Below are 278,135 nucleotides of genomic sequence, written 5' to 3'. Positions count from 1 at the left end.
CGGTAATACTTCGTTCAGTTACACGTATTGCTGTAGTAGAAATGGAAATTGAGAAGAAAGGACAGAAGAGTAGGAGAAGAGAGGACAGAGAGAGAGATAGTGGAATAGTAAAGGAGAGAAGATGATAGGAAGAGAAGGACAGAAGAGACAAGGTCAAGAAAGGATAAGGCTCTAAAGCGAAGACAAAATCGAAGAAAAAAGAAAAGTTCTCAAAACTTTACAGAGGTTATCAGAAAGGCCGAGAAGAGGACAGAGGAGTAGAGAGAGAAGAGAGAGGACAGAGAAATAGAAGAGAGAACAGAAGAAGAAGGAGAAAGGACTAGAGAGAAGGAAGGACAGAAAGATAGAGAAGAAGAAAGTCAGAGACAAGACAAGACAAGAGAGAGATAGAGACAGAGATAGACTGGCTTTGGACAGAACAGTAGGAGAAGAAGAAGATGGAGAGAGAGAGAAGAAACAAGAGAAGGACAGGTTATAAGAGAGAAGGACAGAGGAAGTAGAAGAGAAACAAGAAGGACAAGAGATAAGAAAGAGGACAAGAAAGCTGAAGAGAGAAGAGAAGGACAGAGAAAAGAGAGAGAAGTCTGGAGAGAGAGAGAGAGAGAGAGAAGGACAGAGGGGACAGAGAGAGAGAGAGAAGGAGAGAGAGAGAAGGAGAGAGAGAGAGAAGAAGAGAAGGACAGAGAAGAAGAAGAGAAGAAGAAAGAAAATAAATTGAGAAGAAGAAAAAGGACAGAAGGAGTAAGAGAGAAGAAAAGGACAGATAGATGAAGAGAAGGACAGAGAAAGCGAAAAACGAAGGACAAACAATCGAGAGAAGAGAATCGGAGAAGAGATCGTGGAGAAGAGAAGAAATCGTCGGAGAAAGAAATCGTCGGAGAGAGAAATAAATCGGAGAAATAAATCGAGAAGATAATCGGAAAGAAAGAAGATAAATCGGAGAAGAAGAGATAAATGGAGAGAGAGAGATAAGATAGGAGAGAGAGAGATGGATGGGAGAGAGAGGGACAGAGAAGAAAGGACAGAGGATGGGGAGAGAGAGAGAGAGAGAGAGAGAGAGAGGACAGAGAGTAAGAAAGAAGGACTAGAGAAAGACGAGAAGAGAAGAAAGAAGAAGGACAAGAAGACAGAAGGACAAGAGGGAGAGAGGACAGAGAGGACAAGGACAAGAGAGGACAAGAAGAAAGACAAAGAGAAGGACTGAGAGAGAAGAGAAGGAAAGTTATAGAACAGAAGATAAAGAAGATGAAGAACAAAGAAGAAAGAGAGAAGGAAGATAAAGAAGAAGGATAGAGGAAAGAAGAAAGAGAAAGAAGAAAGAAGATGGAAAAAGGAAGGAAGGTAAAGTGGGATCAAGGAGAACGATTGGAAGAAGAATCGGAAGATGAATGGGGAGATTAGAAGAAGGAAGAAAAGAAAGAAAAAAAGAAAGAAAGAAAGGATAGAAATGGAAAGAAGAGGATAGAGAAGAGAGGAAGAGAAGAGGAGAGAAAGATAAGAAGAGGACAAAGTTTAGAGAAGAAGAGAAGGAAAGAGATAAGGAGAGGAGTAAAGAGAAGAAAGCGAGAAGGAAGAAGATAAAGAAAGAAGAAGGATAGAAGAAGAAGGGAGAGAGAGAAGAAGAGAGGGACAGAGGTTTGAGAGAAAGAAGAGAGGACAGAGGGTAAGAAAGAAGAGAAGGAAGAGGAGTAAGGAAGACGGAGAGAAGGAAGAGAAGGACAGGAAGAAGAGAAGGATAGAAGAAGAAGGACAGACTCAGAAAGACCTCATCGGAAGATCATCATCAGGCGTCGCGGACTCAAATCCGGAAAGAACAAAGAAGAAGATAAGTCGGAAAGAAAGATCGTCGGAAAGATCGTCGGAAAGGACAAGACAAAGCGGATCAAGAGGACAAGACAGAAAGGATAGAAGAAATCGGAAAGAAGAAGAAAGAAAGAAGGACAGAAGGAAGCGAAAGAAGAAAGAGAAGAGAAGGACAAGAGAGGTTCCTCAGAGACAGAGAGAGGACAGAGGAGTAAGAGAGAGAGAGAGAAGGACAAATAAAGAGAAAGAACAAAGAAAAAGAAGGAAGAGAAAGGACAAAGGAGAGGACAGAGAGAGAGACAGAGAGAGAGAAAGAGACAGAGACAGGACAGAGACAGAGAGAGAGACAGAGACAGAAGAGAGAAACAGAGACGCAACGAGAAGAAGGATCGAAACGTCGGAAGAAAGATGTCGGGAAAGAAACAAAGAAGGATAAGAAGGATCTCAGAAAGAGAAGGATGGAGAGTGAAACAGAGGACAGAGATAAAGAAGAGAAGGATAGAAAGCGAAGAAGAAAAAAGAGAGGATAGAGAAAAAAAGAAAGTAGAGCAGGATAGAAGAAGGACAGCGACAAGAGAGAGAGAGAAATGGAGGTGAAAGGACAGAGAGTAGGAGAGAAGAAGAAAAAGGACAGATGAAGTAAGGAGAAGGACAGAAGAAGAGAAAACAGCAACGGAACAGAAACAATCCGGAAAGAAGAATGTCGGAAGAAAATGGTCGGAGAAAGAAATAAATCGGAGAAGAGAAAATCGATGGAGAAGAAATAAATCGGAGAGAGATCGTCGGAGAGAGAGAGAGAGAGAGACGAGATAAAGGACAAATCGGAAGATCAAGAAGAAAAGACTCAGGAAACAAATGTCGGAAGAAGAAAGATAAAATCAGAAGAAAGAGAGAAAAGAGACAGAAAGACAAAGAAAGAACAAAGGTGAAAAGAACAGAAAATCGAGAAGAAAAGAAAGAGATAAAGAAAGATCGTCGGAGAGAGAGAATCGTCGAGAGATCAGTCGGAGAGAGTCAGTGGAGAAGATCGTCGGAGAGAGAGAAGAGAATCGGCGAGCAGGACAGAGAGGAGCAAAGCAGGAAGTCGAGAGAGAAGAAGAAGAGAGATGGAGACAAGAGAGGATGGAGAGAGTGGACGAATTGAGAGAGAGAGAGAGAGAGCAGGAGACAGCAGGAAGAGGAGAAGTGTGGATGTGAGCAGAGAGAGACAGAGAGAAGAAAGAAGCGAGGACATGAGAAGAAGCAGGAGAGAAGAAGAGGAGAGAGCAGAGGGATAGAGGAGCTCGAGAGAGAGAGGAGGATAGAAGAGATGAGAAGAAGAGAGAGGACAAGAAGATGCGAGAGAGAGAAGCGAGAAGAGTGAGAGAAGATAGAAGAGGGCAGAGAGAGCCGGAGAAGAAAGAGGCAGGAGCAGAGAGAGAGGAGCGATAGTGGACGAGAGCAGGGGAGCGAGAGAGAGGAGGGATAGGAGTTAGAAGAGAGAAGAGAGAAGAAGAGCGAGAGATAGAGAGGACAGAGAGAGATGAAAGAGAGCAAGCAAGCAAGAAAGAGTGGGGAAAGTGAAGGGACAGAGAGGAGAGAGAGAAGAGAGAGAGAGAGAAGGCGAGAAGTAGAGCAGAGAAGATGATGAAATAGGTGAAGCAGAGAGACAGAGACGGAGAAGAGAAGCCAGTCAGTGAGAGAGTCAGTCGGAAGAGTCGTGCGAGAAAGAGAAGAGCATCGGAGAGAGGATAGAAGAGAGAGAGAGAGAAGGATAGAGCAGGACAGAACGAGGACGAGAGTCAGAGCGAGAAAGAAAGGACGAAGAACGTCAGGACAGAGGTTAGTCAGAGAGAGAGAGAGTGACAAGAAGATGTGAGGAGAGAGAAGAGCAGAGGAGTGGAGAGAGTCGAGAGCAGTGGAGAGACGAGTGGGAGAATGAGGGAGGACAGAAGGGCAGAGAGAGAGGGAGAGAGAGAGGGAGGAGCAGTGAGTGGGTGAGGACAGAGAGAGCTGAGAGACAGAGAACATGAGACAGTGACAGAGAGAGAGAGCAGAACAGTGAGAGATCAGTGAGGAGAGAGAGCGAGAGAGAGGGCAGAAGAGAGTGAAGAGATGAGAGACAGAAAGATGGAAGTGAGCGGACAGTGCAGTGGGAGTGAAGAGGGAGGAGGAGAGAGAGAAGAAGCGAGAGGAAAGAGAGACTGAGAGAGAAGGAGAGAGGGGTGAGCAGAGAAGAGAGAGGAGCAGGAGGAGAGAAGAAAGAGAGAAGAAGCGAGAGAGAGAAGAGAGAGAAAGAGAGAGAAAAGAGCGAGGGAGAAGAGAAGAGAGAGAGAGAGGCGAAAGCAGAGCGAGAGACAGAGAGAAAGAGAAGCGAGAGAGAGCAGCGGAGGGAAAGAGAGAGAGAGAGAGAGAAGAGAGAGAGAAAGAAAGAAAGAGAGAAAGAAGAGAAGATGAGAAGAAAGAAGAGAAAGAAGATAGAAGGAGAAGAAGAAGAGGATGAATGAGAGGAAAGACAGAAAGGAGAGAAGAAGAAGAGAGAGAGCAAGCGAGAGAGGATGAAGACAGATGGGAAGAAGATCAGAGAGAGAGATAGTGGAGAGAAATGCGAAGGAGAGAGAAGAGAAGGTAGGAGAGAAGATAAGGAGACAGAGAGGAAGAGTCGGAAGAAGAAGCACGTGAGAAGAGACAAGAAAGATCGTGGAGAGAGCAGCAGAAGCAGAAGCGAGAAAGAGCGAGAGAGTCGAGAGAGAAAGAAAGAGAGGATAGAAGAGAGATAGAAGATAGAGAGAGAGACAGAGAGCGAGGGAAAGAGACAGCAGACAAGAGCAGGGAAAGAGGACGAAGGAGACAAGAGAGGACAAGAGGATGAGAGAAGGAAAATGAGAAAGAGAGACAGAGAGAGAGAAAGAGAGAAGAGAAGAAGAGAAGAAGATAAGAGAGAGTGAGAGAGAAGTGAGAAAAGAGAGAGAAAGAGAAAGAAGAAAGAAGAAAGAAGAGACAGAGAGAGAGACAAGAGAGAATAAAAGAAAGAGAAGAGAGAGAGAAAGATAGAGAAGGAGAGAAAGATAAGAGAAGAGAAGAAGAGAGACAAGTAGGAGAGAAAGAGAGTAGAGAGAGAAAGGACAAGAGGAGAAAGGAAGAGAGAAGAGATAGAAGGGAGAAGAAGAGGATTAAGAGAGAGACAGAGTGAGAAGAGAGGATAGAGAAGAAAGGAGAAGAAGGACAGAGAGAACAGAGAAAGAGAGAGAAAGACAGAGAAGAAGGAAGAAAGAGAAAGAAGAAAACGGAAAGAGGAGAGAAAGAGAGAAGCGAGAAAGAGAGAAGAATCAGAAGAAAGAAGAAGAGAAGAAGAGAGAAGATAAAGGGAGAGAGAAGAAGACAGAGAGAGAGAGAAGAGAGAAGAGAGAGATAAAGAGAGAAAGAGAAGAAGAGAAGGATAAAGAATGAAGAGAGATGAGAGAGAAGGATTGAGAGAAAGAGAGAGAGAGAGAAGGAGAAGAGGATAAGGAAGAGCAGAGAGAAGAGAGAAGTGAGAAGGAGGAGAAGAAGAGGAAGGATAGAGAGAGCATGAAAAGAGAGGACAGAGACAGACCATAGAGAGAAGAAGAGTAGAAGAAGAGAAGAAGATCAAATAGAAGAGAGTCAGTCGGAAGAAAGAGAGGGGAAAGAAAGAAAGAAAGAGAAGGTCAAGAGAGAAGAAAGAGAGGATAGAGGAGAAGAAGAAAGAGGATAGACGAGTAGAAAGAAGAGGAGAGAAGAGAAATGGAGAGAAGAAGAAACAGAGAAGAGAGAAAAAGAAAGTCTAGAAAGAAGAGAGAGAGAGAAGGATCAGAAGAAAGGAAGAGAAGAAGAGAAGGATAAGAAAGAAGAGAGAAGAGAGAAGAGAAAGAAAGAAAGAAGAAGAATAGAAAGATGGAGTGAGAGAAGAAAGAAGATAGAAAGTCAAGAAGAAGGATGAAATGAAGTGGGAAGAGAGGTACAAGAGAGAGAGAGAAATGAAAGAAGACGAAGAGGAGAACAGATGAAGAAGAGATAAAAGAAGAAGATAAAGGGAAGAGACAGAGAGTAGAAAGAAGTAAATGGAAGAAAGATAGGAGAGAGATAAAGTGAAGGAGAAGAGAGAAGACGAATGAAGGAGAATAGAGAAAGAGAGAAATAGAGAGAGAACAAGAGATAAAGAACAGAAGAAAGAAGAAAGAAAGATCATGGAAGAGAGAGACAAGAGAGAAAGAGATGAAAGAGACAGAGAAAGAGAGAAAAGTGAGAGAGAGAGAGGGAGAGAGAAGAGAAGAGAGAGGCAGAGAGGAAAATAAGAAGAAGAGAAAGATAGATGAGAAAGAAAGAAAGATAAATGAGAAAGAAAGAGAAAGAAGAAGAATCGAGGAAAGAGAAGAAGAAGAGGGACAGAAAGGAGAAGAGCAAATGAAGAAGAGAGAATAAAGAAGAGAGAAGAGGAAGAAAGGAAGAGAAGGAGAGATAAATCGACAGAGAGGAATAGAAAGCAGAAGAGAAATAGAGAATAGAGAATGAAGAAGAGGAGATAAGAGAGAGAAGGGAAAGAAGAGACAGGGAAGGTGGAGAAAGAAGTAAGGATAGAAAGAAAGAAGAGAGACAAATGAGAGAGTAAACTGAGAAAGCGAAAGAAGAGAAGAAGATAAGATGAAGAAAGAAAGAGAAGAAGAAGAAAGAAGGATAAGAGAAAATAGAATGACAGAAGAGACAGAGAGAGAAGTAAGAAAGAGAGGACAGAGAGAGAGAGAGAAGAGAAGGACAGAGGTTCTCAGAGAGATCAGAGAGGGACAAGAGTAGAGAAGAGAAGGATGGAAGGAGTAGAAGACAGAGAATAGAGAAAGGAGGGAATCAGAGAGAGGACAGAGAGAAGGACAGAGACAAGAGAGACGAATGGAAGAGAGATGTGAGGGGAATTGAGAAAGATGAATCTAGAAGATGGGAGGGACAAATCGAAGAAGCATAGATGGAGAAGAGAAAGCGGGAGTAAAGATAGATGGAAGAGAGGACAGAGAGACAGAGAGAGATTAAGAGGGACAGAGGTAGAAGAGAAGGAAGGACAGAGGGTTAAAGTGGAGAGAGAGAGAGAGAGAAGGGCAGAGGGATCGACAGAGTTCCGTCAGAGACAGAGAAGGATCAGAGAGACAGAGAGAAATTAAAGAGAAGGGTTACAGAGAACAGAAGAAAGAAAGAAAGAGAAGAGAGAGAGCAGAGAGATAGGAGAAGGACAAGAGAGAGAGAATTGGAGAGAAGGGACAGAGAGAGAGACAAGGAGACGAGAAGAAGAGAGAGAGTACAAAGACAGGGACAGAGACAGAGAGAGAAAGACAAGACAGAGAGAGGTTCTAAAGAGCGAGAATGCAAAGAAAGAGGATCAGACTCTGAAGAGCGAGAAGAGAAGAAGAAGCTCGGGGGGAATACAAGGGGAGAGACTATCGAGAAGAGTGGGAGGGTAGAAGAATCAGAGAAACAAAGGAGAAGAGAGAAGGAGGAATCAGAGACCCTAGAGAGAGAAGAAGTCGAAGAGAGAGAACAAAGTGGATCGAGAGTGGGAGAGGGAGTAAGAGAGGGAGAAGAGGGAGAGGAAGGATCGGGGGGGGAGTAGAGAGAGAGAGAGACAGAATGAGAGTGGAGGGAGTAAGAGAGAGAAGGGACAGAGAGAGAGAGAGGGAGGATGAACCCTGAGAGAGGAGAGTAGACAAAGCGGGAGTACGAAGTAGATCGAGAAATCAAGCAGACAGATCGTCAAGGAAGACAGAAGGACAAAGAAAGAAAGCAAAGAAGAAAACGAAAGGTCAAAGAGAGCAGCGAAGGGAATTAAGAAGGGACAAGATGAGAAGGATAAATCAGAGGAAATGGAAGTGGAGAGAGAGAAATGGATGGGAGAGAGAAGATGCGTCGGAGAAATGGGTAGGAGAGAGATCGTCGAGAGTAGATAGTAGGAGAGACGGAGTAGGGAGAGAGAGATCGTCGGAGAAAGATCGAATGGAGAAGAGAGAAGGGAGTACAGAGAGAAGAGAGGAGATAAGAGAGACAGAGAGTAGGGGAGAAAGATGGAAGATAAAGAGAGGACAGAAGAAAGATAGCGAAAGGAAAGAAAGGGATAAAGGAGATAGAGAGCGGACAGAGGGAGGGGACAGAAGAGAGGGACCAGAGAGAGGACAGAGAAGAGGACAAGAGGAGGAAGATCGAAGGAAACAGAGAAGGAGAGAGAGAGAAGAGAGAGGGGGGGAGTCTAAAGAGAGAAGAGAAGGACGAATTCGAGAGAGAGAGAAGAGAGAAAGAGAGAGAGAGAGACTAAGAGAAGGACAGAGGAGAGAGGCAAGAAGAGAGATAAATCGTCGAACAAGGACGTATTGAAGAAGAGAGTCGAAGATAGAAAAGAAGAGTAAATCGAAGTGAAGAGATCGTCGAAAGAACAGCGAAGATAAGAGACAAGGACAGAAGAAGAGATAAAGAAGGTCCAAAGAAAGCGAAAATGAAGACAGAGAGAAAGGATCGAGACATCTAAAGAAGCGGAGACAGAGGCATCTCGAGAAGGAAGTCGGAGATAAAGAGAGACAGAAGATAGAGAGATGAGGAAGAATGAAGGACACATCGAGAGAGAGTGAGAAAGAAGAGAGGGGAATTAACAGAGACGAATGCAGTGGAGGAGATCAGAGGTTAGAGAGACAGAGGGGACAAATCTGATCGAGAAGGACAGAGGATATGAAAAGGGTCGGGAGAATCGAAGAGAGAAGAAGGAGAAAGGACAGAGAGGGACGGAGTAAGGACCCTGAGAGAGAGGGTCAGAGAGACGAGTAGAGAGGTGAGAAGTCGTGGGAAATGGAGTCGAAGAAGAGACAGTAAGGAGGAGGAGAGAAGGATAGAGTGATGAATGGAGAAGAGAAGCGATCAATGGTAAGAAAGAGTCGTCGGAAGAAGAGTAAAGGAGAAGAGACAGAAAGAAGGGATCAAGAAGGACAAGAGAAGAAGAAAGGACTGAAGGAAGTAAAGAGAAAGAAGGACAGAAGATGGGGGTTCTCGAGAGAGACAGAGAAGAGAGCATTAGAGATAGAGACAGAGTCGAGAGTAAAGAGAGGGTCAGAAGAGACTCAGAAGAAGAAGCAGCAGAATCAAGAGAAGAAGGAGAAGGACAGAGAGTCAGAAGGAGACAAGGCCAGAGAGAGAGAAGAGGAATTAAGAGCAGGCTCTAGAACAAGACATAGAGAGAGAGAACAAGGGTCAAAGAGACGAGCGAGAGAGAGGAGAAACGATGTCGAGAGAGAGACGGGAGAAGCAAGATCGAGAGAGAAGAGAGAGAAGAGGTTCGCGGAGAGAAGGACAGGGGAGTAAGACAAACGAGAAGTCAGGAGAGATTAAGAGAGAGAGAGAATTAAGAACAAGAGGACAGAGATAGAAGGTCCGAGAATCAAGAAGAAGGATAGAAGAAAGAAAGCGAAATCGAAGAGAGAAAGAGAGAATCGAAGAGGACAGAGAGGGAAGGACAATGAAGAGTCGAGGAGAAGAGAAACTCGTGTAGAGACAAGAGAGGAGAAGCAACGAGCTCGGATCGAATCGAGGTCTGGGGCAGAAGCAGCGAGAAAGACGATGGGATCAACAATCGAAGAAAGAAGAGTCGGAGAAAGAAGAGAAATCTGAATCGAGAAGAAAATAAATGGAGACAAGTGAAATCGGAGAGATAAGAAATGACCGTCGAGAAGAGCGGCGGGATGAAGAACCGTCGAGAGAGAGAAATTAGATCGGCGGATAAGTGGATAAGTAGGAGAGAGATCAAGATGGAGAGAGAGAGAGATAGAGAGCGTCAATAGGTAAAGAGAGGACAGAGAAGAGGACAGAGGGGTGGGGAGATGCGGATAGAGGAGCTAAGAGAACAGAGAAGGGATAAGGACAGAGAGAAGACGGGATAAGAGAAGGACAAGAGAAGAAGACATAGAGGACAGAGGAAGGGAAGTCTAGAGGGACAGAAGAGTCGAGAGAAGAAGGAGAAGAAGAGTGACAAATAGTCAGGAGAGAGAATCAAGGAAGAGAAAGGAGAGGGTTCTCAGTAAGAAGAAAGAAGGACAGAGATAAGTCAGAAGAACAAAGAGAGAAGAGAGGAGAGACAAGAGAAGAGAGAGTACAGAAGGGAGAGAGATCGGAGAGAGAGAAGAAAATGGAGTGAGATCAAAGGGACAGAGTGATCGAGAGAGAAGGAGAGAGTGGTTAGAGAGAGATAGTCGAGAGTCTAAGAGAGAGGAGTAGGAGAGAGGGGAGTCTAGAGAGACAGAGAGACAAAGAGCAGAGAGAGAGCGACGGAGAATCAAGAGAGAAGAGACAATGAGGAGAGTGGGAGAAGATAAAGAAGCGAGAGACAGAAGGATCGAGAGGCGAGGAGAAAGACCCTGAAGAGAGAGAGAGTCGAAGAAGGAGGGGAGTAATCAGTAGATATGACGGACAAGAATCAGAAGAAGAAAGAAGGATAGAAGAAAAGAGAGCCAAGAAGAAAGAGGACAGTAAAAGAGAGAGAGAGAGAGAGAAGAGAGAGAGAGAGAGAGAAGGGACATAGAAGGAGGGAGAAGAGGGACATGGAAGGATAGAGGTTATCAGACAGAGAGAGGACAATTGAAGAGGTCTGGAGGAACAAGAGATGAAAGGACAAACAATCGGAGAAGAAGAGATAGGAGAAAGATAAATCGGAGAACCGAGAGAAGAGGAAGTCGACAAGTAAGAGAGATAAGAAGACAGATAGAGTGAGATCGGGTGGAGATTAAGAGATAGAGGAGAGAGAGAGAAGAGAAGGAGATAGAGGACAGGACAGAGAGAGAGAGAGAGCAGAGAGAAGGACAGAAGAATGGAGAAGAGACAGAGAAAGGATAGAAGGATGATGAGTGAATAGTCTAGAGAGAAAGAGGACAGAGAGATAGCAGGAGTGAGAGTGAGAGAAAGGAGAAGAAGAAGTAAGGAGGACAGAGGGTTAAGAGAGAACAGAGAGAGAGAAAGGGAGTGAAAGAATCAGAGAAGAAGAAGAGAGTCCGAGAGAACAGAAGGATGAATCGGAAGAAGAAAGAGATCGTCAGAGAGAGAGAAGAAGAGAAGGAGAGAAGACGATGAAGAGAAGAGAGAGGGAGGGGGAAAGAAAATTGGATCTGAGAGATAATGAGTGGGAGAGAATCAGAGAAGAGATATCGGGAGAAGAGAGATCGTCGGAGGAAGAGTAAATCAGAGAGTCGGCGAAGGGACAGAAGAGAGAGAGGACAGAGACAAGAGAGGATCAAGAGAGAGAGAGGACAGAGATAGGAGAAGAAGAAAGAATCTCGGAAGAAGAAAGAAGAAAGAAATGTCGAAGAAAAGAAAAGAGACAGGACAAATGGAAAGAAAGATAAAGACAAGATAGAAACAATGGAAAGGAAGAAAGGAGAAATCGTGGAGAAGGAAGAAGAAGGACAGAAGAGACAAAGAAGAAAAAGGACAAGAGACAGAGAAGAAAAAGGACTAAGAAGATAAGGGAAGAAGAAGAAGGAGATCAAGAAGAAGAAGATAAATCAAAGATCGTCGAGAAGATCGTCGGAAGATCGTCGGAAAGATCGTCGGAAAGATAATCGGAAAGGACAAAGGACGAAGATAAGGAAGTCGGGAGATAGAAGAGAGGACAGAGGATAAGGAGAGAGAGAGAAGAGAGAAGAGGAGAAGAAAGAAAGAGGACAGAAGATAGAAGAAAGAATAGAAGAAAGGAGGACAGAGAAGAGAAGGGAGAAAAAGAGAAGAAAGAAAAGAGAACAAGGACAGAGGATCTGGGAGAAGAAGAGAGGACAAGAGAAAAGAAAGGACAGAGAATGAGAAAGAATAAGGAAGGACAGATAGAAGAAGAAGAAAAATGAAGATAGAGAAGAAGAAAGGACAAAGAAGAAAGAAGACAGGACAGAGAGACAAGAAGAGAGAGAAGAGATAGAGAAGGACAGAGAGAGAAGAGAGAGAGAGGGAGATCGAGAGAGAGAGAGATGGATAGAGGTTAGTCGAAAGACAGAGAGAGGACAGAGAATGAAGAGAGCGAGAGGACAGAAGATCAAGGGGAGAAAGAAGAGAAGAAAGAAAGAAGAGAAGGAGAAGAGATAGAAGAGAGGACAGAGAGAGGACCACCTGCAGAGAGAGACAAGAGAGATAAGTAAGCTGAGAGATCCGAAAGAAATGGGGAAATGGAATGAAGGAAGAGAAACCGGAGCAAGATAGGAGTGGATAAGAGGACAGAGATGATCGGAAGAAGATCGTCGGAAGAAGATCGTCAGAGAAGATAGGACAGAGAGAGAAGAAGAAAGGATAGAGAGGACTCAAGAGTCGAAAGATCAAGGACAGAAGAGAGATCAGTCAGAAGAGAAGATAAGGACAGAGAAAGGATCAAGTGTCAAAGATAAGAAAGGATAGAAGAACGAAGAGAAGGACAGGTAGAGAAGAAGACAGAAGACGAGAGAGGGAGAGGAGAGAGGGGACAGAGAAGAGAGGCAGAGAAGGATAGAAAGAACAGAAGGAGAGACAAAAGAGAAGAAAGATAGAAGAAAGGACAAAGAGATAGAGAAGAGACGAATAAAGAAAGGATAAGAAGGACAAAGAATGAGGAGAGAGAGAGATCAGAGAGAGAGAGACAGAAACGAGAGGACAAGAGGAGAAGAGAGAAAGAGAGGAGAGAAAGAAGAGTAGAGAAGAGAGGACAGAGAGGAGATAGAAGAGACAAGACAGAGGACGAGAGGAGAGAGAGAGACAAGAAAAGAGAGAAGAGAGAGAGATAGAGAGAGAGAGAGGAGAAGAGAAGAGAGGATAAGAGAGACGAAGGATAAGAGAGAGCAAGAAGATAGAGAGACAGAGGAAGGACAGAGATAGAAGAAGTGGAGTGATAGAAGAATAAGGACAGAGGATAAGGAGAGGAGAAAAGGACAGATGTAGGAGAAGAGAGGATATAGAAGAGAAGAGAAAAAGAGAAGGAGGACTAAGAGTGGGAAAGAGAAGATGGAAGATGTGGAGAATAGATGGAAGAAGAAATAGTGGATAAAATAAATGTGAGAGAGATGTGGAGGAATAGTGGAGAAGAGATAGTCGGAAGAAAGAGGATAGTAGAAGATAGTAGAGAGAAGAAGATAATCAGAGAAGGAGAGAGAGAGAGAGAGAGAGAGTAGAGGGAGAGAGAGAGAGATGCAGGGATAAGCAGAAGCAGAGAGGACTAGAAGAAAGCGAAGAGAAGAAAGAAGAGAAGGACAAGAAAGACAGCAGAAGAGCGACGAAGGAAGAGAGGAGAGAGGAGAGAGGACGAGAGGACAAGAGAGAGAGAGACGAGGGGAGAGAGAGAGAGAAGAGAGACATGAGGTTCCTCAGAGAGAGAGATGAAGGAAAGAAGAGATGAAGAGCAGAGAGAAGAGAGATAGAAGAAGAAAGGACAGAGGAAGAACGGAAGAGAAGAAGGCAGGTGAGAGAAAGAAAAGAATCAAGAAGAAAGAAAGAAGAGAAAGATGGAAGACGAAAGAGAGAGGAAAGAGAGAGAGAGAGAAGAAGAGACAGAAGAGATAAAGAGAAGAGGGATAGTAAGAAGAGAAGAGAAGAAGAAGATGAGACAGAATAAGAGAAACGAAAGAAAGAGAAGAAACGATGAAGAGCAGAGATAAGAAGAAGAAAGGAGAGAGAAGAAGACAGGAGAGAAAGAAGGGGAAGAACGTCGAAGAAGAAAGAGTGAGAGAAGAAGAGATCGAAGAGAAAGAAAGAAACGAGGAAGAAGAGAGAAAGAAAGAAAGAGGATAAGGAAAGACAAGGAGAATGAAGAAAGGCAAAACAATCGGAAGGATAGAAAAGAAAGAAGGGAAGAAGGACAAAGATGAAAGAGAGAAATAGAAAGAAAAGGAGAGAAGGAGAAGAGACAGAGAAGAAGAAAGAAGAAGAAAGAGAAGAGAAGAAAGAGAAGAAAGGAGAAGGAAATGAAGAAAGAGAAGAAGAGAGAAGAAGAAGAAAGAAAGAGAAGAAGAAAAGAAGAAGAAAGAAGAGAAGAAGAAGAAAGAAGAAAGAAGAGAAAGAAGAGAAGAAAGAAAGAAGAAAGAAAGAAAGAAAGAAGAAGAGAAGAGAGAAGAAAGAAAGAAAGAAAGAAAATCGAAGAAAGCAAGAGAAGAAAGAGAAGAGAGAAAAGAGAAAGAGAAGAAAGGAAGAAGAGAGAGAGAGAAAGAAGAGAGAGAGCGAGAGGAAAGGAAGAGAAGAGAAAGTCAGAGGAAAGAAGAAGAGAAGAAAGCAAGAAGATCAGAACGGAAAGAAAGGAAGGAAGAGGAAGAGATCGAAGGACAAAGAAAGGAAAGAAGAAGAAAAGAGAAGGACCAGTCGTCAAAGGAGAAGAAAGAACGTCGGAAGCAGAAGAGGTCGTCGGAGAAGAAAGACAGTCAGAGGAGAAAGAAGAGTCGAGAAGAGAGAGAAGAAGTCGAAGCAGAGAAGAAAAGAATCGGATCAGATCGTCGGAAGAGAAAGATAGTCGGAGCTAAGAAAGAACGTCGAGAAAGAATCGAGGAAGAAAGAAGATCGTCGGAGAAGGAAAGAAGGAAGAAGATCAAGTGGATAGAGAATCGAGAAGAGACAAGAAGGACAGAAGATAGAGATAGTAAGGATGAGAACTAGAAACGGACAGAAAGAGATAAGAAGAAAGACAGAGAGTAAGCAGGATAGAGAAAAGAAGAGAAGGAAGAAGACAAAGAGAGACAAATGGACAGACAAGAAGATCGAGAGAGAGAAGAGAAGAACAGAGATAGAAGAAGAAGAGAGAAGAGAAGAAGAAAGAATAGAAACGAGAAGAAAGAAGAGATAGTCGAGATAGAAGAAAGAAGGGACAGGAAAGAAATGAGAAGAAGAATAGAGAGAGAGGAAGAGATAAAGAAGAGAAAGGACAAGAAGAAGAGAAGAGAGACAGAAGGCAAGAAGAGAGAAGAAGGAAAGAAAAGAGATCGAGGATCAGAAGTCGAAGAAAGAGAAAGAGACAAATGAAGAGATAAAGAAGCGAGAGAGAAGGACAAAGAAGTCAGAAAGATGGAAGAAGATAGAGTAGAGAAAGAGAGAAATAGAGGATCGGAAGAGGAAGAAAGAGAGAAGAAGAGAAATCAGAGGAAAGATAGAGATAGAGAGGAGAAGATAGAGAATAGCAGATAGAGAGTAAAGAGATAGAGATAGAGATAAAGAAGAATGAGAAAGAAAGAGAGAAGTAGAAGAAGAAGACAAAGGATCAGAAAAGAGAGAGAAGAGAGAGAGAAGAAATCGAGAAGAAGAGAGAGAGAAGGAAAGAAAGTGAGAAGAAAGAAAGAGAAGAAAGAAATAGAAGAAGAGAAGGGACAGACAATGAGAGAGAAGAAAGTCGAGAACAGAAAGAAGAAAGAGATAAGAAAGAATAGAGAAATGAAGCGAGAAAGAGAAGAGAAAGAAGAAAGAGAGAAGGACAGAAATCGAGAGAAGAGAAGAAGAGAAGAAGAAATCGAGAAAGAGAAGGAAGAAGAAATAAGAAAAGAGAAGAAGAGAAGAGAATCGATGAAGAAAGAATGAGAAAGATCTAAGAGAAAGAGATAGAAGGAAAGAAAGAAGAAGACAGAAAGGAAAGAAAGAGAGAAGGAAGAAGAGAAAGAGAAGAGGAGAAAAAGGAAAGAGAGAAAGTAGACAGAGGACAGAGGAAAATGGAAGAATAAGAAGGAGAAGGAAAGAATAGGTGAAGATGAAGGACAGACAATCGGGAAGAAGAAGTAAGATGAGAGAAGAAAGATAATCGAGAAGAAGAGACAAGAAAGAGAAAGAGAGAAAGACAAGTAGATCAGAAAGAAAAGAAGAATGGAAGAGAGAAAGATAGATCGGAAAGAGAATAGAAGAAAGACGAGGACAGAAGACAATGGAAGAAGAAGATAGAAAGAGATAGGAAGAGAAGAAAGATAATCGGATCGAAAGATCGATAGGAAGAAGACAATGGAAGAAGATAAGGAAGAGATAGGATCAGAGAAGTAAGAGAGAGAAGAAGAAGAAGAGATAGGGGACAGAGAGAAGAAGAGAGAGAGAAGGAGAGAAGGATAGAGAAAAGAAGAGATGAAAGAAGTAGAAGGATAGAAGGAAAGAAGAGATAAGAGAGGATAGAGAAAGAGACAGAGAGAGATAAGAGAAGAGAGACGAGGATGGAAGAAGAAGGAGAAAGAGACAAGAGAGAGCAAGAAGAAGACAGAGAAAGAAGAGACAAGAAAGATAGACGGATGAGAACAGAGAGAAGGACAAGAAGGAATAAACAAGACAGAGAATCGAAAGAGAGAAAGTAGAGAATGAAGAGAAGGACAAGACGAAGAAGAAAGAAAGGAGAGAAGAATAGTAGAGAAGAAAGGACAGAAGATCAGAGAAGAAGAAAGAAAGAGAAAGAGATAGAAAGCAAAGAAGAGATCGAGAGAGATCGAAGAGAAGAGAAGAATGATAAGGAAGAGATGGAGAAGAAGAGATAAGAAGGAGAAGAGAGAAGGAGAAGATAGAGAGGAGGACAAGAGGAAGGACAGAAAGCAAGATAGAAGAAGAAAGGACAGAGAAGGAGAAGAAAGAGAAGAGACAAGAAGGAATAGAAGAAGAAAAGAGAGAGAAGGACAAGAGAAAAAGAGAAGAAGAGAGATAAGGAAAGAAGAAGAAGGATAGAAGGGAAGAAAGAGGACAAGAAAGGACAAGAAAGAATAGAAGAGAAGAAGGATAGAAGAGATAGAGGAGACAGAAGAAGACAGAAAGTAAGAGAAAGAAGAAGAGAAGGATAGAACAGTCAGAGAACAAATAGAGAAAGAAGATACGGAGAGAAAGAAGAAAGAAAGAAGAGATAGAAAGGAAGATAGAGAAGAGGATAGAGGAAAGATAAGAGAGATAGAGATAGAAGAAGGATAAGAGATAGGGAGAGCAGAAGAGAAGGACAGAGGACAGAAGGGAAGAGGACAGAGAGAAGAGAAGGAAAGACGGAAGGAAAGAAGAGAAGAAGAGAAGAAGAGATAGAAAGAAGAATAAGAAAGAGAAAGAGAGATAGGAACAGAAAAAGGAAGAAAGAGAGAAGATAGAGTAGGAAGAAAGAGAAGAAGACAAGAAGAGATAAGAAGAAGAAAGAAGAGAGAGAGAGAGAAGAAAGAAGAGAGATGAGAAGAAAGAAAGGATCGAGAGAAGAAAGAGATAGAGAGAAGAAAGAAGCGAGAGATAGAGAAGAGAATCGAAGAAGAGAGAGAGAAGAAAGATCGGAAGAAAGAGAAAGAAAGAGAGAGAAGAAAGGATCGAGAGAGAAGAGAAAGAAAGAAAGAAAGCAGAAAGAAAGAGAAAGAAAGAAAGAAGAGAAGAGAAGAAGGAAATAGAGAAGAAAAAGAAAGAGAAGAAGATAAGAGAGAAGAAGAAAGAATCAGAGAGAAGAAGAGAAAGAGAGAAAGAGAAAGAGAGAGAGAGAAGGACAGAGAGAGAAGAAAGAGAAGGAAGAGAGAGAAAGAAGAAAGAAGATAGAGGAAAGAAGAAAAGAAAGAAGAGAAGAAAGGACAGAGAAAAGAGAAGAAGACAGAGGAAGAAAGATAAGGAAGAGGAGAAGAGAAAGAAGAAGAAAGATAGAGAAGAGGATCAGAAGAAAGAGAAAGAAGAGAAGGAAAGAAGAGAGATGAAGAAAGAAAGAAAGAGGAGAAGAGAGGTCGAGAAGAGAGAAGGAAGAGATGAGAAGAAGGAGAGGAGAAGATGAAGAGAGAGAAAGGAGAGAGAAAGAAGAGGACAGAGAGAGAGAGAAGAGAAGAGGAAGAGAGAGGAAGAAGAGAAGAAGATAGAGAGAGATCGAGAAGAGAAGGAAGAGGAAGAAGAAGAGAAGAAAGATGGAAAGAGAAAGAAAGAGAAAGAAGTCATCAGAAGAGAAGAAGAAAAGAAGAAGAGAGAGAAATAGAGAAGAAGTCGAAGAAAAGATCAGAAAGAAGGAAAGAGAAAGAAGAAGAGACAGAGAGAAGGAGAGAGAGAAGAGAGAGAGAAGGAAGAGTAGGAGAAAATGAGATCGAGAGAAAGAAAGAGAAGTAGAAGAGAGAGAGAAGAGAAGGAAGAGAGAGAGAAAGAGAAGAAGAAAGAGATCGGACAGAGAGAAAGTAGAAGAGAAGAGAGAGAGAGAGAAGAGAGAGAATCGAGAGAAGAAGAGAGAGAAGAAGAGGAGAAGAGAAGAAGAGAGAAGAGAGTAGGAAGAAGAGAGAAGAGAGAAGAAGAAGATGGAAGAGAGAAAGAAATGAGAAGAGAGAGATCAAGGAGGAGAAGAGAGAAGAGAAAGAGAGAAGAGGATGGAGAGAGAGAAGAGAGAGAGAGAAGAAGGAGAAGAAGAAAAGAGAGAAGAGAGAGAGAAGGAAGAAAGAGAGAGAAGAGGACGAAGAAGAGGAAGAAGAGATAGAGGAAGAAAGAAGGAGAGAGAAGGATAGAAAGAAAGAGAGAGAGAAGAAGAAGAGAAGAGAAGGAGAGAAGGATAGAGAAAGAAGGAGAAGAAGAAGGAAAGAAAGAAAGAAAGAGACAGAGAGAGAATCAGAGGAAGAGAGAAAGAGAGAAGAAGTGAGAGAAGAGAGAGAGAGAAAGAAGAGAGAAAGAGAAAGAGACAAGAGAAGGAAGAAGAAGAAAGAGAAGAGAGGAAGAGAGAGAGAGAAGAAAGAAGAGTAGGAAGAGAAAGAAGAGAGAGAGAAGAGAAGAAACGGAGAAGAGAAGGAAGAGAGAGAGAAGAGAGAAGAAATCAGGAAGAAAGATGAAAGAGAGAGAGAAAGAGAGAAGAGATCGTAGAAGAAAGGAGAGAAGAAAGGATAGAAGAAGAAAGAGAGAGAAAGAAGAGAAGAAAGAGAGAAAGAGAAGGACAGAGATGGAGAAAAAGAAGAAGAGAAGAGAAGAGAAGAGAGAGTCGAGAAGAGAGAGAAAAGAAGAAGAGAGGAAGAGAGAGAAAGAGAGATGAGAAGAAGAAGAAAGAGAAGAAGAATCGAGAGAAGAGAAGTAGGAGAAGAGAAGAGAGAGAGAAAGAGAAAGAGAGAATAGAAGAAGAGAAGAGAGAAGAAAGAGAAGAAGGAAGAGTAGAGAGAAAGGAGAGAAAGAGAGAGAGGAAAGAAGAGAGAAGATCGGGAAGAAGAGAGAGAGAGGAGAAGGAGAGAGAAAGAGAGAAGAAGAGTGAGAGAGAAGAAGAGAAGAAGAGAGATCGAGAAGAGAAGAGAGAAGAAGAAGAAGATGGAAGAGAAGAAGAAGAGAAGATCGAGAAGGAAGGTTTCTCGGGAAGGAAGGAGATCGAGAATCGGGATCAGAGAAGGAGAAATCGGGGAGGGAAGGAGATCGGGGAGGAGGATCGAGGAGGATCGGTCGGGAAGGAAGGAGATCGGGGATCGGAAGAATCGGGGAGGAGAATCGGGAAGGGAAGGAGAGATCGAAGAGGAGATCGAGGAGGAAGGAAGGAGATCGAGAAGGAAGGAGATCGGAGAAAGAAGGATATCCGGAGGAAGAAGGGAGGAACAACAAACAGGAAGAGAGAAGGAGGGAGAGAAAGGAAGGAAGAGAGGAAACAGGAGGATCGAGGAAGGAGATCGGGAGGAAGGAGATCGAGGAGGAAAGAGAGAAGAAGGAAGAGATCGAGGAAGAGAATCAGAAGAGAATCAGGAAGAGGATAGGAGAAGGGGAGAGGAAGAGAAGGATCGGAGAAGGGAGAAGAGAGGAAGAAGGGAAGAAGAAGGAGAGAGAAGGAGAGAGAAGATCGCAGAGGAAGAGAGAGAAGGATCGGAGAGAAGAGTCGGGAGAAGAGAGAGAGATAGAGAGGAAGAGAGAGAGAGGAAGAAAGGAGAGGAGAGGAGATCGGGAGGAGAGAAGGAGAAAGAGAAAGAAGGAAGATCGGGAAGGAGAATCGGGAAGGAAAGGATCGGCGAATCGGAAGGAAGAGATCGGAAGGAAAAGGATCAGAGAATCGGGAGGAAGGAGATCGAGGAGGAGGATCGAAGGAGGAGAGATCGGGGAGGAAGAGATCGGGAGGAAAAGGATCGGAAGAGATCGAAGGAAGAGAATCGAAGAAAGAAGGTTCTCGAGGAGGAAGGATCGGGAAGAGAAAATCGGGAAGGAAGGAGATCGGGAGGAAGGGATCGGAAGGAAGGAAGGAGATCGGGGAGGAAGGAAAGGAAGAGGAAGGATCGAAGGAAGGAATCGGGAAGGAGGAAAAAGGAAGAAGATCGGGAAGAGGATCGAGGAAGGAGGATCGAAGGGAGGAAGAGAGGAAGGAGGAGGATCAAGGAGGAGAAAAGGAGAAAGAAAGAGGGGAAAGGAAAGGAAAGAGAAGGAAGGAAGAAAATCGGGAGGGAGGATCAAGGGGAGGGAAGAAAGGAAGGGATCAAAGGAAGGAGATCGGAGGAGGAGATCGGGAGGAGGGATCAAAGGAGGAGAAGGAAGGAGGAGATCGAGAGGAGGAGATCGGGGAGGAGGATCAGGAAGAATCCGGGAGGAAGGATCGAAGGAAGAATCGAAGAAGGAGAGATCGGGAAGGAAGGATCGAAGGAAGGAGATCGGGAAGGAAGGAGATCAGAGATAAAGGATCGAAGGAAGAAAGTCGGGAAGGAAGGAAGATCAGGGAAGGAAGGAATCAGAGAATCAGGAGAAAGGGGAAGGAGATCGGCGGGAAGGAAGGATCGAAGAAAGAAAAGAAAGATAGAAGAGAAAGATCAGAAGAAAGAAGAATCAGAGAAGAGAAAGAAAAGGACAGAAGAAAGAAGAAGAAAGAAGAAGTAGAAGAAGAAAGAAGAAGAGAGAGAAGGAAGAAGATGGAGAGAAGAAAGAAATCGGAAGAAAGAGAGATCGAGAAGAGAAAGTCGGAAAGAAAGAAAGCATCGAGAGAAGAGAAGGAAGAAAAGAAAGATCGAGAAGAAGAAAATCAGAGAAAGGATAGAAAATGTCGAAGAAGAGAGAAGAGAAAGAAGAAGATGAGAAAGAGATAGAAAGAAGTAGAAAGAAGAGAGAGAAAGAAAGGAGAAAGAAAGAAAGAAAGAGATAGAAGAAAGAAGAAGAGAAGAATCAGAAGAAGGAGAGAACGAGGAAGAAGGAAGAAAGCAGAAGAGAAGACAAGAGAAGAAGAAAGAGAAGAGAGGAAGAGAGAGAAGAGAGAAGAGGAAAGAGGAGAAGGAAAGAAGAAGAAATCTCTCGTAATCGAGAAAGAAAAGATGGAAGCTTCTCTCTCGGTCTCTCTGTCCTATCTCTCAAGAGATCGAAAGAAAGAATCGGAAGCTCTCTCACTCGCCTCTCACCTCTTTCTCTCTCTGGGAGTGTGATGGAGGGTGAACCTGCTGATCTCTCTCTCATCTTTCATGTCACTGGGAGACGGCCTGCTTTGTCATTTTCCTCAGACTGCTCTCTCTCACCCTCACCTCTCCTCTGCCTCTCTCTCTCTCTCTCTCTCTCACCATCTCTCTCTATTCTCTCATAGTGCCTCTTTTTCTATCTGCTCTATCTCTATGGGGATAACAAGGGAATGAGTGTGCCGCTCCAGGACACAGCTGGGTTTATAGAAAGTCTCAGTTCATTATTTCAGTTTAAGAGTCTCCTCATACCATTTTTAATTGCTCTCTGCTCTGATTCTGTAGATAATCTATGGAAATGTCCCCTCTCCTAGTAAATGAATTGAAAGAAATATGTTTTTTTATGTCGTTAAAATTAAAAAGAGAAGTCAAAATTAGCACAAAAGTGGGTTGTTTAGAAAATCTGAATCCCCGAAGAAAAAAAGAAACTGGTCAGTCGAAAAAAATCGGAAAAAACCCAGAAATCTAGGAGCACTGCATCGAAAGTGCTAGCTATGCCACCAGAGACTCTGAAAAGCCCAGGCTCAGCCGCAAAATCGGAAAAAAGGGATCGGTGGGGGCGATGCACAAGAAGGAGGGTTTGGGATATCCTTGTCTCATCGTGCAATCGACTCCTGAAAAAAATCGGTGTTTCCTCCGAAGAAGGCTGGAAGTTGGGTATGCTGTGAAAAGTGCGGAAATTGGGTTAAAATCGAAAAAAAAGAAAATCCGAAAAAATCGAAAAAAAAGGTGTAAGTAAAAAAAATCGGAAAAAAAAAACTATAATTGGATACTAACAAGAGGAAAAAAGAAAATCGGAAAATAAAATCGGAAATAGGATGTCATTTTGGACAGATTTGTAACGAAAAAAGGAAAAAAAAGGAAAAAAGAAAATCGAAAAAAAATCGAAAAAATTGTACTGTCGAAAAATCTCTTAAAAAAAAAATGGTCTCAAAACTGAATCGAAAGTGAAAATCAAACACCAAGATGAAATCGGAAAAAAAAGGAAACGGTTCGGTTTTTAAAATCGAAAAAAATCGGAAAAAATCTAAAGGGAAAAAATCGAAAAGTCGAAAAGAAAGATCGAAAATCCAGAAAATCGAAAATCAGATCGAAAGAAGATCGAAGAAGAAAATCGGTCGAAGAAGAAGATCGAAAGAGATCGATCCCGAGTCGAAAAAAATCGAAAAGGAAAAGAAAATCGGAAAAAAAATCGTTGAAAAAAGAAAATCGGAAAAAATCGAGAAAATTAAAATTCAGGAAATCGAGAAGAGGTCGAGAAAAATCGAGAAGTTGAAGTCGTGCATCTTTGGAAAAGCCATCGAGAAATCGAAAGGAAAGAGAGAAATCGGAAAAAATCGGAAAAAATCGGAAAAAAAGTCGAAAGAAAAAGAAAATCTGGGAAAAAATCGGAAAAAAGAACAGTTTGACCCAGATAAAAATCTGGAGAAATCATAGTGGCAGGATGGGACCGATTAAAATCGAGGAAAAAGACCAGCTGATATCGAAAAGATCTCTAGGCTCTCAAAAGAGGTGAATCGTTGAAAGAAAGAGAAGAAAAAAAAAGAGAAAATCGAAAAAAAAAATCGGCAAAGTGGCCCTCAAAAAAGGAAGAAAAATCGAAAACAATCCGAAAAAAAATCTCTCTGTCTCTCTCAGAAAAAAAAAAATCTGAAAAACGTCGAAAAAAAAGGAAGGGAAGGTCTCTCTTTTGTCTATCTCTCTCTCTCTCTCTCTGACAGGTCGGAGTGGCTCTCTCTCTGAAATCAAATCGGTCAAAAGAGTGGCTCTGTCTCCAGAAAATCGGAAAAAAAAAAGAAAATCAAGAAATGAAAAAGGTCGAAATGTGGTCGGAAAGAAAAAAAAAATCAAAAAAATCATGAAAAAAAATCGCCAAAAAAATCATGAAAAAAATAAAAAATCTAAAGGATAAAAACTAATTAGGAAAAAAAATGCCTTTTACAAATCGAAAGAAAAGCACAGGTGGAAAAAAAGTCAATCTCCTGGGGAAAATTTGAGCAAAATCTTTTGCTAAAAAAAATCGGATGAAAAAAATCGAAAGAATCGAACTGTTCCCGGAAAGAAATCGAAAAGAAAAAGAAAAAAAAGGCCGGAAATCATTAAAAATGGAAAAAGGGCCGAAAAAAAAGAAAATCGGAATGAAAAAAATCGGAAAAAATGAAAATCGGAAAAATCGAAAAAAAATCCGGAAAGAAATCTGAAAAATCAGAAAGAAAGAAAAGAAAATCGGGAAAAAAAGGAAATCGCGTGAAGTGGAAGAGAAAAGATCGTATCGGACGTAGCAACATGGAACGGGCTAAAGGGTGGGAAGAAGAGAGGCGGACAAAGAGGGACAGAAAGAGAGCGGGGACAGAGAGAATGAGGATGGAGAAAAGTGAAGAAAGAAAAGAGAAAAAAAAAATCAGGAAAAAAAGAAATCAGAAGAAATCAGATCGGGAAAAAATCGAAAATGAAAAATCGGAAAAGAAAAAAAATCGGAAAAGAAAATCGAAAAAAAATCGAAGAAAATCGAAAAAAAATCGGAAAAAAAGAAAAAAAAAAAAAGAAAAATCAGGAAAAGAAAATCGAAAAAAAAAGAAAAGTCGGGAAAGAAGAAAAAGAAAGAATCTAGAGAAGGAAAGAAAATCGGAAAGAAAAAAGAAAATCGAAAAAATCGGAAAAAAAGAAAAAAAATCGGAAAAAAAAAAAATCGGAAAGAAAATCGAAAAGAAATCGAAAAAAAAATCGGATCGAAAAAAAAAAAATCGAAAAAGAAAAGAATCGAAAAAATCGAAGAAAGAAAAGAAAATCGAAAAAAAAGGAAAATCAGAAAAAAAAAAAAGAAAATCGGAAAAAAAAAAAAAAGAAAATCCAAAAAAAAAAAAAGAAAATCGAAAGAAAAAAAATCGGAAAAAAGAAAATCAGAAAAAAATCAGGAAAAGAAAATCCCGGAAAGAAAATCGGAAAAAAGATCTCAAAATCGGAAAAAAGAAATCCCAAAAGAAAATCGAAAAAAGAAAAATCGGAAAAAAAAGAAAAAAAAGAAAATCGGAAAAAAACAGAAAAATCAGAAAAAAAAAAAATCGCGGAAAAAAAAAAAATCGAAAAAAAAAATCGGAAAAAAATCGAAAAAAAGAAAAAGATCGAAAAAAAAAAAATCGGAAAAGAAAAAAAAAAATCAAAAAATCAGAAAAAAAAAATCGGAAAAAAAAATCCGGAAATCAGAAAAAAAAAAAAAAAATCCCAGAAAAAAAAGAAAAAAAAAAAAAAAAAAATCGAAGAAAAATCGAAAAAAAAAAAAAAAAGAAAATCGGAAAAAGAAAGGAAAAAAAATCGGAAAAAAGAAAGAATCGAAAAAAAAAATCGGAAAAAAAAAAAAATCAGAGAAATCAGAAAAAAAATCGGAAAAAAAAAAAAAAGAAGATCAGAAAAAAATCGGAAAAGAAAATCGAAAAAAAGAAATCGGAAAAAAAAAAAAAAAAATCGAAAAAAGGAAAATCGAAAAAAAGGACTCAAAAAAAAAATCGAAAAAAAAAATCGAAAAAAAAATCGGAAAAAAAATCCGAAGAAAAAAATCGGAAATCGGAAAAAATCGGAAAAAAGGATCGAAAAAAAAATCGAAAAAAAAAAAAAAAAAATCGGAAAAAAAAGAATCGGAAAAAAAAAATCAGAAAAAGAAAGAAATCAGAAAAAAAGAAAAAATCGAAAAGAAAATCGGAAAAGAAAAGAGGAAAAAAAAAAAATCCGGAAAATCGGAAAAAAAGAAAATCAAAGAAGATAAATCTAAAGAAAATCCCGGAAAAAAAAAATCGAAGAAAATCGAAAGAAAAGAAAAATCAAATCGGAAAAAGAAAATCTCGGAAAGAAAATCGAAAAAAACAAAATCGGAAATCGGAAAGAAAAAAGAAAAGAAAATCCGGAAAAAAGAAAATCCGGAAAAGAAAATCGGAAAAAGTCAAAATCGGACGAAAAGAAAAGAAAATTGGGACTAGGAAAATCGGAAAAAGGAAATCGGAAAAGGAGGGAAAGGGACAAAAAAATCGGAAAAAATAGAAAAAAATCGGTTTGGGATCGAAAAAAAGAAAATCAAGATCGGGAAATCGGAGTTTAGGACTGAAAATCCGGAAAGGAAATCCCTGAAGAAAGATCGGAAAAAAAAAATCGGAAAAAGAAAAAATCGGAAAAGAAAAAAGTCGGAAAAAGGAAAAAATAAGAAATCAAAATCGGAAAAATCGGAAAGAAAAGTCGGAAAAAATCGAACCAAATCGAAAATTCGAGACAAAAAAATCGGAAAAAAATCAAAGGAAAAAAATCGGAAAAAAAAAATCGGAAGAAAAAAAAAAAATCGGAAAAAAAATCGGAAAGAAAAAAATCAGGAAAAAATCGAGAAGGAAGAAAAACGAAAAAAAAAAAAAAATCGAAAAAAAAAAAATCGGAAAAAAAAAAATCGAAAAAAAATCGAAAAAAAAAATCAAACTTTCTCATCGGAAATCGGAAGAAAATCCCGGAAAGAAAATCGAAAAAGAAAATCGTCAGAAAAAAATCGGAAAAGAAAATCGAAAAGAAAGTCGGGATCAGGGATCGGAAGAAAATCGAAGAAAAAGAAATCGGAAGAAAATCCCGGAAAAAAGAAAAAAGAAATGTCGGAAAAAAGGATGAAAGAAAATCGGAAAAAAGAATCGGAAAGAAAAACAAAGGAATCCCGGAAAGAAATCTTGTCGGAAAAAAAAAGAAAATCTAAAGAAGAAAAATAAAGGAAAAAAAATCGGAAAAAGAAATCAGAAGAAAAGAAATAAAAGAAAATCAAGAAAATCGAAAAAAAATCAGAAAAAAAAAAAAAAAATCGGAGAAAAAAAAAAGAATCGGAAAGAAAAAAAAAATCGGAAAAAAAATCGGAAAAAAAAAAATCGAAGAAAAAGGAAGAAGTCGGAATCGAAAAAAGAAGGAAGAAGAAAGAAAGAAGAAGAAAGAAAGAAATCGAAAAAAGAAACAAGGAAAGAAAAGGAAAAAAAGGCAGGAAAAAAGGAAGGAAAGAAAAAAAATCGGAAAAAAAAGAAAAACAGAAAAAAAAAATCCCAGAAAAAAAAGGAAGGAAAGAAAAAAAAAATCAGAAGAGAAACAAGAAGAAAAGGAAAAAAGAAAAGGAAAAAAAAGAGAAACAAGGAAAGCAAAATCCGGAAAAAGAAAATCGGAAAAGAAAGAAGAATCGGAAAAGAAAAATCGGAAGAAGAAGGAATCGGAAAAAAAAAAAGAAAGAAAATCGGAAAAAACAAGGAAGAGAAAAAAAAAGAAAGAACAAGAAGAAATCGGAAAAAAAAAAAAGAGAAAAAAAAAAAAAAAAAAATCGAAAACAAGGAAAGAAAAATCGAAGAAAAAAAACAAGGAAAAAAGAAAATCGGAAAGCGAAAAATGAAGAAGAAGAAAGAATCGAAAGAAAGAAGAAAGATCAGAAAGAAAGAAAAAAGAAAGAAGATAGAGAAAGAAAGAAAGAAAGAAAGAAAAGAAAGAGAAGAAAGAAGAAGAAGAATCGAAGAAAGAAATCGAGAAGAAGAAGATCAGAAGAAGAAGAAGTAGGAGAAGAAAGAAAGAAAGAAGAAATCAGAGAGAAAGAAGAAGAAAGTCAGAAGAAGAAGAAGATCGGAAAGAAAGAGAAGAATGAAAGAAAGAGAAGAAAGTAGAAGAAAGAAAGAAGAGAAAGAAAATCGAGAAGAAGAGATCGAGAAGAAGAGAAGGAAGAAAGAGAATAAGAGAAGAAAGAAGATCGGAAGAAAGAGAGAAGAAAGAACGAAGAAGAAAGAAGAAGAAGAAAGAGAAGTCAGAAGAAAGAAGAAAGAGACAGAGAAGAAAGAAGTAAAGAAGAAGAATCGAGAAGAGAAGAGAAAGAAAGATGGAAGAGAAAGAGAATCGAGAAAAAAAAAAAAATCGGAAAAAAAAGAAAATCGAAGAAAAGAAAAAAGAGAAAAAGAAAAAGATCGAAAAATCGGAAAAAAAAATCATCGAAAGAAAATCGGAAAAAAATCGGGAAAGAAAAGAAAATCGGAAAAAAAGAAAAATGAAAAGAAAGAAATCAGAAAAAATCAGAAGACTCGTCGGAAAAAAAAAATCAGAAAAAAAATCGGAAAAAAAGAAAATCGGAAAAAAAAAAAAGAATCGGAGGAAAAATCGCGGAAAAAAAGAAAATCGGAAAGAAAGGGGAAGAAAGAAAATCGAAGAATCGGAAGAAAGAAATCGAAAAGAAAGTCAGAGAAAAAGAGAAAAGAAAGAGGAAAATCGAAAAAGCTCGGAAAAAAAAAAAGGAAAAAAAAATCGGAAAAGAAAAGAAATCAAAAAAAGAAAATCGGTAAAAAGAAAAGAAAATCTCGAGAAAAGAAAAATCGGAAAAAAAAATCGGAATCGAAAATCGGAAAAAAAAAAAAAGAAAGAAAGAAAGAAAATCGGAAAAAAAAAGTCGAGAAAAAAATCAATCGAAAAGAAAAGAAGGAATCGGGAAAAGTCGTCGGAAAAAAAATCGGGGTCGGAAGAAAAAATCTCAAAGGAAGAAAAATCCCGGAAAATCGGAAGGTCCATCAGAAAAAAAATCGAAAAAAAAATCGGAAAATCGTCGGAAAAAAAAATCGTCAGTTATGAAAAAAAAAGCCTATGAAAAAAAAATCGGAAAGTGGGAGAAAAGAAATCGTCGAAAAAATCGTCGTCCGAAAAAAAAGTCGGAAAAAAATCGGAAAAAAAAAAAATCGAAATCGAAAAAAAAAAAGCTCGAAAATCGGAAAAAAAAAAATCGAAAATCGGAAAAAAAGAAAAAAAATCGGAAAAGAAAATCGAAAAAAAAAAGAAGGAAGGAAATCGGAAAAAAATCTGTTCTCTCAAAGAAAAAAAAAATCCGGGGGGTTAGAAAATCGAAAAAAGAAAGAAAATCGTCGAAAAAAAAAAAAAAAAAAAGCAATCGAAAAAAAAAAAAATCGAAAAAAAAAAAAAATCGAAAAAAAAGAAAATCGAAAAAAAATCGGAAAAGAAAATCGGAAATCGTCGAAAAAAAATCGGAAAAAAAAAATCAAAAAAAATCAGAAAAAAAAAATCAGAAAAAAAAGAAAATCGAAAAAATCGGAAAGAAAAGAAGAAAAATCCGGAAAAGAAAAATCGGAAATCGTCGAAAAGAAAAATCGGAAAAAAAAGAAAAAAAGAAAATCGAAAAAAGGATCGGAAAAAAAAGAAAATCGGAAAGTAGAATCGAAAAAATCGAAAAAAATCGAAAAGAAAATCGAAAAAAAGGAAGAAAGGCAAAAAAAAGAATAAATGAAAAGAAATCAGTCGAAAAAAAATCGAAAAAAAAAATCGGAAAAAAAAGGGAAGAAAAAAAGAAAAAAAATCGAAAAAAAAATCCGGAAGTCGTCGAAAAAAAATCGAGGGAAGAAAATCGGAAAAAAAAAAAGAAAAGAAAAAATCGGAAGAAAGGAGAAAATCTAAATCGAAATCGAGAAGAAAATCAAAATCGGAAAAAAAATCGGAAAGAAAATCGATGAAGAAAAAATCGGAAAAAAAAAAAAATCGAGGGGAAAAAAAAAGAAAATCGAGAAAAAAATCGTAGGAAAAATCGATCGTCGAGAAAAAAAATCGGAAAATTAAAAGAAAAGATCGAAAAGGAAATCGAAAAAAAAATCGGAAAGAAAAATCCGGAAAAAAAATGATCGGAGAAAAAAGAAATAAGAAAATCGAAAAAAAAAATCGGAATCGAAAATCGGAAAAAAACTTCGGAATCGAAAAGAAAAGATCGGAAAAAATCGGAAAAGAAAAAGATCGAAAAATCGAGGGGAAAATCGGAAAAAAAGATCAGTCGGAAGAAAGAAAAGATCGGAAAAGAAAATCGGAGGAAAGAAAGAAAATCGGAAAGAAAATCGAAGGAAGGAGGAAGAGTTAAAATCGGAAGAAAAGGTCATCGGAAAGAATAATCAGAAGAAAATCACCCAGAAAGAGAAGTCGGAAAAAGGAAAATCGAAGAAGAAGAAGAAGAAAAAAAAAAGAAAAATCGTCGTCGAGAAAAAAAAAAATCAGGAAAGGAAAATCGAAAAAAAATCGGAAAAAATCGAAAAAGAAGACAGAATCGAAAAAAAAATCGAAAAAAGGAAATCGTCAGAAAAAAAAGAGAAGAAAATCGAAAAAAAAAAGTTTTCAGAAAAGAAAAAGAAAATCAGGAAGCCTGGAAAAGAAAATCAGGAAGAAAGAAGTCGATCGGGAAGAGAAAGAAGGTACCAGATCGGAAGGCAGAAAGAGGAAGAAAGAAGTCGAAAAAAATCCAAAGAAAATCGTTTCTGAGAAAAAAATTGAAGAATTCAGAAAAAGAGCATCAAAAAAATCGGAAAAGAAGAAATCGGGAAAAATCGGCAGAAATCGAAAAAAGAGTCGAAGGAAAAAAAAGAAAGAAAGAAATCGAGGGAAAAAGAAAATCGAAGAAAAGAATCGAAAAGAAAATGAAAAAATCGGAAAGAAATCGAAAAAATCGAGAAATCGAAAAAAAAATCGAAAATCGAAAAAAAAAATCGGAAAATCAAAAAAAGAAAATCGGAAAAGAAAATCGAGAAAATCGGAAAGAAAAGAAAAAAATCGAAAAAAAATCGAAAAAAAAATCGAAAAATCGGAAAAAAAATCGGAAAAAAAATCGAAAAAAATCGAAAATCGAAAAAAAAAGAAAAAATCGGAAAAAAATCGGAAAAAAAATCGAAAATCGAAAAAAAAAATCGGAAAAAATCGAAGAAAAGAAAAAAAAAAATCAGGAAAAAGAAAATCAGAAAATCGGGAAAAATCGAAAAAAGAAAAGAAAATCGAAGAAAAAGAAAATCGAAAAAAAAAAAATCAAAAAAAAAGAAAATCGAAAAAAGAAAAAAAAAAAAATCAAAAAATCGAAAAAAATCGGTCAGTGCGTGAAAAAATCGAAAAAAAAAGAAAAAGAAAATCGGATCGAAAAAAATCAAAAAATCTCGACTTTCGTGTTTGTCTGCAGAAAAATCGGAAAAGTGTCGAAAAGAAGAAAATCCCGGAAGAAAAATCAAAAAAAATCGTGTTTGTCGAAAATCGTAAAAAGGAAAATCGGAAAGAAAATCGGAAAAAATCGTGTGTGTTTCGAAAATCGTGAAAAAAGAAAATCGGAAGAAAGAAAGAAAAAGGTCAAAAAAGATCAGAGAGGGAGGAGTCTTACTGGTGGAAAAAAGAAAGAGAAAGTCAGAAAGAAAAGAAAGAGAAAAAATCGAGGGAGGAGAACTGGTGGAGGAAAAAAGAAGAAAATCCGAAGAAAGTCAGGAAAAGAAAATCGGAAAAAAAAGATGGAGGTGAAAGACTGAAAAAAAAGAAAATCGAAAAAAAAATAGTAGAAAAAAGAAACTCGTCAGAAAAAGAGGAAAAGAAAATCGTGAAACTGGAGGAAAGTCGGAAAGAAAGAAAAAAGTAGAAGAAAAGAAAAGAAAGAAAAAAGAAAAGGAAAAGAAAAGAAAAAAAAAAATTTAAAATCGGAGAAGAAAATCGGAAAGAAAAAGAAGAAAATCGAAAAAAAAGAAGAAAAAGTTCTAGAAAAAAGAATTCGAAAGAAAAAAAGAAAAAAAGAGAAAAAAAGAAAAAGAAGAAAAGAAAAGGAAATCGGTGTTAAAAATCAGTGATTCTAAATCGAAAAAGAAGAAAAAAATCGGAAAAAATCAAAAAAAAAAAAAAATCTAAGGAAAATCGGAGGTGTTAAAAATCCCAAAGTCGAAATCGAAAAAGAAAAAGAAAAAAACAGAAAAAAGGAAAAAAAGAAAGGAGGGAAAAAAAAAATCGAAAAAAAGAAAAATCAGTAAAAAAAATAAGAAAAAAAAAAAGAGAAAAAAAAGAAAGAAGGGAAAAAAAATGGTGGAAAAAAGAAAATAGAAAAAAAGACAGAAAATCGAAGAAATCGAAAAATCGAGGAAAAATCGAAAAAAAGGGTGATCTAGAAAAAAGAAAAGAGAAAATCAAAAAAAATCGAAAATCGAAAAAAAAATCGGAAAAAAAAAAATCGGAAAAAAAATCCCGGAAAAATCAGAAAAAAAATCGAAAAAAATCGAAAAAAAAAGAAAATCGAAAAAATCGAAAAAATCGGAAAAAAAAGAAAATCGAAAAATCGGAAAGAAAAAGAAAATCGAAAAAATCGGAAAAAAAGAAAAATCGAAAAAATCGAAAAAAATCGAAAAAGAAAATCAGGAAAAGAAAATCGGAATCGAAAAATCGAAAAAAAAAATCGAAAATCGAAAAAGAAAAGAAAATCGAAAAGATCGAAAATCGGAAAAAAGAAAATCGAAAAGAAAATCGAAAAAAAGAAAATCGAAAAAAAAAAATAATCGGAAGAAAAGAAAATCGAAAAAAAAAAATCGAAGAAAATCGGAAGAAAAAAAATCGGAAAAGGAAGAAAATCCCGAAAAAATCAAAAAAAGAAAAGAAAATCGGAAAGAAAAAATCAGGAAAAGAAAAAGAAAATCGAAAGAAAATCGAAAAAGAAAAAAAGAAAATCGAAAAAGAAAATCGATCGAAAAAAAATCGAAAAAAAAAAATCGAAAGAAAAGAAAATCGAAAAAAATCCGAAAAAAATCGAAAAATCAATCGAAAAAAGAGAAAAAAAAAAAAATCGAAAATCGAAAAAAAATCGAAAAAAAAAAAAAAAAATCGAAAAGAAAAGAAAATCGAAAAAAGAAAATCGAAAAAATCGAAAGAAAAAGAAAAGAAAAAAAAAAGAAAAGAAAATCGAGAAAAAATCGAAGAAGAAAAAAATCGAAAAAGAAAATCGAAAAAGAAAATCGAAAATCGAAAAAAAAATCGAAAATCGAAAAAAAAAATCGAGAAAAATCGAAGAAAAAAAAAAAAAATCGAAAAAAAAAATCGAAAATCGAGAAAAAAATCCCGAAAAAAAAAATCGAAAAAGAAAGAAATCGAAAAAAATCGAAAAGAAAAGAAAATCGAAAAAAAAAAAAATCGGAAAAAAAAAAGAAAATCGAAAAATCGAAGAAAAGAAAAAGAAATCGGAAAAAAAAGAAAATCGAAAAAATCGAAAGAAAAAAAAAGAAAATCGGAAAGAAAAAAAAATCCGAAAAAAAATAAAAAAAAAAAATCGAAAAAAAAAAATCCGAAAAAAAAAAAATCAAAAAAAAAAAAAAAAAAAAATCAAGAAAAAAAATCAGAAAAAAAATCGAAAAAAGAAAAAATCAAAAAAAAAAAAAAGAAAATCGGAAAAAATCAAAAGAAAATCGGAAAAAAAATCGAAAAAAAAAAGAAAATCGGAAAAAAAAAAAAAAAGAAAATCGAAAAAAATCGGAAAAAAAATCGAAAAGAAAAAATCGAAAAAGAAAAAAAAAAAATCAAAAAAAAAATCGAAAAATCGGAAAAAAAAAATCGAAAAGAAAATCGGAAAAAAAAAATCGAAAAAAAAATCAAAAAAAAAAAAAAAAAAAAAAGAAAATCGAAAAAAAAAATCGAAGAAAAGAAAAAGAAAATCGAAAAAAATCGAAAAAAGAAAATCGGAGAAAATCGAAAAAGAGCAAAAAAAAAAGAAAAAATCGAGAAAATCGAAAATCGGAAAAGAAAAAAAAGAAAATCGAAAGAAAATCCCGAAAAAGAAAAAAAATCGAAAAAAAATCGAAGAAAATCGGAAAGAAAAAAAAAATCGGAAAAAAAGAAAATCAAAGAAAATCGAAAAGAAAATAAAAAAAAAAAAAAAGAAAATCGAAAAGAAAAAAGAAAAGAGAAATCGAAAAAAAAAATCGAAAAAAAAAAAAAAAAAAATCGGAAAAGAAAATCGAAAAAAAAAAGGAAAAAATCGAAAAAATCGAAAAGAAAATCGAAAAAAAGAAAGATCGGAAAGAAAGAAAAAAAAATCGAAAAAAAAATCGGAAAAGAAAAAAATCGAGGAAAATCGGAAAAAAGAAAATCGAAAATCGGAAAAAAATGAAAATCGAAAAAAGAAAATCGAGGGGAAAAAAAAAAAAATCGGAAAATCAAAAAAAAAATCGAAAAAAAAAATCGAAGATCAAAAAAAAAATCGGAAAAGAAAATCGAAAAAAGAAAGAAAATCAAAAAAAAAATCGAAAATCGGAAAAAATCGAAAAAAAATAAAAAAAAATGAAAAATCGAAAATATCGAAAAAAAATCGAAAAAAAAAAATCGAAAAAAAAAATCAAAAAAAATCGAAAAAAAATCGAAAAAATCGGAAAAAGAAAATCAAAAAAAAATCAAAAAATCAAAAAATCGAAAAAAGAAAATCGGAAAAAAATAAAAAGAAAAAAAGAAAATCGAAAATCGAAAAAAAATCGATCAAATCGAAAAATCCGGAAAAAAGAAAAAAAAAAATCAAAAAGGGAAAAAAAAAATCGAAAATCCAAAAAAAATCGGAAAAAAAAAATCGGAAAAAAGAAATCGGAAAAAAGAAAATCGAAAAAAGAAAAAAATCGAAAAGAAGAAAATCGAAAAAAAAAATCGGAAAAGAAAAAAAGAAAAAGAAAAAATCGAAAAAAAAAAATCGAAGAAAATCGAAAAGAAAATCGGAAAAATCAAATCGGAAAAGAAAATCGAAAAAATCGAAAAAAAAATCGGAAAAAAATCGAAAGAAAATCGAAAAAAAAAAAAGAAAAAAAAAATCGAAAAAAAAAAAAAAAAAAATCAAAAAAAAAATCGAAAAAAAAAATCGGAAAAGAAAATCGGAAAAAAAAAAATCAGAAAAAAAATCGAAATCGAAAAGAAAATCGAAAAGAAAAGAAAATCGGAAAGTCGAAAAAGGAAATCGGAAAATCTAAAAAAAAAAAAAGAAAATCGGAAAAAGGAAATCGAGAAAGAAAAAATCAGAAAAAAAATCAAAAAAAAAAAAATCGGAAAAAAGAAAATCGAAAAAAAAAAGAAAAAAATCGGAAAAAAGAAAATCGAAAAAAAATCGAAAAGAAATCGAAAAATCCCGAAGATCATCCGGAAAATCGGAAAAAAAATCGAAAAAAAATCGAAAAAAAAAGAAAAAAATCGAGGGGAAAAATCAAAAAATCGGAAAAAAAAAAAAATCGAAAAAAAAAAAAAAAATCGAAAAAGAAAAATCATGAAAAAAAAGATCGGGGAAAAAAAAAAAATCGAAAAAAAAATGAAAATCGAAGGAAAGAAAATAAAAAAATCGAGAAAAAAATCGGAAAGAAAAAATCTAAAAAAAAAGCCAAAAGAAATCAGGAAAAATCAATGAAGATCGAGGGGAAAAATCGGAAAAAGATCGAGGAAATCAGAAAAAAAAGATCGAGAAAAAATCGAAAAAAAAATCCGGAAGAAAAAAAGGAAAGAAATCATCCGGAAAAGAAAAAAGAAAATATGAAAGAGGGAAAAAAAAATAAAGACGGAAATCGGAAAGAAAGAAAGCCATAATCGAAGGAAAGAAAATCGAAAAAAAAAATCGAAAAAAATCGGAAAAAAGAAAGAAATCGTCGGAAATCGAGAAGATCGGGGAAGAAAAATCGTCCGGAAATCGAGGAGAAAACAGAAGATCGAGGGAGAAAATCGAAACAAAGGGAGAAAATCAAAAAAGAAAGGAAGATCGAGGAAGAAACGAGATCGGGGAGAAAAGGAAGAAGAAAGAAAAAGAAATCGAAGATCGAGGAGAAAGGATCGATCGAGAAAGAAAGAAAGAAAAGAGATCGAGGGGAAGAAGATCGAGGAGAAGAAAGAAAGAGGAAATCGAAAGAAGAAAGAAGAGAAAGTCGGAGAAAGAAAGAATGGAAGAAGAAGATCGGAAGAGGAGAGAGAGAGAGAAGTAGGAGAGAGAGAGAGAGAGAGAGAGAGGAGGAGTAGGAGAGAGAGAGAGAGAGAGGGGATATAGGAGAGAGAGAGAGAGAGAGGAGTAGGAGAGAGAGATGTATGTGTTAGGTATATAGCCAGTGTTCTGAGTGGTACAGTAACAGTATGAGTTAGGTATATAGCGAGTGTTCTGAGTGGTACATTAACAGTATGTGTTAGGTATATAGCGAGTGTTCTGAGTGGTACAGTAACAGTATGTGTTAGGTATATAGCAAGTGTTCTGAGTGGTACAGTAACAGTATGTGTTAGGTATATAGCGAGTGTTCTGAGTGGTACAGTAACAGTATGTGTTAGGTATATAGAGTGTTCTGAGTGAGGGTTACAGTAACAGTATGTGTTAGGTATATAGAGTGTTCTGAGTGAGGGTTACAGTAACAGTATGTGTTAGGTATATAGAGAGTGTTCTGAGTGAGGGGTACAGTAACAGTATGTGTTAGGTATATAGAGAGTGTTCTGAGTGGTACAGTAACAGTATGTGTTAGGTATATAGCGAGTGTTCTGAGTGGTACAGTAACAGTATGTGTTAGGTATATAGCGAGTGTTCTGAGTGGTACAGTAACAGTATGTGTTAGGTATATAGCGAGTGTTCTGAGTGGTACAGTAACAGTATGTGTTAGGTATATAGCGAGTGTTCTGAGTGGTACAGTAGCAGTATGTGTTAGGTATATAGAGAGTGTTCTGAGTGAGGGTTACAGTAACAGTATGTGTTAGGTATATAGAGAGTGTTCTGAGTGAGGGGTACAGTAACAGTATGTGTTAGGTATATAGCGAGTGTTCTGAGTGAGGGTTACAGTAACAGTATGTGTTAGGTATATAGCGAGTGTTCTGAGTGGTACAGTAACAGTATGTGTTAGGTATATAGTGAGTGTTCTGAGTGAGGGTTACAGTAACAGTATGTGATAGGTATATAGAGAGTGTTCTGAGTGAGGGGTACAGTAACAGTATGTGTTAGGTATATAGAGAGTGTTCTGAGTGAGGGTTACAGTAACAGTATGTGTTCGGTATATAGAGAGTGTTCTGAGTGAGGGGTACAGTAACAGTGTGTGTTAGGTATATAGAGAGTGTTCTGGGGGTACAGTAACAGTGTGTTAGGTATATAGCAAGTGTTCTGAGTGAGGGTTACAGTAACAGTATGTGTTAGGTATATAGAGAGTGTTCTGAGTGAGGGATAAAGTAACAGTGTGTGTTAGGTATATAGAGAGTGTTCTGAGGGGTACAGTAACAGTATGTGTTAGGTATATAGAGAGTGTTCTGAGTGGTACAGTAACAGTATGTGTTCGGTATATAGAGAGTGTTCTGAGTGAGGGGTACAGTAACAGTATGTGTTAGGTATATAGAGAGTGTTCTGAGTGAGGGGTACAGTAACAGTGTGTGTTAGGTATATAGCAAGTGTTCTGAGTGGTACAGTAACAGTATGTGTTAGGTATATAGAGAGTGTTCTGGGGGGTACAGTAACAGTATGTGTTAGGTATATAGCGAGTGTTCTGAGGGGTACAGTAACATTATGTGTTAGGTATATAGCAAGTGTTCTGAGTGGTACAGTAACAGTATGTGTTAGGTATATAGCGAGTGTTCTGAGTGGTACAGTAACAGTATGTGTTAGGTATATAGCGAGTGTTCTGAGTGGTACAGTAACAGTATGTGTTAGGTATATAGCGAGTGTTCTGAGTGGTACAGTAACAGTATGTGTTAGGTATATAGCGAGTGTTCTGAGTGGTACAGTAACAGTATGTGTTAGGTATATAGCGAGTGTTCTGAGTGGTACAGTAACAGTATGTGTTAGGTATATAGAGTGTTCTGAGTGAGGGTACAGTAACAGTATGTGTTAGGTATATAGAGTGTTCTGAGTTACAGTAACAGTATGTGTTAGGTATATAGAGAGTGTTCTGAGTACAGTGGTACAGTAACAGTATGTGTTAGGTATATAGAGTGTTCTGAGTGAGGGTACAGTAACAGTATGTGTTAGGTATATAGCGAGTGTTCTGAGTGAGGGTTACAGTAACAGTATGTGTTAGGTATATAGAGAGTGTTCTGAGTGAGGGTTACAGTAACAGTATGTGTTAGGTATATAGAGAGTGTTCTGAGTGAGGGTTACAGTAACAGTATGTGTTAGGTATATAGCGAGTGTTCTGAGTGAGGGGTACAGTAACATGTTTGTGTTAGGTATATAGAGAGTGTTCTGAGTGAGGGTTACAGTAACAGTATGTGTTAGGTATATAGCAAGTGTTCTGAGTGAGGGTTACAGTAACAGTATGTGTTAGGTATATAGAGAGTGTTCTGAGGGGTACAGTAACAGTATGTGTTAGGTATATAGAGAGTGTTCTGAGGGGTACAGTAACAGTATGTGTTAGGTATATAGCGAGTGTTCTGAGGGGTACAGTAACAGTATGTGTTAGGTATATAGAGAGTGTTCTGAGGGGTACAGTAACAGTATGTGTTAGGTATATAGAGAGTGTTTTGAGTGAGGGGTACAGTGCCGGTGTGTGCGTTTGAGTGACGAGTATAGAATGAGAGCGGGGTGTGTGTTTGAGTGACGAGTATAGAATGAGAGCGGGGTGCAGTGTGTGTGTTTGAGTGAGGAGTATAGCATGAGAGCGGGGTACAGTGTGTGTGTGTTTGAGTGAGGAGTATAGAATGAGCAGTGTGTGTGTTTGAGTGAGGAGTATAAAATGAGAGCGGGGTGCAGTGTGTGTGTTCGAGTGAGGAGTATAGAATGAGAGCGGGGTGCAGTGTGTGTGTTCGAGTGAGGAGTATAGAATGAGAGCGGGGTGCAGTGTGTGTGTGCCACTCACTAGTTGATGAAGTCCACAGCCTGTGTTTTGAGTTGGTCTGCACTGTGCAGGTCTGCCAGGATGAGGATCTCTGCAGTGTTCTCCACAGACAGACTGGTGCACAGAGCATCCTCACACATCACCTTCAGCCTCTCCAGAGCATACTGACAGAGAGACGGGGTGGGGGAGAAAACTAATACATTTGTACTTGCTATCTATCACCATTTACAATAGGAAATGCTGGACTGTGTAATGATTTCATAACATCAAATTGCTCCTGTCACGTCAATTAAGCTAGTTTGACTTTGAGAGAGAGGGAGAGGGTTTGAAAAGGAGTGTTGACAGTGAGTGGTGGAGGTGGAGCGCGGGAACCAGGGAGAGAGAGCAGAGATCATGGTAGTGTGTAAACACTGAAAGGTGATTTATCTGACGTCCTGTTAAACCTTGGGTGTCCAACTCAACACACCACGGTACAGTATACCCACAGTGTAGACAAACACACACAACTCTGAGGCAGAAAGTCACTCACAAAAGGCCACTTTCCACACACTGACAGATAGGGGAATGTGTCCTTGTGTGAAAATGGGCACATCACATGTACACTACATGACCAAAAGTATGGACACCTGCACGTCAAACATCTCATTCCAAAACCATGGGCATTAATATGGAGATGGTCCCCCCTTTGCTGCAATAACAGCCTCCTGGGAAGGCTTTCCACTAGATGTTGAAACATTGCTGCAGGGACTTGCTTCCATTCAGCCACAAGAGCATTTGTGAGATCAGGCACTGATGTTGGGCGATTAGGCCTGGCTCGCAGTCGGCGTTCCAATTCATCCCAAAGGTGTTCGATGGGGTTGAGGTCAGGGCTCTGTGCAGGCCAGTCAAGTTCTTCCACATCGATCTCGACAAACCATTTCTGTATGAACCTCGCTTTGTGCACGGGGGCATTGTCCTGCTGAAACAGGAAAGGGCCTTCCCCAAACTGTTGGCACAAATTTGGAAGCACAGAATCATTTAGAATGTCATTGTATCAATTAGAGTCAAGATTTCCCTTTACTGGAACTAAGGGGCCTGGCCCGAACCATGAAAAACAGCCCTGGACCATTATTCCACCAAACGTTACAGTTGGCACAATGCATTGGGGCAAATAGCGTTCTCCTGGCATCCGCCAAAACCAGATTCGTCTGTCGGACTGCAAGATGGTGAAGCGCAAGTCATCACTCCAGAGAACGCTTTCCACTGCTCCAGCGAGCATTACACCACTCCAGACGACACTAGGCTGCTCGGCTATGGAAGCTCCTGACAAACAGTTCTTAGGCTGACATTGCTTCCAAAGGCAATTTGGAACTCGGAAGTTAGTGTTGCAACCGAGAGCAGACCATTTTTAAGCGCTACGAGCTTCAGCACTCCGTCCCATTCTATGAGCTTGTGTGGCCAGCCACTTCACGGCTGAGCCGTTGTTGCTCCTAGACGTTTCCACTTCATAATAACAGCACTTAAAGTTGACCAGGGGAGCTCGAGCAGGCCAGACATTTGACAAACTGACTTGTTGGAAAGGTGGCATCCTATGACAGTGCCACGTTGACAGTCACTGAGCTCTTCAGTAAGGCCATTCCACTGCCAATGTTTGTATATGGAGATGGCATGGCTGTGTGCTTGATTTTATACACCTGTCAGAAATGGGGGTGGCTGAAATAGCCCAATTCACATGTCCACATACCTTTGTATATATAGGAGAGGTTGACGATTAATCGGAATGGCCGATTAATTTGGGCCGATTTCAAGTTTTCATAACAAATCGTAACTCTTTTTTTTACACCTTTATTTAACTCGGCAAGTCAGTTAAGAACACATTCTTATTTTCAATAATGGCCAAGGAAAGGTGGGTTAACTGCCTTGTTCATTGGCAGAACGACAAATGTTCACCGTGTCAGCTCGGGGGATCCAATCTTGCAACCTTACAGTTAACTAGTCCAACGCAATAACCACCTGATTACATTGCACTCCACGAGGAGCCTGCCTGTTACGCGAATGCAGTAAGCCAAGGTAAGTTGCTAGCTAGCATTAAACTTATCTTACAAAAAAAAACTATCAATCAATCATAACTACACATGGTTGATGATATTACTAGTTTATCTAGCGTGTCCTGCGTTGCATATAATCGATGCGGTGTGTATTTGTGAAAAAGGACTGTCTTTGCTCCAAACTGTACCTAACCAAAAACATCAATGCCTTTCTTAAAATCAATACACAGAAGTATATATTTCACTGAAAGAATAAACGTCTTGTTTTCGAGATGATATTTTCCGGATTCGACCATATTAATGACCTAAGGCTCGTATTTCTGTGTGTTATTATGTTATAACTAAGTCTATGATTTGATAGCAGCTCTTCGTTGTACTTCAAGCATTGAGCTGTTTATGACTTCAAGCCCATCAACTCCCGAGATTAGGCTGGTGTAACCGATGTGAAATGGCTAGCTAGTTTGCGGGGTGCGCACTAATACTGTTTCAAACGTCACTCGCTCTGAGACTTGGAGTATTTGTTCCCCTTGCTCTGAATGGGTAACGCTGCTTTGAGGGTGGCTGTTGTCGATGTGTTCCTGGTTCGAGCCCAGGTAGGGGCTAGGAGAGGGACGGAAGCTATGCTGTTACACTGGCAATACTAAAGTGCCTATAAGAATAATATATATAATATATAATAATATAATAATAATATAATATAATATAAGAACATCCAATAGTCAAAGGTTAATGAAATACAAATGGTATAGAGAGAAATAGTCCTATAATTCCTATAATAACTACAACCTAAAACCTCTTACCTTGGTATATTGAAGACTCATGTTAAAAGGAACCACCAGCTTTCATATGTTCTCATGTTCTGAGCAAGGAACTTAAACGTTAGCTTTCTTACATGGCACATATTGCACTTTTACTTTCTTCTCCAACACTTTGTTTTTGCATTATTTAAACCAAATTGTTTCATTATTTATTTGAGGCTAAATTGATTTTATTGATGCATTATATTAAGTTAAAATAAGTGTTCATTCAGTATTGTTGTAATTGTCATTACTAGAAATTTTAAAAAATTAATTAATTAATTAAATCGGCATCGGCTTTTTTGGGGGGGGGTCCTCCAATAATCGGTATCGGCGTTGAAAAATCATAATCGGTCGACCTCTAATATATAGTGTACGTACCCACACACAAAGCCCCACAACAAGCTAATCTTCAGACTGCAGCCAGGAGAACTGATTCAGAGGTGTGTGTGTGTGTTACATAAGAGCTGTACTATTGTGTAGCCAGAGAGGCTGCTGGGATAGCATCAGAGGGGTAAGGAGGATCTTAGTGAGACCTGGCCTTGCCCTCCAGTTATTCCAGCAGCTCCCTACAGAGTTAACCACATGCACTGTTATTAAATAAATCACACACACTGCATGAGAAAAGAGAGGGAAGGAAATGAATGGGAGCAGAGAGGATGAATGCAGAGTTAAGATGAGGGAGTGTCACAAAAGGAATCCTTGAGGATTGAAGGACAGCACTTAACACAAACAATGTAGGGTGTGTGTGTGTGTGTGTGTGCGCGCATCAACAGATCTGGGGTCCTAGAAAATACTCAAATATGTTGACAGAAAACCAAGGAAGTTATGGAGGTTGAATTCTGCCACATTCAGTTAATTTATTTAGAGTCACATAGACCTAGCATCATTCTGCACACAGGACCACTACATATGGTACATAGCATCACATACACATCACACACATGAACATAACATACTGTACGCCAGGGAACATTATAACATATGATATACTCACTCATCCATACAATATGATATCAGATACGATATACACACCTCCTCATTCCTCCTCCACCCACACTAACCTTGTCAGCCGCAGCCAGCAGGTCGTCAGCCATCTTGTCCAGGTTGGGGGCTTTGCCCGTGTAGATGAAGCACATCATCTCCTTGAACACCTCTGGCTCCACATCGTTAATCTCCACACGGTTCTGGAGGAGGAGAGAAGAGGCCGAGGGCAGTGCTCAGAGCCTATATTACCACAACTTCCCAACATCAGATCCATTATGAACACTCCATTATGAACACTCCATTGACTGTGATCCTGTTCCAGCAGTCTTCCCATGATGCAGTCTGCTTAACTCATTTCTGATAGGTGAAGTTAACTATCTACACTGAACAAAAATATAAACGCCGCAACATGTAAAGTGCTGGTCCCATGTTTCATGGGCTGAAATATAAGATCCCAGAAATGTTCCATACACACAAAAAGGTAATTTGTGCACAAAATCAGTTTACATTCCTGTTAGTGAGCATTTTTCCTTGGCCAAGATAATCCAGCCACCTGACAGGTGCGGCATCTCAAGAAAGTAATTGAATAGCATGCATATTACACAGGTGCACCTTGTGCTGGGGTCAAAAAAGGCCACTAAAATGTAACGTTTTGTCACACAAACAATGCTACAGATGTCTCAAGTTGAGGGAGCGTGAAATTAGCATGCTGACTGCAAGAATGTGCACCAGAGCTGTTGCCAGAGATTTTAATGTTCATTTCTCTACCATAAGCCGCTTTAAACGCCGTTTTAGAGAATTTGGCTATACATCCAAAAGGCATCACAACCGAAGACCACGTGTAACCACGCCGGCCCAGGACCTCCAAATCTGGATTCTTCACCTGCGGGACAGTCAGGGGGGAAGAGGAAGGGGGTGCTGAGGAGTGTTTGTCTCCCTGTAACTCTGTAATAAAGCCCTTTTGTTGGGAAAAACTTAATCTCATTTGCTGGACCTGGCTCCGCAGTGGGTGGGCCTATGCCCAATCATTTGAAATCCATAGATTTGGGTCTAATGAATTTATTTCAATTGACAGATTTTCTTATGAACTGTAACTGTAAAATCGCTGCGTTTATATTTTTGCTCAGTAAATCTAATTTTACTATCTACTTTATCATTCATGTTTATACATATAAAACACACACACACCAAATAGTTGTGAGCAGACCAGAGCACCAGAACACCTCTGAAACAGCCTGAACACGTTCAACCCCAAAATTGAAAACGGCATTTTAGATGTATTTTTTCCCCCACAGTCGATTCCTGGAATTAATCCGGAGCATTCGTTCCCAACGAATGGTGCCTGCAGCCAATGGCAAGTGCTCTTTATCACTCGTCGGCACGGTAACGGTAACCCTGAACCCTTTTCTCCGCTCCGAGAGGCAGAACAAGGCAGTAAACCAATTATGTTGCTGGTTTATCGTCGTCACGGCGACCTGAGGTATTTCAGCGGGGTCAGGCCGGCTATACAGACAGCTCATAGTACATTAATGTTCCACTCTGGACACCAACAAAACAGCACACTACAAATCAACCCATTACACATTAGCACAGACATACACGTGTTTGTTTATCACCAACAGACAAAAACATTTGTGCTGTACAGAGAGTACACGTGATCTTTCATGATCTACCAACACACACACACACACACACACACACACAGTCTACCAATACACACAAACAGGCACAAGACTTGGCTATTATTGTGTTTATTTACAAACGCAATTATTCTCCCTCTATAGACTGGTGAATCTTATCTCTATCAAATGGGGACACATCCCTCCCCCTCTCCCTGATGAAGACGCCCACTTATATACCAATTAAGATGCATTTCCTCGCTTTGTGCTTTATAATTTCCCCATTTAAGCAGGGCCCGCATCAATATTCTGCCAACACAACCTCTAAATCACTGATGTTCAATCTCACCACCTCCCTATCAGATGAGCAGGACCCACCATGGCACGGGGCTCACACACACACACACACACACACACCAAGGATCTATTTTGGTCAAACTCCCACAAATCCTACAGTTATAGATCTTACAGTGAGCCTGCCAACTCCATGCAGACGAGGCAACATTCTGGAAGGGTACAGTAACCGTGTAGACACATCCCTGTCTGAACTGCTGATGATGCAACAGAGAGAAAGATGTGAAGATCCTCCCCACTGAGACACAGGACTGTTCAGGTCACAACACTGTCTACAACACTCACCTTTTTACTCTCCTCCATCTCATGCTCAAACATGGCACTGAACACTGGCGATCGGGCTGGAGGGGTAGAGAGAACACATCAAAATGTATGGTCACATGCGCTGAATACAATGCTTACTTATAAGCCCTTAACCAACAATGCAGTTCAAGAAATGTTTATTTACAAAATAAACTCAAATAAAAAGTAACATAACGAGGCTATATACAGGGGGTACCGGTACCGAGTCAATGTGCGGGGGTACAGGTCAGTTTAGGTAATTTGTACATGGATAGATTGATAGAGCAAGTGAGCGAGAGAAGGAGAGAGAGAAGGGGAGAGAGAAGGGGAGAGAGAAGGAGAGAGGAGAAAGAATAGTTTAGTGTCTCCCATCTGTCTGTCTGACACAAGGGCAGTGGAAAGAACGAACAGCCTCCGGTACACACCATCCTGCTACTGCTTCTCCCAAGGCCTAATGAAGCCATCTTCAATGAGTTTGACCAGCAGCACTAGCTCTCACTGAAGACTAGCAGGGCCATGAACCAGGAGATAAAGGATGTGCCCCAAATGGCACCCTATTTCCTATATAGTGCACTTTGGGGTGTACTAAACCACATAGCGTTGTTTAATTCAGAGATTTGTCAGGGAGAGGGAGAGATAGAGAAACCAAACCCCACAGCAGCATACAATTAAAATGTTTCAAAATGACTCAATAATTGACAGCCATTCCCATTCTCCACAGGGAGACAGTAGCCCACTCTAAATCATCATTGTTTCATAGTCTACATGTGTTTTTCTAATAAATAAATGGGATCCCTCTCTATGATAGTAGAGCACTAGTGTGCTTGGGAGTAGGACACCTGGAGTGTTGTTCCATAGCTGAGTGTCATTATGTTGTGAGTGTTGTACCATAGCTGAGAGTTGTTTTGTTGTTCCATAGCTGAGAATTGTTTTGTTGTGAGTGTTGTACCATTGCTGAGAGTTGTTTTGTTGTGAGTGTTGTACCATAGCTGATAGTCGTTTTGTTGTTCCATAGCTGAGAGTTGTTTTGTTGTGAGTGTTTGTACCATAGCTGAGTCATTTTGTTGCTCCATAGCTGAGAGTCTTTTGTGTGAGTGTTGTACCATAGCTGAGAGTTGCTTTGTGTGAGTGTTGTTCCATAGCTGAGAGTTGCTTTGTGTGAGTGTTGTTCCATAGCCGAGAGTTGTTTTGTAGTGAGTGTTGTTCCATAGCTGTGAGTTGTTTTGTTGTGAGTGCTGTACCATAGCTGAGAGTTGTTTTGTTGTGTGTTGTTCCATAGCCGAGAGTCGTTTTGTTGTGTGTTGTTCCATAGCTAGATTACTGCACCTGTACATAGCCCACCTATAATTGAGCCCAAACAACTACCTCTTTCCCTACTGTATTTATTTATTTTGCTCCTTTGCACCCCATTATTTTTATTTCTACTTTGAACATTGCTATATTGTATTTACTTTGCCAACATGGCCTTATCTTGCCTTTACCTCCCTTATCTCACCTCATTTGCTCACATCGTATATAGACTTGTTTATACTGTATTATTGACTGTATGTTTGTTTTACTCCATGTGTAACTCTGTGTAGTTGTATGTGTCGAACTGCTTTGCTTTATCTTGGCCAGGTCGTAATTGTAAAAGAGAACTTGTTCTCACCTTGCCTACCTGATTAAATAAAGGTGAAATAAAAAAATATATATATATAAATAGCTGAGAGTCGTTTTGTTGTGTGTTGTTCCATATCTGAGAGTCGTTGTGTGTTGTTCCATAGCCGAGAGTTGTTGTGAGTGTTGTTCCATAGCCGAGAGTTGTTGTGCGAGTGTTGTTCCATAGCCGAGAGTTGTTGTGAGTGTTGTTCCATAGCCGAGAGTTGTTGTGAGTGTTGTTCCATAGCCGAGAGTTGTTTTGTTGTGAGTGTTGTTCCATAGCCGAGAGTTGTTGTGAGTGTTGTTCCATAGCCGAGAGTTGTTGTGTGAGTGTTGTTCCATAGCCGAGAGTTGTTTTGTGTGAGTGTTGTTCCATAGCCGAGAGTCGTTTTGTTGTGAGTGTTGTTCCATAGCCGAGAGTCGTTTTGTTGTGTGTTGTTCCATTGCCGAGAGTTGTTTTGTGTGAGTGTTGTTCCATAGCTGAGAGTCGTTTTGTTGTGTGTTGTTCCATAGCCGAGTCATTTTGTTGTGTGTTGTTGCATAGCTGAGAGTTGTTTTGTGTGAGTGTTGTCCCATAGCCGAGAGTTGTTTCGTTGTGTTGTTCCATAGCTGAGAGTTGTTTCGTTGTGTTGTTCCATAGCTGAGAGTTGTTTTGTTGTGTTGTACCATAGCCAAGAGTTGTTTTGTTGTGAGTGTTGTTCCATAGCCGAGAGCTGTTTTGTGTGAGTGTTGTTCCATAGCCGAGAGTCGTTTTGTGTGAGTGTTGTTCCATAGCCGAGAGTTGTTTTGTTGTGTGTTGTTCCATAGCCGAGAGTCGTTTTGTTGTGTGTTGTTCCATAGCCGAGAGTCGTTTTGTTGTGTGTTGTTCCATAGCCGAGAGTTGTTTTGTGAGAGTGTTGTTCCATTGCCGAGAGTTGTTTTGTGTGAGTGTTGTTCCATAGCTGAGAGTCATTTTGTTGTGTGTTGTTCCATAGCTGAGAGTTGTTTTGTTGTGAGTGTTGTTCCATAGCCGAGAGTTATTTTCTGTGAGTGTTGTTCCATAGCTGAGAGTTGTTTTGTTTTGTGTTGCTCCATAGCTGAGAGTTGTTTTGTTGTGTGTTGTCCCATAGCCGAGAGTTGTTTTGCGTGAGTGTTGTACCATAGCCGAGAGTTGTTGTGTTGTACCATAGCCGAGAGTAGTTTTTTTGGGAGTGTTGTTACATAGCTGAGAGTTGTTTCGTGTGAGTGTTGTTCCATAGCCGAGAGTTGTTGTGTTGTACCATAGCCGACAGTTGTTTTGTTGTGAGTGTTGTTCCATAGCTGAGAGTCGTTTTGTTGTGAGTGTTGTTCCATAGCTGAGAGTTGTTTTGTTGTGTTGTACCATAGCTGAGAGTCATTTTGTTGTGTGTTGATGCATAGCTGAGAGTTGTTTCGTGTGAGTGTTGTTCCATAGCTGAGAGTTGTTTTGTGTGAGTGTTGTTCCAGAGCCGACAGTCGTTTTGTTGTGAGTGATGTTCCATAACTGAGAACCGTTTTGTTGTATGTTGTTCCATAGCTGGGTGTCGTTTTGTTGTGTGTTGTTCCATAGCTGGGAGTCATTTTGTTGTGAGTGTTGTTCCATAGCTGAGAGTCGTTTTGCTGTGAGTGTTGTTCCATAGCTGAGAGTTGTTTTGTGTGAGCGTTGTTCCATAGCCAACAGTCGTTTTGTTGTGAGTGTTGTTGCATAGCTGAGAGTTGTTTCGTGTGAGTGTTGTCCCATAGCGGAGAGTTGTTTTGTGTGAGTGTTGTACCATAGCTGAGAGTTGTTTTGTTGGGAGTGTTGTTCCATAGCCAAGAGTTGTTTTGTTGTGAGTGTTGTTCCATAGCTGAGAGTTGTTTTGTTGTGAGTTTTGTTCCATAGCTGAGTTGTTTTGTTGTGTGTTGTTCCATAGCCGAGAGTCGTTTTGTTGTGAGTGTTGTTCCATAGACGAGAGTTGTTTTGTTGTGAGTGTTGTTCCATAGCCGAGAGTTGTTGTGTTGTACCATAGCTGAGAGTTGTTTTGTTGTACCATAGCTGAGAGTTGTTTTGTTGTACCATAGCTGAGAGTTGTTTTGTTGTACCATAGCTGAGAGTTGTTTTGTTGTGAGTGTTGTTCCATAGCCGAGAGTTGTTTTGTGTGAGTGTTGTTCCATAGCTGAGAGTCGTTTCGTTGTGTGTTGTTCCATAGCTGAGAGTTGTTTTGTTGTACCATAGCTGAGAGTTGTTTTGTTGTACCATAGCTGAGAGTCGTTTTGTTGTATGTTGTTCCATAGCTGGGAGTCATTTTGTTGTGAGTGTTGTTCCATAGCTGGGAGTCGTTTTGCTGTGAGTGTTGTTCCATAGCTGAGAGTTGTTTTGTGTGAGTGTTGTTCCATAGCAGAGTCGTTTTGTTGTGTGTTGTTCCATAGCTGAGAGTCGTTTTGTTGTGTGTTGTTCCATAGCTGAGAGTCGTTTTGTTGTGTGTTGTTCCATGGCTGAGAGTTGTTTTGTTGGGAGTGTTGTTCCATAGCCAAGAGTTGTTTCGTGTGAGTGTTGTTCCATAGCCGAGAGTTGTTTCGTTGTGTTGTACCATAGCCGAGAGTTGTTTTGTTGTGAGTGTTGTTCCATAGCCAAGAGTTATTTTGGTGTGAGTGTTGTTCCATAGCCGGGAGTTGTTTTGTGTGAGTGTTGTTCCATAGCCGAGAGTTGTTTTGTTGTGTTGTACCATAGCCAAGAGTTGTTTTGTTGTGAGTGTTGTTCCATAGCCGAGAGTTGTTTTGTGCGAGTGTTGTTCCATAGCCGAGAGTCGTTTTGTGTGAGTGTTGTTCCATAGCCGAGAGTCGTTTTGTTGTGTGTTGTTCCATAGCCGAGAGTCGTTTTGTTGTGTGTTGTTCCATAGCCGAGAGTTGTTTTGTGAGAGTGTTGTTCCATTGCCGAGAGTTGTTTTGTGTGAGTGTTGTTCCATAGCTGAGAGTCATTTTGTTGTGTGTTGTTCCATAGCTGAGAGTTGTTTTGTTGTGAGTGTTGTTCCATAGCCGAGAGTTATTTTCTGTGAGTGTTGTTCCATAGCTGAGAGTTGTTTTGTTTTGTGTTGCTCCATAGCTGAGAGTTGTTTTGTTGTGTGTTGTCCCATAGCCGAGAGTTGTTTTGTGTGAGTGTTGTACCATAGCCGAGAGTTGTTGTGTTGTACCATAGCCGAGAGTAGTTTTTTTGGGAGTGTTGTTACATAGCTGAGAGTTGTTTCGTGTGAGTGTTGTTCCATAGCCGAGAGTTGTTGTGTTGTACCATAGCCGACAGTTGTTTTGTTGTGAGTGTTGTTCCATAGCTGAGAGTCGTTTTGTTGTGAGTGTTGTTCCATAGCTGAGAGTTGTTTTGTTGTGTTGTACCATAGCTGAGAGTCATTTTGTTGTGTGTTGATGCATAGCTGAGAGTTGTTTCGTGTGAGTGTTGTTCCATAGCTGAGAGTTGTTTTGTGTGAGTGTTGTTCCAGAGCCGACAGTCGTTTTGTTGTGAGTGATGTTCCATAACTGAGAACCGTTTTGTTGTATGTTGTTCCATAGCTGGGTGTCGTTTTGTTGTGTGTTGTTCCATAGCTGGGAGTCATTTTGTTGTGAGTGTTGTTCCATAGCTGAGAGTCGTTTTGCTGTGAGTGTTGTTCCATAGCTGAGAGTTGTTTTGTGTGAGCGTTGTTCCATAGCCAACAGTCGTTTTGTTGTGAGTGTTGTTGCATAGCTGAGAGTTGTTTCGTGTGAGTGTTGTCCCATAGCGGAGAGTTGTTTTGTGTGAGTGTTGTACCATAGCTGAGAGTTGTTTTGTTGGGAGTGTTGTTCCATAGCCAAGAGTTGTTTTGTTGTGAGTGTTGTTCCATAGCTGAGAGTTGTTTTGTTGTGAGTTTTGTTCCATAGCTGAGTTGTTTTGTTGTGTGTTGTTCCATAGCCGAGAGTCGTTTTGTTGTGAGTGTTGTTCCATAGACGAGAGTTGTTTTGTTGTGAGTGTTGTTCCATAGCCGAGAGTTGTTTTGTTGTACCATAGCTGAGAGTTGTTTTGTTGTACCATAGCTGAGAGTTGTTTTGTTGTACCATAGCTGAGAGTTGTTTTGTTGTACCATAGCTGAGAGTTGTTTTGTTGTGAGTGTTGTTCCATAGCCGAGAGTTGTTTTGTGTGAGTGTTGTTCCATAGCCGACAGTTGTTTTGTTGTGAGTGTTGTTCCATAGCTGAGAGTCGTTTCGTTGTGTGTTGTTCCATAGCTGAGAGTTGTTTTGTTGTACCATAGCTGAGAGTCGTTTTGTTGTATGTTGTTCCATAGCTGGGAGTCATTTTGTTGTGAGTGTTGTTCCATAGCTGGGAGTCGTTTTGCTGTGAGTGTTGTTCCATAGCTGAGAGTTGTTTTGTGTGAGTGTTGTTCCATAGCAGAGTCGTTTTGTTGTGTGTTGTTCCATAGCTGAGAGTCGTTTTGTTGTGTGTTGTTCCATAGCTGAGAGTCGTTTTGTTGTGTGTTGTTCCATGGCTGAGAGTTGTTTTGTTGGGAGTGTTGTTCCATAGCCGAGAGTTGTTTCGTGTGAGTGTTGTTCCATAGCCGAGAGTTGTTTCGTTGTGTTGTACCATAGCCGAGAGTTGTTTTGTTGTGAGTGTTGTTCCATAGCCAAGAGTTGTTTTGTTGTGAGTGTTGTTCCATAACCGAGAGTTATTTTGGTGTGAGTGTTGTTCCATAGCCGGGAGTTGTTTTGTGTGAGTGTTGTTCCATAGCCGAGAGTTGTTTTGTGTGTGTTGTTCCATAGCCGAGAGTTGTTTTGTGTGAGTGTTGTTCCATAGCCGACAGTTGTTTTGTTGTGAGTGTTGTTCCATAGCCGAGAGTTGTTTTGTGTGAGTGTTGTTCCATAGCAGACAGTCGTTTTGTTGTGAGTGTTGTTCCATAGCTGAGAGTCGTTTTGGTGTGAGTGTTGTTCCATAGCTGAGAGTCGTTTTGTTGTGTGTTGTTCCATAGCTGAGTCGTTTTGTTGTGTGTTGTTCCATAGCTGAGAGTTGTTTTGTTGCGTGTTGTTCCATAGCTGAGAGTTGTTTTGTTGTGAGTGTTGTTCCATTGCTGAAAGGTGTTTTGCGTGAGTTTTGTTCCAAAGCTGAGTTGTTTTGTTGTGTGTTGTTCCATAGCCGAGAGTTGTTGTGTTGTACCATAGCTGAAAGTTGTTTTGTTGTGTTGTACCATAGCTGAGAGTTGTTTTGTTGTACCATAGCTGAGAGTTGTTTTGTTGTGAGTGTTGTTCCATAGCCGAGAGTTGTTTTGTTGTACCATAGCTGAGAGTTGTTTTGTTGTACCATAGCTGAGAGTTGTTTTGTTGTACCATAGCTGAGAGTTGTTTTGTTGTGAGTGTTGTTCCATAGCCGAGAGTTGTTTTGTGTGAGTGTTGTTCCATAGCCAACAGTTGTTTTGTTGTGAGTGTTGTTCCATGGCTGAGAGTCGTTTCGTTGTGTGTTGTTCCATAGCTGAGAGTCGTTTTGTTGTATGTTGTTCCATAGCTGAGAGTTGTTTTGTGTGAGTGTTGTTCCATAGCTGAGAGTTGTTTTGTGTGAGTGTCGTTCCATAGCTGAGAGTTGTTTTGTTGTGTTGTACCATAGCCGAGAGTTGTTTTGTTGTGAGTGTTGTTCCATAGCCGAGAGTTGTTTTGTTGTGAGTGTTGTTCCATAGCCGAGAGTTGTTTTGTGTGAGTGTCGTTCCATAGCTGAGAGTTGTTTTGTTGTGTTGTACCATAGCCGAGAGTTGTTTTGTTGTGAGTGTTGTTCCATAGCTGGGAGTCGTTTTGCTGTGAGTGTTGTTCCATAGCTGAGAGTTGTTTTGTGTGAGTGTCGTTCCATAGCTGAGAGTTGTTTTGTTGTGTTGTACCATAGCCGAGAGTTGTTTTGTTGTGAGTGTTGTTCCATAGCCGAGAGTTGTTTTGTTGTGAGTGTTGTTCCATAGCCGAGAGTTGTTTTGTGTGAGTGTCGTTCCATAGCTGAGAGTTGTTTTGTTGTGTTGTACCATAGCCGAGAGTTGTTTTGTTGTGAGTGTTGTTCCATAGCCGAGAGTTGTTTTGTTGTGAGTGTTGTTCCATAGCCGAGAGTTGTTTTGTTGTGAGTGTTGTTCCATAGCCAAGAGTTATTTTGTTGTGAGTGTTGTTCCATAGCCGAGAGTTGTTTTTTGTGAGTGTTGTTCCATAGCCCAGAGTCGTTTTTTTGTGTGTTGTTCCATAGCTGAGAGTTGTTTTGTGTGAGTGTTGTTCCAGAGCCGACAGTTGTTTTGTGTGAGTGTTGTTCGATAGCCGACAGTTGTTTTGTTGTGAGTGTTGTTCCATAGCTGAGAGTCGTTTCGTTGTGTGTTGTTCCATAGCTGAGAGTCGTTTTGTTGTGTGTTGTACCATAGCTGAGAGTCGTTTTGTTGTATGTTGTTCCATAGCTGGGAGTCATTTTGCTGTGAGTGTTGTTCCATAGCTGAGAGTTGTTTTGTGTGAGTGTTATTCCATAGCTGAGAGTTGTTTTGTGTGAGTGTTGTTCCAGAGCCGACAGTCGTTTTGTTGTGAGTGTTGTTCCATAGCTGAGAGTCGTTTTGCTGTGAGTGTTGTCCAATAGCCGAGAGTTGTTTTGTTGTGAGTGTTGTTCCATAGCCGAGAGTTGTTTTGTTGTGAGTGTTGTTCCATAGCCGAGAGTTGTTTTGTTGTGAGTGTTGTTCCATAGCCGAGTTGTTTTGTTGTGAGTGTTGTTCCATAGCCGAGAGTTGTTTTGTTGTGAGTGTTGTTCCATAGCCGAGAGTTGTTTTGTTGTGAGTGTTGTTCCATAGCCGAGAGTTGTTTTGTTGTGAGTGTTGTTCCATAGCCAATAGTTATTTTGTTGTGAGTCTTGTTCCATAGCCGAGAGTTGTTTTGTGTGAGTGTTGTTCCATAGCCCAGAGTCGTTTTTTTGTGTGTTGTTCCATAGCTGAGAGTTGTTTTGTGTGAGTGTTGTTCCAGAGCCGACAGTCGTTTTGTTGTGAGTGTTGTTCCATAGCTGAGAGTCGTTTTGTTGTGAGTGTTGTTCAATAGCCGAGAGTTGTTTTGTTGTACCATAGCTGAGAGTCGTTTTGTTGTATGTTGTTCCATAGCTGGGAGTCATTTTGTTGTGAGTGTTGTTCCATAGCTGAGAGTCGTTTTGTTGTGAGTGTTGTTCCATAGCCGAGAGTCGTTTTGTTGTGTGTTGTTCCATAGCCGATTTGTGTGAGTGTTGTTCCATTGCCGAGAGTTGTTTTGCGTGAGTGTTGTTCCATAGCTGAGAGTCGTTTTGTTGTGTGTTGTTCCATAGCCGATTTGTGTGAGTGTTGTTCCATAGCTGAGAGTCGTTTTGTTGTGAGTGTTGTTCCATAGCCGAGAGTCGTTTTGTTGTGTGTTGTTCCATAGCCGAGTCATTTTGTTGTGTGTTGTTGCATAGCTGAGAGTTGTTTTGTGTGAGTGTTGTCCCATAGCCGAGAGTTGTTTCGTTGTGTTGTTCCATAGCTGAGAGTTGTGTTGTTCCATAGCTGAGAGTTGTTTTGTTGTGTTGTTCCATAGCTGAGAGTTGTTTTGTTGTGTTGTACCATAGCCAAGAGTTGTTTTGTTGTGAGTGTTGTTCCATAGCCGAGAGCTGTTTTGTGTGAGTGTTGTTCCATAGCCGAGAGTCGTTTTGTGTGAGTGTTGTTCCATAGCCGAGAGCTGTTTTGTGTGAGTGTTGTACCATAGCTGAGAGTTGTTTTGTTGTGTTGTACCATAGCCAAGAGTTGTTTTGTTGTGAGTGTTGTTCCATAGCCGAGAGCTGTTTTGTGTGAGTGTTGTACCATAGCTGAGAGTCGTTTTGTTGTATGTTGTTCCATAGCTGGGAGTCATTTTGTTGTGAGTGTTGTTCCATAGCCGAGAGTCGTTTTGTGTGAGTGTTGTTCCATAGCCGAGAGTCGTTTTGTTGTGTGTTGTTCCATAGCCGAGAGTCGTTTTGTTGTGCGTTGTACCATAGCTGAGAGTTGTTTTGTGTGAGTGTTGTTCCATTGCCGAGAGTTGTTTTGTGTGAGTGTTGTTCCATAGCTGAGAGTCATTTTGTTGTGTGTTGTTCCATAGCTGAGAGTTGTTTTGTTGTGAGTGTTGTTCCATAGCTGAGAGTTGTTTTGTTGAGTGTTGTTCCATAGCCGAGAGTTGTTTTGTGTGAGTGTTGTTTCATAGCTGAGAGTTGTTTTGTTGTGTTGTACCATAGCCAAGAGTAGTTTTTTTGGGAGTGTTGTTACATAGCTGAGAGTTGTTTCGTGTGAGTGTTGTACCATAGCCGACAGTTGTTGTGTTGTACCATAGCCGACAGTTGTTTTGTTGTGAGTGTTGTTCCATAGCTGAGAGTTGTTTTGTTGTGTTGTACCATAGCTGAGAGTCATTTTGTTGTGTGTTGATGCATAGCTGAGAGTTGTTTTGTTGTGTTGTACCATAGCCAAGAGTTATTTTGTTGCGAGTGTTGTTCCATAGCTGAGAGTTGTTTTGTTGTACCATAGCTGAGAGTTGTTTTGTTGTGAGTGTTGTTCCATAGCCAAGAGTTGTTTTGTGTGAGTGTTGTTCCATAGCTGAGAGTTATTTTGTGTGAGTGTTGTTCCATAGCCAAGAGTTGTTTTGTGTGAGTGTTGTTCCAGAGCCGACAGTCGTTTTGTTGTGAGAGATGTTCCATAGCTGAGAATCGTTTTGTTGTATGTTGTTCCATAGCTGGGTGTCGTTTTGTTGTGTGTTGTTCCATAGCTGGGAGTCATTTTGTTGTGAGTGTTGTTCCATAGCTGAGAGTCGTTTTGCTGTGAGTGTTGTTCCATAGCTGAGAGTTGTTTTGTGTGAGTGTTGTTCCATAGCTGAGAGTCGTTTTGCTGTGAGTGTTGTTCCATAGCTGAGAGTTGTTTTGTGTGAGCGTTGTTCCATAGCCAACAGTCGTTTTGCTGTGAGTGTTGTTCCATAGCTGAGAGTCATTTTGTGTGAGTGATGTTCCATAGCTGAGAGTCGTTTTGTTGTGAGTGTTGTTCCATAGCCGAGAGTAATTTTGTTGTACCATAGCTGAGAGTTGCTTTGTTGTGAGTGTTGTTCCATAGCCGAGAGTTGTTTTGTTGTGAGTGTTGTTCCATAGCTGAGAGTCGTTTTGTGGGAGTGATGTTCCATAGCTGAGAGTCGTTTTGTGTGAGTGATGTTCCATAGCTGAGAGTTGTTTTGTTGTGAGTGTTGTTCAATAGCTGAGAGTCGTTTTGTTGCGAGTGTTGTTGCATAGCTGAGAGTTGTTTTGTGTGAGTGTTGTCCAATAGCCGAGAGTTGTTTTGTGTGAGTGTTGTTCCATAGCTGAGAGTTGTTTCGTTGTGTTGTTCCATAGCCAAGTTATTTTGTTGGGAGTGTTGTTCCATAGCCGAGAATTGTTTCGTTGTGTTGTTCCATAGCTGAGAGTTGTTTTGTTGGGAGTGTTGTTCCATAGCCGAGAGTTGTTTCGTTGTGTTGTTCCATTGCCGAGAATTGTTTCGTTGTGTTGTTCCATAGCTGAGAGTAGTTTTGTTGTGTTGTACCATAGCCAAGAGTTATTTTGTTGCGAGTGTTGTTCCATAGCTGAGAGTTGTTTTGTTGTACCATAGCTGAGAGTTGTTTTGTTGTGAGTGTTGTTCCATAGCTGAGAGTTGTTGTGTCGTTCTATAGCTGAGTTGTTTTGTGCGAGTGTTGTTCCATAGCTGATAGTCGTTTTGTTGTGTGTTGTTCCATAGCTGAGAGTCGTTTTGTTGTGAGTGTTGTTCCATAGCTGAGAGTTGTTGTGTTGTGAGTGTTGTTCCATAGTTGAGAGTTGTTGTGTTGTGAGTGTTGTTCCATAGTTGAGAGTTGTTGTGTTGTTCCATAGCTGATAGTCGTTTTGTTGTGTGTTGTTCCATAGCTGAGAGTTGTTTTGTTGTGTTGTACCATAGCTGAGAGTTGTTTCATTGTGAGTGTTGTTCCATAGCCAAGAGTTATTTTGTTGTGAGTGATGTTCCATAGCTGAGAGTCGTTTTGTTGTGTGTTGTTCCATAGCCGAGAGTTGTTTTGTTGTTCCATAGCTGGGAGTCGTTTTGTTGTGTGTGTTGTTCAATAGCTGAGAGTCGTTTGCTGTGAGTGTTGTTCAATAGCTGAGAGTTGTTTTGTTGTGAGTGTTGTTCCATAGCTGAGAGTTGTTTTGTGTGAGTGTTGTTCCATAGCTGAGAGTTGTTTTGTGTGAGTGTTGTTCCATAGCCGAGAGTTGTTTTGTGTGAGTGTTGTTCCATAGCCGAGAGTTGTTTTGTGTGAGTGTTGTTCCATAGCCGAGAGTTGTTTTGTGTGAGTGTTGTTCCATAGCTGAGAGTCGTTTTGTGGGAGTGATGTTCCATAGCCGAGAGTCGTTTTGTGTGAGTGTTGTTCCATAGCCGAGAGTTGTTTTGTGTGAGTGTTGTTCCATAGCCGAGAGTTGTTTTGTGTGAGTGTTGTTCCATAGCCGAGAGTTGTTTTGTGTGAGTGTTGTTCCATAGCCGAGAGTTGTTTTGTGTGAGTGTTGTTCCATAGCCGAGAGTTGTTTTGTGTGAGTGTTGTTCCATAGCCGAGAGTTGTTTTGTGTGAGTGTTGTTCCATAGCCGAGAGTTGTTTTGTGTGAGTGTTGTTCCATAGCTGAGAGTCGATTTGTTGTGTGTTGTTCCATAGCTGAGAGTCGTTTTGTTGTGTGTTGTTCCATAGCTGAGAGTTGTTTTGTTGTGAGTGTTGTTCCATAGCTGAGAGTCATTTTGTGTGAGTGTTGTTCCATAGCCGAGAGTAATTTTGTTGTACCATAGCTGAGAGTTGCTTTGTTGTGAGTGTTGTTCCATAGCCGAGAGTTGTTTTGTTGTGAGTGTTGTTCCATAGCTGAGAGTCGTTTTGTGGGAGTGATGTTCCATAGCTGAGAGTCGTTTTGTGTGAGTGATGTTCCATAGCTGAGAGTTGTTTTGTTGTGAGTGTTGTTTCATAGCTGAGAGTTATTTTGTGTGAGTGATGTTCCATAGCTGATAGTCATTTTGTTGTGTTGTACCATAGCTGAGAGTTGTTTTGTTGTGAGTGTTGTTTCATAGCTGAGAGTTATTTTGTGTGAGTGATGTTCCATAGCTGATAGTCATTTTGTTGTGTTGTACCATAGCTGAGAGTTGTTTTGTTGTGAGTGTTGTTGCATAGCTGAGAGTTGTTTTGTGTGAGTGTTGTCCAATAGCCGAGAGTTGTTTTGTGTGAGTGTTGTCCAATAGCCGAGAGTTGTTTTGTGTGAGTGTTGTCCAATAGCCGAGAGTTGTTTTGTGTGAGTGTTGTCCAATAGCCGAGAGTTGTTTTGTGTGAGTGTTGTTCCATAGCTGAGAGTTGTTTCGTTGTGTTGTTCCATAGCCAAGTTATTTTGTTGGGAGTGTTGTTCCATAGCCGAGAATTGTTTCGTTGTGTTGTTCCATAGCCGAGAGTTGTTTTGTTGGGAGTGTTGTTCCATAGCCGAGAGTTGTTTCGTTGTGTTGTTCCATAGCCGAGAGTTGTTTCGTTGTGAGTGTTGTTCCATAGCTGAGAGTTGTTGTGTCGTTCTATAGCTGAGTTGTTTTGTGCGAGTGTTGTTCCATAGCTGAGAGTCGTTTTGTTGTGAGTGTTGTTCCATAGCTGAGAGTTGTTGTGTTGTGAGTGTTGTTCCATAGTTGAGAGTTGTTGTGTTGTTCCATAGCTGATAGTCGTTTTGTTGTGTGTTGTTCCATAGCTGAGAGTTGTTTTGTTGTGTTGTACCATAGCTGAGAGTTGTTTCATTGTGAGTGTTGTTCCATAGCTGAGAGTCATTTTGTGTGAGTGATGTTCCATAGCTGAGAGTCGTTTTGTTGTGTGTTGTTCCATAGCCGAGAGTTGTTTTGTTGTGAGTGATGTTCCATAGCTGAGAGTCATTTTGTGTGAGTGATGTTCCATAGCTGAGAGTCGTTTTGTTGTGTGTTGTTCCATAGCCGAGAGTTGTTTTGTTGTTCCATAGCTGGGAGTCGTTTTGTTGTGTGTGTTGTTCAATAGCTGAGAGTCGTTTGCTGTGAGTGTTGTTCAATAGCTGAGAGTTGTTTTGTTGTGAGTGTTGTTCCATAGCTGAGAGTTGTTTTGTGTGAGTGTTGTTCCATAGCCGAGAGTTGTTTTGTGTGAGTGTTGTTCCATAGCCGAGAGTTGTTTTGTGTGAGTGTTGTTCCATAGCTGAGAGTTGTTTTGTGTGAGTGTTGTTCCATAGCCGAGAGTTGTTTTGTGTGAGTGTTGTTCCATAGCCGAGAGTTGTTTTGTGTGAGTGTTGTTCCATAGCTGAGAGTCGTTTTGTGGGAGTGATGTTCCATAGCTGAGAGTCGTTTTGTTGTGTGTTGTACCATAGCTGAGAGTCGATTTGTTGTGTGTTGTTCCATAGCTGAGAGTCGTTTTGTTGTGTGTTGTACCATAACTGAGAGTCGTTTTGTTGTGTGTTGTTCCATAGCCGAGAGTTGTTTTGTGTGAGTGTTGTTCCATAGCCGAGAGTTGTTTTGTTGTGAGTGTTATTCCATAGCTGAGAGTCGTTTTGTTGTGTGTTGTTCCATAGCTGAGAGTCGTTTTGTTGTGTTGTTCCATAGCTGAGAGTTGTTTTGTTGTGTGTTGTACCATAGCCGAGAGTTGTTTTGTGTGAGTGTTGTTCCATAGCCGAGAGTTGTTTTGTTGTGAGTGTTATTCCATAGCTGAGAGTCGTTTTGTTGTGTTGTTCCATAGCTGAGAGTTGTTTTGTGTGAGTGTTGTTCCATAGCCGAGAGTTGTTTTGTGTGAGTGTTGTTCCATAGCAGAGAGTTGTTTTGTGTGAGTGTTGTTCCATAGCTGAGAGTCGTTTTGTGGGAGTGATGTTCCATAGCTGAGAGTCGTTTTGTTGTGTGTTGTTCCATAGCCGAGAGTTGTTTTGTGTGAGTGTTGTTCCATAGCTGAGAGTCGTTTTGTGGGGGTGATGTTCCATAGCTGAGAGTCGTTTTGTTGTGTGTTGTACCATAGCTGAGAGTCGATTTGTTGTGTGTTGTTCCATAGCTGAGAGTCGTTTTGTTGTGTGTTGTACCATAACTGAGAGTCGTTTTGTTGTGTGTTGTTCCATAGCTGAGAGTCGTTTTGTTGAGTGTTGTACCATAGCTGAGAGTCGATTTGTTGAGTATTGTTCCATAGCTGAGAGTTGATTTGTTGTGTGTTGTACCATAGCTGAGAGTCGATTTGTTGAGTATTGTTCCATAGCTGAGAGTCGATTTGTTGTGTGTTGTACCATAGCTGAGAGTCGATTTGTTGAGTATTGTACCATAGCTGAGAGTCGATTTGTTGTGTTGTTCCATAGCTGAGAGTTGTTTTGTTGTGAGTGTTGTTCCATAGCCGAGAGTTGTTTTGTTGTGAGTGTTGTTCCATAGCCGAGAGTTGTTTTCTGTGAGTGTTTTTCCATAGCCGAGAGTTGTTTTGTTGTGAGTGTTGTACCATAGCTGAGAGTTGTTTTGTGTGAGTGTTGTACCATAGCTGAGAGCTGTTTTTTGTGAGTGTTGTACCATAGCTGTGTGAGGGTATTATAGAGATGCAGTGCCAAGCTCATTCGGCAGTAGACAGAGAGAGAAGCACCACAAACTGTTTTAGATCACATGACCAATAAGAAGCCAATTTAAAGCATTCCGCTCAGCCAGCACACACACTTCCACAGCCCTTTTGATCCTGCTCTGTCCATCTCCACAGCGATTAACGACCCGGAGAGTTGTCACAGGAATGGTGGTGGAGAAGGAGAACAATGAGGGGAGTGGGTGTCACCTAACCCAGGTGGCGGAAGAAGCGAGGGAGGAGAAAAGGAGAGAGGGAGGTGCAGACAGCCAGATGAGGGGGTGGAGAGAGAGAGAGAGTGAAGACCCCAATGCCACAGTAGCACACAATTAAAATGTCTCAAAATGACTGGATAATTGACAGCCATTCCCATTCTCCACAGGGAGTGTTCCTCAAAGTTTCAGTCAGATACTCAGTCATGGGGCTCTATTTGCAGCTGCCATTAAAAGCCTGCTCTTTGGCAATTTCAACTTCTAAAAGCCAGCACTACACTATTTTCCAACCCTGGCGCAAGGGTTGGTAATTTACCTGTCTTTATATCAGCTCAAGTGCGCTGCGGTGGGAAGAGTGGAAATATTTGTGGTGGCCTTAAATACGTGTGCCATTGTACCAATTTCAAGCAGAGCTTCTGGTGATATTTAAGACTCACCAAAAGCTGGATTTTGTGGAAATGCAATTGGTTATAGCATTGATTTGCTCAGTGGAGGCTCACAGTAGCATAATCAGTTGCCTACAAGCAATGTTTTATAAAAAAAAATAGCATGAGCATCAAAACAGTAAGACATTCACATGATTTTTATCCGTGCAGCTAATGTGAAAAGTTGACTCATTAGGCCTATGTGTGATGGCCATGGAATGAAAGGTGTCAGTGACTGTAGGAAGTCAGTTTAGGAAAATTAAGTTATTGCAATAGACTCTTTGCATTTTTCCTTTATCATTTTGACAAAAACAACTCCATCTTCCAATGTTATCTGAACCTAAATGTCAAATTATGGATATTCTGATCGCTGTCCTTGGTGCTGAATCCACACGTAGCCTGTTAATTTGTTTACATTATACGTGGCAAAGTCACTAACCGGCCATATCAACAGCGATGGTTGACTTATCTTATTATAACGTTTGGGCAATGTCCATGGCTGTTAGCGCAATGTGTGTAGACGAATATTTCCATGTTGACGCCAATATAAAAAAAAACATTGGCTATGTTTGTTCTAACTACGCCTATTGTATGGTTAGTGTGTAAACTATGTTCAATGGATAAGACAAACATCCATGCCTCCGGCCCAAGAGCCCTACGTCTACGTGTGCACACATTGCCTTACGCTCATGGAACGAGAGATGTGATTTATGATATGATGATATCATGCTTCTGACCCGATCCTGTTTAGAAATATTGTTGTTAGTTTAATTATTATTATTATTTTTTAAAGTGCTTTGTTTTTGTTGTTGTTTTGGAATTTGACCCCCTTTTTCTCCCCAATTTCGTGGTATCCAATTGTTAGTAGTTACTATCTTGTCTCATCGCTACAACTCCCATACGGGCTCGAGAGAGACAAAGGTCGAAAGCCATGCGTCCTCCTAAACACAACCCAACCAAGCTGCACTGCTACTTAACACAGCGCGCATCCAACCCGGAAGCCAGCTGCACCAATGTGTCGGAGGAAACACCATACACCTGGCGACCTGGTAAGCGTGCACTGCGCCCGGCCCGCCACAGGAGTCGCTAGTGCGCGATGAGACAAGGATATCCCTACCGGCCAAACCCTCCCTAACCCGGATGACACAAGGCCAATTGTGTGTCGCCCCATGGACCTCCCGGTCGCGGCCACCTGCGACAGAGCCTGGGCTCAAACCCAGAGTCTCTGGTGGCACAGCGATGCAGTACCTTAGACCACTGCGCCACCCGGGAGGCCTTTGCTTTGTTTTTTGCATAAAAAACAACTTATTTGAAAGATTCACCATCTATGGGTTTATGGCAAGGATAGGAAACTTTGATGGGACTGGAGGGCCCCCAAAAATCCAAACTTATCATGACGGGCCACGATTGCTTGAGAGTCTGTGAGTAGAACATTTTGGTTGCCCCCCGCCCCCCACGTTGACAGTAGAAAGCCATGTTTTTAAGTTTTACAGTTAATTTTCTACACATTTTGGGGTGTAGAGGAAATGTTGCAGTTTTAAAAAGGTGCAATATGCAGAAATCCCTCCCCCATATCCTGGCAGCAAAAATTAGAATAGTCGCCTGATTTCAGTTTGTCACAAAACAAGCAGTGTAGAGAATCATTGGAACATCGAAAGCAATGTGAAATATATTTCCAATAACAAAAGATCATGTATTTTCAGCTGTTTAAAGCTGTTGTACAAAACCAAGAGTAAGAGACACAAAAACAAACTTATGAACAGGTAGCATAGAAAGTGTTCATTGAACAGATCTACAGCTTCTTACACTTGCTTTCAATGAGAATGACAGATCTATAACTCACATTGGGCGGCAGAGTAGCCTAGTGTTTAGAGCGTTGGACTTGTAACCGGAAGGTTGCAAGTTAAAACCCCCGAGCAGACAAGATACAAATCTGTCATTCTGCCCCTGAACAGGCAGTTAACCCACTGTTCCTAAGCCGTCATTGAAAATAAGAATTTGTTCTTAACTGACTTGCCTAGTTAAATAAAGGTAAAAAATAAAATAAAAATTATAGACCTGCTGATAAACACATTTAGAAATTGCACCTTGTGTATTCTACCTCGCAACAGTAAGTTGAGACCCCAACTACTATTTCTGTAGAAGTGCAAATATGATCTGTCAAGTTTATAAAACCTTACATTTAGTAGTATAACAGTGAGTGGACATTCACCCTCTATTTATTTTGGATCTTTATCCAGCTCCTTTAAAGAGTATGGATGTTTGTAAAACTCTACATAGTCCACGTTTTCTCTGTATGATATTCCCACGTGGAGCAATTATGGTGCCTTCAACTCAAAATGTAAACATAGCTTATTTAAAACAAGTTGCTGTTAAGTATTTTTTTTTTTATTGTAATTTCGCCCCCTTTTTCTCCCCAATTTCGTGATATCCAATTGCAATCCAATTATGATCTTGTCTCATTGCTGCAACTCCCCAAAGGGCTCACGAGAGGCAAAGTTTGAGTCATGCGTCCTCCGAAACATGACCCGCCAAGCCTCGCTTCTTAACACCTGCTCTCTTAACCCGGAAGCCAGCTGCACCAATGTATCGGAGGAAACACCATTCAACTGACGAACGAATTCAGCCTGGAGGAGCCCGGCCCGCCGGAGTGGCAAGAGCGCAATGATCCAAGTAAAGCCGCCCCGGCCAAACCCTCCCCTAACCCGGACGACGCTGGGCCAATTGTGCGCCGAACTATGGGATCAAACCCCAGGCTGTAATGACGCCGCAACACTGCGATGCAGTGCCTAAGACCACTGTGCCACTCAGGAGGCCCTGCTATTTAGTTATTAGAATTATACACTTTCTTTTTAGGCCTTTCGATAGCCAAGTGAATTTAGTCTTGCTTATTGACTATGTTTGGCATGACCACACTGCAATTTAGAGTAGGCCTAGCCCATATATCAGTGTAAATGGTATAGCCTATGTTAGACAATGTATTTCCATATTATAGCAAAGCAATTAAAACAATGTGGAATGCAAACATGTTGAAGATATTTAGCAAATATCTGGAACGATATTTAATGAACTTGGCTATACGGACTAATATTTTAATTGGAGTTGATGACAACGCTATACATAAAAGACAGTAAATAAACAACTTTAAGCAACTACACATTTAGCCATGGAGCACGTTCCGATTGGTCAGTGTGGGGCCAAGCCTCGACACACCCACAATGTGTTTTATAAGTCCAGACCTTTCGCTCCATCGCCAGCTACTGTGGCCATAATTCTGGTTGTGAAAATAGCAAACATATTTCTAATACTACCGCCAGCGCTAAGATTTAACATTGCATTTGGTTTGTTACAATAGAGCCCATAGTCTGTGTTTCTGTCATTGATGTGTCTATATCTGTAAGAAGTGGGTCCGGTGTTCTGTGTGGTCAGTATGCATGTGAGTGGCGTGCTAGACAAAAGTAGTCTTACCTGCCAGGATGGCTTTGTGTGCCTGGAACTCCTGTCCCGCCACACACAGGGAGCAGTCAGTGAAGCGGGAGTGTTCCCAAAGCCCTCCCAGCTCGTCAGCCAGCCTGCAGTCTGGCACCTTCACCATGTTCATAGTGTTCTGACCTGAGATGTTCACAGAGTCCTGCACCACACTCACCTACAGGGAGGGAGAGTTAGACGGAGAGACAGGAGACGAGAGAGAAAAAGAAAGAGACAAATAAATAAAATAAAAAAGATCAAGAAAAAGAGAGAGGGAAGATCAGTTAGTCAGTCTACTCACATTGTATACATTACAGTAACCAGACAGACATCAGCGGTTTTAGACCATCTATCACCTTACACATTCTAATGGACAAATCAGACAACACACACATCAAATCATATACAGGAAGACCAGCCATTAACAGATGATCTCTGGCACACCAATCAATACATCAACAGTTAAATAAAGCTGTCATGCAAACACACACCTCCAACAATTAACGAGTGCTCTGCTCATATACCACATCCACTCACAAACAAGACACTAGACAGGGACTTGACTCAGTCTATTAATCATTAGGGTGTGTGTGTGTATATATATTCTCCATGCTGGCTTAGCCACCTGTTCAAGACAACATCGAACATACTAATACTCCCACACGTGTGGGACACCAAATGTAGTACCATTCAAGATCCTATTTTCCCTCCTAACCTTAACACTAATTCTAACCTTAACCATAAACCCCATTAAAATAGCATTTGACCTTGTGGGGACTAACAAAATGTACCCAGTTTTTGTTCGTTTACGGTCCTTGTGGGGACTTAAACACGTCCGCGCACACACTCCTATTAGGTTATCAGCAACCTTTAAAACCACAGAATTAATGAACCAAACATCGCCCGACAATTTCCAAGAAGAATCCAAACATTTTAAAGCAGCACTCCTAAGACACTGAAACAGTTCCCAAAAATATATTTCATTGCCACTAAAACTGTTCCCAGAAAAAGCTGTGTCATGGCCACAAACTCCCAAATGCATCCCAGTAAGTTGACCTTGCTACTGGGCTGTTCAGACAGAGAGGGAGGCTGCCCCCCATGAAAAACACCCTCCCTGTCCCCCTCTGTCTGTTCCTCTCTCCGTTCCACAGTCCGCCCATCCCTCTGTCTGCCCATCTGACTCAGGCAGAGACGAAAGGGGAGAAAAACACAATGAAAAAGTGTGTGGCAAGCAGGAAATTGAATGTCAAGGACCCTTGTTTGCTCCTGATGGAGGTGTAAGTGTTAGCATGGAGGGGAGAGAAAGACGGGGCGGGAGGGTTAGACATGGAGAATAAAAGACTGGGAGAAAAAGGCAGGACAGGGTGACAGACAGAGAGAAATAATAGGAGGGTATAGGATCCCAAGAAGGAAATAAACTCTCATAAACACAAGCTCATTTCCTGTGATGGCATTACAGGGGCACAGTACAAAGAAAATGGTGATGTTGAGAGGAGAGCATTGTGACCATGAGTATTGTGTATCACTGTGTGTGTGGCACAGTCTGGTACCCACAGCTGGCTCCATAAATCACACTCCAGGGGGACTTTAGTATGAATGATGTACATCCATCTCCACACACACACACACACTCAAGAGTACACTCACAAGGCACTCATAAGACACTGATTAGCAACTCATACAAGGACTGGGAGAGACAGACGTGTGGAGGAGAGATGAAGATGGAGATGAGAAGGAGAAAGAAGACAGTATAGGAGGCATATTAAAAGAGGTAAACTGGAGACTGAGTAAGAGGGAGGGAACAGGTAAGTCAACACAGACAGCACTGGGTCTGTTGAAATGCACTCTGTATGGCCCCGTATCAAATAGCACCCTATTCCCTATATAGTGCTCAACTTTTGACTGTCGGGAATAGGGTGCCAATTGGGCCGTACTCATTATATATAGTGGTAAATTCAGATGGGAGTTTTTGTTTCATGTGTGTCTGTTGGTATAAATAAGCATGGCGGTGCACTCAGCCGCTGTATAGCACGGCAAGCCACGCTAGGCTAGCCACACTGGCTAACCTTGCCCATTATTCCATCAACTAACCAGGTGGAAACAACACTTTGCTGTAGCTCTGCATCTAGCTCCTATTTACACACACTGACTAAACTACTCTCTGTCTTCACCCCTCAGTCATGTTCTCCTGTCATCATCATCTTCATCACCAGCATGTTCAACAATCATCACCATCATCCTCGTCAGCAAGGCCGTATATTACCATCATTATGGTGGCGATGTTCATTAATGGCCTTAACCCCTGACCCGCTGGTTTCTCTATCGACTCACAGCAGCCCTCTTGATCTCTGCGGACCAGACAGTTGCCATGGAATCTCAGAGCCCAGAAGATTCATTCATTTCTGCGTCAGTCTCTTTTACTCCTCTACGTCACGTGTCTGTTTATAGATTTACAGTACGCCATGAGTGAAATAGTCCTGAAAAAATGTGCAAATCAAGTTCATTAAGTTATGGAAAACTTTATTTTCCCTCCAGTGTGTCTTATGTTCAATATGAGACTTTTCTCTGATCAATCCAGAGCAGACTGGGTCACACGCACACACACCTTTCCTCAGCTCTGCCTTAATAGGCGTGTAATCTTTTAAACTTCTCATCTGAACCCCCGAGCGCAGAACTCATCAGCAGCTTTTTATAATGCATGACTGGCCCTTCATCCGCTCTCTCTCCAGCTGCTCTCCAGTCAACCAGAGTAAACAGCACTGCTCAAGACACACAAACTATATTGAATGCAAACACACTGTCTTTATAAACATACTTTCCTCAGAGGTATCAGCAAACCCCAAAATAAGGCCACACACATCTAAAAGCCCACACTCACACATGCAGACATTAAACCAAATGACTTAAATCTAGGTGCTTAACTGGGGCAAAACATACCAGTCAACCCTGCTGGCAACCCATTAAAGCTTCATAGCGGATGAGACAAATTATTCCCCTACTTTAGATGGTGAGTGAGAGTTAACACTACTGATGAGCATTCCATTGAGTCCGTGGAGACACCATTCACACCAGGGTACTGTACTAGATCTACAGTTGGTATTTCAGCAGACCAGCCTGCACCCGTCCGCCACAGACGTTTTTGAGTGGATCTACACACAGACGGGGGCAGAGGCATATTTCATGCATGATTTGAAGTCAAGCTGGTGAACGACGCGCACGAGAGAGAGAGAGCGGACCGGAGCCACAGCAGCCAGTTTCAGAGTCATGTGTTACTGTTGTCTCGCCAGCCTTGTTCTTCCACAGAGACAAACAACTGCCTGGGTGGCAGAGAGAAGGGCAGACAGACCGACGCAGACACACGGATGCAGGAACACAGGCAGGCCAGCCATTCAGGTCCCTTGAAACTATCTAGGAAGATCACAGAGACACTAAACTGATATCTTTGAGAAGGAGGCCCGATTTGGAGGAGGAGCACGGGACAAAGACTGTTACTTGGTGCTTCATTTTTTATAAGAACTAAAGGGCCTCTATGATTGGGTTTAAAGATCTGTTGATGTTGTTGCGTCAAGGTGTAACTTGTTCTCAACCTGAATGAGGTGGCCTAGAAACTAGGGTTTCTAAAAACCCTCGTACGATACCGTTTTTAGCCAATTTGAATATTTGTACATTTTATATAAATCAAGTTACACTTGTATGATATTCACGACTAATGTTTGACAGCTATATATCTTATAACGATTAAGTTAATTATCTAAGATGGGACAAATTCTCTCCAGCTAGGTTCTCCCTCCAGCTAAGCTAAACGGCTAACGTTAGCTTGAAAGATCAAGCTTCTTGTAACAGAAGAGATCATCCCTTCCTGGATTAAGATCCCTGCTGACTAATATTTGTTTTGTGTGTTTTGAGATACTTGCAAACTTGTATGAGCTGAGCTGTTGGTCTTAGCGCTCGTTAGCATTTACTTAACCGCTATGGGGATTCCTTTGTATACCAGAATGCTAACAAAATACTAACAAAATGCACCCCTTGTGTGCACCACCGGTAAAACCGCCTATCCCAGGAAGGCACAAGCACGGTATGAAGGTATGCAAATCTGGATACCGCCAAACCCAAATAGGAACAGATACATGTGAGATCAATGTTGATGCGCTGGGGACACAGCGAAATGGTGAAAGCCCAGTAGATTTTATTTTTACCTTTATTTAAATAGGCAAGTCAGTTAAGAACAAAATCTTACTTTCAATGACGGCCTAGGAACAGTGGGTTAACTGCCTTGTTGAGGGGCAGAAGGACAGATTTTAACCTCGTCAGCTCGGGGATTCGATCTTGCAACCTTTCGGTTACTGGTCCAACGCTCTAACCACTAGGCTGCCTGCCGCCCCATGGGGATCAGATGAGGATCAACATGAAACAAAGGCACTTTTCTCCTGTCTCGCCTTCTCTCCATCTATCACTATTCATCTGTCTGTCTCAGTTACTGGGTCTCTAACCCTCTTTCTTTCTCTCAAGTGTCACCTTGCTTTATTTCCCTCACTTATTCTCTGTCGCCAACTCAATTCTACGCCATTTTACCCTTGCTCTGTCCCTACTCCAAACTCGGCTTGGGCAATATATTGTATGTCGTATAGCGGTGTATTTGGAAAAAGCCACGGGATGGTTCTCCCAATATTCAAAAATATTTATTCAAACTTTTTCAATACCTGTTCATATTTGTATCTACTTTTTAAGTTGTTACCTGCAGTCCACTTGTGCAATACTTTAGGAGATAAAGCTTTCTTCATTTCACCTGTCCCATTTTAAACAAGGAAGCTTATCGTAGTTCCCCAGAACAGTTGAGCGTCACGTGTTTGTTTATAAACAGCACACCGGGAGAAAGCCATGTGGTGAATCCATAGCATTCTATATCTATCAGTGAGTCTGTTGTGCAGCGCAATGAGGTGATGTACTTACATTTGTGTGCAATTCACTACTCAATGTTTTCCATCAGATATCTTAGTATGGCTTTCTGCCAGAAGTCAAAGATCTCTGGATGAGTTATTTTTCCCCTGTGCTTCCTACTAGTGTCCCCCCCTCCATTCTTCTCCCATCTGGTCCATGTACACATGCTTCTCTTCCTTTGGAAAAGCAAGCGTCACAACTTTGTTCATTTGCACAATTTATCTTGTTCACTTTCGCTTGTAAATGTCCATACAGATCGAAAATGATACCCGGTAGCTAGTAGCTATGCTTGTAATAACTTTATGAGCTGGGTTTGCCAGTCTTTACAATTAGTTTGTCCGTTTTTGCCCATTAGCATTTAGCTATGCGATTTCACTATTATAGTAGTTTGTGCCAATTTTGTTAGAATTCTGGTAATACAAGCCCAATGGACTTTCCTTGAGTTTTTAGCACCCCCCTTGTGTGCTATGCCAGTTATAATGTAAATCCTGGTATATGAGAAGGGCGATATGACAATATGAAAATCTGGATACCGCCCAAGCCTACTCCAAACCCTGTTACATCTTCTCTCAAACTATTTCCACCCATCTTCCATCCTTCCCATTCTTTCTCTGTCTATCCTCCCTAACCAAGTCTCTCACTTTGTGTCTCAGTCTCACTGAGCCTCTACACATCTCCCCGTCTCAGTTTTGGGGAGGTGTGCGAGGCGAGAAAGGGAGGTGTGTAGGGAGGTAGATAGGGGTGAAGAGAGCAGCTGGAGCATCTGCAGCAGTCTCCTCTGACAGCAGCGTGGCATATGGCAGGGCCCTGTGAAGGATGGGCGCTGTCACCCGGCAAAGTGCTTACCCACAGACAGCCAGGAGAAAGAAATGGGGAGGGGGGGAACGAGCGAGAGAGAAAGAGCAGGAGTAAGAGGAGGAAACAGCTGAACATCAGCACCCACCTCATTTATTCACACACTCCCTGGGAGGAGACGATGGAGATAGAGGAGAGAGGATACGGAGGAGAGAGAGAAAGATAGAAAGAAAGCTCTGTGGATACAAAGAGGCTGTAGGGTGGTTAGGATGAGACTAGAAGCACTTTTGTATCATCACTGTTATGAAGTAGGAGTTATGCTGGGGTAGAATGAGAAAACCCTTCAGTGGTTCATTCACTCCCTGAGGTGACAGAGTGGGTGAAAAAGATGGAGGCTACCTGAAACAAGCCAATCATGCCCACCAGCCGATGCTCTCTGACACTACCTCTGTCTGCCTAAAGGTGGACCACTGACTTACCAATTTAGGATGACTGAGTATCCGAAAGACACTTCTGTTCAACTTTCTGAATAGAGCTAGCCAAACTTAACAGAAAGCAAAACCCCTTAGGCAGAGATACAGTACGTTTTATGAGGAAGTTCTCCAACTAACGTATGTGAAGGGGTGAAAAACTACAGTCCTTGAGAACTACTGGTGTGCAGGTTTTGCTTCATCCCAGCTGGTTTTGGAACTAAATCCTATATACAGTTAGTTCTCCAGGACCGGCGCTAGAGATCCATACATTACACTGCTTTAAAACTAAATCCATACAGTGTATTTAAACTGTGACCTTGGTGAGTGAGGTTAGTCCTGTCAGAGAAGAGAGGAGAGAGACCAGCCATTTACCAGGGTGTCTCATTAGAGAAGTGAGGAAAGTAGACACTTCTCCTCCACATACCAACCCATTAATCTGTCTGCCTGCACATTTCTCCTAAACTTCTATCCATCCAATTCTGCCCATCATCTCCTCTTTTTCCTGTCATCCACATACATGTCCCTTTCTCTCACTCTCCTCCTCCACCCCCTTCTGTGCTCTCTTCTCCTCTGATGGGACCTCATCTTGCCTTCACTCCTCCTCTCAGAACACCTTGTGACAGCCAGCACAGAACCTTTAATGGGAACTAGCTTCTCATTAAATACCTGCAGGTGTCTGGAGCTTTGGCAGAGATGAACAGAGGGAAGAAGATTATAGAGAGAGCGAGATCTCGGGCGCGAGAGCACGAGCGCGATAACAAGAGAGCGAGATCACAAGTGTAAGATAACGAGAGCGAGATAACGAGAGCGAGATAACGAGAGCGAGATAACGAGAGCGAGAGATAACATGAGGGAAGAGAAAAAAAGATGGCTAGAAAGGATGGCTGGGTTTGTTCTGGCACTCCCCTACATGACACCCAGCCAGTTCGCTGGTGTGGGGTTAAAATAACTGCCTAAGGAGCAGACAGAAAGAGGGCTTTCAGCTGGCACCAATTCACACGGATACATGTCTCCTCTCCACCACACACCCTGTTCTACATCTCTGCCTGAGGGGAGAAGATGAGGGTCCAGGGGAGGGAGAGAGGATAGGAGAGGGAAGGGGGCCACAGGAGAGGATAAGAGATGGGGAACAAATACCAGGAGAGAGGGAAAAGATGTGTGCTGGGCTCTGGGGCTATTCCACCCTCTCAGAGGCAGGACGGGACCATATGGCTATTAACGAGAGAGCGCAAGAGAGATAACGAGAGAGAGAAGGTATAACAAGAGAGATGTATAACAAGAGAGATGTATAACGAGAGAGATGTATAACGGGAGAGATGTATAACGGGAGAGATGTATAACAAGAGAGAGAGAGAGAGAGAGAGAGAGAGAGAGAGAGAGAGCAGATCAAAGAAAAGAGTCCAGCTGGTCCTAAGAGAGATGTATAATGAGAGAGAGAGCTGAGCAAAGAAAAGAGTCCAGCTGGTCCTGGGGCTGAGTTCACAAACCTGTTCTACTAACGCACTGAAGCCTCAGGACCAGAATATCCAATAAATCATGATAAACCAAATTACAACACAGTCAAAACAATACTATATTACTTATTGGGAAACACAAACACAAGCACAAAGCAAAATGCAGTGCTATCTGGCCCTAAATCGACAGTACACAGTGGCTAAATATTTGATCATGGTTACTGATCAAAACCTTAGAAAAACCTTGACAAAGTACAGGCTCAGTGAGCACAGCCTTGCCATTGAGAAGGGTAGACACAGAAAACCTGGCTCCCTGTAGAGGAAAGGCTGTGCAACCACTGCACAACAGCAGAACCTGAGACTGAGTTGGATTTCCTGACAAAATGTCAAAAATATAAAACAGAGGGATCACGTGACCCTTGAACGAGATGGCCGCATGAACTAAGAGCTCCGCACAAGTAGTTTCCAATTCCTAATCTTACCTCCACTCAAAGTTCAAACTCATTTTGCTTTAGTAAGAAAAAGTCATGGCGGCTACAAAAGGCGACACTACAGGTGACATTTTTACCCGGACTCGAGTATTAGCGACGGAAAAGGCCTCCAAAAAGAAGCTTGCTTCAGAAAAAACTAGTGCCGTTAGCCAGGAGCAAGAGAACCCACTCCCCCACGAAGCACAACAAATGCCAACCTCGCACTCTGTCGAAGACATCCTTTCTGAGTTGAGATCCCAACGTACGGAACTAAACACTAAATTAGATGCCATTAACTCTCAGCTCAGTGCGATAGGGGGCAAGGTGACAATCCTGGAAAATGCTTTGCCTGACATCAACAACAAGATCACCATAAACGTGAGGCGCCTGGACGAGACAGAGTGGCGAATCCTATCCATGGAAAACTTATTGACAGATGCCATGGAAACAATAGCATATGCTAAAAAGAAAATCGAGCATCTGGAAGAGAAAACAGAGGACCTGGAAAATAGGGGGCGAAGGAATAATTGTGTTCTATTCAATCTGGGCGAAAAAGCAGAGGGAAACATGCCACTGATCCGCTACCTACAAGACAAACTTCCCGAGTGGCTCCACATGTCCACCGACAGGCTCATAGAACTCGAGAGAGCTCACCGAGCACTGAGGCCCCCACCAGCAGCCAGACAACCACCGCGCCCAATCACCATACGTTTCCTGAGATTCACCGACAAGGAACGAGTCCTACAGGCGGCGAAAATCAACACCATCACAGTGGGAAACGCCAAACTCGCTTTACACCAGGACCTGTCAGCTGGAATACGCCGAAAGCACCGAGAATTTGACGAAGTGAAGAAATACTCAATTGACCGAGGCATCTTCAGGGGATTCAAATACCCAAACGAGCTCAGGATTCTTCACAAAGGAGCCTTGCGACACTTCAAAACTCCCGAAGAGGCAAAACGTTTTTTGAAAGACAATCCTGGCCAATGAGAAACAGACCAATGACTAAATGCGATTAATGCCATTACTAAAGGAGGTAAGACGACATATAGCCGATATCCAGAGACCCACCCCCTAAATGTCATTATAGCCGTCCAATTTATATTTATTTTCCTTTAACTGAGAGGGATGGGCTGTACAGCCTAACCTAGGCCTACTAATGTTTCAGCCTACTTTTATTTCCCTGTTTTTTTGTTGTTGCTATTATTACTTGGGGTTCCCCATGTCCCTTGGGGGAGGTATATGTAGGCTGGGCTATTGATTTCATTTTTCTCCCCTCTTTTACTGTGGTCTGGACGAGGGCAACTGTGTTATTTACTCAATGCGGGGTGGAGAGGATGAGGCATTTCTTTGGTGGGGAGAGGGAGACGTTGTGCGTTGCTAACTGTTCCTGGTTTTTGTTTTATTCGGAACACAGAATTGAGACTGAGCGGGGGGGTAATAGATCCAACGGGATGTGTCGAGTTGTTTGGGAACTCGGCTGGGGTGTTCAGAGATTATTATTTTATGTACACCATTTATTTTCCTTTTATGTGAACGCAGCTGTAACTACTATCCACTTTTACCCAGCGATGACTTGCACTAAAGTTTGATTACTGCTCGATGACGATGACTAGTACCTTAAATCTATTGACATGGAACTGCCATGGTCTAGGGCATGCAATAAAACGAAACAAAGATACTATGTGCTCTAAAAAAGGAAAAAGCAGACATTGCGCTATTACAAGAGACTCTGTGATGCTGAACATCCCAAACTCTGCAGAGCTTGGGTGGGACAGGTGTTTTTCTCATCTTTCAAATCAAACAGTAGAGGCACAGCCATACTTATCCATAAAAATGTTCCATTCATAATTGACAAAAACATATCTAATCCGGAGGGGAGATTTATTTTGATAACTGGGTAACTATATGGTCAACCAATTACTATATTAACCATTTACGCCCCTAACACAGATACTCCTGCCTTCATGTCAAAAATTATAACCCTGTTCAATGAGCATTGTGTCTCCTTTGGCGTGGTGGCCGGAGATTTTAATTGTACCCTTAACCCAACCCTAGACAAATCATCTCAAGTCCCCACCACAAATCCTAGATCTGCAAAGATGTTGAACTCTCTTACTAAAGAGATGGGACTGATAGATATCTGGAGAGAGACTAATAGCTCATCTATGGACTATACATACTACTCTAATGTCCATAACACCTACTCCCGTATAGATTACATTTTTATCCCAAAGAGTTTCATAAATTCAGCCACTTGTACAATCGGACCCGTAGCACTTTCAGATCACACCTTTGTCCACCTGCGCTTTGACCTCTGCAAAAACATCCCGAGGTCAAAGAGCTGGAAATTCAACACCTCCATGCTATCAAATGACGTGTTCCATACATTGGTAACTACATGGATAGACAACTACACACAAGACAACAAAGATTCTCCTGTTTCTCCGGCCACAATGTGGGACGCTCCTAAAGCCACACTAAGAGGTCATCTAATTGCATATGCTTCCTCTAAGAAAAAAGCAATAGAAGCACACAGGCTAGATCTTGAGAGGGAGCTGGAATGCTGTGAAAAAATACATAAACAATCCCTAGACAGCACCTCCTGGAGTCATCTTAAAGCAGCCAAAGCCAAACTGAATTTGAACTACACTCTGGAGATAACCTTTTTTTTTTCTTTACTAAACAGAAATACCATGAGTATAGCAATAGGCCCAGTAGATTGCTTGCTTACCCATTAAAAAAGGAGCAGTCAGAGCGTACAATCATGGCTATCCGAACAGCAGAGGACGAGGTCACATATGACCCAAAAAAAGATCAATTGAACTTTTCATGATTTTTACTGCAAACTATATACCTCTGAGAGAAAACACACGGAGGCAGAACTCCACTCTTTCCTAGAGGGAATCTCGCTACCTAAACTATCAGAGACCGACCAAGATGATCTCAACTCCCCCTTCACTCCTGAGGAGATCCTGGAGGCAATTACCTCCATGCCACCTAATAAGTCCCCAGGCCCAGATGGATTCCCCAGAGAGTTCTACAAAGCTTTTTGGCCCCAGCTCTGCCCTATCTTCATGCCAATGCTGGAGGATTTTTGCAAAAACGGAGTTCTCCCAGACTCAATGCACACAGCTCGCATTAGTGTTGCTAAAAAAGGACGAGGACCCCCTATCCTGCTCGTCCTTCCGGCCCATAAGGTACTCTTCTGATAACATTCGCCGTCTTTTTGATATTATTGATCAAGTAAATGCACAGAAGACCCCTGTCCTGCTGGCTTCACTGGATGCTGAGAAGGGATTTTACAGGATGGAGTGGAGCTTTCTGTTTTCAGTCTTAGAAAAGTTCAATATGGGCCCAAATTTTATTAAATGGATCAAATCACTATACTCTCATCCAAATGCCATGGTGACTACTAATGGACTGAACTCTGACAGATTCCCTCTGGAACGGGGCACAAGACAAGGGTGCTCGCTGTCCCCGCTGCTCTACTTGTTGGGGGCGGAGCCTCTGGCAGAGCTGATAAGGAGCAATCCAAGTATTATGGGTGTTTCTGCAGGCGGCCTGCAGCACAAGATTTCACTTTACGCGGATGTCTTGCTCTACATATCCAACCCTAGGTAATCCCTCCCTCTCATTTTAGACACAATTGCTCAGTATGGCAAGTTCAGGTTATAAGATCAATTTGAACAAATCCACTGTCTGCCCTCTCAATATTATACTCACCAGCTCTGTGAAGACACTTTGTCCTTTCCAATGGAAAACACAGGGGTTTCAATACCTCAGGATCTTCATAACACCAGATCTGAATAGCCTTTTTAAGGAAAATTATCTTCCACTCCTGGATCGAATGAAGAATGATCTCCAAACCTGGATCTCCCTCCCAATTAGCTTAGTAGGAAGAATTAATGTAATCCGTATGAACGTCCTCCCTAGACTGAACTACAGTGCCTTGCGAAAGTATTCGGCCCCCTTGAACTTTGCTACCTTTTGCCACATTTCAGGCTTCAAACATAAAGATATAAAACTGTATTTCTTCGTGAAGAATCAACAACAAGTGGGACACAATCATGAAGTGGAACGACATTTATTGGATATTTCAAACTTTTTTAACAAATCAAAAACTGAAAAAATTGGGCGTGCAAAATTATTCAGCCCCTTTACTTTCAGTGCAGCAAACTCTCCAGAAGTTCAGTGAGGATCTCTGAATGATCCAATGTTGACCTAAATGACTAATGATGATACATACAATCCACCTGTGTGTAATCAAGTCTCCGTATAAATGCACCTGCACTGTGATAGTCTCAGAGGTCCGTTAAAAGCGCAGAGAGCATCATGAAGAACAAGGAACACACCAGGCAGGTCAGAGATACTGTTGTGAAGAAGTTTAAAGCCGGATTTGGATACAAAAAGATTTCCCAAGCTTTAAACATCCCAAGGAGCACTGTGCAAGCGATAATATTGAAATGGAAGGAGTATCAGACCACTGCAAATCTACCAAGACCTGGCCGTCCCTCTAAACTTTCAGCTCATACAAGGAGAAGACTGATCAGAGATGCAGCCAAGAGGCCCATGATCACTCTGGATGAACTGCAGAGATCTACAGCTGGGGTGGGAGACTTTGTCCATAGGACAACAATTAGTCGTATATTGCACAAATCTGGCCTTTATGGAAGAGTGGCAAGAAGAAAGCCATTTCTTAAAGATATCCATAAAAAGTGTCGTTTAACGTTTGCCACAAGCCACCTGGGAGACACAACAAACATGTGGAAGAAGGTGCTCTGGTCAGATGAAACCAAAATTGAACTTTTTGGCAACAATGCAAAACGTTATGTTTGGCGTAAAAGCAACACAGCTCATCACCCTGAACACACCATCCCCACTGTCAAACATGGTGGTGGCAGCATCATGGTTTGGGCCTGCTTTTCTTCAGCAGGGACAGGAAAGATGGTTAAAATTGATGGGAAGATGGATGGAGCCAAATACAGGACCATTCTGGAAGAAAACCTGATGGAGTCTGAGACTGGGACGGAGATTTGTCTTCCAACAAGACAATGATCCAAAACATAAAGCAAAATCTACAATGGCATGGTTCAAAAATAAACATATCCAGGTGTTAGAATGGCCAAGTCAAAGTCCAGACCTGAATCCAATCGAGAATCTGTGGAAAGAACTGAAAACTGCTGTTCAAATGCTCTCCATCCAACCTCACTGAGCTCGAGCTGTTTTGCAAGGAGGAATGGGAAAAAATGTCAGTCTCTCGATGTGCAAAACTGATAGACATACCCCAAGCGACTTACAGCTGTAATCGCAGCAAAAGGTGGCGCTACAAAGTATTAACTTAAGGGGGCTGAATAATTTTGCACGCCCAATTTTTCAGTTTTTGATTTGTTAAAAAAGTTTGAAATATCCAATAAATGTCGTTCCACTTCATGATTGTGTCTCACTTGTTGATTCTTCACAAAAAAATAGTTTTATATCTTGGTTTGAAGCCTGAAATGTGGCAAAAGGTCGCAAAGTTCAAGGGGGCCGAATACTTTCGCAAGGCACTGTAACACAGTTGGACTCCAATCAAGTTGTAGAAACATCAAGGATGATCAATTGAAAAGAGGATGCACCTGAGCTCAATTTCAAGTCTCATAGCAAAGGGTCTGAACACGTAAGTAAATAAGGTATGTTTTTTTATAATAATAATAATAATTTATTAATAATTTTTATACGTTTGCAAAACATTAAGAACCAGTTTCGCTTTGTCATTATGGGGTATTGTGTGTAGATTGAGGAGGCAAAAAAACAATGTAATCCATTTTAGAATAAGGCTGTAACGTAACAAAATATGGAAAAAGTCAAGGGGCCTGAATACTTCCCGAATGCACTGCATGTACAGTTGAAGTCGGAAGTTTAAATACACTTAGGTTGGCGTCATTTAAACTTGTTTTTCAACCACTCCACAAATGTCTTGTTAACAAACTATAGTTTTGGCAAGTCGGTTCGGACAGCCACTTTGTGCATGACAAGTTATTTTTCCAACCATTGTTTACAGACAGATTATTTCACTTATAATTCACTGTATTACAATTCCAGTGGGACAGAAGTTTACATACACTATGTTGACTGTGCCTTTAAACAGCTTGAAAAATTCCAGAAAATTATGTTATGGCTTTAGAAGCTTCTAATAAGCTAATTGACATCATTTGAGTCTATTGGAGGTGTACCTGTGGATGCATTTCAAGGCCTACCTTCAAACTCAGTGCCTCTTTGCTTGACATCATGGGATCATCAAAAGAAATCAGCCAAGACCTCAGACTTTTTTTTGTGGGCCTCCACAAGTCTGGTTCATCCTTGGGAACAATTTCCAAATGCCTGAAGGTACCATGTTCATTTGTACAAACAACAGCACGCAAGTATAAACACCATGGGACCACGCAGCCGTCATACTGCTCAGGAAGGAGACGCGTTCTGTCATCTAGAGATGAACGTACTTTGGTGCGAAAAGTGCAAATCAATTCAAGAACAGCAAAGGACCTTGTGAAGATGCTGGATGAAACATGTACAAAAGTATCTATACCTACAGTAAAACGAGTCCTATATCGACATAACCTGAAAGGCTGCTCAGCAAGGAAGTAGCCCCTGCTCCAAAACCGCCATATAAAAGCCAGACAACAGTTTGCAACTGCACATGGGGACAAAGATTGTACTTTTTGGAGAAATGTCCTCTGGTCTGATGAAACAAAAATAGAACTGGTTTGGCCATAATGGCAATCGTTATATTTGGAAGAAAAAGGGGGAGGCTTGTAAGCCAAAGGGCACCATCCCAACCATGAAACACAGGGGAGGCAGCATCATGTTGTGGGGGTGCTTTGCTGCAGGAGGCACTGGTGCACTTCACAAAATAGATGGCATCATTAGGTATGAAAATTATGTGGATATATTAAAGACATCAGTCAGGAAGTTAAAGCTTGGTCGCAAATGGGTCTTCCAAATGGACAATGACCACAAGCATACTTCCAAAGTTGTGGCAAAATGGCTTAAGGACAACAAAGTCAAGGTATTGGAGTGGCCATCACAAAGCCCTGACCTCAAACCGATAGAAAATTTGTGGGCAGAACTGAAAAGGTGTGTGAGCAAGAAGGACTACAAATCTGACTCAGTTACACCTGCTCTGTCAGGAGGAATGGGCCAGAATTCACCCAACTTATTGTGGGAAGCTTGTGGAAGGCTACCCAAATCGTTTGACCAAAGTTAAACAATTTAAAGGCAATGCTACCAAATACGAATTGAGTGCATGTAAACTTCTGACCCACCACTCTCTCTACTATTATTCTGACATTTCACATTCTTAAAATAAAGTGGTGATCCTAACTGACCTAAGACAGGGAATTTTTTACTAGGATTAAATGTAAGGAATTGTGAAAAACCGAGTTTAAATGTAGTTGGCTCAGGTGTATGTAAACTTCCGACTTCAATTGTATAGGGGTAAGGTGACTAGGCATCAGGATATACACAGAGTATACCCAACATTAGAAACCTCTTCCTAATTATTGAGTAGCACCCCCGCCCCTTTCGCCCTCAGAACAGCCTGAATTCATCTAGGCATGGACTCTACAAGGTGTTGAAAGCGTTCCACAGGGATTCTGGCCAATGTAGACCCAAATGCTTGCAACAGTTGTGTCAGGTTGGCTGGATGTCCTTTGGGTGGTGGACCATTCTTGATACACACAGGAAACTGTTGAGCGTGAAAAAACCAGCCACATTGCAGTTCTTGACACAAACAGGTGCGCCTGGCACCTACTACCATAACCTGTTCAAAGGCATTTAAAAATGTTGTCTTGCCCATTCAACCTCTGCATGGCACACACACAATCCATGTCTTAATTGTCTCAAGGCTTAAAAATCCTTCTTTAAACTGTCTCCTCCTCTTCATCTACAATGATTGAAGTGGATTTAACAAGTGACATCAATAAGGGATCATAGCTTTCACCTGGATTCACCTCATCAGTCTGTCATGGAAAGAACAGGCGTCCTTAATGTTTTGTATACTCAGTGTATGATAATTTACACTGCTGCTACTCTGTTTATGATTGTATGTGAGTGTGTGTGCATGTATGTAGATTCAGTATAAATGTGTGCGTGTGTGTTGGAGTGTCAGTGTGCGTGAGTGTGTAGAGTCCTGTGAGCGTGCCATAGAGAGAACAGTCTATGGCTTGGGGGGCTGGAGTCAAATGATTTTCCGGGTCTTCCTTTCACACCGCCTGATAGGGGTCCTGGATGGCAGTGAACTCGGCTCCAGTGATGTACTGGCCTGTCCGCACCATTTTCTATCACCATGCGATTGAGGGCGGTGTTGTTGCCGTACCAAGCAGTGATGCAGCCAGTGAAGATGCTCCCAATAGCGCAGCTGTAGACCTTTGAGGATTTGAGAGCCCATTGCCAAACTTTTTCAACGTCCTGAGGGGGAAGAGGCGCCATCATCATGACTGTGCACGTGGACCATTTTAAATCCTTAGAGATTTGGACACCCCAGTGGGAGCCCCATGTTGAGAGTCAGTTTGGTGGAGGTGATGTTGCCTACCCTTCACCACCTGGGGGCGGCCCGTCAGGAAGTCCAGGATCCAGCTTCAGAGTGAGATGTTCAGTACCAGGGTCCTAAGCTTGGTGAAGGGGTTAGAGGGGACGATGGTGTTGAATGCTGAGCAGTAGTCAATGAACAGCATTCTTACAAAAGGAGAGAGAAAGAGTGGAGCGAGAGAGAGAGGGGAGAGAAAGAGATACAAAAATGAAAAGAAAAAAAAAGGAAAGAGAATGGAGAGAACGAGAAGACAGTTCTCCAATGGTAGTAAAGACTGCATCCCAGGGGGAACAAGGACCAGAAATATTGAAGTACTTTACACTCTTACTTGACCACGGAAAGACCTTGTGGTAGCACCCTTTTCATTTATTCCAGGGTCACTAACTCACTACAGTAACCCACACTAGGGCTAGGTGATATGGCCAAAATACATGGGCATTAATATGGACTTGGTCCCCCCTTTGCTGCTATAACTGCCTCCACTCTTCTGGGAAGGCTTTCCACTAGATGTTGGAACATTGCTACGGGGATTTGCTTCCGTTCAGAGCATTAGTGAGATCGGGCAATGATGTTGGGCGATTAGGCCTGGCTTGCAGTCGGCGTTCCAATTCATCCCAAAGGTGTTCGTTGAGGTTGAGGTCTGGTTGTAAGGAACTCAAACTCAGTGTATTTATAGAACGCTTGTGGATTTATATTAAGAAGCTAAGTGGAAACATTGTTGTCATCAACATTGTTGCATGTGCTGCATTGATCATGCAGACAGAACACAAGTGTCTTGTGGTTAAGCAACAACAAATGGGCTCCTTGAGTGAGACGGGGCAGGGCTAGGTCTGCGAGGAAATGGACATTACACATGGCATATTACAAACCAAACATTCAAATGCCGTTATAGAAGTTAAGGTAAAAACCTAAACTGGTCCGTGCATCAATGCTGGTATATAGTAAAATACAGTGTACCACCTAGCCAAATCCACATGGGTTTCCTCATTAACGGAGCTGGTGTAATTACCAGAGATTAAGACAAGAGAGGGGGAGTCACCCAGGACTATAATCAACCAGCAGCCAACACCACTGGGGAGAGCTGTGTTGGAAGTACTCTCTATGCCAAGCCTCTCTCACATACACCGGCACATGTGCATACAGACACAGTACACGCAGTCACACACACAGTACACGCAGTCACACACACAGTACACGCAGTCACACGTCACCACCCCCACAGCTCTGAAGTAGCTGCTATGCCCCTCTTACTCATCTGTCAATAGGCCCAGTTTGGAAGCACTTTAAACAGACTTGCACATCGCTCCGCTTTCTCTCGTAACAAACAAGTTCAAGACATGGATTCCAGCACCATACCCACAGGGTTAATTAAGTTAGCTTTTTAAACATTCATGGGTGAATGCATGACAACGAGAACATTAACATATCCAGAAAGTTAACCTCTACTCTGTTCCCCGATCCAACAGGGGGGGCTGGGCGACACAGAGAGAGAGATGGTTGACCTCTGCTGCCCACTCTGTTACAGCCTAGTAATAACAGGGGATATTTATTTTTTTATTTTTTATTTCACCTTTATTTAACCAGGTAGGCTAGTTGAGAACAAGTTCTCATTTGCAACTGCGACCTGGCCAAGATAAAGCATAGCAGTGTGAACAGACAACAGAGTTACACATGGAGTAAACAATTAACAAGTCAATAACACAGTAGAAAAAAAAGGGGGGAGTCTATATACAATGTGTGCAAAAGGCATGAGGAGGTAGGCGAATAATAGCTGATGTTTGAAGTTGGTGAGGGAGATAAGTCTCCAACTTCAGCGATTTTTGCAATTCGTTCCAGTCACAGGCAGCAGAGTACTGGAACGAAAGGCGGCCAAATGAGGTGTTGGCTTTAGGGATGATCAATGAGATACACCTGCTGGAGCGCGTATAATCTAGCCCAACACTACACAGCATCTGACCTGAGCCCTACTGACAAACTGACGGAATAAGAATCCGCACAGACCTTTTTGGTCTTGATTTAAAAAGTTAGGCATAAGGTTAGCAGTGTGGTTGGGGTTGGCGAAGAGTAACTGCAGAAATAGACAGGGTTTATGACTTTGTGGCAACTAGTGATGACCCATGAGGTTTTCCTGGTCAGGTCACATGGTTAGGACAGACTCCTGGCCCAAGTCCCAGTGTAGCTGTGTGTGTCCTATAAACGGGTTAGCTGTGTGTGTCCTATAAACGGGTTAGTTGTGTGTGTCCTATAAACGGGTTAGCGGTGTGTGTCCTATAAACAGGTTAGCTGTGTGTGTCCTATAAAACGGGTTAGCGGTGTGTGTCCTATAAAACAGGTTAGCTGTGTGTGTCCTATAAACAGGTTAGCGGTGTGTGTCCTATAAACGGGTTAGCGGTGTGTGTCCTATAAACAGGTTAGCTGTGTGTGTCCTATAAACGGGTTAGCTGTGTATGTCCTATAAACGGGTTAGCGGTGTGTGTCCTATAAAAGGGTTAGCTGTGTGTGTCCTATAAACAGGTTAGTGGTGTGTGTCCTATAAACGGGTTAGCTGTGTGTGTCCTATAAACGGGTTAGCGGTGTGTGTCCTATAAACGGGTTAGCGGTGTGTGTCCTATAAACAGGTTAGCTGTGTGTGTCCTATAAACGGGTTAGCTGTGTGTGTCCTATAAACGGGTTAGCGGTGTGTGTCCTATAAACGGGTTAGCGGTGTGTGTCCTATAAACGGGTTAGCGGTGTGTGTCCTATAAACGGGTTAGCGGTGTGTGTCCTATAAACGGGTTAGCGGTGTGTGTCCTATAAACGGGTTAGCGGTGTGTGTCCTATAAAAGGGTTAGCTGTGTGTGTCCTATAAAAGGGTTAGTTGTGTGTGTCCTATAAACGGGTTAGCTGTGTGTGTCCTATAAAAGGGTTAGTTGTGTGTGTCCTATAAACGGGTTAGCTGTGTGTGTCCTATTAAACGGGTTAGCTGTGTGTGTCCTATAAAAGGGTTAGCTGTGTGTGTCCTATAAAAGGGTTAGCTGTGTGTGTCCTATAAAAGGGTTAGCTGTGTGTGTCCTATTAAATGGGTTAGTTGTGTGTGTCCTATAAAAGGGGTTAGCGGTGTGTGTCCTATTAAATGGGTTAGTTGTGTGTGTCCTATAAACGGGTTAGCTGTGTGTGTCCTATAAACGGGTTAGTTGTGTGTGTCCTATAAACGGGTTAGCGGTGTGTGTCCTATAAACAGGTTAGCTGTGTGTGTCCTATAAAACGGGTTAGCGGTGTGTGTCCTATAAAAGGGTTAGCTGTGTGTGTCCTATAAAACGGGTTAGCGGTGTGTGTCCTATAAAAGGGTTAGCTGTGTGTGTCCTATAAACAGGTTAGCGGTGTGTGTCCTATAAACAGGTTAGCTGTGTGTGTCCTATAAACGGGTTAGCTGTGTATGTCCTATAAACGGGTTAGCGGTGTGTGTCCTATAAACGGGTTAGCTGTGTATGTCCTATAAACGGGTTAGCGGTGTGTGTCCTATAAACGGGTTAGTGGTGTGTGTCCTATAAACGGGTTAGCTGTGTGTGTCCTATAAAAGGGTTAGTTGTGTGTGTCCTATAAACAGGGTTAGCTGTGTGTGTCCTATAAAAGGGTTAGTTGTGTGTGTCCTATTAAACGGGTTAGCTGTGTGTGTCCTATAAACGGGTTAGCTGTGTGTGTCCTATAAACGGGTTAGCTGTGTGTGTCCTATAAAAGGGTTAGCTGTGTGTGTCCTATAAAAGGGTTAGCTGTGTGTGTCCTATAAAAGGGTTAGCTGTGTGTGTCCTATAAAAGGGTTAGCTGTGTGTGTCCTATAAAAGGGTTAGTTGTGTGTGTCCTATAAAAGGGTTAGCTGTGTGTGTCCTATTAAAAGGGTTAGCTGTGTGTGTCCTATAAAAGGGTTAGCTGTGTGTGTCCTATAAAAGGGGTAGCTGTGTGTGTCCTATAAAAGGGGTTAGCGGTGTGTGTCCTATTAAACGGGTTAGCTGTGTGTGTCCTATTAAACGGGTTAGCGGTGTGTGTCCTATAAACGGGTTAGCTGTGTGTGTCCTATAAAAGGGTTAGTTGTGTGTGTCCTATAAACGGGTTAGTTGTTGTGTGTCCTATAAACGGGTTAGCTGTGTGTGTCCTATAAACAGGGTTAGCGGTATGTGTCCTATAAACAGGTTAGCTGTGTGTGTCCTATAAAACGGGTTAGCTGTGTGTGTCCTATAAAACGGGTTAGCTGTGTGTGTCCTATTAAACGGGTTAACTGTGTGTCCTATTAAACGGGTTAACTGTGTGTCTCCTATAAAACGGGTTAGCTGTGTGTGTCCTATTAAACGGGTTAACTGTGTGTCTCCTATAAAACGGGTTAGCTGTGTGTGTCCTATAAAACGGGTTAGCTGTGTGTGTCCTATAAAACGGGTTAGCTGTGTGTCTCCTATAAAACGGGTTAACTGTGTGTCTCCTATAAAACGGGTTAACTGTGTGTCTCCTATAAAACGGGTTAACTGTGTGTCTCCTATAAAACGGGTTAGCTGTGTGTGTCCTATAAAACGGGTTAGCTGTGTGTCTCCTATTAAACGGGTTAGCTGTGTGTGTCCTATAAAAGGGGTAGCTGTGTGTGTCCTATAAAAGGGGTTAGCGGTGTGTGTCCTATTAAACGGGTTAGCTGTGTGTGTCCTATTAAACGGGTTAGCGGTGTGTGTCCTATTAAACGGGTTAGCTGTGTGTGTCCTATTAAACGGGTTAGCTGTGTGTGTCCTATAAAACGGGTTAGCTGTGTGTGTCCTATAAAACGGGTTAGCTGTGTGTGTCCTATTAAACGGGTTAACTGTGTGTCTCCTATAAAACGGGTTAGCTGTGTGTGTCCTATAAAACGGGTTAGCTGTGTGTGTCCTATAAAACGGGTTAGCTGTGTGTGTCCTATAAAACGGGTTAACTGTGTGTCTCCTATAAAACGGGTTAACTGTGTGTGTCCTATAAAACGGGTTAGCTGTGTGTGTCCTATAAAACGGGTTAGCTGTGTGTGTCCTATAAAACGGTTTAGCTGTGTGTGTCCTATAAAACGGGTTAGCTGTGTGTGTCCTATAAAAGGGTTAGCTGTGTGTGTCCTATAAAACGGGTTAGCTGTGTGTGTCCTATAAAACGGGTTAGCTGTGTGTCTCCTATAAAACGGGTTAGCTGTGTGTGTCCTATAAAACGGGTTAGCTGTGTGTGTCCTATAAAATGGTTTAGCTGTGTGTGTCCTATAAAACGGGTTAGCTGTGTGTGTCCTATAAAACGGGTTAGCTGTGTGTGTCCTATAAAACGGTTTAGCTGTGTGTGTCCTATAAAACGGGTTAGCTGTGTGTGTCCTATAAAACGGGTTAGCTGTGTGTCTCCTATAAAACGGGTTAGCTGTGTGTCTCCTATAAAACGGGTTAGCTGTGTGTGTACTATAAAACGGGTTAGCTGTGTGTGTCCTATTAAATGGGTTAATTGTGTGTCTCCTATAAAACGGGTTAGCTGTGTGTGTCCTATAAAACGGTTTAGCTGTGTGTGTCCTATAAAACGGTTTAGCCGTGTGTGTCCTATAAACGGGTTAGCTGTGTGTCGCCTATAAAACGGGTTAGCTGTGTGTGTCCTATTAAACGGGTTAGCTGTGTGTCTCCTATAAAACGGGTTAGCTGTGTGTGTCCTATAAAACGGGTTAGCTGTGTGTGTCCTATTAAATGGGTTAATTGTGTGTCTCCTATAAAACGGGTTAGCTGTGTGTGTCCTATAAAACGGGTTAGCTGTGTGTGTCCTATTAAATGGGTTAATTGTGTGTCTCCTATAAAACGGGTTAGCTGTGTGTGTCCTATAAAACGGGTTAGCTGTGTGTGTCCTATTAAATGGGTTAATTGTGTGTCTCCTATAAAACGGGTTAGCTGTGTGTGTCCTATTAAACGGGTTAGCTGTGTGTCTCCTATAAAACGGGTTAGCTGTGTGTCTCCTATAAAACGGGTTAGCTGTGTGTGTCCTATTAAATGGGTTAATTGTGTGCACACTTCAAAAGCGGCATAAGGCCGTGTGTTATGGTTTTGGATGGCCAGATTGCTAGCAACAACGACAAGAAACTACGATGTGGTGAATTGTCAGTGTCTCGTTTCAGCTCATTTGATCTTGTTTTTGATACCATGCCTTGTTTTGAAGTATTTTGACTGATTTCACATCTATGCTAACATGGATAAACATGTGCTATCTAGCTAGTTAACTTATTGGTGACAGGGGGCAGTATTTTCACATCCGGATGAATTGCATGTCCAAATTCAACTGCCTGCTACTCATCCCCAGAAGATAAGATGTGCATATTATCAGTAGATTTTGATAGAAAACACTCTGAAGTTCCTTAAAACTGTTTGAATCATGTCCGTGAGTAAAACAGAACTTATTTAGCAGGCGAAACCCCGAGGACAAACCATTCAGATTTATTTTTTGGAGGGGGTCACACTCTTTTCCATGGGATTTCATTGGGAATCCAGATTTCTAAGGGACCTTTTTGCAGTTGCTATCGCTTCCACTGGATGTCAACAGTCTTTAGAAATTGGTTGAGGTTATTCCTTTGTGTAATGAAGAAGTACGGCCATCTTGAACGAGGGTCACTTGAAGTGTACTGTTAGATAGAGGCGCGTGACCAGAAAGCATGCTTCAGTTAGTCTTCCTTTATTGAACACAGATCATCCCGTCTTCAATTGTATCGATTATTTACGTTAAAAAATACCTAAAGTTGTATTAAAATGTAGTTTGAAATGTTTTAGCAACAGGTAACTTTTGAGATAATTTGTAGTCAAGTTGGAACCAGTGTTTTTCTGGATCAAAAGCGCCAAATAAATGGACATTTTGGATATATCGACGGAATTAAATCAAACAAAAGGACCATTTGTGATGTTTATGGGACATATTGGAGTGCCAACAAAAGAAGCTCGTCAAAGGTAAGGCATGAATTATATTTTTATTTCTGCGTTGTGTCGCACCTGCAGGGTTGAAATATTTTTGTTTACGGAGGTGCTATCCTCAGATAATAGCATCGTTTGCTTTAGCCGAAAAGCCTTTTTGAAATCTGACATTTTGGCTAGATTCACAACAAGTGTAGCTTTAATTTGCTCTCTCGTGGGTGATTTAATGAAAGTTTGATTTTTATAGTAATTTATTTGAATTTGGCACTCTGCATTTTCCCTGGCTTTTGGCCAGGTGGGACGCGTCCCACATATCCCAGAGAGGTTAACCAACAACCGCAACAAAGTATTTGAGAGACAAGTTCTCATTGTGCAACTTTATTTCGGTTTTCAATAAACATTGGGGACAAAATATTGTTTACATGTTATCAACAACATAACCCAACCCCGTCTGTTTTGCCCCACAGTAGAGCACAAGTCAATGTAGTTGCTAAACAACCAACCTGTCTATAGAGATACATCTAACTGCCAACATTATAGGGCGTTGGGGCCCCACAAACCAGAACAGCTTCAACATGCCTTAGCATACATTCTACAAGTTACTGGAACTCTATTAGAGGGATCCGACACCATTCTTCCACGAGAAATTCCATCATTTGGTGTTCTGTTGACGGTGGTGGAAGACACCGTCTCAGGCGCCACTCCAGAATCTAATATAAAGTGTTCAATTGGGTTGAGATCTGGTGACTGACACACACCGTATGCTCCTTTGAGACCCTCTTTCAAAGTCATTGACATCTATTATTCTAGCCAGGGTAGACAAATTAAATCGACAACAGGGCTTTTTTATACATGACCCTAAGCATGATGGGATGTTAATTTCTTAATTAACACCTGCACCTGCTTTCAATATACTTGAAATGCCTAATTTACTTTATTTCCTTTATTTTGGCAGTTACCTATATTGTGTGAACTTGGTTGTGTGAACTTGTGTCCTACCTCACAGAAGAGAGTGAGCTTGTCGTCAGGCAGCAGCCCATTGGCCTCGTCCAGCAGGAAGTCTCTCCTGATGAATTTCTTAAAGCCCCAGTCCTTCCCCTGGACAAACCGGTATGCCCTCTGGCTCTCTGTAAAAGGGAACAACACAGACAGTTAGTGCACGTGTGTCTGTCATGACCATGAGAAAGGAGAACGTGAGAGTGAGCACAGCCAGACAGGAGGTTGAATGAAGGAAGTGTCACCTGCAGGGGACTTTTAACACCTCATAAGAAAACGATGCCACACTCCACAGACATTTTTCATACACTCCCTCATCTCTGGCACACGGGCACGATAAGCAGGTGGGATAAGCAGGGATCAAAGCATCCCATTATAAAGTGCTTATGGACTGCCAAGTATTTCTGCCTGAGAAGAGGCAGGGAGGGTTCTGTGCACTACAAACACACAAGAGAAATGCATTCATGCGGTCCTTCACCAGGAATATGTACATACACTGGCTGCGTCCAGAATGGCACCCTTTTCCCTATATAGTGTACTACAAAAGTAGTGCACTACATAGGGAATAGGGGGTTATTTGGGACACAACCACTGAGGACATACTCAACATACATAACACAATAACTAGAGTCAGAGACACTGCTGTACCATAGTGATTCTGATGACATTTTACTAAAAGACCCTCTCAAAGATCTCCAATGAAACGTCACATAAAGATCCCTGGTCATGTATAGAATGACATGATCCCATCTAAGAAGCTCCTGTAGGGCAGGCCCCTCCTGTAGGGCAGGCCCCTCCTGTAGGGCAGGCCCCTCCTGTAGGGCAGGCCCCTCCTGTAGGGCAGGCCCCTCCTGTACGGCAGGCCCCTCCTGTACGGCAGGCCCCTCCTGTACGGCAGGCCCCTCCTGTACGGCAGGCCCCTCCTGTACGGCAGGCCCCTCCTGCCATATAGGATGAGGATCCCTGGGGTCTAAAGAACCACACACACATCTGCCGTTCGTCTGCCTCTCTTTCGGCGTGGTGTGTTTTAGGAACCACCCACTGATGGACGTCTGGCTGCAGACGTTTTCATCTGATTCTACATGAAGAGTCGGTTAGCAAATTACAGCCAGAACTCTGTGCAGGGGTGCTGAGTACCATCGGCCAGCAAACACTACTGGTGTCCAAGCCTTAAGAGATCTCCTGCCATATCCAAGTGGGAGTCATTCAGACGGGGTAACAGCTCTGCTGAAAGCTCTATGTGAAATTCACCAGCAGCGGTATGATGCAGTGGTGGGTACAGTAGTCAACCAGGCAGGCAGGGGGCTGCACTCCAAATGGCACCCTATTCCCTTTATAGTGCACTACATTGACCAGAGCCCTATGGGCTATATGGAATAGGGAATATGCTGTCATTTGGGATGTCTACAGACAGTGGTGAAGTTGAGCACATATCCAGTTCTCCACCCCAGTGCTCAATCAGGGGGTCCTCTCCCTCTAATCCCTCCTCTGGAGATGGGCTACAAACAGGCCCTGACAGCAACCCTCTCAGACTGACAGAAATCCAAACACTCCAAAGGCTCTTTTCTCTACTCTTTTTTTCCTACTTTATTCATCGTCACTCTCCTCTTTTCCTCTCTGCATAATAGGAACTGATGTCAGAAGACTTTCATTTACAGGCTTTGCGTCAGTCTCTCCCACTCTCTCATCTTAAACCTGTGATGTTGAAAGCCACGTCAAACTTTTATGGACTTGACATGCCAAGTAGTGTATGGTTGGATACACAAACACACAGAGCAAAAGCACTGCATCTTAGTCTTTTCCTTGTCTGAAATCTTTCAGTCTGCCTTTTCTCTATTTCCTTTCCTATATGTGAGAGTCTCAGGCATGGTCCCCTGGCCAGCAGCTCCTCTCCCTGTGTGGTGGAGGGATTGTCCTGTGTTATCAGGGTATATGGAAGAAGACCAGCAGCCTGTGACAACTTCCTACGGGGCTGGGTCTCAGCCTAATGGAGGTGTGAGGACGGTGGGAGGAGAGAGAGAGGGCTAGCTGGGAGGAGGGAGGGACGGAACGGGAGCACAGAGAACGGAGGAGAGAGAGAGAGATATATATAATATGACATTTGTAATGTCTTTACTGTTTTGAAACTGTTGTATGTGTAATGTTTACTGTTAATTTTTTGTTGTTTTTCACTTTATATATTCACTTTGTATGTTGTCTACCTCACTTGCTTTGGCAATGTTAACACATGTTTCCCATGCCAATAAAGCCCTTGAATTGAATATATATGAGAGAGAGAGAGAGAGAGAGAGGAGAGAGAGGAGAGAGAGAGAGAGAGGAGAGAGAGGAGAGAGAGGAGAGAGAGGAGAGAGAGAGAGAGAGAGGAGAGAGGAGGAGAGAGAGAGGAGAGAGAGGAGAGAGAGAGGAGAGAGAGGAGAGAGAGAGGAGAGAGGAGAGAGAGAGGAGAGAGAGGAGAGAGAGGAGAGAGAGGAGAGGAGAGAGAGAGAGGAGAGAGAGAGAGAGAGGAGAGGAGAGGAGAGAGAGAGGAGAGAGAGAGGAGAGAGAGAGGAGAGAGAGAGGAGAGAGAGAGGAGAGAGAGAGGAGAGAGAGAGGAGAGAGAGAGGAGAGAGAGAGAGAGAGAGAGGAGAGAGAGAGAGAGATATATATAATATGACATTTGTAATGTCTTTACTGTTTTGAAACTGTTGTATGTGTAATGTTTACTGTTAATTTTTGTTGTTTTTCACTTTATATATTCACTTTGTATGTTGTCTACCTCACTTGCTTTGGCAATGTTAACACATGTTTCCCATGCCAATAAAGCCCTTGAATTGAATATATATGAGAGAGAGAGAGAGAGGAGAGAGAGAGAGAGAGAGAGAGAGAGAGAGAGAGAGAGAGAGAGAGAGAGAGAGAGAGAGAGAGAGAGAGAGAGAGAGAGAGAGAGAGAGAGAGAGAGAGAGAGAGAGAGGGCTAGCTGGGAGGAGTGAGGGACGGAACGGGAGCACAGAGAATGGAGGAGAAAGGGTGAGAGGAATCCAACGGCAGGAAGAGGGAGAGAGGTGAGATTTCTCCTCTACTGCTCAGTCCCTGCTCACTCTCCACACTAAGGTGTATGTCTGTGTGCACATGTGCGTGCGCCTGTGCGTTTGTATGCGTGTGTGTATTAAGCTGAGCTCAGCTGACCCTGCTGCCTCGACTGGGTCTCCTGAGCAGGACCAGAACCTCACGCTGGCATGGGATCAAGCTCAGGTCAGACCGCATGTGGTCACGGTCGGGTCACAGCAGGCTGGGTCACCAAGTCAGACCACATGTGGTCACGGTCGGGTCACAGCAGGCTGGGTCACCAAGTCAGGAGGGGAGGAACACACCGGGAATAACAAATAGGAGAGGAGGAAGAGGAGTGAGAAGACCAGCGATGGAAGCATGTCACTCAAACAGTGGATAGAAGCCCGTCACTAAAAGTGCAGGCAGAGAGGTGGCATGTGAGGTGAGATATGTAGATAGATGGAGTGAGACAAGAGATAAGGGAAAAAAAATAGGAAGGCGAGAGAGACAGGGACAGAGTTTTAGAGAGGAGAAGGGAAACATCGAGCATGCGAGAGAGCGTAGAGCCAGGCTGTTTTAGAGAGCATAGCATACATATTCAGGCTGTGGCTCAGGGGCCTGGTTGAAACACACAGTGAGAAGGTCACCCAGAAGACTGGCTGGCAAACATCACACTCCGGGCCAACAGAGGAGCACTACTCAATAGTGTGGGTCACACAAAAATGTTGTGTGTGCGGGCATGACAGAGAAAGTGTAATGTACAGTATGTACATCAGTTCAAAACACAACTCTAATCCCTCAATCCCTCTGTCCCTCCAGCCCTCCGTGATCATCTGTTCTCTGGAAGGAGGTTTAGAGAATCCCAAAAGGAGCCTGGAGCTTTCCCCATTACACAAACACAATCAAGCATTCACACACCTAGACTTTCATACACAGACACACTCCAACCCCATCCTCCCAACCACTACTGCCTACATCCCCATCCCACTTCTTTCCTCCACTTCAATTGCTGCCCTTTAGTCTACATCCCATTCATTAAATACAGTACACAAGACATACAGTCCAATGTCTAACAGCATGATAGACAACGCTTCAGTATGTGTAATGGAGCAACCTGCATTTGCATCAACCGACACGCACCTACAAAGGCTGACATATAATCCGGAAGGCAGGCACACAAGCTCGCTCGCTCACACACACCACAAATACACAAACGAGCACACACACGCACGCCATTTCCGAAGAAAATCTCATCTCTATTGAATAATGAGCTCTATAAGCAAGTGTCAGCACAAACATGTGTAACGACGTTCCTTCTAGCCGTGTCGATATGTGATTATGTAAAGACTGTCCAATGACTCTTCCCACAACACAACAACACTGAATGCCTGACCGCCCCCATCAGTAACCGCGGGCAACCAGCTCTGACAACCACAGGCAAGCATTCAGACAGAGGTTTCAATCAGCCAGGAGACCATGTGGAACTAAAGACACTAACCACAACGCCACAAACACTGTACTGGCAAATGAGATCGTTCTTTTAAAATATACAGTGTATGAAGACCTGTGTACACAAAGCAAATTAACCTGAACTTGAACCTGTGACCAAACACACTGGAAAAATAACCTCTACTTAGCACTTTGCACCTAAAAAGCACTACAAACCCAGTCTGAGAAGAACACTCAGCCCTGCGCCATTTAAATAAACCCTAGCCTCCACCGCCATATAGCAGGAGACTTCCTCTCTCTCTCTGTGTTCTCAGAGCTGTCAGTGCAGCAGTGTGTCTGCCAGCAGGCTGCTTTATCTGGCACGGGAGAAGAGGGGGGGCCAAGAGACACGTTACAAACCGTTCATCCACAATCCCACAGGAGAGCCAGCTAGCTAGCGACTAAGCCAGGGAGAGAAATGATGTGGCGGAGAAGAGAGGAGAGGATGTTCGGGGGAGAGGGAGAGGTGGGGGGCTGCCAGTGGAGCCCAAATCTATCTCCATTAGCAGGCAGTAACACCATCAGAGACCAACAGAGGAGACCAACATACATTACTGATTGAGGCTCTCTATTCTGGTGGGGGTGGCTGAACAGTATGAGGTTGAAGGTCAGATCCATTTGAAACAGTTCATGTTTAAGGCAGCAAATGATACATGCAGCATCTTTAGATTACACAATCATCTTTAACCACCTATATATCTGTTTATTTAGCTATGTATCACACCAATCTGTAAGTTGACTTACTATCCATTTCAGTGGAGTGTGTGGCCCTGTGAGACTGTGTGGAGAGCCCCAGCAGTGACATGCCACATAAACAGTCCTCACACTCTGAGCCACAGCCTTCTTAATTAAGGCACTTTGTTTTTATTTGGCCTGGGTTCTCTTCAGGAGGCATAGATTTAATTGGATTCTAAATGATCCAGAACAGATAGAGCTATCTTTACTGCCATATTCTCAGACAGAGTGCTCGCTGAAGTCCCTTGTCACGAATACGGTGGCTGCGAGTAATTTTCTCCAGCGACAAGGCGAGCAGAGAGCTGAGGGGAAGATGGGGTGCACCACCAAAGAACACAATTTACAGCAAACCCCCCAGAGACACGAAGAGGAGAACAGAAGATAAGACATTTTCTCCACTTCTATCAACATTCTCCATCTTTAATCTCTTTCAGTGGTCATGTGGAGAAGCAGGTTCAGGTGAGCTGACCGAGTGAAGGAATGAAACGGCTCTAGGTGGTGTTTACCACCCACTCTGCAGGCTACTGCTGTCCCTCTTAGAGTGGTGCAGCGAAATGGGCACAGCCAACTATGCATTAACTGTACCTTAAGAGCCTCTCAAGTGAGCTTGATGCACAATTACAGTATGCGGCCCAAGGCCTGTTTCATAACAGTAGTGTTTGTGAATGTGTTGTTGTTGAGTGAAAAAGCACTGCCACAATGAAGATGTAAGTGTAGAACGGAGAGAGGGAAAGTGTGTGAGGGAGGGAGGGAGGGGTTGAGTTCACACGGTAGACGTTTCTCAGCAGGAAAACCATTTCCCTTTCTACACGACCTGCACTGCGAGTGGTTGTAAACAGTCTTGCTGCATACACCTCTGATACAAACATTCCTCCTCTGCCCCTCTCCTCACCTCCTCCCATACTTCCTGTGCTCGACAAGGTGCCGGAGGAGAGACAACCAACCAGGTAGAGAGCCTGATAACCAGGAAGCGGTCACATCTGGCCCACTCTAATTCAATTCCACACAAGTTTGCTTTTCCTCCCCATAACATAACCTAATTAAAAAGAGCAGGCATTGGAAGAAACACATTTCCTTTCCAATTCATCAGCCAGAGAACAGGCAGAAGACAAAAATTGCTCCATGCTACTTTGAATTAAATATGGGGGGGAACGAATCCCACCTGCAGTGATTATACACACCCATATGGCTATCAACACCTCGGCCCGCACACTGAATTAGACACTTTGGCACCCTCACCCCCCCCTATGCACACACTCACTTAGTAAACCTCAGAGACACAGGTAATACATCTCTCAAACTTCCTAATCTTGTTCCTATTAGTCAACATGTCTTCCATGTTCTACTGCCAAGCTACAGGTTTGATCTGAGAGGTTCAAGAGTGGATTGTTATAAGTAGTTCTGTTATCACATTACCTCTCACACACCTACATAATATCAAGCCAGGTACACTATGGGATTACAATGGCAGAGCACCACTGACCCTATAGAGATGGTGGGTTGTTGGGGATAGATATTTCCCAAGCAAAAAAATGATTCACATTCAAGAAAACATTAAAAAGTACATCTACTAAGATTGGCCATATGACTGGACATATACTGACACCTGAATTGACTGTGACCTTTCAGGTATTTTAAATGTATGTAGTGTCTACTTGTTAATGTTATTTAAATGCATGTACATTTTAAAGTATTTTTGTCTGTAATGCCATTTTCGTAATGTGTCGGACCCCAGGAAGACTAGCTGTCGTCATGGCATTAGCTAATGGGGATCCAAATCAACTCAAATCAAGTGTGACTTACCCATAGCCTTAGTCTCCTCTCCCTTGGCATTGAGGATGGAGAACTTGAACTTGGCACGCACCTCGCTCTTGGGACAGCTGACCAGGAGCAGGTAGAGGGACAGGTAGTCTTTACTCTCCTCGTCCAGGCCTTTAGGGTTTACACGCAAACACCTGGACACACAGAGGGAGGTATCAGCATCAGTGATCATCAGACTCATTCATACAGAGACGAGGTCAGTCAACTATGCTCAGTAACTGTCCAAAATAATAGAGACCAAACTCTGTCCAACAGACTTAGGAGTCTAAATCAGATCAATCATGGTTATTGGTCCTGTCGTCCCTTATGGCTTATCCATAGCACCCACTTCTTGGCCCCGCCTCCACTCACCATTTAAGCTTGTCATTGGCTCCCGAAGAGAAGGTGGAGCTCTTGATGACCTCACCCATCTCCTCACGACAGAAGCTGAAGTTGTTGATGGTCCACATGTAAGAGAACTTCACCACTTTGATCTAACAGAGGTAGGGACACACACACACACACACACACACACACAGCAGGAATCAGACATGATGACTTTCATTTATTTATCTATTCCATACAGGTAGCTAAGTGGCTGGTTGGTCAGCCTGGACTTCAAAACCACACATCAAACCTGCCTTTCATCTCAATAAACACTGACAACAAACAGGGGGAGAAGAAAGGATATTAAAATGCTGCAACAAAAAATGATTTTGCAAGGACAGCGAGATGAAAAACACATCAATAGAAAAACATCTCTCTTCTTTAAACAGGCTGTTATCAAAAACACCAGCACTGGCAGTCCTGACTGACTGGTGTAAGTACTGTACATAGAAAAACAGATAAATGTACACACACACACCAATCCCCACGCTTACCTGAGTGTAACACCAGCTCTCAGCCACAGGGCCGCTGGACATGTCCGCGGGGGGAGGGGGACTCGGGACTCTTGACATCGCCAGCGTTGAGGCAGGGGGGGCCTGAGTGGAGCCTGAGCACCAGCCAGGAGGAAGGCAGAGTGGAGGGGTGGCTGAGCCCAACAAAACACCACTGAATGGACTAAGTATTCAACCAGACCACCACACACAGCACCAGGGTCCAGCCAAGCTGGGGAATGTCCAGGTAACCCACAGCAACACCCTACAACCAGAGAGAGTCGCATTATCATAGGTGTTATAGTCGGTGCGTGTGTGCTAAAAGGCTAATTGTAATTGAGCGGTATTGCTCAGTAAGTAGGACAAAACAGCTCTGAATTCATTTGTTTTCAAAGGGCCTCTGCATTCAAAGCAGAGAGGCTGTGAACGCTGCTCACTCGGCTTCAGTGAGAAAAGCCCTCGTTTATCTGCCATGGTTCTGCCTTTCTTTTGCTTTGAGCGGAGCGGAGCGCCAGCCGATCTGTGACTGAGAGTGAAGAGCAAGGCTTAAGACCATCATCCCACGCCTGCCTGCCAATCTCCACTCACTCAAGTAGCCTACACAAGGTCACATACAACTTTCAAAGAGCACATTGACTTGGAAATGTCATAGCCTATTCCAAAATGTGCAAACTTCTATCAATCTGTGTGCACAATCAAAACTGTTCGCTGCTCTGGCCCCCCAATGGTGGAACAAACTCCCTCACGACGCCAGGACAGCGGAGTCAATCACCACCTTCCGGAGACACCTGAAACCCCACCTCTTCAAGGAATACCTAGGATAGGGTAAGTAAGGGTAAGTAATCCTTCTCACCCCCCTTCCCCCCAACAAGATTTAGATGCAAGTGGCTGTTCCACTGGTTGTCATAGGTGTTTGCACCAATTTGTAAGTCGCTCTGGATAAGAGCGTCTGCTAAATGACTTAAATGTAAATGTAATGTAATGCACAAGTTATTAACTCTATTTTTCAAGGTACATGTGTGAATACAGCCACAATAGAAAAACAGCATTGACTTCAGTTGAACCATAGATCTACAATCTATGAGAGAGAACTGTGACTTTAACCAATGACTTCTCTTCAATATCACCTTTACAGAACCACAGATGACCCCTGGGAATAGAACAAGAATTTGTTCTCCTTTGCTCCTTTCCTCCCTCTCCTCCCTCTCCCCCTGCTCCTTTCCTCCCTCGCCCCCCTGCTCCTTTCCTACCTCGCCCCCCTGCTCCTTTCCTCCCTCGCCCCCCTGCTCCTTTCCTCCCTCGCCCCCCTGCTCCTTTCCTCCCTCTACCCCCTGCTCCTTTCCTCCCTCTACCCCCTGCTCCTTTCCTCCCTCTCCCCCTGCTCCTTTCCTCCCTCTCCCCCTGCTCCTTTCCTCCCTCTCCTCCCTCTCCCCCTGCTCCTTTCCTCCCTCTCCCCCCTGCTCCTTTCCTCCTTTCCTCCCTCTCCCCCTGCTCCTTTCCTCCCTCTCCTCCCTCTCCCCCTGCTCCTTTCCTCCCTCTCCCCCTGCTCCTTTCCTCCCTCTCCCCCTGCTCCTTTCCTCCCTCTCCCCCTGCTCCTTTCCTCCCTCTCCCCCCTGCTCCTTTCCTCCCTCTCCCCCCTGCTCCTTTCCTCCCTCTCCCCCCTGCTCCTTTCCTCTCTCTCCCCCCTGCTCTTTTCCTCCCTCTCCCCCCTGCTCCTTTCCTCCCTCTCCCCCCTGCTCCTTTCCTCTCCCTCTCCCCCCCTACTCCTTTCCTCCCCTACTCCTTTCCTCCCTCTCCCCCTTGCTCCTTTCTCAATTTTCTCACTCATCCAGCACATGTCAAATTGAAGCTATCACAGGGTTTCAGGGCAAAGACTCTTCTCTCGTTCTCTTTTCTCAGTCAACCTGCAAGTCCCCCTGTCTCGCAGCCAGACAATCCCTTCGCTTTGCTTCTTAATTAGTGGCTGATTGGATGGGAAGTTCAGGACCTAGATAACTTCCCAGAATCTGTGTGTGAGAGAGAGAAAGGGAAGGAAAGGGCAATGGGGTCCACCTCTGCCTGGCAGAGTGGAGACGGGTGAGACGACACACAGACCTCCACGGACGCAGACAGGACTTCATGAATGTTTAGAGAACTTTCTGTTGGATCTGATCTTTCTGTTTCTTATTTTGTTCTATTTGCATCTGATGAAAAACACTGGTGGCATTTTCACTCAGTAAAACAATACAATATTAATCAAAAGATGAAGAACAAGGCAGCACTGATTTGCAATTTAAATTACCTGAGATTTCCTTATAATGAATTATAGTCTGTGTGAACTAGTGTGTATTCATGGGTGTAACAAATATGTAGCTTAAGTGCACAAATGCATGCACACACGCAAACTGCTGTGTGGTGGAGTGTGTGCGTTGCATGTGTGCAATAAATGTGTGCCCCCATATGTTTCCTTAAGCTGTGTGTTCTCATGTCTCTGTATAGGCTACGGTCTCCCAACGTGTGTGCTGCCAACAGCGATCACGAGGGAACCACTAAGAAAAGATGACAATACTGGCACCATCGCTAACAACTTCACAGCTTTTCTAAATACACCCAGATGACACTTAAACAGAATAAAGCTGGGGATTGATTTGTCTTTATGACAATCATCAGGAGTAGAGAAGCAGACAAATGACAGTAACAACTCAGAGATAGTGGGGCGTGGGGTAGTGTGTGTGTGTGTGTGTGTGTGTGTGTGTCTGTGTGTGTGTGTGTGTGTGTGTAGTAATCCTTGTACTCCCTCACTTCAAAATCTTCAGACGGTTCATTCATCATGGTGATTCAGTTGGTGACAGTCAGCACCAATGGACAGGAGGACTAACAGGTGAGAATACACACGGCAGGGGAAATAAATATCACCACAGCAGTACGTCAGACAACATTAAGAGGGTTGTGTGGATTGTGTGCTCTCCTGAAAACAATCACTAGACAAATTATGAGGTAAGGATGGCAGTGGTGTGTTGTGAGTGTTTCTCGAGTTGTGTACGTGTGTACATGCGTGAATGCCTACCGCCCACATCTCATTTCCCTATCCCATCATCCTAGTCTGCTGCTGAGGGGACTGACAGGATGAGGAGGGAGAAAGGAGACCTGGATCACATTTATATTAATTACATAGACAGGCCTCTCTCACTGTGCGAGTCCAGATCTCCCTCCCACCACAGCCTTCACCTCACCACTAAGAGGCGAGTGCATTACTCAAACATAGACATGTGGACAAACAGTTCCCAGGAAACCAACAATCTGAATGATGTCCTCTCCGTCCCTCCCATTAGAAACAGAAGATAAGGGTGCAGAAGATGTTATATATATACATATATATACACACACACTACTCAAAAAAATAAAGGGAGCACTTTAACAACACAATGTAACTCCAAGTCAATCACACTTCTGTGAAATCAAACTGTCCACTTAGGAAGCAACACTGATTGACAATAAATGTCACATGCTTTTGTGCAAATGGAATAGACAACAGGTGGAAATTATAGGCAATTAGCAAGACTCCCCAAAAAAGGAGTGGTTCTGCAGGTGGTGACCACAGACCACTTATCAGTTCCTATGCTTCCTGGCTGATGTTTTGGTCACTTTTGAATGCTGGCAGTGCTTTCACTCTAGTGGTAGCATGAGACGGAGTCTAAAACCCACACAAGTGGCTCAGGTAGTGCAGCTCATCCAGGATGGTTTGAAGGTTTGCTGTGTCTGTCAGCGTAGTGTCCAGAGCATGGAGGCGCTATCAGGAGACAGGCCAGTACATCAGGAGACGTGGAGGAAGCCGTAGGAGGGCAACAACCCAGCAGCAAGACCGCTACCTCCGCCTTTGTGCAAGGAGGAGCACTGCCAGAGCCCTGCAAAATTACCTCCAGCAGGCCACAAATGTGCAAGTGTCTGCTCAAAGGGTCAGAAACAGACTCCATGAGGGTGGTATGAGGGCCCGACGTCCACAGGTGGGGGTTGTGCTTACAAGCCCAACACCGTGCAGGACGTTTGGCATTTGCCAGAGAACACCAAGATTGGCAAATTCGCCACAGGTGCCCTGTGCTCTTCACAGATGAAAGCAGGTTCACACTGAGCACGTGACAGAGTCTGGAGACGCCATGGAGAACGTTCTGCTGCCTGCAACATCCTCCAGCATGACCGGTTTGGCGGTGGGTCAGTCATGGTGTGAGGTGGCATTTCTTTGGGGGGCCGCACAGCCCTCCATGTGCTCGCCAGAGGTAGCCTGACTGCCATTAGGTACCGAGATGAGATCCTCGGGCCCCTTGTGAGACCATATGCTGGTGCGGTTGGCCCTGGGTTCCTCCTAATGCAAGACAATGCTAGACCTCATGTGGCTGGAGTGTGTCAGCAGTTCCTGCAAGAGGAAGGCATTGATGCTATGGACTGGCCCGCCCGTTCCCCAGACCTGAATCCAATTGAGCACATCTGGGACATCATGTCTCGCTCCATCCACCAACGCCACGTTGCACCACAGACTGTCATCAGGAACATGCCCAGGCGTTGTAGGGAGGTCATACAGGCATGTGGAGGCCACACACACTACTGAGCCTCATTTTGACTTGTTTTAAGGACATTACATCAAAGTTGGATCAGCCTGTAGTGTGGTTTTCCACTTTAATTTTGAGTGCGACTCCAAATCCAGACCTCCATGGGTTGGTAAATTTGATTTCCATTGATAATTTGTGTGTGATTTTGTTGTCAGCACATTCAACTCTGTAAAGAAAAAAGTATTTAATAAGAATATTTCATTCATTCATTGTATATATATATATATAAATAATTATTTAACCAGGCAGGCTAGTTGAGAACAAGTTCTCATTTACAACTGTGACCTGGCCAAGATAAAGAAAAGCAATGCGACACAAATAACACCGAGTTACACATGGAATAAACAAACAGTCAATAATACAATAGAAAAATCTATATACAGTGTGTGCAAATGAGGTAGGATGAGGTAAGGCAATAAATAGGCCAGAGTAGCAAAATAATTTCAATATAGCAATTAAAAACTGGAGTGACTGATGTGCAGAAGATGAATTTTCCAAGCAGAGATACTGGGGTGTAATGGAGCAAAAGAAATAACAGTATGGGGATGAGGAAGTTGGATGGGCTATTTACAGGTTCAGTGATTTGTGAGGTGCTCTGACAGCTGGTGCTTAAAGTTAGTGAGGGAGATATGAGTCTCCAGCTTCAGTGATTTTTGCAGTTCGTTCCAGTCATTGGCAGCAGAGAACTGGAAGGACAGGCAACCAAAGGAGGAATTGGCTTTGGGGGTGACCAGTGAAATATACCTGCTGGAGCACGTGCTACGGGTGGGTGCTGCTATGGTGACCTGTGAGCTGAGATAAGGCAGATCTTTACCTAGCAAAGACTTATAGATGACCTGGAGCCAGTGGGTTTGGCGCCCGAAAATGAAGCGAGGGCCAGCCAACGAGAGTATACAGGTCGCAGTGGTGGGTGGTATATGGGGCTTTGGTGACGAAACAGATGGCACTGTGATAGACTGTATCAAGTTTGCTGAGTAGAGTGTTGGAGGCTATTTTGTAAATGACATCACCAAAGTCAAGGATCGGTAGGAGAGTCAGTTTTACGAGGGTCAGTTTGGCAGCATGAGTGAAGGATGCTTTTGTTGCGAAATAGGAAGACGATTCTAGATTTCATTTTGGGTTGGAGATGCTTAATGGGAGTCTGGAAGGAGAGTTTACAGTTTAACCAGACACCTAGGTATTTGTAGTTGTCCACATATTCTAAGTCAGAACCGTCCAGGTGGGCAGCGATCAGTTGAAGAGCATTTAGTTTTACTTGCATTTAAGAGCAGTTTGAGGCCGCGGAAGGAGAGTTGTATGGCATTGAAGCGCATCTGGAGGTTAGTTCACACAGTGTCCAAAGAAGGGCCAGAAGTATACAGAATGGTGTCGTTTGCATAGAGGTGGATCAGAGAATCACCAACAGCAAGAGCGACATCATTGATGTATACAGAGAAAAGAGTCAGCCCGAGAATTGAACCCTGTGGCACCCCTATAGAGACTGTCAGATGTCCGGACAACAGGCCCTCCGATTTGACACACTGAACTCAGTCTGAGAAGTAGATGGTGAACCAGGCGAGGCAATCATTTGAGAAACCAAGGCTGCGTGTGAGTCGAAAGCCTTGGAAAGCCTTGGACAGGTCGATGAATACAGCTGCACAGTATTGTCTCTTATCGATGGTGGTTATGATATCGTTTAGGGCCTTGAGAGTGGCTGTGGTGCACCCATGACCAGCTCGGAAACCAGATTGCATTGCAGAGGAAGTACGGTAGGATTCTAAATGGTCGGTGATGTTTGTTAACTTGGCTTTAAAAGACCTTAGAAAGGCATGGTAGGATAGATATAAGTCTGTAACAGTTTGGGTCTAGAGTGTCTGATGACCGAGGCAGCTTTCCAATCTTTGGGGATCTCCGGCGATACGACAGAGAGGCTTAACAGGCTAGTAATAAGGGTCGCAACAATTTTGGCAGATAATTTTGGGAAGAAAGGTTCCAGATTGTCTAGCCCGGCTGAATTGTAGGGGTCCAGATTTTGCCGCTCTTTCAGAAAATCAGCTATCTGGATTTGGTTGAAGGAGAAATGGGGGAGGCTTGGGCAAGTTGCTGTGGGGGATGCAGGGCTGTTCACCGGGGTAGGGGTAGCCAGGTGGAAAGCATGGCCAGCCGTAGAAAAATGCTTTTTGAAATTCTCAATTATCGTCGATTTATCGGTGATGACAGTGTTCCAGCTGCCTACTGCACTGAGGCTAGGAGAGGAGGTGCTCTTATTCTCCATGGACTTTACAGTGTCCCAGAACTGTTTTTAACCAAGGGCTTTTTTGATACCAGAGCCAGGTCAATTAGAAAGGCCTGCCCGCTGAAGTGTTTTAGGGAGCGTTTGACAGTGATGAGGGGTGGTCGTTTGACCGCAGACCCATTATGGACGCAGGCAATGAGGCAGTGATCGCTGAGATCCTGGTTGAAGACAGCAGAGGTGTATTTGGAGGGCAGGTTGGTTAGGATGATATCTATGAAGGTGCTCGTGTTTACGGATTTGGGGTTGTACCTGGTAGGTTCATTGATAATTTGTGTGAGATTGAGGGCATCAAGCTTAGATTGTAGATGGCCGGGCCGTTGGCTTGGGGGTAGGTTTATGACAGTCATAAATACCTCTTCCCCCCTTTTTCCTCTCTCTACCCTACTGATGTGAAATTTGAAAACCCTTTGGTTAACATAGAGATTCTGGGAACATCAGAAGGTGGGTGGAAATGAACTATATTCCGGTAATCCAACCAATTGAACATATGCGGTGGTACTTAATGAATATGATGTCAGTTCGGTTGTCATCCGAGACATTCTCATCAATGATAAGATGACAAACTCTACAGTGGAAAGTCTGCACATTGTAGTTATCGGATCCACATGGAATTGTTGTTCAATTTAAATGTTTGAATATAAAATTATAGGTGAAGAGATTCAAATGTAATTTTAGCTTCCAAATGAGAGATTTGGGTTTTCATAAGGTTAGGGCTCTGCTCAATCAGTGACCCGCCCCATGTGAAGAGACATGGGTTGTAGACTGTGAAACATGCCCTTCTCCCTCCACTATATAAGCCCTTGACGACAATATAACCTCCTGTTACAAGTATGTGAGGTCTGCAGCCTCTGCGTTAAAAGGACTAACATGTCAACTACAGAACTAAGCCAACCTCAGCGTGAGCTTTGGTTGCGAATGGTATGAACTTTGAACTCTTATTCACTACAGAAGTGATACCTCCTAGCCGTTGAGTTAGCTACAGCAGCTGCAAACGCGGGCTAGGAAAGAACAGACAGAGGATCCCGTCTACCAAACAACGACCTTAATACAACGTATCCAATTGACCACCAGAGACATTCATCAAAGGACAAAGGACTCGGTTTGGCGACACGGCCTTCCATCTATCACCAACTTACCGAAGCGCAGCTCAGAGTAAATATTTATTGCATTTTCCTTTTCCAAATGGGCGGTAATTTAGAATGCATAAGCTACTGTATTTACGATAACACAGCTTATCCCTTTGTCCCTCAGTCTTCCCGCTCTTTCACTCAAACCCAGACCCTTTGTGTAACCAGAGCTGTCATATCTGTTCTGCCCACTAGGGACATTCCCTTTATGACGTAATTTGTCATCAAGGTATGATTCATTCTTTGTATGTGTAATTATGTGTGCTTAGTTAGGTATTTAGTAAATAAATAAACAATTTTGTATTGCTGATTCAACCTGTTAGCCAGGGTTCGTGAAGATAACCAAGAATTTACAACTTTCAGATGAGACTGAATTAAGGTGACGATTAATATTGACTGCTATTGATGTAAAATATTACTAGGTCTTTAACCTCTCTCAGGTAGGGGCAGCATTCAGAATTTTGGATGAAAAGCATGCCCAAATTAAACAGCCTGCTACTCGGGCCCAGAAGATATGATATGCATATAACTGGTAGATTTGGATTTCCAAAACTGTTCAAATAGTGTCTATGAGTATAACAGAACTGATTTGGCAGGCGAAAACCTGAGAAAAATCCATTCAGGAAGTATTTTTTTTGTTTTGTAGTTTTCTATTCAATGCCATGACAGTATCCATTGACTTAGGACTCAATTTGCAGTTCCTATGCCTTCCACTAGATGTCAACAGTCTTTAGAAATTGTTTCAGGCTTGTATTCTTATAAATGAGGGAGTAAGACCAGTCTGAATGGGTGGACCCTGACGTGTCACAGAGCTTTTTCATGTGCAATCCCGAGAGAGTGCATTTCTTGTTTACCTTTTATATTGACAACATTATTGTCCGGTTGAAATATTATAGATCATTTAGGCTAAAAACAACCTGAGGCTTGAATATAAACATCGTTTGACATGTTTCTATGAACTTTACGGATACAATTTGGATTTTTTTTTGACTGCGTTTGAGCCTGTGGATTACTGAAGAAAACGCACAAACAAAACAGAGGTTTGTGGGTATTAAGAGACTTTATCGACCAAAATTAACATTTATTGAGTAAATGAATGTCTTCTGAGTGCCACCGTATGAAGATCATGAAAGGTAAGGGATTCTCTCTCCATTTCTGAGTTTTGTAACGCTTCTGCTTGGCTGGTTACTGTTTGTAATAATTTGTCAACTGGGCTATGTTCTCAAATAATCGTACGGTTTGCTTTCGCCGTAAAGCATTTTAAAAAACTGACACCGTGGTTGGATTCACAAGAAGTTCATCTTTAAACCTATGTAAAATATGTTTCGTTTTCTGAATTTTTATAAATTAGTATTTCTGTATTTGAATTTGGCGCTCTGCAATCTCACTGAATGTTGGCCAGATGGGCTAGCGTCCCACATACCTAAGAGAGGTTAAGAGTTTATTCGGAAGATAACAGCTCTATAAATATTATTTTGTGGTGCCCTGACTCTCTAGTTAATCACATTTACAGGATTAGCTCAATCAGGTAATATTAATTACAGAGAAAGGATTTCATAGAATGGCATGTCATATCACTTAATCCGGCATAGCCAAAGACACCATAAGGGCAACCAATTCACATATGGTGTCCAGGGCACAGCTGGGGGCAGAAGGTGGTCTATAGCAAGCAGCAACGGTGAGAGACTTGTTTATGGAAAGGTGGACTTTTAAAAGTAAAAGCTCAAATTGTTTGGGCACAGACCTGGATAGTAAGAGAACTCTGCAGGCTCTCTCTGCAGTAGATTTAAACTCCGCCCCCTTTGGCAGTTATATCCTGTCAGAAAATGTTATAGTTAGGAATGTAAATTTCAGGGTTTTTGGTGGTCTTTCTCAGCCAGAATTCAGACACGGCTAGGACATCCAGGTTGGCAGAGTGTGCTAAAGCAGTGAATAAAACAAACTTAGGAAGGAGGCATCTAATGTTAAGATGCATAAAACCCAGGCTTTTATGGTTACAGAAGTCAACAAATGAGAGCACCTGGGGAATGGGAGTGGAGCAAGGCACTGCAGGGCCTGGATTAACCTCTACATCACCAGAGGAGGAGTAGGATAAGGGTACAGCTAAAGGCTATAAGAACTGGTCATCTAATTCAGCGAATTGCGAATTGCAAAAATCGCTGAAGTTGGAGACTTTTATCACCCTCACCAACTTCAAACATCTGCTATGTGAGCAGCTAACCGATCGCTGCAGCTGTACATAGTCTATTGGTAAATAGCCCACCCATTTTTACCTACTTCATCCCCATACTGTTTTTATTTATGTACTTTTCTGCTCTTTTGCACACCAATATCTCTACATGACCATCTGATCATTTATCACTCCAGTGTTAATCTGCAAAATTGTAATTATTCGCCTACCTCATGCCTTTTGCACACAATGTATATAGACTCCCCTTTTTTTCCTACTGTGTTATTGACTTGTTAATTGTTTACTCCATGTGTAACTCTGTTGTCTGTTCACACTGCTATGCTTTATCTTGGCCAGGTCGCAGTTGCAAATGAGAACTTGTTCTCAACTAGCCTAACAGGTTAAATAAAGGTGAAATAAAAATGTAAAAATAAACATTCGGAACAGAGTAAAAGGAGCAGGTTTCTGGGTGAGGAAGAATAGATTCAAGGCATAATGTACAGACAAAGTTATGGTAGGATGTGAATACAGTGGAGATAAACCTATGCATTGAGTGACGATGAGAGAAATATTGTCTCTGGAAACAATTTAAACCAGGTGAGGTCACCACGTGTGGGAGGTGGAACTAAATGGTTAGCGAAAGCGTGTTGAGCAGGGCCAGAGGGTCTACAGTGAAATAAGGCAATAATCACTAACCAAAACAGCAATGGACAAGGCATATTGACATTAGGGAGAGGCATGCGAAACAGAGTGATCATAGGGGTCCAGTGAGTAGCTCGGCAGGCTGGAGAAGGGGCGATTCAGACAGCTAGCGGGCCTTGGGATAGCAAGCCAGCAGAAGGGAGACGTCGCAAAGGAAGAAGTTTGTTGTAGCCCCCTCGTGCTGTTACGTTGGCAGTCCAGTCGTGATGAGCAGGGCCCCGTGTGGTAAAAGGGTCCAGGCCAATTGGCAAAATAGGCATAGTGGCCCTTGAAATTGGCCGATGGACCTATTCAGCTAACAGTCCAATATGCTCTCGACAGCTAGCGGGCCAGCTATGGGCATTCAGGGGACGTCGCAAAGGAGGAGCCATTTGAAAAACCCTCTCGGGCAGATTACATCCGTAGTCCAGTCGTGATGAATCGGCGGGGCTCCGTGTCAGCAGTAAAAGGGGTCCAGGCCAATTGGCAAAACAGGTATTGTAGCCCAAGGAGTGGCTGATGGACCACTTCAGCTAGCCGGGAGATGGTCCTAGCAAAGGCTAGCTCCAGGCTAATTGGTTCTTGCTTCAGGACAGAGACGTTAGCCAGGAGTGGCCACTCGGATAGCAGCTAGCTAGTTGCGATGATCCGGGTGAAAAGGTTCAGAGCTTGCGGTAGGAAACCAGAGATATGGAGAAAAAGTGATTTGCTCTGGTTTGAGTCGCGCTGTGCGGACTGGCAAGGTTAGCCGATGACTACGACCTAGTTAGCTGGCTAGCTTCTGTTGGGGGTTCCGGTTCAAAAGAAAGAAAATAGCAGATCCATACCACATTGGGTGAGGCGGATTGAAGGAGAGTATGTTGAAGATGTGGTTAAGAAAAATATATTTTTAAAATATATGCGAAGAAAAAAGATATATACACGGGACACGACGAGGACAAAGACGTCTGACTGCTACGCCATCTTGGAACTGGGGAAAGCCTGGGGCAATATGAATGTTTCTCAGTCATCCCAGGTGAGTTCAGGTAGTCTAACTGACAGTCGAGGCATCCAATCTACCTCGTGGGTCTCTTTCTCACGAGAACGTTCCAGTGGGAGTTTAGTATACTCATACAGTGGGGAGAACTATTTGATACACTGCCATTTTCCTACTTACAAACCATGTAGAGGTCTGTAATTTGTATCATAGGTACACTTCAACTGTGAGAGACAGAATCTAAAACAAAATCAAACAACATGATATTCTGGATTTTTTTAAGTAATTAATTTGAATTTTAGTCAGAAAAGCAATAACTTGATATTTGGTAAAGAAACCTTTGTTTGCAATTACAGAGATCATACGTTTCCTGTAGTTCTTGACCAGGTTTGCACATACTGCAGCAGGGATTTTGGCCCACTCCTCCATACAGACCTTCTCCAGATCCTTCAGGTTTTGGGGCTGTCGCTGGGCAATACGGACTTTCAGCTCCCTCCAAAGATTTTCTATTGGGTTCAGGTCTGGAGACTGGCTAGGCCACTCCAGGACCTTCAGATGCTTCTTACGGAGCCACTCCTTAGTTGCCCTGGGTGTGTGTTTCGGGTCGTTGTCATGCTGGAAGACCCATCTTCAATGCTCTTACTGAAGGAATGAGGTTGTTGGCCAAGATCTTGCAATACATGACCCCATCCATCCTCCCTTCAATACAGTGCAGTCATCCTGTCCCCTTTGCAGAAAAGCATCCCTAAAGAATGTTTCCACCTCCATGCTTCGCGGTTGAGATGGTGTTCTTGGGGTTGTACTCATCCTTCTTCCTCCAAACACGGCGAGTGGAGTTTAGACCAAAAAGCTCTATTTTTGTCTCATCAGACCACATGACCTTCTCCCATTGCTCCTCTGAATCATCCAGATGGTCATTGGCAAACGTCAGACGGGCCTGGACATGCGCTGGCTTGAGCAGGGGGACCTTGCGTGTGCTGCAGGATTTTAATCCATGACGGCGTAGTGTGTTACTAATGGTTCTCTTTGAGACTGTGGTCCCAGCTCTCTTCAGGTCATTGACCAGGTCCTGCCGTGTAGTTCTGGGCTGATCCCTCACCTTCCTCATGATCATTGATACTACTTCCGGCGCCGACTGAGATGGCCGCCTCGCTTCGCGTTCCTAGGAAACTATGCAGTTTTTTGTTTTTTTACGTGTTATTTCTTACATTAGTACCCCAGGTCATCTTAGGTTTCATTACATACAGTCGAGAAGAACTACTGAATATAAGATCAGCGTCAACTCACCATCAGTACGACCAAGAATATGTTTTCCGCGACGCGGATCCTGTGTTCTGCCTTACAAACAGGACAACGGAATGGATCGCTTGCAGCGACCCAAGGAAACGACTACGAAAAAGAGGGAAACGCGGCGGTGTTCTGGTCAGACTCCGAAAAAGGGCACATCGCGCACCACTTCCCAGTATTCTTCTTGCCAATGTCCAGTCTCTCGACAACAAGGTTGATGAAATCCGAGCAAGGGTGGCATTCCAGAGGGACATCAGAGACTGTAACGTTCTTTGCTTTACGGAAACATGGCTTACTGGGAAGACGCTATCCAGGGCGGTGCAGCCAACGGGTTTCTCCACGCATCGCGCGGACAGAAACAAACATCTCTCTGGTAAGAAGAGTGGCGGGGGCGTATGCCTCATGACTAACGGGACATGGTGTGATGAAGGAAACATACAGGAACTCAAATCCTTCTGTTCACCTGATTTAGAATTCCTCACAATCAAATGTAGACCGCATTATCTTCCAAGAGAATTCTCTTCGATTATAATCACAGCCGTATATATCCCCCAAGCAGACACATCGATGGCTCTGAACGAACTTTATTTAACTCTTTGCAAACTGGAAACCATTTATCCGGAGGCTGCATTCATTGTAGCTGGGGATTTTAACAAAGCCAATCTGAAAACAAGACTCCCTAAATTTTATCAGCATATCGATTGCGCAACCAGGGGTGGTAAAACCTTGGATCATTGTTACTCTAACTTCCGCGACGCATATAAGGCCCTGCCCCGCCCCCTTTCGGAAAAGCTGACCACGACTCCATTTTGCTGATCCCTGCCTACAGGCAGAAATTAAAACAAGAGGCTCCCACGCTGAGGTCTGTCCAACGCTGGTCAGACCAAGCTGACTCTACACTCCAAGACTGCTTCCATCACGTGGACTGGGACATGTTTCGTATTGCGTCAGATGGGAATATTGACGAATACGCTGATTCGGTGTGCGAGTTCATTAGAACGTGCGTCGAAGATGTCGTTCCCATAGCAACGATAAAAACATTCCCTAACCAGAAACCGTGGATTGATGGCAGCATTCGCGTGAAACTGAAAGCGCGAACCACTGCTTTTAATCAGGGCAAGGTGTCTGGCAACATGACTGAATACAAACAGTGCAGCTATTCCCTCCGCAAGGCTATTAAACAAGCTAAGCGTCAGTACAGAGACAAAGTGGAATCTCAATTCAACGGCTCAGACACAAGAGGCATGTGGCAGGGTCTACAGTCAATCACGGACTACAAGATGAAATCCAGCCCAGTCACGGACCAGGATGTCTTGCTCCCAGGCAGACTAAATAACTTTTTGCCCGCTTTGAGGACAATACAGTGCCACTGACACGGCCTGCAACGGAAACATGCGGTCTCTCCTTCACTGCAGCCGAGGTGAGTAAGACATTTAAACGTGTTAACCCTCGCAAGGCTGCAGGCCCAGACGGCATCCCCAGCCGCGCCCTCAGAGCATGCGCAGACCAGCTGGCCGGTGTGTTTACGGACATATTCAATCAATCCCTATACCAGTCTGCTGTTCCCACATGCTTCAAGAGGGCCACCATTGTTCCTGTTCCCAAGAAAGCTAAGGTAACTGAGCTAAACGACTACCGCCCGTAGCACTCACTTCCGTCATCATGAAGTGCTTTGAGAGACTAGTCAAGGACCGTATCACCTCCACCCTACCTGACACCCTAGACCCACTCCAATTTGCTTACCGCCCAAATAGGTCCACAGACGATGCAATCTCAACCACACTGCACACTGCCCTAACCCACCTGGACAAGAGGAATACCTATGTGAGAATGCTGTTCATCGACTACAGCTCGGCATTCAACACCACAGTACCCTCCAAGCTCGTCATCAAGCTCGAGACCCTGGGTCTCGACCCCGCCCTGTGCAACTGGGTACTGGACTTCCTGACGGGCCGCCCCAGGTGGTGAGGGTAGGCAACAACATCTCCCCCCGCTGATCCTCAACACGGGGCCCCACAAGGGTGCGTTCTGAGCCCTCTCCTGTACTCCCTGTTCACCCACGACTGCGTGGCCACGCACGCCTCCAACTCAATCATCAAGTTTGCGGACGACACAACAGTGGTAGGCTTGATTACCAACAACGACGAGACGGCCTACAGGGAGGAGGTGAGGGCCCTCGGAGTGTGGTGTCAGGAAAATAACCTCACACTCAACGTCAACAAAACTAAGGAGATGATTGTGGACTTCAGGAAACAGCAGAGGGAACACCCCCTATCCACATCGATGGAACAGTAGTGGAGAGGGTAGCTAGTTTTAAGTTCCTCGGCATACACATCACAGACAAACTGAATTGGTCCACTCACACTGACAGCGTCGTGAAGAAGGCGCAGCAGCGCCTATTCAACCTCAGGAGGCTGAAGAAATTCGGCTTGTCACCAAAAGCACTCACAAACTTCTACAGATGCACAATCGAGAGCATCCTGGCGGGCTGTATCACCGCCTGGTACGGCAACTGCTCCGCCCTCAACCGTAAGGCTCTCCAGAGGGTAGTGAGGACTGCACAACGCATCACCGGGGGCAAACTACCTGCCCTCCAGGACACCTACACCACCCGTTGTTACAGGAAGGCCATAAAGATCATCAAGGACATCAACCACCCGAACCACTGCCTGTTCACCCCGCTATCATCCAGAAGGCGAGGTCAGTACAGGTGCATCAAAGCTGGGACCGAGAGACTGAAAAACAGCTTCTATCTCAAGGCCATCAGACTGTTAAACAGCCACCACTAACAGTGTGAGTGGCTGCTGCCAACACACTGTCATTGACACTGACCCAACTCCAGCCATTTTAATAATGGGAATTGATGGGAATTATGTAAATATATCACTAGCCACTTTAAACAATGCTACCTTATATAATGTTACTTACCCTACATTATTCATCTCATATGCATATGTATATACTGTACTCTACATCATCGACTGCATCCTTATGTAACACATGTATCACTAGCCACTTTAACTATGCCACTTTGTTTACTTTGTCTACACACTCATCTCATATGTATATACTGTACTCGATACCATCTACTGTATGCTGCTCTGTACCATCACTCATTCATATATCCTTATGTACATATTCCTTATCCCCTTACACTGTGTATAAGACAGTAGTTTTGGAATTGTTAGTTAGATTACTTGTTGGTTATCACTGCATTGTCGGAACTAGAAGCACAAGCATTTCGCTACACTCGCATTTAACATCTGCTAACCATGTGTATGTGACAAATAAAATTTGATTTGATTTGATTTGATTTGATGCCCCACGAGGTGAGATCTTGCATGGAGCCCCAGACTGAGGGTGATTGACCGTCATCTTAAACTTCTTTCATTTTCTAATAATCTCATCAAGCAGCTTGCCTATTGTCCTGTAGCCCATCCCAGCCTTGTGCAGGTCTACAATTTTGTCCCCGGTGTCCTTACACAGCTCTCTGGTCTTGGCCATTGTGGAGAGGTTGGAGTCTGTTTGATTGAGTGTGTGGACAGGTGTCTTTAATACAGGTAACGAGTTCAAACAGGTGCAGTTAACACAGGTAATGAGTGGAGAACAGGAGGGCTTCTTAAAGAAAAACGAACAGGTCTGTGAGAGCTGGAATTCTTACTGGTTGGTAGGTGATCAAATACTTATGTCATGCAATAAAATGCAAATTAATTACTTAAAAATCATACAATGTGATTTTCTGGATTTTTGTTTTAGATTATGTCTCTCACAGTTGAAGTGTACCTATGATAAAAAAAAGTACAGACCTCTACATGCTTTGGAAGTAGGAAAACCTGCAAAATCGGCAGTGTAATCAAATACTTGTTCTCCCCACGGTATGTGGCAGACCAGCCATGATTCCAATCTATCAGCATTCAGAACACTCCATTCTCTCTCTCATAGAGTTAATATACAGCTGGACAGTAGTTTGTAGGGAGCTTGCAGATTCAACAGTCCACTTCTTAATAAACACAAGTTCTTACATACTCTAGTTTGAGAAACATAAATAAAAAGGAACCACATGAAGAAAGCCCTGGGTATATATTGAACATTTGTAGATAGACATAATCCTACACTAGTGCAAGTGTAGTCGATTTGTGTAGTGACGGCCCACGGGCCGTATCCGGCCTCCGAGCCCATTCAGTCAGTCCTCGGGATGGTTTGAGTAAAACAAATACATGGGGGTCAAGGTTAAAAAACAATCCAGGTCACTCTTGACATTCTAAAACTAGACAATGTATGGAGAAGTGATAATGGACCTCTACATTTTCAAATAACTGTCCTTTCTCTGGTCCACAAACTGCTTTAGACAAACAAATCAGTCCGGGAAAAACTGCTGAATTTTGGAATCCCGGGGTGGCCCTCAAGCCGAAGTTATTGCTCAACCCTGGACTAGTGAGTGTCTAAATACATCCATATAGAATAGTTCAGATTTAGCCTGAACAACATGTCAACATATGGCAGGGACTTAAGAGATGCCGGGCCTGCTGTGAAATAGGAGGTCCTGCTGGATGACAAGAGAAGAAGATGGAACCCCTTCTGGAATTCATTACAGCTGGCTACTGCTCTACTCAAGAAAAAAAAAAACTTTCATTCTGGGGGAAAAAAGCAGACGCATAACGGCTCTCCATTTAAATTCCCTTTCACTTGCAACATGAAAGAGAAACATCAAATACACGGCACCACCCAGCAGCCTCTCCCTCCGGGCCCGCTTCCTGCTGAGAGAAGACACACGCTAGCTCACGCCAAGCAGCCAGACACCGCCACCACCTGGCCAGGGGGAGGATGTGCAGCCAGAGGAAGTGGGAGGTGAAGTTTATCCACATATCAAAATACGTAGATTCTCGTTACCTTATTTTAACATCACCCCCCTCCTCCCCCACACCTTCCTTTCCTCCAGCTCTGGCGAGACATCTGACAGAGGGTTAATGAAGTCTGCTAATTAGAAGGTCAGGTTGAATTAAAAGCGGCTAGGGTGGTAGAGCGATGAAAGGGAGCGTATTAAAGCAGTGTCCAGACCAGACTAGATTGATCAGCTGAAGGCTCTGACCCCCGATTGAAAAACACACATGGTACTGACTGAAGGTTCCCCACCAATTAGACAGACAGACCAGTCATAACTGATCACTGAAACACTCTGCTATTAGAGTATGTATAATTTTCCCTGCATGCTAGCCGGCTGCTGTGTGGTGAGCAATTGAAGTTTGATCTTAGCGCTGATATGATGGCTGGGTCTTTCAGCATGACAATGATCCCAAACACACTGCCCGGGCAACGAAGGAGTGGCTTCGTAATAAGCATTTCAAGGTCCTGGAGTGGCCTAGCCAAACCTTGAAGACTTACAGAAAACGTTTGACCTCTGTCATTGCCAACAAAGGGTATATAACAAAGTATTAAGATAAATAAGTATTTGGTCAATCACAAAAGTTTTCCACCATAATTTGCAAATAAATTCATTAAAAATCCTACAATGTGATTTTCTGGATTTTTTTTCTTCTAATTTTGTCTGTCATTGTTGAAGTGTACCTATGATGAACATTACAGGCCTCTAATCTTTTTAAGTGGGAGAACTTGCACAATTGGTGGCTGACTAAATACTTTTTTGCCCCACTGTTTATGGGAATGCAGTTACAGGTAGGATTGACGGTTGGAAGAGTAACATACAGCACCTGTATGACAGACATGTACAGCTCTGACAAAAACACGTGGTGGTTGTGGTGCATGTAAGGTGAGCTGTGTCTGTCCAGCCAGCTCAACACAGAGCAGCCCTGATCCCCCAGACACACAAAGACCAGAGGCAAGGAGTGTGTCAGAGCAGAGCCGGGGCTGCAGAGCCGCAGGCAGGAGCAATGGATTAAGAGCCACTCAGACAAAAGCCCTACGAGAACCGTGGAGACAGCCCTACTGATACTACACTGCTCAAAAAAATAAAGGGAACACTAAAATAACACATCCTAGATCTGAATGAATTAAATTCTTATTAAATACTTTTTTCTTTACATAGTTGAATAGGCTGACAACAAAATCACAAAGAAATTATCAATGGAAATCAAATGTAGTGTGTGTGGCCTCCACGTGCCTGTATGACCTCTCTACAACGCCTGGGCATGCTCCTGATGAGGTGGCGAATGGTCTCCTGAGGGATCTCCTCCCAGACCTGGACTAAAGCATCCGCCAACTCCTGGACAGTCTGCGGTGCAATGTGGCGTTGGTGGATGGAGCGAGACATGATGTCCCAGATGTGCTCAATTGGATTCAGGTCTGGGGCACGGGCGGGCCAGTCCATAGCATCAATGCCTTCCTCTTGCAGGAACTGCTGACACACTCCAGCCACATGAGATCTAGCATTGTCTTGCATTAGGAGGAACCAAGGGCCAACCGCACGAGCACATGGTCTCACAAGGGGTCTGAGGATCTCATCTCGGTACCTAATGGCAGTCAGGCTACCTCTGGCGAGCACATTTACATTTACATTTAAGTCATTTAGCAGACGCTCTTATCCAGAGCGACTTACAAATTGGTGCATTCACCTTATGACATCCAGTGGAACAGTCACTTTACAATAGTGCATCTAAATCTTAAAAGGGGGGGTGAGAAGGATTACTTATCCTATCCTAGGTATTGCTTAAAGAGGTGGGGTTTCAGGTGTCTCCGGAAGGTGGTGATTGACTCCGCTGTCCTGGCGTCGTGAGGGAGTTTGTTCCACCATTGGGGGCCAGAGCAGCGAACAGTTTTGACTGGGCTGAGCGGGAACTGTACTTCCTCAGTGGTAGGGAGGCGAGCAGGCCAGAGGTGGATGAACGCAGTGCCCTTGTTTGGGTGTAGGGCCTGATCAGAGCCTGGAGGTACTGAGGTGCCGTTCCCCTCACAGCTCCGTAGGCAAGCACCATGGTCTTGTAGCGGATGCGAGCTTCAACTGGAAGCCAGTGGAGAGAGCGGAGGAGCGGGGTGACGTGAGAGAACTTGGGAAGGTTGAACACCAGACGGGCTGTGGCGTTCTGGATGAGTTGTAGGGGTTTAATGGCACAGGCAGGGAGCCCAGCCAACAGCGAGTTGCAGTAATCCAGACGGGAGATGACAAGTGCCTGGATTAGGACCTGCGCCGCTTCCTGTGTGAGGCAGGGTCGTACTCTGCGGATGTTGTAGAGCATGAACCTACAGGAACGGGCCACCGCCTTGATGTTAGTTGAGAACGACAGGGTGTTGTCCAGGATCACGCCAAGGTTCTTAGCGCTCTGGGAGGAGGACACAATGGAGTTGTCAACCGTGATGGCGAGATCATGGAACGGGCAGTCCTTCCCGGGAGGAAGAGCAGCTCCGTCTTGCCGAGGTTCAGCTTGAGGTGGTGATCCGTCATCCACACTGATATGTCTGCCAGACATGCAGAGATGCGATTCGCCACCTGGTCATCAGAAGGGGGAAAGGAGAAGATTAATTGTGTGTCGTCTGCATAGCAATGATAGGAGAGACCATGTGAGGTTATGACAGAGCCGAGTGACTTGGTGTATAGCGAGAATAGGAGAGGGCCTAGAACAGAGCCCTGGGGGACACCAGTGGTGAGAGCGCGTGGTGAGGAGACAGATTCTCGCCACGCCACCTGGTAGGAGCGACCTGTCAGGTAGGACGCAATCCAAGCGTGGGCCGTGCCGGAGATGCCCAACTCTGAGAGGGTGGAGAGGAGGATCTGATGGTTCACAGTATCGAAGGCAGCCGATAGGTCTAGAAGGATGAGAGCAGAGGAGAGAGAGTTAGCTTTAGCGGTGCGGAGCGCCTCCGTGATACAGAGAAGAGCAGTCTCAGTTGAATGACTAGTCTTGAAACCTGACTGATTTGGATCAAGAAGGTCATTCTGAGAGAGATAGCGGGAGAGCTGGCCAAGGACGGCACGTTCAAGAGTTTTGGAGAGAAAAGAAAGAAGGGATACTGGTCTGTAGTTGTTGACATCGGAGGGATCGAGTGTAGGTTTTTTCATAAGGGGTGCAACTCTCGCTCTCTTGAAGACGGAAGGGACGTAGCCAGCGGTCAGGGATGAGTTGATGAGCGAGGTGAGGTAAGGGAGAAGGTCTCCGGAAATGGTCTGGAGAAGAGAGGAGGGGATAGGGTCGAGCGGGCAGGTTGTTGGGCGGCCGGCCGTCACAAGACGCGAGATTTCATCTGAGAGAGAGGGGAGAAAGAGGTCAGAGCACAGGGTAGGGCAGTGTGAGCAGAACCAGCGGTGTCGTTTGACTTAGCAAACGAGGATCGGATGTCGTCGACCTTCTTTTCAAAATGGTTGACGAAGTCATCTGCAGAGAGGGAGGGGGGAGGATTCAGGAGGGAGGAGAAGGTGGCAAAGAGCTTCCTAGGGTTAGAGGCAGAAGCTTGGAATTTAGAGTGGTAGAAAGTGGCTTTAGCAGCAGAGACAGAAGAGGAAAATGTAGAGAGGAGGGAGCGAAAGGATGCCAGGTCCGCAGGGAGGCGAGTTTTCCTCCATTTCCACTCGGCTGCCCGGAGCCCTGTTCTGTGATGAGTTGTCGAGCCACGGAGCGGGAGGGGAGGACCGAGCCGGCCTGGAGGATAGGGGGCATAGAGAGTCAAAGGATGCAGAAAGGGAGGAGAGGAGGGTTGAGGAGGCAGAATCAGGAGATAGGTTGGAGAAGGTTTGAGCAGGTTTGAGCAGAGGGAAGAGATTATAGGATGGAAGAGGAGAGAGTAGCGGGGAGAGAGAGCGAAGGTTGGGTCGGCGCGATACCATCCGAGTAGGGGCAGTGTGGGAAGTGTTGGATGAGAGCGAGAGGGAAAAGGATACATGGTAGTGGTCGGAGACTTGGAGGGGAGTTGCAATGAGGTTAGTGGAAGAACAGCATCTAGTAAAGATGAGGTCGAGCGTATTGCCTGCCTTGTGAGTAGGGGGGAAGGTGAGAGGGTGAGGTCAAAAGAGGAGAGGAGTGGAAAGAAGGAGGCAGAGGAATGAGTCAAAGGTAGACGTGGGGAGGTTAAAGTCGCCCAGAACTGTGAGAGGTGAGCCGTCCTCAGGAAAGGAGCTTATCAAGGCATCAAGCTCATTGATGAACTCTCCGAGGGAACCTGGAGGGCGATAAATGATAAGGATGTTAAGCTTGAAAGGGCTGGTAACTGTGACAGCATGGAATTCAAAGGAGGCGATAGACAGATGGGTAAGGGGAGAAAGAGAGAATGACCACTTGGGAGAGATGAGGATCCCGGTGCCACCACCCCGCTGACCAGAAGCTCTCGGGGTGTGCGAGAACACGTGGGCGGACGAAGAGAGAGCAGTAGGAGTGGCAGTGTTATCTGTGGTGATCCATGTTTCCGTCAGTGCGGCCCCCCAAAGAAATGCCACCCCACACCATGACTGACCCAACGCCAAACCGGTCTTGTTGGAGGATGTTGCAGGCAGCAGAACGTTCTCCACAGCGTCTCCAGACTGTCACATATGTCACATGTGCTCAGTGTGAACCTACTTTCATCTGTGAAGAGCACAGGGCGCCAGTGGCGAATTTGCCAATCTTGGTGTTCTCTGGCAAATGCCAAACGTCCTGCACGGTATTGGGCTGTAAGCATAACCCCCACCTGTGGACGTCAGGCCCTCATACCACCCCCATGGAGTCTGTTTCTGACCGTTTGAGCAGACACATGCACATTTGTGGCCTGCTGGAGGTCATTTTGCAGGGCTCTGGCAGTGCTCCTCCTGCTCCTCCTTGCACAAAGGCGGAGGTAGCGGTCCTGCTGCTTGGTTGTTGCCCTCCTACGGCCTCCTCCACGTCTCCTGATGTACTGGCCTGTCTCCTGGTAGCGCCTCCATGCTCTGGACACTACGCTGACAGACAAAGCAAACCTTCTTGCCACAGCTCGCATTGATGTGCCATCCTGGATGAGCTGCACTACCTCAGCCACTTGTGTGGGTTTTAGACTACGTCTCATGCTACCACTAGAGTGAAAGCACCGCAAGCATTCAAAAGTGACCAAAACATCAGCCAGAAAGCATAGGAACTGAGAAGTGGTCTGTGGTCCCCACCTGCAGAACCACTCCTTTATTGGGGTGTCTTGCTAATTGCCTATAATTTCCACCTGTTGTCTATTCCATTTGCACAACAGCATGTGAAATTTATTGTCAGTGTTGCTTCCTAAGTGGACAGTTTGATTTCACAGAAGTGTGATTGACATTGTGTTGTTTAAGTGCTCCCTTTATTTTTTTGAGCAGTGTATATCATTATCTGCCTCCATATCACAGACTCCCTACCCAGAGATCTCCACCTTCGTCTCCCCTCAGTATACCTCCAACTCAACCCCCTTTCTCAGTCTTTCCATAGCCCCCAGAAGGTTGACATGGCATTAAACCTAGATCTCACTCTCTCCCCTTCTTTGGCTCCATCACATCTTATATCCCAACCCTCTCCCCTCCCTGCTTCCCCTCCAAGCTGGCCAGCTGCCGTGTGACCTAGTCCCCTCTCATTACATCACAGGTCTGAAGCCTTGCTCACAGTTCCAGTAGGATCAATTAGAGCTACACTCACAACAGAACACCTGTGTGCAATTGTAAGGGCAGACAAATCAACATAGTTGTAAGCTCAAACAGTCACATAGGCACAGTCACATAGGCAAAGTCAAACAACACATGTAAGTAGAACTTTTTCCAAAATTACAGGATTTCCTGACAAAGACTAATAGTGTTGAGCTTTAGGAGCCCATAACACGCCAACCTTCTCCTGATTAAAGATGACAGCGGCCATAGAAGCACTCTGAACAGACATAATAGTAGACCGTAACTATATATTCATCTCCTGCACATCAAGTTGCCAGGAGGGATTGTGTATAAACCAATACACTTCAGAGCTAATAGAGCTAACTGCTCTAACCTTTGCCTTGCCGCAGTCTGCTGTTTTCCCACTCCCCCTATTTATTTATCTAACCTAAAGAAATACTTGGAGTTAGAGTTCTTCTAACCTATGAAGCGAAGCTGGGAGGAAGAGGGGGGGGGGGGGTGGATGAGGTTGGTGTGATACCTTACTCGTTGTAATTATGTGATTTATAATGAAAATGCAAATTAAGTGAGAGGGAGTCTCTCTTCGCCTTGTTTAAATGTTTTCATTTTTTCTCCATTGTTCCATTAGTCTCCAACAGAGGAGCATGAAAGGCTGCTGATTGCCATAACATGGCAGTAACCACATTTTAGATGGATGGTGCAACTTGCTATTGGTGGTTATGGAAACAACTCTGGTGATCCATTTTCTTTCCCTCCCAGTGACCTTCTTGGTATCTGGTACTCCATTGTTAGAGACCGGCCAAGAGAGAAACCTGATGCAAAATATGAACAGAGAAACTGCCATAAACACAAAAAAGATATCAAGATAAACAGAAATCCTCACACACGTATTCACTCACACAGCTAACACACAAAAAAAAAAGTTGGATTACATAAATGGGATGAGCCCAATTCAAAAGTAAAACTTAACATGGACCATAAGGCTCATGCCATCAGGAAAAATCCCCACAGCCAATCTACTGTATTCTCTCATTGACCTGTGCACTTCCCCCAGCAAAGTCTCTACAACCCACACTCTTATCGTCTGGAAGCCCGTGTTCATATATGTGAAAGCAATAATTACACCTAGAAGAGGTGTAAACATAGTTACATATATGTGTAAATGTGAAGCGACACTTGACTTCCACATTTGACTTCCAGGCAATCAGTAAGGTAAGAAGAGCGCTCTCAGACAGTCTCTTCCTTGGTCCATAAAAAGTCTCAATGTGGACCCAAATCTCCTTTGAACTTAAAACTGCAACCTGATAAACAACCCAGAGAGATACTCTAAAATGCTCTAAAAAAGTGTTATAATTCAAAAGGAGAGCATGAGAGAAAAAGCAAACAAAAACAGAATTAGATAATGTTTTTGAAGTAGACGTCCTTCAGTTTGACTTTGCCAGGTAACACGCTTTCGTCTCCATTTTCCACATAAAGTGGATTTCAAAAGGACCAGAGAGCTTGGTAATTAAGCAGTCCTTGCTCATAAAGGGACCAAAAACTAAGCCTGTCTTAAGCTCCATTTCTCCATACCTTCCAGGTGTCTCTTCTGATTCCTCTCCTCTCGCAAATCATGTTGCCTGGAAACAATCAATGTGACTAAATGTTTTATTTTTAACATATTCCTGGCAGCTTTGGTCAGCATTCGGCCTATTTTCTGTTCTTGAAATACAACATTTTTGAGACAGTTCTTCCTGCCCCTGACAACTTGACTGGTCTATACTGACAGATATGAGAGCTAAGACAGACTTATTAGATTTAGATCTATATTAGATTTATGGTCCAACTCTCTCTGGGTCTCTAGTATTGGGATCAAAATGTCTGTCTACAAAATACTTTTGCCAGCCAAAAACTCTAACGTCCAAAAAGTGAACATTGGAACAAATGTGGGAAATGGTCAAAGCGTAGATGTGGAAAACTAATGTATATTTTATGATGTCATTAAAAACGTTATAATGAAAATAGTTTACCTCAATCTGATGTGAACATAATATGAAATGATTAAACAATTTTTTGTTAAGATAGGAATGTGGTTTTAGTTTTCTAACAAGATCATAGTTTTGATGACGCTTTGCACCAGTAAGTAGCCACGCCCCGAGGGAGCTCATAGATCGTGTCAGGATAATGGAACGGCCCTTTTTACCAGGGTATAAAAAGGACGAGTAAAGAATTAACATATCAGACCAGAAAAGCATGGAGCGTTAGCTACATGTGGGAAATGGTTGAAATATTTAACCAACACGAGGTGAAGAAAAACTCCCCTTCCGTGGTCCACATGTTGAAATGGTTAGAAACTCTGAAACTCAACACGAGGTGATGAAAATTAACTTACCAGACCAGGACACCGCCAGTCTGAAGTTGCGCATGTAAAGTGAGTTTGGAACTTTGACTATCTACCAGAGGTAGAAACGAGAAAATCCTTTCAGATAATCACTAGTACAGCTAAGTAGCTGCTCTTATGAAATAGCCCATTGGAGACCGGACAACTAAGGAAATTGTGACCTCTGGTGGACAAGCAGAGTGTGTACAAGTTGCCAACAGGAAAGGCTAACAAAACCCCTTTTCAATAAGGTTTGTTTCACCAGAGAAGGATGACGAACGACGGCATTCAGACTAGAGATTGACCGATTTATCGGAATGGCCGATTAATTTGGGACTGATTTCAAGTTTTCATAACATTTACATTTACATTTAAGTCATTTAGCAGACGCTCTTATCCAGAGCGACTTACAAATTGGTGCATACACCTTATGACATCCAGTGGAACAGCCACTTGCATCTAACAATCGGAAATCGGTATTTTTGGACGCCAATTTTTTTTCCCACCTTTATTTAACCGCTCTGGGGATATGTGGGACGGTAGCATCCCACCTCGCCAACAGCAAGTGAAAGTGCAGGGCACCAAATTCAAAACAACAAAAATCTCAATTAAAATTCCTCAAGCATACAAGTATTTTACGCCATTTTAAATATAAAATTCTCGTTAATCCAGCCACAGTATCGGATTTCAAAAATGATTTACAGCAAAAGCACCACAAACGATTATGTTAGGTCACCACCAACTCACAGAAAAACACAGCCATTTTCACATTTCACAAAAAGACCAAATTAATTAAGATCAAATTAATCACTAACCTTTGATGATCTTTATCAGATGACACTCATAGGACTTCATGTTACACAATACATTGATGTTTTGTTCAATAAAGTGCGTATTTAAATATTTTTTTATCATTTCATTGGCGCGTTACGTTCAGTAGTTCTAAAACATGCGGTGATTGTGCAGAGAGCCACATGAATTCACAGAAATACTCATAAATGTTGATGAAAATTCAAGTGTTAGGCATGGAACTTTAGATACACTTCTCCTTAACGCAATCGCTGTGTAAGATTTTTTTTTAAATGTACGGAAAAAGCATAATGAGCACGGCGCTCAGAGCCAAAACCAGCCAAAAGAAATATCCGCCATGTTGCGCAGTCAACATTAGTCAAAAATAGCATTATAACTATTCACTTACCTTGGATGATCATCAGAATGCACTCCCAGGAATCGCAGTTCCACAATAAATGTTTGTTTTGTTCGATAATGTCCATCATTTATGTCCAAATAGCTTCTTTTGTTAGGGCGTTTAGTAAACAAATCGAAAAGGCGTTCAGGTCCAGCCGAACGTCGGACGCAAAGTTCAAAAAGTTCTGTTACAGCCCGAAGAAACTTGTCAAACTAAGTATAGAATCCATTTTTAGGACGTTTTTATAATAAATCTTCAATAATGTTCCAACCGGAGAATTCCTATATCTATAGAAAAGCAACGGAACGAGAGCTAATTCTCTCGTGACCGCACCTCAGAGCCTGTGGCAATCTGCCAGACACCTGACTCATTCCTCTCTCATTCGGTCCCACTTCACAGTTGAAGCCTGAAACAATGTTCTAAAGACTGTTGACATCTAGTGGAAGCCCTAGGAAGTGCAACATACCCAATATCCCACTGTATCTACAAGCCTCAGATTTCCCACTTCCGGGTTGGATTTTTCTCAGGTTTTCGCCTGCCATATGAGTTCTGTTATACCCACATTAATTAGAGCCGATTTCAAGTTTTCATAATCGGAAAATCTGTATTTTTGGGCGCCGATTTTTAAAAACTATTTGTATTGATTTTTGTAGTTTAAAAAAAATACCTTTATTTAAGTCAGTTAAGAACACATTCTTATTTTCAATGACGGCCTAGGAACTGTGGGTTAACTGCCTTGATCAGGGGCAGAACGACAGATTTTCACCTTGTAAGCCAAGGTAAGTTGCTTGCTAGCATTAAACTTATCTTATAAAAAACAAACATAATCACTAGTTAACTACACATGGTTGATGATATTACTAGATATTATCTAGCGTGTGCTGCGTTGCATATAATCTGACTGAGCATACAAGCATAAAAGTATCTAAGTATCTGACTGAGCGCTGATAGGCAGAACCAGGCGCGTAAACATTTATTCAAACAGCACTTTCGTGCGTTTTGCCAGTAGCTCTTCGTTGTGCGTCAAGCATTGCGCTGTTTAGGACTTCAAGCCTATCAACTCCCGAGATGAGGCTGGTGTAACCGAAGTGAAATGGCTTGCTAGATAGCGAGTGCTAATAGTGTTCATACATCCCTCGCTCTGAGCCTTCTAGTAGTTGTTCCCCTTGCTCTGCTGTTGTCGTGGTGTTGCTGGTTCGAGCCCAGGGAGGTGCAAGGAGAGGGACAGAAGCTATACTGTTACACTGGCAATACTAAAGTGCCTATAAGAACATCCAATAGTCAAAGGTTAATGAAATACAAATGGTATAGAGGGAAATAGTCCTATAATTCCTATAATAACTACAACCTAAAACTTCTTACCTGGGAATATTGAAGACTCATGTTAAAAGGAACCACAAGCTTTCATATGTTCTCATGTTTTGAGCAAGGAACTGAAACGTTAGCTTTCTTACATAGCACATATTGCACTTTTACTTTCTTCTCCAACACTTTGTTTTTGCATTATTTAAACCAAATTGAACATGTTTCATTATTTATTTGAGGCTAAATGTATTTTAGTGATGTATTATATTAAGTTAAAATAAGCGTTCATTCAGTATTGTTGTAATTGTCATTATTACAAATATTATTTTTCTCTTTTTTTTTATAAATCTGCCGATTAATCAGCATCTGCTTTTTTGGTCGTACAATAATCGTTATTGGCGTTGAAAAATCATATTCGGTCGACCTCTACACCAGAGAGAGCCACCAGAGAAGAGAGAGTCACCAGAGAAGAGAGAGCCGAGAGAGACACGAGAGTGTTTGGGTCTACTCAGGTCCACCGCTGCATAGAGAAACAGAAAGACAAGGGAGCGAGCATTTTGAGTTGAGGACAGGCTTTTTTCTTCTCATTAAAAATGGAAACCTGTCATTTCTAAATCTACTCCCTAACACACACAGACACAGCTGACAGTGAGGGTCAAACACCAAGGCCCAGACCACCCACTGCCCACCTGTCTCTCCACAAGGCATCTCACAAAGAGAGACTAAACTACTTTAGGAGCAATATACAGTCAGGGAAGAATGTGAACACCTATAGCTGCAATCACCACCAGCATATCAGCTTCAAAATACATATTTCAGCAGATCCAATTAAGATCAACCCCTCTCTTAAGTTGTCATGCTGGTATGCTGAGACACTGCGATCAAGGGCAAACGCCTGCCACAGGGAGATAACGGAGTACAGCCGTCACCCCATCTCTGAAGAGTCTCCCTCATTTCTAACAGAGAGGCCTCCCTTCCTGCCCCTCCCAGGAGAACATGTGCCTCCCACCCACACACAATGAGACTAAGCAGGACCATTCAACAGCACAAACCCCCTGTGGAATAGGCATGTCAGCCCACTGTAGTACACAATCGCCAGAGCTGTGTCTAGTAATGGAGATAGAAGGGCTAGTCAGATGGAGGGTCCAAGTGAATGGCAATACATGGACAGAGACGATACAACAACAAGTAACATGTACAACAGCCTTTTCCTTGGCCATTTTTGGACGAACACTCAACACAGTAGACAAGCAGAAAGGAAGGAGGGAGAGAAAAGAGAGGGAGGGGTTAGAGATGGAGGTAAAGAAGGAAAAGCTGTGCTCTCCCTCTTTCCGTCTTCTCGTGTTGCTCTTTTCAACTTGCGGAAAGGAGGAGAAGGCAGCAGCACTAATAAGTTCAGCTCTATCCATCTGCTGCTCGCCATGCGACAGGGGCTACTCTTCCGGTGCCCCGACGTCACTCTGCTTCCCAATTACCACATTTACACACTGCACCTCATACCGCACGCACGAACACACTCCTTCCCTCATTTACATTTCTGCAGCGCTATTTTAAATGCTTTACGTACTTCCATCTCACCTTTCTACATGTATATTATCCATACATTAATTAAACAGTGAGTTAGTTATACAGTGAATGCTGAGAAAGAGCAGCTCCTCTCTGTGGAAGGTGACGAAGCAGTGCATGAAGACTAACAGAGATGCCACCACCTGTAGCTGTGGCCAAACTGTTTCTTTTTAAAGCCCTGCGGTTGTGATGAAGTGTTGAGTACATCTATACTCCAGACACCTTGGTGTGTGTGTGTGGTGGCTGGCGTCTATAGGCCACCGCGTCTAGTCAGTACTCAGACGCAACACCGTCTTGACTCAGGACTGGGACTGAGACAAATATACAGAATTGTAAAGCTTTGCAACTTTTGCAACTTGATTCCAGACCACTTCGCCATCTCAGTGATGCATGTTGTCAACTTAACATCCAGTCTGATCCAGGATCAGTGTATTATCTGACCACAGAGCGCTGTGCAAAGCTGCCTGGCAGGAAACAGGCATCACATCCACCAAGCCAGAGTCTATTAAGATAAGATCCAAACAATAACAGTGCTGTAAGTGGCTGTCACCACCTCGTACCTCACCCTCCCCGTCTGACCTTTCCTAATTCAAGTTAAGGTTAAGTGTACCTGTGCTCGCTGCCTCTCAATATGTTCTCTCAGGGAGGCCTTTTGGTGAGTCATCAGATAGCGCCGGCTGCAGCAGTATTCTCTGAGGTTGGAAATGCCAGGCAGATAAGGCTGCTCAAGTGTTTGGTGTGCACAGATGCGCACGCACGCACAGTGCCGGGTGACATTTTAAAAGTCCTCACTGCTTCTCAGAGCACACCAGTTTTGTTTAACATTACCCATTCTCCTCACTGCAGCTTATCCTCAACATAATACTCCAGCCATCACTCTCAGCAGCCAGACCCTTTAATCTTCCAGTCCATCCTGTCAGTCTGTGCCGGAGTTAACTTTCCCCCAGCCACACCTCTCACAGATTAACACACTCTAATGGTCATTAGAGTCTGGCACATTCCAATCTCCACCCGGCCAGTCAAACTCACCACCGAGACTGATTCAGTTCCCGCAGACTCATAGTGACAACACCAGACAATGACGTGGAGAGAGTGATGGAGTGAGAAAGTCCCCACTCAAAGGAAACAATTCACAAACCGGTAAACGTAAACAACAGCACATCACAGAGCAAGTACCTGTAGATGCTTAAGGGAAGGTGTGGCTGGGAAAATAGGCAAAAGTGAGGAAAGGAAAGAAGGAAAGAGGGATATACAGGGTGGTAGAGGAGCTGATCACAGTTGGATTGTGGCCCTTCAGGAGGAGAAATAGAAATAAAACCTAATCATTAAGCAACTCTACACAAGCAGCCTGTTTGAGACTGGGGGAGTCACCGGCAGAACAGCTGCAGGGTTGCCGCAGCAACTGGAATTAGAACCAGGAGGCTGAATGTGAGACAGAAACCAGGTGAAAGAGAAGAGAGTGATTGAGAGAGTGAAAGAAAGAGAGAGTGAAAGAAAGTGAAAGTGAAATAAAGGGAGAGGAATCAAACACCTTTCCAGGTTGCCAAACGACAGGCGATGCCAGTCAGTGAATGTAGAGCACAGTTGGTCAAAGTTGGCCGCTGGGCGGTAATACGTCCCCAACAATTACTGTGAAAAGACCTTTAAACCTCTTGAAGCGAGGGGGCACTATTTTCATTTTTTGAAAAATAACATGCCCAAAGTAAACGGTCTATTTCTCAGGACCAGATGCTAGAATATGCATATAATTGACAGCTTAGGATAGAAAACACTCTAAAGTTTCCAAAAAACTGTCAAAATATTGTCTGTGAGTATAAAAAAAATCCAATCAGGAAGTGCCTCTTATTTTGAAACCCTTCTGTTCCTTTTCATGCCTATCCTCCATTTAAAGGGATATCAACCAGATTCATTTTTCTACGTCTTCTCTAAGGTATCTACAGCCTTTAGACGTAGTTTCACGCCTTTATGTTGAAGAATGAGCGTAAACGACCACATTGCGTAAGTGGCCAGCTGATGGCTCTCAGAGTGATTCTTGCGTAAAAGAGAGAGGTAGCCATTTTTCCTCCCTGTCCTACTGAAAAGCCAATTCTTCCGGTTGATATATTATCGAATAGATATCTGAAAAACACCTTGAGGATTGATTATAAAACATGTTTGCCATGTTTCTGTCGATATTATGGATATAATTTGGAGTTGTCGTGACCGCTATTTCCGGTGGATTTCTGAACATAACGTGACAAACGAACAGAGGTATTTGGGTATAAAAATAATCTTTATGGAACAAAAGGAATATTTGCTGTCTGTGAGTCTTGTCCGTGAAAACATCCGAAGATCAAAGGTAAACTGTTAATTTGACAGCTTTTCTGATTTTCGTGACCAAGCTTCCTGCTGCTAGCTGGACATAATGCTATGCTAGGCTATCGATAAACATACAAACGCTTGTCTTGCTATCGCTGTAAAGCATAATTTCAAAATCTGAGACGACAGGGTGATTAACAAAAGGCTAAGCTGTGTTTCACTGTATTTCATTTGTGATTTCATGAATATGAATATTTTCTCGTAAGATTATTTGACCGTTGCGCTATGCTAATTAGTGTAGTTGCTGACAATTCAGACAGGTTAATTAAAACCTCTTGGAACGACCCATCCCGGATCCGGGAGAATTGTACCGTCAATTAAGTAGAGTCAATTACCTGGAGCAGCCGTGAGGGAGGGGGACAGGGGATGGAGCCACTGACGGATGAGCGGATAAGGTGAGGTGGAAGGGGGCTGGGGTATGAGAGAAACCCAGTGACAGGTCCTCTAAAGTCCTGAACTAATTACTCTGTCTCCATAAAGAGACACTGGTCTCTGATCACTGCCCCGCACATCACTTATACACACACACACAACAGCATGCAGGAGGGCCTTCACACACAATAAGCACACAGAACTATTTTAACATACATACCGTAATTTCCTATAAGCCGCTACTTTATTCCCGCGGTTTATACAATGACGCGGCTAATTTGTGGATTTTTCCCGCTTTCACAAGATTCATGCCGCCAAAAAACTAAGCAGCCTCACATAATGTGAAGTAAATCGAGCACGCTCAAACTTCCCATCATTTTGATTACCGTAGTAATTTTGTCACCCTCATCATGGCAAAGACATGGAGAAATGCATATGATACAGCTTTCAAGTTGAAGGCTATCGATCTGGCTGATGGAAAAGGAAATAGAGCTGCTGCACGGGAGCTTGGCCTTAATGAGTCGATAAGACGTTGGAAACAGCAGCGTGAGGAACTGACTCAGTGCAAAAAGACAACAAAAGATTTCAGATGGAAGAAAAGCAGATGGCCCAAAGTATTTGCAGCCACTTGACATCAGTGTAAATCATGCATTTAAGGTGGCGCTCCGTGTTCAGTGGGAGGCTTGGATGACAAGTGGGGAGAAATCCTTCACTAAAACAGGCCGCATGCGAAGAGCAACTTATGGTCAAGTCTGCCAGTGGGTCCTGACAACGTGGAGCATTGTCAAAAAATCCACTATCATCAACGGGTTTCGAAAGGCTGGACTGCTGCGTGTTGAAGGGGCAGCTTGAGCTCAGCAGGGAATTTGCCTCCGGATGAAAGTGACAGGAGCGACAATGAAAACGATCCAACATCGGATGAAGCAATTCTGAGGCTATTCAACTCCAACACCGAAGGAGATGACTTCAGTGGTTTCAGTGCACAGGAGGAGGAAGACAGTGACCAATGACTTTCTTCGTAGGCTGTTTAATTTTTGTTGCAAGCAGTGTTTCGTTTAAAGGCTGTGTAAAGTTGTTTCAATGTACTGGTAGGCACCTGCGGCTTATAGACATGTGCGGCTTATTTATGTACAAAATACATATTTTTTCATAATTCAGTGGGTGCGGTTTATATTCAGGTGCGCTTAATAGTCCAGAAATTACGGTACTTTAATCTGAGAAATACCGTGTGGGCGATGGTCAATTTCTACATAACGGATTCTGTTCACCTTTTGTTCCATCTAGTGGGTTGTTTCAGATCATATTTCACGATTTGTTAAGTTGACTAGAACTTCTAAAAACACTTTATTTCATACAAATCCTCCGTTCTCTCCAGTTTACAGTTCTGTCACAGGTCATTTACAGTTACAATATCCTCCCCTCCCTCATCTCTCACACCAACACTGATAATTATTCCCCTTTTCACACCTGAAAGTCCTTTATTAGAAATGAAGTGTTACTTTAGCTTTTTGAAGACAGACATCTGAATCATATATTGAATGATTCAATGCTGCCACCTACTTCTAATTGTGCTGTCTTTGCATCCACCCTCTTTCCTCTCATTTGTCTATCTTTGTCCTCTTTCCTCTTTCATTTCTTTGCGTCATTCATTTATTCAAACCCTGAATCTCACACCTTCTCCCATCTAAAAGTAACCTTCCTCTGTCAAAAAAAATTCTCCCACACCTAGTTATTTTTTTCTCTCTCAACATTTCCCTCAGTCTCTTCAAACCAGTCACCAGTCACTGCCCCACCCAAAATCACCCAACTTCCCAGTGTTGGTACACCCCTTCACCCCTTATCTCCAACCCAGTTGGTACTCACCCAGATCAAAGTCCCTCAAACATCTGTGCTGCTGGCTGATGCCATGGCTGGGCCAGCTGGGCCCTCTGTCTGTCAGTCTGGGAGCAGTCCTCTATCTGTACGTCTGTCTGTCTGCGTCTCTGGCTGTGTCCCTCTGTTTGCCTGGGCCTCCTGTCCTGCTGCAGAGAAGGAGAACACAAACAAGAGATTGAGACGAGAGGAGTGTGAGTTCATTGTGAAAAACAACCATTACAAAAAACATTGATGCAAGACACATAGAAACAAACCGCTGACTAAGTGTATCTGAACTGAAGGACGACCAATTATGATTTTTCAACGCCGATTCCGATTATTTCTCGAACCAGGAACATAACGACAACAGCCACCCCCGAAGCAGCGTTACACATGCAGAGCAAGGGGAACAACTACTCCAAGTCTAAGAGCGAGTGATGTTTGAAACACTATTAGCGCGCACCCCGCTAACTAGCTAGCCATTTAACATCACATCGTTACACCAGTCTAATCTCAGGAGTTGATGGGCTTGAAGGCATAAACAGCAGAGCTGCTGGCAAAACGCACAAGTGCTGTTTGAATGAATGCTTATGAGCCTGCTGGAGCCTACCTTCGCTCAGTCAGACTGCTCTATCAAATCATAGACTTAATTATAGCAGGATAACACACAGAAATACAAGCCTTAGGTCATTAATATGGTCGAATCCGTAAAATATCATCTTGAAAACAAAACGTTTATTCTTTCAGTGAAATACGGAACCATTCCATATTTTATCTAATGGGTGGCATCCATTAGTCTAAATATCCCTGTTACATTGTACAACCTTCAATGTTATGTCATAATTACGTAAAATTCTGGCAAATTCGTTCGCAATGAGCCAGGCGGCCCAAACTGTTGTATATACCCTGACTCTGCGTGCAATGAACGTAAGAGAAGTGACACAATTTCACCTGGTTAATATTGCCTGCTAACCTGGATTTCTTTTAGCTAAATTTGCAGGTTTAAAATATATACTTCTGTGTATTGATTTTAAGAAAGGCATTGGTGTTTATGGTTAGGTACATGTTGGAGCAAAGACAGTCCTTTTTTGCAAATGCGCACCGCATCGATTATATGCAACGCAGGACACGCTAGATAAACTAGTAATATCCTCAACCATGTGTAGTTATAACTAGTGATTATGATTGATTGTTTTTTATAAGATAAGTTTAATGTTAGCTAGCAACTTACCTTGGCTTCTTACTGCATTCGCATAACATGCGGGGTCCTCGTGAGGCAAGTGGTTAGAGCGTTGGACTAGTTAACCATAAGGTTGCCAGATTGAATCCTGACAAGGTAAAAATGTCGTTCAGCCCCTGAACAAGGCAGTTAACCCACCGTTCCTAAGCAGTCATTGAAAATAAGAACGTGTTCTTAACTGACTTGCCTCGTTAAATAAAGATTAAAGTGTTATGAAAACTTGAAATCGTCCCAAATTAGTCAGCCATTCCAATTAAATCGGTCGACCTCCAATCTGAAAGGACTCAGGTACCTCTACTTAATACTTTTGTGAATGTGTAGTGTAAGTTTAGCAAGGAAAGTCCAGCCAGACAGTACAAAGTAACGCCCCAGTAGTTCAATCGGAAGACGATCTCAGTGAGACTCCAATAACAGTGCGGTCTGTCTGGCCTCTCTCTCCCTGGCTGAACAGTTCGAGTCTCTGGTGTAGGAGAAGTCCGTCTGTCTCCTTCCCTCTCCCTCTGTCGACATGGCTGAGGTGGCCCCGTCTCCCCCATGGAGGAGCGGGATTCATTTAGTGAGGTGTCTGATTTGAGGTAAAACCTGACTGATGCCACACAGCAGAATTGTTAAAACACTTCATTATGTCTAGTAGGGATGCACAATAAATCGGTCAGCATATCGGAAAGGGCCTATATTAGTAACAAATGCCAACATCGGCCCGATGTCTTACGCCAATATGCAAAACCGATGTTAAAGCTGACGTGCATACCTATATAACGTAGGTAGATGACGTATTGACGCCACGAAAAATACAGCGCTACACAGAACAAAAGCAGAAAAATACGAAGCGCACTCTTCCAACAACCAAACAAGTTCAAGTCCAGCAGTCAATTGAAAGAGTAAGAAAATGTCAGTGAGACAACTCAAAGGCAAAATCCATTAACGCCAAGATAAAGGAATTCATTGCCCTTGACAATCAACCCTTCTCTGTTGTGGATGTTGGCTTTCCCCGACTGGTCAAGCCCCGGTACACACTATTTTTCCGATGTTGCCCTACCGGAGTTACACAGTATTGTTGAGACGTACATCTATGAGCTCACTGCTATTAGCTTCAGGACTGACATTTAGACCAGCGATGTCAGCCCCGTGAGCATGCGGAGTTTGACTGCACAGTGGGTCGACAAGGATTTCATACTGAGGAAGGCCGTACTGCATGCTCAAGAATGTGCTGGTTCTCATACCGCTGCTGCCATTTCAATGGCATTTGAGAACATGTTTGAAACATGAACACACTCCGAGCGCCATTCGAACAACTGACTGGAGAAATAAGCTAATCAACAGCGTCTGCAGCAGTGTCACCTCTTTACTGTGTCACCATCAATCTTGATGCTAGGTACAAGGACCGCTACTTCGATGCAGACAGGGAACAGGGTTTACGTGAAATGTTACATACACAGCTGGACAAGATGGAAAAGGACACAGTGACAGTGTGCACCGAGAAAGAGAGGCATCGGACAGACCGATCAGAAACGTAACTGCTTGACATGTATGATGAAATCCTGGTTGATCCCCAATGAGCCATCACATCTCCCAAAAATATTTTCAGTTTATTATTCCTTGCCCATATTCGACCACCCATCAGAGATGATTGCAATACAGTCTGCTTTCTCTGTCATTTGCTTGACCTTCCCTTGAACTCTGTTGAACTATGCATCCAGAAAATGAGTAGATAAAGCATGTCTGGTTGGATGGGTGTACGCTGGGCAAAGAACATTGAGAAATGTTCTGTGAGGATCAGAGGTGAACCAGTTGCATACACAGCTCGAGCAAGACATTAATCAGCATTTCTCTGACTACGTTCCTCCATTGAGTCAAAAAAACATTTGATTCCCAGAGGATCGTGAGCTGTTGCTATCGATAATGTCCGATTCATCATTTTCACCTCAAATAGAAATAGAGGGACTTTTGTCAGAGGTTGCTTGTTGTAAGTGGTGAGGGAACTTTATGCACTTGGCCAGATGATTATGCATCTTTGTTGCATTCTTCACATATGATTTGGCACATTATTTGCAAATGTACACTGCTTTTCCTTCTACATTAGCTGCAATGAAATGGCTCTACACATCAGATAGTCCTGTGGCATTTTCCTGTAAAGATTAGAAAAAAGGGAGAGAAAAAAAAATACAATTCCATGTACAGATAAATAGTTAAGCAGTTAGATTAAACAGATACTCTCAGAAAGGCCCTATAGGATGGAAACAAGTGCATTAACACTCCTCAGTTAGCAGGCTCCAGCAAGCAAAAATACACATGGTAGCAAATACTAACTAGCAGAAATTGTTAACAAGTTAGAAATTATTAAATAGTAGCTGTAGGCTACTATTTACTAGTTAACACAAAAAAACATGTCATAAAATATATTCACCCCACCCAGTATTGTAATCAAAACTTACCATAAAGCATGTAGTCCTTGGCTCAGACAGTGTAGAATATTCTTTGCCCAGCATATACCCCTCCAACCAGACATGCTTTATCTACTCATTTGCTGGATGCATAGTTCAACAGAGTTCAAGTGAAGGTCAAGCAAATCATAGAGAAAGCAGACTGCATTGCAATCATCTACGATGGGTGGTTGAATGTTCGTGGGCAAGGAATAATTAACTACATCATCTCACCCCTCAACCAGTATTCTACAAGAGCACAGACATAAGGGACAACAGACATATTGGTCTCTTCATTGCAGATGAGCTGAAGGTAGTCATCAATGACCTTGAACCACAGAAGGTATTTGCTCTGGTGACAGACAATGCTGCAAACATGAAGGCTGCTTGGTCTAAAGTGGAGGAGTCCTACCCTCACATCACACCCATTGGCTGTGCTGCTCATGCATTGAATCTGCTCTTCAAGGACATCATGGTACTAAAAACAATCTACAAGAGAGCCAAGGAAATGGTTAGTATGTGAAGGGTCTTGAAGTTATAGCAGCAAACTACCTCATCAAGCAAAGTGAGAAGAATAAGAGCACCACATTGAAGCCGCCCAGCAACACCCGTTGGGGTGGTGTTGTTATCATGTTTGTCTCCTGGAGGGGAAGGAGTCTCTCCAAGAAATGGCCATATCACAGTCTGCCGAAATGGACAGCCCCCTCAAGAGGATCCTCCTGGATGATGTATTTTGGGAGAGAGTGGTAAGCAGCCTGAAACGCCTGAAACCTATAGCAGTAGCCATTGCACAGATTTAGGGAGACAATGCCATCCTGTCTGATGTTCAGACTCTGCTTGCAGATGTAAGAGAAGAAATCCATACTGCCCTTCCCACTTCACTGTTGCTCCAAGCAGAGGAAACTGTAGTTCTGAAATAAATCAAAAAGCGTGAAGACTTCTGCCTGAAGCCCGTACATATTGGACCCCAAGTATGCTGGCAAGAGCATCCTGTCTGGTGCAGAGATCAACAAGGCCTATGGTGTCATCACTATTGTGTCTCGCAACCTTGGCCTGGATGAGGGCAAGGTTCTAGACAGTAGTGTCAACATATCTCATCAGCCACCTGGTGGAAGGAACTTGGTGGATCTGAGGCTCTTATCCCGGTTGCCTCCATCATCCTCCAAATCCCACCAACATCAGCCGCCTCAGAGCACAACTGGTCCTTGTTTGGGAACACATACCAAAGCACGCAACAGGTTGACCAATACAAGGGTTGAAAAATTGGTGGCCATCTGGGCAAATTTGAGGCTTTTTGAACCTGACAACAAGCCATCCTCAACAAGGTTGGAAAGTGACAGTGAAGATGAGGCCTCAGAGTCTGATGTTCAAGAGGTGGACATGGAGGAGGTCCAGGGAGAAGACAAGGACGCCTGAGGGGAAGACATCTAAAGCTTCAGTTTCTAGACTATCATTTTACCTATGTTGAATATGTTTTTGGGAGAAGTGATGGATCATTGGGGATCATTCAATATTCCCTTTTGTTATTCAGTGAAATCATCCCATCTGAAGAGTCAACTCATTTAATTAAAGTTTAATTTGTAACTAAATAGTTTTTTATTTCTATTGGAAGGATTTAATAATTTGCAATTATGTCTACTTATGATAAACCTTTTACCTTATGTTTCTGTCTCCATATGATATGGTAAATATATCCCATGCAAAAAACATCTACATTTAAAATGGTATTAATATCAATTCCCATGGAAAGTTGCCACCTCTGAATATTCCCCAAAATGTGTTATCAGTATAGTTTTTTTTTGACAATGAAAATATCGGATATCAGTATCGGCCAACAATGTCATATCGGTGCATCCCTAATGTCTAGTAATAAACACTAGCACTTCTAGTTCCTGCAGAGACTCCCACATAACTGAACAAGATAAACTTAATCAGGTTTAAGATATGTCCTCATATTAGGCTTAATTATATAACTTACAGACATGTACAAAGACAATAGCTGAGGAATGTGAGACACTTCAAGCTCTTCTGGTTTGTAAGACAAATTACTGTTTCAGAGCAGTAATCTAAAACAAATAGGCCCAACTTGAGACCATGAAGAAAGCCAATCCAATCTGAATCACAACGCGAAGCCAAGTGCAATACCACTCTGACTAACAATGTCTCTCTGTGACATGCTCTGAATAAAGAACTCTTCCCCCCTCTCTTTAATCCAGACCCTGCCATAGCCCCTGGGTCAGAAACTCAGAGAGAAGAGAGGTGGACTGAAGGAATGAATGGAATCATCTTAACACCCTCAGGTTTACACAAGCCAGTCACAAATGTCAATCAGATGCAAAATATAGGGGCAAAATGCAAGCACAGAATGTGAGAGGCAGTGCTACTCTCAGAGGTGTGTGTCTCAGGGGGACAGAGGCTTGATCAATAGCTCACCTGCAATGAATATGTGAGTGTTCTTATTGACTGGACAAGCAGATGTGTATTCAAAACCTCACAACAGAAGCATGAGTCCGGTCTATATTTGTTGGCTCCAAAATCACTAATGCCTCCTGGTTCAAACACCATTTTAACAGGCAAAATGGGGATTAAGAGAAACTTAGGTCTGACAATATGCTGTGATTGTGTCAGACTGTGTACAAAATAATGAGTCAACTGTGTGAGGTGAAGAGGGTGTGTTTCCATGTTCCTGTTGTGGGCAGAGCCTTCCTGGTTGGTCTGTACAGTGAAAGTCATTTGGCTAATCCAGCCTTCAGAACTACATAACAGCGGAACAGCTAAGATCTACTACCTCTACTGTCTGAATCGGAGACTAAAATCCCCTTGACTCACTGCAACACCTATCCTCCTCGCCCTGTCTATGAACTATGATCATTTACTCTGTGCTTTCTCTCATCTCAATCTCTTCTGGCCATCCCTCCTTCACCCCCTCTTCTCCTTTCTCTGACCTGTACTCATTCTCTATGCATCCGTCTCCCACCTTCCTCCTTCTCTTCCCCTCCCTCCCTCCCTCCCTGACTGATAGGCGTCGGTCAGCGGTGTGGTAATGAGTTGGGACTCCAGGAAATTAGGGTTGACCTGCAGTGTGTGATCCTGTAATCAGGTTGGGTAAACGCTGGGGCCGCGCACTGCCACCCTCCTTGCCTCTGCACTCCCTGCCCCGGCCTGTCTGTCTACCAGTGAGCCTGATCGTTTAGTCAGGTTGGAGGGGAGATGAGATGACAACACAGACACCAGCTGCCATCCATCCTGTCAAGACTCCATGGCAGAGCAAACCTACATCTCCTCAGCTTCAGAGAGCAGGGATTGGATGGTGAGGAGGGGAATGAGGGAGAGGAAAAGGATGGAGCTGAGAGAGACAGGAGAGTAGCGGGGGGAAACAAAAGTGTAAGAAGAAAACAAATGGATAGCAGAAAAAGCAAAGTGAGAGGAAGAATGGGAGATGAGAGGCAGGATGAAAGATGGGTCGATGTACTACAGGCTGATGAAAAAGAGAGAAGGGGGGCAGCAGACAAGACAAGGAGAGGATAAAAACAAAACTAGAAAGGATTGAAGACAAATTAAGCAGAGGGCTGAAAGGGACGGGGAGAGATGGGATAGACATTAAAAGACGTCAGCCATGATACGGGGAAAAATATAGAAAAAAAGGACTGTTCCTCACAGGTTCACCGCTGCTGAAACCCCCTAAGACTTGAAAGAGGAATATTTAGAGAGTGGCAGCTGGCCAGGGGGTCACATCAAGCCCTTGACTATGTTCAAAAAGAGCCACTAAGAGTGAATAACTGAGCATAACTGGGCCAGTCAACCCTGTGCTGCTGCTGCACACACAGTGGAGGATCTAAGTTATTCACACACACACACACACAGGGCCATAAAGGAGTAATATGCCTAATACGATAGACTAGCATCCTGTCCAGGGGATGTACACCATCAGCCAATCCGGTGGCTACTTAATACTAGGGCTGGGAATTGCCAGGCATCTCACAATAGGATATTATCACGATACTTAGGTGCCAATACAATACGTGTTGCGAATCTCACGATTCTGTATGTATTGCAACTCGATGTTTCAAGCATATTGCTCACCATATGGTCTGCTGCAGAGGCACAACAGAGAGCCATGAGAAAATGCATTTTAATCAATCTATTTAAAAAAATAAGTTGGAGAACAATAATATATGAAGGAAAAATACTGGAGTTTTGAATTAGCGCAAAAATAACATTGCGATATTGTCAAAACAATATGGCCTCCCGAGTGACACAGTGGTCTAAGGCCAGTTCGATTCCGGGTTGTGTCACAGCCGGCCGTGGCCCGGGAGCCCCATTGGCCCAGCGTCGTTCGGGTTAGGGGAGGGTTTGGCCGGGGGATTTCCTTGGATCATCATGCTCTAGCGACTTCTTGTGGCCTACCGGGCGCCTGCAAGCTGACCTCAGTTGGACGGTTTTTCCTCCAACACATTGGCGCACATTGGTGCAGCTAGCTTCCGGGTTAAGGTTGCAAGTTCAAACCCCCAAGCTGACAAAGGTACAAATCTGTCGTTCTGCCCTTGAACAGGCAGTTAACCCACTGTTCCTAGGCCGTCATTGAAAATAAGAATTTGTTCTTAACTGACTTGCCTAGTTAAATAAAGGTTAAAAAAATATATATATATATATATATATATATATTTAAAAAGGGAGCAGTGTGTTAAGAAGCAGCGAAGCAGAGCAGCAGGTCCTGTTGCGGGGGACACATAACTCCCACAGAACTATTTGACCTCTTACTCCCCTCCCTCTCTAGATGAAATCCTGCGACTAATGAAGGCTGGCTACCCAATAACCTATCCACATCACCTCCTCCAGACCATCTCTACAGACCTTCTCCCGTTCCTCAACTCATCCCTGACCACTGGCTGTGTCCCCTCTGACTTGAAGTTTGCCTCTCCTTAACTAGTGATTATGATTGATTGTTTTTTATAAGATAAGTTTAATGCTAGCTAGCAACTTACCTTGGCTTACTGCATTCACGTAACAGCCAGTCTCCTTGTGGAGTGCAATGAGAGAGAGAGGCAGGTCGTTATTGCGTTGGACTAGTTAACTGTAAGGTTGCAAGATTGGATCCCCCGAGCTGACACGGTGAACATCTGTCGTTCTGCCCCTGAACGAGGCAGTTAACCCACTGTTCCTCGGCAGTCATTCAAAATAAGAATGTGTTCTTAACTGACTTGACTAGTTAAATAAAAGGTTGAAAAAAATATAGAATAATTTGGCAAATCAGCGCCCAAAAATACCAATTTCCGATTGTTATGAAAACTTGAAATCGTCCCCAATTAAATCGGCCATTCCGATTAATCGGTCGACCTCTAGTCTCATGGTATGGTATGCAAAGTGGATTAACTTTGAGCACCTTTATCTCCTGAATGTTTTGGCAATCAGTTCCAAAAAGTCACTTTCTGGCCCTTTCTTCCATGAGCAAACATCAATGGAAAGTTTTGCTGAAATCAATGGGGATGCTGTCAAAAATTGATTGAATTCAAATGGATTAAACCAAGAGAAAATTGTGTGTGCGCGAGTACTGTGTGTGTGGGAGTCAGATAATAATGAGTGAGGACTGATGAGTCCAAGCCTAATCTCTGGTCATGTTGACACAAACACACATTCAGATAAACACAGCCCCCCTTCTCCTTCACATAATTTCATCAACTCCAACTCGTCCCCCATTCATCTCCTAACCTCTCAAGCACCATGTCTATCTACTTTTCCCACTATCACACTACCTCTCACACCATCTCCCTCTATCCCTCTCCTTCAAATTTCCCATTCTTAATCCATTTCCACCCTCCCCTCTTTTTCTCTGCCCATCCACAATAGCAGCCTTTCCAGGAGGGCCATCAATCTTCGCTCAGAAAGCGCTAAGGCTACGGCAGATTACCAGCTCTCCTTACTGATCCCTGCTGCTGCTCACTGGACAACACAGGGAGGGAGGCACAGGGAGGGAGATGGTGGTTGGAGCCCCAAACCAGGAGAGAGCTACGCCCACCAAATCTGCAAACGGTATTTGCATCCTAATTCAGAGGTGTATACATTTAAATCCAAACTGAGAACTCCCTACCTGTCCAACCAACACCCGTCTGTCTGTCCCCTGAGAGGACTCAGAGCCTAAGGAGAGAGCATTTAGCAAGGTTTTCTATAGATAGATAAGACCCACTTCTAGTCTTTAGTCTATATGTAATGACAGGGTAGAGGTAATAGCCCAGTGATTGTGGGGATCCATAACCAGCCTACAAGGGTTGGCTTCCTCTTACAGCCTGTGAGATACGGTAGAGTTAGAGGGAGAGTAGAGGACAAGTGAGGGGCAGATAAGATAGAGTGGAAGAGAGGGGAGCATTATGTGTTAGGTAGAGGCTGGGAGGCAGGTGGGCAATGAAGCAGCTGATGTTTATTCACTTGTCAAAATGCTACAGGCAAAGACATGCAAGGTGTGCCTTCTGGAGACTTCAGGGCAGAACAGAGATGGTTAGGGGTGTGTGTGTAGCTAAGGGGAGGTATTATGGTGTTAGTGTGGGGTGTGTTAGATATTTATTTACAGGCCAGGATTAGGGGGATGAGGCAGAGTAGAGACGTGACCTTGCAGCCAAGTTTTTCTTTTTACGAGACGCCTCACAATATTCCACACCCACGCCTGTGCCACCACCAAGGCCAGTCCTCTACTCTAGAGAGAGGCTGGTGGAGCGGGGGGGGGGGACTGAACGACAAGGGCTCAGATCTTATATATCTCCATGCTATCTTCGGTAACCCCCTGCAAGTTCAAAATCTAACTGGAATAATAAGAATCACTAATATCATTCTGCAATGTAAGGCCCTGTCCTTGTTTCTCCTCCTGAAAGCAGGGTCATCTCAGCTTGGATAAGAACCTAAGCACCAGGATAGCTTTATACTTTTATCCTATAATGTAATGCAATGCCTCTTCCTCCTCACTGAGGTTAATGCTTTATACTTTTATCCTATAATGTAATGCAATGCCTCTTCCTCCTCACTGAGGTTAATGCTTTATACTTTTATCCTATAATATAATGCAATGCCTCTTCCTCCTCACTGAGGTTAATGCTTTATACTTTTATCCTATAATGTAATGCAACGCCTCTTCCTCCTCACTGAGGTTAATGCTTTATACTTTTATCCTATAATGTAATGCAACGCCTCTTCCTCCTCACTGAGGTTAATGCTTTATACTTTTATCCTATAATGTAATGCAACGCCTCTTCCTCCTCACTGAGGTTAATGCTTTATACTTTTATCCTATAATATAATGCAACGCCTCTTCCTCCTCACTGAGGTTAATGCTTTATACTTTTATCCTATAATGTAATGCAACGCCTCTTCCTCCTCACTGAGGTTAATGCTTTATACATTTATCCTATAATGTAATGCAACGCCTCTTCCTCCTCACTGAGGTTAATGCTTTGGGGGTGTTGCCAACTTTCAGTACGCTGTCACCTTGTTGTCTGGGGATCGGAGTTGAGGACAGGGGTTATACTTAGAGCTGTCTACATACTGTACGTCCCTCCACAGTGCTGACTTGGGATCAGTAGCTCTGTTCAGGGCCTCTGTGCCACACGGCGGGGAGGAGAGGTATGGCTCAGCGCTAAAGACTGACACTAACTTAATCACTGATAATTGAGTCGGCTGCTGGGGAAGGTGCAACATTAAAAGGGGCAATCTGCAGTTGATGGATGGGGCTGGAGAAATGTAACCACTATGAAATTCATAGGCAGAGCTATGAATGCAAGGACTGACAAAATATAAGCTTGAACTATGTTTTGAGGCTATATAGTATTTGTTTACACTTAGTTTACAAACAGTGGAGTAAAACAAGCTTAAATTTTGGGTTCTGATTGGGTACGACAGTAGAACAAAGCTCATGAGGCATTTCTAAGCTATATTCTTCAAGAATCAAATGGGTACTTACCATTCATACGTTTAAAAAAATGGATGCCGCAACTGCAGATTGCCCATTTAAAGGATAAAAACGGTAGGCAGGGCTGGCTCAGCCTGTCATTGGGTGTCTAATCACTGAGAAGACACACATCAGATCACTATCGGCTATTAGCTCAGAACCACTCAGGACCCTCAAAGGGGCTTTGATCAGTCGAGGGGCGAGGAGAGCGAACGGACGGACGGGGGGGGGGGCAGGACACAGCCCACACACACCGTCAGAGGAGCGAGGGACAGAGAGACAGACAAGATGAGTGTCCTTCCCTGTCATCAGGACCCTGAGGTGTCCAAGGAGATGACAGTGGGGCATATTCAAAGGGCTGTCTGCCTCCATAGCTGCCCCCAAGAAGCTTGGATCAATTACACTGTAATTAGCTGCTTACGTTCAGCTGCTGCCCCCAAAGTCAGGGTGCTACCCCCAAAGTCAGGGTGCTACCCCCAAAGCTAGTGGGGAATGTAACCCTATTTTCAATATCTACAACACCACATGCTCTTGCTCTCCCAGCAGCAGTTTTAGTGAGTGATGAGACAGGTAAAGTGACATTGGGTTGTATAAAGCCTATAGCAGTGGGTTGTGTATAGCCTATAGATAGCTGGTGAGTGGGTTTATGAAGATGGAGGGGTCTTGTAATAGAGTGTTGATGAATTGACCAGCCTCCACCCTTCCCTGACCATAGGGAGCATGTCTGGGAGAATGAGACTGGAGATCTGTCAAACGGTCTGGAGCTGACAGGGTTAAATATCAACTGATTAAACTACTGCTCTATCGAACGACAGAAGAAAGGAAAGGACACACTAGGAAAAAGCCCAACAGGAACAAGCAGAGAGAGGACGAGCTCTTCCCTCTTATTAAGAGTTTCTCCCACAAATGCTGACAACCTCATACTGCCAAATGAAAGGTTTTTGAGCACACACACAATGTCACACGTTTCTTTCTTGTGCCGCAACATCCACACACTTTGCTGTTGTGGCTCAGTGCATGGATGCCGTGAGATCAAAGATTTTACAGATTGCATGAGATGCTTTAGCGGTGGACTGCAGGGGTCTGACATCCCTTGCCATGGAGACAGAGCTATGGAGCAATGGAGGAGAATGAGCAATGGAGGAGATAGAGAAAGGAAGAGGGGGGAAAAGAATGAGAGCGAGAATTCAAATGAAAGGCTGCCAAGCAAAAAGAGTTAGAGTATTTGTACACTGAACAGCAATACAAAGCAGAAATAATGAAAGAAGATGAGAGATACATTGGCAATGTGTGAGAGAAGTAAGCACAGCATACATCATATACATTGAGCTTTTATTTCTGAAATGGGCTGAAGAATATAGATTTAAGTAGAAGTAAAAATGCCTCATTCAAAAATCACAATATCAAACAATTACTCTAATCAGAATTGGATCAGAGGCCAACATTAGAGTAATGTTATATCTAGGGATTTGCCAAATGGACATTTTTTCTTAATGTTTAAACTGCCATGTTTGGCGGGGGGTTCCGTTTAACTTCTTTGGGACTGGGGGGCAGTATTGAGAAGCTTGGATGAATAAGGTGCCGAGTAAACAGCTTGAATATGCATATAATTAGTACATTTGGATAGAAAACACTGAAGTTTCTAAAACTGGCTGAATGATGTCTGAGTATAACAGAACTCATATGGCAGGCAAAAACCTGAGAAAACATCCAACCAGGAAGTGGGAAATCTGAGGTTTGTAGTTTTTCAAGTCATTGCCTATCCAATATACAGTATCTATGGGGTCATATTGCACGTCCTAAGGCTTCCACTAGATGCCAACAGTCTTTAGAACCTTGTTTCAGGCTTCTACTATGAAGGGGGAGCGAATAAGAGCTGTTTGAACCAGGGGTCTGGCAGAATGCCATGAGCTAAGTCACGAGTGCGGCCGTGAGCGCGAGCTGTGTTCCCTTTCATTTCTAAAGACAAAGGAATTGTCCGGTTGAAATATCAATGAAGATTAATGATAAAAACATCCTAAAGATTGATTATATACATCGTTTGACATGCTTCTACGAACTGTAATGGAACTGTTTTAACTTTTCATTTGGCCTAAGTGCCTGCGCCTTGTGTATTTGGATTTGTGAACTAAACACGCTAACAAGAAGGAGGTATTTGGACATAAATGATAGACTTTATCAAACAAAACAAACATTTATTGTGGAACTGGGATTCCTGGGAGTGCATTCCGGTGAAGATCAAAGGTAAGTGAATATTTATTATGCTATTTCTGAGTTGTAACACCTCTCCTTGAGAGGCTGTGGTTTTTTTTGTGGCTCGGCGCTGACCTAACATAATTGCATGGTGTGCTTTTACCATAAAGTCCTTTTGTAATCTGACACAGTGGTTGCATTAAGGAGAAGTTTATCTATAATCGTATGGATAACACTTGTATCTTAGATCAATGTTTATGATGAGTATTTCTGTAATTTTATGTGGCTCTCTGCACTTTCCCCCGGATGTTTGTTTGAGATAGATGTCGACCGATTATGATTTTTCACCGCCGATACGGATACCGATTATTGGAGGACCAAAACGCCGATAACGATTAACCTCTTGCTCCTACCTGACACGAAGGCGTCCCATCTAGACATCTGGAAATGCAAATGCGCTACGCTAAATGCTAATAGTACTAGTTAAAACTCAAACGTTCATTAAAATACACATGCAGGGTATTGAATTAAAGCTACACTCGTTGTGAATCCAGGCAACAAGTCAGATTTTTAAAATGCTTTTCGGCGAAAGCATGAGAAGCTATTATCTGATAGCATGTAACACCCCAAAAGACCCGCAGGGGACGTAAACAAAATAATTAGCATAGTCGTCGCTACACAAACCGCACAAATAAAATGTAAAACATTCATTACCTTTGACCATCTTCTTTGTTGGCACTCCTAGATGTCCCATAATCACTATTGGGTCTTTTTTTCGATTAAATCGGTCCATATATAGCCTAGATATCGATATGAAGACTGTGTGATAAACGAAAAAAAATAGCGTCTTACAACATAACGTTATTTTTTTTTATTAAAAAAGTTGACGATAAACTTTCACAAAACACTTCAAAATACTTTTGTAATGCAACTTTAGGTATTAGTAAACATTAATAAGCGATCAAATTAATCACGAGGGGAAGTATATTCTTTAGCTGTCCGTCTGGAAATAATGTCCGGGTAAATCTCAACCAAAATATCCGGTCGGAGACCGGAAGAACTGCGCTGCCATGCGTCTGTTTGACCAAGAAACAAATAGTAGGCAAATGACAAGACTCTAGACAACGTGTGGAAGCTGTAGGTATTGCAACCTCAGCCCCATTAAATGTGGTTCACCTTTATCAATGGGTTCAAGTCGCGCATGGATATATTTTTCCATTTTCAGTGATCAGATTTTCCTGCACTTTTCGATGAAACGCACGTTCTGTTATAGTCACAGCCGTGATTTAACCAGTTTTATAAACGTCTGAGTGTTTTCTATCCACACATACTAATCATATGCATATACTATATTCCTGGCATGAGCAGCAGGGCGCTGAAATGTTGCGCGATTTTTAACAGACTGTTCGAAAAAGTAGGGGGTAGGAGTAACAGGTTAAGCGGCCAATTTTATTTATTTATTATTTTTTAAGTGTAATAATGACAATTACAACAATATTGAATGAACACTTATTTTAACTTAATATAATACATGAATAAAATCAATTTAGCCTCAAATAAATAATGAAACATGTTCAATTTGGTTTAAATAATGCAAAAACAAAGTGTTGGAGGACAAAGTAAAAGTGCCATATGTGCCATGTAAGAAAGCTAACATTTAAGTTCCTTGCTCAGAACATGAGAACATATGAAAGCTGGTGGTTCCTTTTAACATGAGTCTTCAATATTCCCAGGTAAGAAGTTTTAGGTTGTAGTTATTATAGGAATTATAGGACTATTTCCCTCTATACCATTTGTATTTCATTAACCTTTGACTATTGGATGTTCTTATAGGCACTTTAGTATTGCCAGTGTAACAGTATTGCTTCAGTCCCTCTCCTCACCCCTACCTGGGCTCGAACCAGGAACACATCGACAACAGCCATCCTCCAAGCATTGTTACCCATGCAAAGCAAGGGAAACAACCACTCCAAGTCTCAGAGCGAGTTACGTTTGAAACGCTATTAGCGCGCACCCCGCTAACTAGCTAGCCATTTCACATCGCTTACACCAGCCTAATCTCGAGAGTTGATAGACTTGAAGTCATAAACAGCGCAATGCTTGAAGAACAACGAAGAGCTGCTGGCAAAACACACGAAAGTGCTGTTTGAATGAATGCTTACGAGCCTGCTGGTGCCTACCATCGCTCAGTCAGACCTCTCTATCAAATCATAGACTTAGTTATAACATAATAACACACAGAAATACGAGCCTTAGGTCATTAATATGGTTGAATCCGGAAACGATAATCTGGAAAACAAAACATTTATTCTTTCAGTGAAATACGGAACCGTTATGTATTTTATCTAACGGGTGGCATCCAAAGTCAAAATATTCCTGTTAAATTGTACAACCTTCAAAGTTGTCATAATTAAGTAAAATTCTGGCAAATTAGTTCGCAACGAGCCAGGCGGCCCAAACTGTCCCCGAGCTGACATGGTAAAAATCTGTCATTCTGCCACTGAACGAGGCAGTTAACCGACCGTTCCTAGGCCGTCATTGTAAATAAGAATTTGTTCTTAACTGACTTGCCTAGTTAAACACAAGGTGAAAAAAAAATACAAAAAATTTGGTTTCCAGAAATACCCATTTCCGATTGTTATGAAAACTTGAAATCATCCATTCCGATTAATCAGTCGACCTCTAGTTTGAGACGATGCATTTCTGAACGTAACGCACCAATTTCTTTGGAAAATGGTATGTTTTTCTGTGGCTAGGCGCTGACCTAACATAATTTATCTTAATTATCTATAAAAATGGTGTGTAATACTTGTATGGTTGAGGAATTTTGTTTGTTTGTTGTTTTGAATTTGGCGCCCTGCAATTTCACTGGCTGTTGGCGAAGTGGGATGCTACCGTCCCCCATATCCCAGAGAAGTTAAACAGATAAGAAAAAAAAACGATCCACATTTATTGATAATGCAAATTAAAATGGTCCTATTACAGATGTATGACCGTTAGGGCCGGGCAATGAAGTTATATCAACCGCGACCCTTTACACACACAGAACGCAGTACAGTGACATGTCCATAATTGATCACTTTGACCATTTTTTTTAAAGTGTCGCATCAGCAGGGTATGTACCTTTTCAGACACTAAAATTCTGCTCCAGCATAGAACGTTCAATTGTTTCCCTGACAACAAACATTTCTGATTGATGTGCTACTGTGTCATTTATGCAGTTTTTATGCGAGCTAGAAGTGCTTTCTTTCTAAATGTCTTTGTTAGTTATTGCGACTTACGTACTTTAAAGTACTTTTTTTTAGTCAGAGCACAGGCAGCAGGCATGCTAGGATTTAAAGTTCTGGTCGCCTAGTGATGGAAGGTAGTCCCGCTTCGGCATTTACAGAAAAGTAAAACGGTGTTCATGTCTCCAGAGAAGGTTTGTCTACGTTTAGCCAACCCTAACAGACAAACAAGCATGTCGTAACCGAGGCGCTTTCAAGAGGACACATCATTATATCTGAAAAGGGTCATCAATACAGGCTACACCAGTAGCCTACTGTAATTTCATATGAGACAGAAACACCCCTACCCACTAATTTAATTTTACCTTTATTTAACCAGGCAAGTCAGTTAAGAACATATTCTTATTTTCAATGACGGCCTGGGAACAGTGGGTTAACAGAACGACAGATTGTCAGCTCGGGGGTTTGAACTCGCAACCTTCCGGTTACTAGTCCAACGCTCTAACCACTAGGCTACGCTGCCGCCCCAAGCAACTAAGAGAAGCCTACCCCGTGCAAGACTGGCCCGAAGATACTGTATACCGCCAACACCAGTTCCATGAATAGCCTAAGCGAGGATATTCTACATGCAACAGACCAAAGACTGAACACACACTTGGGTCATTAGCGAAGAGAAAGAGCAGGCAGGCCAGCATGAGGGAGAGAGAGGAGGGGCAGGCAGAACCGTACACGTCTTGGTAATCTGCATCTCGCAATGTCTTAATTGTCTTCCACCAAAGTAGCCTCAAATTCACCTCTTCCTCTCCGAGTTTATGTAAATTACACTATATTCTGTCGGCCTTTAAAGCCATAGTCTAGTTAGGCTATAACAAAGTGAGGAAAAAAGTGGGATAACTGCATTATGGCTTTAATATGTGGGGTGGGGGTTCGGTTAGGGCTTTTTCTTAACGTTAAGGATCCCAACATTATTTAAATGTTCACACCCCTAGTTTTATTAATGTACAGAAATAAAAAATCCTACATGTCAAAATGTAGGTGATATGGATATTGGCTACAGCTTCATGTTCAAACCGATGCTGATATGAGGTGCAAGAAAATGTGGCCAAACTTTAATGAGACTTAATTACAAAAATGTAGTGATGATTGACAAATATAATGAAGGATAATTAACATGAGCATCTAAAGGCTTGATTCTGTCGACATACGGGAGGCACGGTTCCTTCAGATCAAATGGTCACAAGACTGGAGAGTGAAGGACAGTGCCTGTGGCGCACCACACATCACCCACCTTAAATCTGAGCGGGTGGCGGTTCGCATTTTAAACTATTTAACCATAAACATAATGGTTTAAAACCTGGACATGTAATGTAATTTTATGAAGCATGTACCTTGTTTCAAAGTAGCCTAGCATAGCCAAAATACAACCATAGAAATGTTGAGGGAATTATTTTATTAACACTTAATACGCTATTGAAAACTACATGATTCTCATGTTCTACTGGTTTTCGAATCAACGTTATTTTATTGTCCAACAGCATAATCCTAGTCATATTAGTAAGCCATGCTAGTTAATGCATCTTTAGATCTCCCCTAATATTTTACATGAAACCACTGGTGCATGCGGTGCACTTTTGAGAAAAAAAAAATCCTGCTAATTGCATTCGGGAACATTTGCGCATAGCCTACAGCCATGTATAAAAAAAAACTATCAACATTTTAAGCTAAACAGTCTGATCTGTTGCATCAGCCTCAGTGGATTTTTTTTATTTTTTATTTATGTGCAGTGGTTGGATGAATTTAAACAGTCCGTTTTAAAACATTTATCATCATCACAGGGACAACGGGACTCCCTTAATGTCGAGCCCTGTAGGGAAAAGTATTTTGATGTAATTGTAACGTTGCACTATTTTATAGGCTACCAAGGGTGGCTAACCATCCTCCAGGGGCAGTGTTGTATTTTGAGACGAGCTCGACAACGCAGAGAGTGTAACATACATTTTGGTCTGATTCTCTATGGTAAAAAAATACAGTAATGCATGGGTCCTTGATTATACAACGACGTGCAAATGGTAGTGGCATGACAAGCAAAAAGTTAATGTCTAGCCCTGCCACTCCATATTCCCTTGACAAGATCTCCACAGCGATGTCAGCTCTGGCTCATGAATATTCATCCACTTCATTAACACACAAGTGGGGAAACAACATATTGCATGAGCCTGACATTATTTGGAGAGATGGGAGGGAGAGAGAAGGAATAAAATACAGATGGGACAGACGCTAGAGAAAGAGGAGAGTCCACTAATAGAGACAGACAACAAAATAACTCTTTACTGAACCTCAAGAGAACCAGAAAGTTGTCCTACATTATTCCACGATCCAGCAGCCCCCTTCCAAACCCAGATAAGGCTCTCTAAAAGCAGGCACAAAGGCAAGGACATCAGGCTGGGAATTACATGCCATTTTACCTTGGAAATCTTCCAGGAACAAAGGCAACAAACAGCTGCAATTTCTCTGCTCATGTCTGGCTGCACACACAATGAACGGCTAAGTGCAGCATGGAGGAAGCCACAGAGCAATCTGCTGTCATTCTACTGCCATTCAGCAACCTGGTGTTGTTTTTCCAACCTGCCCCCACAAATACACACACTCAATCACACAAGTGTACAAAAATGTATGTTTCCTGCACATAGGTTATGCAAACCCACTCCCACAACAGAGAAACTCAAATCCACTTAGCCACAGACACACACTGACAAACCTACACACAAACAAGATTATTTTCTCTTTATGCTGTAATGCCAGTGAATCTCTTAAGAGGGACGGCCATGGGGGAAATCTCCATTCTCTAGTGATGTCCTCAGAGACCCAGTGAGACAGCACACGATATTTCCCAGCTAACTTCTTTGATAACTGAAAAATTGGGCCGCTTTGGGGAAGCGTTAAGACAAAGTCAGTCGGCAGCCAAAACCTTTGTCAGGCCTTGTCCCCAGCTTTTTAAGGGCTGCAGAACGAGGGCTTGAGACAAAAACACCCAACTATAATTGGAACACGACCCAGGAATCGATACTGCTGCTCGAGTAACGGTCCTCAGCCAGAGCCATTTCATATTATACCCTCCATACCTGTTTCTCTGACAACAAAAAAAACTCAATTTCAGAATGGTATGAACTATCGATTTCACTACCACAATCCTCTTCCACCCCAACATCTCCCCCCCATCTCACTCGCTCTCTCTATACCTCTGCCTCACCTACTATATAACTCCTTTTCTCATTCCATCTTATCTAGATTTGTTCATCTTTTTATCGCCATCTTAGCACATAACACTCCTCACTCCACCTGCATTAAACCCGTTGCTTTCACTCCCAATTTAGGATAGTTTAGTATCTCCCTCTGTAAAGTCTCACTTATCTTTCTCCCTCCATCCCTGTCTGGGCATCTCTTTGAATCATTTCACCTTTGACCTTGAATTTGCACAGCGCTTAAACCCTGTCTCACCCAACCCTAGATGGGTGTCTCATATCCCAAATACCAAACAGCCACATGGAAATTACCTTTGAATTCAATTGGCCTCGCATCACAACAGCAAGATGGTCAACTGCTGCTTTCCAAGCTCAAATGGCAGTAAATACCAGCACGATTAGATCTGACTTTGGGGCCACAGCCGCTTCTAAATCACTGCATTGTCATTGATATTCAGATAGCTTCTCGGGGTCAGCGGCAAGGCTACTCGGCCAGGGAGAAGTAGGCCTCAAGCCCCCAGACCAGGTAGGCCTCCAGCCCACTCTCCACACCCAGCCAGCCAGACGTTCACAAAGCTAAACCGCCACCAGCACAGCAAGGCAGCACATTTAAATACATCTAAATGGCAGATGGAATGAGCTGTGCCCGGTTTCTCGATACTGATGGAATTTACACTTACGAGTGTTTCAACAATGCATCTTTCCAATAACGGCCAAAGATGTAATACGCCTTTCCCAAAACACCACGCAGAGAGAATGGTCGCTAAGTGCATTGTAGGAGCATGTGTCGATACTGATAGGCTGGAAAGAAAAGGCAGTGCTGCTCTCGGATTAGCTTTTTCCATTAAAAATCTTGCCTTAACATTAGAATGATTTCACAATACTGACGACGGAGCAGAACTTTTAAGTTACCACCTAAGGCTGCAAATATTGAGGCGTCTTATTCGTATTGCTTTCCCAATAAAATGCACTAAGTCACCGATTTGGCACATCATTGCACATGTTAGGCTACACACCATGAAAAATATTGAGTCAAATTAGAGAAATTAGCTAAATAGAACATTTGATTGAACATGAAATGTATTTTTTTGATTGAAAAAGGCCTTTAGCTTACTGTTTATATTTGAATGCGGATCTTGGTTTTCATTTGAATAATCTTTTTAAACGAAGCTTGAAATTAATTGCAAAGACATTGACACCTCTGTATTTGTATTTATCGGCAGTCACAGAGAGACCGATAAACCATTTGATTCTGTTTAGCGGAGATCTTCTGTGTTTAAATTACGTGGGAGGGCATCTAACGGCGCACTTAGCTGTTTTGTTCTGCGCACTTAGCTGTTCTGAGGCAAGCATTGAATTCCAAGCATTTTCAAGTGCAACGTTAATAATGATGGTTCGCGGAAAAAGCTTGGATTTAACAAAGCTCCTACGAAGGCTCTAACGATGAACTTAGCCTTATGATGCTTTTGAGAAACCGGCCCTGGGTGTGTCTTTCACTTTAAAATGGAATGGAAGAGCGGCAGACTTGGTGTTCGTCTGGCTGAAAAATGGCCTGGCGTCTCTTTAAGGTGACTAAAAACATCCACTTTGTCTGTGTCACTCCTGCTCCCATCTTGTTATTGGAATGCAGGAACGAGCAGAGGAAAACCATTAGATACCGCCACTGTCTGCATCAGTCACACAAAATACATTTCATCCCACACATCTGAAACAGCCAATAGCACAGGCAGGCGTTTGCGACCCCAATCCATATTTCAATTTCCAACCTCTCAGCAAACTAATTCAATACTTGTTGCATTCCCTCACAAGTAATCAGCATTGTGAGAAATGGGCTTCTTCTAAAGCTGTACCTGTAGTGTCACACTGACTCACACACATTTACTGGAGCTGCACACACACCCATTACCACCACTATCCACATATATATACTTAACACGGGTGGAAAGACACAGTTACACAACTAAACTGCCTGGATGCACACTCCGGTGCTCTTCTCCTCAGGCTCTGTGGCCATGTGGAAGCGGAGGCTGGCGGGTATTAGCGACAAATTTAGGAGCTTAAACAGCGACAGCTTTACGATGCCTGAGCAGCCTCTACCACTCCATTGCTGTCAGATTACATTAGCTTGCCCTCCGCTATGCACTTCGATTGGCTGTTATTCCTAGCAGTTACAGAAGCACCTCACGTAAATAAAACAAAGTGTTTTGTCCTATGGATGGTGAGGAGGGCCGGGGGATGTTGTGTAGAGTGCATCTCCGCTAAATCGAGTGCTGTCCAATTTAACATATCATAACATAGAATGGATGGAGTTGGCTGGGAAGTGATGGCTGGCTAGGGGTTTGCGTGCAGTGAAACGACTAGGTAGGCATTGCAGTACCGGTAACTTTTGAAGTGTTCCATCGCCAGTCATGGTCATGAAGGTGTTGTGCAACGGAAATGTCTTTTACCATTTTGGCCAAATCACTGACTACAGCCTGACTAACTACGGAACAATGGAACCCTGTGCCTGCTCTGAGGATCCTTTCCTGTCAATGCAGTCTGGAAGCACGTACAAAATGTGTCTCCATACAGAGAAAAATATTCCTGTTGACAACAGTTCTCTCTTACCATTATGAGATGACTGTCTCTCAGCACAGCCACACTGACTGTTGAGGCCAGCATGTCAAATCAAGGTAAGTACTCCAGTCAGGTAAGTACTCCACTCACACCAAAATTACTTTCCCAGTTAAACAGCTGCCAAGATGAAGTCTCTGCACTCAAGCCACAACTAAACACCTGTCTGTCTTCAGAATTTCACAGGCCCCATTTTCCCTCATCAATAGAGCCAAAACTCTCACTTACACTGAAATAGTGTAGGCCTATCAGTTTTGAGGTGTCTGTTGGAGCAGGTGTGTGGCCGGTGAATGAGTACATCTTGTGCAGCTTTTAGGACTGGGACTGTAGTGGGTGTCCCAGTAGTTATCTATGCTGTCTCAGAGCATACCTCACTAAACCACTCAGATGCTCAAATAAACTCCAACATTGCTCCCTCAGTTTCAACCTGCATGTGTTTACAATCTAGAAAAATGCTGAAGGACCACACAAGAATGATTGAGAATTACCACAGCACTTCATGTACTAAAACTAATCTTGCGTCAACATTTTATTTGGTGAAATACCAGCGTGCCCCAAAACGCCCACTTAAAAAACATCTGCCACCTTAATTCTCTGTCTGTGCATGGTTAACCATACTGACGATTTCAGTTTGCTCATCTTTAGGCAATGCAGCAACCCCTCAGCCTGGCTCTTCACATTCTCTATGGAGCTCAGTTTCTGGCAAAAGACAACTGTTCCGTTTCTGGCAAATGACACTGTGCGGCACAACTCATGCAAACAAATACGGGAGACAAGTGATGGTCACTATTTGGCAGGATACAGGCAGTTGTGGGATGGTGGCTTCGGAGCAAATTGTGGGTACATAATGTGGCAACAACAAAAAATAATATTTTACTTACGCACAGGGCCCCTGTGAGAATTACTCATGTATTAATTTATAGGAATAACCCACCTCTTGCCCGCACAGCAACTGCATAAAATGAATATTTCCTTCACAAATGGTCAAGCTAAAACCAGCTGTCAAACCATTGTCAGACAAGCGCGAGGCAACGTAGATTGGCTAGCTAACTAGCTCAGCTGGCTAACCAACTAGCTAGCAAGCTGGCTAAGTAGGAAACTACAACAAGTAGTTTGCTACATTTTAGCACGACTAGCTAATGTTTGGTAGACGATTTGTCAGGGCTTGCTTCCAACAAGCTAGCTACCAGTCTGCTGGCTAGTTAGCGAGCTAACGTTAGCGCGCTAGCTGGTTAAGTGTAGCTTGCTATCTCGAACATCAACAGTCGAGATTGTTGAGAAGGTAAAATAGATAGATACAAGTTGGCTAAGTGCCTTACGTATTCCTGTCAGATACCAAACTCACACGTTCACTGGTGTTTGGTCTCAGAATGAAAGCGAGTACAAGCAAAGTTTAGAATATGGTCAAAGCAATGTTTCCTTTTGTTTTAAAACTCACCTTTTTTCAGTCTGTTCCACGACAGGATAGGATTTTTTTGTTGTCAGCACTGGCACTCTACATCCGGGTTATGCCTGTGACGAAAGTATGCACGCCCATACCAAAACATTGCCATGCTTTGTTATTTTAGCTAAATACATTATTAATGTATGTACATGTCTTATTAATACATGTATTAATGTAAATATAAGAGTCAAAAACCTCTGTTTATTCTTTTGGAGAATTAAATAAACACAATTCATTCTTCTCATAGCAAAAAAAAAAACAATCAAGACAAGTTATTTTTATAATGTATTGTTTGTATTCCCCTCACTGTCGTTTGTAATGCTTGTATACTCTGTTGTAAACTCATTTGTATTTCTATATATTTTGAATTGGTTTACAATAAAGTATAAATTATATACAGTATATAATTGCCATGATGTGATAGCACTGTTAGTATGTGAAAAATCCTGATGATACAGTCTTCTTCTTCCTCTTCTTCTTCAATAAAATTACATAACAATAACAAGGCTGTATACACGGGGTACCGGTCCCGAGTCAATATGCTGGGATACAAGTTAGTCGAGGTCATTTGTTCATGTAGGTAGGGGTAAAGTGACTATGCATAGATAATAAACAGTGAAGTAGCAGCAGTGTAAAAACAGTGTAAGTAGTCAGGGGAGCCATTTTATTAATTGTTCAGCAGTCTTATGACATGGGGTAGAAGCTGTTAAGGAACCTTTTGGACCTAGACTTGGCACTCCGGTATCACTTGTTGTGCGGTAGCAGAGAGAACAGTCTATGACTTGGGTGACTGGAGTCTTTGACAATTTTTTGGGCCTTCCTCTGACACCACCAAGTATATAGCTCCTGGATGGCAGGAATCTTGGACCCAGTGGTGTATTGGGCCGTATGCACTGCCCTCTCTAACACCTTACGGTCAGATTCCGAGCAGTTGCCATATCAAGAGGTGATACAACCGGTCCGGATGCTCTCGGTGGTGCAGTTGTAGAACTTTTTGAGGATCTGGGGACAAATGCCAAATCTGTTCAGTCTCCGAAGGGAGAAAAGGTGTTGTCGTGCCCTCTTCGCGACTGTCTTGGTGTGTTTGGACCATGATAGTTTGTTGGTGATGTGGACACCAAGGAACTTGAAATTCTCTCCACGACAGCCCCATCATTGTTAATGGGGGCCTGTTCAGCCATCCTTTTCCTGTAGTCCACGATCATCTCCTTTATCTTGCTCACATTGAGGGAGAGGTTGTTGTCCTGGCACCACACTGCCAGGTATCTGACCTCCTCCCTATAGGCTGTCTCATCCTTGTCGGTGATCAGGCCCACCACTGTTGTGTCGTCAGCAAACTTAATGATGGTGTAGGAGTCGTGCTTAGCCACGCAGTCGTGGGTGAACATGGAGTACAGGAGGGGACTTAGCACGCACCCCTGAGGGGCCCCCGTATGGAGGATCAGTGGGGCAGATGTGTTGTTGCCTATCATTTACCACCTGGAAGCGGCCAGTCAGGAAGTCCAGGATCCGGTTGCAAAGGGAGGTATTTAGTCCCAGGGTCCTTAGCTTAGCGATGAGCTTTGTGGGCATTATGGTCTTGAACGATGAGCTGTAGTCAATGAACAGCATTCTCACATACAGTAGGTGTTCCTTTTGTCCAGGTGGGAAAAGGCAGTGTGGAGTGCGATTGAGATTGCGTACTTTGTGGATCTGTTGGGGCGGTATGCAAATTGGAGTGAGTCTAGGGTTTCTGGCATGATGGTTTTGATGTGAACCATGACCACCCTACAAAATAAGTTACAAACAATGCAAAAAACAAACAAATAGCACAGTTGGTTAGGAGCCCGTAAAACGGCAGCCATCCCCTCCGGCACCATTATAAGAACATTGTAAGAACCTGCAACAATTTCAAAGATTTTACTGAGTTACAGTTCATATAAGGAAATCAATCAATTGAAATGCTTTCATTCGGCCCTAATTTATGGGTTTCACATGAATGGGAATACAGATATGCATCTGTTGGTCACACCATTTGCCTCATGCAGCGCAACACATCTCCTTCGCATAGAGTTTATCAGCCTGTTGATTGTGGCCTGTGAAATGTTGTCCCACTCCTCTTCAGTGGCTGTGTGAAGTTGCTGGATATTTGCGGGAACTGTAACAAGCTGTCATACATGTCGATCCAGAGCATCCTAAACATGCTCAATGGGTGACATGTCTGGTGAATATGCAGGCCATGGAAGAACTGGGACATTTTCAGCTTCCAGGAATTGTATTCAGATAATTGCGACATGGGACCGTGTATTATCATGCTGAAACAATATGTTATGGCGTCAGATAAATGGCACGACAATGGGCCTCAGGATCTCCTCACGGTATCTCTTTGCATTGAAATTGCCATTGATAAAATGTGATTGTGTTCATTGGCCATAGCTTATGCCTGCCCACACCATAATCCCACCGCCACCGCGGGGCACTCTGTTCACAATGTTGACATCAGTAAACCGCTCGCCCACACGTGCCATACACCATGACTGCCATCTGCCTGGTACAGTTAAAACTAGGATTCATCCGTGAAGAGCACACTTCTCCAGTGTGCCAGTGGCCATCGAAGGTGAGCATTTGCTGCTGCTCCCGTTTCAACTGACCTGAGCCCTAGGACCATGCCCCAGGACTACCTGACATGATGACTTCTTGCTGTCCCCAGTCCACCTGGCCATGCTGCTGCTCCAGTTTCAACTGTTCTGCCTTACTATTATTCGACCATGCTGGTCATTTATGAACATTTGAACATCTTGGCCATGTTCTGTTATAATCTCCACCCTGCACAGCCAGAAGAGGTCGGACCACCCCACATATGCTCTCTCTAATTCTCTCTTTCTTTCTCTCCCTCGGAGGAGCTGAGCCCTAGGACCGTGCCCCAGGACTACCTGACATGATGACTCCTTGCTGTACCCGGTCCACTTGACTGTGCTGCTGCTCCAGTTTCAACTGTTCTGCCTTGTTATTATTTGACCATGCTGGTCATTTATGAACATTTGAACATCTTGGCCATGTTCTGTTATAATCTCCACCCGGCACAGCCAGAAGAGGACTGGCCACCCCACATAGCCTGGTTCCTCTCTAGGTTTCTTCCTAGGTTTTGGCCTTTCTAGGGAGTTTTTCCTAGCCACCGTGCTTCTACACCTGCATTGCTTGCTGTTTGGGGTTTTAGGCTGGGTTTCTGTACAGCACTTTGAGATATCAGCTGATGTACGAAGGGCTATATAAATACATTTGATTTGATTTGCCCTGTTGAGGATGATGAGCATGCAGATGAGCTTCCCTGAGACAGTTTATGAAAGTTTGTGCAGAAATTCTTCAGTTGTGCAAACAGACAGTTTCATCAGCTGTACGGGTCGCTCATCTCAGACGATCCCGCAGGTGAAAAAGCCGGATGTGGAGGTCCTGGGCTGGCGTGGTTACACGTGGTCTACGGTTGTGAGGCCGGTTAGACACACTGTCAAATTGACATTGGAGGAGGCTTATGAACATTAAATTCTCTGGCAGCAGCTCTGGTGGACATTCCCACAATTAGCATACCAATTGCACACTCCCTCAAATCTTGAGACATCTGTGGCATTGTGTTTTGTGACAAAACTGCACATTTTAGAGTGGCCTTTAATTGTCCCAAGCACAAGGTGCACTGTTTAATGACCATGCTGTTTAATCAGCTTCTTGATATGCCACACCAATCAATGGGTTATCTTGACAAAGAAGAAATGCTCACTAACAGGGATGTAAACCAACATGTGCACAACATTTGAGAGAAATAAGCTTTTTATGCATATGGAAGATTTCTGGGATCTTTTCATTTTAGCTCATGAAACATGGGACCAACACTTTCATGTTGCGTTTATATTTCTGTTAGGTATAAAATAAAATAATCAAATAAATCCCTACTAACTTCTAGCACATGCTGCCCCCAAAATCCCTCCCAGGCCCCCCAATCCCATTAAACTTAATCTATATCATTCTGAAACAATCCACCTTTAGGATTATTCAGCATGTCAGCAACCTTTTCCACAGTAACATTTGTTACCTCCAATTACTATTTTGCCATTTCCACAATAACCTTCAACCTGGCATTTCTGCTTTCCACAACCAAAGCCGTGTTGATAACCTTACCAATGAAAGCTGTGAAGTCAACTTTATTCATTATCAAAGTGTCCTTTGACAAAGCACATTCAAGAGCGCAAGATTCAGGTCTTGAAACCATGCCAGGACCAGTAGAAGCATCAGCCTCGAAAGGAAATCCACTTACTACAGGAGTTCGCACTGTAGTTCCACCAATCTGCATATGATACATCATGACTGATTCTATATCTCTGAGCCTCTCTAGCCTCTCTTTTAATCGTATAGGGTGTAAATAAGGCCCTGTGTTCTCATCAAACACCATCACAACCTTCCACCCCGAGACATTTTTACTCTTACTTCCTACCTTATGGTGTCTTTATGCTTTCCATACTAGGCGCTCCACTGCTTTCAGTATCATGATCTCTCTTCTTCCTATGTCTTTCCACTACAGACCATTCAAATCCTTGACCCTCATCCTTCCACTCCATATCATCAGAACTGTCACCCATAAAGATCGCATTCCAGCACAGCTGTTGCTTCCCCAACCTTTTCTCCATTTCCTCCACTTTGTCCGCACTACTCGCCATGGGGCAGCAAGGTAGCCTAGTGGTTAGAGTGTTGGGCTAGTGAACGAAAGGTTGCAAGTTGGAATCCCTGAGTTGACAAGGTAAAAATCTGTAGGTCTGCCACTGAACAAGGCAGTTACCCCACTGTTCCTAGGCCATCATTGAAAATAAGAATTTGTTCTTAACTGATTTGCCTAGTTAAATAAAAACATTTGATCTCATTTCAGGGCCATGTTAATTACTAAAATGTTGTAGATAGAAATACCACAAATAGAGTTCATGTGATTCCTTATTCTAGATGTCAGAGAGGCATGTTTGTTCTATCTGAATGTTCCAAAACATTGTGGCCCTGTTGAAAACTGTTGAAGCAGAAAGTGACAATGTCACAGTGTTGAAATGAAAGATGTGATTTTCACAGACAGATTGTGTATTTTTTTGTGGACTTTAATCTTCCATCTTCCAATTCATCTTGAACTGAAGTTCTTAGATTCTATTTCTGTGATCTTCTTTCAAGCAGTTTTCTACCGGGATATATAGTTTTGAAGGCAGAAGTCGTTTATAGAAATATAGTAAAGAAATGTAAAATATTTGTCAAGAAGAAAAAAGATAACTTTAAACGTTTATTGAACTCTTACTAAAATTAAAAAATGCATTGGCACCGGCATCTGGATGTTGGCTTGAACATTCGTGATGTTCCCGAAACAGTGGATGTGTTTGCACTTTCCCACTCATGGCAAGGAGAACAGCCTTGACAGGAATACAATTACATATTTCATTTGTGATTTTTAATAACAAACATAACACACATGTTCATGAGTTATGCAAAATCCTTGTTGTTCCAAGCCAATAGAATGCAGTCACCACATAGTAGTGTATTACCCTGTGACAGTGTCTGCTCAGTCTGCAGGGTTGGCACCATGTTCTCCAGTAGCTCCACTCTGAAGGACTTTAATGCAATTATAAATAAATAAGCATGTGGTGGGGAAGAAGACGAGGCCCTTTGGGGACAAGCTGAGAGAAAATAGTGGAAGTTTAATTAAAGCTGCAAAACCATACTCCTACTCACACACACACGCACACACACACACACACACAAAGGCACACACACACACACACACACACACACACACAAAGGCACACACACTTAGTGAAACACAAAGAAACACATACTGGGGAAAAATCGTTGTGTGTGCGTGCATGTGTGTGCTCATGGATGGGCTTTCATTATGTGTAGCATCTGGAGAATATCCTCTCATGTGGCCACACTTATCACTTCATTGGTTTTGATAATGTAATCATTGTCATTAGAAAGAAAGGAATTAGATTACCTGAATGATTACCTGAATGTGAAAGCAAAAAAGTGAAGGCAAGATTTCCGGGAGGCAGGTCAAGTGGTGGTACAGTCAGTGTGCTTCAGTTGTGCACTCCTATCCCCACACCATAAAAAGGCAGCACATTGTCTTTTTTTTGCTCATGTTTTTTTTCTGGTGAATGATTGAACTACCAGTCTCCCTGTAATTACCTGAGGGGTGTCAGGCGAGCAAATGTGCTGCCAGTGAAATGTTGATGAGGGAGTATTGAATTTGCACTTTAATTAGAGTGCTTATAGAGTGTGGATTACACGTAGCACTCCAGGTTCACCGCTCTCACTCAATTACTACACCAACCACACCATGGGAGGAGGGACAGAGGGAGGGGGAACGGGAGGGTTAGGGTTAGGCTTGGGAGAGAGAAGGTACAGGAGGAAATGAGGAAGGTTGGATTTGACAGGATGAGGGGCTGAGGTGCAGTTTAGGTCATTTAGTGGACTGTACTGAGGACATGTGAGGAGAGTGAGAATAAGTAATAGATAGGGTAGGCAAAATGAATACCCTGAGAAATGAAGAGAATTATGAAACATTGAGCAGAGAGGAAAGTTGAATACATTCCCAGTTTTATTAAAAGCAAGTGGATACCGGGCCTCCCGGGTGGCGCAGTGGTCTAGGGCACTGCATCGCAGCGCTAGCTGTGCCACCAGAGACCCTGGGTTTGCGCCCAGGCTCTGTCGCAGCCAGCCGCGACCGGGAGGTCTGTGGGGCGGGCCTAGCATCGTCCGGGTTAGGGAGGGTTTGGCCGGTAGGGATATCCTTGTCTAATCGCGCACCAGCGACTCCTGTGGCAGGCCGGGCGCGCAGTGCACACTAACCAAGGTCGCCAGGTGCACAGTGTTTCCTCTGACACATTGGTGTGGCTGGCTTCTGGGTTGGATGAGCGCAGTGTTAAGAAGCAGTGCGGCTTGGTTGGGTTGGGTTTCGGAGAACGCATGGCTTTCGACCTTTGTCTCTCCCGAGCCCTTACGGGAGTTGTAGCGATGAGACAAGACAGTAAATACTAACAATTGGATACCATGAAAAAGGGGGTAAAAAAATAGTAATTTAAAAAGCAAGTGGATACCAACCACTCAGTCCAACAATTTATCCTTGAAGTTGAAGAGTCTAGACTGAGGAGTCAGTAAAAAAGGAGAGTAAACAACAACATCAACCACAACAATGAGCCGGAGTCCCTGGGTAAATTCACAAATGGATTTATTGAGCCAATGAGTGAATATCTCCGGCCATTTAGAGTGGATTTGTCTGTTAGGCAGCGATAAACGACAGCTTGCCTTTCTTCGGATTAGCTCCTCAGTTCTGAAAACGAGATCGTTGAAGGACATGCTTATAGAGTAAACAAGGCAATGGCAAGAAGGAAAAATAAATTAATTTGATTGCTTGGCAGCACTTTAAAAGACAAAGCGAGATAATATGTATAATTAATTGTTACAGGTCATTATGGCGGGCTTTTACTGCTTAATTACTGTTTGTGTTGTTTACACAATCAAGACAGACTCAGATTAAAACATTTCAAAGGGATAACTTGAACAGGGGCATTACAGTGGCAAAAATCTATTCAGTCAAACTTATATCACAATATATCATAATTAATGAAAAACATTTTTTTTTTTAAATATCCCTACACAAAATGTGTGAACCATCACAGAGGAATGACTTGAAGCATATTAGCCTCCTGTACTAATTTAGAAAGTAATAGTCCCACAATGATATGTCCATTGTCCACATGCTTTGCATAATAATAATTAGAACAGAATTTGAGACCACAGATCAGATCAGATCAGATCAGATCTCTCTCTCTCTCTCTCTCTCTCTCTCTCTCTCTCTGTCTCTCTGTCTCTCTGTCTCTCTCTGTCTCTCTCTCTCTCTCTCTCTCTCTCTCTCTCTCTCTCTCTCTCTCTCTCTCTCTCTCTCTCTCTCTCTCTCTCTCTCTCTCTCTCTCTCTCTCTCTCTCTCTCTCTCTCTCTCTCTCTCTCTCTCTCTCTCTCTCTCTCTCTCTCTCTCTCTCTCTCTCTCTCGTCAACATAGAGGGCGTGTAGTCTTCCCACAGGCCCTGAAGGAATCTCTCCCACCGCACTCACATAATCACTTCAGACCCGGCTGCTTAGGCCAACATATCCACCGAGACTCACAAGCCCCTCGCTGCAGACCATGTCAGACCGCTGAGTGAAAAGAATCAACTGTAAAGACAGAAACAAAAAACTACAAGTCAGACTCTGTCAATTAGATGCTTACTGTCACATGTTATTCTACTTTATTTCACTGTGGTTTGTATGGAAATGAATACTGGACTTTAGGCCCACACTCAATGGATAATGCAGGCTGCAAGACTAAATATTCAGTGTGTGTTTGCTTGATCAGGCTTGTATCCTTGACTTCCCTGCCAAGGAAATGAAAATATGCATAGAAAAAGCTCACAATGCCCAATCCACAGACTAAATGGGCTAAAACTCCCTTCAACGATATTAAAGGAGAGGGCTTCAATGGTGTGTTTAATGATTCCTTACTCTGGCAAATGGACTTTTTCAAAATCCCAACGCCGTTAGAAAGGGACTCTTTCTCCTCCAATTAGAGACAGTCCCAATATTCCAAACGGAGGTCGTTTTCTTTATTGTAAAGAAGAAATCAGTGCTGTTTGAGCTTGCTACCTCTCTTATGACGAGCTTGAAATGCATACTCAATCAGTCAGCACGGGTGGAAAAGAGTCCTGCAATTAAATTATTAAGTTGAAAAGATAGTTTGAACATTTCCAGAAAGGCCTCTTGAGGGCTGAGAGCATAACAAGATAGTTTGTGTGCTCTGAGACATTAGCATACATTTGTAGGAACCAGATTCTCAGTTTGCCCAAGATGGGAAGGGGATCATTTCTATATACAACCAATATAATGCTTCCAAGATAGATGTCCTATTTGCTATTTCAGTTTTCTCCCCACATTGCTTGTCAAAGGAGCCAATTACTAATATCTTAATTAGCTACTAGGAGATGAAAAGTGAGGGAGAAATATTTGAAGTGGAAGCTGCTTGGACACAGTTAGGCTGTAGCCAGCACTATGCAATTGGAATGATAATTGCATCATAAAGCCAGGGAATAAAAACATTCTGCTATGATTGACTTCTCAGCGAGGTGAATCTCAGGGCCCTGTGCCATATACTGTACCTGCACTGCTGCACTTCCAACTAAGACATTCTGGCACACAAGTCATGTTCTTCACACTGTTTAGCCCATACTGTATGTCTGCTCACTGCAGTAGATACCAATCAGCTCAGTATGGGTTTGTACTTGTCTTTATCAATCTGTTTTCCTGACATTGAAAGGGCGACGAGTCCAAGCCGCAGGTCAATGCACTTTTTCTTCACTTCCATCCCCAAATTAGGCCATTAGTGCAGCGCAGTGCTTATAGAGAAACAAAAACTGCTGTGGCCTTTAAAGATGCCATCAACTTTTTATTAAGTCTCATTAAGGCACTATGAAGTGATACAGAGTAAAGCCCATCCTATCTCAGTTGTGTGTTCAGAGATTCTGAGACGCAGAGAATAGTGTGTTCTCATTTCAGTGTTGTAGAGAAGAGCTGAAACAGAAACATCTAACATCTCCGTCATCAGTGTCTTAGTAATACCTTATCATCTCCCAAAGCAATACATCTAACATCTCTGTCATCAGTCTTAGTAATACCTTATCATCTCCCAAAGCAATACATCTAACATCTCTGTCATCAGTGTCTTAGTAATACCTTATCATCTCCCAAAGCAATACATCTAACATCTCTGTCATCAGTGTCTTAGTAATACCTTATCATCTCCCAAAGCAATACATCTAACATCTCTGTCATCAGTGTCTTGGTAATACCTTATCATCTCCCAAAGCAATACATCTAACATCTCTGTCATCAGTCTTAGTAATACCTTATCATCTCCCAAAGCAATACATCTAACATCTCTGTCATCAGTGTCTTAGTAATACCTTATCATCTCCCAAAGCAATACATCTAACATCTCTGTCATCAGTGTCTTAGTAATACCTTATCATCTCCCAAAGCAATACATCTAACATCTCTGTCATCAGTGTCTTAGTAATACCTTATCATCTCCCAAAGCAAGACTGACTTTTCTTATTACCACTCCCTCTTCACTTCAGCCATCAATCACATTGTTGATTTGTCCAGAGAGAGAGAGAGATCAGAAATGCATGACCTGGATTTGGATAGCTTCAGACGTTGACTCCTCAGAGGCACAAATGGCCTTTGAATCCTTTGAATCCCAGTCTGTAGAGGAGTTATACAGGTTCAAGGTGTTATTGGAAAACCTTCATAGACCTCACACTGGGACAGGTCACACTGACCTCAAATCTTCATAGTCTGAACTAGCAGGACCTGGGTTGACCCATCATCACACGTTACTGACAAATTGAGGGTTGGAAGGTTGGCAGGTAGCCTAACGGGTTTGACCGTTGGGCCAGAGGTCGCTGGTTCGATTACCTGAGCTGACAAGTTGAAAAACCTGTTGATGTGCTCTTGAGCAAGGCATTTTACCCAATTTGCTCCAGGTGCACCCTACTGCTATGGCTGACCCTGTAAAAAGGGGGGGGGGGTGACATACTCCTAGGGCCATTCTCACATGGCATCACCAGATCAAAGTGTGTCCTACCTCCTCAAATCAACTGACAGACTGGGAATGGCTTAAGTATTCTTTGTACAGCACATAATTCATATAGATGACACATATTCTCAGGCAGTGGTATATTAAAAACATGAAAGTATCACATTATTATATAAACGCTCGGCCCAAGAACCAATAATAAATATAATTGCATCCGTTCAGGCATTCAGAGAGAGAGCTTCTTTTCATCCTGAAACAACCTCCAGCTCCAATAGTCAAAGACCTGCAGACCCGTCTAGGACGTTAGTTTCAACCAATCGTGGGAAGGCAGGAGAGAGAAGGTAATTGGGTTAGCCACTTAAAAGCAGCGCACCAGAAACTCTATGATTGGAAAAGTAATGGAGACAGACGTTTGTCTGTAAGCTTCGGCTGTTTGGTTAATTACAGATCTATGAACAACATTAGCACTCATTTACATACAGTATGCAAATTCAGAGCAGACCAGCAGAGCTGTTTCTGTCACTGGAGGCATTTGTCTGGAGGAGAGAGAGAACGAGAGAAGAAAAGAGGGAAGAGAGGAGAAGAAACATGACATAGGTGGAAATGTTGAGAAAAATGGACAGATAGCAAGAAGAGATAGAGAGAAAGAGTCCTAACAGAGAGCCCGGCAGAGGAGACGAGATATTGAGATTCTCTGCAGTCTAACTGAAGTGTTGAGGAAGCAGTGGGAGGGGTAGGGCTTTGTCAACACAAGCCAGTTATACACACAGTCAATGAATCAAGTGGGAATGACTTCACCTGAACACACACCAATTATCTGAGTTCTAAATATGACAAGACAAGACAACCACACTGGTAAACACAGTACAGGGAGGACAACCATATTGTCTATGCAGTTATGCTGAGACACTCAGTTTAGAAACATCATATGAGTGTTTGTACTCAAACAATTACACATTCCATATGGTGACAGTTACAAGTTTCCTTTAGGTGGACTTCCCTAGTAAGTTCAAGGGGGCTCCCACTGTCACTGTGATGCTCAGGTGTGCACAGATGTTGCTTTGCATGAATCTGTGATCTGCTAGTGTTTGTAGCATTGCATGTTACTAATTCATTTAGACAGCGGGGGGACACGGGGAGCGGGTCCCTGGGGCTTTCTCTGCTTTACACACTGTATGCCACAAGCTGTCTGGTAGAGGGTAGGGGACAGGGTGCTGGTTGTGGTGGGGTGGTTGGGGGCCTTGAAACTGAACAGCTAGCAAACAAGTCATGTGTCTGCTGCTCTAATGAGTCACATGTCACTGCTCCATTGACGTCAGTGAACAGCGAGAGGCGTCCCACTTGGGGAGGCCTTTGCAGACAAATACTCTCTCTCTCTGCCTCTTTCACTTTCTCTCCATCTCTCGCTCCATCTGACTCTCTGTCTTTCTCTCTCTCTCTTTCTCTCTGCCTCTCTCTCTCACACAAACACGACTGAGTTTACACACTAATATCAATAAACTCCATGTCCCAAGTTGATGTCTTCCTCCTGACTGAAGCCTCTTCCCTCCTCCTGCTGATTTCCCCATCAGACTGCCCTAATTCACACAGTCTCCTGAGGAGCCATGAAAGTGCTACCTGTTTTGTCTGTGTTCTCTTCCCAGCTTTCCCCTCTCCTCCTCCCTCAACTGTACTGCTGAGGAGGCCTGCCTGTGGATGCTGCTGGCGCTGGAGCTACAGTCCAGTAATTAATCTCTTCAGAGGACGAGTGAGATTCCAGATGGTCCGTCTCTGATGGTGTGTGTGTGTGTGTGTGTGTGTGTGTGTGTGTGTGTGTGTGTGTGTGTGTGTGTGTGTGTGTGTGTGTGTGTGTGTGTGTGTGCGTGCGTGCGTGCGTGCGTGCGTGCGTGCGTGCGTGCGTGCGTGCGTGCGTGCATGCGTGTGTGTGTGTTGTTTCATTGGATTATTAACTTCTGTTTAATGACCTCGCTCAATTTTGCCTAATCCACTCCCACATTGGAGCCATATGTGTGCCTACCTTGCATAAAAAAACACCCTCGAGTCAACCCAACAACGGCACAGAGAGTAGAGTACGGTTTGGAAGGAAGGGTTTCCGTAATCATCTGCTCTCAATCTCTTTTTGCCACTTCTCTGAGATTCGATATTGCGTGTGAGAAATTTCAGCACCATGGACAGCTCTGTCCCCTATTTCATAGGCCCAATTACATAGCGAATGGAATTTAAACTGCGATGGAATAAATAATAAATAACCTGCTCTTTATGTCCCATTTTGTGCCTGTATGTTGATAGATGTCAGGGTTATTATGAGCAACTTGCAACAGAGGAATGTGGGTCTGTTGAACGCTCACAACCACACACTCCCGACGCGCCGAGTCTTCGCAAAATCAATAATCCAATATGTTCAGTCAGAGATAAAGGATGATCAGAAGATAGGTGCATCGGCCCCGAGAGAAGCTTCCATCACGCGGGGCTTGCACATTACAGGAGAGGAACAGAAGGTGAGCCTGCCAAATAGATTCTCGCGGGAGTGTCAATCACATGCACAGTAATGATAACACGGGAGACAAATGAAGGCAATAACTTGCAATGGGTTTAGACTTCCTATGAAAGTGCGGATATGGGCGATTTGGGGCATTTGTCTCCACTGTATTGTGCAAATATGGCAACAATACATTAGGCTCATATGGTTAACGAGCCAGGTGCTTTAAACATCAGGAATAGACCTACAATTATTAGCATGGTCCAGAGCAGAAGTCCTGCATCAGCTGTTACTCAACTCAGGTAAAACACACAGGGAGATGTTCATTGAAAATAAGTGATGTCACTTATGTAGACAGATTTCTAACAGAAAACACAAGAAAAGCATATGGCTATGCTACTATTTAGCACTCGCTCCCATTTGCTGCTTAGCCTATTAGCCTTTTCACACCACTGAGCCAAACCAAGCTGAGCCAAGCTGTACTAGGCTAGCCTGGTTGGTTGCACATCCACCATATTATTTTCAGTTGGCTAAACTTAAGACCAGACTTATTTGATATGTGGCCCAATATCCTCACTCAAAGAGATGATGAAATGGGGTTTTAGTTGGATGGTTGTTCTTCTGTGTGGGCAGGGGGGAAGCATGCAGATAAAAGCACCTGGGTAGCTGAAATAGCTTTATAAAATGACTGTAGGAAGATGCATCACAGCAGGCCCAGAGCGGAAAGTCAAAGGTGTAGGCGATAATCGCCCCAATAGCGCGCTTGACCATTTCTTCAGTGTGATTGTGAGCTGAGCCCGGCCCAACCATCTGCCGTCTCACGGGACAACCACCCATGTGTCAATAGGACAGGGAGGATAGGCAAATATTTGTCACTGTAAGAGAGGTCAATGAGTTTAGAAAAGAGGTATAAGCACCTTTCAGCATAAGCATATGTTTTAAATGATTTTATGAGGATGACCATCACATCATAGGCATTTGTAAACAAATAATGTCATGTTGGGCTATTGAATAAATGCTCTGCTGCACATCTATCAATCTTCTTGCAATTGATAGCCTGCAGGTTTCACAAAGCGCTGAGTTTAGTGCCCCAGCAGGGACACAATCAGTGCCAGGTCTGTCTGGGGGAATAGAGGCCCTATGAAATCAGACGCCAAATTCGCACCATGTCACAATGTGTCGCTTAATGGACTACGTGACTGTGGATGCTATTCCTGAGGATATTTACAGGGACAAATTATTTCGTGGCCCCCGTGTGGCGTCTGACCCTGAACAGCAGTCTACGCACAGTGGTTTGGATGTAGGCCTAGGTTATATCTCTGTCTCTCATCAAAGTACTGCCAGCATGAATATTATATTGTGATAATCTCAACTCTGCCTCATGCACGTACGCATTTGTCAGGAAGGAAAAACTGATATGAAAGTCTAGACAAATAGTTTAGTTAATTTATTTGTTTTACATTTTCATATCATCGCCTCGAGGCTCCAGCTATAATGACCAGCATAGCTCCTGATGAGTTTTCACTTTAGCTGTGCATAACGTTTTGGTTTTAACTATGCTAGAAGTCTCCAGGTCTCATAACATTTTTGCTTTGACTATATGATTCAGTTTTCAATAAGTAACATCAACCTTGTGGACAAATTAAATCTGCTATATTATGGAGTTACACATCCATAATATTGCATGTCCAATGTGTTATGGGGACCGAGGTAGCATACATACTAAAAACTACAGCAAGCTGATTTGTCTGTATCTGTTGAGGCTGAGTTCATTGGCTACATACAGCCTAATCAGGTCTGGCTGATTTGTCTGTAGCTGTTGAGGCTGAGTTCATTGGCTACATACAGCCTAATCAGGTCTGGCTGATTTGTCTGTAGCTGTTGAGGCTGAGTTCATTGGCTACATACAGCCTAATCAGGTCTGGCTGATTGTCTGTAGCTGTTGAGGCTGAGTTCATTGGCTACATACAGCCTAATCAGGTCTGGCTGATTGTCTGTTTTGAAAATTCCTCTCTAGTCTGTATCAATTTGCAACGAAATGGGATCGGTCCACCAGAGATGTATCAGAATTAGTCATGTTTTTTTCTCTCTCTCGGTCAAACACATCTGAGGTCATAGGTTCATTTCTGCAGTAGGCTGTAAGACAGGGGAAGGACAGAATGTGAACAGTGAATCCCAATGTGAAAACCTTGTGGTACTATTTAGAAGCACTTGAGCTCAGAATACAAAAACCAGTCCCACTGTCCCAGCAGTGTTTGGGACCTTCACATAATTAAAATACAGTGGCTGGCATGTAGAAGAGGTAACACCGCCCCCTAGGGCCAGAGTCATATATTGCACACACTCATATTCTCACTGTAGCAAGAGCACTACCCCTCTGACCTGGTGCTTTCTACAGATACTTTTACTCCAAATGTAGAAATTGTAGGTTATCACAAATAGCCACCAAAAATAATAACATCCTGGGTGAAGACACTTTGAGCTTTAACAGAATGAGGCTAAGCGGGAAGGAGAACTAGAGGAGATGAGGAGGAAGGAAAGTCAGATGCTGGGAGTGCTGGCAGCTGGTGGGGGTGGGCACGCCTGTCTGTGGCTCTCTCTGTCTCCCTCTGCTCTGCTGTGACTGTGGAGAAGGCGACAGATGGAGTCCGAAGGTTCTGCTCCAGTCCCAGCGCTGCTCTACCATTCTGACTGCTCAGGATGAGGGCCAGCAGCCAGGGGAACATGGTGGCCATGCCAAACCCCGGGGGTCAAACGCTTACAGAGAGGGGTCGCCCTGCCTAGTCCTCACCTCTGCTGCCAAACACACACACACACACTCTACTGCCTCTATGTGGAGGAAATAACAACAAATCAATTATTTTGTCAAAGCAATCTGTGAATTCAAATCACATATTATTTGTCACATGTATCGTAGACAACAAGTGTACACTACCAGTGAAATGCTTACTGAAGGGCCTCCCGGGTGGTGCAGCTGTGCCACCAGAGACTCTGGGTTCGTGCCCAGGCTCTGTCGCAGCCGGCCGTGACCGGGAGGTCGGTGGGGCGACGCACAATTGGCCTAGCGTCTTACGGGTTAGGGAGGGTTTGGCCGGTAGGGAAATCCTTGTCTCATCACGCACTAGCGACTCCTGTGGCGGGCCGGGCACAGTGCACGCTAACCAGGTCGCCAGGTGCACAGTGTTTCCTCCGACACATTGGTGCGGCTGGCTTCCAAGTTGGATGCGCATTGAGTTAAGAAGCTGTGCGATTGGGTTGTGTTTCGGAGGACGCATGGCTTTCGACCTTCGTCTCTCCCGAGCCAGTAGAGACAAGATAGTAACAATGAAATTGGGGAGAAAGAAAAAAAGAAATGCTTACTGACGGGCCCTTCCCAACAATGCAGAGGGAGAAATAATTGTGATGAAGATGTACTCCTATTAGAGAGGAGTGTTCGATATCTGTAAGGAAGTCTGTGTGTAGCTGGAGTCTAGGAGTCAGGCGCAGGACAGCAGATATGAGTAAACAAACGTATTTTACTCAACATACTGTATAATAAATGCAATACAAAAACAGAGCCCACAATAACGGACCTTCCTACATAGAAACAATCACTCACAAACAAACATGGGGGAACAGAGGGTTAAATAATGAACAGGTAATTGGCAGATTGAAACCAGGTGTGTAAGACAAAGACAAAACAAATGGAAAATCAAAAATGGATCAGATATGGCTAGAAGGTCGGTGACGTCAACCGCCAAATGCCGCCCGAACAAGGAGAGGGACCGACTTCGGCGGAAGTCGTGACAATATCTTCGGAGGCCTATGCTTTTCACCCAAACTCACAGAGTGTGTATGAATGTACATTCATTTTCATCAACGGTCATGTTCATAGTTACAGTAACATACCCAGCAATCCTCTGCAATAAGGCAATTGAACATTTCTGTCTGTGGTCCACTATGACTTCTTTGTATGCGTGGCTTGTGTGCACTCTGTGACAACATGATGAGAAGCCAGTCCTGACTCAGGAGGAACAGCATAGTGGGGTTCACTGGATTGTGTCAAAGCCCCAAGGCTGTGAAGTTGATGAGAACAACTGTGTGATCTCTGTGCCACTGCTCATGTGGCAAATCAATGGAGAAGATCTCTACAGCCATACAGAGTGGAGTGTTATAAGACATAAACAAGCCAATGTTGCTTGATCTACTGGTCTTCCTATTAGCCTCATGCTCATTTGTTTGTGCCCATGCCCTGGACACTAATTACTGGTACCAAGATAGCAATGTGGCATAAAAGATAACAATCCAAAAACTGGAAACTGTTTCCCTTGCAGAAGGAGAGACAAGCTACACATATTTCTAAATGTGTTTATTTTTTACTCTAGGGCTTCCTTAGACCTACATCTGTCTCACTCCCCGTCAGAAGACATTTTGGTTCAGTCCTGTTCCAGTTTCTCCTGGAGTCTGCCTCAGTTGTGTGGGTGTCCGTGTTCATTAGCTACAGATCTGAATTATGAGTAAGGCCCCTTTTCTTATAGTCTTACAGCAGCAAAACTCTTGTTTCTCCTCACAGCAGTCCTTACATCTCCCAGGGGTGCTTTTGGAGCACATTATCACATCTTCTTCTGTCTAGTTAAAAAGGTACAGTTGGCAAAAGCTCCCTCTCAGCATTATAGAAAGAGTCCCAACTGAAAAGTTGATGATTTATATTAAGAGACAGGACTGAGGGAATCTCACTGGGTCTTTCTAGACTGTACCTCCTCAGGGCTCTGGCTGTTATAGTGACAGACTGTGCTATGTAGATTGACCAGGGGGGCCAATGGGAGGGCCACAGATCCCTGACAACACTCTGGGGCTTTGCATGTCATGATGGGAGGTCAGTGACACAGCCTGTTGGGATCTGAAGGGATGGCGAGATCATGTGGATCTGAAAGTAGAAGTTTGAAAGACTCACAGGATTTCTGGTCACTCTTAGATATTGTGGCAATAAAGTAGAACATGTGGAAATGGATCCTGTCATCCATAGGTTGAATCACTACACAAAATATAAAAATACATCGATGATTCTACAATTTGGCAATGAAAATACAGTCAGGCTGCCTACAAAGACATATGATCCGTCTCTCTCACCAGTTTACCATTATCAAGACAGGCAAAGCCCTTCCATTATCAGTGAACATTAAATGAATCCTACGAGACCATTTCAGCAAATAATTCAGCCATTATCATTCATGACTCAATCACAGAGGAAATTGCCAGGGGAAGACATGCCGTCAGCCTTCAGTGGAGGAGAAGAAAAGAGAAGAGTGATGTTGGGGAAAACAAAAGGAAGACAGACTGGTGTTATTGATAAAGATATTATGCTTGGCCAGAGACAGGGTGCTTTCTATTTGGGCTGGTGATGGTAGCAGAGGGGGGGTAAGGTGTTTTGGGTGTTGGGTGGTGGTGTGGCGCTAATCAGCTGCTGGCAAGCGTGTGAGCGGGCGGTCTTCTTGCAGCGGAACCCCAGGTCGAAAGCGGGTTTGAAGTTTAATGATGCCACCTGCCAGCCTTGCCAGTCTGCAAGCGCTAACGAGCTGGCAGAGCTGGCGGCTCGGGCCACAGCACCTGAAAATGCATCGTGTGTTTCAGGGGGGCGGGGTTCTACCAGGGCTGTTGAGGGGCCTGCTGGAGACCCAAGACGGCACGGAAGGCCCGCATCTCTTTGAAGAGCGCCCTCATTTCCATATTTCATTACGCACCGGTGACTGACAAGGCCCAGCCAGATGTTCTATTTTCAGCTATTTAAATTTTGACCTGCTTTCTTTCCACGGTTGAAGAAAAGATTAGATTTCAATCAACACACAGATGCCATGGATGATGAGAACTTGGTTATAGATGTTTGTTTATCTGTTGTGGTTTTTTGTTGTCTATATTCTATTGTATCTTACCCCTCTGAGTAAAGGTGTTGATAACACACAGACAGTAGCTGCCATTTAACTTCAGAATTAGGAAATGTTTCCAAAGTGACTAGGCACCTTAGACTCCAGCACAGTCCCTGATTCATTCCAATGGTATTTCCTTTGAATTGGCTGTTAAATTGCAGTGTCCTTACTCAATCTAACACTCAAAACTACATTGACAGCCCTGACCTTTCTGGGTGTCTGCAGCAAATGGCACTTTGTCAGAGGGAGTGAAGGAGCCCTAGGATCAATGTGATTGTCTTGGTATACAACAGCATTGACTTCACTCTGTGCATATGCCTATGGGTTTGTCTGTGCATTGAGTTGTATTAGATAACTAAATTATGGCAGAGGAAGAACGATAGTGATCAGTGGGAGAAAGGGAGCAGAGAAAGAGACAAACTTTTATTTAGACAGGAAAAATATAGCTAAGATGACCTCTCCACAACCTCGCCCCTTTTCTCTCTCAATGAATGAAACTAGGCCAAAGGAAGACAGGTATTTAGAAGAATCGTATTGGGTGACTATGAGAGTGATCATGTACGGAGTGGTAAACTACAGCTGTTTCTGGTCTGGGTGTGTAGGGTGCCTGTGAAACCACAGTTCTGGAGACAGAGAGGGCTGTCAACACATGAGCATATCCATCACTCTAATTGAATCAGGTTTTAGCACAGTCAGCCTGTAACTCAATCATGAGCCTGGTTTCCCCTTTAGCAGCCCCTGCCACCTGTCATCACCACATCTGCGTGTCAGATGAGGGTGTGTCGTTGGTATTATACACTGGGGTCGGTACAGCACAGCTGTAGGTGTGAGGGGTCACCTGCTGCCTGTCAAACCTAATTTGTAGTGCAATAAATCTTGATATACTGTACAGTTTATCATTAAAATCCACCTCATGATTCCAATTCTTCGTTGTTTTAATCGAATAATAATACACAGCACAGAGCACTAAAGCCATCTAAATCTCTCAATATCTCTGCAAATATATCTAATATAAGATATTCATATCCCAGATTTACCAGAGGATCCTTCTACTAAGAATGCTATGATCCTGGGTAAACATTCATATAGCCAGAGAGAGAGCAGTGACTGTTCTGGTAAAGATAGAAACCCCAGCTCTTTGCCTTAATGGGTTAGAAATTGTCAAAGAAAACATGATTAATATCAGAAGACTAAATGTCATGTTAACTTCAGATTTGAAATTGCGGTTGAACTCTGTGAACCACAGTGATGTTGGGGGAATGAGCAAAGGAGGGAGGAGGGCATTGCAGAATTATTGCTGTTGTATATTGAATCTGAAAACTAATGAAAGTGGGCTGGTGGCATGTGAACTATGTGACCACAGTGTTGCTGCGTTTACCAGTGAAACCACCGATTCGTAATACCTTCAGATTCACTACTCACCAAACATGGAGACAGATCTCTGTATTGTTCATGCTGTTATTGAAACCCTGCTGGCCTGTGTGTGCATGCATGTATTATCATGTGACTCAGATTGCCTGGGTGTCTGGGATTGGCATCAAATGCTGAGTGCCATCCAGTGATACATTATACCAGGTTAAACTGAAGAGGACTGGCCACCCCTCATACGCTCTCTCTAATTCTCCCTTTCTTTCTCTCTCTCTCTCGGAGGACCTGAGCCCGAGGACCATGCCCCAGGACTACCTGACATGATGACTCCTTGCTGTCCCCAGTCCACCTGGCTGTGCTGCTGCTCCTGTTTTAACTGACCTGAGCCCTAGGACCATGCCCCAGGACTACCTGACATGATGACTCCTTGCTGTCCCCAGGCCACCTGACCATGCTGCTGCTCCAGTTTCAACTGTTTACAGCCTTATTATTATATGACCATGCTGGTCATTTATGAACATTTGAACATCTTGGCCATGTTCTGTTGTAATCTCCACCCGGCACAGCCAGAAGAGGACTGGCCACCCCACATAGCCTGGTTCCTCTCTAGGTTTCTTCCTAGGTTTTGGCCTTTCTAGGGAGTTTTTCCTAGCCACCGTGCTTCTACACCTGCATTGCTTGCTGTTTGGGGTTTTAGGCTGGGTTTCTGTACAGCACTTTGAGATATCAGCTGATGTACGAAGGGCTATATAAATACATTTGATTTGATGTAACCTAAACATGCCTGTGTGACAGAACTAATGTCTATCGAGTACAGACATGCAGTACCAGTCAAAAGTTTGGACACCTAATCATTCAAGGGTTTTTCTTTATGTTTTATTATTTTCTACATTGTAGAATAATAGTGAAGACATCCAAACTATGAAATAACACATATGAAACAATGTAGTGAATCTGAATTCCAAGAGTGTGCAAAGCTGTCATCAATGTAAAGGGTGGCTAATTTGAAGAATCTCAAATATAAAATATATTTTGATTTGTTTAACACTTTTTTGGTTACTACATGATATCATGTGTTATTTCATAGTTTTGATGTCTTCACTATTATTTTACAATGTACAAATAGTACATATAAATTAAAAACCTGAAATTAGTTGGTGTGTCCAAACCTTTGACTGGTACTATAAATAAAAAAATATAAAACTTTGTCTGCATAGCATAAAGTACACATTAATGTAAATATGTCATTAGTACCTGTGTGCACACATACAAACTTGCACACACACAAACTGTGGTGGAAGCATCCCAAGTACCTACCCAGATTGTCAGAAAATATGAAGCAGGAGATATATATATGGGGTATATGGGGTGGCATATGGGGTGGCAGGTAGCCAAGTGGTTAGAGCATTGGGCCAGTAACCAAAAGGTTGCTGGATCGACTCCCGGAGCTGACAAGTTAAAAATCTGTTGTTCTGCCCCTGAACAAGGCAGTTAACCCACTGTTCCCCGGTAGGCTGTCATTGTAAGTAAGAATTTGTTCTTAACTGACTTGCCTTGTTAAATAAAAATAAAAAGTAAATTCTGGATGGACAGTGTGTTGCTAGTCTTTGGTGATGCTGGCAGAGGTGACCAGGAGGTCATGTGAAAAAGGGTAACAAGGCTGGCCAGTGGTTAATGTGAGCCCAGGACCCTTGAAGAAGTCATGCAAACTTTTCTTTGTATAGTGCACTCAGACAGTTTCTCACTATTGACTGTTCTTCCAGTTCTAGGGAGCCGTCCCACTTAATAAAGAGGACCAATAATATACACTGCTCAAAAAAATAAAGGGAACACTTAAACAACACAATGTAACTCCAAGTCAATCATACTTCTGTGAAATAAAACTGTACACTTAGGAAGCAACACTGATTGACAATGCATTTCACATGCTGTTGTGCAAATGGAATAGACAACAGGTGGAAATTATAGGCAATTAGCAAGACACCCCCAATAAAGGAGTAGTTCTGCAGGTGGTGACCACAGACCACTTCTCAGTTCCTATGCTTCCTGGCTGATGTTTTGGTCACTTTTGAATGCTGGTGGTGCTTTCACTCTAGTGGTAGCATGAGACGGAGTCTACAACCCACACAAGTGGCTCAGGTAGTGCAGCTCATCCCGGATGGCACATCAATGCGAGATGTGGCCAGAAGGTTTGCTGTGTCTGTCAGCGTAGTGTCCAGAGCATGGAGGCGCTACCAGGAGACAGGCCAGTACATCAGGAGACGTGGAGGAGGCCGTAGGAGGGCAACAACCCAGCAGCAGGACCGCTACCTCCGCCTTTGTGCAAGGAGGAGCAGGAGGAGCACTGCCAGAGCCCTGCAAAATTACCTCCAGCAGGCCACAAATGTGCATGTGTCTGCTCAAACGGTCAGAAACAGACTCCATGAGGGTGGTATGAGGGCCCGACGTCCACAGGAGGGGGCTGTGCTTACAGCCCAACACCGTGCAGGACGTTTGGCATTTGCCAGAGAACACCAAGATTGGCAAATTCACCACTGGCGCCCTGTGCTCTTCACAGATGAAAGCAGGTTCACACTGAGCACATGTGACAGACGTGACAGTCTGGAGACGCCGTGGAGAACGTTCTGCTGTCTGCAACATCCTCCAGCATGACCGGTTTGGCGGTGGGTCAGTCATGGTGTGGGGTGGCATTACTTTGGGGGGCCGCACAGCCCTCCATGTGCTCGCCAGAGGTAGCCTGACTGCCATTAGGTACCGAGATGAGATCCTCAGACCTCTTGTGGGACCATATGCTGGTGCGATTGGCCCTGGGCTCCTCCTAATGCAAGACAATGCTAGACCTCATGTGGCTGGAGTGTGTCAGCAGTTCCTGCAAGAGGAAGGCATTGATGCTATGGACTGGCCCGCCCGTTCCCCAGACCTGAATCCAATTGGAGCACATCTGGGACATCATGTCTCGCTCCATCCACCAACGCCACGTTGCACCACTGACTGTCCAAGAGTTGGCTGATGCTTTAGTCCAGGTCTGGGAGGAGATCCCTCAGGAGACCATCCACCACCTCATCAGGAGCATGCCCGGGCATTGTCGGGAGGTCATACAGGCATGTGGAGGCCACACACACTACTGAGCCTAATTTTGACTTGTTTTAAGGACATTACATCAAAGTTGGATCAGCCTGTAGTGTGGTTTTCCACTTTAATTTTGAATGTGACTCCAAATCCTTCTGTAGCACAGTTGGTAGAGCATGGCGCTTGTAACGCCAGGGTAGTGGGTTCGATTCCCGGGACCACCCATACGTAGAATGTATGCACACATGACTGTAAGTCGCTTTGGATAAAAGCGTCTGCTAAATGGCATATATTATTATTATAAATCCAGGCCTCCATAGGTTGATAAATTTGATTTCCATTTATAATTTGTGTGATTTTGCCAGCACATTCAACTATGTAAAGAAAAAAGTATTTAAGAATATTTCATTCATTCAGATCTAGGATGTGTTATTTTAGTGTTCCCTTTATTTTTTTGAGCAGTGTATATCCAGTTTTATATTGTGACAATATGTTGTATGACTAAGCAGAGGACTCACGGTCAGAAAAATACTCATGGCCCCAATTACAGTGGTCTCTGAAAGCACAGAAAGTAGCCTTCAGATTAGTTTTCCACAACCTGAATATTTCAGCATAATCAAAGGGGTTCTTTGTAAAACAAATTAAAGTTGTGAAGGAAACAGTTTCATCTCTCAACTGAAACAATTATTGTATTGGAGACAAAGCCTGTTCCAACCTTTAAGAGGGTGGGAGAAGTTCTTATATGTGGAGTTTTATGCCAATGTGAAGCCATCCTTGACATTTCCAGTGTTGTGTTGGCTGCACATCCTTTGAGTTTTCCCAGCCTGAGAGACGCAGTGTGACCTGATAACATTCATAAACTCATCAGGCAGAGCCATGACATTCTAGGAGAAACACCTCCGCACCAGACTCCCTGAGATGCCGGTTTTATTACTCTTGGGAACATTATCATTGCTTTATTGGTTGCTAATACAAGGCCAACCTTTATAGTTTGTCTGTTATCCTTTACTCCCACCTGCCTGGTTTTAGTCAGTGAGTGATTGCAGACCTTCAGACAACATGGCCTATAATGGTGCAGTGCAGCCTTGAACAGATGGTCAGACCATGTGAAGATCTATCAAAGGCACACAGCACGAGCATGTCAAGGGCTCCTCTGATAACTTGTGGATGAGCATATGCAAGACCAAGCATGTAGTCACACTGTAAATTACATACGGGACCGTAGTCAAGCGTATTATGATATACATGTACGCAGACAGAGCCACCAGGCGGAAAAGGAGGGCAAGGACAAAAGGTGGCATGAGGCAAAAACCAAGAGCAAAATATTGACTGTCAAGCTAGTGTGGGCTAACAAAAATTACTGACTTCATGATTTCAAACTAGAACGTGGTACCAGGATATCATGTTTTAGGATTAAATCAGTCCTGAACCCCTTTAAACACCGACTACAAAGAAAGACAATTTCCTCTGTACACAGGAGAAAAGACTTCTTCACTTTATTGCTGCACAACCATGAGGTATGAGGGATTTATTTTTTTAAAAGATGGTTAAAAGGTCAAAGGGGACAGAAGTTGTGCGGTTTAGCCTCTTTGCATCCACTGGTTTCAAGTTAGAGGTGTAAGGGAAGTCAGTGTCAGAATAAGTAATTTTTTTCCTCAAGCCTTTGGTCCAGCAGAAGAGTTTAGAAGTCAGGACCCTCTTTCTTCAGCTTGCTGTAGTCCATGTTCACTGAGTAAAACTATGAATGAAATAGAGGAACAATAAAGTTTAAGGAAATCAGAAACCAAATATTGATGAATAACATTCTAAGCAAAAACCTGTCTTTAATTTCTGAATCAATCCCAGGTTTGTTATTCAGTCCGTGTCAAACTTGCTTTGTTGTTGTAACTGACAATTAGATTGGTTGATCAGATTACTTTAACAGGATTATACTGTATAATTAATTCAACTATGGGATGAGTGGAATCAGACGACAGCTCAATTACATTTTTGGCTCAAGCCACTACATTAACATGTTCCCTCACTGCGCTGTACAACCTCTGCTCACTGCCATGTGCGGCAGGGACCAAGTTTAATGCACTGACCATCGTGATACATTAATCCAGACATAATGGATCCTCCTATAAGTGAGTGACCTACCTTGTGCTGCTGTGTGGGTTCCGTCTTGTTCCATGGCTCGGGGTTGCCATTGCGATTCCAACTACAACATAAATATTGAAATGAAACGTTTAACTAATAGCAATATACCCGTCCTGCAAATTGAAATTGACGTCTGACTTATGACTAAAACACTCAAGGTCAATCCAGTTACTATGTGGATCTCATTTCAGACGGTTTCCATTTGGAATGGAGCCTTATTAGCAGCGTGTTCTACAAGGGCCCTTACCTGACATGGGGTCCCATTGCCAGGCGCAAGAGATACGCTCCAGACATAACCGTCCCACCACCGATGAAGATGAAAAGGGGGACCAGCTGGAGGGAATAGAAAAGATTTAGGGGGAACAATAGAGGACAGGGTAAGGTGGCAATCAAGGGAAAAATGGCTGACCCCATTCAGTCAACTGGTCGATAGATGTTTTTTTTATATTTTTATTTTTTTATAAATGGCACAGTAGACACCCGTCTGATTCGTGCCCGTCTCAGTGGAATAATCCATTGCGGAGGCCGCTGGGGATGGCACAGTCCATCACACTAAGATGAGCATCGGCAACGCAAGGCACGGGTGCCGTGAGGGTATTTGAGAAAAATGTGAAAACAAATGAAATTCCATTGGCTTTCCATAAATGGCTACTGCTTTGGACCTGAAGCTGTTTGAGAATATTCCTTTGGTCTACAGTATGTGTGAAGAAAATGTGTCTTCGGTATAAATAAAACATGTTGAGTGAAGGTAAGTGTGGCTTAGATGTATAAAGTTAGTGTCTCTCAAGAATCTTCTCTCTCCCGCCAATTTGTGTGCATTCACTCTTTCAAACCACATTTTTTTGTGTGTGTGGGGGGGGTCAAAAGTAACTGTCAGTATATGGTGTGGCCACCAGCTGCAGTACATCTCATGGACTGCACCAGATATGCCAGTTCTTGATGTTACCCCACTCTTCCACCAAGGCACCTGCAGGTTCCCAGACATTTCTGGGGGAAATGGCCCTAGCCCTCCGATCCAACGGGTCCCAGGCGTGATCAACGGGATTGAGATCTGGGCTCTTCGCTGGCCGTGGCAGAACACTGACATTCATGTCTTGCAGGAAATCACGCACAGAACGAGCAGTATGGCTGGTGGCATTGTCATGCTGGAGGGTCATGTCAGGATGAGCCTGCAGGAAGGGTACCACATGAGGGAGGAGGATGTCTTCCCTGTAAAGCACAGTGTTGAGATAGACGGAGCTTGTCATTGCAGGCAGACGATGCTGGGACACACCGCCACAGACCATGACGAACCCTCCGCCTCCAAATCGATCCCGCTCCAGAGTACAGGCCTCGGTGTAACCCTCATTCCTTTGACGATAAACACGAATCCGACCATCACCCCTGGTGAGACAAAACCATGACTCGTCAGTGAAGAGCACTTTGAGACTTTTTTCAGTCCTGTCTGGTCCAGTGACGGTGGGTTTGTGCCTATAGGCAATGTTGTTGCCGGTGATGTCTGGTGAGGACCTGCCTTACAACAGGCCTACAAGCCCTCAGTCCTGCCTCCCTCAGCCTACTGCAGACAGTCTGAGCACTGATGGAAGCATTGTGCATTCTTGGTATAACTCCGGCAGTTGTTGCCATCCTGTACCTGTCCCGCAGGTGTGAGGTTCGGATGTAACGATCCTGTGCAGGTGTTACACGTGGTCTGCCACCACGAGGACGATCAGCTGTCCGTCCTGTCTCCCTATAGCACTGTCTTAGTCGTCTCACAGTACGGTCATTGCAATTTATTCCCCTGGCCACATCTGCAGTCCTTCTTGCCTCGTTGCAGCATGCCTAAGGCACATTCATGCAGATGAGCAGGGACCCTGGGCATCTATCTTTTGATGTTTTTCAGAGTCAGTAGAAAGCCCTCTTTAGTGTCCTAAGTTTTCATAACTGTGACCTTAATTGCCTACCATCTGTAAGCTGTTAGTGTCTTAATGATCGTTCCACAGGTGAATGTTCATTAATTGTTTATGGTTCATTGAACATGGGAAACGGTGTTTAAACCCTTTACAATAAAGATCTGTGAACTTACGTATTTTTACTAATTATCTTTGAAAGACAGGGTCCTGAAAAGGGGACTTATGACCAGTGGTACATTTTACGTTACTTCCAATCTACGTTTGTTTGGTTATGGTAATTCAAGTTAATAAAATATATTATTTTTAGTCGTTTACCATTCTCATTGTCGGAGCAGACACGTTTACAGAGCTCACAATGTATTCTACAGTTATTTCATTCCATTTACAAGTTTGGTCAATTTATTCATTGTATTATGCAAATGTATGAATGTGTCCATTTGGGGATGTCCGATAGTATTTCTGATGGTCTTAACTCACCACCATTAATGAGCTGTGGAGCTTCAGTCTTTATTTTCTCTTCCTCAAACAGCAAGTCAACAGACTGTTTACTTTACAGCCATTGAGAATGACAATAGTTAGTTGCTCACTGTATTCGAAAAATCTTTCCAGCTTGCTCACTTTCGATAACCACAGAGCCTCGGCGTGAAAATAAAAAAGTCATGCTCTGATCCAGTGGCTCATTAAACTCTGGAGGACCTAGAAGAGTTGATATAGTTGCCAGTTCAAACTGTGGGCCAGACCCAGTTAATACAATGTTTCAAGTTCGTTGCAGACAGAGGAGAGAGATTAAAGCTATTTCAGGTAATAGGCTCCACCAGAGGTCGGGAGTTTTTAGGATAGGATATTAGGATAGGATATTATTTACTTCCAATGTTATTTGTTGGCTTTATGTTGATTATTTTTTACCTAGTTGGCAATACTAAACAAATACGTTATTGTAATGGAAATTAAAACGTTCCACGAAAATGTGCATGAAAACCATAACTGGTTAGATAAATTGTAAATTGGCACTCCACATGAAAAAAAAACAAAAAAACTCCCGACCTCTGGTGGAGCCTATTACCTGCAACGGCAGGAGCATAATGGCAGGACCGAGGGTAATCTACAAATATTTAGTCAACTCGATAGCGTTCCTCCCCCCCAAAAATACTTTTGCCAAAGTCCCAAGACTACAGTTACCCAATTTACACCAAATATATATATATATATATATATATATATATTTTTTTTTTAAAGAATTGCTTTCATAGCTAGTAACGTTATGTCCTCGGTTAACCGCCTCGTCCTTGACCGAGTTGAGGCCTTTTTTGCCAGGTCGCAATTCCAGAAACTAACCATCTAACGTTTACTAAACACGCTCGCTCGCTCCCTCCCACTTAAAAAGTGTAAATAATAGTAACTATACTTTCAATTATTTTTTAGACCTTGCCCTTTCAAGTACATAACCCACACTGGCGCCAACTGGCTACAGTAGCTAACTAGTTAGCAAACAGGGCCGTTTCGGTCTGTGGTAAATGCCATCACTTGTCAATCAACGATCAATGCAGCAAACACCATACATATCGTTATATTCAATCTTGTCTTTTTCCAAAAACGAAACAATATACATGACAGAAAGGCGACATTTGTGGGAAACAAGTAATGTATTAAAAGTAGCAATGTGGTTAGCTTTGAAGTTAACGTTAGCACGACGCAAATCCCACCGCCCCCCCCAAAAAAAATCTATACGATTTAGCAAACTTCCCGATTTCACATGTACTTACTGCTGGGTGGCTTTTAAGTTGCCGGCTAACTGTGCTCAGCATTGTGAGGGTTTACTTCTCCCAATTTGTACAGAAATAACCGGATTAATGTAGGCCTTGCCAGGAAGTAGCTGAGCGTATTTTCAGATGCGTTTCAGAGACATCAATGATTTTTATAACTAACCCAAGATAGACCACAGTCTGTCGTTTCCAATGGGAGCAGATGAACGAATCATAGTGGGTCGAACAAGCAAGGAGGTGGGAGCAAATCACGAGCCAGTGAGATCCATTCTCCCTTGCACTCCTTCTAAACAATGCATTTTATTTTTCTTTGGCAAAGAGTAAAGTCTACAGATTCTAGTTTTGGAAACAGAAACCTGTATATGGAGATAAAATGTTTCAGCGATGAGAAAATTTGCGGAATCTCGGCCAAAGTCCATCTCGGTAGTCGGTGGAAACGCCAACCGGATGCTTCACATTTATACATCCGGTGAAATATCTGTCTCGTTGTTCTGTCTGTGGAGATTCCTCACGCCCTTGAGTCCTCAACTCGTTCTTCTTCTTTGATGTGGTTTATTAACTGCGGTTGGCATCCATCCAATATATGTTGCATTACTGCCACTAACTATACTCGGGTCTATCTATCCCTTATGGCTTTATGGAACAAAATTAAATACAATAATATGAAGAAAAAACTGTAATCTAATGATTATAAACCCACCACCCAATTCTAATATTTAAAACCCTATCTGGACACCACCACTCAACACACCTTGTAACTCTTCTGAAGTAAAATCTTGTACACCCAAATATTTCTCTGCAGCTGCCACCAGAACCTCTATTTTCTGGGACTTGCGTTCCATCCCTGTGGTTGATAACCATTGCTATAAACGTTAAGAAGCCAATCTTACTGAAGCATATGTCACTCATAGGCCTATCCTTCTGTGCTGGCACAGATCTACGACTCACACAGATCCTCTTAGGATCCCTCCCCCTTGAACCATCTTCCCCTACTTTCTTCACTGCCTCAGCATACGACACCCTCTGCACTTCTCTAATCCTGGTAACCTCAACCTGCCTCTCTCGCAACAGACACTTCTGATCCATGGGCACCCCTACAATTAACACATAGCGCTTCTTTCCCCAATACTACACATTCCTTTGTCTCATGCCCTTCTGCACACCTAGGAACCTACCTCCTACACACTGCTGCCACGTGCCCATAAGCTTGACACCTGTAACAACCAAATGGATTCAGCACAAAAGCTTGTACGGGATTACTGAAATATCCTAACATCACATTGTCGGGCAAAGACTCAACATCAAAACTCAAAAGAACAGATAATGACTTCTCTGTTTCACCACTCACGCCACCCTGTCTGCGTCGCACCAAACGACAAGCATCACAAACACCGGGTAGCTTCCCCTTCAGCTGGTCCACATTCACATTTACCGCCACCCCAGTAATCACTCCTTTCAGTGGCACCCTGTTCTTGAGAAAGAAACAAGTCATGGCTTACTGGGGCTCTCTCATGCCGTCCCTGCAGGGGGTGCGTCACCTGAGTGGGTTGATTCACTGTTGTGGTCATCCTGTCTGGGTTGGCGCCCCCCCCGCCCCCCACTTGGGCTGAGCTGTGCCGGAGATCTTTGTGGGCTATACTCAGCCTTGTCTCAGGATGGTAAGTTGGTGGTTGAAGCTAGTGGTGTGGGGCTCTGGCAGTGGGTGGGGTTATATCCTTCCTGTTTGGCCCTGTCCGGGGGTGTCCTCGGATGGGGCCACAGTGTCTCCTGTCCCCTCCTGTCTCAGCCTCCAGTATTTATGCTGCAGTAGTTTGATTCACAGTTTGTTATATCTGTACCCCTGGTCATCGGTGTCCTGTGTGAATCTAAGTGTGCGTTCTCTAATTCTCTCCTTCTTTCTTTCTCTCTCTCGGAGGACCTGAGCCCTAGGACCATGCCCCAGGACTACCTGACATGATGACTCCTTGCTGTCCCCAGTCCACCTGGCCATGCTGCTGCTCCAGTTTCAACTGTTCTGCCTTGTTATTATTCGACCATGCTGGTCATTTATGAACATTTGAACATCTTGGCCATGTTCTGTTATAATCTCCACCCGGCACAGCCAGAAGAGGACTGGCCACCCCACATAGCCTGGTTCCTCTCTAGGTTTCTTCCTAGGTTTTGGCCTTTCTAGGGAGTTTTTCCTAGCCACCGTGCTTCTACACCTGCAATGCTTGCTGTTTGGGGTTTTAGGCTGGGTTTCTGTACAGCACTTTGAGATATCAGCTGATGTACGAAGGGCTATATAAATACATTTGATTTGATTTGATTTGAAGTAATCACTCTTGTCCCCATTCGTGTGGCGCAAAGCTTCCGCTCTGACTGACAGAAATACAAATAATTATCACAAGACCACTTTGGGTTATCTACACCGACTCCCAACTCCGTTATTACCCACCCTGAAACCACATATGGATCAGCCAAAAAGCAGGGGCCTACTTTCTCCAAAAATGTCACTCCTACTGTAACAGACTCATATTTATCCTGACCATCGGTACAAGGCTCAGGCTCCAAGAACCTCACCAAACCCGGTACCATAAACTGGGCCACCTCTGGTAATTCGCCCTCATGCACTTCCATTTCGCCTCCAGAACTGGATCCGGTGTACGGCTCACTCTGTTTGCACTTGCTACCAGCCTTCTTCCACCTCCCATCTCCCTTTTCTTCACCATCTTCAACAGATTCAATCTCACCCTCTGCCACACTCACTCTCTTCAACCGCCACCCCTCTCTTTCCCTCCATTCTTCCACCGTATTCCAAAAATACATCCCCATGTGATAATATTGCACTTCTCCCAACATCCATCTAGTTTTTACCCTCTCAAGGGATTGACTTTCCTTCTCCCCTGTTCAAAGTCTCCATTCCTCTCCTTCTCAACAAAATACATTTTACACTGCAGTCTTAATTTTAAACCAGTAGGCAGAGATGGTTTAGTTCATCCCACCACATAATATGTTTGTCATCTGACAGTAAATAAAGTACCTCAACCTACTAAAGCTTTTACTAGTCCAATTATATCTGATTATATTCAATCACTGATTAGCCTACTTCAAGGAAGGGAATAAGGAAGGATGCTTTTTCAAAGTATTTGAACAAGGCCTCAGTAGGTTTGAATATGAATCCCACCAGTCATACATTCATGGGAGAATATTTGTAGAGGGATGGAAGATTACTTTCACTTGACTCTCTGTCTCACACACCTACAGTACTTTCAGTAATGATACTCCAGCGTCTTCAGGGGTAGACCAAGCTTGACTCAAACTAATCCTTCATCTGTTCATCCAATACCTGAGCCACGATGCCTAGCTGTCGGAAGCTCTTAACTAGGTGGGATGCAACACTATCCCCTAAGAAGCGCACATCATCCCACTTCTGATAACACATCAATTTTGTTGGGTACCCGACCGGGACTCAAACCTGCGTCCAAACCACTGCACCATCAGGTCCTCTGGTGTTGAACGAAGGAGGCTGTAAAACAGTATCGTACTGTTCAACTACTGCTATTTGACAGCATTCTTGTATATTATAAGGGTGATGCTACATCAGAGAACAGCATCCTCACACTACATGTGTTGTAATTCATTGTCTCTATCAGCAGGACCTCGGGATAGCTTGCCCAAACAGTGAGCTGGACAATTTAGTTTTCTGTGTGCTCTGCCAGTGTCCTGCAGCTCACCCAGTGTCCTGCAGCTCACCCTGTTAATCAGATTGCCTCGCCAACATCTACCAACGTTAGTTTCCTCTGAATTGTATTTTCACTGAAAATTGGTCATTAACATCTCATAAGAGTTTCTGCACAGCCTGTCTATGATGCTGTGTGGGAAAGTTCCAACCAGTGAAGTAGACATAATTTGATAGACTACAATGAACAAACCTTCCAAAAGTCTTTCAGTATTAAGTAAAACAAATGCACTCCCATGACATGCTTACATGATACATCTATAATTTTGAGAAAGAACAAGGTCATTGTCAGCCTGGTGTTCCAATCCTAGAACCATGGAAAACATGTTTAATTGTCATCTCAAAACACAGATTCAAGCCATATCATGTCTCCTTCTGTTTAATTTCATCTGGTTTTAATTCTCTGGAATATAATTGTACGTTGGCAGATTTTCATCCAGTTTGGCCAAAACTTTCAATAACAGCAATTTCTTAAACATAACTATGCTGATACCATATTATAGTTTTCCTTTAACTATGTATTCATGGCATATCCTACTTTTATTTTTTAAAAGCAACACGATTTAGCTGTCGGATTGGCCATGAGTATCATAAACAATTTGGTTCATTTACAGTAAGTTTATTATTTCCATAATACAGAGAGGCTAGTTGTCTGCCAAGATAATGGAAATGAAGACTAACATCCTGAGTCAACTACATGGAAGTGTTAAAACTCCTCATCTACAGCATGTCAACATTCAGAATATTGTGCAGGTCTCAACAACTTGAGATCTGATAATAGAGTTTTACTTGGAAAACTTCTACTAACTAACAAGACAATCGACTCGTTTATTAGGCTGTTTTTCTGTAACCAATATCTTTACTACGGTTACAAATCCCAGTGAAAACCAGGCATTCCTTGGTGATGAGTTCATGAGGTAAATCTTGGAGCTGAGATTCATAGGCCTGTGGTGGTTCAGATGTAGTCCAAAGGGAGAAGCAGCCTCAACAACCACAAGGGATTTGACGTGCATGTTGTCATCTTTCCTCGGCCCACCCATCTCATTCTGCCCCATTTACTCTTCGTGTGGATGTGGTCTTGCGGTCTAAGTAGATGATGCTTGTCTGTCTTAGTAGGTTCAGGAGAATGGGGACGTTTGAAAACATAGGGGCTTCTTTCGTGATTATGTTAAAAAAAATACAATTATAATATGGAAACTAACAATGACTAAGTATATGTAGGTGTACTGCCTAGGCAGGATGTGGTAAGAAAATCAGAGAGAGATGGATTTCTGTCCACTGGACTTTCAGTTTGTCAGTTTTGCCATGACACATATTCCAGGTTCCTTAGTGTGTGGTCTTCTTTGGTGTCTTGCCAAATTTGGCATCAAACCCGAGACCTTAAATGAAAAAGCACATGATACAATTAAGACAGTAGAGGTGTCTCTAATGGAACATCTCCATAAGCAGCTGAAGAGCAGCTCAGCATTTCAACTATGAGGTGAAGCATAAAGTTACTATAGACACATGAGCACATGGTGGAGGGAGATGGCGAGCGAGCGAGCGAGCGAGAGAGCGAGAGAGAGAGAGAAAGAGAGAGAGTCACAACATCAGAGAGATATTAAGAGTTAACAAGTTAATGTTGTTACTCACCAAGGAACACCAGGACAGTGCCGACCCACTGCATGGTGTTGAGGACGTTGCCGAACAGAAGGACAGAGCCCAGGATGGTAAAGAACTTCCGTGTGGTAGTGACGATGGAGCAGGTGAGAGGGCCGAAGTACACCACAGTCATGAAGATGAAGGTCTAAGAAAGGGAGAGGAGTGAATGACTGTTACTATAAAAGACCCACTGCAATGAGAATGAGAGCAAAATAGAGAAAGACCACTGTAAACCAGATACTGCCACTTATCCATAAGAATCACACGCATGTGAACCAATTAAAATGTAGAATGTGATTTGCAGCCATGGAAATGTTTTCCTTTTAACACACACACAGTCACACCCATGTGAGACCCACCTGGCCTAAAGCACTAGTTATTCCAAATAAAAGGATGTTCCAGAAGATGCTGGGGTGACGGTCTGTGAAGCTCAGGAAGTCCCATACCTCACCTGTCCACAACACCCCTGAAAGAAAAACACATGGGATAATTTACTGAAAGTGACACAATTCAGCATAAATTGATTTATTTTTTTTCTGCAAGTAACCATTTTTTTAATTTTTTATGTAACCTTTATTTAACTAGGCTGTTTGATTCTTATTTTTTTTATCTCAAGTTATAGGATTTTAATTGTTTTGGAATCAAACCCATGCTGAGATTTGGTTCCATGACTTTATGGTGAAAATGCCTCAAAATCAACAGTGGATTAAGGGCTCCCCCTACTGGTACAGGGCAGTAACAGCAGTTTGATTGGGTTGAATAGAACTGGGGAAGTGGGGACTGCTTTGGCCAAAACCGGAAAAAAAGGTTTTTGATAAAAAGTAAGGCTGTAGAAAAGCATGAGATTGGGACACTTAGACTGAGAAGGAGGATCTGAGATGAAGATATTTTATTGAATAAATAATGGTGTATTTAGTATAGATGGGGAGTTGGCAGAGATAGAGATACAGAAGAAAGATCAGACAAATTGTATATTTTCACACTAGTGAGGGACAACAGGTGTCTCACCTAGTCCCAGCACCAGGGTGGACCACATGTTGATGTTGAGCATCATGTGGTTGGCACTGGTCTGGAAGAGATTCCTCATGTGGTCCTGGGCCACACCAGTCAAACCGTCCATGGTCAGAGATAGCAGCTAGGATACAGGGAGAGAGAGAAGGTCACATTTACAAACCCACAGAGGCACAGACAGCAAATACACATATAGGCAGAGAGAAACACAGACGAGGTCACAGAGATAATACCCCAGGCAGATGAGGACAGTAACACTCACCAACAGGATCTCCCCGAAGCCGAAAGCAGATTCTGTGGAAGTGACACTCTTGTTGGGTTTATAGAGGAACAGGGCCACCCCGCTGACGATCAACAGCACACACAGGTACTTGGCCAGTGGGTATTTCTTCCTCAGTACAAATACACCCAGAATCATCACTGTGGAACCAAAGGCAAAGGGATGTGAGGGGCGGTTATCAGCAGCAGCCATCACTGGTCTATTGGGTTGATGTGCACATAGAAAGATAAGTCAGCCAGGGGGTAAAAACCATGGCTATGTAGATTAATGGGCTGCACGTGCTCAAGGGATAAGACTGGTCAGTGTATTACTATAGAACACACAAACCTTAGACAGTGTTTACATTTTGCAACATACTGGGTGGGACAGAAGACTAGGCTCATGTACTTATTGTTAGCATGAGACTTGCAGTCATAGGGTAGTCTACATGGGGAGTCAGAGACTCACAGCAGGTGCATGCAAATAGAATGTATGTTCATTAAACAGGGACACTGAGTTTGGAAGGGCTGATGGGATGTGTAGTTTAAAAAAGGTGCAATATGCAGAAATCACACAGATATATCCTGGTTGCTAGAATTCTAATAGTTTGTCAAACTTCAGTGTACGTGACAAAACAAGCCATGTATAGTGTAAATAATCATTGTACCATACAAAACCGAAAGTAAAAGATGCAAAAACAAAATTTAAGATATGGAAGGATAGAAATAGTGCACATAGAACAGATACACCGCTTCTTAGACTGGCTTGCAATGAGAATGACAAATCTATAACTCATATTTCAATGTGAATTTGGTTCGGTCACCCAAAACGTTACATATTGCAGCTTTAAAAATGGCACTGGAAATGCAGATAAGGGACTCTGGCTGACACTGAAACATGACACACTGCTGCAGTAAGAGGCCATGCAATAAAATAAGGCAAACTAACCCCTCAAACCTGCACTGGTCACCAAGCCAAAGGCTGCATATGACTTGTTAATTACATATTCAGGTGTTGAGAGTGGGGTCAGGATGAGCAATAATATAATTATTACACCTACCTGGGATGGGCTTACAAGACTTCCCCAACACCTGTGACAACAATAGAGAGGTTGTTTAGATTTTAAAATAATAAAATATCACAACAAATTATGATGATGACAGCGAGATACTGTATGGGCTGAGGGATAAGACTGACCTGTGTGGGGTAGTTGACATACTGTAGGGCAGAGTTGCTGGATACCATGGCTCCAAGATAAGACAGGGAACACACTCCATAGAGCCAGCTCTTGGTGTGGTCTGGTCTGGAACCCTCAAAAAACTGAATCACTAATGGGGAGCAGGTAGAGAAGAGACATCTATAATACATGGAGATTCAATACCAACAGACCATTGAAACACCCACAGGGGCCAAGATATGTTGGAGATAACTGTGTTGGACAGAAGGTGAAAGGCCACGATTGATGACTATGTGTGGTTTACTCACAGATCTTGGCAAACCCAGCATTGATGATGCATTGGATGAATACCAGCGTTGTGGCATAAACAAACTTTTCCTTCTTCTCCCCCTCACCATACTGTCCTCGGGTACTGGGTAAATCAGACAAACAGCATTATGACAATTTATCAGTGCAACCACTCATGTTAATCAAGAGTTAATCCACTTCTTATTACACATATAAAACAGGTGTGACACACAACAACACACAGGCCTTGATATTCAGCAAGGGACTTATTTGTTAATTAAACTGTGGAGTATCTATAGGCTATAAAAAGAGAATGAGAGGGCAGTGTGAGGTACTAGTAGTCTGCTCTGGTTGACTACAGATACAAATCATCACGGGAAACAAGATGAGATTCCTCACCCTCGAGTGACATACCATTCAAGACAGATCTACACAGGGATATAGTTTTTTGAACATTTTCAGCTCTGTAGAGTTGGCTCGCCTACATTTAATAATGCCATGAACTTGTTGCACTACAGCATCACCAACTAACATATGTGCACAAAGAAACAGCAAATAAAAGCAATGTGCAATCAAGAGCCTATGTTTTGAAATCAATGATGTCGCTCGGATGTCAGACCAGGAAACTACTTACATTGTTTCTTGTAATATGCCATAGTAAAAATAACAAACGAAGACTCCGAGGAAACAGACAATGAATCGTATACGCTCGTTCTGTAGTAGCGAGGGCTTCCCCGCTCCCTTTCCTGCAGCCATGCTGTCCTCTAGCTGTCCGGGTATGGAAACCGATACAGATCCGATCCCCGTACCCCTCAAAGCAACGTCCCGCTCCACAATCTCAGATATCACAAGGCCGGAAATGGTGACGCTATAACGTTACCCTAACTGGGCAGTGTTGCTAATGTGACTACAGATCAGTCCGTGGTTCCTCTTCAAATATTTAGCTAAATGTCCCTGTTAGCTAGCTGACTTTGCTAGCTAGCTAACGTTAGTTAGCCAACGTTAGATTGGTGGGTTGGTTGTTAGCAATGAGCAAAATCCATCATTGTTGTCAATCCAGCCGTCGCAGTATAGTGTTGACTCCGGAATATATGACCTTAATTGCAGGTCTCTCGTACTAGCAAACGTTACTCCTGTCCCGATCCAGGTTATGTCAAAGGCATCCCATTCAGACAATTTTCCCGGTGGAAAGGATACCGGAGTGTAGTTGTTTTCATTGTGATACGTCAGAGAACAAGCTGGCTCAAAGACCTGTGGTTCATTAGGAGCCCTCAACGGATATGCCTGAGTTTGTAGCTACTATACCATTCATATAAAACAGTTGTTGGCAGAACGCAGATGCTACAATTTTATAACTATGCATGAACCATGTGATTTGTTTTCTCATTTGCATCAACTTATATGTAGCATACAAGGTAGCTCGTAAATGTTCTTATTTTTGTTTATGTATCAACATATTCCGCTGTAATATATATGTGATCTATACTCTTTGAATTATTGTTTATTTAAATGGCCTTCTACACAGACGACTATTGAAAACATTTGCGGGGCTTTCTCGAACTTGTCGCGTGTCTTTTTTCGTACTGGGATGTGGATGGATTCTATTGGTTCAAATAAGGCAACAAACCACTAGATTCGGCCATTGAAACAGACGGACGAGAGAATGGGCGGGGCTTCTACTCCAGAGACACAGCGACACGTGTGAAGACAAATTTAACAACATTGTAATGCACCACATTTTAGCACATTTTACCATTGTTCAATAATCATGACTGAACCCATTCACTATTGGTTTAATGTCCATTTAGTGTTAGTGTCCACTGTCAAACTAAAAACATGTTTAAACAACTTCAATGCTTAAAACGTGAAATTATACAGGAAAGTAAAGGAAGAACACCTACATATTGGTGAAACAATGTCATTTTACACCACAAAACAGTAAGGTAAAACGTATCCGAAGCTGGGGGAAAAGACAACTATGTGGAAATTATTCAGACTGTGCCTTTACATCAGAAGAGAGCAGAGGTTCATGCTCATGCATGACACAACATGCATTTCAAACTGATATAGGAACAGCCACTATATTGCCATAAACATTGCTCATCCTCAACCTGAGCAAGGGATAGGTCAAGTCACAAAGTGAGTACTCACTAGGTATACTCACAAACCAACTGTAAAAACATTCTACGAGGCCCTAAATATGGGAAATGTCTATCATAATGAACAATTACTTAACAAACTGATACAAAAACAATACATTCACCCCCATCAATGGGACAAGAGAATAGAAAGACAATATCCAAATTCATGATAAACATTGGGACTCACAAATGGACATACCCCATTCCATCTTTTGTCTTGTCCATTCCCCCTCTTAATAGACACACGCAATCCATGTCCCAAGACTTAAAAATCCTTCTTTAACCTGTCTCCTCCCTTTCATCTACACATTTGAAGTGGATCATGGCTTTCACCTGGATAGTCTGTCATGTTTTGTATACCTCCAAACATTTACTTATGTAAATACATAAGAAAAAAATGTAGACATTTTTTTATAAATTGAATACCTGATTTCCCACCAAAATGTCTGAACAATATCTGATTTGATTAAAAAATTCTAAATGTTTGGAGTATCTTCATTCATTGTCCAACTGTTATATATATATTTTTACCTTTTAACAATTTTGCAGACCCTTGCTAACTTATGGGAATGTTAAATAGACATATGGAAGTCTAATGAACACTTAGGTATTGCGAACAAACATTCCATGAACCGGAAACCAAATGTTTTGTTCAGTTATGATCTCCTGCATGGTGTTGATGAAGCTGCCTTCCAATGCCACATTTGATGTTGCATCCATACTGTATGTGTATTTTCTTACAGGTTTGTGTGATGGCAACAATATACATAATCCTAAATGTTTGTAGCAAAGATTATTGTTAAACTATATGAATATAATTATGAGTGTGTCATAGGCCTACTAAGCAAAATCTCCATGACGAGTTGAGCACTTAGAAATGGTAGATGTAGCTAGCTAGTATACTGACAGAGTCAGTACAATTCAGACATGTACTATTGACAACTGACTGAGGCCCAATTAACTTGTTCTTCAACTTTCAGTTCAAATGTTCATGAGAATACATACGTATTGTAAAGGGAGATTAATAATCAGGGTATGAATAATATATTTACTCTTTGGAGTGCACACATACATATGGGGTATGGTAGTAACGTTAGGTGCAAGACGCACCGGTTTGGGTCAAGAACTGCAACGCTGCTTGGTTTTTTCACACCCAAAAGTTTCCTCTGTGTATCAAAAAGAGTCCACCACCCAAAGGACATCCAGCAAACTTGACACCTGTGGGAAGCATTCGCGCCGACTTGGGCCAGTATTCCTTAGGAACGCTTTGAACACCTTGCCCCAACGGTGGGATGATGTACATTTTCTTGTGTGTAGGTCACGCATTTTTTATATATTTTGTGATTAACAAATATAATTATATGTGCCTCAGTTGCATACATACACTGGGTGTATTTGCATACATCAATACATTTGAAGGGTAGAAACAGGGCCGCAATCAAAAAGGCATTTAAAATCAAAACGCATGGCTCTTGATCCCACCGATTAATGCATTTTAAATCAAAACGCATGGCTCGAGATCCCACCGATTAATGCATTTAAAATCAAAACGCATGGCTCTAGATCATACCGATCAATGCATTTTAAATCAAAACACATGGCTCTAGAGCATACCTATCAATGCCTTTTAAATCAAAATGCATGGCTCGAGATCATACGGATCAATACATTTCAAATCAAAACGCATGGCTCTAGATCATACCTATCAATGCATTTTAAATCCAAATGCATGGCTCTAGATCATACCGATCAATGCATTTTAAATCAAAACGCATGGCTCTAGATCCCACCGATCAATGCATTCTTTACACTGTTGAGATCATACATAATATCTATATTGGTAAAGTTCTCGGTCACCTTTCGCAGAGCAAAGATCTTTTAGGGACCGGGGAGAAAACACAATAACAAAAATATGAAGGGAAAGATGTTCTGCCCAAATGACATCAGTTTGACCGGCTGTATGAGGTAAAGCTGTGAAAACAACCCAACGTGTTTCTGATAAGATTTCAGTTCGGTTTTGAAGCATTTTTTTATGTGGTTGAAATACTATCAGCTTTTATGATGAAGACAGCACCTCTACAGATGGTATTTGAGCATGACATTCTCTTAAGAATAAATCATATTTCTCCACTCCTGTTCCAAATTTAACCCGAAATTTAATTTGATTTTATTGCAAGGAATGCTTAATTCTGCAGGAGTTATTATTAAGGCTATGTGAGAGGTTATAGACCTACAAATCAGTGCCCAGATTTCACAATTCCCTTGACATGCCATAGGCCTATTTGAAGTTCCGTCTTGTAACTGTCAAGTGTGTATAGCGCCTCACAATCACACACAACACTGCTATCATCCTCTTTTACCACTTCACCAAATCGTTTCCAAACATGACTTTTCTGGCCCTCCCTTCTCTTTGCTTTCAACTCTCCGTCGGAACTTGTCTTATTGAATTAAAACCTGAACGATGTCCTTTTTGCCTCCGTGGATTGATAACTTTTTCTGCCTGTTCCCAAAATTATTACTTGGCGATTGGCTGTGTGGGCTATTTGGCGTGCCTACAGTTAAACCCTGCAGAATAGGTTTATGCACTAATACCAGATAGCCGAAAATAATTAAAGATGTACCTCAATGCAGCCTTTATAAATTGCACAATAATTACACATTTATGGATTTTTTAAAGGTATTATTTCTCTTTATTCAAGCAGCCTGCCACCCACCACACAATATTTAATGACAAAACCCATCCACCCCGCAGATATAACCGCGGGGGATTCTGCGGGTTATGAGTAAACCCAGGCATCACTAATTAGTACATCTCTGACTCCAAGCTCTAGCTATAACAAATCTAAGGGTATCAGAGCAAGGCCAAGTTGTGTAGAATGAAAATATGTCACAAACATTTGTACAATTTATTTACTCCCCCTAACCAAGGGGGCAAGTGACTATCAATGTACCCAGAGCAGCAAGTCCCTCTGAGAATCAGGATAGAACACCAATGACAGATTTGAACCTGATCCCACAAAGAACCCACTGTAGAGGTCTCTTTTTTTGTTGATCTTAGTTGAATAGATCTGGAGGCTTGTCATAACAGTCCCTGACAAGGTGGTGGCAGCCATCTTGATGTAATCTCCTATTAGGATAAATCCATCCTCATTAGTCTGAAAACAACCCCATCTCCACAGTCACATGGTGGTTGTGTCCTGGAGGGGTCCACTCATGTAGCCCCCAACCGAATGCCCAACTGTCTGGTAGGGGGCAGAGCCTTGACCTGAGCAGCCTGTGACAGGCGAGACTGACAGTCCGCGGAACAGGAGGTCCATGGAGGGCAGCAAGGGCTTGAGCAGACTGACAGGGCAGAAGGCAGAGCCTCCATGGGGAGTGAAATTCACCTTGTTGGGGTCAGGGCATGATACCTGGAGGAGAGGCTCTCTCTGACAGGGAGACCTGGGGTTGAGGGACAGAAAGAGATGATTAGCCCAAATCATTTCTAATTACACAAAGTCGGTGTGTTTCAATACTCACATAGCCTCTTCACACACTACGCGTACTCGCTCACAGCCTTCAGGGGGCTCCCTCTGGAAGGAGTAGGTCTTGTTGGGACGAGGGGAGGAGGGATGCAACAGGGAGGGGTCCAGAACAACTGGAGAGGGGCACACTGTCTCACAGTCCACAGGGTCTGCACAGAGCAGGAAAAACATTATTTAAAAAAGGTCCACTACAATATTTATATCATTCAAGTCTAACAAACCATCCATTTACTCACCTGGCTCTCCCATTGGGCAGGGAGACTGAGATGGGGAGAGTAGAGCTGGGTTCAGGGAACAGGGAGACTCAGATGGAGAGAGCAAAGCAGGGTCGAACGAGGCGGGGGAGGGTTCACTCTGGGTACCACTGCTGCACCTCTGGGCAGGAACTGGGGCTCTGTGGCCATCTGGGACATCCAGGATCTAACAGGGGAACATGGAGAGGGTACGGTGAGGCTATGGGACACTGGCCATTGGAGAGAAATAAGAGCTAATTGGCTGTCAATAGAGGGATCCAGTGGATCCATAGAGGGTTGAGATCATGGATCTAAGCCAGCCTGTACCCAAGCAGATAGGCTGTATTTAAACATGCTCACCTTGTGCTGGTCCTCAGGTGTCTCTGACACAAAGACCCCCTCCAGCTCCAGGTTCAGACCTTCCACACTGCGCCGCAGCCGAGGGGCCAACCTGCTCAGGGGCACCGTCTGGGTGGGGGGGTGGGGGGTCACCAAGGTCACATTAAAATGGAGCACAGGAGTGTGTATGGTCTGATTTGATCTGTTCCACACAAAGGGGCTTGAGTGTGAGGGTATGTACCAGAGGCCATGTAGCTACGCATATGAGTGTATTCCTGTCAATGTGCATTCCTGTCATAGCGTGGCAATGGTGCAACCAGGCAGCTTGATGACACCAGCTCCTAAGAAAAGCAGTGCTGTTTTTCAGGCCCTGTTGCTAACGTCTCTCTACTCTGCCTGAGAAACTCAGGAGGCCAACCATCAGTGTTCTGTGTCAGTGAACACTCTGAACACCTCCAGGGTCTCACTGTCTGCATACATGATCTTACGTTACAGTCATCCAGGGGACATTCAAAATCAAAAATAACATTTTAAATTTAAGTAAACAAGTTGCAGTATAAATAAGGACGGGCTCAGAGTACAGATCAAATCCACAGTATTATGGGGAGGGCTGTATAGGACGTACCTGTGTAGCGCCTGGCACATGGCCTCCAGGTAGGGGGTGGTGGGGACGCTCATATCCCCCAGAGGGAGGGGCGTGTCGGGAGCGCTTCTGCAGCTGGTGCTTGAGCTTAACCACCTGAGGCCAAGTCATAGAGGGAAAAGGACTTAGAAGAGACACTCGTCTTTCAGAGGAAAGAATAAGGGGAGAACTAATTCAACAGGGAGGGAGGGGTGTGACTGGCCGAGTCTCTGCAGACAACAGGAGAGTAAAAATAGTCCCATCTCTGAGATTTACTGGTGTATTGTGAGAATGATGTTTGATTGACAAGCTCCTGGTTTAAGGACCTTTTTTAGTAAACATTTACATTCAAAGAAAGTACTCACATCCCTCAAGTGTTCAGCGCTGCCCCATGATGCTGAGCGTTTGTGTCCGCCAACACTTCTTCTTCCCCGAGTCTCCTCTGCCCAGGAGCTGGGAGTCTATGGAAGGAGCAGGGTTGTTCTAGTAACCAGCCACGTTGCTTATAGAACTCTGCACACAACACACACTTTCTGAAAAACTAAACTGACTTGAAAATAGTTTTTTGCTGTGGGAACTTTGCAGATCGGATTGGAGTCAGACAGCATTATGTTCTTGTCGATCATTTAACGACACAACTGGTAACTTTATCTACGAGTTCTAAGATTGACCTTTCAGTAGAACATTACAGAGCAGTGAACCCATTTTGCTCTTCTCTCGCTGTACAATTGACACCTATGGAAGTGAAACATCACCCGAGCTACATGATTTGACTAGAGTACAGAAGTGGTGCCCTACAGCTGTCAGGCACACCTGCCAGCTACACAGCTGTGCAGAGGCAGACGAAGAGTAAACTACTGTTGCTGACAACACCCCCTATAAATGAGTAAAACAAAAACCACAGCAATGCAAATACACAAGTGACACACGTCAGCTACAGCAGCACAGACACAGTTTAACATTAGTACACAAAACATGTAGACCGACAGCTGCATTCACACAGAATAGGAGGCCGCCACAGAGTTTGGGTAATCAACATGGTGACATCCTGTGCTGTCCCTCCTTCATTCATCACAACTGAGCTCCATGTCTTCACATGCAAGAGGAGGAAGAAGAGAGAGGACAGTGGAGAGTTCCTACCGACATGGGCCCCACTCCTCTAATGCCCACGAGCCCTGGGGTGAGCGTTGCTGGCAGACGGGAGGATGTGGGTGTGTGGTGATCTATCTGCTGAGTTGCCCTCCCTCGTCTCCACACTCCTGCTTCACACACAGCCTGGACAGGATCCTCTTGTTGATGGCCAATTTCACCTCAACATCAATTTGTTTTTTCCTGTTCTGCCTCCCCTAACTTAGCTATTTTCTCTGGGCCTCCTCTCCTCCAAATGCAGGTTCCTCTCCAGGTCACGTTTCCCCAAAATGCAGTCTTCTCTCTGGGTCTAGTCTCCTAGAGCTCTCAGTCATCTCAGAGTTCCACACTGATGTCATGACGCACAGTAGTGTAACAGAGTCGGTCCCACCCTATAAATGACAAAAAACCTTGACGCCATCTTCCGCCCAATCTGGTGGAGCAGTGGTCAGACATTGTGGCTAAATGTGTCATGGAGGGACAGTCAGTTACCCAACCCTGTCAGTGTAGTGTTACTGCTCCCCCCCTTTACACTAAACATGACCGGAGAGATCACGGGACACAGGGCTATAAAAAGATCCAGTCAAAAGGTGATGGAATGTTCTGCGTGTCTTACGCTTTGAATGCCAGTTCAGCCTCGTGTTTTATTTGATGTAGATTTACTTTTAAATATTACAAAAGGGGTTTTGAACCTGTTACTACAAATCGTTTAGATTGGGTATCTCTTTAGTTTGTGTGTTTGTGGCAGAGGAACTCCCCAAATCCACAAGAAGCTGGTTGTATGGGAAAATGTGACAGTTTCATTACTGAAGAAAGGAGATAATGGCAGACAATAGGAGACAGTTATATCATCTTAAATAAAGCGGGGGGCTGTATAATGAGGTCGAGAGGGGTCTGTTCTGTACAATAGAGGGCAGGGGGTTTGTTCAGTATAAACTGTGTCAAGATTGAGGGCACCGTGGTGGAGTGTGGTTAGGTTAGCCCAGGCTTTGTGCACCAGATGGGGGGTGAGGTTGAAGAGACAGTAGAGGATGAAGAGAACAAAACAACTATATCCAGTTGGCTGCCTTCCACTGCTCCTCAGCTTCATAATGGAACTGCTAGACACCTGCAGCACCAGCCTCAGATAGCCTCACTTGGTCTTTATATTACAGAATAGGAGAACAGTGTTCATAACACACATTTTCATAGATTAGAAGTCTGGCCATTATAAGCAACAACGGTGACAAATTGAATGGGGAGATACAAATGGTTTTGTTTTGTTTTTTACCCCCTTTTCTCCCGGTATCCAATTGTTAGTAGTTACTATCTTGTCTCATCGCTACAACTCCCGTACGGGCTCGGGAGAGACGAAGGTCGAAAGCCATGCGTCGTCCGAAACACAACCCAACCAAGCCGCACTGCTACTTAACACAACGCGCATCCAACCCGGAAGCCAGCCGCACCAATGTGTCGGAGGAAACACCGTGCACCTGGCAACCTGGTTAGCGTGCACTGCGCCCGGCCCGCCACAAGAGTCGCTAATTGTGCATCTCCCCACGGACCTCCCGGTCGCGGCCGGCTGCGACAGAGCCCGGGCGAGAACCCAGAGTCTCTAGTGGCACAGCTAGCACTGCGATGCAGTGCCCTAGACCACAAAAGCCATTTGTAGGGTGATTTGTAGGAGGCCCTACAAAAATGGCTTTTTAGCAATATCAATACAGGCTTGACAATAGTATATTCCTCTCGGTTTCAGATCTATAGGAGTTAATGGCTGTTAATGTTAAATTCACATTTGGGCTGTGACTGAGTCCGGTGAGTTTACCTGTGTGGCCTTGTCATTGACACAGGTGACTCCTTGGCTCTCTGCCTCCTTGGGCCACCGGCCCTGCAGATATGGTCCAACAATTGTATCCAGGGACAGGGTGCGACGAATGGTCGGCTTTGGGGGGCGAGACTTGCTCCTGTCGCCTGAAGGAAACAGCCAAAAGACATCACATTTACTGATATGAAATGTTTCTGCTTTATACTGTGTGTGTGAGATGAGGTCAATATTTGTAACAGAAGACAGATGCTAATCTTGTATGGAGGGCTGTTTTGTGTGACGGTGCCCCAGTTTGACAGCATATTGGTCTGACAAACTCAATGCTCAGTCTACCGGTGCAACGTAGTTGGAACAAATAGTCACATCATAAAGGAGGCTCAAAACTACTTTAGCACCAGCAGGAGTTCATAAAATGGCCTCCCCCGGCCCACACCTCCCCTCGTAGGGCTCGGTGAGCTCGTAGTACAAGTAGGTGTGTATTGGCAGCTCTTTGTAAGTCATCTCTGGCATGTGTGAGCCAAGCCACTGAGCCTACAGCAAAGCCCTCCAAAGACATGTTGCACAAGACTGGCAACGATTCTACTCCTGAAACCTATTCCCCAACTCATACCACTTCCCTCCACCCCACTTCCCAGGGCAGACAGGATGTATAAATAAACACCACAGAACAAGCACTCGAGTTACTGGTGCATCATTACAGTGTACTGTTGAAACACACTGGAATTACAGGCCACAGGGCCCAAAACAAAGGTCCCTTAAAACCTCTATTGACATTGGCACATGAGAGGGTACAGAGGTAGGTAGTGGAATTAAATTACACTCTTAAAACACCTTCAGAGAGTTCAGGATCAATTAGAGCTGGGGCAATAAAAATATTAACACTGACCATTTATCAAGGCCATTTTACTGATTAAAATAATCACGATATGTAGCGTATACTAAAGCTATGTGATGTTTGATAGTTGTCACCAAAACTGACGCGTTAAATAGAAAATGTGCTTACTCTGGCTCTACCAAACAGCTCAAAGACACAGTGTGGGTAGGGTGGTCTACACGATGAGATTCAAATAGATAAGAGCGAGAATATTTGTGTTTGTCAAAACGGCAGTCAAGCATCAATCATGTCACCAGAACAATACCCTCTATCTATTGGAATGGAGCATCAAGATCACCATGCACTTTCATCACCCTGTGAAGTTCAGAACTTATTTCATCTGTAGCCTAATAAACTGCATGGTTTCCCGCAGTAATAATGGGAGGACCACACACACCATATCATCTCGACTCCAAGTTCACTTCAATATGATGGTTATTCAGTGGAGGCTGGTGGGAGGAGCTATAGGAGGTTGGGCTCATTGTAAAGGCTGTAACGGAATTAATGGAGTCATACATGTGGTTTCCTTATATTTGATGTGTTCGATACTGTTCCATTTATACCATTCCAGTCTTTGCAATGAGCCCCTCCTCCTATAGCACCTCCCACCAGCCTCCACTGCAGTTATATCAATATTTGCTAATAAAGGCATTTCAACTAGTAATTCTCACAGAATACATTTTACTGACACAAAAAGATCCAACCATTTCAAACAAACAAATAAACTGTCAGCATTTATAAAATTGTAACAAAACTACTTGTAGTGACTTATTTTTTATATGGTACCACTTTAGTCGCATTAATACTCTGGATGGAAGCGTGGTTAATCAAATCTTATTAGTCACATGAGCTGAATACATCAGGTGTAGACCTCACAGTGAAATGCTTACTTACAAGTCCATAATCAACAATGCATTTAAAAAAAAATATGAATAATAAATAAAAGTAACAAGTAATTAAAGAGCAGCAGTAAAATAACAATAGAGAGACTATATACAGGGGGGTAGTGGTACAGAGTCAATTTCCGGGTGTGCCGGTTAGTCGAGGTCATATGGACATGTAGGTAGAGTTAATAAAGTGACTTTGCATAGATGATAACAACAGAGTCTTCCTCTGACACCGCCTGGTATGGAGGTCCTGGATGGCAGGAAGCTTGGCCCCGGTGATGTACTGAGCCGGTCGCACTACTACTAGTGCCTTGCGGTCGGAGGCCGAGCAGTTGCAATACCAGGCAGTGATGCAACCAGGATGCTCTCGATGGTGCAGCTGTAGAACCTTTTGAGGATCTGAGGACCCATGTCTCCTGAGGTGGAATAGATCTTGCTGTGCCCTCTTCACAACGGTCTTGGTGTGCATGGACCATGTTAGTTTGTTAGTGATGTGGACAGCAAGGACCTTGAAGCACTCAACATGCTCCACTGCAGCCCCGTTGATGAGAACGGGGGGCGTGCTCGGTCCTCTTTTTCCTGTAGTCCACAATCATCTCCTTTGTCTTGACCACGTTGAGAGGTTGTTGTCCTGGCATCACACAGCCAGGTCTCTGACCGTCCTCCCTATAGGCTGTCTCGTCATTGTCAGTGATCAGGCCTACCATTGTTGTGTCATCGGCAAATTGAATGGTGGTGTTGGAGTCGTGCCTGGTCATGCAGTCATGAGTGAACAGGGAGTACAGGAGTGGACTGAGCACACACCCCTGAGGGGACCCTGTGCTCAGGATCAGCGTGGTGGATGTGTTGTTACCTACCCTTACCACCTAGTGGTGGCCCGTCAGGGAGTCCAGGATCCAGTTGCAAAAGGAGGTGTTTAGTCCCAGGGTACTTAGCTTATTGATGAGCTTTGAGGGCACTACGATATTGAACGCTGAGCTGTAGTCAATGTATAGCATTCTCACAAAGGTGCCTTTACTGAGAACTCTTTATGATGCCATTCCAATCATTTGTGATGTAATAAAAAAAAAAAGCATGGATGTAACTGACAGAACTATTTATGATGTTCCAGTTATGTGATGTAATAATGAATTGGAAAAAACATGACATTTTCAAATTAAGTAGCACATTTCTGTTTTTATAACACTTGATTTTATAGGGTCCTACAGAGACCCACAGCAAAACACAAGCATGAGCAGGGTGGGGGATGGTTGATGCATGGTGGAAATTAGGCTATATTCACTGTAAATCGGTCGTCTGTTTAGAAAAATTGAGGCCAGAGGCTACTGCACGTAAAATAGACCCATGTAGCTAAGCAGTAAGATACTATAAATCAAATTTCAAATCACATTTATTTATATAGCCCTTCGTACATCAGCTGATATCTCAAAGTGCTGAACAGAAACCCAGCCTAAAACCCCAAACAGCAAGCAATGCAGGTGTAGAAGCACTATAACAGTTAATCATTACAGATAGCCCACATACCCGTTAGACTAGTGATAGACAGCAATACAAATGCAAACTCTAGCGACATTCCCACCATAGTGTAATATTTGGCAAGTGACATTATTTCGCACCAAAATTAGAATTTTTATTTACCAGTCTTGGAATCTTTGCAGCGCGGTTGTGCTTTGTTGTGAAGCTGGAATGGGACAGTGGCTCGAAGTGGTTGTAAACAAGGGGTGCCCCCCCGAGCCGCTTCACTTCTGCACGACATCCCCCCGCCCCCCGCGTGCAAAATGAAGGGGCCGAAAACACTTCGACTTCAACAGGCAACCGTATCAAAGATCACAATCAGTAGTTTTAGCTACCTCTTCTTCAGTTTAAATTAGCCAGTATTTCAATATTTATGATAAGTATCCAACATGGTTAGCTTCTTGCTAGCAGCCAGCCTTCTTTTGTGATGACCATGATTTCCTCCAACTTTTCTCTCGAACTAAAATAAATACATCTAAAATATTAGCCCTGCATTCAGTTCACAATAAAACTATTAAATGCCCAACCTGATCATCCACCGTTGGCTATTATAACTTTACTTTATGTAAACTATCAGGCTACACAGTTGACAAAATATTGCCAAATCTTGTCTGAAACTGACAACAGCTCAACTAGCTAAATTCTCGTGTCCAATTTACTTACAAGTGGGCGAGGCGAATGACACATCCTTGATCTGGTTGGGTACTGAAAGATACGACTTCCCTTTTATTGGTCATAATCTCTATCTATCTATCAAGGGTCTGCCCTCGAAAGTCATAAGGTTCCCTCCTAGTTGATTAAATCTCAAACCAACAGTGTACACCAGGGCCCCCCACTCCTATGCCTTTGCCCCCACAATACATTCGCACACATTCCTCTTTAATGTTCGAACATTATGGATTAAACTCCTTATCAACACGGATTAAAAAAATATAAAAGCAACATGCAACAATTCTAAAGATTGTAATTTGTTCATTCATATAAGGAAATCAGTCAATTGAAATAAATTAATTAGGCCCTAATCTATTGATTTCGCATGACTGGGAATACAGATATGCATTTGTTGTTCACAGATACCTTTAAAAAAAGTGCGGGGTGTGGATCAGAAAACCTGTCAATATCTGGTGTGACCATTTCCCTCACACAGAGTGACACATCTCCGTCACATATTGATCAGGCCTGTTACCCTACTCCTCTTCAATGGCTGTGGATAAGTTTCTGGATATTGGCTGGAACTGGAACACACGGCTGTATATGTCGATCCAGAGCATACCAAACATGCTCAATGGGTGACATGTCTGGTGAGTATGCAGGCCATGCAAGAACTGAGACAGTTTCAGCTTCCAGGAATTGTGTGCAGATCCTTGTGACATAGGGCCATGCATTATCATGATGAAATATGAGGTGGTGGTGGCAGCAGATGAACGGCAAAACAATGGGCCTCAGGATCTCGTCACAGTATCTCTGTGCGTTCAAATTGTCATTGATAAAATGCAAATGTGTTCGTTGTCCTGAGCTTATGCCTTCCCATACCATAACCCCACCGCCACCATGGGATACTCTGTTCACAACAAAGACATCAGCAAACCGTTCACCCACACAACGCCATACACGCCGTCTGCACGGTACAGTTGAAACCGGGATTCATCCATAAAGAGCACACTTCTCCAGTGTGCCAGTGGCCATGAAAGTGAGCATTTATCCATTGAAGTCGGTTACGAAACCGAACTGCAGTCAGGTCAAGACCCTGGTGTGGACGACGAGCACGCAGATGAACTTCCAGAGATGGTTTCTGACAGTTTGAGCAAAAATTCTTCGGTTGGGCAAATCCAGTTTCATCAACTGTCCAGTTGGTTGGTCTAAGATGAGTCCGCAGGTGAAGAAGTCAAATGTGGAGGTCCTGGGTTGGTGTGGTTACACGTGGTCTGCGGTTGTGAAGCCTGGTTGGACATACTGCTAAATTCTCTAAGACCACGGCGAGGTGGATAATAGTAAAGTTAACGTTAAATTCTCTGTCACAGTTCTGGTGGACATTCCTGCAGTACGCATGGCAACTGCACGCTCCCTCAAAACTGGAGACATCGGTGGCATTGCATTGTGCGACAAAACGGCACATTTTAGAATGCCATTTTATTGTCCCCAGCACAAGGTGCACCTGTATAATGATCATGTTGTTTAATCATCCACCTGACAGGTGTGGCATATCTTGGAAAAGGAGAAATTCACTAACAGGGACGTAAACACATTTGTGCACAACATTTGAGAGAGAAGCTGTTTTGTGCATATGGAAAATGGCTAGGATCTTTAATTTCAGCTAATGAAACATGGGACCAACACTTAACATGTTGCGTTTATATTTTTGTTTATTATATCATTTATCAAGACATTGTCAATATTGGATCAACTTGAGTGTTAAAAAGGCCAATATACAAGCCAAAATGTTGAGTTCTGTTCAGATCTTGCAGCTTGCCCATAGATCTACCAAATTATGTTAGCTGATGCTGCTGAAGTAAGACATTGAAAATCAGAGCTCTTATCATATATTCTGAAACAATATGATGCAACAGACCTGCGTTGGAGAAGAAAACAAATCAAATGGCCAGTAACGCTTCAGTGATCTGCTCCAAGGGGCCTCTTATACAGTTCAAACTACCCGGGTTGAGGTTAAATTATTATTGATTTATGAAATCGCACCCACCAATATGGAACCTCAGCTAACATAGTATGTCACTGGAAGACAGCATTTTAACCATATAATTAGGAATTAGAATAGTATTTAATAGGATCTCTATGACTAATGACAGACTCAATTTATGAATACATACTGTAACTAGGCAAATATCCAGACGAGATCATGATGAATTGGTTTGAACTAGCATGGACCTTTTCAAAGACTTTAGTAACAACATTTGTTTTAATGTTTGCAAGACAACTCTACAAGAGAATGACATCATTAATTACGGTGTGAGCATGTATATTATTATTTATTATCAGGGATGTCACTGTCAAATCTATAGAAAGGAGTCTCTGCTTATTCCTCTCTGGTCTCACCCAGCTTTGGGTTGTGGCCCTCCACTGGACTGAGATGGTACAGGAAGTAATCTAGCATGTACATTCTGACTGGCTCAACGTAATGGAAGGATACAGATGAATTGGAGCAACAGTCTGGACCCTGACAGAGGGAGAAAGAAAGGAAAAAAACAGATGAGCAGGAAGCTCAATGGCACTGAAGGGAGGTCATTTGATATGTGTTCTACTGAGAGTGAAGACCTACTTACCACTTTGGAAGGGTAATAGTTGTACTGGTGGAACCATTTGGGCAGTATGTCTTCGGTACAGAGAAGTTTACCCAGCCACAGTGGGTGGAAGGTTTCCCTGTGTTGGTGGTCTCTAGAGTCCCCTGCCGGGACTCCCAGCTTCTGAAGGCAGAAGCCCAGTAGTAGGTCCTCTGCAGAGGTGGACTGGGTGCAGGTTCCATGGTGCAGGGCCCTGACGTAGCGTCTCACAGACTCGCGGCTCAGTACATAGCCAGCACCACCACTCATGTAGCCTTGATGGACAAAGCGGCGAAAACGTCTGCCCAGATACACAGGCTTGTCTGGGCTGAACCGAGACAGGAGCAGACGCAAGTTTTCCACAATTACATAGGTGTCATCATCAGCTTTGAGGAACCAGTCAGCCTTGTCTAGGTAACTGGAAATGGAGGGAAAAAGGGGGGTCAAAGACAGTTTGTCTCCTTCACCAGCACATACAAATAGTGCTTTCATAACACATTCCTCACCCCTTGACCTTTCTTACATTTTGTTGTGTTACAGCCTGAATTTAAAATGGATTAACCCCATAAAGTCGAAGACGAATTATTTTTTAGAAATCTATGACAAGACTTCATAATGGCTGTCTAGCAATGATCAACAAAACTCAAAGATCTTTAAAAAGAATAATGTATAAATATTGTACCATCCAGGTGTACAAAGTTCTTAGAGACTTACCCAGAAACACTCACAGCTGTAATCACTGCCAAATATGATTCTAACATGTATTGACTCATGTAAACGAGATAATGTTTTTAGAAATGTTTGCAAATTTATGGGACATTGTATGTAGATGGGTGACCAAAAAAAGAGCATCTTTACATAGGTCACCTGACTGACAGTCTGTCATCAGCCCATCCATCCACATTGCACTACATACATTTGGTAAGTATTCAGACCACTTCACTTTTTCTTACATTCCAGTCTTATTCTAAAATGTATAAAATTCTTTATTTTCTAAATCAATCTACACACAATACTCCATCACAAAACAAAAACATTTTTTTATACATTCTTGCAAATGTCCAAAATATAAACTGTAATATTACATTTGCATAAGTATTCAGACCCTTTGTTGAAGCACCTTTGGCAGCAATTACAGCCTCGAGTCTTATTGGGTATGATGCTACAAGCTTGGCACACATGTATTTGGTGAGTATCTCACATTCCTCTCTGCAGATCCACTCAAGTTCTGTCAGGTTGGATGAGGAGCTTCGCTGCACAGCTATATTCATGTTCGATCAGGTTAAAGCCCGGGATCTGGCTAGGCCACTTAAGAACATTGAGACTTGTCCCGAAGCCACTCCTGCATTGCCTTAGCTGTGTGCTCAGGGTCTTTGTCCTGTTGGAAGGTGAACCTTCATCCCAGTCTGAGGTCCTGAACGCTCTGGAGCAGGTTTTCATCAAGGATATCTCTGTACTTTGCTCCGTTCATCTTTCCTTTCCCTCGATAATGCCTAGTCTCCCTGTCCCTGCCACTGAAAAAAATCCCCACAACATGATGCTTCCATCAGACGTGACGCTTGGCATTCAGGACAAAGAGTTCAATCTTGATTTCATCAGACCAGGGAATCTTATTTCTCATGGTCCGAGAGTCCTTTAGGTGTCTTTTGGCAAACTTCAACGGGCTGTCATGTGTCTTTTACTGAGGAGTGGCTTCCGTCTGGCCACTACCATAAATAACTGATTGTTGGAGTGCTGCAGAGATGGTTGTCCTTCTGGAAGATTCTCCCATCTCCACAGAGGAACTCTGGAGCTCTGTCAGAGTGACCATCGGGTTCTTGGTCACCCCCGATTGCTCAGTTTGGCCAGGCGGCTAGCTCTAGTGAGAGTCTTGGTGGTTACAATTTAAGAAAGATGGAGGCCACTTTGTTCTTGGGGAACTTCAATGCTGCAGAAATGTTGTGACCCTTTCCCAGATCTGTGCCTCGACACAATCCTATCTCAGAGCTCTACGGACAATTCCTACGAGCTCATAGCTTGGTTTTGCTCTGACATGCACTGTCAACTGTGGGACCTTATATAGACAGGTTTGTGCCTTTCCAAATCATGTCCAATCAATTTAATTTACCACAGGTGGACTCCAATCAAGTTGAAGAAACATCTCAAGGATAATCAATGGGAACAGAATAGACCTGAGCTCAATTTCAAGTCTCATAGCAAAGGGTCTGAATACTTATGTAAATAAGGTGTTTCAGTTTAAGGTATTTGCAAACATTTCTATGAACCTGTTTTCACTTTGTCATTATAGGATAGTGTGTGTATATTTAATTTTATACATTTTAGAATACATCTGTAACAGAACAAAATGTGGAAAAATTGAAGGGGTCTGAATACTTTCCAAATGCATTGTAGATCTCCTATACCACATGGATTCTAGACCACCAGAATCATGTCCTCCATCAATGTGAGAGAGATTCGGAGAACATACTGGTGTTGTGGGAGCATTACCCGTCATGCAGTAAGTTGAAAGCGGCCATGGTCTTATTGTACAGGTTGGCCCGTCCCTCCTCTGTTGCCAGAGCCAGCACGGTCCCAGGGAACAGGAGGTCCGGCTTAGAGCTCATGAAGAGCAGTGTGTCACAGCGAGGCCCCCAGGTGTTCACTATGTGTTTAGCTCTGGTCCACAGAGTCTGGGGTGAGGTCAACACCCAGCAGAGCAGTCGACCCGAAGAAGGGGTGGGGGAGGGAGGCAATGGCGAGAGGACTGAGGCATTAGTGGCAACAGCAGAGTAGTGTACTGAGAGAGAGAGAGAGAGAGAGAGAGAGAGAGAGAGAGAGAGAGAGAGAGAGAGAGAGAGAGAGAGAGAGAGAGAGAGAGAGATGATCATGTGGCTGAGTGTATTGGAGATATTCAGAGAGGTGTAAAAAAAATACTGTAGCTCCAATTTACCTGAAGGGAGCTCACCCAAGAGGCTGCTGGTCCGTGAGGACAAGGGCACTGTCTCCTGAGAGATCTGATATGCTTTGTAGTAAGCAATGGCCATGAAACAGAGACAGAACCCCAACACAAAGCCAGCACAGAACATAAAATCCAAGAGCCTGGAAGGCTTTGAAGTGGACTTAGACATAATCATCTGCACAAGACAAAATCATATTGTAAAAGTCATGTCTAGGTTGACAAAAAGAGCATTCGCAGACTAAGTCAATCAAAAACCAATCTGGTTTATAAGAAGTTGCAACAAGGAGACACATCCAGCACAGAAAATGTCTAACTGACATCTTGGAGACTGGCCCTTATATACTAATCAGACAGCACCAAATGTTATTGTCATAAACGTGGGCCTTCAATTGTGTAGGCAAAACTAAACGTCCCTCAAGAATGTTGAATACAATTACTGGAACGTACTCTGATGATTGTCCTGGGTGTTGGTCGTTCAGCTAGTCGGAATATGACAAAATATCCACAGGAAAGTATTAAACAGACTTCAAAACATGGCTCTGTGTGTGGCAATCAAGATGTGTTTGCTCATGGCTGAACACACAAGATGGAAGTACATGCACACATAATACAAGGTGTTTACATGGTTTTGTGCCAAGTGCTAGAAATGTCTGCTTCAGTACCGGTGCGCTAAAAAGCTGGGTAAACAATACTTTCCAATGGATATTTTCTCTCAAATTTCCAACAGCTGAAGGACCAACTGCACAGACAACCAATAGAGTAAGTTCAAATGTAACTTTATTCAACATTCTGGCTTGTAAGTAACATTACCACAATTCTGCAGTGCTTTGCTTCAGACTGTATACCAAGAATTGGTATAAAAGTCTGATTTATTCAACTATGGAAACACCAGCCCAAGAAGCTTGTGGTTTGTCAAAACAGAAGGCAGTGACTTGGTCAGCTGTTACAGAGTCACAGTGTCATAAATACAATACTCCAGTGAATAATACGTGTGTCCTTGTACATCGTCTGGCATCACCCACTATCAACAGATATGAGAATAATCCAGAACATAATTCTATTGACCATCAACCCACACCTTGAGTGTCACAAACACTGGACATCATGTGTGTTACAGAAAGGGAAAATATAATTATGCTAAGCAGTGTTAATCACTCTAAACTAAATGTGAACTTTAGTGATCTAAATGTCCCATTACCAACATGCATAGACCTACAAATCTATCCTAAATCTTACATTTGGTTTTTACAAAGTTCTATCAAACATACCAACCCTCTGCCTTCCAGAAACAGAACAATGACCTGATGTGACGGTTAATTGGACACCACCCCTGCAGACGCACTGCCCACCAATTGATTGATTGGGGACACAGTAAATGGACCACTAGATGGTGCCATAGAGCACCTTGGACACAATACTGGGCCCAGTTTATCAAAAATTATCCATCTGGATTTCACCTTTAGTACAGGATTAAATGCATAGAAATATATTGAATAGAAAGGTATCCACATTCAAGACAATGATTTGTCCATTCTACTTCTGTGGATTTAATCACATCCTGCAGGTGTGCAGCACAATGTACTGAAATCAGTTACTTTTTTCCTGGTCCAATAGCTTACTAACATACTTGTCTCAACTAATCAAGGGCTGCTTAAATGGAATCCTTTTGTTAGTAGAAAATCAACATGAGTATTACAGATGTATACTGTTGAAACCAGTGGAGTAGTTCAGGGTAAACATACTTTAATAACATTTCCACCCCTTGCAGAGAAAAAATTACTCACTGAAAATGGATTGACATAACAAAAATAAGGCAGTTTATTGCAACTAATAGCATAGGTCATTGAACAAAAATAACCAAATATGCATGTGTAAAAATAACAGAACACTTGATTTATAAAATCAGATTCATCAACAAAATATAAAAAGCAACGTGACAACAAAACTGTTGATAGACAGACGTAACCAATTGCTGCACACATGAACACATACTGAAACAGTAATGTCTGATTACTCAAGCAGGTCAGTGATTTGGAGATTCAGGCCATCCAAAACCCAGTACAATGGAGGAACAATGCCAATATCATTCAGCCACATGCATCAAATACACATCTAGCCACTATGTTAGCAACACTCAACCTGCAGCCACTCAAACACCTAAGAATAGCTGATGTTTTTGTTAGAATTCAGTTCATCCTTCTCCTCCAAGTGTTCTGACTTAATCGCAAATGCATCATTCCAGTTTGTCTGTCATTTTGACAGGCAGGCAAGAGGATAGTATAGGCTGAGGCAGGGCTGGGACAGACTGACACATAGACAGTACAATGACCAGATGTGTCAGGTGCAGAGAAAGAGTTGGATAAGGAGATCTAGAGGAGAGGAGAATTTAAATAGATAAATAAATATGCTTTTGGATAGTTTTGTATCTTTGAATTACGCTAGTTAGATGTGTCCAAAAGGCATTAAATACAGGCCAACATTTTGACATAGGAATTCACACACACACACAACAGTGAAAGAGCAGGATGGACAGTGTGAGGATATGAGAGAGGGTGTGGGTGAGGAGGGGCACAGACGAACTAGGATCCTTTTAGTTTCATTATAACTTTAATTTAATCCACACAAAAATCCAGAAATATTGAAGAGCTTTTCCCCCTCTAATCTTTGCAGATATGAAGCAGTGGGTTGAGTGGAGTTGGTTGGAGAAGGGTTTGGTTGAAAAAGGGTTTTGTTGGTAACTGTGTTAATAGTGACAGTAGGTAGGTAGATGTTCATGATCTATTGAGTGTCTCCAGGTTCAGGCAGGCGGTTGGGGTTGGTTGGTTGTTGGCTTTGCGCTGGGCAGACAGAGCTCTGTTGGCATGGCGCCCCCTAGCTGGGGGAGAGTGCAGGGCTGGGTTCCATGCTGATGTTGACCAGACACTCACTGGACTTGAGGCTGGACATGGACTTGCAGCTGGGGAGAGAGGCCAGAGAGCCACAGAGACCCAGCATAGAAGGGGTGTAGTCTTTTCCTACAGAGGAGAGAATAGACAAAACACAATAAAACTCTGTCCCTAAAGCACACTTTGGCTATCAGCATAACTTAAACACCCACATAAAATACACCATAGACACTGTTCAAACATGCCTTTGTATGTGTGCGCTTGTGAGGACATGTGGATGCATTCTTCTAAGTGGGTTTCTGTTTCTGTGTGGTTTTGTGTTGATGCATGTATGACAGTGGGTGACTCGGTTCACATATTTCTGCAGCATCAGTATGCATTGCTGTGCGTCTACAAATGTGTTTGTATAATATACATTTATCTGTTGAGCACCAACCTGTATCTCCGTTCTGTTGCCCATCGGTCTTCTGGGAATCAGAGTTAAGACTGACGTCAGCTGAGAGCTGCTCCAAACTGTGGAAGCTTCTCCTGAAGGGATGAGTGACATCATGAAATACTGTTACAATAACATCTGTGTAGAAATCGCTTCGACATTTCCTGTTTGCTAAAATTATAATAGTTAGCCTAATTTTAGTTTATGTGACAAAACAAGTAAGTATAGTGAATCATTGTACCATCGAAACCGCTGTGAAATATATTTTCCATAACCAAAACCCGCTGTTTGAAGATGCTATACAAAACCGAAAGTAAAAGATGCAAAAATTAAACTTAAGAACGGGAAGCATAGAAATACCACACATAGAACAGATATACACTTCCTTTCAATGAAAATGACATGTCTATATCACCCATTTCTATGTGAATTTGTTTGAGTCGCACAAAAAGTTACATATTGCAGCTTTAAATGTACAGTATCACAAAATCACACACATATACACACACTCATTCAGTAGATATACCTGCGGAAGAGCTTGACGTCCCCCTGGTTGTTGTAGCCTCGTATGGAGGGCCACTGGTTGACCAGAGGGATGGACAGATCCTTAGTCAGGTGGGAGGAATCACAGGGGATGAGGGCAGTGCTGGAAGGAACACGCTTGTGATTAACTCTTAACACCATCTGATATGTGATGTACTGCATTTGTGTGTGTCTGTTTATGATGTTTTATGTGTCCCAGTCAATGTATACTAGTGTGTGTGCATTTGTATACTGCTCTCACAGTTGTGCCTGCAGCTCCAGTACGATGGACTCCAGCTCCTTCTTCTCCTGCAGGCTCTGGACTCTGAGCTCCTCCAGCCTGGCACTCAGCTTCTTGTTCTCCGTCTCCACATTCTTCAGCTGGGACTCCCGCAGACGCACCAGCTCCTCCAGGTAGCCCTGCATCACAGACACAGACCCAGACGCAGACACATAGTTAGAAGATAGGACTGGAGTGCACACAGATAGACTGTGTTCTGCATACCCCAAAAGTACATAATTATTACTCTATATACAGTGCCTTCGGAAAGTATTCAGACCCCTTGACTTTTTCCACATTTCGTTACGATACAGCCTTATTCTAAAATGGTTCAAATCAAATAAATTCCTCATCAATCTACACACAATACACCATAATGACACATTTTAGAAAATGTAGGCAATCTTAAAAACTGAAATAGCTTATTTACATAAATATTCAGACCCTTTACTATGAAACTCGAAATTGAGCTCAGATGCATGCTGTTTCCATTGATCAACCTTGAGATGTTTCTACAACTTGATTGGTTTCCACCTGTCGTAAATTCAATTGATTGGACATGATTTGGAAAGGCTCACACCTGTCTACATAAGGTCCCACAGTTGACGGTGCAGAGCAAAAACCAAGCCATGAGGTCGAAGGAATTGTCCATAGAGCTCAGAGACAGGACTGTGTCGAGGCACAGATCTGGGAAAGTTTACCAAAACATGTCTGCAGCATTAAAGGCCCCCCAAAACACAGTGGCTTCCATCATTCTTAAATCGAAGAAGTTTAGAACCACCAAGGCTCTTCCAGAAGGACAACCATCTCTGCAGCACTTTACCAATCAGGCCTTTATGGTTGAGTGGCCAGATGGAAGACACTCCTAAGTAAAAGGCACATGAAAGTCCACGTGGAATTTGCCAAAAGTCACCTAAAGACTCTCAGACCATGAGAAACAAGATTATCTGGTCTGATGAAACCAAGATTGAACTCTTTAGATCTGAATGCCAAGCGTTACATCTGGAGGAAACCTGGCACCAACCCTACGGTGAAGCATGGTGTTGGAAGCATCCTGCTGTGGCAATGTTTTTCAAAGGCAGGGATAGGGGGACTGCTCAGGATTGAGGGAAAGATGAACAGAGCAAAGTACAGAGATATCCTTGATGAAAACCTGCTACAGAGCACTCAGGAACTCAGACTGGGGTGAAGGTTCACTTTCCAACAGGACAACAACCCTAAGCACACAGCCAAGACAACGCAGGAGTGGCTTCGGGGACAAGTCTTGAAATGTCCTTGAGTGGCCCAGCCAGAGCCTGGACTTGATCCCGATGGAACATCTCTGGAGACCTGAAAAGCTGGAAGATATTCTATGCCCCATGTCTTTAGGAATGTAAGGTTATCAGGAGGTCAAAAGGTCACCTTTTGTGCGTACACAATCTTAAACCTCTGCTCCATCTTGCGACACTTGTTCCTCCAGCTCTCCTCGTCGGTGACCAGGGGGATGTAAGGGTGTTCTGGGACACTTTCGTCACTGGCACTGCTGTCCACACTGCACCGGTCATCCTCATCACTCAGGTAGTCATAGCTGTAAGCAGGGGACATATAATATAGCAGGGGAGTTACACACCTTTACACACTGCTTATAGTCATATCTATGGGTATGACTAAGCTACTGACTAGTATGACATATATTCACGAAGTGGGCATGTGGTTGTCTCACCTCTGAGTGAACTTCAGGTAAGGTGTGAAGTCAATCACAGCAGGGGACTTCCCATCCAGCGCCTCCCCCTTCAGGCAAAAACTAGACAGAGAAAGAATTGTGAACTTTAAGATAACAATGTAACAAATAATAATGCTATGATTCTGCAGGCCTGAGTAATGCTGCCTCACCTGAAGTCTATGGCACTGAGGCCAATGAGCATGCCTGTCAGAACAGTGGCCTCCTCTCTCAGTATGATGGCTCCGTCATCATAGAACCTCCTGCAGGGCAAAGCCTTATGATTAGTCATGTTTTTTCTAAGGTAACTTGGTAGTTAATAGGCTAGATGGGATACTATTTTGTGGTATATCTGACCTGGTTGTCCGTGTGTCCCTCAGGGCTGTGGCCACATACTCAGACAGACGCTTCTCCATCAGCGCCACACGGATCCATGCCCGACCCTGCAGGAAACAATGGAAGGAGAGAAAGAGAAAAAGAGAACGAAAGGGGGGTCAGTGGGAACGAGGGCGTGAGTGCCAGCTAAGGGATTTTTTGATCTAGTGACACACACACACACACACACATGATCCCAGGCCTTGCCTTGGCTCGTGAGGTGCTGATGTTCTCAATGTTTTCGATGCTGGCGATGCAGTTGTTCTGCACCTTGCTGCATGCCAGCCGGATGTAGTCCCAGAAACTTCGCTGGCCATCTGAGATGAACCAGCTTCCTGGACCTGGTCCACAGATAAAACACTGACAATTACTCCCATCTCCTACAACAGCCCACACAGTGTTCCTGTCGCTCAACGCAACACAGCAGATTGGCTTTGCATCCAAAACTTTAACTCAGTCAAAACAGATGGGCATGCCATGAGCTCATGTAAAAATCATTACATTTGCCTTATACAGTGGGGCAAAAAAAGTATTTAGTCAGCCACCAATTGTGCAAGTTCTCCCGCTTAAAAAGATGAGAGTCCTGTAATTTTCATCATAGGTACACTTCAACTATGACAGACAAAATGAGAGAAAAAAAATCCAGAAAATCACATTGTAGGAATTTTTATGAATTTATTTGCAAATTACGGTGGAAAATAAGTATTTGGTCAATAACAAAAGCTTATCTCAATACTTTGTTATATACCCTTTTTGGCAATGACAGAGGTCAAATGTTTTCTGTAAGTCTTCACAAGGTTTTCACACACTGTTGCTGGTATTTTGGCCCATTCCTCCATGCAGATATCCTCTAGAGCAGTGATGTTTTAGGGCTGTTGCTGGGCAACACGGACTTTCAACTCCCTCCAAAGATTTTCTATGGGGTTGAGATCTGGAGACTGGCTAGGCCACTCCAGGACCTTGAAATGCTTCTTACGAAGACACTCCTTCGTTGCCCGGGCGGTGTGTTTGGGATCATTGTCATGCTGAAAGACCCAGCCACGTTTCATCTTCAATGCCCTTGCTGATGGAAGGAGGTTTTCACTCAAAATCTCACGATACATCGCCCCATTCATTCTTTCCTCTACACGGATCAGTCGTCCTGGTCCCTTTGCAGAAAAACAGCCCCAAAGCATGATGTTTCCACCCCCATGCTTCACAGTAGGTATGGTGTTCTTTGGATGCAACTCAGCATTCTTTGTTCTCCAAACACGACGAGTTGAGTTTTTACCAAAAAGTCCTATTTTGGTTTCATCTGACCATATGACATTCTCCCAATCTTCTTCTGGATCATCCAAATGCTCTCTAGCAAACTTCAGACGGGCCTGGACATGTACTGGCTTAAGCAGGGGGACACGTCTGGCACTGCAGGATTTGAGTCCCTGGCGGCGTAGTGTGTTACTGATGGTAGGCTTTGTTACTTTTGTCCCAGCTCTCTGCTGGTCATTCACTAGGTCCCCCCGTGTGGTTCTGGGATTTTTGCTCACCGTTCTTGTGATCATTTTGACTCCACGGGGTGAGATCTTGCGTGGAGCCCCAGATCGAGGGAGATTATCAGTGGTCTTGTATGTCTTCCATTTCCTAATAATTGCTCCCACAGTTGATTTCTTCAAACCAAGCTGCTTACCTATTGCAGATTCAGTCTTCCCAGCCTGGTGCAGGTCTACAATTTTGTTTCTGGTGTCCTTTGACAGCTCTTTGGTCTTGGCCATAGTGGAGTTTGGAGTGTGACTGTTTGAGATTGTGGAGGTGTCTTTTATACTGATAACAAGTTCAAACAGGTGCCATTAATACAGGTAACGAGTGGAGGACAGAGGAGCCTCTTAAAGAAGAAGTTACAGGTCTGTGAGAGCCAGAAATCTTGCTTGTGTGTAGGTGACCAAATACTTATTTTCCACCATCATTTGCAAATTAATTCATTAAAAATCCTACAATTTTCAGGATTTTTTTTCTCATTTTGTCTGTCATAGTTGAAGTGTACATATGATGAAAATGACAGGCCTCTCATCTTTTTAAGTGGGAGAACTTGCACAATTGGTGGCTGACTAAATACTTTTTTCCCCCACTGTATGTGTGACATTATACATATTATGTAAATAGGTAAATAGTCATATTTGAAACTAGGGTAAGCCTTGAGGCTTCCGTATCCTGAATTAGAAGACCGAGAGACTGATGGACACTTCCATGTCCTGTACCTGCCATGTTACCTTTGAAGCGGTGGCTGAGGATGTGTTCCAAGATTGCAGCGAAGTTGACAAACTCCTCGGATGAGTCATCGATGGGCTCGGCTGTGTACTTTTCCAGGAGTGTCTTCACCGAGAATCTAAAAGAGAGGAGAAGAGAGAGACAGAGGAATGAGAAACAAACAAGATAACTACGTACGTATTTGCGAAACTATTATATATGCAATAAAATGCAAGTAGCAAAGAGGTACAGTATGTTGAAAGTAAAGAAATCATGTAAAAAACAACAGTAGAAGCAGACAGGCAGAGACAAATGTACTACTGTACTTGACTTGTGCTAAACAATAGCTGAGATTAGTTCTTTGGGAGCAATGCCATTGAATGCATCTGAGGTCACCCCCAATTGTCTTGTGTGCAACACAATGTCCCCCTTCAGATGCTCCGCAAAGTGTCCGTGACAACAACACAATTAACCCCCTTGTCCCAACCAATGGCAGATGACACGGTTGTCGGCGTGGCAGCCTTTGTTCAGTATGGGCTTCCAGGTCCTGTCCGTCCCTTGGTCTGATCCCTGTAAGGAACCAGCCGGCATCAGAGTATGACCAATACGACCCCCCCCCCCCTCTCTATACACGGTGGTCTGATCTATTTAGGACAGCTGTAGCCACTGATTTAGTTTGGTTGATGACCTCAAGATTTCACTGCACATCCCACTGAGAGCTAAGCGCAAGAGGCTATGCTGTGCCTGCTGAGTGTAAGCTAAGAGAGAGTCCAGGCACAGACTAGGGCTGACTGCCTCTTGTTCCATGGGAAACACTAGCATCACGGAGGGCAAGACTGCCCTGGCAGTGGGCAAAACTTCCATAGCCAGGGGCAAGACCACGGTCGCGATGGGCAACACCTCCGTCTCCAGAGGAGTGACCACCACCTCCATGGGGGACTCCACCATCAGTAGGGAGAAGACCACAGTAGCTCTTGGCGGAGCTAGTTTCACCAGGGGAACCACCACCACCTCCTTTCGGAAGGCTCTGATGCCAAAGCGCAGGACCACCTAGAATAAATGGACAGGAGCTCAGACGCCACGTCCAAGACTCCCAAAGCAACCAGGACATCAAAAAAAGACTTGACTGAAGAGGAGGAGTGGAAAGTCACGTTCCTGTCCAGCAAGACTAGCTTCACTAAGGGCAGGATCTTGATTCTGAAGACTAAGTACGCCATCTCCTGGGGCAAGTCCTCTGTCTCGTGGAGCAGAACCACCGCTACCCTGGGAAAGATCACTGTGACCATGGGAAAGACCTCCGTGACACGAGACCAGACCACCAGCTCTCTGACCACTCTCACCTTCACCCATGGAGAGAAGTCTGTGTCTGTGGTCAAATCCAGCCTCACTAGGGGCAGACAAACTACACGGAACATCTACTGGGATTTCCACCTGTGATTCTTGCATACGGTTTCACTCAAAACAGAGGGACTTTTATCTGCTCAGTTTCAGCAGGTCAGTTGTAGCTTAAATCATGTCCATTTGTAATCAATTATTCCATGTGTCTGATCAATGTGCAGCATTCTGCAGCTCCAGTGTCAATGAAGCATTCATGTTTTCGAAGAAAAACATTGAGCACGTCTTTCAAAATGAATCCCACATGATGAGGATGTGTTACGGATCTAACAGGCTTGAAATCAGATATTCCGATGCGTGACAGAGGAGATGAGGTTGGTGGTGTGTTGGCAGGGAGGGAGGCAGGAGGACACAGCTGTGTGTGGTGTATGTGGAGACACTGGACAGAGCATGTGTCATCATTAGTGTGCTGTTCAACAGAGAACCTCAACGGTAATTCTCTGAGGCAAAAATACAGTTTAAATGTCCCCATTTGTTATAAAACAACAATTTGCATGCTGATTAAATTGGTCTGTTTCAAGGTTGAACACATTACAATTACTATGCTATGTTCAGTTTATAAAGGACGGTCTTAAACTAGGAAATATGTCTGTCATAACTGATTGATTGATGTAACCTGATGCTTATAAAATAACTGCTTCAACACGGCTTGGCTTGATTTTGTTTGTTTGCAAATTTGACATATTATATAACATACAAGTACTAGGAAACAAATGGTATGTACTGTCCTGAAGTGGAATAATGAATTATTTTCATACTAAAGGACAAGGACCATAGACAAATGGAATAGAAGATTATCTGATCATCTCTAGATGGAATAGACCATTTTATGGACACAGACACTTGGGAAAATCCTAAGAGCCACACCCATATTGGAGACTGAAGCCACATTGCACATTTGAGACGAGAGGTCATAGGTCATTGATGAACATGAACTTACGTCAACATCCTTGCCTTTATAATAATGTCTCACATGATATGTTTCATGATGCACATGTTCTATACAGCTTCACACAGAACTAAGGACTTACAATCAGGGGATATAGGCAACAATGCCGCAGGATCAAGTGATGTCACCACATATTGTCCTCTCCTCTGGGCAACAATGTCTCCTTCAGCCGCGTCGTGGTGGTGATGGGACAATCGTTCCACTGTACCAAGCCCTCAGATAGGCTACAGCCACCTACGGCTGCCTCTGTCCAATCACAGGGACACATGGGTGGTATGTGGCCTTCCAGAGCCCACGTCTATAAGCTCAACGAAGGCATTATGTGACACGGGGGTAGCACTATCCACGCTTAGCATTCTGGTCTACTCTGGACTCTCGTTACTGTTACTATCACAACCAAGCTTTACTGAGCGAGGTGTGCTGCATGAGCGTGCAATGTGTCGCGCCGAGTGAACCCCAAAATCCACCACCTCAGCAGGGTCAGGAATTCAACCTTCTTCTCAATGGGCAACACCAGCATCACCGAGGGGAAGACGGCCCTCTCCCTGGGAAACACCACTATCAAGAGGGGCAAGACCAAGCTCACTGTGGGCAACTCGTCTATCACCAGGGGCAAGAAGACCACTTCTCTGGGCACCTCCACCATCGCCAGTGCCAAGACCAAGCTCACTATGGGCAATGCCTCCTTCAGCAGGGGCACCACCACCACCTCGTTTCGAAAAGCCTTTTTCGCCAAACGCAAGACCCTCTAGATGAGAGGGGACATCATTGGGTGGATGGACTGGTGGCTAACTCAACAAAACGTAAAGACAACATACAACAACAACATCACAGGGGACATAAGGACATCACCGCAACATCTACACAGGCTGTATCTAAACTGACTTCTAAAACACTGGATTATTTTGCTTTGGACCATTTTACTGTTTTGATCAAACAGGATTTTATCGAGGAAACAGGTCAGTGGTTTTAGAATTCTTAGATGTGTTCTACTCTACCCATGATTTTAGGTGAGTTATGTGTTGTGCAAAAGTCAATGTCTGTTGTAAATGTTATTGTTGGACACACTATTCAGTTGCCTAGAGAACAAAACTTTGAGAACATTTGGCCTGCTACATTGTTGCAATATTCTATGACAATTAGGCACTTTAGGTGTTTCTGCAGTCCTGATATGTCAAGGAAATCTGTAGTTAGCAAGATGGTCATCTCTGATTATCAGTAAAATCAGTTTGTGATTACAACATCAGAATCTAATACTGTGGTTGAATGATTAGAAATTGATAATGTCTCTCGATATGAAGGGGAGTTAGAGCAGTAATAACTGGTAGGACTTAAATGCTAATGGATTGAGTGCCACAGCAAGATACACTTGGTACGATTTGTTACTGAAAAACAACTGCCCGCCCTTAAAACAAACATCTTTTGTGCCCCCTCTCACTCCTCTTGGATCCCAGCCAAACCCACTCTCAGTTCTCTTCAAACATCCTCTTGTTCTTTTTGCTACCTTTCCTACTGTACTTACGTTCAGTTGTGCTTCATTTAGAATGCAATTTAGAATCAGGGTTCTCTAATTTGTCCAAAATAATCTCAGAAGATTAGGATTGACAGCTCTCAATCACAATTTTATCTCTGCCCCACTTTGTCTGACTCTCTCCCTCATCGCCCCCCTCTCCTCCCCTCTCCTCTCTCCAGTCTTGGCCTAAGCAGCAGGATCAGCTGACACTGGAGGATTCCTCCCTGGCCACGGCCATGTGAAGTGAACACTGTCTGTCTGATGGTGTGTTTCAGATTCTCTACTGGGTGTGCGTGCACCTGGAGGATCCCTCCCATAGGGGAGATGAGCTCAGCCAAGGGAGGAGATGCAAGCCCTGTGTCTATGCGCCATGCAATATCATGGGAGGAGATAGAATTAGTTTACTTTTTTGCTCTGACGGAGAGATTACAAACGTTATGACCAAAATAATGTGTCACATCAGGCAATATCGATAGCTGGAAGGGTGTGCCTCACATCTCAGTGAAGTGAATGTGAAGGGAATGAGGAACCAGGCAGGGTGTCTCATGGCCAGTGTATGTGCATTTGGAGGAGTAGAAAAATAGAGGTGCTGGGCTGGGAAGAACTGAAGGCATAATTCATAATAATGAACATGATGAGGGGATGTGATATGAAGGGTATAGTATGTCACAGACAGTAGATATGGTAATAGGAGAGGAAATAGGTGGGGAAGGTTCAAGTGATATATACTGGAATGTTAAGTGTTTGGTCCTGCTGGTAACGTTCACATTGCAATGCCAATGAACCTTGCTTATGTTTAGTAAGGCAGAGGACATTTGTGCAATAATATGCTAGAAATATGTGAAAACAAGAGGATAATCAGGCTGAAAAGAACACCAATATTACAATGAAAATGTGTTATTCTATGATGGCAGGCTCCGAGTGCTGCTTTAATGTGCACAATGAACAATGGGACAGCAACTTCTGAGTGGATGAGAACGGTTTTTATGAGGAAAAATGTAGAGCAGTGGAACCCTGAGGCTGAGAGAGAGAGAGGTAGCGCGAGAGGCTGAGAGAGAGAGGCTGAGAGAGAGAGGCTGAGAGAGAGACAGAGAGAGAGGCTGAGAGAGAGACAGAGAGACAGAGAGAGACAGAGAGAGGTGAAGAGTGGGACCATTTGTGGTGCTTTGCCATTGTTTAACACAAGAAAGGACACACTCAGAGTGAAGAACCATACTGTACAGTCCCTTACAGAAGCCACATTCAAGTTTCAAAGTACTTCACAATCATTGTGCAGCTGGTCCCACTTTATATGTCCTCCTCAGGATATTGCAACAGAGACAGTAATGGCCCATTCTCCCCAGCCACACCCAAAACAATTGAAGGCTTCAACACTCAAAAGATGACTTGCTCTTCCTTCTCATCTCATCCACTTTTATTTACAGGGAGCACGGGTGCATTAGGGTAGGACCTCCAAATCTTTAACTATCTTATTTATGTTGTTTTCTTAGGTTCAACGTGTTGGCACCAACAGTGTTCATCCAGTCATGGACCTCGTCATGAGAGCTCTTAGGCCAGAATATGCAACAAAGTAAAATATCAACTGGCCTGTAACAAGATTCCCTAGTGATAGCTGTTTCTCCTGGTTTGGCCTCTTTCAATAAGGTAAAATAGCAGCTATTGGTACAGTCTGTTTCTCTCAGATGAACCAAGTACAGATGACACTCTGGTCCCGCCATGTTTTAAAAACATATGTAGCCCATAGCAACAGCTATACTGTTATGTAAGACTTATTTTATTCTTGACATTTTATTATTATTCTGGCCATGGTAAATACTTATAAATGAAAGCCAGCTTAAGGCATGTGCGGTATCTCCTTCTAAAGTTATTTTTTTCTCAGGACATGAAAAGTTCATGGTGCCAAGTTCCAACTGAGATTTCTTCAGTCATTTTCAAACACACATCAAAATAGTACATGAATAAATGAGACTTTTCCACTTGGAGACTACCAGCTGGACCATACTGTATATCTATGACCTCTGCTGACTTAACTATTGACCTAAGACCTTTGACCCAGGGAAGCAACAATAGTTCCCTGTGATGTTGAGAGTATTTCCAGATTTCCGTCACTGTACTGTCTATTGCTGTGCATGGAAATCTCTGTCATCAAAATAAGTTGAGTCGATGAAACATGATGTAATGGGGAGCTCACTTTGACACATCAGATCACTGCATTTTAGAAGTCACTATATCTTGGCTTTGGTGTCAAAAATAGGGCCAACCCATGAGATGTGCCATCCCAGAGTAAGCCTACTAGTATTACTGAACCCTACTATATCAATATAGCACTAAAACAACCATGTTAATGACTTGGAGGAAGAGCTTTGAATGAGAGTGCGATGCCACTTTGGCAAAAATCCATTATGATCCCTGATGACAAATTGGCATGGGGATGAAGTACTGGGTCCAGCATTTCACCAAGGGTAAACAGATTCAAATTCAGTAATCAAGAACAACTCTGAATGTTCTATTATCATACACAAATAGGCCTCAAAACAAGGATTTACTTCCAAAAAAAATTAAAAATAGGAAATCCAAACATGTTAATCTATGTGTGCCGAAATGTGTATGTTGTGATAGTGGAGGAAATGTTTTGTATTCAAATTGAAAATATATACACGTGCACTAGTGTTAGAAGAAGGATCATGCTTGGGCTGGTGTGCTAACTGAACACTAATTTGGGCTTCGTTGGGAGGGATGGCTAATGATCTGAAGATAACTGTGTCCATATCAGTCAAACCTTTTTCATGACTCCCTCCATTACTCTTGGCATTAGTCTGGGGCACAGCCCTGCTCTGCCCTGCTGGTAGCCCTTCCTACACAATGACACACACACACACAACATCAGCCTGACTCTATGCACAGCCAGAGGTCCTGAGGTCACAAACATTCACAACCTTTGTCAACTTGAACACCACCTGGGATAAGGGCTGTCATTGGCTGACACATGGAAGTATTATACACGTCTGTCTGGCAGGAAAAGAGGCCTCTATGACTTACAGCCCATCTTAGACTGCACAATACAAAAGGTAGACTTGACATCGACACAGATGCTTTCAGATATTCAAAGCCTGGGGAATACATGTACTACCCTTGCAATAAACTTAATTCATAGCTCTCATTGAAAAGTAATTCATGTCTTTCCCAGTGGAGACAACTGTATGATTAGCATTACTGATGAAAAACTGTTGTGAACATTTTTTGTTTTGTTTTGTGTCCTGTGCCTGTGTCTTTAAATGTCTTGGATTAAATGTTCTTGGCACGGTCAGTGTATGAAAAATGACCGAACTGCAACAAACGTCTCTTTGTTCTCTCGCTAATCCTTCCTGGAGTCTGAAGTCTGTGTCTTTGAAAACATTCTTTATGGTCATGATCCATGTCTGTTCTATGTGTTCTATTACACTATGTTCCACTAAATGCAGACAGAACCCTTGACAGAGAGGTGCTGTAATAAAAAAGTGCTTGATCGTGTTCCTGGAGTTTTCATTTGTCTCTATTCTTCTATCCAAGCAGCAAACAAACACTAAACTCAACATGTCATATCATGAGGATGTGGCCAATGTCGATGTCATCGGATTGGAAGGATGGCAAGATATCCATGATTAGTAACAATGAACCATATAAGCCTACCAACACTCCACATAGAATGCGTAACTCATTTTCTGCTATTTTTTGTCTAGAAATTATTTAGTGAGAGCACCAGGAGCTTGAGTGATGTCACTCCCGTTGGTCCCCTTAGAACAATGCCTCCCTCAGGAGATAAAATGTTGTGTCCCTGACAGCAAGACAATGGGTCTCCTGGCCGCACAGAGTGACAGCACACACTGGACACATACAAGCCTCGTCTGATAGGTTCACGTCTAATCATGAGGGTGCCCACAGATAATATATTCACATTGCTAACATACAAGCTGCAGGCCACAGACCCACACGTTTCTGAGGCAACAATCCAGTTGCTGTTCCTACTGGAGCTCCTTATATGAAGATAGGGATATAAACCATGATGACTCAGACGGAGATGAGGACACACAGTGAAGAGGAAGCTTACAGTATAGATTAGAGGTCGACCGACTATGATTTTTCAACGCCGATACCGATTATTGGAGGACCAAAAAAAGCAGATACCGATTAAATCGGCCGTTTAATTGTTTTTAATTGTAATAATGACAATTACAACAATATTGAATGAACACTTATTTTAACTTAATATAATACATCAATAAAAATCCATTTAGCCTCAAATAAATAATGAAACATGTTCAATTTGGTTTAAATAATGCAAAAACAAAGTGTTGGAGAAGAAAGTAAAAGTGCAATATGTGCCATGTAAGAAAGCTAACGTTTAAGTTCCTTGCTTAGAACATGGGAACATATGAAAGCTGGTGGTTCATTTTAACATGAGTCTTCAATATTCCCAGATAAGAAGTTTTAGGTTATAGTTATTATAAGAATTATAGGACTATTTCTCTCTATACCATTTGTATTTCATTAACCTTTGACTATTAAATGTTCTTATAGGCACTTTAGTATTTCCAGTGTAACCATATAGCTTCCGTCCCTCTCCTCGCTCCTACCTGGCTCAAACCAGGAACACAACGACAACAGCCACCCTCGAAGCAGCGTTACCCATGCAGAGCAAGGGGAACAACCACTCCAAGTCTCAGAGCGAGTGACGTTTGAAACGCTATTAGGGCGCACCCCGCTAACTAGCGAGCCATTTCACATCGCTTACACCAGCCTAATCTCGAGAGTTGATAGGCTTGAAGTCATAAACAGCACATTGCTTGAAGCACAATGAAGAGCTGCTGGCAAAACGCACGAAAGTGCTGTTTGAATGAATGCTTACGAGCCTGCTGGTGCCTACCATCTCTCAGTCAGACTGCTCTATCAAATCATAGACTTAGTTATAACATAATAACACACAGAAATACGAGCCTTAGGTCATTAATATGGTCGAATCCGGAAACTATCATCTCGAAAAGAAGACGTTTATTCTTTCAGTGAAATACGGAACCGTTCCGTATTTTATCTAACGGGTGGCATCCAGAAGTCTAAATATTCCTGTTACATTGCACAACCTTCAATGTTATGTCATAATTATGTAAAATTCTGGCAAATTAGGCAGCCCAAACTGTTGCATATACACGGACTCTGCGTGCAATAAAAGCAAGAGAAGTGACACAATTTCACCTGGTTAATATTGCCTGCTAACCTGGATTTCTTTTAGCTAAATATGCAGATTTAAAAATATATACTTCTGTGTATTCATTTAAAAAAGGCATTGATGTTTATGGTTAGGTACACATTGGAGCAAGGACAGTCCTTTTTCACAAATACGCACTGCATCGATTATATGCAACGCAGGACACGCTAGATAAACTAGTAATATCATCAACTTTATGTAGTTAACTAGTGATTATGATTGATTGATTGCTTTTTATAAGATAAGTTTAATGCTAGCTAGCAACTTACCTTGGCTTATTGCATTCGCGTAACAGGCAGGCTCCTCGTGGAGTGCAATGAGAGGCAGGTGGTTAGAGCGTTGGACTAGTTAACCGTAAGGTTGCAAGATTGAATCCGCGAGCTGACAAGGTAAAAATCTGTCCCTGAACAAGGCAGTTAACCCACCGTTCCTAGGCCATCATTGAAAATAAGAATGTGTTCTTAACTGACTTGCCAAGTTAAATAAAGATGAAATAAAAGGTGTAAAAAAATAATTAATAAATCAAATCGGCCAAATCGGTGTCCAAAAATACCGATTTCCGATTGTTGAAATCGGCCCTAATTAATTGGCCATTCTGATTAATTGGTCGACCTCTAGTATAGATGCATAAGGACACAGAGACAAGATACATTGGGTATTTTGCAAAAACACATATGCACTCTTGAAATAATTGTGAATATATATATATATATATATATATATATATATATATATATAAATACAATTGAATAGAGTATTATATTATATTAATTTACATGACAAATGTCTATCATCATGAAGTATTCACATTAATTATGCCTTTACAAATAGGAATATTCTAGGATGGAGCACTGATGATACATTAGCCTACATTGGGTAAAACATAACTTCTCCTTCACCAAGTTATCAAATAGCATTCCCACAACCAGACACAGGGGTATGACTGCTATATTATCAGCAGTATCAGCTGTAGGTATCAATTACTCTGGTATAGATGAGCTGGCAAAAATGTTGTAGGCCTATACATTTTTTTCTGAGAGCCACCGGGAGAAATTCCTCTGGGTGTTTTTAGTGCATAATGAGTACAGCACAGCAGCATTCAATGACCATAATAAACATCCGATTTCACTGTGATGTCATTATCTTGGAGCCGCATTTCTATGCACCAATTTGTAAGTCGCTCTGGATAAGAGCGTCTGCTAAATGACTTAAATGTAAAATGTAAATGTCTATAAGCGGTAAATAATGTCCTCGTTCCAAGAAGGTTGTCGTCATTGCGACATCACCGACCCGGGGAATTCTGGTGGACCTATGCTCTCTCAAACATAGGCCTCACACACCCCATTTAATCCACTTTCCTTTCAAATAGGCCGACATAGCGGCGGAGACAGCCGGGTGTCCACCAAGGTGAAACCGCATATGTGGCTGTTTATTTTTAAAGCGATCTGATTCTCTCTCACCGTTATTTACCAAGATTAAAAAAAACATAACATTTATCCATTTAAATTTCCCCAAGTAGCCTAATGTATAGGCTACCACAGTGCCCATAGTTGTGAAATATGTTGCCTTTTGTTTTTCTTTTCGTTTTCTTATGAGAATGTATGATTGGGAACAAACAACGCAGGACTCCGAGCTGGCACTAACACTTAACTATTGCAGCCGCAAATTATTCGAACGCTTAATACATTGTAGCCTAAGCCATTACACATTTATTTCCATGCATGCATTAACTAATATGTGTGGTTAACATGACGTGCCAACCACACGAAACCTCTGCTCCCTTGTGTTTACCTGCATACGGTGATGAGATTCTTTCGCTCCACGCCGACGCTCCGAGAAGATGCCTTTTTCGATGTCAAACCCATAGCCATTGCTTTTCGGACACAGCCGGATTCCATTCAGCAGCGGTACGGAGCCTTCCGGTAGCCCAGCACCACCAAGACCCCTCCCTCCGCAGGCCTATGCCATATATCCCGGTGTCCTCACTTCTCCGCGAGAAGCTGATGCTTAATTAGTGGGCTCTACGTTGACGCACAACGATGGAGTTGTGCAGGGTCGAGTTGGGCAGGGTGAATAGACAGAGAGTATAATTAAAATACCCTCTGCATCAAGATACCCAATGCACATATGTTGATTTATCCTACATAAAATATCCCATCATTTAATAATCCTACATTTTATCATAATGTGCTATGCGGTTTTATAACACTATAGAAAAGGATATTATTTAGTTGCGCCACAACATATCTTACAAATAATATGCAATAAAACAATTAGAAATTGGCATGAAATAAATGCAAATGTAGTCTACTTAATTGTATATGTTGTACTGTAGATAATTGGCCACAAGGTGGAATACTGTGCCAAATTATTGTGACTCCTCGACGCTAGAGGTCGCTCTAAAATCGTACTTCGCCATTTTTTTGTAAATAGAATGAAAGATGGCGGAGTCAGGGGAATCCAAGGCAACCTGTACTTTTCTATTTAAAAAATCTACCAAAAAATGCAACGCTCGGAAGAGAAAAGCCAGTGACAGCGACACAGGTGAGCTACAGTGTTTGAGTCCAGCTCAGTGTTGTTTCAAAAACTAACAAAAATACTGCATTGTGCATGAAAACCATGGCTATTAGTAATAGTCCTCGAGCTAGCTATAGTAGCGAACTAACCTAGTTAGCTAACATTTTAAGTTTATTTAGTAAGGCGTTCAGATTGGGCTAAGTAAAAACAAAACTACTGCCAACTATAAAACACCCAGGCCATGGAAATGATTGTGTAAGTGGCCGAGTACTGTAAACACTGAAATGTCCCACTCACATGCTGATGCTTGCCTCATTGCCTCCTTTGTCAGATGGCAACAGTGACGAAGACAAGAATGCCGTCGTCAGAAAAGAAAAAAAGACGGGTTCAGCAAACCCTATGATTCAAAGGGTAACGTCGCATGACTGACTACAAACGAATCAGTATTTTATACGAAACATGTTTTATAGTGTGAAATCATTCTTCTCTTCTCCCCAGACAAAAAAAGTAGAGAGAGAGGAGGTGTCATCTGCAGAAAGTGACGAGGAGAAAGAAAGAAAGAAAGTCACTGTCGCTTACAAGTCCACACGGTCAGCGGTGAGTTATTTTGAAAAATACCTCTCTACCCATTAATCTATGAATTAATATATTAACAATGTTTTGTATTTAAAATCCTACCTGCCCCTTTATTGCTCAGCCCTGTATAAAGCTATCAATCTCGTCGTCCTCCCTTCGCTGTGTATAGAAACCAGAGGGGCCAGATGACATGGGAGCAACTGCAATCTATGAGCTGGACACCGCAAAGGACAATGATGCTCAGGCCATCTTTGAGAGGAGTCAGAAGATCCAGGAGGCAAGACCTCTGTCTCATGTTGGAGGAACTTTGATTCCTTCGTGTATCTACATCTTAGTATTTTATCATTTGCATTCTTCCCCTAGTTTTGTTGTAAATTGGGACAGTGTTGGTCCACAAATGCTTAATAAGGGTCTCTATCCTCTCCCTCACCAGGAGCTGACCGGTAAAGAGGATGATAAGATCTACAGAGGAATGAACAACTACAAAAAGCACATCAAGCCCAAAGACTCCACCATGGGAAATGCATCATCTGGCATGGTCAGGTGTGGATGCATGTTATGTGACAGAGTAAAGTTGAAATGTCTTGGGGAAAGTATTAATTGTTTTTGCCAAGTATTTGCATCATCAGTGTTTTCTCTTTTCTTTTGTCAGGAAGGGCCCAATCCGGGCCCCAGAGCACCTGAGAGCCACAGTGAGGTGGGACTACCAGCCAGACATCTGTAAGGACTACAAAGAGACTGGCTTCTGTGGCTTTGGAGGTGAGTCAGGACTTTGCTGGAAGGTTGCCTCCCCCAAAGTCGAGCTTTGCATAGGTCCTCCTTTCCCAACTTGAATTAATCATCTGTGGAAGTCTCTTCAAGTTTCTTTTCTCTCCTTAGACAGCTGCAAGTTCCTCCATGACCGCTCAGACTACAAACATGGCTGGCAGATTGAGAGGGAGCTGGACGAGGGGCGCTATGGGGCCAACGGTGAGTTCACAACAGGGGAGAAACACAGGGCTGTGTAGATTTCAGATTAGAGAGTTGACGGTGTGATACAGCTGTTCAGTAATGTGTGGTCTGTATGTAGATGATGAGAACTACGAGGTGAGCAGTGACGAGGAGGACATGCCCTTCAAATGCTTCATCTGCCGAGAGTCCTTTAAGAACCCTGTTATCACCAAGTAAGACAATGCTCCTTCAGAACTCCTTCACCATTAATTGTGTGTAGAGAAACTTCCAGCTTATCAAACCACTCATGTCTTGTCTCCCGCAGGTGTCGGCACTACTTCTGTGAGACCTGTGCTCTTCAGCACTACCGCAAGTCCCAGCGCTGCTATGTGTGTAACGTCCAGACCAACGGCGTCTTCAACCCAGCTAAAGGTGAGGATAATGCATCTCAATTACCATGGTCAGCATAGTGGTATGGCATGAACATTAGGTCTTGGATGGTCCACCAAAGCATCACTTTAAGCTAAGAAAACAAAACTAAAGCTACAGTAGTTTGATAACCATGGAGCTTATGTTGCCTGACTCCTCAAGCTGAATTCCTCTGCTCTATCGTTTGCTCCATACTTTAGTCTGAGACCACAATCATTGAAGTTGTTTGTTGTGGTGTTGTACAAAACAAGTCATCAGCAATTGGATAATCTCTAACCAGAGTACCAATGACACATTTTTTAAATGTTGCTTTACACATGTGTTCTGGCCCCAATCAGACAGTCAAGAATGTATTTCCATTCTAGGAATCTTAGGGGAGGCACTCGGCTCCAGAAATTCATGTCTAGTGGTGTTTGGCTGGAGCAAGGCGTTTTGGTAGACAGGGTAAAGGACTCATCTATAGTCAGTCAAATAGAAAAAGCTCACTGCTCGAATATTCAGGCCCGTTGCTGTGTAAGGCTTATTTGAGTTAATAAGCTCCATGCAGTAGCCCTAAATGTTCTCTCTCTCCACAGAGCTGGCAGCCAAGATCGCCAAACACCAAGCTATGCTAGACCAGCCACCCTCTGATGAAGAAGATTAGCAACCTACTGTAAATACAGTACCTGTCCAATTTCATCAGTGTCTTATCTCCTCTTCACTGTTTCATTGTCAAGCCTTCTGGAATAAAACTCGATTTTTAAATAGTTGACTGATTACTTACAATGACAGTGAGAGCCCGGAGGTGAAAGGTATTTATTATCAAGTAAAATAGTTGACACTCCCTATACTTTCCCTTCATGAAACCCAGACAAACTATCTGAAACAAGCACCATTGTAACATTCACTTTCTTTGCAGGACATAAATGGTTAATCAAATACAAGGACCTCAGTTGGCACAGTCTAGTGTTAACTGAAGATAGCAAAGCAAGTTTCAGGTAGAAACAGATTTTTTCTTCCCTCTATAAAACTGACGGTTCAGTATGAGAGCCTCTTCTCAGCCGTGAGGAAATGCAAACACTGTCTGGTTCGTGATAGCCTTGGACAAACTTCTGGAATCTTCCATCTGTTGTGCTGGCTAGATGGCTGATTGGATCAACCCTTGGTAATGTGGTCAGTTCCTGGTCTTTAATGTCAACAGATGGGTCAAGTACAACTCAGATGAAAAAATAAATAAAAATAGGTAGTCTCTCTGCTATTCCTTTTAATGGAACATCTCCATTGGCAAGTGAAAGAGCTGACTGCCCATACAGTTCTTTGACGGGTCCAGAGCTGTAGTAGAATCTAGAGAGATGTGTGCGTGAGAGGAATTGGGTGTCAGTCAGTGCAAAGGTCTGTCTGCTCATGCATCTTTTAGACTAGAGAGATGGCAGCTGGCTTTTAAACCCAGTCAAAGGGAGGAGAAACTGCTTTGAATTATTTACATGGGCCATTTAAGAACAAAGCGTAAATCCAGTCTGACGTCTTCTCAGAGCGTCTCTTGGTTACTACACACACCACTTTCCTGTTCAGTGGTCAGAAGTCCCAGTCATCCACATCCATGTGACTGAGGCCAGACTCCAGGCTGGCCAGTACAGAGGCAGCGTCCTGAGGCTGGGTACTCTCAAAGCCCGTTATGGGCCGGAACAGCTCAGGCAGAGCCTCCGATGGCCGACGCTTGATCTAGGGAAGAATGGAAAGAATTCTAATAATCAAGTGTGTGACTGAATGACGCCATTATATGACTTGATGTTGAGGGGGGAGGAACTAGATCCTACTGACCTGTTTGAAGAAGGAATGACCAATGAGAGCACTAGCTGAGGGTCTGAGCGGGGAGAATAAACAATTAAATGAGCTAAAATTCATAAGACAATCAATGTGAGGACCAGCAGCCTAGCTTGGCGTGGCTCACCTCTTCTCTGGGTCCCTCTGGAGACACAGCTCCACAAAGGCATGGAAGTGGGGAGAGAAGGTACGACTGTAGGGGTGGCTCCCCGAGGAGGAGGGCTCTCCGTTAGAGTGGTGGGCCCCTCCGGTGCTGGGGCCCTCACAGATCCCAGAGTCAGCTCCAGAGCGGGAGGGCTTCATGGTCAGCTCCTCTGGGGGGATGGTGGTGGTGTCCAACAGACAGGGGACTGTCCCGTTCAGCTTCTCCAGCAACATCTAAACACAGAGGACCACGAAGAGGACAGGGGGAAGGAAGAGGAATGGAGAGAGATAAGTCAATTGAGGAGCAGAATATATATCTTTCAGAATAAAGATCGGGTGAGGGGTTGATCTGGCCACTAGTCACCTGTGTGGCTGGCATGTCTTTGAAGGGCACATGTCCATTGGCTAGCTCACAGGCTGTGATGCCAAGACTGTAGATGTCTGACCGGAAGTCATATCCCTGCAGATTCTGACACACACCAGGGTTGACCGATAAACAAATTAAGTTATTATAGTTTAAAAGCAAGGTATTGTATGTTAGCCAGGAGTGGTATGGAGTTACCTGCTGCAGCACCTCTGGGCTGAGCCAGGGCAGCACCTTGATGCTGTACTGGGGGAAGTCATGGACCACTCTGGCCCGCTGGCCGTGACGGATCAGACTGATGATGCTCCTCAGACCAGACATACACACCTGACCGTCTACCGAGATCAACACGTGGCTGGCCTTCACGCTCCTAAACACACAAAAGTAGACGCCATGTCACAATCTTCCATGAAAAGTCCTGGGCCTGTGTGTACTTTGTACTTACCGGTGTACATAGCCCATGTGGTGGATGTAGTCCAGGGCTTTGAGCATGCCCAGTAGGATGTAGGCGATGGCCAGCTCATTCATCCCATCAGTGAAGTGGCTGCTGATCAGGTCTCTGGCCGACCCTAGGACATGTTAGACACTACATTAGTCAGAGAGAGAGCAGAGGACTGAATAGTAGGATTAGGTGGAGACAAATGACAGTGTGGGAATGGTAACGAGAGTTCTCCGGTCTACATTTAGCTTTTGACTACATTTGACTAGGACCAGAGTTGTGTAGTGTTACAGTCAGTGCTCTCCTGTCTGACTCCTCACCATAGGCCATGAAGGGAGAGATGACCCACAGCTCGTTCTCTGCTATGAAGATGCTCCTGTAGGGCAGGATGCTGGAGTGGTGGAACAGCTTAGATACATGGAGCTCAGCCTGAGAGAGACAGAGATTAGACTGGGTGAGGTTTAATGGACAGAGAGGGAGATTCGATTACATAACAGGTGATGTCATAAAGCAAGGGATGAATGCATTCAGAGGAGAGGAGTGAAAGAGGGATATAAAGGCAAGGATGATTTGACTGATGTCTGTCTGCCTGGCAGAGGCAAATATGACAGATGGATGGTGACAGGTCCAGACCTGCAGGTAGTTGACCATTTCATTGGTGCAGGACTCCAAGTCAATCCGACGGATTGCTACGTGTTCCCCTGTGGGTCTGTATCTGGCAAGGTTGACGGTCATCAAGTCCTCCAGGCCTCGACCTAGCACAGCAAAACACACCAAATTAGACTAGAGACAGGAGCACAAACAATGTATTCAACAACAAACACACAAGCGCCTTGGCAGCCAAGTCACTGGGGTTGGAAGCCTGAGACTGACTGACCGATGATGGTCAGGAGCTCATAGGCGCTGCTGTCGGGGAGGAAGCTTCCCATGGTGTCCCGCCGTGGGACTGAGGTCAAGCTCTCGTGGCTGTCTTCATGGGCCTGGGGGGGGGGAGGCAGGGAAGGTATTAGTGTTGGAAATGATAGCCTAAATTGGCCCTTAGTGTTGGGCATTACTTGTGGCAATGTGAGAGTGGCCTGCAAAGGCTTGGTCAGACGTGACGGTTGATCCTAAATCATATACAGTCAGACTACAGAACAGAGTGTGTACGAGCCGTACTTGTGGAACCTGAGTGGAGAACATCTAACTTCAGGTTAGAATTTTGTTGGTGGCAAATTATAAGCAAGAAGCTACATCAATTATGAATCATGCCTTCTCTAAACCTCATCACACCACAGTGCTTGAAATATTAACGCTTATGGTAAGATACATGCAGAGTGGGTACCCGAAAATAATAATGAGTGTGTTCAGAGAGGAAGAGGCGAAGCAAGAGGTTGCACTCTCACCAAAATGTGTCCAAAATAAGCCTAATGTGTTTCAATGGGCTTATTTTGGACTTAAACTTGTTTCCTGCCTTCCCGCCTTTGGAACAATGACTCCCATTGTTTGGTGGAGACGTGAGCATCTCGAGTATCATCTCAAAAGACAAAATAGGGATCCAACAGCAGTCTTAAAAGATGCTCAGAAAAAATAACTTTTCACTGTCAAAATGTTTGACTGGAAAAAAATATTTATGCAGGGCTCTATGCTAAAAAATGTTTTACAAGGAGCACGTGCTCCTAAGTTAAAATGTAGAGGCACATAGAAATGTAGGGGCACAATGAAAAATGAAACAATTACAAACAACAAAAAAAAACAAAGGGGTACTGGTGCTCCCGAATTAAAATTCCAGGTAACAGTAAAATATTTCGATGCATATGCGACCAAAATGGTACCACTGTAGAGCCCTGGTACGGGGTGTTGGCATAAACGTACAGTTGAAGTCGGAAGTTTACATACACTTAGGTTGCAGTCATTTAAACTCATTTTTCAACCACTCCACAAATGTCTTGTTAACAAACTATAGTTTTGGCAAGTCAGTTATGACATCTACTTTGTGTACGACACAAGTCATTTTTCCAACAATTGTTTACAGACAGATTATTTCACTGTATTACAATTCCAGTGGGACAGAAGTTTAAATACACTAAGTTGACTGTGCCTTTAAACAGCTTGGACAATTCCAGAAAATGTCATGGCTTTAGAAGCTTCTGATAAGCTAATTGACATTATTTGAGTCAATTGGAGGTGTACCTGTGGATGTATTCCAAGGCCTACCTTCAAATTCTGTGCCTCTTTGCTTGACATCATGGGAAAATCAAAAGAAATCAGCCAAGACCTCAGGAACAAAATTGTAGACCTCCACAAGTCTGGTTCATCCTTGGGAGCATTTCCAAACGCCTGAAGGTACCACATTAATCTGTACAAACAATAGTACGCAAGTATAAACACCATGGGACCACGCAGTCGTCATACCGCTCAGGAAGGAGACGCGTTCTGTCTCCTAGAGATGAACGTACTTTGGTGCAAAAATTTCTAATCAATCCCAGAACAGCAGCAAACGACCTTGTGAAGATGCTGGAGGAAACAGGTACAAAAGTATCTATATCCATAGTAAAACGAGTCCTATATCGACATAACCTGAAAGGCCCCTCAGCAAGGAAGAAGCCAGTGCTCCAAAACCGCCATAAAAAAAGCTAGACTAGGGTTTGCAACTGCACATGGGGACAAAGATCGTACTTTTTGGAGAAATGTCCTCTGGTCTGATGAAACAAAAATAGAACTGTTTGGCCATAATGAACATCATTATGTTTGAAGGAAAAAGTGGAGGCTTGCAAGCCGAAGAACACCATCCCAACTGTGAGGCACGGGGGTGGCAGCATATGTTGTGGGGGTGCTTTGCTGCAGGAGTGACTGGTGCAATTCACAAAATAGATGGCATCATGAGGTAGGAAAATTATGTGGATATATTGAAGACATCAGTCAGGAAGTTAAAGCTTGGTCGCAAATGGGTCTTCCAGATGGACAATGACCACAAGCATACTTTCAAAGTTGTGGAAAAATAGCTTAAGGACAACAAAGTCAAGGTATTGTAGTGGACATCACAAAGCCCTGACCTCAATCATATAGAACATTTGTGGGCAGAACTGAAAAAGTGTGTACGAACAAGGAGGCCTTCAAACCTGACTCAGTTACACCAGCTCTGTCAGGAGGAATGGGCCAAAATTCACCCAACTTATTGTGGGAAGCTTGTAGAAGACTACCCGAAATGTTGACCCAAGTTAAAGAATTTAAAGGCAATGCTACCAAATACTAACTGAGTGTATGTAAACTTCTGACCCACTGGGAATGTGACGAAAGAAATAAAAGCTGAAATAAATCACTCTATTATTCTGACATTTCGCATTCTTAAAATAAAGTGGTGATCCTAACTGACCTAAGACAGATAATTTTTACTAGGATTAAAATGTCAGGAATTGTGAAAAACTGAGTTTGAATGTATTTGGCTAAGGTGCATGAGAACTTCCAACTTCAACTGTTTTAGGTTATTAATAAAAAAGAAATATGCAGTAACAGCTTATTAACCATTTCTCTATTTCCAGCCAGCATTGCGATGTAGATGCCCATCACGTTAAATCACTCAGACGGGGTTGCCATGTGTTGCCAAAAATGGAACACATGGAACTCTATCCATTCCATTCAACTCCAGTTCACAACCATTGGTGGATCCAGAGATTTCCACAACAGTGACACATTAGACATGAACAAATGACCAGTTGCTCATCCCCTCTCACCACCCACCTACATGCCCTCTGCTTTCTAGTAAGGGAAAACTACAGTGAACACAGGCAACGGACTTAAACTACTTCACTAACATGAAACAGGCTTGGTCAAAATTAGTGAGGACTTTCAGTGAAGAACAACAGAAACCTTAAATCAAATAGTAACACCATGTTAAGACCACGCTGAGGTTCCTAAGGGCCCATTAAGGCTGGCTTTACAGGGAGATTATCGGTCAGCTGAGACCAAACAGCCGTTTTCCGTGACAGCCGTAAAAGATAAGTGCAGGTCAATTAAGCCAGGTAATTACAGATGACCCGTCATTGTCCACGCTAAAAGACACAAACTGTGGTCAACTTTATGAATCGGGAAGGACTGTTTTGATCTCTGGAGCAACCGATGGAGCCATCAGGTAACACGTAGTATTAATGGGGTGATCCATCTGTCCACTTATACTGATCACATCTTTTTTTCATCAGACTTCAGCAACCTCAGTTGCTCTCTCCTCCAACCCAACCATGTCTCATCAAGAGGACGTCACTACTGTAAGCTCCACCAATCTGCCAACTCCCCCAATAGGAAACCCTGGTGGGTGAAGTAGGATGGGCCTCAAAATACAAAGCACATACAGCATTGTGAATCAGATGCCCATGCACAAAAGCACACAGGGCTTGTGAATTCATTCACGTTGGCTCCACCCTCACACACAGGCAGATGGAACGATCGAGAGTAGTGACTGGAGTACCACACTTACTTTCCTGTGAGAGCTTCCCTGAGCTTGCTCTGTGGTAGAGAAACCACATCAATGACAAACACACAAGAGAAGGATCTGTGTTTAGAGCAGCTCAGGAATCATTAGGTACACTGTAAGTGTAAAGTACAGCATGTGGTGTTTGTTGCAGGAGTCGGATCAATGCTGCTAGCTGGCTCCCATAACAAGGAGGATTCAGTTTAAGCTAATTAGATACCTCTGATACATCTGTTAAATCAGTGAGGAATCTGAGGATTCAGTCTAGCAAGATTGAGTGATTATGCATTACCATGGGAACAGGAAGCAGCCAAAACCAAACTTGAAATTAAGCATATGAACGAACACAGAACAATTATGCAATGTGAGCTGAGCACATAGAAATATTAAGATAATGCAAAGCTTGATGGTGAAGCCACCCCCCCAGCTATTCAGCTATTTCCTGTCCCCCAGCTATTCAGCTATTTCCTGTCCTCATGTTAGTGTCTAATAAGACCCATATACTGTAGAAACATCTCTTTGAACATGCCTCATCCCCACCACACGTGTTACCCTTAAAATATGATTTCCTTCATAAATATTTGACCTAGGTATCATGTCAACTTCTTATCTACTACAAAGACCAATGGCCCAACAGAATATTAATCTGACATGCAGTATTCTGAGGCTGCACATTTACCACATTGATCAAGTCTGCCAGACAAGGAGACATCACACTGGAACAAACTCTCTTCAATGCACACATGTACGGTACAGTGAGACATCTGACATCTGCAGAAAATTGAAGCAAGCAGTAGATCTTAGGTGTCCTGAATCTATGTGGGAGACAGAGGTATCCAGCCACATATTGCCAAAGAACCAATGCTGATTGGATTCCTGTAGGTTTAAATTGTATTATGCCAATTGTTTGTTAGAGTGTGTTGCTTTTTAAAAACTGTGCAATGCAATATCTTGTTTTGAAAGCAAAGCTGCACTTAGGATATAGCTAGCAGGTACTGTATGTGGGTTGGGCAACTTCATAGCTGATGATAGGTCTTGTGTGTAAGCAGCAGTTGATTGGGGAAGCTGCATGACCTTACCTCCAAAAAACTCCAAATCCCTCAGGCTCTCCACACTCAATTTCTCTGAGACCCAACGCTGGGATTGAGAAAGGGAAAAAGAGACAGATAGGGCAGATACCACAGGTCAATCACTTCTCCAATAACTGATCATTGCTGTGACTCTGACTGGTAAGGATTCAGCACAAGTATTTGATACATTTTCCAGACTGAGCTCTAACGTCAACAGGCAGGGGAGCGCTGACAGAGTTCACTCACCAGAAAAGACATGGATCAGTCGGTTGTGGCAGCTAGAACCGCTGAAACCCCATCCAGAAAAAAAACTCAAAAATAAATACTAACACAGTAACGGAGGAAAGGAAACACGTTAAAGTTACTTCGCTATGAACAAGACATGTAGCTAACTATAACCTGCCTATAGAATCATTTAAGTTGTAATGTTAATGTGAAAACCATTTCACAAATAGTATAATAGATAGGCCCAAAAAACATTTTATTAGCAGGACTACTAGCTAACGTTAGCTAGCTACAGTAACATATTGCTATGTAAAAATAATAACTAACGTTAGCGTGGCTAGCTTACGCTCTCTTTTTCATTACATTAAACAGCACAGATTCGGTAGCTATATAAACCACGATAGCTAGTAACCTACCTGTATGTTAACTTGAGGAAACAGCTAGCTAGTATCTGGTGAAGTGAGTTTGTTAGCTACAATTTTCAACAAACAACTATTATCGAAAAGGGGCTGAAACTAATGTCACGTGTTTGCGTTGATTGGTTCGTTGTTGTGAGAAGCAATCCGTCGCGTGTAATCTACGTCTACACAGGGTAATGACGCAAAACACTTTCGAGTCGCGCTGTGAGATTTGGCAGTGGTAAACAGATCTTTCTTGGTGGTGAAAACAGGTAAATAAACAGTACATGAATCCATGAGGTTAGTTTATAGTGTATAACGTACACTAGATTTAACTGCTTTTGCAAATATCCTTTGACAAGCCATATTTGCTCAGTCAATCATTTGTCACACACCCACTTCTTCGTCGTGCTGCTGCGGCCCTAGAGAAGAGTAGCATGCTAACGTTAGCTAGTTTAATTTAGCCAATTAATGAGATCCAAACATTAGCTAGACACAGATTAATGCAATATTTTATTTTTTCAATTTGCCAGAAGCCACAGATAATATTTTACATCCCCCAGACAGTGATTTACGAGATGATTAGCATTTAGCTGACGTTTGTGGGTGACACACAAGGCCTGCGATGAATGGACTGGAATGCAACAGCAATGTACAACAGTCAAATACCAAATGTGATGTTTTTTATTTTCCCCTTCTGTAGGACAGCTATGAACTGGAGCAAGGGTGGCCCAAGTGGTAAGCGAGGGTTTGGTTTTGGAGGATTTTCCCTTGGTGGTGGAGGAGGAGGAAAGAAAGAAGAACTTCACGTGCCTCAGAAATCCCACACATCCTTCGGAGGCGCAGGGACAGCAGGAGGTTATGGCAAGAACCAGCAACTCCCTGCCTTCTACAAGATAGGAACAAAAAGAGCTAATTTTGATGAAGAGAATGCGTGAGTATAGACTAAACTTTCCTTTAGGGTTGGGTTTGGTGTGCTTCATATGCTGTATGATCAACCAGTTATGCAGGATGTATTACATTGATTTCAATGACATTTGACTGGTGACAACTTTCCTAACCCATTTCCAGATATTTTGAAGATGATGAAGAGGAGTCAAGCAGCACAGATTTGCCATATATCCCAGCTGAGAACTCCCCCACACGGCAACAATTCCGGTCTGGAGGGGGCTCAGACAGTGAGGATGATCCTCTGGATGCCTTCATGGCCCAAGTGGAGGTGAGTCAAGGATTCCCCTCTTAGACCTGGATCATGTTGGAATATACACATTTTCTCCATAGTTCATCTGTTTAAAATCTGGGGTTATTGTCACAGAGCTTTTGGGAAATATTGCAGGGGGGTATATTGTTCACCCTCTTGTCTGCTCTAGGACCAAGCAGCTAAAGACATGAAGAAACTGGAGGAAAAAGAGAAGGAAAAGAAGGTTGAAAAGTAAGATCCCTTCCATTTCTACCCTTTAAGCTTAGGTCCTTCAAAATTACTTTGTCAATAATATAAGCAAAACTATTATTAGCAAAGGCCTATTCAAGGCCACCAGACAAGCAGGTATAGTACATTCTTCCCATGCACCTGTGTATTGATTTGCACATATTTCCATGGTAATTAGTCAAGTGTCAAAATTATTAATCTATTCTCATCCCAAAACTCTAGCATGTTATTAAGATACTGTAGATATAAAGTTCCCACTTCAACTGCAATCATTCACTGCTGTGGAGCAGAGATATGTCTCATTTGAAATAGTCTGTCTTGCCATTCAATTACCTTAAATTTCCCCAGTTGGTCCATACTGTAGGTAACTAATCAAGCCTGCCTTGCATGGCGACTTTGTAGGGAGGGGATAAGCGTGACATTAGACAGGTTGTGGGGAATCATGGGTGAACAAACGAGTCGCAGGGAAGTTTTTTTTTCTCCGCTTGTTTTTACAGGGGTATACGTGATGACATTGAAGAGGAAGATGAACAAGTAAGTGATCCATCCAACGTTCCTAATTTACTACTGATCAGAGAGCCTCCAGACCCCCAACCTCCCCTCCTGACCCATCTATGGCCAAGTCTCACCACCTACCACATCTCTCGCTCTTTTTTCTCTATTTTACTCTATCGCTCTCTCACACTATGCTAACAAACCCAATTTCAGGTTGAATCCTTCGCCCTATCCTTCTTGGATATCTACATGCATACTTGTGGTGTCAATTATACATTTTTTTAATATACCCATGCCTAAACTAAGCATGTTGATTAATAGTTTATCATCTCTTTTCAAATATGCCGTACTGTAATGAATGTTTACTATTAACTGTTGCTGTTCTTACTACTTTGTGAAGGGGGGTTATAAAATCTGACACTGATCAATTTCAGCCCGAATAACGCAAACACTGGTTTAAACTGAGTGTTAAAACATCAAATGGCTTAGACTCCGACATTGATATGGGTGATCATCAGAGCATTTTGCCGTTGACTGTATTTGAATGTATATCCCCCGGTTATGAGAGTGTTAAGAGTGCCTGCATGAATGTGTGCTACATTAGGCGTTTAAGCTGACCCTGGTTGACTCATGCGGCTGTGCTCTGTGCAGGAAGCCTACTTCCGCTACATGGCAGAGAATCCCACAGCTGGGCTGACCGCAGAGGACGAGGATGAGAACATAGACTACGACAGTGATGGGAATCCCATTGCCCCCACCACTAAGAAGATCATCATGCCCCTGCCCCCGATGGACCACTCTGAGGTAACAGCTGCATACAGCACCTATCTGAGCCAAGAGGCAGGAAGTTATGTTATCTTGTCAATTGGAGTTTTTTTTTTTTTTTGTGTGTCTGAGGTCATACATTTATGTCGTCCCCTTATAGATTGACTACCCACCTTTTGAGAGGAACTTCTACAACGAGCATGAGGAGCTTCTCAGCCTGACAGGCACCGAGGTGTTTGAGCTGAGACACAAACTCAACCTGCGGGTAAGTGTCCGGAGAAGGGCACGCACACATACAACCACATCTAAACCCAACCACACAATCCTAGCCAACATACCACTTACAGACAACTGTTGTATGATCCCATCGTCTCTTTAATCAAAAGCCTTGTCTATTTATTTTGCTTCATTGACTTTGGTAGGTGTCTGGTGCTGCCCCTCCTAAACTCTCCACCAGCTTCGCCCACTTTGGGTTTGACGAGCAGCTGATGCACATAATCCGCAAGTCAGAGTACACTCAGCCAACACCTATTCAGTGCCAGGTACCTAAGCAGCTTGTTTCCTAGGTCTTTCTTTTTGGTACTTTCATATTGCTTTAGTAGCAAATTGGCCTCACCTGTATTTTCTTCCCCATCTGTCCTGTAGGGAGTTCCCATTGCCCTGAGTGGGCGTGACATGATTGGCATTGCGAAAACTGGTAGTGGCAAGACTGCAGCCTTCATCTGGCCCATGCTAGTTCACATCATGGACCAGAAGGAACTGGAGACTGGAGAGGGGCCTATCGCAGTCATCGTGTGCCCCACCAGGGAGCTCTGTCAGCAGGTAAGACAGCCAGGGAGAGATGGGTCAGGAAGAAAACATTTCCATGACAAAAAGTTGATTGGGCCCCTGAAAATGATGGTTATGCTCCCTAGATCCATGCGGAGTGTAAGCGTTTTGGGAAAGCCTACTCCCTGCGCTCGGTGGCGGTGTATGGAGGAGGCAGCATGTGGGAGCAGGCCAAGGCTCTTCAGGAGGGAGCAGAGATTGTTGTGTGCACCCCGGTAAGAGCTGTAGTTGACAATCCCTGTGGTAGACTGTGTTTAGTCTTTATGTATTGGAGGAAAATAATCCCCTGAGGTCATTTCACTTATTGGGTTGTGTATGTTGTTCTTCACACAGGGTCGTCTGATTGACCATGTGAAAAGAAGGCCACCTCTCTGCAGAGAGTGACATACCTGGTGTTTGATGAGGCAGATAGAATGTTTGATATGGGCTTTGGTTAGTTGGCTTTCCCTTCTTTCTTTTGTTCCCAATGACCACTAGGCCCAGAGGATTGTTCACTGAAGTTGGTTTGACACCTATTTATATCATATACTTTTGCAAACTTTTTTCAGAGTATCAAGTGAGATCCATTGCCAGCCATGTCCGACCTGATCGACAGAGTAAGTGTGTGTATGTGTGCATGTACACTTGTTAGAGGCTTTAGACAAGACTTCCCCATCCTATGAACCTTAACTTGACTCCTGTCCTCACAGCTCTTCTGTTCAGCGCCACCTTCCGTAAGAAGATTGAGAGGCTGGCGAGAGATATCCTGGTGGACCCCATCCGCGTGGTGCAGGGAGACATCGGAGAGGTCAGACCCGTGGCTCTTCTAACACCCTCTGATTGCCACTTCTATCATTTATTTAAAGTTCTACATTGCCAGAACATTCAACCAGCCGGCGGCAGAACATTTTCTGGAGTTTAGTCATCTAATGCTCTTCAATCCTCCATCCTTCCTCCCCAGGCCAATGAGGATGTGACCCAGGTAGTGGAGATCATGCCCAGTGGGGTGGAGAAGTGGGGCTGGCTGACCCGCCGCCTGGTGGAGTTTACCTCCTCTGGCTCTGTACTTATCTTCGTCACCAAGAAGGCCAACTGTGAAGAGCTGGCCACCAACCTGACCCAGGAGGGCCACAGCCTGGGCCTGCTGCACGGAGACATGGACCAGAGTGAGAGGAACAAGGTCATCGCAGACTTCAAGAAGAAGAGTCTGCCCGTGCTGGTGGCCACCGACGTGGCAGGTGGGGTGGGGAATGAATGTGGCACAACGCTCCAATCATCAGAGATCTGTGTATGATTACACAGACACTGACAATGATTTGATTGTTTTTGCCTGAATTCCAGTGCTCCTACATACTTGTCATTCTATCATTCACTCCTTCTTTGTCATTTCCTCCCTAGCCCGTGGTCTGGATATCCCTTCAATACGCACAGTAGTGAACTATGACGTGGCTCGGGACATCGACACACACACACACCGAATTGGCCGAACTGGTCGTGCTGGAGAAAAGGGTGTTGCCTACACCCTTCTCACCAGTAAAGACACATCATTTGCAGGAGACCTTGTGCGTAACCTGGAGGGAGCCAATCAAAGTGTCTCTAAGGAGCTGATGGACTTGGCAATGCAGGTAAGCCATTCTACATGACTGACCATTGAGGACGGTTATGGAAAGGTTCATTTTATATGATGTCTTTACTGACCTCCTTTGATGTATTCCTCTCAGAATCCCTGGTTCAGGAAATCACGCTTCAAGGGCGGCAAAGGGAAGAAGCTAAACATTGGAGGAGGTGGTCTGGGCTACAGAGAGAGGCCAGGATTGGGAGCTGAAAGTTCTGTGAGTTGGCCATATCTATTTGTAACATAAGTTGTGTTATTTGTAGTGTTTTATCTTGTTGGTAGATCAGTGGCATAATAGTGTAACTCTTGGTAATTGTTGACATTTTGTTGTTTCTCCAGGAGCGTAGTGTTGGTGCTGCCATGGGTAACTATGAGGGCTACAGCAAGACTACCGGAGCCATGGGAGACCGCATGTCAGCAATGAAGTCAGCCTTCCAGGTAATTAAACTGTCATTCACTATCTATTCTGTCAGCTTTAAATGATCCCCTTTTCTCATTATTTCTGTACGTCTAGAAGTCCCTCTTTAATCGTTGTCTATTTTTCAGTCTCAGTATAAGAACCACTTTGTGGCGGCGTCCGGCATGGTTCCTAAACTCACCACTAAGTCCAGTAGCTCTTCAGGCTGGACCAGCGCTGGAAGTCTGAGCTCCGTCCCCACCGGGGCCCCTGAGGGCCCAGACCGGCCCCGTGGGCCCCCCTCCTTAGCCATGGCCCCTCCAGCAGCCCTCGGCATGGGCACCAAGATGCCAGGCTTCACCAGCGCTGGCTCCCTGAGCTCTGTGTCAGACAGCCAGGCCACTGCTCCTCAGGGGAATGCCGCCCCACCCTCACCCAGGGAAGGGCCCCGTGACAGACATGGTGATGACAGGAGTCGCCATGGAGATGGCCACTACCGTGACAGGAGAGACAGGAGCGAGCGGCACAGTGGCGGGGGAGAGCGGGACCGCTACGGGGAGCGGGACCGCCACGCAGACCGCGACAGATACGGGGACAAGGATCGCCATGGCAGCAGCGGGCGCCATGGCGATAGTCGTAATGGAGACGGAAGTAGAAGGGACAGAGAGCGAGACGATTGTAGAGGTGACAGGGAGAGTGGAGACAGGGCAGGGAGTGAAGGAAGGGGGGACAGAGCTGAGGGGAAAGGAGACCGAGAGGAAAACAGCTTTGCAGTCCCAGATCCACCAAAACGCAAAAAGAGTAGGTGGGACAACTAAAGCACAAAACACATCACCTTTAAAGCAACCAACCAACTGTTCTTAGATGAGCATGCCTAGTCTGTAGATGCACAGCTGGTCATTTCAGCTGAAACATGCACAGAATTTCAAGGGTTAATGTGTGAACCGACCTTACTGCGCGGTCTGAATACAAGGGGAAAGATATGCTATCCTGCATTGGTTGGTGATTCAGAAACATGACTCCTGATTGTCAGCTTGTCTGAAGAAGTGTTGAGATTTTGGATAGAGTTCCACTCTACTGTGCACGGAGAAAGAAATCTACTGTAAATATACCATCCAGATAGTTTAAACCTCACCATAAGTGAGATGATCAATCTTTCTGGTCAATAGAAGGGAGCAGTGGAGCTGTTATGCAGTCCTGAAGCCACAGAAAACACCTGTGATTGAGATGTCTGTTGTAATTCTTACGTCCACCCCCTGTTGTTCTAGTTAAACCCTTAGCCCTGAGTAACCCAATAGCCCTATTGGACTAAATGTGAGTGTATATTATCAACCCACGTTAATGACAGATCTCCTTTTTTATTGTAAGTATACTACTTCCTGTGAATCCATCTGTGTTTGTGAACTTTGCAGCTTGTATTCACTTCTTAGTAAAGTGCCTCTGTGTCACTTAGGTGTTTTTTATGCTTTTGAAAGTGGAGTGTATGTAAAATGTATTTGTTAATTTTTGTGTGAGGCTATGCTTGAGTTCATTCACGGGAGCATGTCAAGTATTTTTGATTAAAAAAATGTCTTTGGCAGTTTATTTTGTTTGTCTATAGTTTCCTTTTCTGTTTGTAATTTGTCAATGGCAGTTCTATAAGTGTGCATTCTAAACTTAGCTGAAGCTGACACAGCAGTTCTGAACTGTAATGAATACAAATTTACTTGGTCCCACATTTGTCACCACTCACTACGTTTTGACACCTGATATTGTAGAAGTGGTTATATGCTTGTGAAAAACTACTCAAGCGCCATTACATTCTGTTTCAAAAGCTTCCATTTTGGAAGCGGTTTCTGTCTTGAAAATGACTAGTCTTAGGCATGATAATACCCGTGAGATTCTCTGTTATCTGTAATTTGCACACAAGATGTGACATTGTGAGCATATAATTGGCAATTCCTTTTTGTATTTAACCCTTGATGCATTTTTGTTCATCGGTGTACATGTAACTTCCATAGACAATAGGGTTAAGACTGAGTAGATACATGTGAAAAAACAGTGGTCTAATTTTTGTTAATAAAATCATGTGGTTTTTAGTTGTGTCTTTTTGGGTGGTTTGTTGGGTACCTTTTGAGAAGGTATCCAGAGCCAGCCACAACTCTGGGTGTGTCTCTTTCCTCACACATATGGAGAATCTCAATTGCAATCTCCTTGTATCCGCTCTCCTTGCCACCTCAAAACCCATTGGAGGAGAAATCCAGAGGTCCCTCCCCTCTTGATCTTCTCTTCCAATGGGTTTTGAGGAAAAGGGGGGGGGTGAGTATGCAATTGAGAAACGGCCAAGTTCTTCTGATTGACCATGTGAGAATGAATGCCACCACCCGGAAGAGAGTGGTATTCCTGGTGTTTAGCTAGCAGATCCGGTTAGCAGATGCCGGTTTAACAGCAGTTGGCATCCAATATGTTGCCTTACCGCCCCCAACTGGACTATAGTATAAATCCATTATACTTTGTGATAGAAAATACTGAATAAAAACACCCTTCAACTAACCCTACACTCATTAAAAACCCACTAGTCCATTCCACTACGTTGACCCTATCTGCTCCTACACCATGCCAACGGCCTGGGAGGACGGGACACCACCACCCAACACACACTGTAACTCTTATGAAGACAAATCTCATACAACCAAATCCTTCTCTGCAGTTGCCACCAGAACATCTATTTTTTGTTACTGAAGTATATATCACTTGTTGGTCTATCCCTCTTTGCTGGTACAGATCTACGACTCACAGGGATCCTGCCAGGATCCCTCACCCTTGACCCATCCTCCACCACTTTCTTAACAGCCTCAGCGTATGACACCTACTCTAACTCTGGCCACCTCAACCGGCCTCTCTCGCACCAGACACTTCCGAACCCTAGCAACACGGGCACCCCTACAGTTGCACACACAACTTTTTCCACAGAATCTACACAATCCTCTGTCCCGTGCCCTCCTGCACACTTCCCACATCTTGGAATCTCCCTCCTACACACTGGTGTGACATGACAATAAATGTGGCACCTGAAACACTGCAGTGGATTCGGCACGAAAGCTCTTAACAGGATAACAGATATATTGTAACATGACTTTGGCAGGTAAAGACTGATTCAAAAGGACAGACTGTGACACCACTGTTTTTGCCTCCCTAAAACCCATTAGAAGAGGTCAGAGAGGAGGGACCCTTTGCTTTCTCATCCAATGGGTTTTGAGGAGAGAGGACTCGTGGACTATGCAATTGAGATTCTCCTTATGTGCACATGTACACTTGTTAAAGGTACAGGGTGCATTTACACAGGCAGCTCCATTCAGATTTTTTTCTCTCACTAATGGTCTTTTGTACAATCAGATCAGCAATGAAAAAGATCTGATGTGAAAATATTTGATTGGTGATTGGTTAAAAGACCAATTAATGCAAGAAATATCATAATTGGGCTGCCTGTCTAAATGCAGCCTTAGTGTACAAAACCCCTCCTACCTGGAGGGGAGTCTGCTACTTATTGGTCTCCACACACCTCAGTCAATGTAATCAACCAAATCACGTCCACCTGAAAGAGGCGAGACTACCTCTTTAAATATCCCCACCTGCACTAACTAGCCCCTTTCAAACCAAACTAGCATGGAACACTTACCCATAAAAGAAGCCATAAAGACCAAGCCTGTTTTAAAATGTCCAAATACTACCATCTCCCTGTTTTCTTGAAGACCTACCCATTGTGTTAACTCCCACCCAGCTGAATCAGACTTTCAGCTATTTTGCATGGTGCCAAAACCTGGGATGGTAACACACCGGGGGGAGTGTAGCAGAATACCAAGCAGCCACCCTGGCCTACCAAGTGGCCAATAAAGCATCCTACCAGGAGGCCTACCATATGGTCTACTAAATGCCCTGCCAATCGGCTACCCACAGGCTACTTGCTACCCCCACCGCAGGCTACCAGCTACACCCCGCCAAGGCGCTCTCCTTCCAGTGGTCAGTGTACCAAACTCCCCAGAGAGCTCCTCCTCCAGCTAGTAGCAGCCTACAGTACATTCAGAAAGTATTCATATCCCTTGACCTATTCCACATTTTGTTATTCAAAACCGGTGAGGATTTTTTAAATGTTTCTACCATCTACCATCTCAGTCTAAAACGTTGCACATATACTGCTGCCATCTAATGTCCAAAATATAATTGTGCCTGGGCTGGAATAATACATGTTTTTATCTTATCTTTTACCAGACCTAATGTGTTATATTCTCCTACATTAATTGAACATTTCAAATTTTATTTGTCACATACACATGGTTAGCAGATGTTAGTGCGAGTGTAGCGAAATGCTTGTGCTTCTAGTTCCGACAATGCAGTAATAACCAACAAGTAATCTCGCTTTCAATTCATTTCCACAAACTTCAGTGTTTCCTTTCAAATGGTATCAAGAACATGCATATCCTTGCTTCAGGTCTTGAGCTACATGCAGCTAGATTTGGGTATGTCATTTTAGGTGAAAACTGGGGGGGGGGGGTCTGATCCTCACGATTATAAGCATACCCATAAGATGATGCAGCCACCACTATGCTTGAATATATGGAATGGTACTTGGTAAAGTACTGGATTTTCCTCAAACATCACACTTTGTATTCATGACAAAGTTAATTAGTTAGCCACTTTTTTTGCTGTATTACTTTAGTGCCTTGTTGCAAACAGGATGCATGTTTTGGAATATGGTTTTATTCTCTACAGGCTTCCGTCACTGTCAATTAATGTTAGTATTGTGGAGAAACTACAATGTTGTTGATCCATCTATAGTTTCTTCTATTACACCCATTATACTCTTAACTGTTTTATAGTCACCGTTGGCCTCATGGTGAAATCTGAGCTGTTTCCTTCCTCCCAGGCAACTGATTGGGAAGGACACCTGTATCTTTGCAGTCACTGCTGTGTATTGATACCGTCCAAAGTATACAGGCTCAATGGACAACATGTCTGAGTATGCAGTCCGTTGAAGAACAAATATTTGAAGCTTCCAGGAATTGTGTACAGATCATTGTGACATGGGGCCGTGTATTATCATGCTGAAACATGAGGTGATGACGGCGGATGAATGGCTCAACAATGGGCCTCAGGATTGTCATTCAAATTGCCATCAATAAACTGCAATTGTGTTAATTATGCCTGCCCAAACCACAATCGCACCGCCGCCATGGAGTACTCTGTTCACAACGTTGACATCAGCAAACTGCTCACCCACATGTCTGCGGTTGTAAGGCTGGTTGGCCGTATTGCCAAATTCTCTCAAACGAGAAGAGAAAGAATTAGAGGGAGCATACTTAAATTCACACAGGACACCGGATGAGACAGGAGAAATACTCCAGATATAACAGACAGACCTTAGCCCCCCGACACAAACTATTGCAGCATAAATACTGAAGGTTGAGACAGTAGGGGTCGGGAGACACCTTGGCCCTGTCCGGGGGTATCGTCGGATAGGATATAACCCCACCCACTTTGCTAGAGCACAGCCCCCACACCATTTGAGGGATATCTTCAACCACCAACTTACCATCCTGAGACCAGGCCAAGTAAGCCCACAAAGATCTTCCCCACGGCACGAACCAGAGGGGGGCGCCAACCCGGACAGAGAGATCACGTCAATGACTCAACCCACTCAAGTGATGCATGGAAGAGCACCAGTAACGAGCACCAGTGACGCAGCCAATGTAATAGGGTCTGAGGCAGAGAATCCCAGTGGAGAGATGGGAACCGGCCAGGCAGAGACGGCAAGGCCGGTTTGTCGCTCCAGTGCCTTTTCGTTCACCTTCACACCCCTGGGCCAGACTACACTCAATCATAGGACCTACTGAACAGATGAGTCTTCAATAAAGACTTAAAGGTTGAGACAGAGTCTGTGTCTCTGACAAGGATAGGCAGACCATTGCATAAAATTGGAGCTCTATAGGAGAAAGCCATACCTCCAGCTGTTTGATCAGAAATTCTAGGGACAGTAAGGAGGCCTGCGTCTTGTGAACTTAGCGTACGTCTAGGACCAAATCGTAAAGGTAGGTAGGAGCAAGCCCATGTAATGCTTTGTAGGTTCAGTAAAACCTTTAAATCAGCCCTAGCCTTAACAGGAAGCTTGTGTAGAGAGGTTAGCACTGGAGTAATATGATCAAATTTTTTTGGTTCTAGTCAAGATTCTAGCAGCCGTGTTTAGCACTAACTGAAGTTTATTTATCAGTGCTTTATCCGGGTAGCCGGAAAGTAGAGCATTGCAGTAGTCTAATCTAGAAGTGACAAAAGCATGGATTAATTTTTCTGCATAATTTTTGGACAGAACGTTTCTGATTTTTGCAATGTTACGAAGATGGAAAAAAGCTGTCCTTGAAATATTCTTGATATGTTCGTCAAAAGAGAGATCAGGGTCCAGAGTAACGCCGAGGTCCTTCGGTTTTATTTGAGATGGCTGTACAACCATTAAGATTAATTGTCAGATCCAACAGAAGATCTTTGTTTCTTGGGACCGAGAACTAGCATCTGTTTTGTTCGAGTTTAAAAGTGAAACATTTGTCGCCGTCCACTTCCTTATGTCTGAAACGCAGGCTTCCAGGGTGGGTAATTTTTGGGCTTCACCATGTTTCATCGAAATGTACGGCTGTGTGTCTTCCGCAAAGCAGTGAAAGTTAACATTGTTTCCAAATGACTTCACCAAGAGGTAAAATAATAGTGGACTAAAACGGAACCTTGAGAAACACCGAAATGTACAGTTGATTTGTCAGAAGACAAACCATCCACAGAGACAAACTGATATCTTTCCGACAGATAAGATCTAAACCAGGTCAGAACTTGTCCGTGTAGACCAATTTGGGTTTCCAATCTCTCCAAAAAATGTGGTGATCGATGGTATCAAAAGCAGCACTAAGGTCTAGGAGCACGAGGACAGATGCAGAGCCTTGGTCTGACACCATTAAAAGGTAATTTACCACCTTCATGAGTGCAGTCTCAGTGCTATGATGGGGTCTAAAACCAGACTGAAGTGTTTCATATACATTGTTTGTCTTCAGGAAGGCAGTGAGTTGCTGCGCAACAGCTTTTTCTAACATTTTTGAGAGGAATGGGAGATTCGTTAAGGCCAATAATTTTTTTGTATTTTCTGGGTCAAGGTTTGGCTTTTTCAAGAGAGGCTTTATTCCTGCCACTTTTAGTGACTTTGGTACATATCTGGTGGATAGGGAGCCGTTTATTATATTCAACATAGGAGGGCCAAGCAAAGGAAGCAGCTTTTTCAGTAGTTTAGTTGGATTTATATTTATATATCTATATATATATATTTATATATATATATATTAGTTGGATTTATATATATATCATATATATCATAAATATATCAAAAATGTACTTAATTTTTTAATGAATATTACTAACCGATTAAACAAATTTTGGCCAAGGGATCCATGGAATAAATTTAGAGGGTGTAATACAATGTAATATTTTTAATTTACAATGTATGTTCTTAACCCTGGGCAACATGGGCCCGGGAGGCTCACAGGAATATTGGTATCCTCAGTTCTCCACCAATTATACATTTTTCAACTCAATACTTGTATTCCCTCTCCCATTTTGTTTTTACATGAATGCACTGTAATTTTATCTTTAAAACTACTAAGTTTTCTCTCTTGCAGGATATTAGCTTTAAAACTGCAACAACAACTAAATCTCTTTGCCACATGACAATCTGTAGAATTTCAGGAAATTATCTTAAACTGCTAAATGTTCTCTCCGATGCCAAGAGATGGGCCTTTCAAATATTCCTTCCATGGGCCTCACACTTGCGTTGTCTGGCCATTCACTGCCCGAAGTCATAGTAAAACTCCTTGTATTTGATTTATTTCACCTTTATTTAACCAGGTAGGCAAGTTGAGAACAAGTTCTCATTTACAATTGCGACCTGGCCAAGATAAAGCAAAGCAGTTCGACACATACAACAACACAGAGTTAGACATGGAGTAAAACAAACATACAGTAGAAAAATAAGTCTATATACAATGTGAGCAAGTGAGTTAAGGGAGGTAAAGGCAAATAAAGGCTATGGTGAGGAAGTAAATATAATATAGCATGTAAAACACTGAAATGGTTGATTTGCAGTAGAAGAATGTGCAAAGTAGAGAGAAATAATTGGGTGCAAAGGAGTTAAATAAATACAGTAGGGAAAGAGGTAGTTGTTTGGGCTAAATTATAGATGGGCTATATACAGGTGCAGTAATCTGTGAGCTCCTCTGACAGCTGGTGCTTAAAGCTAGTGAGGGTGATAAGTGTTTCCAGTTTGAGATTTTTGTAGTTCGTTTCAGTCAATGGCCGCAGAGAACTGGAAGGAGAGGCGGCCAAAGGAAGAAGGCGAGCTGAGATAAGGGGGGATTTTACCTAGCAGGGTCTTGTAGATGACCTGGAGCCAGTGGGATTGGCGACAAGTATGAAGCGGGGGCCAGCCAACAAGAGCGTACAGGTCGCAGTGGTGGGTAGTATATGGGGCTTTAGTGACAAAATGGATGGCACAGTGATAGACTGCATCCAATTTATTGAGTAGGGTATTGGAGGCTATTTTGTAAATGACATCGCCGAAGTCGAGGATTGGTAAGATGGTCAGTTTTACAAGGGTATATTTTGCAGCATGAGTGAAGGATGCTTTGTTGCAAAAAGAAGCCAATTCTAGATTTAACTTTGGATTCGAGATGTTTGATGTGAGTCTGGAAGTAGAGTTTACAGTCTAACCAGACACCTAGGAATTTGTAGTTGTCCACATATTCTAAGTCAGAGCCGTCCAGAGTAGTGATGTTGGGCAGGTGCAGGCAGCGATCGATTGAAGAGCATGCATTTAGCTTTACTTGTATTTCAAGAGCAATTGGAGGCCACGGAAGGAGAGTTGTATGGCATTGAAGCTCGCCTGGAGGGTTGTTAATACAGTGTCCAAAGGGCCAGAAGTATACAGAATGGTGTCTTCTGCGTAGAGGTGGATCAGAGACTCACCAGCAGCAAGAGCGACATCATTGATGTATACAGAGAAGAGAGTCGGTCCAAGAATTGAACCCTGTGGCACCCCCATAGAGACTGCCAGAGGCCCGGACAACAGACCCTCCGATTTGACACACTGAACTCTATCAGAGAAGTAGTTGGTAAACCAGGCGAGGCAATCATTTGAGAAAGAGTCGAAAACCTTGGCCAGGTCAATGAATACGGCTGCACAGTATTGTTTCTTATCGATGGCGGTTAAGATATCGTTTAGGACCTTGAGCGTGGCTGAGGTGCACCCATGACCAGCTCTGAAACCAGATTGCATAGCGGAGAAGTTATGGTGGGATTCGAAATGGTCAGTAATCTGTTTGTTGACTTGGCTTTCGAAGACCTTAGAAAGGCAGGGTAGGATAGATATAGGTCTGTAGCAGTTTGGGTCAAGAGTGTCCCCCCCTTTGAAGAGGGGGATGACTGCAGCTGCTTTCCAATCTTTGGGAATCTCAGACGACACGAGAGAGAGGTTGAACACGCTAGTAATAGGGGTGGCAACAATTTTGGCAGATAATTTTAGAAAGAAAGGGTCCAGATTGTCTAGCCCGGCTGATTAGTAGTGGTCCAGATTTTGTAGCTCTTTCAGAACATCAGCTGACTGGATTTGGGAGAAGGAGAAATGGCGAGGCTTGGGCAAGTTGCTGTGGGGGGTGCAGTGCTGTTGACCGGGGTAGGGGTAGCCAGGTGGAAAGCATGGCCAGCTGTAGAAAAATGCTTATTGAAATTCTCAATTATAGTGGATTTATCAGTGGTGACAGTGTTTCCTATCTTCAGTGCAGTGGGCAGCTGGGAGGAGGTGTTCTTATTCTCTATGAACTTTAGAGTGTCCCAGAACTTTTTTGAGTTTGTTGCAGGAAGCACATTTCTGCTTGAAAAAGCTAGCCTTGGCTTTTCTAACTGCCTGTGTATATTGGTTTCTAGCTTCCCCGAAAAGTTGCATATCACAGGGGCTGTTCGATGCTAATGCAGAACGCCATAGGATGTTTTTGTGTTGGTTAATGGCAGTCAGGTCTGGAGGGAATCAAGGGCTATATCTGTTCCTGGTTCTAAATTTCTTGAACGGGGCATGCTTATTTAAGATGTTGAAAAAAAACAGGCATCCTGACGGGATAAAATCAATATCCTTCCAGGATACCCTGGCCAGGTCGATTAGAAAGGCCTGCTCGCTGAAGTGTTTCAGGGAGCATTTGACAGTGATGAGTGGAGGTTGTTTGACCGCTGACCCATTACGGATGCAGGCAATGAGGCAGTGATCACTGAGATCTTGGTTGAAAACAGCAGAGGTGTATTTAGAGGGCAAGTTGGTTAGGATGTGATCTATGAGGGTGCCCATGTTTAAGGCTTTGGGGTGGTACCTGGTAGGTTCATTGATCATTTGTGTGAGATTGAGGGCATCAAGCTTAAATTGTAGGATGGCTGTTAATGTAGAATGGTGTTAAACATGTTCCAGTTTAGGTTGCCTAGCAGCACGAGCTCTGAAGATAGATGGGGGGCAATCAGTTAACATATGGTGTCCAGAGCACAGCTGGGGGCAGAGGGTGGTCTATAGCAGGCGGCAACGGTGAAAGACTTGTTTTTCGAGAGGTGGATTTTTAAAAGTAGAAGTTCAAATGGTTTGGGTACAGACTTGGATAGTAGGACAGAACTCTGCAGGCTATCTATGCAGTAGATTGCAACACCGCCCCCTTTGGCAGTTCTATCTTGTCTGAAAATGTTGTAATTAGGGATGAAAATTTCAGAATTTTTGGTGGTCTTCCTAAGCCAGGATTCAGACACGGCTAGAACATCCGGGTTGGCAGAGTGTGCTAAAGCAGTGAATAAAACAAACTTAGGGAGGAGGCTTCTAATGTTAACATGCATGAAACCAAGGCTATAATGGTTACAGAAGTCATCAAAAGAGAGTGCCTGGGGAATAGGAGTGGACCTTGGCACTGCAGGGCCTGGATTCACCTCTACATCACAAGAGGAACAGAGGAGGAGTAGGATAAGAGGAAGTACAGTTCCCGCTCAGCCCAGTCAAAACTGTTCGCTGCTCTGGCCCCCCAATGGTGGAACAAACTCCCTCACGACGCCAGGACAGCGGAGTCAATCACCACCTTCCGGAGACACCTGAAACCCCACCTCTTTAAGGAATACCTAGGATAGGATAAAGTAATCCTTCTCACCCCCCCCCCTTAAAAGATGTCGATGCACTATTGTAAAGTGGCTGTTCCACTGGATGTCATAAGGTGAATGCACCAATTTGTAAGTCGCTCTGGATAAGAGCGTCTGCTAAATGACTTAAATGTAATGTAATGTAAATGTAATAAGGGTACGGCTAAAAGCTATGAGAATTGGTCGTCCAGAACGTCTGGAATAGAGAGTAAAAGGAGGTGGTTTTTTTGCTATTGTTTTTTTTGCTATTGTGTTCAGATTGTGGGGGATCGCTGATGAATTTGCTAATATAAGGGGTCCATGGCCCCATAAAGTTTGAGAACCCCTGATTTCTGTGCATACTTTTGCACTTTACTCGTATGCTAATCGAATCGCATTGTAGCATCTAAACCCTTTTTGTTCAAGTGGATTTAATTTAGTGCACGTCATTGAGCTTTGCAGAGCTACCCATGGCATTCCCTCCCACCCATCCTTTTATTTTGCAATTAGAAAAGACAACCCCATCCTAAGAACCTAAACATCACTCTTGTCCTTTCAGCTCTTTTGTTCAGCTCCGTGAGATTGCGAGGTTGGCCAAAGATTTTCTGGTGGACTCATCAGTGTGGTGCAGGGAGACATCAGAGGTAAGAGCCTTGGCTCTTCTGATTGCAAATTCTATCAGATTATGTAGTGAGTCATTCACTGCACTGGAGGACTCCAGCAAAACCCTTGGTGAAAGACTCCTCACTGAAGTAACTAAACACCCCACTGCCGTGCTTTCTAAAGGTTAGCAGGATTCATAGTTAATGTTGCACTAAGGTCAATACTCAGTATTCAAATACAGGGTGAAAAACTAGCTGGGTAGATGACAGGAAAAAGGTGGTGGACACGGGCTGCTTCTGCTTTTACAAAGTGACATTCATATGTTTGTTTACAAAGACCTTATGCGTAAAGTACCAGTTTTGATTTTCATCGTACCAGTTACTCTTTATTAATGCAGCCACACACAACACCTCTGATCTGATACAATCTATCTGATACTCATCGAGCCAACATCAACGTGCAATACTACTGCAGGCATTGCCATAGACCTGTAAGGTCTTCAGACTTTAGTCGCCTCAAAAACAGTTAGAGCGTACAGTATGTCTGATACTGAAAGTAATGTGTGTACATGCCACTGGGCTCTGGTATAAAACATGGTAAATGATCCCACACCACCACCAACAACCATAATGCAATCACAATAACCCCCCACTAGATGGTAGGTGTTTTCCAGTCTCAAGAGTAACAACCCCAACCCTTTTCTCTCAGTACAGAATAGCCTATACACCATCCCCCACTTAGACCCACACACCCTTCTACTTCTAGTGTGATGAAGGCCTCTCAACATCTGTTTTCAATAACTGGACTCGGTCACCCTTGACTCCACACAAAATGCACTTACATGGACCTAACAGTTAATGAAGACATCAGCAGCAAACGACACAGCCATTTCACACGTAACTATTTTTATTACCAAACACAACCAATTGCTTTCATGGTATTTTAAGCACTACTATTATCATGTTCAACTTTTGCATGGATGTCATATTTAAACACAGGTTCCCATCACAAAGCCAACTGTTGGCAAGATTGGGCATAACATACTTGTGCTGTGAATGTTAGTTAATCTGAGCAGGAATTAAGGGTTGAGGGTGCTATTCTTCGAGCTGTTACAAATTATTTGAATTTGGCAGGATTTCTCAGCCTCTTAAATGTGGAACTTGTTCTATGCTGGAGAGTGGTTCATACCTACCTACCCAGACATAAACCTCAGTCACTGGACTTTGGACAGAAATGTGCTGAGACTTGTTACATGTACAGTGCACTTTGGGTTCTTTGTCATCTGCAGCACACAACACATTAGTGGCAGTGCAGTCAGACTATGTGTAGATGAGAGTCGAAAGGTGTTTCCCCCATGTACTACTTTTATTGATTTGTTAATATATTTTTTAAAGTGTCGAAAGATGCTTGTTTTTAACCCTGTTAGCAAAAGGGGTGACAATTAGTTGTGATGTATGCATATTCATGTGTTAGTTTCTTTTTTATTTCAAACCTAGGACTGATTTACACTGAATCTTTTTTTGAATTCCTTTTTCTTAAGAATTACCGTTTGAGTAGAGGGAGGTGGTGTAAGAGAGGGGGTGGGCTGGAGGGGAGCCGGGTGGCGGGGAGAGGGGGGTGACTGGAACCAATAGCGTGCAACATCCTGCTAATATAAAGAACAAAAAAAACGACTCTTGAAAAACAAGAGCAGGGGAGCCAAGCTGAGGTAACTCGCCGGGTCTGTAGGAAGAATCCTGACAGCAGAAATCGGGGAAACGAATGAGAAAGCAATCGATCACAGCCTATTGATCACCAAATTGTCTTTATATTTAAACCTTGACGAAAGTACACAGATGGTAAGTGATTCTCGCCCATTTCTCGCGTTTATTGCGCAGAGATGGCAAGCTAGCGACAGCATACCCTCTTCCCCCTCCCTCTCCTTTTGTGATGAGGTGATGTCCACTCGATGCTAACTCGCTAGCTACCAAGGTTGCTAGCCATCCATTCCGTTTTTTGGTGGAATGACTCATGTTTACCTTGCTGTTCTGTTTTTAAATAGGGCAAAAACGTGCAATGTAACGCTATTTTATTGCACTGTGCCAACTTGCCATCTCTTATTTTTTGTTGCACGTTAATTAATCAATCCGGCATTATGTACGGCATTGTGCAGCTACCCAGCATTTCACTCAAAATGAGTTTATCTCGAACGATTCATATTTATAGTTACGTTAGCTTGCGAGCTAGCGCAATATCGGGCACTAGTCTCACTGGTTGAGGCTTTATTTTATGTTTTGCCTCAAGTGAAGCTTTAAACAGTCATATTGTCTGTCATGTTTTAAGATAAAGTGCACTTGTTTAACTTTAGTTTGATCATTCTGATGTATAATCAGAAGGAAATGTGCACTGTCGTTCGCCTTTGTTGGTTTTCTCAACAGATTGTGGCTGTGCGTAGTATACATGTTTTTATTTTGACCATTTATGAAGTTTACGCCTGCCAATCATATACATCACCCAGTTTGACTTCAGACGCGCTCTCTGGCTGGCTGATGACAATCTTAATGTCTACGTACTGTTATTATCTAATCATGCCAGCCATTATTTGGTGCACAGAACCTGGCGTCTCTCCTAGTTACATAAAGGGCTGTGGAAGGGATTCTGGTGTGGTAGGCGCAAGGCGGTTGTTAAGAACTGGAAGGCAATGAGCCGACCGCATCATTGCAAGCCAACGCGGTGTCATGGTGATTAGCCTAGAAATGCATCAATTATATCATATATTGATTTATTTTAACACCGCTGTGAATTATCTGGCTCCCTGTGAGCTCATGACAGTAGCAGCATGGCCCGGCACTAGCAGAATGGGTAAAGTACCTGTTTCAAATGGTCTTCTCTTCCATTCCCGCATAATGTTCTCCAAGATCAGACCTTGGATAACACATTTACAGCGCTATCTGAGGTCTTGCCAGACCAGCTCTCTATCAAATCAAAACACCGATCTCCATAATTACTGCCTTAGCATATGATCATTTTCGTTTACCGCCACTTTGTGGGTACAGACTGGGGATCTGTAGATGTGCTGTCTGTAATTTTGGCCCAGTGTTTGCCGAGGATTGACACATGGTTGAAGACACATTTACGACATTGCTGGCGGATTTGTAGGGCAAGCTTCTGTGGCGAGACGTTTGTTCTGAGTGATTGTCTTCTGCGCGGAGAGAGGCTGGTTTCACTCTCTACGTTGAACGTGCCAAGACTGTCTACTTGTATTGACACCTAGGCTGCATTGAGAATTGCACCTGCAGTTTGCTTGAAACAATTCCATTGTACAGCCATTGTCCAATGACTTGTCAAAGGCACATACTGCCTCTGTCTGTCAGAGTGGAGGGGAGGCTTTGGTCACATTGTAAAATGGAGTTCATTACATGCAGGTCCAATTGAAGTAACCATATAGTGCACATGTTTCCTTTATACAACTATGGGAAATGTTTCCACTTGTTTTTGAGTGAACAGCTCCAAATGCACTTCATTGAGCTTTCCTTCATAGCTGGCCAAGTCCTCATGGTGTCAGATTATCTTTTTACAGATGTCACAGAGATGATGGTCTGTTGGGATGGTGTAGATGACAGCACCTTACTACAGTCATTGGACAGGGAGTGCAAAAAGAGAACGGTCAGGTGCTGTATGTTTTAGGTGCAGATCAGTGGAGGGTGTGAGTGGGAGATGCATCCAGCTGTTGTGTGCTAGATGGAAGAGGACTATGAATGAGTAAAGGTAGATGGCCAAAGCTTCCCAGTTGGTTATGGCCATTTTAGCTAGCGCTTTTAAATTATTCATAGTTTTTGAGTCAGGGTATCATTGAACAATAGACTGACATAAGATAAACTAAGACCTGGCATAATGACAAATTCCATTCCCTTGTTGATTGCGTTTTCAAAATTAATATTTTTTTAAACATGAATTTGATTCAGTAATTATGTAGCGCACTTGTGTAGAAGTCCCAAATATAATTAACTAGCAATGAACCATAGTCGGGGAGATAAACATGTCAGAAATAATCCAATAATCATTGTTTGTAATGCCCTGGATGGATGTAAGACTTCATTCACACAGCATTATGGGATTTATCCCAGCCGTTTCCGCCACAAACTTTTCCGCTCCTGTCTTTATTATTGTGACATGGAAGCCTCTTGAAAACAAACTTCCTAAATGGCACTAACGGTTCATTGTGTTGTTGACACCTGCTCTATTGTATCGTTGCTTGTTGTGAATAACACTATTCTTTTAGATGCACACCGAACAAGACGTTTAAATGTTTCCATCGGTTTGATAACCTTCCTATTGGCTGTTCTTACAACCTAGTACCAAGCAATTGCAGTCACATTGGGAGGACTCAAGGACAAACTGTGCACACTGACTGCCCAGTAAAAAAATGCAACATTTTCCACAGCAACCTCTCCTCACGTGAGAAGTACAGCAGCAAAGTGCCTACATGTGCAGTGTATACTGTGGGCAACCTGGTTTACTGAGGAATGCCTACTGCATCACACACCACCCACCTTTCATATCTTGGGATGCGTAGGCTTAAAAGTTAATGCTTTTGTCTCCTGCCTCTGCTGTCACACAGCCTGACAAAACAGGCAAAGGGGGCAGAAGGTATCTTGCGCTTTAGTTGTACAATCTCCCATGTTTGGTGAAATTCCAATGGAATGGTAGACTTCAGATTTGCATGTGTTTTGGTCAACGCGATGGGACCTGTCTTCCTGAATTCCTGTCCCTCCACAGGCTTTGGTTGCGCAACTTTCTCTTCTCTGTGCGATACGTCGTATCAGTTCTGAGGTTTGACGCTGAGGGCTGTTTTTTGAGTGACTTCATTAAATGCATGATCAGCGGCTTCTCGCTGGGTCCCTACATGCTAAAGTCAATAGAGCGCAATATTGTTAAAAGCTGATCTTGAGCCAAAGGTTGTGGGTTCAAATCTCTAATTAAACATTTCTCGTTCACCTTTTTGAGATGGGATGTCCGTAAAATGTTTGGTTATGCCAGTGGGAATCTTGACCCCTGTTTGTCAATGTCAGCTGTTACCTCCCTAGACAGGTTTCACATCCGTGATTATGGCATTGAGGCTCTCTGTCACAAGTCGTATAAGGACAATCTCTCTCACCGCAGCCTCACAGGAAATGGCCTCCCCTGACATGTGCAAGTGAAGAAAGACTTCAACTGACAGAGGTTGGAAAGAAACTTGCTAATTTAGTGGTTTTACTGCCTCGATACTGCCTCACTTATTTGTTATCTGAGGCTTGTTCATTGGACATGATGGCCTTGTTTCAGATCCACCTGTGACCAGAAATGTCCGCTGACTTTCCATTCTCACCCCAGTACCATCTAGCTCTAGCTAGTTAGCTGTGAAATCGCCTTAACATACTGCACTATCAATTTAGGAGTTTACAATCTCACCATGTTCAACCTGCAGATCGATGTGCCTCAGAGTGGGGGCTGACATTCACAACGACAGATATACCGTGCAAAAGTTGTCCATGCTAGGTCAATGGGCCACTCGTCCGATTCTGGGACAAGGAGCGCTCTCCTTCAAGGAGTGACTGGGAGTCTTTTTGGCTCCAGTATAAAATAAATGAATTGGCACAAATGGCTCATTTGAGAGAAGACATCCTCCTAAATGTTTAAATCTGACATGTATGATGTTTTTGAAATCTAAAGTCGTATTCCTATTAACTTCCAGTGTAGTGACACTTTATCACTGCTACGTCATACCAGATGTATTTCTGCCTGCTTGAACGCCATCAGCTCGGATGCATATGAAAACATGAAATGACCCAGGGAATCGATAGAACATCACTCGGATCACAAATATCAAATTGTATTTGTCACATGCTTCGAATACAACAAGTGAGACCTTACAGTGAAATGCTTACTTACGAGCCCCTAACCAACAGTGCGGTTTAAATATAAAAAATTAAATACAGATAAGAAATAAAACTAACAAGTAATTAAAGAGCAGCAGTAAAATAACAATAGTGAGACTATATACAGGGGGGGACCGGTTAGTTGAGGTAATATGTACATGTAGGTAGAGCTAGTAAAGTGACTATAAATAGAAGATAACAGAGTAGCAGCGGTGTAAAGGGGGGGAGGGGCAATGCAAGTAGTCTGGGTAGCCATTTTGATTAGGTGTTCAGGAGTCTAATGGCTTAGGGGTAGAAGCTGTTTAGAAGCCTCTGACCTAGACCTGGCGCTCCGGTACTGCTTAATGTGCAGTAGCAGAGAGAACAGTCTCTGACTAGGGTAGCTGGACTCTTTGACCATTTTTAGGGCCTTCCTCTGACACCGCCTGCTATAGAGGTCCTGAATGGCAGGAAGCTTCACCCCGGTGATGTACTGGGCCATACACACTACCCTCTGTAGTGCCTTACAGTCATAGACCGAGCAGTTGCCAAACCAGGCAGTGATGCAACCACTGCCTGGTTTGCTCTCGATGGTGCAGCTGTAGAACCTTTTGAGGACCCGTGCCAAATCTTTTCAGTTTTCTGAGGGCGAATAGGTTTTGTCATGAAGAGGGCACCGACTGTCTTGATGTGCTTGGACTAGAGGTCGACCAATTAATCGTAATGGCCGATTAATTAGGGCCGATTTCAAGTTTTCATAACAATCGGAAATCGGTATTTTGGGATTTTTATTTAACTAGGCGAGTCAGTTAAGAACACATTCTCATTTTCAATGATGGCCTAGGGACGGTGGGTTAACTGCCTTGTTCAGGGGCAGAACAACAGATGCTTACCGTGTCAGCTCCGGGATTCAATCTGGCAACTTTACAGTTAACTAGTCCAACGCGCTAACCACCTGCCTCTCATTGCACTCCACGAGGAGCCTGCCTGTTACGCGAATGCAGTAAGAAGCCAAGGTAAGTTGCTAGCTAGCATTAAACTTATCTTATAAAAAACAATCAATCAATCATAATCACTAGTTAACTACACATGGTTGAAATTACTAGTTTATCTAGCGTGTCCTGCGTTGCATACAGTGGGGCAAAAAAGTATTTAGTCAGCCACCAATTGTGCAAGTTCTCCCACTTAAAAAGATGAGGCCTGTGATTTTCATCATAGATACACTTCAACTATGACAGACAAAATGAGCTGTTTATGACTTCAAGCCTATCAACTCCCAAGATTAGGCTGGTGTAACTGATGTGAAATGGCTAGCTATTTAGTGCGCGGGGTGCGCGCTAATAGCGTTTTCAAACGTCACTTGCTCTGAGACTTGGAGTAGTTGTTCCCCTTGCTCCGCATGGGTAACGCTGCTTTGAGGGTGGCTGTTGTTGATGTGTTGCTGGTTCGATCCCAGGTAGGGGCGAGGGACGGGAGCTCTATTGTTACACTGTAAATACAAAAGTGCCTATAAGAACATCCAATAGTCAAAGGTATATGAAATACAAATGGTATAGAGAGAAATAGTCCTATAATAACTATAACCTCTTACCTGGGAATATTGAAGTCTCATGTTAAAAAGAACCACCAACTTTCATTTGTTCTGAGCAAGGAACTTAAACGTTAGCTTTTTTTACATGGCACATATTGCACTTTTACTTTCTTTTCCAACACTTTGTTTTTGCATTATTTAAACCAAATTGAACATGTTTCATTATTTATTTGACGCTAAATTGATTTTATTGCTGTATTAAGTTCAAATAGGTGTTCATTCAGTATTGTTGTAATTGTCATTATTACACAAATAAATAAAGATTGGCCGATTTAATCGGTATCGGCTTTTTTTGGTCCTCCAATAATCTGTCATAATCGGTCGACCTCTAGCTTGGACCATGTTAGGTTGGTGATGTGGACACCAAGGAACTTGAAGCTCTCTACCTGCTAAACTGCAGCCCCGTCGATGAGAACGGGGGGTGTGCTCAGTTCTCCTTTTCCTGTAGTCCACAATCCTCTCCTTTGTCTTGATCACATTGAGGGAGAGGTTGTTGTCCTGGCACTACACGGCCATGTCTCTGACCTTCTCCCTGTAGGCTCTCGTCGTTGTCAGTGATCAGGCCTACCACTGTTGTCATTGGAAAATGTAATGGTGGTGTTGGAGTCGTGCCTGGCCACGCAGTCATGCGGGAACAGGGAGTATAGGAGGGGACTGAGCACGCACCCCTGAGGGCCCCTGTGTTGAGTATCAGCTTGGCGGATGTGTTGTTACCTACCCTTACTACCTGGGGGTGGTCTGTCAGGAAGTCCAGGATCCAGAAGCATAGGGAGGTTTTTAGTCCCAGGGTCCTTAGCTTATTGATGAGCTTTGAGGGCACTGTGGTATTGAACGCTGAGCTGTTGTCAATGAATGGCATTCTCACGTAGGTGTTCCTTTTGTCCAGGTGGGAAAGGATAGTGTGGAGTGCAATAGAGATTACTTTCAAAGCACTTCATGGTTACAGACGTGAGTGCTACGGGTCGGTAGTCATTTCAGCTACCTTGGGGTTCTTGGGCCCAGGAATTTTGGTGGTCTGTTTAAAACATGTTGGTATTACAGACTCGTACAGGGAGAGGTTGAAAATGTCGGTGATGACACTTGCCAGTTCAGCGCATGCTCGCAGTACACATCCTGGAAAACTCTGGCCATGCGGCCTTGTGAATGTTGACCTGTCTAAAGGTCTTACTCACATCCGCTGCGGAGAGCATGATCACAAAAATACAACAAAAAATATCTAGTTAACAGAAGAAAGGAAGACAAAATAAGGACAAAAGAAGGACAGAACAAAAAGGAAAAAAAGAAAAAGAAGAAAAAGGAAAAGAGGACAACAAAGTGAAACAGTCAGCACTTCTATTGCAACTTCGTATTTCGTCGTCCTAACATAGTCTACACTGCTATCTGCCCAGCAGCTAGCTAGCTAGCAAACGTCCACCGTCTACCGAATAGCAGCACTGTAGAAACTATTACACTCAACTGAACGACTTGATTAGTGTAGTGTTAGCTAGCTACATAGTTGTCTTTGCTGTCTTCGTATCCAAGATAATTGTGTAGTTTAGAGCGTGTAATCTTAGAGTGATTATCTTAATTTACCGAGGTTAGCTAGCCAGCTATTTGTCGTCCTTAACGTAGGAGACACTGCTAGCTAGCCAACGTCTACTGAATAGAACTTCCGCACTCAACAACCCGGTCGCATTCCGCTTCGCTCCACAGGTAGTATCACATTTTCATTTCATTTCATTACAGCACAACGGTTTGATTTGTTTGATACATAGCCGTCTGTGTATCAAAGATAATTGTGTAGTCTAGAGCGATTTTCTATGTTAGCTAGCCAGCTATTGTCGTTCTTTTAACGCAACGTAACGTAATCAACACTGCTAGCTAGCCAGCTAGCCCCGAATAGCAGCACTGTAGAAACTATTACACTCAACGGAACGACTTGATTAGTGTAGTGTCAACAACGCAGCCACTGCCAGCTAGCCTACAAAGTCAACAACGCAGCCACTGCCAGCTAGCCTACTTCAGCAGTACTGTATCATTTTAATCATTTTAGTCAATAAGATTCTTGCTACGTAAGCTTAACTTTCTGAACATTCGAGACGTGTAGTCCACTTGTCATTCCAATCTCCTTGCATTAGCGTAGCCTCTTCTGTAGCCTGTCAACTATGTGTCTGTCTATCCCTGTTATCTCCTCTCTGCACAGACCATACAAACGCTCCACACCGCGTGGCCGCGGCCACCCTAATCTGGTGGTCCCAGCGCACGACCCACGTGGAGTTCCAGGTCTCCGGTAGCCTCTGGAACTGCCGATCTGCGGCCAACAAGGCAGAGTTCATCTCAGCCTATGCCTCCCTCCAGTCCCTCGACTTCTTGGCACTGACGGAAACATGGATCACCACAGATAACACTGCTACTCCTACTGCTCTCTCTTCGTCCGCCCACGTGTTCTCGCACACCCCGAGAGCTTCTGGTCAGCGGGGTGGTGGCACCGGGATCCTCATCTCTCCCAAGTGGTCATTCTCTCTTTCTCCCCTTACCCATCTGTCTATCGCCTCCTTTGAATTTCATGCTGTCACAGTTACCAGCCCTTTCAAGCTTAACATCCTTATCATTTATCGCCCTCCAGGTCCCCTCGGAGAGTTCATCAATGAGCTTGATGTCTTGATAAGCTCCTTTCCTGAGGACGGCTCACCTCTCACAGTTCTGGGCGACTTTAACCTCCCCACGTCTACCTTTGACTCATTCCTCTCTGCCTCCTTCTTTCCACTCCTTTCCTCTTTTGACCTCACCCTCTCACCTTCCCCCCCTACTCACAAGGCAGGCAATACGCTCAACCTTATCTTTACTAGATGCTGTTCTTCCACTAACCTCATTGCAACTCCCTTCCAAGTCTCCGACCACTACCTTGTATCCTTTTCCCTCTCGCTCTCATCCAACACTTCCCACACTGCCCCTACTCGGATGGTATCGCGCCGTCCCAACCTTCGCTCTCTCTCCCCCGCTACTCTCTCCTCTTCCATCCTATCATCTCTTCCCTCTGCTCAAACCTTCTCCATCCTATCATTCTTCCCTCTGCTCAAACCTTCTCCAACCTATCTCCTGATTCTGCCTCCTCAACCCTCCTCTCCTCCCTTTCTGCATCCTTTGACTCTCTATGTCCCCTATCTTCCAGGCCGGCTCGGTCCTCCCCTCCCGCTCCGTGGCTCGACGACTCATTGCGAGCTCACAGAACAGGGCTCCGGGCAGCCGAGCGGAAATGGAGGAAAACTCGCCTCCCTGCGGACCTGGCATCCTTTCGCTCCCTCCTCTCTACATTTTCCTCCTCTGTCTCTGCTGCAAAAGCCACGTTCTACCACTCTAAATTCCAAGCATCTGCCTCTAACCCTAGGAAGCTCTTTGCCACCTTCTCCTCCCTCCTGAATCCTCCTCCCCACCCCTCCTCCCTCTCTGCAGATGACTTCGTCAACCATTTTGAAAAGAAGGTCGACGACATCCGATCCTCGTTTGCTAAGTCAAACGACACCGCTGGTTCTGCTCACACTGCCCTACCCTGTGCTCTGACCTCTTTCTCCCCTCTCTCTCCAGATGAAATCTCGCGTCTTGTGACGGCCGGCCGCCCAACAACCTGCCCGCTCGACCCTATCCCCTCCTCTCTTCTCCAGACCATTTCCGGAGACCTTCTCCCTTACCTCACCTCGCTCATCAACTCATCCCTGACCGCTGGCTACGTCCCTTCCGTCTTCAAGAGAGCGAGAGTTGCACCCCTTCTGAAAAAACCTACACTCGATCCCTCCGATGTCAACAACTACAGACCAGTATCCCTTCTTTCTTTTCTCTCCAAAACTCTTGAACGTGCCGTCCTTGGCCAGCTCTCCCGCTATCTCTCTCAGAATGACCTTCTTGATCCAAATCAGTCAGGTTTCAAGACTAGTCATTCAACTGAGACTGCTCTTCTCTGTATCACGGAGGCGCTCCGCACTGCTAAAGCTAACTCTCTCTCCTCTGCTCTCATCCTTCTAGACCTATCGGCTGCCTTCGATACTGTGAACCATCAGATCCTCCTCTCCACCCTCTCCGAGTTGGGCATCTCCGGCGCGGCCCACGCTTGGATTGCGTCCTACCTGACAGGTCGCTCCTACCAGGTGGCGTGTCGAGAATCTGTCTCCTCACCACGCGCTCTCACCACTGGTGTCCCCCAGGGCTCTGTTCTAGGCCCTCTCCTATTCTCGCTATACACCAAGTCACTTGGCTCTGTCATAACCTCACATGGTCTCTCCTATCATTGCTATGCAGACGACACACAATTAATCTTCTCCTTTCCCCCTTCTGATGACCAGGTGGCGAATCGCATCTCTGCATGTCTAGCAGACATATCTGTGTGGATGACGGATCACCACCTCAAGCTGAACCTCGGCAAGACGGAGCTGCTCTTCCTCCCGGGGAAGGACTGCCCGTTCCATGATCTCGCCATCACGGTTGACAACTCCATTGTGTCCTCCTCCCAGAGTGCTAAGAACCTTGGCGTGATCCTGGACAACACCCTGTCGTTCTCAACTAACATCAAGGCGGTGGCCCGTTCCTGTAGGTTCATGCTCTACAACATCCGCAGAGTACGACCCTGCCTCACACAGGAAGCGGCGCAGGTCCTAATCCAGGCACTTGTCATCTCCCGTCTGGATTACTGCAACTCGCTGTTGGCTGGGCTCCCTGCCTGTGCCATTAAACCCCTACAACTCATCCAGAACGCTGCAGCCCGTCTGGTGTTCAACCTTCCCAAGTTCTCTCACGTCACCCCGCTCCTCCGCTCTCTCCACTGGCTTCCAGTTGAAGCTCGCATCCGCTACAAGACCGTGGTGCTTGCCTACGGAGCTGTGAGGGGAACGGCACCTCAGTACCTCCAGGCTCTGATCAGGCCCTACACCCAAACAAGGGCACTGCGTTCATCCACCTCTGGCCTGCTCGCCTCCCTACCACTGAGGAAGTACAGTTCCCTCTCAGCCCAGTCAAAACTGTTCGCTGCTCTGGCTCCCCAATGGTGGAACACACTCCCTCACGACGCCAGGACAGCGGAGTCAATCACCACCTTCCGGAGACACCTGAAACCCCACCTCTTTAAGGAATACCTAGGATAGGATAAGTAATCCTTCTCACCCCCCCTTAAAAGGTTTAGATGCACTATTGTAAAGTGGCTGTTCTACTGGATGTCATAAGGTGAATGCACCAATTTGTAAGTCGCTCTGGATAAGAGCTTCTGCTAAATGAATTAAATGTAAAATGTAAATATCACACAGTCTTCTGGAACAACTGGTGCTCTCATGCATGTTTCAGTGCCATTTGCCTCACAGTGAGCATAAATTAGTTTAGCTTGTATCACTGCGCAGCTCTTGACTGTGCTTCCCTTTGTAGTCTGTAATGGTTTGACAGCCCTGCCACATCTGACGAGTGTCAGAGCCGGTGTACTACGATTCAGTCTTAGTCCTGTATTGACGCTTTGCCTGTTTGACGGTTCATCTGAGGGCATAGCATGATTTCATATAAGCTTCCTGGGTTAGAGTCCAACTCCTTGAAAGTGGCAGCTTTAGCTCAGTGCGGCTGTTGCCTGTAATCTATGGCTTAAGGTTGGTGTATGTACTGTGGTCACTGTGGGGACGACATCATTGATGCACTTATTGATGAAACCAATGACTAATGTAGTATACTACTCGATGCCATTGCAGGAATACCGGAACATATTCCAGTCCGTGCTAGCAAAACAGTCTTGTAGCTTAGCATCTACTTCATCTGACCACTTAAAAAAAAAATATTGATCTAGTCACTGGTGCTTCCTGCTTTCTGAATTGTTTTCCCTCTGGTTGCACATTTAACATGCTGATAGAAATTTGGTATGACGGATTTAAGTTTCCCTGCATTAAAGTCCCCGGCTATTAGGAGCACCGCCTCTGGGTGAGCGTTTTTCTTGTTCGCTTATGACAGAATACAGCTCATTCAATGCTGTCTTAGAGCCAGCCTCTGACTGTGGTGGTATGTAAACAGCTATGAAAAATACAGATAGTGTGGTCTACAGCTTATCATAAGATACTCTACCTCAGATACACAATAGCTCGAGACTTCCTTAGATATTGTGCACCAGCTGTTATTTCAAAAATACATATTCCACCGGCCCTTGTCTTACCAGACGCCGCTGTTCTATCCTGCCGGTACAGTGTATAACCAGCCAGCTGCATGTTGACGGTGTCGTCGTTCAGCCACTACCCCGTGAAGTATAAGATGTTAGTTTTTAATGTCCCATTGGTAGTTTAATCTTCAGCGTAACTCATCAATTTTATTCTCAAAAGATTGCATGTTTGCTAGCAGAATGTAGGGAAGTGGGGGTTTATTCAATCTCCTACAATTTCTCAGAAGGCAGTCCGCTCTTTGGCCGCAAATCACAGGGATCTGGGCCTATTCCCGAGAAAGCAGTATATTGTTCGTGTCGGGCTTGTCAGACTCGTTTAAGGAAAAAATGATTCTGCCTGTCCATGCTGAGTAATCGTGGTCCTGATGTCCAGTTATTTTCGGTCATAAGAGACTAGTGGGAACATTATGTACGAAATATATATATATTTTTTTAAAGTTAAAAAAAAAAATATATAAAAAAATGGTTGGGGGGGTGTATAACGTCTGCCATTTTTTTTCATGGAGATGTTCACCCTTTCTGAATATAACATTCAGAATGGGTGGTCCTTTTAACAGGCTGGCGTAGTCATAGTGCATTTTTCCTGTTTATTTTCCATCCCTCTGTCTCATAAAGGGGTGCAAGTCAGCGGTCTAAAAATAAGATGCGCTGAGAGACTAACTGAAATGAATGGCCACGGACTTCTTTCAACATCTAGGGCAAGTTTCACGACTGTGTACGTTACCGTAAGAACACTGGGTGATCTCTCGCTCTGTGTGTGTCACAGCCTGGGGTGAAAGTTTTTTTAAGTAAATACCCGTGCAAGCAGGCACTTGATGCTCTGAACCCTTCCCTCAATACTTTTAATAAGGAAGAGCTGGCCTCAGTGTGGTTTCCCTGGGCCTGAACAGACAACCCCGGTGAAGGCCTCCTCTTTCTTTGAGGCAGGGTGCAGTCACCCCCAGACCCCCTGCCATTGTTGTGGTGGTCTGAGCTCCAGTGGAACAGGCAATGGGATTTGTCATTGTAATGAGAATAGGAGCTCCTCATCAGAGAGGGAGAGTCTCAACCTGATCTGACTGTGGGTGCAGCACAGCAGGGCCTAACTCTTCAAATGGCTGCATGGAAGAATCTCACATACATGAAGTGTAGCCTACCTGAAACTCAAACAGAGATGCAGTGTCTCTTCCGCTTAGTGTGAATAAATGACCGGTAAGAGACTGAATATTAATGTTGCTAAAGGTGGGAGCCTGATCGGTGAAGTGCTTCAGTAAGTGGTTCAAACTAATCTAAATGGGTACACCAAATTGTAATTTAATTGCCATGTGTTAATCTAATGGGCAGCCTGTTGTTTTTGACCACCTTTAGTTGTGTGCACAGTTGGCACACCACAATGATCATATTGTCCTTCTCAGCATTTAAGGAGAGGATTGGTCTGTGCACTGATCATTCCCTGTGGTAGTTCTTATCTGCTGTAATCAGCCTGTGCTCTAAGCCCAGTGGGGTGGCAGTTAGCTGTGGCAGGCTCCCCACAGGGACTCTTAAAGTCTGTGTCATCACTACTTCCTGCCGCAACGTCATTCTTTGGTCGACGTCTCCATGTACATATAAGGCAAAAGAAGACAGATGGCAGCAGCCATGTCGAAGCCTTCCAGGACTGACTGTGTGCTTGCCTGCCATGGTATCTATTCTTGTTTTCATTATCTTTTAGTGGATATGGCAATTCTGGGCTGCAGTTTATCTTGTGCAGCCTGAGTTGGTGATGAACCTTTCTGTAATGTACTGTACGTTGCATGCTGCGCTAAAACAGAAACCATTGCCTTTTGAAGCAATGTTTTATTTATCTTATGAAATATGAAGCTCCTGTTGAGTGTTACTCATGGTTGCAACAGGAAGCGAGTTTACCATGCAGCCAACCAAGCAGTGCACCCTGTACCCTACCCAAATATGAGAATGAAGGAGACTTTGTGAGGAGGAAGATGGTCAGGATGGCGATTGCATCTACAGGAAGTTGCAGTCCCTCCATCAGACATTCCGTTTTCACAAACTAAGGCAACACCCCAGCTTCCTCAGTCATTCAGTTTAAAGATATCTGACATGATTTTCACGTCGGAGTTCAGTAGTGAGTGGGCGACAGTTACGCCAATGCAAAAATTACTAATTTGATCATTTCAATTTAATAGAATACCAAGTGGATTCCCTAAGTCTCTGTGGTTACTGTATCATCTGTATACATGCTAGATGATGTGTAAGGGCTTTTGGGGAGCTCTTCTCTGACCCTAATAGCTGCCAGTTGTGAAGTGCAACATGATTGAATCAGTCAGTGTCTGATGGGTTTCACTCCTGAACCGCTTGTAACGGCTCAACATTATTTAAGTTAAATTGAGTTTTTCGGGCCGTTTCAACGCTTTCTAATTGAGCAGACCCAATGAGGAGCTGGATTTGTTGTAAACAACCCATATCCCTGTGGATCAGTGCTCTGTGTGTCCACTCCCCTTCAATGTGTGTGAATGTAGCCTAAATATCCTACTTTCTGTTGCACGGGCTTCATGAAAGGGCTGTCACACAGTTGTCTGTCAAATGAGCCCCCCCCTGACTACTACCACCAATCTCCTTCCATAACAGTCAGGGTTTAGATGTCAGCAGTGGACTTTCCCAGAGAGCAGTCCGGCCTGCACACAAGTGGACACAGCCTTTACAGTGCGTCTGCCTGAATCTCTGTGTCTGTCTGCTAATTGATCTGCTAGTCCAGCTTCTGGGCGTGGACGTCAATGTGGAGAAATTTCTGAAGCCTGTCGGTCGCATAGTTTTGAAGTATAGTTCTTCACCAGGTGTGTTTGGAGCAAGGTGTGACAGCTGAGACCAATTGCTTGACCCGTATCTGCCCTGTGGACATTCAGACTTTTGTGACCTAGTTTCAAACCGACTCTAAGCCACTCCACAATGATCTGCTAGGTCAACATCTGTTAGCAATATGGCAGACAATATGATACCTATCCTGCCCTCGTGGGTTTTGACAGGGAGTCGGTGCCGACAGTAGGGTCTAGGAGTTCATGTTTGTATGTTGAAAGTAACTTGTTTGTGTACGGTATAATGCAGTTGTCATGGAGAGGAATGAGTGTTCAGGGCCTCTCTGTAGAGTCAAGTTGAAGCAGGAAGTCCATGGATGTTTGTGTCAGAGTGTAGGGCTTTGGAGCCACGAGTAGAGAAATGAGACGGGCCTCCATTACATAAGACCTTTAGTTCTATAGCCCTGAATGCTGCTCTCTGTTAAGGCCAAGCTCTCACACTGAACTGTTCTAAGGTTTGTGAACAAATGTTTTTTTTTTTATTGACTCAAAGTTGTACATCTGAATTCCAGTTTAGTGATGTAGTGTAACAGTGGCATTGGTTGCTTTCTTAAACCGCTGTGCGGTGTGCAAGTCGAGAGCATCCAGAGGATGTCCGTAATGTCACGCTTGGGGTTTATATTTGAAATGGTTGTGCTTCCCTATGATTGTGTGTTCAGTGTACCTACTCACATGTCCAGACAGAAGGTAGCTGACCTGCCCTCTGGGGAGTACAGTACACTGACAGATGGAGCTGCTGGGCGGGAGAGAGCAGGAGTGGGGAAACGACTGAGATGAGAGGGATATTATGGACATGGTGTTGTCAATATAACAGGGGACATCCTGAATGCTTACACTTCTGTTGTAATAACATTAAATAGGAAAGTACTGAGGTTTACTCATTTTTATTCCAGGACAACAGAAATGCCCCTGAAGATAAACCTGTCCAGCGCTCCAAAGTAAATATACCTCCATTATCACCCCCCCCCTCCTTTGTCCCGGTTTCTACCCAGTAGGACATTATCTTTTAATCACTATCCTTCTCCATTACCTGTCTGTCTGGCCCAGTGTATCTCACCCTACTGACCTTTATTCAGATGTCATTTAAACATCATCCATAATGGAACTACAGTTTATATACCAGTATATGTTTTCACATACTCTCAACAGCAACTCATTTCGATAGATTGGTTCTCGACAACTGAGCAAGTTGAGATGATGGTTCATGTATCCATTGAAACACATGTTTGAAGCCATAGTAACGGTGTGGGTTTTGTTCATGTGCGTAGTCCTTCAGCTTCAAGACACCGAGGGAGGTGTGCTCGTCATGTGAGAAGACCGTCTACCCCATGGAGAGATTGGTGGCTAACAACCTGATATTCCACTCGGCCTGTTTCTGCTGCAAACACTGCAACACCAAACTCAGGTGAGACTCTCTCACTCAATTACTCCATATGAAACTGTGTTCTTTTGTTTATATTCTGCCCCTCCCTCCCTGCAGCCTGGGCACATTTGCTGCCCTTTCGGGTGATTTCTACTGCAAGCCGCACTTCCAGCAGCTCTTCAAGAGCAAAGGCAACTATGATGAGGGCTTTGGCCGCAAGCAACACAAGGAGCTTTGGACCTCCAAGGAGGGAGAGAACATAACTAAGACTGCGTAGCCACGCCTGTCTGTGTCCCAACCGCTCTCCCACGGGAAAGGCTATACGGACACTCCTGACCTGCAAACCGACTTTTATTTTCAGAATTGGTAACGGTCAGGGTTAGTTTTAGATTTTGGGTAGTTTTGCAGGTCAGCAGTATCCTACAGGCATTTCCCATCTCATCCCCAAAGCTGCCTCTTCTCCACCTCCAACGTGTCACAAAGAGCACCAACGTGTCACAAAGAGCACCAACGTGTCACAAAGAGCACCAACGTGGCATGAGGGGTGCAGTCAACGCTCCTGTGCTCTCGCTCCACATGGAAGAAACACACCCACGATGACTGGCCAGTCGCCCCCTGTTGCTCGACATTTTTATTTAGTGGAGCGTTTATTCCTTTCATTTGGTTTTAGTTTCATTTTACATTTGCTCTTTTGAAATGTTTGATTGTGACCAAACTGCTTATTCACAAACCAGTGGTATGTTTTTGTCTTTTTGAGGACTACATATCATTGTTTTCTTGTTTATTTTACAGATAAACTTGCACCCTTTTGATGCAACAGGCGCAAGGGACCGTATGCTCAGGTGAACATATGGTTAGAGAAGCTAGAGTTCACCCTCAGCTGTAGAACATACTCAGGTCAACCATACTGAGCTAGGTTCATTAGCACGTTTGTATTTTATGACCTCTTTTTAGTTCCATATAGTCAATTAAATCTAACGGCAATTTTAAAGACCAGTCCTCTGCATTGCGGTAGCACCTGCGGAAGCCTATTTGTGAGTTTGTCAGGGTTCACTTATCTGAGAAACAAACATGGTAC

At 43.2% G+C, this 278,135-nt stretch overlaps 10 protein-coding genes and 3 long non-coding RNA genes across 22 annotated transcripts in view; 5 read left to right on the top strand and 8 right to left on the bottom strand.

Annotated features, from left to right (window-relative positions):
- Positions 1-35,100: 35,100 nt before the first annotated feature.
- Positions 35,101-36,307, top strand: LOC127914542 (uncharacterized). The gene is made up of 3 exons (XR_008088824.1): positions 35,101-35,168; positions 35,357-35,683; positions 36,298-36,307. It is a non-coding gene; the product is annotated as an uncharacterized LOC127914542 (long non-coding RNA).
- Positions 36,308-37,642: 1,335 nt separating this feature from the next.
- Positions 37,643-154,551, bottom strand: LOC118374905 (speckle-type POZ protein-like). 3 transcript variants are annotated; one of them, XM_052491552.1, is made up of 10 exons: positions 154,458-154,551; positions 130,158-130,315; positions 95,528-95,789; positions 95,019-95,140; positions 94,650-94,801; positions 87,600-87,727; positions 63,000-63,177; positions 43,715-43,770; positions 41,534-41,656; positions 37,644-37,809 (listed from the first exon to the last, which is right to left on the bottom strand). In XM_052491552.1, the coding sequence occupies exons 3-10, from the start codon at positions 95,603-95,605 to the stop codon at positions 37,666-37,668; spliced, it is 981 nt and encodes a 326-aa protein (XP_052347512.1). In that variant the 5' UTR covers positions 95,606-95,789; positions 130,158-130,315; positions 154,458-154,551; the 3' UTR covers positions 37,644-37,665. The 3 variants fall into 3 exon arrangements, with proteins under 3 accessions (XP_052347514.1, XP_052347512.1, XP_052347513.1); XM_052491553.1 differs by lacking the exon at positions 154,458-154,551 and adding an exon at positions 154,365-154,416; XM_052491554.1 differs by lacking the exons at positions 130,158-130,315; positions 154,458-154,551 and having other exon boundaries at positions 37,643-37,809; positions 95,528-95,715.
- A 7,136-nt stretch (positions 154,552-161,687) lies between these two features.
- LOC127914419 (uncharacterized) lies at positions 161,688-164,987 on the bottom strand. The gene is made up of 3 exons (XR_008088253.1): positions 164,398-164,987; positions 162,576-164,283; positions 161,688-161,793 (listed from the first exon to the last, which is right to left on the bottom strand). It is a non-coding gene; the product is annotated as an uncharacterized LOC127914419 (long non-coding RNA).
- Positions 164,988-179,381: 14,394 nt separating this feature from the next.
- Positions 179,382-183,871, bottom strand: LOC118374895 (cytochrome c oxidase subunit NDUFA4-like). The gene is made up of 4 exons (XM_035761376.2): positions 183,704-183,871; positions 180,296-180,381; positions 180,049-180,109; positions 179,382-179,647 (listed from the first exon to the last, which is right to left on the bottom strand). The coding sequence occupies exons 1-4, from the start codon at positions 183,743-183,745 to the stop codon at positions 179,591-179,593; spliced, it is 246 nt and encodes an 81-aa protein (XP_035617269.1). The 5' UTR covers positions 183,746-183,871; the 3' UTR covers positions 179,382-179,590.
- Positions 183,872-187,787: 3,916 nt separating this feature from the next.
- On the bottom strand, positions 187,788-193,134 carry LOC118374897 (solute carrier family 35 member B1-like). The gene is made up of 9 exons (XM_035761379.2): positions 192,435-193,134; positions 191,821-191,924; positions 191,533-191,663; positions 191,396-191,426; positions 190,339-190,496; positions 190,074-190,200; positions 189,425-189,531; positions 189,057-189,210; positions 187,788-188,803 (listed from the first exon to the last, which is right to left on the bottom strand). Exons 1-9 carry the CDS (start codon positions 192,554-192,556, stop codon positions 188,751-188,753), a joined length of 987 nt encoding a protein of 328 aa, XP_035617272.1. The 5' UTR covers positions 192,557-193,134; the 3' UTR covers positions 187,788-188,750.
- Positions 193,135-196,594: 3,460 nt separating this feature from the next.
- Positions 196,595-205,533, bottom strand: LOC118374896 (protein FAM117A-like). 2 transcript variants are annotated; one of them, XM_035761377.2, is made up of 8 exons: positions 204,991-205,533; positions 201,592-201,737; positions 199,025-199,120; positions 198,663-198,776; positions 198,059-198,166; positions 197,702-197,885; positions 197,461-197,614; positions 196,595-197,382 (listed from the first exon to the last, which is right to left on the bottom strand). In XM_035761377.2, the coding sequence occupies exons 1-8, from the start codon at positions 205,106-205,108 to the stop codon at positions 197,121-197,123; spliced, it is 1,182 nt and encodes a 393-aa protein (XP_035617270.1). In that variant the 5' UTR covers positions 205,109-205,533; the 3' UTR covers positions 196,595-197,120. The 2 variants fall into 2 exon arrangements, with proteins under 2 accessions (XP_035617270.1, XP_035617271.1); XM_035761378.2 differs by lacking the exons at positions 201,592-201,737; positions 204,991-205,533 and adding an exon at positions 199,800-200,628.
- Positions 205,534-207,219: 1,686 nt separating this feature from the next.
- LOC118374899 (glycoprotein-N-acetylgalactosamine 3-beta-galactosyltransferase 1-like) lies at positions 207,220-212,660 on the bottom strand. 3 transcript variants are annotated; one of them, XM_052491551.1, is made up of 5 exons: positions 212,317-212,660; positions 211,072-211,255; positions 210,630-210,918; positions 208,146-208,560; positions 207,220-208,039 (listed from the first exon to the last, which is right to left on the bottom strand). In XM_052491551.1, the coding sequence occupies exons 2-5, from the start codon at positions 211,253-211,255 to the stop codon at positions 207,899-207,901; spliced, it is 1,029 nt and encodes a 342-aa protein (XP_052347511.1). In that variant the 5' UTR covers positions 212,317-212,660; the 3' UTR covers positions 207,220-207,898. The 3 variants fall into 3 exon arrangements, with proteins under 3 accessions (XP_052347511.1, XP_052347509.1, XP_052347510.1); XM_052491549.1 differs by having other exon boundaries at positions 212,349-212,660; XM_052491550.1 differs by having other exon boundaries at positions 212,353-212,660.
- Positions 212,661-212,874: 214 nt separating this feature from the next.
- LOC127914541 (RUN domain-containing protein 3A-like) lies at positions 212,875-230,644 on the bottom strand. The gene is made up of 11 exons (XM_052491548.1): positions 230,388-230,644; positions 219,521-219,636; positions 217,482-217,615; positions 217,257-217,342; positions 217,073-217,162; positions 216,903-216,983; positions 216,602-216,767; positions 215,183-215,340; positions 214,925-215,044; positions 214,402-214,493; positions 212,875-214,094 (listed from the first exon to the last, which is right to left on the bottom strand). The coding sequence occupies exons 1-11, from the start codon at positions 230,492-230,494 to the stop codon at positions 213,952-213,954; spliced, it is 1,293 nt and encodes a 430-aa protein (XP_052347508.1). The 5' UTR covers positions 230,495-230,644; the 3' UTR covers positions 212,875-213,951.
- Positions 219,643-226,864, top strand: LOC118374904 (uncharacterized). 2 transcript variants are annotated; one of them, XR_008088822.1, is made up of 2 exons: positions 219,643-222,800; positions 224,845-226,864. It is a non-coding gene; the product is annotated as an uncharacterized LOC118374904 (long non-coding RNA). The 2 variants fall into 2 exon arrangements; XR_008088823.1 differs by having other exon boundaries at positions 222,597-222,800; positions 223,534-226,864.
- A 310-nt stretch (positions 230,645-230,954) lies between the features above and the next one.
- On the top strand, positions 230,955-233,792 carry rnf113a (ring finger protein 113A). Its single transcript, XM_035761387.2, has 10 exons — positions 230,955-231,140; positions 231,445-231,524; positions 231,612-231,710; positions 231,859-231,966; positions 232,123-232,232; positions 232,342-232,448; positions 232,569-232,658; positions 232,759-232,852; positions 232,945-233,051; positions 233,624-233,792. The coding sequence occupies exons 1-10, from the start codon at positions 231,038-231,040 to the stop codon at positions 233,689-233,691; spliced, it is 966 nt and encodes a 321-aa protein (XP_035617280.1). The 5' UTR covers positions 230,955-231,037; the 3' UTR covers positions 233,692-233,792.
- A 37-nt stretch (positions 233,793-233,829) lies between these two features.
- LOC118374901 (STE20-related kinase adapter protein alpha-like) lies at positions 233,830-242,096 on the bottom strand. Of its 3 annotated transcripts, XM_035761386.2 has the most exons (13): positions 241,957-242,074; positions 241,562-241,640; positions 241,325-241,382; positions 240,252-240,280; positions 236,676-236,778; positions 236,432-236,553; positions 236,119-236,227; positions 235,805-235,928; positions 235,558-235,729; positions 235,360-235,464; positions 234,979-235,229; positions 234,849-234,891; positions 233,830-234,749 (listed from the first exon to the last, which is right to left on the bottom strand). In XM_035761386.2, the coding sequence occupies exons 2-13, from the start codon at positions 241,571-241,573 to the stop codon at positions 234,603-234,605; spliced, it is 1,275 nt and encodes a 424-aa protein (XP_035617279.2). In that variant the 5' UTR covers positions 241,574-241,640; positions 241,957-242,074; the 3' UTR covers positions 233,830-234,602. The 3 variants fall into 3 exon arrangements, with proteins under 3 accessions (XP_035617279.2, XP_035617278.1, XP_035617277.1); XM_035761385.2 differs by lacking the exon at positions 240,252-240,280 and having other exon boundaries at positions 241,562-241,602; positions 241,957-242,096; XM_035761384.2 differs by lacking the exon at positions 240,252-240,280.
- Positions 242,097-242,118: 22 nt separating this feature from the next.
- On the top strand, positions 242,119-249,524 carry LOC118374900 (ATP-dependent RNA helicase DDX42). Its single transcript, XM_035761381.2, is given in 19 exon segments — positions 242,119-242,210; positions 242,642-242,872; positions 243,010-243,157; positions 243,309-243,370; positions 243,865-243,901; positions 244,514-244,666; positions 244,788-244,892; positions 245,050-245,169; positions 245,273-245,449; positions 245,542-245,670; positions 245,789-245,807; positions 245,810-245,887; positions 246,004-246,051; positions 246,145-246,242; positions 246,396-246,672; positions 246,833-247,059; positions 247,156-247,266; positions 247,389-247,487; positions 247,596-249,524. Coding segments are annotated over 18 exon segments (2,781 nt in total). The 5' UTR covers positions 242,119-242,210; positions 242,642-242,648; the 3' UTR covers positions 248,265-249,524.
- A 10,563-nt stretch (positions 249,525-260,087) lies between these two features.
- Positions 260,088-278,135, top strand: part of limd2 (LIM domain containing 2) — a 20,869-nt gene continuing 2,821 nt past the window's right edge. Inside the window, exons 1-4 of one of the 2 annotated variants that reach the window (XM_035761391.2) lie at positions 260,088-260,141; positions 276,588-276,632; positions 276,963-277,099; positions 277,175-278,135. The exon at positions 277,175-278,135 is cut by the window's right edge and continues 2,821 nt beyond it. In XM_035761391.2, coding sequence (XP_035617284.1) covers positions 260,103-260,141; positions 276,588-276,632; positions 276,963-277,099; positions 277,175-277,334 — 381 coding nt within the window. In that variant the 5' untranslated portion in view covers positions 260,088-260,102 and the 3' untranslated portion in view covers positions 277,335-278,135. Of the gene's footprint in view, positions 260,142-260,914; positions 261,084-276,587; positions 276,633-276,962; positions 277,100-277,174 lie in introns of those variants that run through there. The other variant, XM_035761392.2, reaches the window with a different exon arrangement.

The sequence above is a fragment of the Oncorhynchus keta genome, chromosome 32 (genome assembly GCF_023373465.1).
Source record: "Oncorhynchus keta strain PuntledgeMale-10-30-2019 chromosome 32, Oket_V2, whole genome shotgun sequence".
Lineage (NCBI taxonomy): Eukaryota > Metazoa > Chordata > Actinopteri > Salmoniformes > Salmonidae > Oncorhynchus > Oncorhynchus keta.
Note: the sequence above shows the minus strand (reverse complement) of the source record. Positions and strands in the feature narration are given on the sequence as shown.

Coding starts and splice junctions, on each gene's coding strand:
- LOC118374905 (XM_052491552.1), bottom strand. CDS start 95,605: ATGTCAAGAGTCCCGAGTCCCCCTCCCCCCGCGGACATGTCCAGCGGC. Junction 43,771..62,999: donor ACACAAAGCCATCCTGGCAG/GTAAGACTACTT, acceptor CTACCCCTCCAG/CCCGATCGCCAGTGTTCAGT. Junction 37,810..41,533: donor TGCTGGCTGCGGCTGACAAG/GTTAGTGTGGGT, acceptor TCTCTCTGTCAG/TATGCTCTGGAGAGGCTGAA.
- LOC118374895 (XM_035761376.2), bottom strand. CDS start 183,745: ATGCTGAGCACAGTTAGCCGGCAACTTAAAAGCCACCCAGCA. Junction 180,382..183,703: donor AACTTAAAAGCCACCCAGCA/GTAAGTACATGT, acceptor TATTCCCTCCAG/CTGGTCCCCCTTTTCATCTT. Junction 180,110..180,295: donor GCAATGGGACCCCATGTCAG/GTAAGGGCCCTT, acceptor TTTATGTTGTAG/TTGGAATCGCAATGGCAACC.
- LOC118374897 (XM_035761379.2), bottom strand. CDS start 192,556: ATGGCTGCAGGAAAGGGAGCGGGGAAGCCCTCGCTACTACAGAACGAG. Junction 191,925..192,434: donor GGCATATTACAAGAAACAAT/GTAAGTAGTTTC, acceptor TGATTTACCCAG/TACCCGAGGACAGTATGGTG. Junction 191,664..191,820: donor TGCTGGGTTTGCCAAGATCT/GTGAGTAAACCA, acceptor GCTCCCCATTAG/TGATTCAGTTTTTTGAGGGT.
- LOC118374896 (XM_035761377.2), bottom strand. CDS start 205,108: ATGTCGTGCAGAAGTGAAGCGGCTCGGGGGGGCACCCCTTGTTTACAA. Junction 197,886..198,058: donor CACCTGAGGACCAGCACAAG/GTGAGCATGTTT, acceptor TTCCCCTGTTAG/ATCCTGGATGTCCCAGATGG. Junction 197,383..197,460: donor GTAGTGTGTGAAGAGGCTAT/GTGAGTATTGAA, acceptor CCTCAACCCCAG/GTCTCCCTGTCAGAGAGAGC.
- LOC118374899 (XM_052491551.1), bottom strand. CDS start 211,255: ATGATTATGTCTAAGTCCACTTCAAAGCCTTCCAGGCTCTTGGATTTT. Junction 210,919..211,071: donor CTTGGGTGAGCTCCCTTCAG/GTAAATTGGAGC, acceptor TCTCTCTCTCAG/TACACTACTCTGCTGTTGCC. Junction 208,561..210,629: donor TTCAACTTACTGCATGACGG/GTAATGCTCCCA, acceptor CTCCATTTCCAG/TTACCTAGACAAGGCTGACT.
- LOC127914541 (XM_052491548.1), bottom strand. CDS start 230,494: ATGGAATCCGGCTGTGTCCGAAAAGCAATGGCTATGGGTTTGACATCG. Junction 217,616..219,520: donor CCTCAGCCACCGCTTCAAAG/GTAACATGGCAG, acceptor TCTGTGGACCAG/GTCCAGGAAGCTGGTTCATC. Junction 215,045..215,182: donor CTGGAGCTGCAGGCACAACT/GTGAGAGCAGTA, acceptor TGTTCCTTCCAG/CACTGCCCTCATCCCCTGTG.
- rnf113a (XM_035761387.2), top strand. CDS start 231,038: ATGGCGGAGTCAGGGGAATCCAAGGCAACCTGTACTTTTCTATTTAAA. Junction 232,659..232,758: donor GGGGCGCTATGGGGCCAACG/GTGAGTTCACAA, acceptor GTCTGTATGTAG/ATGATGAGAACTACGAGGTG. Junction 232,853..232,944: donor AAGAACCCTGTTATCACCAA/GTAAGACAATGC, acceptor TGTCTCCCGCAG/GTGTCGGCACTACTTCTGTG.
- LOC118374901 (XM_035761386.2), bottom strand. Junction 235,465..235,557: donor GCCCAGAGGTGCTGCAGCAG/GTAACTCCATAC, acceptor GGTGTGTGTCAG/AATCTGCAGGGATATGACTT. Junction 234,892..234,978: donor CAGAGGGACCCAGAGAAGAG/GTGAGCCACGCC, acceptor CTCCCCGCTCAG/ACCCTCAGCTAGTGCTCTCA.